Source organism: Cibotium barometz, chromosome 27 (assembly GCF_041138505.1).
Source record: "Cibotium barometz isolate CiBa-2024 chromosome 27, ASM4113850v1, whole genome shotgun sequence".
Classification (NCBI taxonomy): domain Eukaryota; kingdom Viridiplantae; phylum Streptophyta; class Polypodiopsida; order Cyatheales; family Cibotiaceae; genus Cibotium; species Cibotium barometz.
In genome coordinates, this window is record NC_141072.1 from 48,983,013 (window position 1) to 49,254,696 (window position 271,684).

The 271,684-nt window shown below is 43.9% G+C and overlaps 2 protein-coding genes across 3 annotated transcripts in view; one reads left to right on the forward strand and one right to left on the reverse strand.

Annotated features, from left to right (window-relative positions):
* LOC147623474 (putative potassium transporter 17) overlaps positions 1–1,525 on the reverse strand; it is a 4,287-nt gene extending 2,762 nt beyond the window's left edge. Inside the window, exons 1-4 of one of the 2 annotated variants that reach the window (XM_086821635.1) lie at positions 1,028–1,525; positions 527–794; positions 120–340; positions 1–12 (exon numbers count right to left, since the gene is read on the reverse strand). The exon at positions 1–12 is cut by the window's left edge and continues 216 nt beyond it. In XM_086821635.1, the coding sequence (XP_086677761.1) occupies positions 1–12; positions 120–340; positions 527–753 (460 nt within the window). In that variant the 5' untranslated portion in view covers positions 754–794; positions 1,028–1,525. Of the gene's footprint in view, positions 13–119; positions 341–526; positions 795–989 lie in introns of both variants that reach the window. The other variant, XM_086821634.1, reaches the window with a different exon arrangement.
* Positions 1,526–107,054: 105,529 nt separating this feature from the next.
* Positions 107,055–234,054, forward strand: LOC147623475 (phosphoinositide phosphatase SAC6-like). The gene is given in 23 exon segments (XM_086821636.1): positions 107,055–107,284; positions 137,122–137,215; positions 137,642–137,816; positions 197,535–197,618; positions 197,742–197,869; positions 197,967–198,058; positions 206,892–206,940; positions 213,971–214,027; positions 214,142–214,175; positions 214,426–214,506; positions 214,610–214,716; positions 214,825–214,911; positions 217,979–218,056; positions 218,145–218,215; positions 218,345–218,443; positions 218,639–218,738; positions 222,916–222,961; positions 222,964–223,023; positions 232,629–232,701; positions 232,806–232,899; positions 233,042–233,128; positions 233,309–233,375; positions 233,515–234,054. Coding segments are annotated over 21 exon segments (1,764 nt in total). The 5' UTR covers positions 107,055–107,284; positions 137,122–137,215; positions 137,642–137,674; the 3' UTR covers positions 233,643–234,054.
* The last annotated feature ends 37,630 nt before the right edge of the window (positions 234,055–271,684 follow it).

A 271,684-nucleotide genomic window follows, 5' to 3' on the forward strand; every position in this document is an offset into this window, starting at 1 on the left:
CAAAAGTTCCACCTAACCAGTAAAACAGAGGCAAGAAGTTTATAACCATAACAGGGTGCTCGACCATAGACATATCCCAGTCTAATGAATGAACACTGTCTGGTAGCCAATCCACTGACCTTCCCCATGGTCATCGACTCTCAAAATTATGAATCCATACTTGACTAGCGAGATGAGGGTGAACGTCCAGAAGACAATGCTGAAGATTCCGAGGTAGTCCTGCTCAGTCGGCCCATCTAAGTGGAACGATGAGAAGACGTACAGTGGACAGGTTCCAATACCAGCATACACTACCCCCATGGTCTGATAAGCAAGCACCATCGTCTTCCAATGCCCACCACTGGAGTACATCAATTACACACACACACACACACACACTGCTTCAATTCCCTTGGATGAATCAATCGATACTCCTAGATTTTATCAAAACCTCCGCGACACTCGACATACTTTGGTCCTCTCAACAAATTCTTTCAATAATTCTCTATGCTCACATTAATTTGCAATCTTTTGTGTACGACATTACCTTGTTAACGGGGGTTTTCGACGAAATGAGTTAAAGAGGGGGCAGCTTCTCTTGTCCACATGGTGATGATTTTGGACGTCGGGTATTTCGTCGCCTTGAAGATGCAAAGGTTCGATACAGTGAGCCTCTCCGTCAGGTTTAATCGCAGAGACGTCGATGAGGGAGGCTTCAGGCCGTGACCCTGGGGGCCCTGAAGATTGAGTACCATCCTGTAGCTCCGTCATCATAATGGGCGCAGGGTGCTCCGCCGCAAGCACTAGACAAATGGCTGCGAATTTAAGCAAATTTGTGGATTAAGTGAGGAACTAAACACAAACATCGATCGAGAAATTAACGAGGGCTCCATGTAGGGCTGGTCATGACCAAAACAAAAAAAAACCAAAAAAAAATAGCCCTATGCCAAGCTTAATGCTGCATAGCTGCATAAGATGTAAATAAAGATTTGACATTCAAAGCAACCTACCTTAATAATGAGCAGATCAACAAGGTTGGTTGGTTTACCAGAAATCTAAAAGGGAGGAGATATTGCAGCAGCTGGGAAAAAAAGACGATGTAGGGCACCAATAATGTGTGTGGCAGTATATTTATATGGGAGTAATCGCCAGCGAGACTACAGTACTGAATCTGAAGACTATAGTACTGATCATGAACATGCAGCTCGAATGGCATATAGGTATTTTGTTGTTTTCCTCATTTTTCAACGCTTTCCCCGCAAGTTGGAAAGGAGGTAGTGTTTATTATTGCCACGCTTGTGAGATAGAGACGCTGCTACGATCACCGGCTCTCTCTCTCTCTCTCCTCTTGTCACGGCGCCCCAGTTGATCGGAGGGAAGGAACAGTAGTTTCTTTTACCACATGCTTGCATGCTCTATAAAGCTGGTGGGCTGCTTATAGTGAGCTAGATCGAGGGGAAGGAGAGGTTACAAAACGAGCAGTCGTTCGCTTGTCGTATACATGTAGGTCATCTGGCGATGTCGCGGTGATAACCGGCGTCGCGGTGATAACCGGCGAAGAGTTTGATTCCATTTGAAATTGTTCCTCGCCCACACACACACTTTTTTTTTTGGTAATCTCGCCCACACACACACTTTTTTTTTTGGTAATCTCGCCCACACACACACGTAAACACACGCACAGAGACACACACACAGAGCCTACAGTAGCCTGTGCGCGGGGGTGGGCCGTGAAAAACGCATACTGAAATTTGAAATTAGGCCTTCCATGAATTTTAAAGTTTGGTTCCCCTGTCAGCATCTAACGTAGATTCCTGCATAGATTCGATCCGCTGCTTCGGCAAAAGCCCACCCATTCTCGGGTCAACAAAATAAAACACACACGCTCTCGGGTCAACAAAATAAAACACACACATACACTTTTTTTTTATGTTGGCCCTCCAATTGGAGGCCACGTACAGCCACGAGACTCTAATTATTGTTCATGAAATAGTAGGCCTTTATGTAAATCGCCTTCGAAGTTCGTGCCTAATTTTTTTATAAGACTCTAACTATTGTTCATGAAAAATAATGCCTTAAGTCAATAAAATAACAATGCCCTTAATTAACCCTAATAACTACGTTTTTACGCGGAACTCGGAAAATTGGACCGCCAAGACGAGTGAAGACGAACCGCCTGCATTATTGCGCCCCACCAGCCACCACGTACTCACACTCTACCAATCGCTTTCGGCTTCTCCGGCATTTTTAAACCACATATTTATATCACTCAATAAAATATTATTAAAAAATCTTAAGTTCAGGTATTTCAGCTTCTATAGCATCAATAATTGTAGTGTGAAAAAAAAAGCTATGTAAAGGAAGGATTATCATTGGTCCCCCCAAAAAAAAAAAGATTTTTTTAATAGTACGCAACTGAATTTCAAATCTTAAGTGTAACCCACCAACCGACTCACCGCCCCCTTTCTGCGGAATGGATAGAGGCAATCCACCTTCGAATTGCGTATAATATGTTATAATATAATCCCTCCTGTCTTTATATATATATATATATATAGTCAAAAATGTGCGTATAATATTATGCTCTTTCATTTGTATTATGAATAGAGGCAAAAGCCACATTGTGATTTAACCGTGTCCTTTCAGAGTTCTAGAGGTTGCATAATAACATGCAATTGTGCCTTTTCTTTGTTTGTAAACACAAAAAATAACGTCGTTAATTTCTCCCTCGCGTGTGGGCATAGCACTTTACGCATTTTGGGGGGGCCTCCTAACTAATTGTGTCCTTTCAGAGTACTTGATGTTTAGAGAGGCTGCAATTGTGATTTTTCTTTGTTTGTAAATACAAACAATAACGTCGTTAATCTCTCTCGCGCGCGTGGGCATAGCACTTTAGGCATTGGGCTCAATTACGTGCCTCGTCAATTCATTGGGTTGACTATATATATATATATATATTTATAGGGTCCCAAAAGGTTTTCTTTTTATTAATTAATTAGATCATGGCAGCTCTAACCTTAGGGGTGGGACTTTTTTTATCAAGATTTATATATATATATATATATATATATAGACTAAAATAATTTACATCAAAGTAATCCAGAGCTTCTAACATCAATATACCAAAGCCCTACATCTGTTTACACATCAGTTTATAGTCGAACTCTGTTCAGAAGATCATTAATCAATATCCATCTCTCATCTTCAAACACAAAGGAGGATTTCTCTCATGAAATCTGATACCCAAGCTGAATGCAAGCTTCCATTAAACTTTCTATTGTGCACCATTTAGGTGATTGCTACTCCAAAATCTCCCCTTTTTTTACCAACTCTGACCAAACACAGCAAGTCATGAAAAACGACAACAAAATCATGAAAACGACAACTCAACTCCATTTTTGGGAAAAAAAACCCAAAAATATACCTTTTTTTAATTTATGGAGACAAAAGACACACTTTCATGTCAAACATTTTTAAAAAAAGCACTACTTTGGTGAAAACAAATGCATAAAACATTACTTACATTTTACTTTAGACCCAAAAACGTCCAATTAAGAAAAGAATTACAAAAGAGAAGAAACTCTTCTAATCAACTACAAGAGTCATTGGACCTTTTGCTTAAAAACATCAATTATTTTTTGGTACAAGTATCAAGAAGTTTTTTAACTCAAATCCATACACAACAATTTCTATATCATGCAAATTAAGCATGTTCACACGTCGACAAATTTCACTTTTCTTTTCCGTGTTGTACGTAATGTGTTATCAATAGGTGATAAAAGTGACGGTACTTTTAGACCCAATATAATTTAATGAAACTCTTACATGGATGGGTTAGTGCATTGTTTAAGAAAATAAATTTTCTTTGTATACAAAGTTGATCCAATGGTTGAATTTAAGCATATTTTAAATTTTGGCAAATTTTGATATTAAGACATGCAGGTTTATGGAGTCCATGGCCATACAAGAGGTTTATTGAAAGAAAAGATGTCTCTAGATTTAGATAAAAATCAAATGATCCAAATGGTCAAATTTTAGATAGTAGTGAGTACTATAATTTATTAGTTTACTTTATTTTGATTTCATAATTTGATTTAGAGTTATAGTCTTTGTAAAACCAGTTTTCAGTTTATAACGGTTAGATTTTGAGCCATTAAAATGATAACAATTGTCGTTTTAAAAACTGATGGAAATTTAGATTTCACTTTGTTGACAAAGTGGATTCTGGAATCCAAATTTCCAGGGAGACTAACGTTTCTATCGTGACATCAAAATTTTTGTTTTTTTTTTAAAGAAACTTTGGTCCATAACGAACGAAAATTTCACTTTTATTAGGTGAAAATTTTAGTTCGTCAAAAAATTTCGTCGCCGACGAAAAGAAATTCCATCAAAAAACTCCATCGATGGAAAAATTATCGTCGAAAAAATTCCGTCAATAGACTTTTTCAATTCGTCGCCAAAAATTTGGATTCCAAAATCCAAGTGGATTCTAGTATCCAAATTTTTTTACGTCGGAATTTTTTCTATCGATAGAATTTTTGACGAAATTTTTTTTCATCAACGAAATTTTTTCAATCGACGAAATTATTTCCATCGATGGAATTTTTACCGGATTTTTTCATCGACGTGATTTTTTAACGAAAAATTTTTCAATCAACGGAATTTTTTTCATCCAAAAAAGTGAAATTTTTGTTCATTATGGACCAAAATATTTTTTTTAATGAAAATTTCACTCTCATAATAGAAATGTTAGTGTGTCCAAAATTTTGGATTCTAAAATCAATGTCATCAAAGTGGATTCTGGAATCCAAATTTTCATCAATTTTTTAAAACGATAGATGTTGTCATTTTCATGCTTCAAAATTTAACTGTTATAAACTAAAAACCGATAACTCTAAATCGAATTATTAGATCAAAATAAAGTAAATTGATAAATTGTAGCACTCACTACCATCTAAAATTTGTTTATTTGGATCGTTAGTTTTCTATCTGCATCTAGAGAAATCGTTTCTTTCAATAAGCCTCTTCTATGGCCATGGACTCCATATATCTACTTATCTTAACATCAAATATATACTCTAATTCAATGATTAGATGAGGTGCAATGATTGGGATGAAGTTTTAGAGAAAAAAAAGTATATTTTTGTAATTCTAAGTAAAGAATATATTATATATTACATAGACATGCATGAATTATTAGTAGTTTTAAAGAATATTAGATCTTGTATTGACCTTGTTTTTTCCATTTTGTTATTTGACATGAAAAGTGAAAATTTTTTCACCTTTAAATTAGCAATATGTACATTTTTAAAAAGAAGTTTAAAACTATGCTTATTTTGTAAAATTTCTAAATACATTTCTCTTCAATGTCTTTAAAAGAGTATAAAATTGATCAATATTTAGGACTAGTGAAAAATCAAGACAGCTTGTTGCAAACGATAACTCATGACTCGTTGTCGTAACTCATGACTCGCTGCTGTTACCCCACTGGTCTGGTACCCAAAGGGTTCTCAATAAATGCTACAAAATTGTAATTCATTTGTTTAACTTTCTTGTATCACCTTTTAGTTCTTGGTCCATATTTCACTGGCCTTGTCCTTGTCTTGGGCTCTGTACAAACCTAAATATACCAACACAACAAAAACAGTTAGGCTCAACCTAGTATGCCTGCACGTATCCCCTTTCATAGGTGAAATCAAAAGATAGCTGCCTGTAGATTCTGTATCATTTGCACCATCATAACGTTGTTCAACTTATTCACCAAATGAATAGACCAACACATGTATACACATGCTCAACACACCCAGCAGGACTTTATCTTCTTCAAAATAGACTTTGACAAAGCCTATAATAGGCTTAAATGGGACTTCATATTGCAATCTCTTAAAGATATGGGACTTCATATTGCAATCTCTTAAAGATATGGGACTAGGTCCCAATTTCAAGAAGATGGTCCAATTTCTCTTTGGAAATGCAATGGCAAGGGTAACTGTTAATGGGAATCTTACTGAATCCTTTAAATTAACCTGTTCCAAATACAGTAGCCCTTTAGCTCCACTCCTCTTTGCAATTGTTGCTAATGCTTTAGGATGGCTAGTTCAAAATGCCATGGAAAAAAGTCTAATGAGGGGAATCCAACTCCCAAACAACAAAGGACAGACATCCAACAGTTTGCAGACGATACCAACGGTCTTATTCACAATGACCCCGACTCAATTAGCACTTTTTAGGAATGCCTGAATGTATTCTATTTGGCCTCAGGGTCGTAATGACCATGAAGCTAGTAAGTGTGGCATCTTTGTTCATCATCGATGTGTAAACATGTATGTGTACTAAAACACTAAGGAAGAACTTAGAAAGAAGTTACACAGAAGAGACATACATTAAATTTAAATATAGACCTTTTTATTGAAGATCAATTTAATAGTGCTTATTTCTTTATAAACAAATAATGATGCAACTTTTAGATCAACTATTTTAGCTCAAGAAAATTGGTTTTTGTGATGCAAGAAACTTGTTCTACCTATTCCAAGGAATTTAGGACATAAATGATGCCACTTTAAGATCAAAAATTTTAACTCGATAAAATTGGTTTTTGTGATGCACGAAACTTGTTCCACCCATATTACAATGACTTTAGGAAAAATTGGATTCTTTATAAGTTGTACATTTATACTATGAACCTTAACTAATAGTAAAGAAAAATATCCAAAGCTATGCTAACTAGTTTGTGAATGTGAGCTAAGGAATGTTTTGAACACATGTTTTTAGAGCTTGAGTGGATTAGACAAACTATGAAGGTGACTCAAGATGTGCAGTTGATTTGCAAGGTTCTTGAAAGCAGCTAAGCAACAATCATGCTAATTTGGTACATATGCAAGGACGATATACCATAGGTACACATTCCTCTAGCTCCACAAACCTCACATTGAAAATAGAAAACAACATTAGACAACACTATTATGAGCTAAGTGAGTAACTTGCAAGCTTACCCAAAATAGATTCCCCTAAACAATCTTAAAGAGGAGGTTTTTTCTCAAAATGTTTTTTTTATAAGGTCATTTTGAAAACCAAATAATCTTTTGACAATCTCAATAATCATCATAAATGTGTAGTTTACGTGTCAAGAAATCTTGTAGAATTTTAACATTAAAGAATCTAACAAACATAACAAAAGAACAACATCACCACAAATTGAAAGTGTGTTTTTCTTCAAATGCCCCTTTTTTAGAATAGAACTTATTTTTTAGAATAGAACTTATTGACTAGAACCTTAGGACTTGACTAGAACCTTAGGATATGACTAATGTTTCTCACCCCCTTAGTACGGTCCCATACACTACTCTCTTTAATGATACATACCATTGACTATTAATTAAATTAAGTATTATATGTACTTTCCTTTATTTTATGAGAAAGTACTAGAGGCTTTTGGGTATAACGGCGGAGTTTGGTCTAGATCAACACCCCGTGTTTGGGCACTAGTTGTTGTCCATAGCTGTTCGCAGCAGCTGAAAATGACAAAACGGCACAATTTGTCTGACTAAGCATATACGCCTCATCAAAACACTCTGAACAACACATAGAACCTTGAACACCATCAAAACACTCTAAACAACACATAGACCCTTGGACACCATCATGACACATGCACTAACCAATTTTAAGCCTAAACTGAAGATCCTTGTGGCCGTGCGGCACCCAAATGCAAACTAGGGTTTCTATTGACAAAACTAGGATTTCACACACTTGACGAAGGCTTCAAATGCATACCTAGAGCATACAGATCTTGACTTGGAGCTATTCTACAGGTATGCATACAGATCTTGACTTGGAGCTATTCTGCAAGTATGCATATAGATCTTGACTTGGAGCTATTCTACAGGTATGCATACACCTAGCTTGTTTGAGCACATTCTTGCATGCTTTGGAACTCTTAGGCTTGAATGCACAATTGTTTGGTAAACACTCGAGCTTGCCTCAAAGTAAGCCTTGTGGGTCTCAAACATAAAAAATTGAGATAGGAATGCATTGATAGGTGGGGAATGCAGAATTTGTGCCTAAAATGGACCCAAAATTAACCTACTTGACTTCTATATCTGGTAGTCAATGGTGACGTGTACAAGCCCTTTAAAGAATGTTGCAAAAGTGAACAGGGGGTGTTTTTGAAAGTGAATATCTAAAAATTGGTATGGAATCGGATTTTGCACATAACTGGAGCATTGTAGACCTATAAATTTTCTACAACTTTGCTTCTTGTAGAATTTTAACATTAAAGAATATAACAATCATAACAAAAGAACAACATCACGACAAATTGAAAGTGTGTTTTTCTTCAAATGCCCATTTTTTAGAATAGAACTTATTTTTTAGAATAGAACTTATTTTTCTTTGTTCGTCTCAGAGATGAATGTGTTCGTCTCCGACCCTGGCTCTCGAAAAACAAAAAACAAAACTTATTTTAAAATTTTGGTTGAGTTTTTTAAATATTTATTTAAAATAGCATTTTCTCACTTTCTTTCTCTTCCTTTCTCTCTCTTATTATAGTGATTTTTGGTGCTTTGTGCCAAAGTTTTAAAGTTGAATTAAACCATCTTAAACCATATGTGTGTGAATAATAATCATTTAGAAACACAATTGGTGAGTGGCCATTTGAATCCCTTAAAGGGGTCCATGTGAATGCATCTTAGACAAGACCCTTTAGGGAAAATGTGTAAGGTGAGAATATATCCCCATAAGAACACCTCTAAAGATCACTTTTAGTAAACCGCACTTAACACTTCTAAAATCACCTCTTCACGTAATGAAAGAAGCGTTGTACTTTTTCATCTTGCTCTTTATGTTTTCCTTTCTCATATGAAAGTCAACCCCCCTAATTTCTAAGAAAGAGGGGGGAGGTATATCACTAGGACTTTTCAAAATAAACACGATGACATGTACTACATGTGTATATTAGGTAAACATATATGACAAGGATGATGTTGACCAGAGTTTCTTGGAGGCTATCCTTGCCTTAGTGTGAGATGCTAGAACCTTAGGACTTGACTAGAACCTTAGGATATGACTAATTTTTCTCACCCCCTTAGTAAGGTCCCATACACTACTCTCTTTAATGATACATACCATTGACTATTAATTAAATTAAGTATTATATGTACTTTCCTTTATTTTATGAGGAAGTACTAGAGGCTTTTGGGTATAACGGCGGAGTTTGGTCTAGATCAACACCCCTCCGCATATCTAGGTGTACACATCATGTCATGATGGCACATGTATATAGCCGATATGTTGCAACATATGGTCAGATGCCCCACCACCATGAGATCCCTTTGTACTTTACAAAACAGTTATACACAAATTTTGTGTTTGGGCACTAGTTGTTGTCCATAGCTGTTCGCAGCAGCTGAAAACGACAAAACGGCACAATTTGTCTGACTAAGCACATTCGCCTCATCAAAACACTCTGAACAACACATAGACCCTTGGACACCATCATGACACATGCACTAACCAATTTTAAGCCTAAACTAAAGATCCTTGTGGCCGTGCGGCACCCAAATGCAAACTAGGGTTTCTATTGACAAAACTAGGATTTCACACACTTGACGAAGCCTTCAAATGCATACCTAGAGCATACAGATCTTGACTTGGAGTTATTCTACAGGTATGCATACAGATCTTGACTTGGAGCTATTCTGCGGTATGCATACAGATCTTGACTTGGAGCTATGCTACAGGTATGCATACACATAGCTAGCTTGTTTGAGCACATTCTTGCATGCTCACACTTGACGAAGGCTTCACATGCATACCTAGAGCATACAGATCTTGACTTGGAGCTATTCTACAGGTATGCATACAGATCTTGACTTGGAGCTATTCTGCAGGTATGCATACAGATCTTGACTTGGAGCTATTCTACAGGTATGCATACACATAGCTAGCTTGTTTGAGCACATTCTTGCATGCTTTGGAACTCTTAGGCTTGAATGCACAATTGTTTGGTAAACACTCGAGCTTGCCTCAAAGTAAGCCTTGTGGGTCTTCTCAAACATAAAAATTTGAGATAGGAATGCATTGATAGGTGGGGAATGCAGAATTTGTGCCTAAAATGGACCCAAAATTAACCTACTTGACTTCTATATCTGGTAGTCAATGGTGACGTGTACAAGCCCTTTAAAGAATGTTGCAAAAGTGAACAGGGGGTGTTTTTGAAAGTGAATATCTAAAAATTGGTATGGAATCGGATTTTGCACATAACTGGAGCATTGTAGACCTATAAATTTTCTACAACTTTGCTTCTTGTAGAATTTTAACATTAAAGAATATAACAATCATAACAAAAGAACAACATCACGACAAATTGAAAGTGTGTTTTTCTTCAAATGCCCATTTTTTAGAATAGAACTTATTTTTTAGAATAGAACTTATTTTTCTTTGTTCGAGTCTGAGAGATGAATGTGTTCGTCTCTGACCCCGGCTCTCGAAAAACAAAAAACAAAACTTATTTTAAAATTTTGGTTGAGTTTTTTAAATATTTATTTAAAATAGCATTTTCTCACTTTCTTTCTCTTCCTTTCTCTCTCTTATTATAGTGATTTTTGGTGCTTTGTGCCAAAGTTTTAAAGTTGAATTAAACCATCTTAAACCATATGTGTGTGAATAATAATCATTTAGAAACACAATTGGTGAGTGGCCATTTGAATCCCTTAAAGGGGTCCATGTGAATGCATCTTAGACAAGACCCTTTAGGGAAAATGTGTAAGGTGAGAATATATCCCCATAAGAACACCTCTAAAGATCACTTTTAGTAAACTGCACTTAACACTTCTAAAATCACCTCTTCACGTAATGAAAGAAGCGTTGTACTTTTTCATCTTGCTCTTTATGTTTTCCTTTCTCATATGAAAGTCAACCCTCCTAATTTCTAAGAAAGAGGGGGGAGGTATATCACTAGGACTTTTCAAAATAAACACGATGACATGTACTACATGTGTATATTAGGTAAACATATATGACAAGGATGATGTTTACCAGAGTTTCTTGGAGGCTATCCTTGCCTTAGTGTGAGATGCTAGAACCTTAGGACTTGACTAGAACCTTAGGATATGACTAATTTTTCTCACCCCCTTAGTAAGGTCCCATACACTACTCTCTTTAATGATACATACCATTGACTATTAATTAAATTAAGTATTATTTGTACTTTCCTTTATTTTATGAGGAAGTACTAGAGGCTTTTGGGTATAACGGCGGAGTTTGGTCTAGATCAACACCCCTCCGCATATCTAGGTGTACACATCGTGTCATGATGGCACATGTATATAGCCGATATGTTGCAACATATGGTCAGATGCCCCACCACCATGAGATCCCTTTGTACTTTACAAAACAGATATACACAAATTTTTTGTTTGGGCACTAGTTGTTGTCCATAGCTGTTCGCAGCAGCTGAAAATGACAAAACGGCACAATTTGTCTAACTAAGCACATTCGCCTCATCAAAACACTCTGAACAACACATAGACCCTTGGACACCATCATGACACATGCACTAACCAATTTTAAGCCTAAACTGAAGATCCTTGTGGCCGTGCGGCACCCAAATGCAAACTAGGGTTTCTATTGACAAAACTAGGATTTCACACACTTGACGAAGGCTTCAAATGCATACCTAGAGCATACAGATCTTGACTTGGAGCTATTCTACAGGTATGCATACAGATCTTGACTTGGAGCTATTCTGCAGGTATGCATACAGATCTTGACTTGGAGCTATTCTACAGGTATGCATACACATAGCTAGCTTGTTTGAGCACATTCTTGCATGCTTTGGAACTCTTAGGCTTGAATGCACAATTGTTTGGTAAACACTCGAGCTTGCCTCAAAGTAAGCCTTGTGGGTCTTCTCAAACATAAAAATTTGAGATAGGAATGCATTGATAGGTGGGGAATGCAGAATTTGTGCCTAAAATGGACCCAAAATTAACCTACTTGACTTCTATATCTGGTAGTCAATGGTGACGTGTACAAGCCCTTTAAAGAATGTTGCAAAAGTGAACAGGGGGGTGCTTTTGAAAGTGAATATCTAAAAATTGGTATGGAATCGGATTTTGCACATAACTGGACTATTGTAGACCTATAAATTTTCTACAACTTTGCTTCTTGTAGAATTTTAACATTAAAGAATATAACAATCATAACAAAAGAACAACATCACGACAAATTGAAAGTGTGTTTTTCTTCAAATGCCCATTTTTTAGAATAGAACTTATTTTTCTTTGTTCGAGTCTCAGAGATGAATGTGTTCGTCTCTGACCCCGGCTCTCGAAAAACAAAAAACAAAAACTTATTTTAAAATTTTGGTTGAGTTTTTTAAATATTTATTTAAAATAGCATTTTCTCACTTTCTTTCTCTTCCTTTCTCTCTCTTATTATAGTGATTTTTGGTGCTTTGTGCCAAAGTTTTAAAGTTGAATTAAACCATCTTAAACCATATGTGTGTGAATAATAATCATTTAGAAACACAATTGGTGAGTGGCCATTTGAATCCCTTAAAGGGGTCCATGTGAATGCATCTTAGACAAGACCCTTTAGGGAAAATGTGTAAGGTGAGAATATATCCCCATAAGAACACCTCTAAAGGGGTCCATGTGAATGCATCTTAGACAAGACCCTTTAGGGAAAATGTGTAAGGTGAGAATATATCCCCATAAGAACACCTCTAAAGATCACTTTTAGTAAACCGCACTGAGTGGCCATTTGAATCCCTTAAAGGGGTCCATGTGAATGCATCTTAGACAAGACCCTTTAGGGAAAATGTGTAAGGTGAGAATATATCCCCATAAGAACACCTCTAAAGATCACTTTTAGTAAACCGCACTTAACACTTCTAAAATCACCTCTTCACGTAATGAAAGAAGCATTGTACTTTTTCATCTTGCTCTTTATGTTTTCCTTTCTCATATGAAAGTCAACCCCCCTAATTTCTAAGGAGAAAGAGGGGGGGTGGTATACCGCCATTGGCATGGTTGGTGTGAGATTATGGGTGATATGCTGCAAGTGGTTGGCTGTGAGGTAGCCCCTTAGTTCATTAGAGTTATGGCATAGTTATAGCGCCAATTCATGTAGTCGGGTTCACACTATGGACACCGACCTTGTATGTTTTATTTGTAGAGTACTTTCCCTTATAGTATGTAATCTTACCTTTATGTTCTAGTTATAGAGAAGAGAAGAGAATATAAGAAAATTTAGCCATCCATCTCTCTTGTGCACTTGTCATCTACTCTTGTGTGTGTTTGATTGCTTTTAAGGAGCTCAAGCTTACCCTCTCCCCCACATTCTACTCATGGTATCAAAGCACTAGTCTGTGAAGAGAGCTCAAAGGAAGCGGTCCAAGGGAAATTTTATCTCTTTCCCTTTGATTTGGAAGAAAATCTATGCAAGTAGCTTCTGCTAGTTAAGATCAGTAGGCTGGCATAATAGGGCGATTGCAAGATGAGTGAGAAATTTTTTGTAGTTTTTCAAAAGGTGAGACACCCCTTGGGCAACAATATCAAGTGGGCACCCTACCTCAATCAAGGTTCTCGAACCTCAAAAAAGAAACATGCGCCCATACCTCGATCAAGGTATGTGTCCATGTCACATCAATGCCAACACAATCATAACAAAAGAACAACATCACGACAAATTGAAAGTGTGTTTTTCTTCAAATGCCCCTTTTTAGAATAGAACTTATTTTTTAGAATAGAACTTATTTTCCTTTGTTCGAGTCTCTAAGATGAATGTGTTTGTGTTTGACCCCGGCTCTCAAAACAAAAAACAAAAACTTATTTTAAAATTTTGGTTGAGTTTTTAAATATTTATTTAAAATAGAATTTTTCACTTTCTTTCTCTTCCTTTCTCTCTCTTATTATAGTGATTTTTGGTGCTTTGTGCCAAAGTTTTAAAGTTGAATTAAACCATCTTAAACCATCTCTGTGTGAATAATAATCATTTAGAAACACAATTGGGTAAGTGGCCATTTGAATCCCTTAAAGAGGTCCATGTGAATGCATCTTAGACAAGACCTTTTAGGGAAAATGTGTAAGGTGAGAATATATCCCCATAAGAACACCTCTAAAGATCACTTTTAGAATAAACTGCACTTAACACTTCTAAAATCACCTCTTCACGTAATGAAAGAAGCGTTGTACTTTTTCATCTTGCTCTTTATGTTTTCCTTTCTCATATGAAAGTCAACCCCCTAATTTCTAAGAAGAAAGGGGGGGGGGCTATACCACTAGGACTTATCAAAATAAACACAATGACATGTACTACATGTGTATATTAGGTAAACATATTTGACAAGGATGATGTTGACCAGAGTTTCTTGGAGGCTATCCTTGCCTTAGTGGTGTGAGATGCCCCAACAATTATTGAGGCGCATTCTACATAACACCCTTGAGAAAAAGCAAGATATTGAGACCTTGTTAAATACTTGGTATCTACTTAAAGGATCAAAAAATATTATTAAGTATGATAAGCACCCCTTCAATACCCAAAGGACATTTAGATACTAACATTATACCTTTGAGGAAAGGCAAGGAATCCATACCTTGTTATAATTTGTATTCACTAAAATAATAAACATGCTTTTAATACAATTTTAAGTTTGAATACCCAAATAGCATTTAGAAACTGACTTGAAAGAATAAACATGTTTTTAAACCAACTTTAAAGAAAATAAAATTGACAAATATATTAATATTCCTTAGAATTATAAATATCCATACTTTAAAAACTCCCTTTCAAAGTGACAAATTCTTGTATGTTGTCACAGAGCGACAATGAATTTTCCTTGAAACATATGTCATTTTATTTGTAATTTTTAATTAATTAGGAACTTTTGTGTTTATGTAACCTCTTTGGTGCTCAAAGTTTTTGGTTCTAAGACTAAAAATGTGCTTGTTTTTTTTTTACTCAAAGTTGATATCAAATTTATATAAGTACATCTAGCAATGTGTTTCTTTGTGAGCACTCCAGGTAAATCTCAATTAGATAATTTGGTAGATAATTAGATAGTTTTAATTTTTTGGTTGTAAGAATGAAAATGTGCTTGTTTTTATTTACTCTTAGTTGTTATCAAATTTATATGACTATATCTAACAATATGTTTCTTTGTGAGCACTCTAAGTAAAGTTTCATCAGATAATTTGCTGAGAAAAACCTAAATATTTTGCTTTGTGTTCGCTTAGACTCAATTGCTATCATCATATAATTTATTTCTAAAATTCAAATGCATACCAAATCATTCAATCTTTAGCCATGAAAGTAGTAGAAAACCAAGCACATCTCTAAGTTGATATCAAATTTATATAACCACATCTACCAATGTGTTTCTTTGTGAACATTCTAGCCGTGAAAGTAGTAGAAAACCAAGCACATCTCTAAGTTGATATCAAATTTATATAACCACATCTACCAATGTGTTTCTTTGTGAACATTCTAGACATGAAAGTAGTAGAAAACCAAGCACATCTCTAAGTTGATATCAAATTTATATAACCACATCTACCAATGTGTTCCTTTGTGAACATTCTAAGTAAAACTCAATTAAAGACCATATTAGGGGGTTTGGAAAAAACCCAATTCCCATTTTGCAAGATAAAAAAAATGTGAGCACGGTGAACCCTTTTAAGCTTTTGTCAAAACCAGCTCATCTAACATATCATTAGAAAGCTCTTGAAGAGTAGATTCTAAATCCACATTCTTCCAACTTTGGATTTGGTATGCAGAAGATACACCAAAAAAGTATATTGAAATGAAAATTCCCAAAGTAATGGGACTTTCCCAAACTCCTTAATATGGTTTTATTAGATAATCTACTAAGAAAAACCCAAATATATCGCTTTGTGTTTACCTAGACTCAATTGCTATCATCACATATGTTATTTCTAAAATTCAAATGCATACTAAACCATTCAATCTCTAGCCACAAAGGTAATATAAACTCAAGCACATCTCTCTCACAAAATTTAACATAAGAAGCCATAATGAGGAGATATCAAGTGTAAAGTTCACTAAATGCATAAATGTATGCATCATATTTGTAAAAATCAGATGTGTACATGATTATTCAGTCTCTATCCATGATATCTAAAGTTTACTTAATCATTTATTCTTTAGCTTTGAAAGTATTTATCATCTAAGAGACTAATGAATCAAGCTACCTGATATCCATATTGTGCTCAATTAAGAGATACTTTAACTTGGCTAAACATTATCAAGGGCTCCCTGATCCTAGTATGCATCCACTCATTTCACAAACCTCACTAACCTATCGTGAGTTGGCACTACCTTAGCTAGCATTGGTCCCAGAAGAGGGAGAGATGCTCTCAAGTTCTTAGTCTTGACACGATTCTTTCGAGCATCCCACATGGTTTTTTCTTCCAATCTTGTGGCACCCAATGCATGTAGGTCTTGCACAGTGTAGGATGTGGTGGCCTTCAACCTCTCGATCTACTCCACCTTCAGCTTCTTGGTTAGCAAGCCACATGATTTCTTATCTCCAAAATTGAACCGACCGTGTATGTTTTATTTGTAGAGTACTTTCCCTTATAATATGTACTCTTACCTTTATGTTCTAGTTATAGAGAAGAGAAGAGAATATAAGAAAATTTAGCCATCCATCTCTCTTGTGCACTTGTCATCTACTCTTGTGTGTGTTTGATTGCTTTCAAGGAGCTCAAGCTCACCCTCTCCCCCACATTCTGCTCATGGTATCAAAGCACTAGTTTGTGAAGAGAGCTCAAGAGGCAAGCAAAGGAAGCGGTCCAAGGGAAATTTTATCTCTTTCCCTTTGATTTGGAAGAAAATCTATGCAGGTAGCTTCTGCTAGTTAAGATCAGTAGGCTGGCATAATAGGGCGATTGCAAGATGAGTGAGAAATTTTTTGTAGTTTTTCAAAAAGTGAGACACCCCTTGGGCAACAATTTCAAGTGGGCACCCTACCTCAATCAAGGTTCTCGAACCTCAAAAAAGAAACCTGTCCCAATGAACACATACCTCGATCAAGGTATGTGTCCATGTCACATCAATGCCAACCCAAATCTTGAACAAGGTCACTCGACTCATTGACACAACACATTATACATGTAAATACCTCGCTTGAGGTATCTTTCTACATCAGTAGTTGGTATTATATGCCATGTGGATGCCTCAATTGTGGTTATACACCAAGTCACATGCCATGTAAAGTTATCCACATTAATTACTAAGCAAAAGTAAATTTACAAAATCTAGATGGGGCCAGGATGTATCAAAGACCTTGATCAAGGTTGATAATACATTTGTTTATCTGACCTTAATCAAGGTCACACATGGAATCTAGACCGTTCATGAAAGACATTTGAGATGTTGGCCATCTTTCATGTGTCCCAATGGCCCATATCATCTCTAAGACCTCGATCAAGGTTTTTGTTGCATCCTAGCCATCTCCTTAAATGGCCAAGATTCAATCCTATCTGTCAATCGAGGTCATAAAAGTAGCGATAATCTTGGTCGTTCAAGCCACCATGTCAGTACACCTTGATTGAGGTAAAAAGACCCCTAAACTCTCTCATTTTCACTATCTTATCGACGAGTGTACTCTTGAATCGAGCTAAAGGAGGTAGGCATCTTAATCCTTAATCTTTTTATTAATTATAATTAGTTATTTAATTTAATTCTAGTAAAATTTATATTTTAAATTTTAACATTTGAAACTATTAATAATTTAGGTTTAACCAAACCTTGGTATAAGCTTAATATTTTAAACCTTTAATAGGATATGGTTTAAGTAGACCTTATTATAAACATTTTTCAATTCAAACCTTAGGATATCACTGTTGGCAATTTATAATGTATTTTTCAAGTCCTTGGCCTTAAGACATGACCTAAAATAAGGACCTTAGAACCTTAGGACTTGACTAGAACCTGAGGACCTTAGAACCTTAGGATATGACTAATGTTTCTCACCCCCTTAGTAAGGGCCCATACACTACTCTCTTTAATGATACATACCATTGACTATTAATTAAATTAATTATTATATGTACTTTCCTTTATTTTATGATGTAATAAAAATTGGTTGTCTTATATATTATTTTAATTAATTGACCTCTTTTGTGTATTACATGTGCAATATTTGTTTTCATTTTTTCTCTTTGCATGCTAGATTATCCACATGGATTCATACAAGCCAAGTGCTAGTGGAGGGGATAGGTAGGAGCCTAGTGGTAGTGGTGGAGATAGATCTAAGACTATTTGAGTCAATTGAAAGGGAGCTAATAGCTATTACAAGGTCAAGCAGGGACTCTACCACCATGATGCACATTGTTGCTGATCTAGAGTCCATGCTTGTAACACTTCATAGTAGCCTTGATAGATTTCAATATGTAGAGTGGCTATAGAGAGAACACAGAGAGAGTATCTCGCATTGCTGCATAACATACTGATAGGTGTCTAGGATTCCTAGGAAGAGGAAGTACTAGAGGCTTTTGGGTATAACGGTGGAGTTCGGTCTAGATCAGCACCCCTCCACATATCTAGGTGGAGTTCGGTCTAGATCAGCACCCCTCCACATATCTAGATCAGCACCCCTCCACATATCTAGGTGTACACATCGTGTCATGATGGCACATGTATATAGCCGATATGTTGCAACATATGGTCAAATGCCCCACCACCATGAGATCCCTCTGTACTTTACAAAACAGTTATACACAAAGTTTGCATTTGGGCACTAGTTGTTGTCCACAACTATTCGCAGCTGAAAACGATGAAATGGTGAAATTTGTCTTACTGAGCACATACGCCTCATCAAAACACTCTGAACAACACATGGACCCTTGGGCACCATCATGACACATGCACTAACCAGTTTTAAGCCTAAACTGACGATCCTTGTGGCCGTGCGGCACCCGAATGCAAATTGGGGTTTCTATTGACAAAACTAGGATTTCACACACTTGACGAAGGCTTCAAATGCATACCTAGAGCATACAGATCCTGACTTGGAGCTATTCTACAGTTATGCATACACATTGCTAGCTTGTTTGAGCACATTCTTGCATGCTTGGAACTCTTAGGCTTGGATGCACAATTGTTGGTAAACACTCAAGCTTGCCTCAAAGTAAGCCTTGTGGGTCTCAAACATAAAAATTTGAGATAGGAATGCATTGATAGGTGGAGAATGCAAAATTTGTGACTAAAATGCACCCAAAATTAACCTACTTGACTTCTGTATTTGGTAGTCAACGGTGACATGTACAAGCCCTTTCGAGAATGTTACAAAAGTGAACAGGGGGTGTTTTTGAAAGCGAATATCTAAAAATTGGTGTGGAATTGGATATTGCACATAACTGGAGCATTGTAGACCTAAATTTTCTACAACTTTGCTTCTTGTAGAATTTTAACATTAAAGAATCTAACAATCATAACAAAAGAACAACATCACGACAAATTGAAAGTGTGTTTATCTTCAAATGCCCCTTTTTTAGAATAGAACTTATTCTCTAGAATAGAACTTATTTTTCTTTGTTCTTTTTTTAAATATTTATTTAAAATAGCATTTTCTCACTTTCTTTCTCTTCCTTTCTCTCTCTTATTATAGTGATTTTTGGTGCTTTGTGCCAAAGTTTTAAAGTTTAATTAAACCATCTTAAGCCATATGTGTGTGTGAATAATAATCATTTAGAAACACAATTGGGTAAGTGGCCATTTGAATCCCTTAAAGGGGTCCATGTGAATGCATCTTAGACAAGACCCTTTAGGGAAAATGTGTAAGGTGAGAATATATCCCCATAAGAACACCTCTAAAGATCACTTTTAGAGTAAACTGCACTTAACACTTCTAAAATCACCTCTTCACGTAATGAAAGAAGCGTTGTACTTTTTCATCTTGCTCTTTATGTTTTCCTCTCATATGAAAGTCAACCCCCCTAATTTCTAAGAAGAAAGAGGGGGGGTGGTATACCACTAGGACTTATCAAAATAAACACAATGACATGTACTACATGTTTATATTAGGTAAACATATATGACAAGTATGATGTTGACCAGAGTTTCTTGGAGGCTATCCTTGCCTTAGTGTGAGATGCCCCAACAATTATTGACGTGCATTCTACATACTGAGTATAACATTCTTGAGAAAAAGCAAGATATTGGTACCTTGTTAAATACTTGGTATTAACTTAAAAGATTAAAAATATTATTAAGTATGATAAGCACCCCTTCAATACCCAAAGGACATTTAGATACTAATATTATACCTTTGAGGAAAGGCAAGGAATCCATACCTTGTTATAATTTGTATTCACTGAAATAATAAACATGCTTTTAATACAATTTTAAGTTTGAACACCCAAATAGCATTTAGAAACTGACTTGAAAGAATAAACATGTTTTTAAACCAACTTTAAAGAAAATAAAATTAAAAAATATATTAATATTCCTTAGAATTATAAATATCCATACTTTAAAAACTCCTCTTCAAAGTGACAAATTCTAGTATGTTAGCGACAATGAATTTTTCTTGAAATATATGTCATTTTATTTGTACTTTTTAATTAATTAGGAACTTTTGTGTTTATGTAACCTCTTTGGTGCTCAATGTTGTTTGGTTCTAAGATTGAAAATGTGTTGTTTTTATTTACTCAAAGTTGATATCAAATTTATATAAGTATCTCTAGCAATGTGTTTCTTTGTGAGCACTCCAGTAGGTAAATCTCAATTAGATAATTTGGTAGATAATTAGATAGTTTTAATTTTTTGGTTGTAAGAATGAAAATGTGCTTGTTTTTATTTACTCTTAGTTGTTATCAAATTTATATGACTATATCTAAAAATATGTTTCTTTGTGAGCACTCTAAGTAAAGTTCCATCAGATAATTTGCTGAGAAAAACCTGAATATAACACCCTTGAGAAAAAGCAAGATATTGGGACCTTGTTAAATACTTGGTATCTACTTAAAGGATTAAAAAATATTATTAAGTATGATAAGCACCCCTTCAATACCCAAAGGACATTTAGATACTAACATTATACCTTTGAGGAAAGGCAAGGAATCCATACCTTGTTATAATTTGTATTCACTAAAATAATAAACATGCTTTTATTACAATTTTAAGTTTGAACACCCAAATAGCATTTAGAAACTGACTTGAAAGAATAAACATGTTTTTAAACCAACTTTAAAGAAAATAAAATTAAAAAATATATTAATATTCCTTAGAATTATAAATATCCATACTTTAAAAACTCCCTTTCAAAGTGACAAATTCTTGTATGTTGTCACATAGCGCAATGAATTTTCCTTGAAACATATGTCATTTTATTTATAATTTTTAATTAATTAGGAACTTTTGTGTTTATGTAACCTCTTTGGTGCTCAAAGTTTTTTGGTTCTAAGACTGAAAATGTGCTTGTTTTTATTTACTCAAAGTTGATATCAAATTTATATAAGTACATCTAGCAATGTCTTTCTTTGTGAGCACTCTAGGTAAATCTCAATTAGATAATTTGGTAGATAATTAGATAGTTGTAAGAATGAAAATGTGCTTGTTTTTATTTACTCTTAGTTGTTATCAAATTTATATGACTTTATCTAACAATATGTTTCTTTGTGATGGGCACTCTAAGTAAAGTTTCATCAGATAATTTGCTGAGAAAAACCTAAATATTTTGCTTTGTGTTCGCTTAGACTCAATTGCTATCATCATATAATTTATTTCTAAAATTCAAATACATACCAAATCATTCAATCTTTAGCCATGAAAGTAGTAGAAAACCAAGCACATCTCTAAGTTGATATCAAATTTATATAACCACATCTACCACTAGAGGCTTTTGGGTATAACGGTGGAGTTCGGTCTAGATCAACACCCCTCCGCATATCTAGGATTCCTAGGATTAGAGAGGAAGTATTAGAGGCTTTTGGGTATAACGGTGGAGTTCGGTCTAGATCAGCACCCCTCCGCATATCTAGGTGTACACATCGTGTCATGATGGCACGTATATACCCGATATGTTGCAACATATGGTCAGATGCCCCACCACCATGAGATCCCTCTGTACTTTACAAAACAGTTACAAACAAAGTTTGTGTTTGGGCACTAGTTGTTGTCCACAGCTGTTCGCTCTGAAAATGACGAAACGGTGCAATTGTCTGACTAAGCACATACGCCTCATCAGAACTCTCTGAACAACACATAGAGCCTTGGGCACAAAGCTCTTCAAAAACTGTCTCCAAGTGTTCTCTATGCTCTTCCTCATTCTTTGAGAAGACAATGATGTCATCAAAGAATGTGCCTAACGAGTTTTAAGCCTAAACTGATGATCATTGTGGTTGTGCAGCACCCAAATGCAAACTGGGGTTTCTATTGACAAAACTAGGATTTCACACACTGGACGAAGGCTTCAAATGCATACCTAGAGCATACAGATCTTGACTTGGAGCTATTCTACAGGTATGCATACACATTTCTAGCTTGTTTGAGCACATTCTTGCGCATGCTTGGAACTCTTAGGCTTGGATGCACAATTGTTGGTAAACACTCAAGCTTGCCTCAAAGTAAGCCTTGTGGGTCTCAAACATAAAAATTTGAGATGGGAATGCATTGGTAGGTGGGGAATGCAAAATTTGTGCCTAAAATGCACCCAAAATTAACCTACTTGACTTCTATATTTGGTAGTCAATGGTGACATGTACAAGCCATTTCAAGAATGTTGCAGAAGTGAATAGGGGGTGTTTTTGAAATCGAATATCTAAAAATTGGTGTGGAATTGGAGTTTGCACATAGCTGGAGGATTGTAGATCTATACATTTTCTACAAGTTTGCTTTTTGTTTTGTCACCATCTAACCTACAGTTTACAAGATACACTCCATCCAAAACGGCAAAAGTTGTTGTCCGCAGCTACAAAATGATGCAATTTGTCTGGTTGAGCGTATATGCCTCATCAAAACACCCCGGACAACACATAGACCCCTTGGCACCATCATGAAACATGGGTTGACTAGTTTTGAGCCTAAATTGACAATCCATGTGGCCGTGTGGCACCCAAACACGGTTTCTACTAACAAAATATTTCACATACACTCATGTTGGAGGCTTCAGATGCATATCTAGAGCATACAAAACTTGACTTGGAGCTACTCTATAGCTAGGCATACACATTACTAGCTTGCCTACCAAGTTTGAGCACATTTGTTAACCCATGGCGGACATTGCGACGTACTATATTTTACATCATTAATTTAAATATTCTGAGTCATGGGCCGGGCTTGTCGGCACCATATGTTAAGGATGAAGGGATTGGGTGATCGCCGATGAGAGGCGCACCTTGAATATCAGTAGGATAAGGGTTAGGGTCGACCGGCCATGTATGGGCGCCCAAGTGTGAACGGCCAAGTCAGCTATAAGAGTCAAATGTAACCCTAAAATCCTCATTCTCATGTGTTGTGAATACAAGAGTGCTCTTGCCTTATCTCCTTGGTTTCCTTCTCCTGTGTGTGTGTGTGTGAGAGAGAGAGAGAGAGTGAGAGGGCGATCGAGCGCACTGTGTAGCGGCACGGCGGTAGAGCGGCGACGGCGGCTCCTCCTTCACAGCTGCGACACGGGAATCCTTCAAGGCGGCGGTTAAGCGGTGAGTGACACACCTTTTGCATTCTGTTTTGAGCTTGCCTTCCTGGTTGTATGCTTGCAGCCATTCGTGGCTCGCATACGGTGTTCGGCAAGTCCCCAGCTACGACCTGTGCGGTAAAAGCGCACATTTTTGGCGCCGCTGTCGGGGAGTTGCCCTGCACCAAGCTCCAGTTTGCAGCTCGGCTGCTGCGTGAAGTTTAATCTACACTGTAGGAAAGGCGTCTGTGTTGCTGTTGAGGTGTTTCTGTGGTTTTCAATCTCTGTTTCTGTAATTTGTCTTCTGTATTCCTGTTTCTTTTGTTATATTTTCGCTTCGCGTGTGGGCGTACGTTCTGTTATTTCTGAATCCCCAGATCTGTGCTGTGTGTGCGAACTGCACCGCGGCCAAGGCTGAACCCTAAGGAAACCCTAGGAAACTTATCTCACAAAAAAAAATAGAAAATAAAAAACAAAAAATTTATAAAAAAAATTTGAAAAGAAAGAACCCCAATTGACCCACGGCCCCGGCCTCGGTCTCGGTCTCGGTCTTTTGATATATATATATAGGAGAGTGAGCCTCCATAGCTTTCTCTCAAGTGAGAGCTTATGGGAAGTCGTGCCCTATATGTAGCCCACTCCCCAAGGAGTAAAGTGAGCATGTGGGATAAAGCCCTCACCCTTTCCTCCACAAGCAAATAGGCTTTTGCCCCTTCCCCCCAAAGGAAACGGACTATTTTGAGGACTACAGGAGCTCTAGATAGGCGAACACGGTGCTGTAAAGCACACTAGGACCCTTTAAACGATACGCTCGTTTCGAGCTATCACACGCCCTAGTCCAAGTTCGATCGTAAGTAAGGGGGTCAAAAACGAGTTAAAAACAATCTAAAAACAAGTAAAACGAGGTGCAAAATACCCAAGAAACCACTTGTGTGGGCTTCAAGGGTAGTTACCAACGCACGTAGGGTACCCAAATCACATGCATCTACGTTCTGGTCGGGTGCTAGAGCCTGAACCACTAGAAAGCGTTTCAGTCTACGCAGGCTCACACCATCCCTCCACGTTGGCATCTTGGCCTTCGGCTGGAACCCAAGGGAGTGCAACCCAAGATCCACGAATAGTGGATAGTGACTCATCCTCTGACTCGGAAGCCATGGAAGGGCACCCTACCAAGAACCCTGAGGAGACAAGCCAAAACATGCCAGTGTGGGCCCCACAACCCGGATCTAGCATGTTTAGTCGTCTAATAGAGACCTTTAGTAGAGCTACATGCTCTGAACATGCGACAAGCGAAGTAAATGAGGAAGGAGGGGTAGTAGATTCGCCATTCACATCTTATGTAGACCCTACCCTCCCAAAGAGTGTCCATGTGGATATTCTACCCACTTCGTTTAATGAGGGCCCTACTGAGCTACCACATTCCGATGCTCTTCCTAAAGTAGAGGTCCCTAGAAGCCAACCCATAAGAAGTGACATTGCGTCCACTTCAAGAGAACCGTTTGGCACACCAAGTCTGGATGGGGTATTTCTCAATGAAAATTGGGAATATGATCTACACACAGAGACTCTAACGGACCTATACACGGGTTACACATACCATGTAGGTTGGTTAGAAGTCCTACGATCTACATCTAGCGCCACTAATCTAGAAGAGCAGCAGCAAATGATATGTGAGGTTATTCATAGAATTATCCAAATTGAGAGGCAAAATAGGGGAGTGAACTTAGGTTCCACTGGCCCTATGAGATTCTTGGATACAGGCAAGGCCAAACAACCAACCCTATCACAATTGGAGACTCCCTCGGTGAGTCCCATAGACCCTTCATATGTTGTTTCGCATGGAGTCTCAATGCAGGTTGAGCCCACGAGCAGTAACTTTAGCTTTCCAACCTTGGCTCAACTTTCCATTAGGGAATCTGCAATGCCTACCCCAATGATGAGCATAGCTGAAAGTGCACCTGTTGCCGCTGTAGTTAGTACGACACCGCTACCTAGTGGAACAGTACCTACAACAGTGCGTGCCAGTGCCTATCGGCCTTATGTACCTATTGTTACTCATGCTCATGTAGCTCCTACGCCTCCTAGTATGCCAATGGCGTATGCTCCAAGACCGCCTTATCATAACCATTATCCAAGGGGAGCTAGGCCTAGTCACATATCATATCCTACGTCATTTGCCAACCTACTTAGACCAACGCCAACTCCTATCAGCCAGGCTATCCCAGAAGTGCCTCCACCAACTATGCCTGCTCACCTAGGTGATCTCGCAGCGTTTGCTCAGACGATCGGACGATCTATTGCGGAAAACATGCAGGGTATGCTTGAGAGAGAACCTAGAAGCAAGGCAGTACAAGTGGCTAAGCTCACTCAAAACTTCAGTGGTAACGAGGATGTTAGGAAGCACATTGAAGTCTTTGAGCACGTGTGTGAATCCTTGGAAGAACACAATGAGCTGCATAAGTGTAAAGCCTTAGGCTTAACCTTGAGTGGGAAGGCCGGAGATTGGTATCGAACCTTAAGGGTTGAAGAGCGCACTCACTACCCCACTCTCAAGAGATTGTTCTTGAAAGAATACATGCGTGAGGGTGTGCTTTGGGGAGTAGCATCTCAACTCCAAAAAGCTGAACGCGAGGAAGGGGAGTCAGTGAGAGACTTTATAAGTCGATTGAAGCATCTAAATTCTGCACTCCCGATGAACGCTTCAATAACAACCAACTCCTCGATAGATTCATCCGAGGATTGCGCCACGAGGACATTTACAATGGCCTAGTCATTAGAGGTCTTACAACGTGGGAAGCAGTCACTGCCAATGCAATCCAGTTAGAAGACAACTTGATGATTGCAGGTAAAAAGGTGTCTTCAGAAACAAAATCCGTTAGTTCGCAAGTATCTGGGCACGAGCCAATGACGGTAAAACCTATTGCCAAGGAGCCCAAGATATCTGAAATGTCTGTGACCGACCTTACTAAGGCTCTCCAAGAATACTTTAGGGGTAATCGAGCTCCTCAGAATAGCCATATGTACCCAAGGAGAGAGCAACAATGGTGTTCGGTGTGCTTAGGACCACATAGCACGAGTGAATGTCCCACATTTAGAGTCAAATTCAATGGAAATTGCAATGCATGTGGTAAGTATGGCCATCAATCTAAAGATTGCCTAACACTTAAGCGAATGTTGGCAAACCAGGCACCACTAGCTTGGTGAAACACACCTCAAGTACCCGCGCTAATGCCTGCACAACCTATCGAGCAACCGTCACAGCACATAGTTCCAAGGAATCCGAATGTAGTCCAGTCTGTGCCGTTACCACCGCCAGTGCTAGGACCACAACCTCCACATCCAAGGATTACCCCAATAAACCAGATGGGTTGTGAGTCACATAGTGCATGTGGGGATTATGAAGAGGAGATAGACCCTACTGCTCCATACGGGATTGATACGTTTGAAATGATTCCCCAGTACTACATGGAGGATCATTTCGGGCAAGTCAAGCCTGTATATCAAGCGGCTGCTCTTGCCACAAGAGGGCAAAACCTTAATACCTTGGCAAGGAGACCACCTCTTCAATGTTACGAGTGTGGTGGACCGCATCGTGTAGCGGAGTGCCCTAATAGGTTACAAAAGATCGCTACTCAGATGCAACCAAATCAAGGGAGCACATCGGGAATGCCGGTACTTACATGTAATCGTTGTGGCATAGATCATCTGATTGCTCAATGTCCACATAATCCTAATGCACCAAAGATTACGCCATTGAATTTGGTTGAGGTCACCAACCAAGCACGAAGAACCACACCCGTTGTACCCGCGAATGTAGTTACACGGTCAATGCTTCAAAATCAAAACTACATTCTTGAAGAGAGGGATACGGCATCAATCGCTCAGGCAAAGAAAAAGAAAACACGACGAAAGAGATCGCTTAATGCCACGAGCTCCAAGCCCAGTTCAAAGACTAACATAGGGACAGGGGACGACCCCGTGTATATGAATGATCCTGAAGATGATTCTGATTCGATAGAAACCATGGGAACCAAAGCCACTACCTTAAGGGAGGAACCCACTCGGGAGCTCAATGAAGGAGAATCAAGCGAGTACAAAAATAAGGGGAAACAGAAGGAAACTTCCTCGACCCCACAACCAAGTCAGTTAATGCCCTCTCGACCACCCAAACTGACTGAGACTCCCCAAGACAAGCCACGTGGGCCAAAAACCCTCAAGAAAAAGATTGGAACTTACCCAAACCCAGTTGAGGAGATTGAACAAGTGCAACACTTAAGGGGTTTGGTGGAAGAAACACGAAGAGAACTGGAGCCAAACCCGAGAAAAATCAAAATTCCAGACACAGTGTTTCCTACGCAAGTTCAGCCTCACAGGACCCATAAACCGTTAGCTATACCTAGTATCATTCGGGAAGAAAGCGAGGATAGGACATCCGGAAGTGGGCAAACACCCTTCTTGCTGGAAAGAATGTTTAGTGAGGGACTGCCTGACCCCATTGAAGAGGAAGTGATTCCATCTTCACCAGTCCCTAGTCAAGGGGCGATGTCTCGAAAAGTACCATTGAATGTGTCTAAGCTAATGGAATTCATGTCCTCTGAGATCAGAACCACGATCATATCCAAATTATACGGAGATCCTGAGCTATTCTTAGCTCTTCGGGCATTTCTCAATGGAGAACTAAAGGCGGGGTTACCACAATTTGCAAATATGGATAGACCCGACACGCTTCAAGATGAAGGGGAACATTGGGATCTACAACCCAACCTTGATGAAGATTCGGTCGTGGAAATACCTGTGAACAAGTTGGGACAGTACTTTGAAGGTGACGAATCTAATGCCACCCTCCCCATTACTACCAAGGGATTAACTCTAAAGGGAATCCTTGATGGTGGTGCTGGAGTGAGCATTGTGACTAAAAACTGTTGGGAATCTATGGGAAGGCCTCACCTCGAAGTCACAAACATAGTGGTTAAGATGGCAAACGGAACCATAGCTAAACCTATTGGAATGTTAAGGGATCTTAAGATCAAGGTCCTGGGATACAAGGTAAAACATACCTTCATTGTAATGGATTTCTCCAAGCATCCTATGTCATATCAAATGATCTTAGGACGTCCTTTCATGAGGGAAGCACAAATGGTGCATGACTGGTCGAAAAACCATGTCTACCTACAATTCCAGGACTCTGTCATTCGAGTTGATCTTGAGAATGGTCGTGCACATCCTTTAGGAAGCAAGGTTATCATTGATAATCGATCGGATACCACTATTCACTCCGCCCCATTAAGGTATTGCTATACATGCAAAAAAGAGACTGATGATGGGAAAGATTCTCCTTATATGGATGTCCTACCGGGTATGACTGAGTCGGATAACGTGGATTGGGTACACCTAGCGGCAACCATAGACACATGGGGAAATAGAGGCACAAGTTGGGTAACACCTGAGGGGCAAGATATGCCACCGTTAGTGCCAATAAACATGATAGGTGTTATGCACTTGACTCCTGATGGTGAGAACGTGGCAAACTCCACCGACACTGAAAGTAGCGAAGACTCTGACCAATGCAACTCTGAGTATGAATCTCAAGAAGAAACTGACCCTGAGCCTGATGGGGAAAATGAATCAAATATTTACCCAAATGTGGAAGCAAGGTGCTCAAGGCCTAGGACAATGACCTCCTGCAGTTCATCCGAAAGTGAAGATCGACCAAGTGAGTTCGAATCTGATAGAAACAAAAATCAAAAACTTGGTAAGAAGAAAACGAGACATAAGCGCCAACGCTATCGAGCTAATGTACGAACTGCAATAAACAAGGAGCGATCCACTGCAGAATGGCTTAGTTATGTAGGAGCCATTGATGCTCATCGGAAGATAGCGGATAATTGGGGACAATACCTCCAAAGTGTCATGTGGTGTATTCCGCAACCTCATGACGTCGCCCAATTAGAAATCGAAGAGAAGCCAAAACTAAGTCGTACTGCAAGAAGGCGGCAAAACCAAGAGTTGGCTCAACAACAAAAGGAGGCGGAATTAAAAGAAAAAAACCGGGCACAACAAGAACCAGTAGACTTACACCCCGCACCCGAGCATTTCAAATCATTCACCACCACAGGGGAACGTAAAGTAGTCTACACAAAAGCCCAACGAACGCCTACCAATGGGAGTAGCGGTGTCTACGATGGCCCTGCGGTAGTCAAGGAGATAGACTTAGCAGATCCGGGTGAGGAGTCTAAACCAGTTTTTATTGCTCAAGACCTCACCAAGGCGGAAGAAGCTGCACTTACGAAGCTTCTTAAGGAATTCAAGGACATATTTGCCTGGACATATCATGATATGAAGGGTGTCCCACCCTCGGTGGTGTAACACACGATTCCAATGATTAGCACTGCTAAACCAGTACAGCAACGTCCCTACCCAATGAATCCTAAGTACGCAAAGATTGTACAAGAGGAAATTGAAAAGCTGGTAAAATGTGGATTCATATACCCAATTGAGCACTCAGAATGGGTTTCTCCGATAGTCATCGTGCCAAAGAAGAATGGGAAACTCAGAGTGTGCGTTGATCTCAAAAAGGTTAATGCAGCCACCAGAAGGGATCATTACCCCTTGCCATATTCTGAACATGTGCTTGAAAGAGTGGCAGGCAAGGAGGCATATAGCTTTTTAGATGGGTACTCGGGTTACAATCAGATCACAATTGCAGTCGAGGACCAAGCTAAAACAGCATTTATCACGGAGTTTGGAGTGTTTGCCTTTCGCGTCATGGCTTTTGGCTTGACCAATGCACCTGCAACATTCCAACGATTGATAAACACGACCTTTAAGGAATATCTAAGGGACTTCTGTGAAGCTTTCTTAGATGATCTTTGTGTTCATTCCTCTTGGGATGAGCACTTGATGTGTTTACGAAAAATATTTGAAAGGTGTAGATTATATCGCATCTCATTGAATCCTTTCAAATGCCAATTCTGGGTTAAACACGGAGTTATCTTAGGGCATATAGTGTCCAAAAATGGGATTTCCACAGACGAGAGTAAAATCAAGGTCATTCTGGAACTGCCACCACCCACCAACTACAAGGGAGTCCAACGCTTTATGGGCCACGTTGGTTATTATCGAAGGTTTATTCTCTTCTTCGCTGAGATAGCTCGACCATTGTATAAGCTTCTCATCGAGTTTATTTGGACCGAAGAATGTGACCGTGCCTATGAGCTATTAAAGAAGGCCTTGGCAAGTGCTCCAATCTTGAGAATGCCTAACTGGGATTTACTCTTCCATGTGCATATTGATGCATCAAACTTTGCTATTGGGTGTGTGTTAACTCAACCTGGAGAACACAAGCTAGACTACCCCATTAGCTTTGCCAGTCGCCAGTTGAACGATGCTGAAATGAACTACACCACTACGGAGCGAGAAGGATTGGCAATGATATATGCAGTAAGGAAATTTCGTTATTACCTCCTTGCCACCAAGTTTGTTTTCTATGTAGATCATCAAGCATTGTTGTATCTGGTAAACAAACCATGCTCCACAGGAAGAATCACACGATGGCTATTGATTCTTCTTGAGTTTGATTTCACTGTTGTTGTGAGACCTGGCAAAAAACATGTTATGGCTGATCATTTGTCTCGCATACCTAATGGTGAGGCTCCTACGGGGGTTGATGATGACTTACCTGACACTTCCCTGTTCATGGTGGAGACAATGCCTGAATGGAGTGAGAAGATTGTTAACTTTTTGGTTAATGGCTTTCCACCCAAGGAGCTTCGTAAAGATCTAGCTCGAAAGCTGATCAAAGAATGCGAACCCTATTGCCTGATAGCAGGGACTCTTTATAAAAGAGGAAAGGATGACGTTCTTAGGCGTTGTGCCCGAGAGGATGAGTATCTATACATTTTGCAAGAGGCACATATGGGCGTAGCCGGTGGTCACTTCTCAGGAGACTTAACTGCGCGAAAGATCTTACAATCGGGGTATTGGTGGCCCGCTATGTTCCAAGATGCATCACTCTTTGTGAAGGGTTGCGATGAATGCCAACGATACAAGAAACCCCAGAGGAAAGATCAGATGCCCCTACATCCGATCAAAGTAAACCAACCATTTGAAAAGTGGGGTTTAGACTTTGTAGGTCCAATTAGTCCAGCGGCCCGAAACACACAATCTCGCTATATTATTGTGGCCACTGACTATATGACCAAATGGGCTGAAGCGAAAGCAACACGTAAGGCAGATGCGAGGACAACAGCCAAGTTCCTCTTTGAAAATATAATCACACGATTCGGTTGTCCTTTTGAACTTGTGAGCGACAATGGTACGCATTTTATAAATGAAGTGATTAAGAAGCTCACAACAAATTTCATGATATCCCATCATAAATCTACTCCTTATTATCCGCAAGCGAATGGCCAAGCCGAGAGTACCAACAAGACTTTAATCTCTATTTTGACAAAGACAGTTGAAGCTCATCGCACGGATTGGGATCTAAAGCTTACGACAGCTTTATGGGCCTATCGTACTGCGTACAAAGTGGCTATTAATTGCACACCATTCAAAATGGTATATGGCCAAGAAGCAGTCATGCCATGGGAATTTGTCATTCCTAGTCTTCGTGTTGCTACTCAAGAGGGATGGGATGGTAATCCTTTAGCAGAGCGTCTGTATATCCTTGAGCGGCTAAACGAAGAAAGACAATTGGCTGTATACAATGCCCTTGTGGAGAAGGATAGAAGGAAAAAATGGTTTGATCGCCATCTAAAGGACAAGGACATCAAGGTGGGGGATAAAGTCCTGATGTATGGAGTGCGAAATGAAAAGAAGAAGCTCAAATATGCTGGTAAGGGACCATATAGAGTATGTGAAATCACCCCGCAAGGTACCATCAGAGTGGAGACTCTCGACGGAGTTGAAACCATTGGATTCCTTAATGGGAGTAAATTCAAACGATACTATGACCCCCTGAGCCAGGAGGAGTTACATGCAATCCATCAAAAGAAGGCAACTAAAGAACAAGCTGAGCTTAAAAAGATACAAGCGAGAGTCGAAGCCAAAGAACGTCAACAGCGTGCTAGGAGACAACGAGAAGCCAACTTGGGAATTACGCAAGTATTTTTCGAGGAAGCAGAAGAGGATGCACTGGAATCTGACCCACCTCTAAGATACCCAATTGAGTTACAGAGTCCTTACGGGGAGGTACTGTATAATGCATTATTGGATACAGGAGCTCAACACAATTTGCTATCATATGGCGTGTGGTGTCAACTGGGAAAACCACCTTTAACCAAGAGTTCTATCCAAGTCCAAGGAATCAACAAGAAGAAAACCCCTGTCTCAGGAATTCTGCACACTCCGGTTGCTTATGACAAGGGAACCATAATTCAAAGCTTTTTGGTTATGCCTGCTGGCACCATGGAAGGGACTGTAATCTTAGGGCGCAAATGGATGATGGCCACCAAGTGCAATATCGATTGGGCAACCAGACAAGTCACAACGCAAGAACCAACACTAGGTCTGACCGCTCAAAATCCCGCACCTAAGTCATCCACTCAAATATTAGATAATGAAAAATCACAAAGTCCAGTGGCAAAACCATCTTCGATTGTAGGCCACCCCTCTAACGCTTCAACGCCAAGAGTGGAAACAGGCAAGGCGGTCCATAAAGCTTCGCTTACTATGCCAAAGAGTACATACAAATGGGTCCCCAAAGCTTCGTTAACAGCTACTTCCCCTGCTCAATCTCGTTCAGCCACCAAGAAGCCTCGTAAAAGGAAAGCAGCTACCTACCCGAGAAAGGGCAATGTAACCTCGCGATGGATCCCTAAAAAATTATTAGTAGCCCAAGGGTACTATGAGGGAAATGACCAGATTTGGGTCCCTAAACCTAAGCTGAATCCCTCTACATCACCTATAAAACCTTGCAAACCAATTGTTGCCACCAAAATGACAATTCAAGACCGTGGTAAGGAAAAGGTAACAGAGTGCTCCACACCACTTCTTCTAGAGTTAGTTTGGATTCCCAAACGATATCGATCATTACCACCTAGCTCAGGAAGGGGGAACCACATGAAGCTTCTAGCTCCTCATGCCAGGCACACGCTGATATAGAAGTTTCTACATGCTCTACACCTACTCTTGCCAACACCCAACAAAAAATCGATGAGTCTACGTCTCCCCTTGTAATAGTATCATCGGAAACCATTTCCTCCATTCGTCAATGGGAGCGTACACTACCATCTCTGCAATTGGATGTGGCCACAAGGGTCATAAAAAGCTATCTGCCCACATCACAACCTATGACCCGCTGGACAAATTGGTTCCAAGAGGCTGCAACATCATTGCAAATAATATGATCTACCCAAGGAAAGGGGGAGCATGTACTCACGCTCGACATTCTAATGCTTCCTCCTTATAACCTTCTCCCCTGACCATGTAATTGCCAAATTCAAGGGGATGTATATATATAGCTTCATACATTTAAAAAAAAAACAAAGAAAAGAAAAACAAAAAATAGTAAAAAGAGCAAGAGCACAAAAAGAGGATAAATATCTGTATACAATCAAGAACTAGATTGACCTGTCTCACAAACCTACTGATGCTATATCTGTGTTTGTAGATATGGCAGATGCACGATCATCATACACTTCATCCACTCCCGCCTTTGATGAGAGGTATCATCTGTACCTTTCTCAGATATTTCACATGTGCTATCCTGTTATTGAAACTGAATGGGATCATATAGATGTACTGGCCAGAGAGGAAAATGTTAAAGAATTAGAATGGCTAATTCGCCTATTGACCATGACTGACCCCTACTCCGTAGGAGGAAATATCCCCGATAGCCCAATGCTTTCCTTTTCCACAAGATGACTATCCTCGCATGGTTATATTCTTGATGAGTTTATGTGGATGGGAAAATGAAAAGGAAATATCTGACAATGATGAATGGACGGATGAAACTCATGGCACTACTGAGGTTGACTTTATTTGTTTGGATGATGCGGATAGAGGCTTAGCCTTAGGGCTAGAGCCAGGACTCTACAACATCCTCTTACCGTATCCTCAGTAGTAGTGTGGTGATTGGTAGGTAGGTTAGTGTTTTCAAGTTTTTTCTAGTTTAGATTCCTTAAACAAGTCTTGAAATTTTCACACTGATGTGCCTCTCGAGGTATAGTGCTTGTTAGTTGATTGTACAGGTTAAAAAGTTTGAGATGGGTTCGCTTTCAAGTATTGAGACTGTCGCAACGTTCATCAAAATATATGTACATCAAATTGCAAGCTGTCTCGTCAAATCAAGGAGATCTCCAATTACAGGTGTAATTCTTCCATACCCACTCTCTTTCGTTTTTACTGTTCAATCAATTGCATAAACTATAATGCATGACCACATGGAAATTGTCAATGTACTACTTAGTTTTTGAAGTTGCTTGCATGCTAGTGTAAAACATTAATGAGCTTAACTTTATTGGAAATATTCCTAGGCAGCATGATGTCTTTAGTTAACCTTGGAATACGATTGTCTTAGGTCTAGGGTCAAACCATCTTAATGTTTGACACCTGGCCATGTGTGTGTTGACCTCTAGGACATAGCTATTACCCCTTTGTCGAAAGGATGCAAGACAAATTATAGTTCAGGAGCAAAGATCAAAAGAAATAGATTTTTTTTAAAAAAAGCCTACAATAAATGGCAATACAAGTCTTAATGTGCTTTAATGTTGGCCTATCGCCTTATTGATACTTGGTAGGCGAGGAGTATTCTACTCCAGACCGATGCCTTGGTTGGTAGGGGGTAGCCTTGCCTAAAGTGAGCTAATAGATTCCTGGATAATGCCTTGTGTTAAACATGGTACCAGGATCGATGTTAGTTTTGCCTTAGGAAGGTCGCCATGGTGTGTAAAAATTGTCACGTGCAAAAAAAAAAAAAAGGCAAAAGGCTCCTGTAACTCTGATGTTTCTTGTGTCCCTAGACGCGTGGTATTAACTTGTTCTTAGAGTAGACACAGTGTGGTCATCTGTTTATTTATTAAGCTTGGTTATTTTCCTTGACTTAGGCTAGTTATAAACCTTGATTAACCTGTGACACCTTGCTAACTCTTGAATTCCTTTCAATAATTTTAAACTCCTATTAATTTGCTACACTAGCTCACTCATGTGACCTTTAAACTAAGTTCTCATAGCAACATCCATTGTGGTCTCACATGCTTGAATTTATACACTTTATATCTTTTGAATTCTAGCATACCTTCATTCGACTTCCCTGTTTTGCAGACGGTCTACCACAACAACCCTCTCGAGCTTACCATACCATAGCTTCCGAGGACGGAATCTACATCAGGAAGGGGGGCATGTTAACCCATGGCGGACATTGCAACGTACTATATTTTACATCATTAATTTAAATATTCTGAGTCATGGGCCGGGCTTGTCGGCACCATATGTTAAGGATGAAGGGATTGGGTGATCGCCGATGAGAGGCGCACCTTGAATATCAGTAGGATAAGGGTTAGGGTCGACCGGCCATGTATGGGCGCCCAAGTGTGAACGGCCAAGTCAGCTATAAGAGTCAAATGTAACCCTAAAATCCTCATTCTCATGTGTTGTGAATACAAGAGTGCTCTTGCCTTATCTCCTTGGTTTCCTTCTCCTGCGTGTGTGTGTGAGAGAGAGAGAGAGAGTGAGAGGGCGATCGAGCGCACTGTGTAGCGGCACGGCGACAGCGGCGAGGTGGTAGAGCGGCGACGGCGGCTCCTCCTTCACAGCTGCGACACGGGAATCCTTCAAGGCGGCGGTTAAGCGGTGAGTGACACACCTTTTGCATTCTGTTTTGAGCTTGCCTTCCTGGTTGTATGCTTGCAGCCATTCGTGGCTCGCATACGGTGTTCGGCAAGTCCCCAGCTACGACCTGTGCGGTAAAAGCGCACAACATTCTAGCATGCCTAGAACTCTAGAGCATACACTCATGTTGGAGGCTTCAGATGCATATCTAGAGCATACAAAACTTGACTTGGAGCTACTGTATAGCTAGGCATACACATTACTAGCTTGCCTACCAAGTTTGAGCACATTCTAGCATGCCTAGAACTCTCGGGCTTGGATGCACAATTCCTAGTAAACCCTAGTCACTAAGGCCTCCCTCAGAGTCTAGCATGCCTAGAACTCTCGGGCTTGGATGCACAATTCCTAGTAAACCCTAGTCACTAAGGCCTCCCTCAGAGTCAATCTTGTGGGTCGTCTCAAACACGAAAATTCGAGATAGGAATGCATTTACAGGTGGGGGAATGTAGCATTTGTGTCTAAAATGCACGTGGAATGCACCTACTTGACTTCTGTAGACATCTAGGAATCAATGGTGTGGCGACATGTACAAGCCATTTCGACAATGTCGCAAAAGTGACAGGGGGTGTTTTGGAAAGTGAATATCTATAAATCAGTGGGGGAACTGGATTTCATGTATAACTAGAGAGTTGTAGAGCTATAAATTTTCTACAACCTTGCTTTTTGTTTGGTCACCATATGATCCAAGATACATTCTGTCCAAAATGGCAAAAAGTTACTTTCTACAATTGTTCGCAGAGTAGACGACGGTGAAATGTCACAATTTGTCCAATTGAGCACATACGCCTCATCAAAACACCCCGAAAAACACATAGGCACCTAGGCACCAACATGACATATGCGCTGACTAGTTTTGAGCCTAAACTGACAATCCTTGTGGCCGTGCGACACCCAAACGTAAACTAAGGTTTCTACCGACAAAACTATGGTTTCATAGACACTCACGCAAAGGCTTCAAACGCATACCTAGGGCATTTAGATCCTGACTTGGAGCTACTCTACAACTAGGCATACACATTACTAGCTTGCCTACCAAGTTTGAGCACATTCTAGCATGCGTGGAACTCTCAGGCCCAGATGCACAATTGTTGGTAAACCCTAGTCCACTAAGGCCTACCTCAGAGTAAGCCTTGTGGGTCTCAAATAGGAAAATTTGAGATAGGAATGCATTGAAAGGTGGGGAATGTAGCATTTGTGCCTACAATGCACCTACTTGACTTCTGTAGACATCTGGCAGTTAATGGTGGCGACAAGTACAAGCCATTTCAATAATGTCACAAAAGTGACAAGGGGGTGTTTTGAAAAGTGAATATCTAAAAATCAGTGAGGAACTAGATTTCACACATAACTATAGAGTTGTAGACTTATAAATTTTCTATAACTTTGCTTTTTGTTTTCTCACACCATCTGAGCCACATTTTGCAAGATACACTCGATCCATCCACAACTATCATGCAAGAGAAAACTAGGATTTCGGAATCCGAGTACCCTGGAGGTCTAGGAAGCATCCTAGCGAGTCAACTTTAGAACGTAAACCTTCAGACCATTCCAAAGGTTAGGTGCAGCCCTTCAACTACCTCAAACAGTTAATCTACAAACTTAAGCACCAGTAGCCCAATGTCAAAGACTTATGGTCAAGGGTGGCCATATTAGTGTGATTTCCTTGCAACTTTTGCCATGCTATACGGAATAAAATAGGTCCATGCAAGTTTTAGCATTGTTTGTTACTTGTCCTTGATTGGTAACATTAAACAAGTCCATGCAAGTGACATTTTTTGCAATTAAAGGCTAATAAAAGGCTATGTGTATGGTTTGACTTGGCCTATAGCTCTCTATTTTGATTTTTTCAACCACTGATCAACTTTTGGTCAAATGGCCCTAACTTGCTCAAAACTTGTCCGAATTGTTACATCTTTATATGCTCATGTTTAGCATGCTAAGGGCTATCCATACATCACAATAAAATTGAATTCCAACATCTTTTGCTCAATTCTAGTCTGATTGATGACTTTTTGGCAAAATGACCCAACCGAAGTGGTCTAATGTCAAAATGGAAAGGTTAAGGACTTGATTGGAAAATCTTGAGATAATTAAACATTGTATGAGCCTATACCCGAAGTGGTCTAATGTCAAAATCGAAAGGTTAAGGACTTGATTGGAAAATCTTGAGATAATTAAACATTGTATGAGCCTATACCTTGACTTTGAATTAGGGTTTGGGACTGAATTAGGGCTTGGAAAAAGCCCTATTTTTAGTTATGGTGACCTCGAAATCCTAATTTTTGGGGAGGTGACTACATGGGCATGTTCTTCCATGTGTATACTATGTCTACTATGTTTGATTACATTTGAAGCATGAAAACCATGAAAACGCTGAGGGTAGTGATTTTGAAAGTACATCATGACCCATCGACATCATTTGGCTTGTTTCAACCACATCATATGACCATTTTCATGCATTGTATCATCAACCATAGTGTTTGGAAGCATTTAATAAACTCTTTGCGTGTGTGTCCCCATCAATCATACATCTTGCCAACCACCACAAAGTAGGAATCACCGATTCACTAGACTGCCTAGCACTTGATTAGCTTGACAGAGATGCAAAGCATAGAGCTCATCACGCACTTATCATGCCTTGGAAAGAGCACCACTCATGGCATACATATCAAAGAGAGAATTGCCAAGCACAATATCATTCCCAATAGCCCCTAGTTAGTGATTTGAGCATGTAAAGTAGGGAGCTCATCAAGCACTCATTGTGCCTTGGCAAGAGCACCACTCAAGGCATACATATCAACTAGAGAATTGCCAAGCACAACATCATTCTTGCCCACAATGAAAAATCAAACCCACAACATCATTCATTGCCAAACATACAAATATAATTTTTTATTTTGATTTTTCATTTTTCATTATGGGTTGGGTTTTTATTTTTCATAACCTCCTCTGAGTGAACCACTGACAAAACCCACAAGCCAGAGAGTAGAGAATGAACCCACAATAGAAACGAGAGAGAGGGTGAGGGCTCACTCCACCACCACAAGTGGAGCTTTCCTTGAGCTAGGAAGGGAGCAATTAGAGAAGGAGCTATAGAGAGATCAACTCCTATCTCAATGCCTTGGTGTGTGCAAGAGAGAGAGAGAGAGAGAGAGAGAGAGAGAGAGAGAGAGAGAGAGAGAGAGAGAGAGAGATCAAGAAGAAGGAGAAAAGGCAAGCAAGGGAACATCACCTACAAGCACACACATACAATTAAGCAAGCAAGCATCACACACAAGCTCACCACCACAGCCACAAGAGAGCAAGAGGGAGAGAGAAGAAGACTCAATTATGATAAGGAGATTGTATATCCTTTTCATATTTCATAAGTCACTTATATACATGAGCTCTCTTTTTATAATGGCTGACTGCCCATTTAACGATTGGGGGCCCAAAATTGGTTCTCTAGATCTATGTACACCTAGGCTTGTTGCTCATGGCCAGCATTACACATGTCGTAAGCTCGATCATCCCATATCTTTTACATGAAGCGCTTAGCATGGTTTTGCATAAAAATGAATTACATGAAGCATAACCACACTTAAAATAATGTTAACCATTGTAGTTAACATACCCCCTCCCTACTTTAGGTTCATCCTCGGAACTGGCAAGAAGACTTGACAATAGTAGAGGGAGTATGTGCGGACAAAATCGTACTCTGATTTGGGCTACTGGGGGGGGGATCAATGGAAAACTTTATAGCTAGTCAATAAGGCGGTCTCCATCATATCTTCAAAGGTTTGGAGACGCCAAGTGGGCATCTACTGGATGCATTTGTAGTAGCCATAGATGCTTACGGTGGGGCCTTTATTTGATGTCGAAGGCGAGGCCTTGGGATCCTTCATGGTAGTGAAGCCACATGGGGAATTCTATCAATAAGGTGGTCTCCATCATATCTTCAAAGGCTTGGAGATGCCAAGCAGGCATCTACTAGAGATGCATTCATAGTAGCCAAAGAGATTCTTGAGGGTGGGGCCTTTATTGATGTCGAAGCCGAGGCCTTGGGATCCTTCATGGTAGTGAAGCCACGTGGGGAATTCTGCCAAGAGAGTGGTGATGAGGTGAAATGGTGGAGATGATGGCAAGATCCGCCACCTTATCATATTTGGCCGTGAATACATGCATTTGGGCTAGCATGCTTTCTTCCATGCATGGGCTTTGAGACGTAAGAGGGCTAAACCATGGAAAGTAGAACTGTAGCTTAGGGTTCTGCTTTTGCTCAATGCAGAATAGGTCCCAAGCCCATCGACGATGGATGGGGAACCAAGCTATGTTGATACAGAGATGGCGAGGTGCTTTGCAATACTCAGCCCAAATCTACGCCTTGAGTAGAAAGGGACACCACCAAACTGGGTGCTCAGTAAGATCAAATGTGAGGGGCCAAGCATCGAAGTGGGGCCGAATGTAGCCGCCGCATTGTCGATGCGAGTGTTGTCACTTCTAGGCATCCTACTTAGCGTCAATGTAGAGCCAGAGGACATTAATGTCCATGCGGTCTATGATCTTTGCTAGTGGTGCTTGTTGTAGCTGGCGACCTAGCAGGATGCGGATGGCCTACTTATACTCATGTGGTCCAGAGGATTGCGCGAGCTAAGGGGATTGAGGGGAGGGAGATCCACCTCATCTTTCTCATATGGGGGTTGGGGTGGGATTTTTCCCTCTTCCAGAGGGTGGGTGAAGGTAGGTCGGTGGGATGGGGTTGTTGAGGTGGAGGCATTTTGGAGGTAGAGGGGGTTGCTGAGCGAGGCATCAAGGAGAGGATGTGGGCATGCTGATGTAGAAGGGAGATCCTTCGGGAGAAATGGCATGCCCAATCCTAGATGGAAGGAGGAAGAGGGTGACGGTGGCACTAGTGAAGAGGGCAGTGAGGGAACATGAGGAGGGGGGAAGGGTGGGAGGGGGGAAGCTAGTGCCTGATAGAATTTTGGCATGGAATGTGGGTGGTTTGAGGGAGAGTTGGTGGGCACCAGTGGGGGGTGGGTTGAGTGGCGATTGAGAGCTGGAGTCGGGTGGTGGGAGTGGCAGTGGGGGTGTTGGCCAAGAGGAGGTTGCTGGGGTTGAGGTTGGTGGGTAGGGGGGTCTCCTCTGGTGGGTAGGGGGGTCTCCTCTGGTGGGATGGTGATCACCCTCATCATTGTCATCGTTGTCTCACTGTCGTCATCTACTCTACGGGGTCTCCTTTAGGGGCTATTGTGCCAAGAATTTGGAGAGGAAGAAGGCCTTGGCCTCTTGTGCCTCTTTGAGAGTGAAGTCATGGTGGGGGAAAGGCAATGTAGAAATCCTTGAATTGGAGGATGGCAGTGGCGGCAATGACCTCCAGTTAGCAGTAGATGTAGGTGTAGAGGCTCTGTAGAGGACAAGGAGGCCGTAAAGGAAGTAAGGGGGGAGGGTGTAGTGAGATGGAGGGCCTTGTAAGCAAAGTAGACTATTGTCCAACAACCGTGCACCGATCCAAGCAGGCAAGGGCACTGACAGATTTAGAAGAGGCCTAGGGGTATAGATAGAGGCAAGTGGGCATTGTAGTTTGATGGAGGGGTTGGTGTCTGTGGCTTGTCTATACTCCAGGAAGGTGGGCCATTTGACGAGGTTGGCGATGAGAGGGTGAATGGGAAGGGTAAGGAGGATGGTGGGGTTGTCGAAGGAAATTTGGGTTTGGAAGAAGAGGGTGACCAAGAGGTTAATGGAGGGGGAGGGATTTTAGTGATGATGAGGTAGGAGAGGCTGGAGGTGGTGAGAGGGTCATCGAGGAAAAGATTGTGTTGGAGGAGTTTTATTTGGAGAGCATGGAAGTGGAGCTCTAGGATGTAGGTAGGGTTTGATGAAAAACAGGTAGAGGGAGAGGAGACACACACACACAGGAGAAAACCCTAATGTATATTGCAAACCCTAACCATAGAGGGACGCCATCTCCCTTCTCACACAATGCATAAAGCCATAATCCATAATACACAACACACACTATGTGTTGTGTCCACACACAGCTAACCCTACCTAATGTCCACACACTATGACCAATTGGACGCGGTCATTTATGTCACACATGCAGATACACTCCGCAGCAAAATGGAGTTGCTGAGCGAAAAAACAGGCACATTTCTGAGATTGCGCGGGCATTAATGGAAGAGAAAAATATGCCGCATTGCTATTGGGCTGAGGCTGTTTCTACAGCAGTATACATCATGAACAGGACTCCAATTGTAGCCATACATGATGTAACTCCAGAGGAGAGGTTTACTGGCAGAAAACCAGATTTGTCTCATCTGAAAGTCTTTGGATGCATTGCATATGTGCATGTGCCAGATGAGCTGAGAACTAAGCTGGATCCAAAAGCTGAAAAATGTGTGTTTATTGGATACTCCCTTGAGCAAAAGGGATACAAGTGTTATAATCCTGCTACACGTGAGTTGAGGGTAAGCAGGGATGTTGTCTTTGATGAGATGAGCAGCTGGTATGCTGCTGAAAAAGAAGTTGTCGGGGCTGATGTGAGTGGAAGTGTGGTTGCACATAATGCAGGTCAGCAATCACAGTCTTTGAGTGGACCAGGAGAGTCCTCATCTAGTTGGTCTGTTGATAGACCATGGAGTGGCAGGTTGCGTCATAATACCAGTCCTGCAAATGTGATTACTACATCATGTAAAGGAAAAGAGAAAGTGGTTGAGCCCCTTGGTATGCCTGACATTTTTGCAGGGCATTCTTATGTTGATGGAGAGTCTAATGGCTCAGATATGAGCCTTGATGAGGAGCTTGGGATCCCAACTATGAGAACACCTAGTGTAAAGGAGGCTATGGAAGCCATGAATGAAAAGCTGTGAAGATCAGGGAGAGTGAAGAACCCTGTGCGGAGATTTACATATGATGGTTATGTGGCACATCACTATGCATATATAGCAAAGGTTGTGCAGGTTGTAGAGCCCACATACATTGATGAGGCTATTGGAAATGTATGTTGGGAGAAAGCTATGGATGAGGAGATGGATGCACTATATGGAAATGAAACTTGGGATTTAGTGCAATTGCCTGAAGGCAAGAAAGCCATTGGATGCAAGTGGGTGTACAAAGTAAAACATAACAGTGATGGAAGCATAAACAGGTACAAGGCTAGATTGGTAGCCAAAGGATATGCGCAGACATATGGCATTGATTATGAGGAAACTTTCAGCCCAGTTGCCAAGATGGCAACGGTGAGAGTTGTGATAGCAGTGGTGGCTGCGTCAAAGCAATGGTCTTTACATCAGATGGATGTAAAGAATGCATTCTTGCATGGGGATTTGCAAGAAGAGGTGTATATGTTGCAGCCACCTGGTTATGAGGATGAGGGTCACCCCCCGAACATGTTTGCAGGTTGAAGAAAGCCTTGTATGGCTTAAAGCAAGCACCAAGAGCATGGTCTGACAAGATTTTTGAATATCTTGTCACTATTGGCTTTCATGTTAGCCAATGCAGATTTCTTATTGTATGTGAGACATGGTGATAGAGGAGTTGTGCTTGTTGTCATCTATGTAGATGACTTGATCATTACGGTGGACCATGATGTAGAGATCTTTGATGTAAAGATCTTGCTAAGACAGAAGTTTGAGATGAAGGATCTGGGGGAGCTAAGATATTTCTTGGGCATTGAGGTGATTAGGTCACCACATGGTATTGGATTACTGCAGAGACAGTATGGCTTGGACATGTTGTCCAAGTATGGTATGACAGGCTGTAAGCCTATTTCTGTGACATTGGATCAGAATGGCAAGTTGAGTGCAGATTCAGGAGAGATCTTGGAGGATCCTACTATGTACAGGAGCATAGTAGGAAGTTTGATCTACATGACGATCACCAGACCAAATTTGAGCTATGCTGTTGGGTTGGTGAGTCAGTTTATGCAGGTTCCACGGAAACCGCATTTGGATGCAGTGAGACGCATACTAAGGTATGTGAAGTCTACTTTGCATTGTGGACTATTCTATGAGACTGGGACAGAGATATGTGTACATGGGTACACAGATGCTGATTGGGCTGGTAGTATCTCAGATAGAAGATCTACCAGTGGATTCATGTTTTCTTTGGGGAGTGCTGCTGTGACTTGGAGCAGCAAGAAGCAGCCTACGGTTGCTCTATCGAGTACAGAGGCCGAGTACAGATATGGCAGCATGTGAGGTAGCTTGGTTGAGAAAGCTACTTGCAGATTTGGGTCTATCAGTGGATAGACAAGTTGTCATTTTTTGTGACAACATTAGCAGTATACAGTTGGCCAGGAACCCAGTCTTTCATGCTCGTATGAAGCACATAGAGGTCCACTACCACTTCGTCAGAGAGAAGGTCTTAGCAGGAGACCTTGGCCTTGTTTATGTCAGCATAGAGGATCAGGTAGCTGACATCTTCACCAAAGCATTGGGTACAGAGAAGCTCCGTAGATTCAGGGCTTCGCTTAGTGTACATGAGATGGAGTTGAGCTCGAGGGGGAGTGTTGAGATATCGAGCTCGTCTAGAGAGGCGGTGGCCACTGATGACCCGCCTGGGGGATAGGCCCCACACTTACACCACTGGCATGGTTGGTGAGATCATGGGAGATATGCGGCCAGTGGGATGACAGGCTATGTGACAACCATTCTAGAGACTGGCATAGTTATAGCGCCGACTCATTTAGTCGGGTTCACACTATAGAGAACCCGTGTATGTATTGGTTGAGTACCTTTCATATCGTGTGTACTCTTATCTTGTATATGGTGTGTTGAGTGTTGAGTAGAGAAGAAGAAGATTTTCAGCCTCTCACCTTGTGTGTTCTCTATTAGGGTTTTGTGAGTGTGTGTGTGTGCTTGCAAGAGCTCAAGCTCTCTTCCCCCTGCATCTTTTCAAAGGGTAGAGTGGTCCACATAGGTGAAATATGGGGGTTCCGCTGTAAGTTTCTAAGACTCTAAAAACTGATGGTAAGGGTGGTAAACTCTGGATTAGGGTACATCCCAACACCACTACTCTATCAGCAGGTAAGACCTGCATCACTTTGTCATACACCCAGCGATCCTGAGGTATGCGAACCCCATCTATAGTCATAGCGGTGTCGGCCCTGGGGGTACCGACGAACCAAAATAAGCGAATCATCTTCAGCTTCTCAATCCAACGAATCCACTTAAGGTCGGTGGTGAGGTTCCCAATTTGATCTGCTCGAATGAAGAAGTATCTCGGCCCACGACTCCATAAATCTCTACCCCATCCTCTTTGAATACGAGAGAAATGAGGGAGGGATATCTTCTCTAATATCTGCACCATGGTGTCGCGGAACTCGAAATTCGAGGAGTGACTAGCAGTCTCGAAGATGCATTGGAAAACTAGAAACTTGGAGTAGGCATCTTCCTCTTCCTACAATCATTCAAAGATCAATTCAACTTATTTGTTTTAGTAGGATGTTTTTACTAGTTAGCATTATGTTAGGTAAAACATTTATTACAAAACAGTCCTTAAATGCCAATTCCTAGGAGCTAAACTTGGCTCTGATACCAATTGTAAGGTTCCTCCCTTCTAAAATGGGAGAAACACTTAAGATAGTCCGCTAAGTCTTATATTGGGAAAAATTTCTTATTCACCGATACCTTGACCCTGCAGAGATTCAAGGATACGATTTATAGGTATGACCTAGCTCTATCCCGCAGGGGGAGCGTGATTTTCTAAACATCAAATCACCCATAGGGTAATTGATCATAAATTGGGCAACTACTAGACTTGATTTCTAGGGACAACACTTTTTTCCTCATCTTATGCAAGGCACAGCCGCTGGCCTAGTCTTCTAGAATAGAGTTGCCCAGGAACCTAACTATCTAGCGTAGGGCTTTCACTTAATCTGTTGGAAAGCTACCCGACTAATCGGGTCCACCCGTCCGTAGGATGGTGCCGTCAGGGCATTCCATCCTCCCACTTTCCACCCTACTCACGCATCAATTTGTTTTCTAATTAATCCTACCACACTGTTTGACATAAATAAACATATTCCTTAATTAAGGCCCTTTTTCACAAGGTTCGTTAAAATAGTCTTTTTACACAATGCAATCATGCCAAAGACAAGATATATTTATATAAAAAGTTTATACATGAGTCAATTCCATATAAGCCAAACTGGCTCTCTTATTCTTTTCCTTTATTTTGTCGATGATCTAGAATTCGGCCTTCCAGCCTCTACATGCTGGGCAAAACCCTACGGGACCATACACCTCAGGCCGCTGGCGAGGACTCAAGCCGGCCTGTCGCCCTCTCAGGCTCCATCGCTCGATCCTCCCGCCCCTTAAAGAGATGTCTGCACACTAGGGTGGGCTTATTTACCGCACTAGCCTGGGCCCTCAGAACTAGGCAGCCTCATAATCTCTTGCCTCCATCGCTCGATCCTCCCGCCCCTTAAAGAGATGTCTGCACACTAGGGTGGGCTTATTTACCGCACTAGCCTGGGCCCTCAGAACTAGGCAGCCTCATAATCTCTTGCCTCAATCGGCGATCCTTATTCTCCCAATGGTATGAGGGATACCTTGGGCCATTCCCGGGCTTTGCTAACGACTTCGCCCGGCTACACAAGCACGGAACGGAGTTAGCGTTGAAGCCAAAAAAAATCTTGAATTCTAAAGATAACAACTTCAATGCAATTTATTAACTACAGCATTCACAATTTGTGAAGATAACAATTTCAACGCAATTTATCGAATACAGCATCACATAATTCGTAACTTCATACAATTTTTATGTTATCATTTTAAAAGGAAAAGATACCATTCATTAACACTAATTTAAGGAAATTCTCTTCTTTTAAAAATTAACCAAGCTAACCTAGCCACCATTTCCTTGAGGAGCTTGAAAAGGGAGGGTTGGAGCCGCATTGGGAGCATCTTCCCTCATCTCGTTATTGCGCGCTCCTCTTGAGGCAATATTTTGACGTCTTCGAGAAGAGGCCATCTTAGGCGTCGCCTTGTAGAGCTCGTTTTGCTGCGATCGAAACGCTCCAGTCAGATCTAAATTCTGAGCTTGTTTGCTCACCGTATGAGCAAAAGAATATGGTGCACGAACCCTTTCTTGAGGCAAAAAACCCTTATTAAAGTCTACGCAAATTGGGGGGGGGGGGATTGTGAGATGTCCTTAAGGGCAAAAACGTGGAGAGGGCTGGGAGGGGCTGCTGGAAGTCTCTTCATACGGGGGGGAGAAGAGTTAAGGACACTGCCTCTAAGGAAGAGGGGGATGGAGGAATTTTAGCTTATCTAAAAAAAGCCAAATGAGGGGGTGTGAGAGGGGTGGTTGCAAGGGGCGGCTGTACTGCAGCAAGTACGCCACACAGGGACGGACAGCGGTAGAACGACGGTACAACAGGGCATACGCAGCACAGAGATGCGTGTTGCCTGTGGAGCACCCCAGGGATTTATATAGCTAAGGGGTATGGGTACGGGCACTGCACAAAGCAAGGACGAAAGGACGGTGTACCTTCAAAGGCTATGGATCAGTGGCCTACATGGGTCTAGGGGAAAGGTATAGTGTCGGTTGTCCGAGAAAGGACTGGTACGCATGTACCTTATCTGGTCTGGGGCAGCATGGGTGTCCACATAAGGGTACGTGTGGACCATACAGTGGGCGACCGTCCTTTGGTTCTTGGGCGGCCATCATACGGGCACCCTAGTTAGTGTGTACGGTCCAAATTTTGGAGCGGGGTACCCAAATTTGGGGCACCCACCTCGATTTGCGTGCCGGACCGCATCGGGGGGCGAAAATTTTTTTTGTCCGTCGGGAGGTTCTCCTGGTCGTAGGGGTTCAGACCGTTCGTCAATCGGATGCCCGGTCGTGCATTTATTAAGGTTTAAAGGTCATTGTTTTTTAACTAAAATGACTGAAATTTGCGTATAGGCTTGATCCGGTGTCCGTTTTGGATGCTGTAAAATCCTATATTAGGATAAAATCGCGCGCAGATTCTAAATTTGGGCTCAAAATTTGAAGATTCTAAGTAGAAATGACTCAAATAATAAAATCATTGATTTTTATACCATAAAAACTCATAATTACATGGACATTTCTTTATTAGTGAAGATGGGTATGTTACATCATGCTGCTACCTAACATGCCAGCACATAGCACAGCTGGCACACGCTGACATCGAGCTTGAATCTCAACAGGGTTTGGGGGCGGGATGGAGAGGCTAGTGAAAAGATGTAGGGGAGAAGAGAGCTTGAGCTCTTGCAAGCACACACACACTCACAAAGCCCTAAAAGAGAACACACAAGGTGAGAGACTGAAAATCTTCTTCTTCTTCACACAACACTCAACACACCATATACAAAGATAAGAGTACACACATATGAAAAGGTACTCAACCAGATACATACTAGGGTTCTCTATAGTGTGAACCCAACTAAATGAGCTAGCGCTATAACATGCGAGCCTCTAGAATGGCTGTCATACTTGTCATCCCACTGGCCGCATATCACCCATGATCTCACCAACCATGCCAGTGGTGTAAGTGAAGGGCCTATCCCCCAGGTGGGTCATCAGTGTCCACCGCCTCACTAGATGAGCTCGATATCTTAACACTCCCCCTTGAGCTCAACTCCATCTCATCATGTTTACCAAGTGAAGCCCTAAATCTGTGGAGCTTCTCTGTACCCAATGCTTTGGTGAAGATGTCAGCGACTTGATCCTGTGTGTTGACATAAAAAAAGGTCAACGTCTCCTGCCAACACCTTCTCTCTGACAAAATGGTAGTGGACCTCTATATGCTTCGTGCGAGCATGAAAAACTGGGTTCCTAGCCAACTGTATACTGCTAATGTTGTCACAGAAAATGACAACTTGCCTATCCACTGATAGACCCAAATGTGCAAGTAGCTTTTTCAACCAAGCTACCTCACATACTGCCATAGTAGCACCTTTGTACTCGGCCTTTGTAGATAGAGCAACTGTAGGCTGCTTCTTACTGCTCCAAGTCATAGCAGCACTCTCCAAAGAAAACATGAAGCTTCTAGTAGATCTTCTATCTGAGATACTACCAACCCAATCAGCATCTGTGTACCCATGTACACATATCTCTGTCCCAGTTTCATAAAATAGTCCACAATGCAAAGTAGACCTCACATACCTCAGTATGTATCTCAATGCATCCAAATGTGGCTTCCGAGGAACCTACATAAACTGACTCACCAACCCAACAGCATAGCTCAAATCTAACCTGGTGATCATCATGTAGATCAAGCTTCCTACTATGCGCCTATACCATGTGGTGACCTAATCATCTCAATTCCCAAGAAATATCTGAGCCCCCCCAGATCCTTCATCTCAAACTTCTGTCTAAGCAAGATCTTTACATCAAAGATCTCTGCATCATGGTCCCCCGTAATGATCAGGTAATCTACATAGATGACAATAAGCACAACCCCCTAATCATTGTGTCTCACATACAGCGAGAAATCTGCATTGGCTACATGAAAGCCAATAGTGACAAGATATTCAAAAATCTTGTCAGACCATGCTCTTGGTGCCTGTTTTAAGCCATACAAGGCTTTCTTCAACCAGCAAACATGCTCGGGGGGGTGACTCACATCCTCATAAACCAGGTGGCTGTAACATATACACCTCTTCCTACAAATCCCCATGCAAGAATGCATTCTTTACATCCATCTGATGTAAAGACCATTGCTTTGACGCAGCCCCACTGCTATCATAACTCTCACTGTTGCCATCTTGGCAACTGGGCTGAAAGTTTCCTCATAATCAATGCCATATGTTTGCGCACATCCTTTGACTACCAATCTAGCCTTGTACCTGCTTATGCTTCCATCACTGTTTTATGTTTTACTTTGTACACCTACTTGCATCCAATGGCTTTCTTGCCTTCAGGAAATTGCACTAAATCCCAAGTCTCATTTCCATATAGTGCATCCATCTCCTCATCCATAGCTTTCTCCCAACACACATTTCCAATAGCCTCATCAATGCATGTGGGCTCTACAACCTGTACAACTTTTGCCATGTATGTATAGTGATGTGCCACATAACCATCATAGGTAAACCTCTGCACAGGATTCTTCACTCTCCCAGATCTTCGTAGCTTTGCATTCATGGCTTCCATAGCCTTCTTTACACTAGGTGTTCTCATAGAGCTGGTATCCCAAGATCCTCATCAAGGCTCATCTCTGAGCCACTAGACTCTCCATCAACATGAGAATGCCCTGCAGAAATGTCAATCATACTAAGGGGCTCAACCACTTTCTCTTTACCTTTATGTGATGTACTAATCACATTTGCAGGGCTGGTATTATGACCTAGCCTGCCACTCCATGGTCTATCAATTGAACCACTAGATGAGGACTCTCCTGGTCCACTCAAAGACTGTGATTGCTGACTCGTATTATTCTGTGCAACCACATTTCCACTCACATCAGCCCCAACAGCTTCTTTTTCAGCAGCATACCAAGCTGCTCATCTCATCAAAAACAACATCCCTGCTTACCCTTAACTCACGTGTAGCAGGGTTATAACACCTGTATCTTTTTTGCTCAAGGGAATGCCCAATAAACACACATTTTTCAGCTTTTGGATCTAGCATAGTTCTCAGCTCATTTGGCACATGCACATATGCAATGCATACAAAGACTTTCAGATGAGACAAATCTGGTTTTTTGCCAGTAAACCTCTCCTCTGGAGTTACATCATGTATGGATGTAGTTGGAGTCCTCTTCATGATGTAAACTGCTGTAGAAACAGTCTCAGCCCAATAGCTATGCGGCATATTCTTCTCTCCCATCAATGCTCGTGCAATCTCAACAATGTGCCTGTTTTTTTGCTCAGCAACTCCATTTTGCTGCGGAGTGTATTTGCATGTAAACTGTCTCCGAATACCATTCTTCTTCAAAAATTCAGAGAACTCATTGGAGAGAAGTATTCTCTCCCTCCATCTGACCTTAGGCACTTTACATATTTCCCTGTTTGCTTTTCAACCATAACTCTGAAATTTTGAAAATGAGTGAACACCTCACCCTTCTCCTTCATGAAGTATACCCACACTTTCCTTGTGTGGTCATCAATAAATGTCACATAATACCTGCAGTCTCCCATAGACATGGTCTTCGTAGGACCCCATACATCTAAATGCACAACATCTAGTGCATTTCTGCTCACATTTATATCACGTGGAAATACATGCTTTGTTTGCTTTCCAAATTGGCATGCTTCACATATTTTCTGCATACCTTCAACTTTGAACTTTGGCAGCCCTATCACAATTCCTTTAGTCTGCATAGACTTCATTCTCTGCACATTCACATGTCCAATTCTTTTATGCCAAATGTTTGTGTCTGCAACAATTCCTAAACCATTTGCAAACATCTCAGCACTCACTCCAGGCATGTTTACATTCAATGTAAACATTCTACCCACTCTGTTACCTTTTGCAACCAACCTACACTTGTCTCTAAAGTGTTCAACATAACAACCATCAGGGTTAAACCGAACCTGAAAACCCTGCTCAATCATCTGGCCAACTGAAACCAGATTCTTTGTTATATTCGGAATATGAAGTACATCTGCAAGGTACTTCACTTTACCATCCTGCATAGACAATGGCACATCTCCAACATGGGCAATTAGATGAGCACTGTCATCCCTTGTTTCCACAAAACCTGGTCTTTCAAGGTTTTTCATCTCCTTGAACTACTCCCCATGACTTGTCATGTGGTTCGAAGCACCTGAATCAACGTACCATACATCATCTTTATGTGCTGCTTCAACATCTTCAGACATGGCATTAATGACATGCTGCATAACAAACAAACTTTCATTATCCTCACTGCTTCTACTCAAGGATGCATAATTGTTTTGCTGCAATTTTCCATTTTGCATGTCAGCCTGCTTCTTATAACAATCTACTTGCACATGTCTAGGCTTACCACAATATAATCATCCACGTGTATCATTATACTGCCTTTGCCAATTTCCATGACCTCTTTGACTTCCCCTGCCTCTGAATTGGCCTCTTCCACCTGCGTGTTGTTGTTGTGAATTCTCGAACTGTTGTTGTTGCTACTGCTGGCCATAATTTTGATTACCTGTTCGGCCACCTCCTTGGCCGCGTCCATGGCCTCCTCTACCTCGTCCTCTTCCTGAACTTGTGTAGAAGGCCTATTGCTCTAAACTGTTTTTGTTTTGTGAAGGCTGTTGGTCTTCACCCAAGCTCTTCTCTTCTCTTCTATAATCAACGTAGACACCAAATCTGTGAAATTGGGAATGTTTTTCCAAGTCTGAATAGACGTCTTGAATGCCTTGTATTGTGGCCTAAGACCACGTAGACAGACTTCCACCTTATCATCATCATCTATTGAAATGCCAATAGATGCAAGGGATTCCACAATACCCTTGATCTTCAATGCATAGTCATTCACAAACATAATCTTTTTCTCCACAGTATGAAGTTCATCTTTTCAACTGTATCTTTCATGCCTTGGTATTCATTTCATAGAGTTTTACCAAGGTGTCCCATGCTTCCTTGGGGGACTTGGCATCCTGTATGTGCCCAATCATGGTATCCTGTATACTGATAGAGAGCCAATACATAACTTTTCTGGCTCCTTGGTTCCAATCCTTGAACTCTTTCACATCTGCAGCAGTTAGATTGATCTCCGGTATCTCCGGTGCCTCTTCATGCTCACCTTCTATGTAGTTCGAGTAACCCTTTCCTCCATCAGGAAATTTGTCATCCTGAACCTCCAAGCATGGAAGTTGTTCTTATCAAGCTTCTCAGCAACAATCTGGTTTATGCCATCATTTGACATCTTGCCAGACACACAAATTTACCAGAAATAGCACTCTGGTTTGTCCTGCACAAACTGCTGTATTTTCTGCAGCGGTACTGTATTACACTCAAATGTCACAACCAGTAACCTCAATGTGCATACATACACCCAATGGCAATTATTGACCTCCTTGTAGCACACAATGTCTGCACAACCAATTTGTCTTCCTACATTTCTTAAAACAGAGTTCTGCAGAGAATCAATGACTTAGCCGCAGTGCTCAAAATCACCTGCTTTCTGAAAAACGGAGGTCCTAACGTGCCTGAAACGCATTTTTTGTCGTGAAAAACTATGTCTAATAGGACATAAATAGGATAGAATAGTTACCTTATAGCTTTACTCCCACGAAAAAAGTTCCTCAATCAGAGATCGTTTGCCGATGCCTCGCGTAGAGCTCCCGACGAGGGTGTAGTCACCAACACAAATAGGGAAGAGTAGATGAAGCTCTTACCCTCGTACTGCTTCCTGTGCTTCTCTTGCTTGCAGCTCAGCCGTTAGCATGAACCAATCTCTGATACCATGAAAAGATGCAGGGGAGAAGAGAGCTTGAGCTCTTGCAAGCACACACACATACTCACAAAACCCTAAAAGAGAATACACAAGGTGAGAGGCTGAAAATCTTCTTCTTCTTCACACAACACTCAACACACCATATACAAAGATAAGAGTACACACATATGAAAAGGTACTCAACCAAATACATACTAGGGTTTTCTATAGTGTGAACCCAACTAAATGAGCTGGCGCTATAACTATGCCAGTCTCTAGAATGGTTGTCACACAGCCTGTCATCCCACTGGCCGCATATCACCCATGATCTCACCAACCATGCCAGTGGTGTAAGTGAAGTGCCTATCCCCCAGGCGGGTCATCATTGTCCACCTCCTCACTAGATGAGCTCGATACCTCAATAGCTAGGTAGGTCAATGGTAGTGTCTCCCATCAAAGCATCTACTTTGCATTCAGTGGTGTTGGACATCTACCCCCCAGAGTTGCATGTTGTGCCTGAATTGTGCATTCTCAGTTGCTCACTATGCATCCTTTTGCCGCACGATTTTCTCAATGATAGCCTTGTAGCATTCGAAAGATTTGGGCATCCTCCTGGGCCACATGGAGCTACTCTTGGAGTTGAGTGACAGCTTGCAGGAGGGCTTCGACAAGGGGGCGCTCTCGATCCTCCAAGGAGGTCTACAGTTGGGTATTGGTAAGCAAGGGGGCTTGGAGATCCTGTTGGGTTTGGATTAAATCTGTACTAGCCATGAGCATGACAGATTGAGAGGCTGTGACCTACTCATGGTGCCTTTACATATAGTCTGTCATCATGGAAGTGAGAAGCTCTCGGCCAGCGGGCGAGGTTAGAGAACCCTTATGTAAAGGTGGGGAGGGCATCGTGGGATGTCTTGATTCCTTTAGAGAAGGCCTGTGGAGAGTAGAAACAATTGGCCTGCACCCAAACGGAGGGTATCTAATGTGTGGTGCTAAGACATGGATGGTGAGGCCGATGGCCCTTTGTCAAGGTGAGCTGGTGAGGGGGAGAGATTAGCCATCGAGGCTAGGTGTGGAGTGAAGGAGGGTCTCTTCGAGGAACTAGGATGTTTGGCGAAGCTCCTCTTCTTCTATCGCTTTACGGTGTGCCTCCTCCTCCTCTTGGAGATCATGATGGTGGCACTTGGAAGGGGGCATGGTAGGCAAAGGTTGTGGCTTAGGGTTAGTGGGAGGAATGGTAGCACTACCCACTAGGTAGACAGGTGGGGGAAACTCCTACATGGTAGAGGACCTTGGTGAGCAGGGATGAGGCTGCCACAACTTGCCCTACGGGTTGGAGTAGATGGCGTGGAGTTCTTTGTGGAGGTATTCGGCCTAGTTGACAGGTACACCCTGATGGACATGGGGAAGGGTGGAGAGGTTGCACCTATTAAAGTGTTCAGCCCCAACGTGTTGTGAGGAGGAAGGAGAGGGCACGGGCAGGCATGACCAGTTCTTGCCATGTGATGTTGTGCCACTCCATGCTATCTTTGATCGTAGGACCTTGGAATGTGTCCCGCACATGGCGCATGATGTTGTTGTGGTGCATGTAAGGCTACTCGAGTCGAGGGAGGTTGAGTGCATCCTGGACCAAGTCGGGGCTAAGGTGTACTATATAGGGAGCACCTTCTGAATCCAACACCTTCCCTATAGCCTGGCTGGCATTGTATGTCTCAATAAAATAAAGGCAATTGAAAAGGTCAGGTCCCTAGGGCTACATTGTAGGCAAACCACTGAGCCCAATCTGCTCCACAGGTGGGTGATGATAGTTGGGTTGGTGGGGTAGCACGGCTATGTAGTAGAGAAACTTGTGCTCTACTTTGTGGGTGTTCTTCAATTAGGTTGTGGATGGCATGGCCATCGACCTCCTTCATCAAGGCCTCTCCCACATGGGAGAGATGGTGGGTCGGGTGCTTGCCATACTCCTCGAATTGGTGGCCACAGCATGCCATCTCTTCTTTTGGGGAGTGTGAGCAACCACCTCAAGAGAGGAGTCAGAGTGCTTGGGAGTGGCCATGTGAGTGGCAGGCTGGCAACAGTGGGCAACAGGAAGCTATGAAAATTTGAGAGAAAAAACTACAATAGTTTGGTTAGAGAGCAAGAAGAAAAGTGAGAAAAATGAATGGTGGTGGGCCCTTATATAGATTTACAGGGAAGGTATGGTTGTCTCTTCACAGAGTAATGGGTGTGGCTCCTCAGGGGAATGGTTGTGGGTTGACATGCGAACAGCATGGATTCATGAGAGGGAACGGCCATGGCTACTTTCAGAGAATGGGCATGGTTTGACAGATGAATGGTCATGGATTCATGAGTGAACGGCCATGGATACACTAAGAGAATGGGAATGGATTTGCATGAGTGACGGATGTGGCTTTGCATAAGTGAACGGTTATTCACTTTCCCTTATGACTTTTTTGGGCACCCTGTTGACAAATTTTGTACCATGGGACTATATGGTTAGCACCCCATAGTCGCATGTTTTGTACTAACTCCTTGCCCCATTAGTGATGGTGAGAAGTCGGTTCCAAACAATTAGGTTTGGGCAAGGTTGTAGTGGTGGGGCAACAGTGGCTAGCTTTGGCCTCCATTGGAAGTCTGGCAGTGCAATGACTTTGGGGGCAGGGACATTGCGCGCTGGCAATCGTGGTAGCTAGATTTTCCAATTGCCTTCATAGAACTTTTGGGGGTCGAGGAGATTTTTGGAGACCAACATATAAGTAGTGGTTGTGTGAGGATGGGGTGGGCTTTGTCGACGGTGTCGCTATGGTGGTGGCTTTTGCCAGGTGTTCTCCCTAACCCTGCAGGATTGTGGTTACCTTGGTAGATGCTGACGTGAGGTTCTGGTAGTATGTCAATGTGTTAAAACCTTTGGGGTTGTTGAGGTTTAGGGGAAAGGTGGGTTCTTTGAGTGATCCATAGGGTGGTAGCACCCTCATAATAACCTTGTGCAACAAGGATCTTCTTGGGCACTCAATAGTGAGTATTGGTGGTTCGTGTGCCCAAGATCCTTGTGTGACAAGGATCTTCTTGGGCACCCAATAGTGAGTATTGGTGGTCCGTGTGGAAGAGGGGCGAGTTGGTACCTGGCAATTAGTGGTGTTAGCAATGTTAGCAATGTTAGCTATGTTAGCAAGCTTCACTAGAGCAGGGTTTGACGTGCTGCGGAGTTTGTCATTGATGAGGCTTTGTTGGATGGGGGATCTTGGTAAAAGAAAGGCCTCTTTTTGGGTCTATCCTTGTCAAAAGCAAGAGCATTGTGGTTGGTGAAGAAGGGTTTGCACCTTGAGGAGGTGAGATTAGCAGCTCCGGCTCTTTTTCAATCACATAAGTTCAATAACTTACCCTGAGGCTAGTTGTAGTGTTGTTGTCCTTGTATCCCAATCAATATAACACCGGTTGTGCCCATCCATCCTCTTCCTACTAGAAGGATTTCTTCTTGTAGTATCCCTACATGCATGACATAGAACTTTCCTTCCAAGGGGTTATTTCCAATGTGAAATAAAATTGTAACAACACCTAAGCACTTTTAACAGAATAATGCAAAGCAACGGTAGTGATAGTGGCCGGGGTGTGGAGTAAGGTTGGTCTCACAAGAGAGTCCCATGTGTCATAGGACATTAATTATGGTTAGCAGCCATATCAACAAGTGCTAGATTTTGGGTGAAACTTGTTGGAGTGGTCATTCCTAAAACCACAGATAGGCAGGTTTCACTTCCCAGTCCTTTTTCTCAAGGTCTACCACCTAAGCCATGTTTATGATGATTTGTTGGCCTCTAAGTTTTGCTTGTCATTCCTTGGCTTCTCGTTGCACTGTTTTTTTATCTCATCATTTTGTTTTTGTTTCTCCTCCTTTTTGAGGCAAATTACCTTCAAGGTGTGCTGTGTGAGCAGTCCATAGTAGTGTCCTCGGGGGGTGCACTACTAGAAAACCCTAGGTATCACGTGCATTCAAGAGGTATTAAAAAAACCCCTTAACTAAAATTCCCCCCCCAATAAAACAACCCCTCTTTACTTAATGAACTAACGGATTTTTTTCTAAAGTTGAATTAAAAAACCCCTCCTGTTAATGTAATCCTATTAATTTTTCTCAATGTATCTAATTAAAAAAACCCTCTTGTTGAACTCACGTGGTACACTAACATTTTTTGAGGTGAACCCCACAAGGTAGTGTCGCAATGTGCTACCATGGAAATAATCGGCCATCTCGACACCATCAAGAATTTCAATGTGCACTGCGCCTTGTGGGGTTATTTTGGTCACTAGGAAGGGTCCTAGCCCTATGCATTTGAGTTTTTTCTTATAATTTTTTGTGCTGTAGAGAAGGACCACATCCCCCTCGTTCATCTCCTTTTCCTTTCACTGGTCTTGTGCCTTAGTTTTTCAATAATCATTCTATACACAGCCCTTAGACACGTTTCCTTGAGTTTCTCAAGTTCAAAGAGTCGGTCACTCAGAACATTGCCAGTGAGTCTTTCCTGCATAGCTACCCTTAAGCTTGGCACTAAGAATCCCATGGGCATAGTCGCTTTAGTTCCATATGTTAGACTAAAGGGTGTTGTGTTGATGGCCAATTTATATGCTCTGTGGGATAAGCCCATAGTGCAACCGGCAACGTCTATTCCCAGTCATCATCGACTTCCTATTTCTTTGCCTCTGACACTTTCTTCGACCACTAGTGACCAGGATGTGTTGTTGATCCCTTTGCCTTCTATGGAGGAGCCTGCTTCTACACTATGTGATGCTATTAAGGAGGCTACTACTACTTCAGTTACCACTATAGTGAATGTTCCTCTTCCTCTTACTCTATGTGAGGATTTTGGATTGTGGTCAGTGTCGTGACCGTGCCTAAGGCATAGTGGTACTTCCAGGGCTTGAAGGATTGGGATTTGGATTTGGTTGGGCTTGTGGAGTCCTGACATCAGTTTTCAAAGGGGGCAGCTGAGTTCTTACATATGGCGATGCCGACCTTCTAGGAGGATGCTATTGTACAACATTTGGCCACTCTTGGTAAAGAGTTGGAGCAGATGGACTCTATTTCTTTTGGAGGGTATTATCTTCTTGGAGCAGATGGACTCTATTTCTTTTGAGGTTATTATCTTCTTGGAGCTATAGGCTTCTAGGGATTCCTGTGACACTGTGTTTTCATTTGGGTTTGGCACCAATATTTTGAGTAGCATGACGCAACCTACATGGTTGTTTTGTTCTAGAGAAGCAGTGTACCTGGCAGCTTGTTCTGTTACTTTTGTAGTAGCTGAGTTGTTGTGGAGATTGCTTGTGGAGCTTTTCTGGTACCTATTGTTGCTGCATTCTTTTGTCTTTGACAGGGGACAATCTCTTTGGCTTCTTAGAGTTTGTTTAACATCTGGTGCTGAGAGGGGATGTTAGCACATTCATCCCCAGTTTCTGCCCATTTCTGGTGTCCTTTTGGTCCCTTTTGTATGGCCCTTGATTGTGGGCTGGCACCTCTTTTTTTTATATTTTTCTCAGATTTTTCCCAGCCTGTTTGGTATTTTACCAGTCTGCCAGCTCCTCTGCTCTAGCTGCCAGCTCCTTTGCTCTAGTCGGCTAGCTTATTCAGCTCTAGCCGGCCAGCTCTCCTCACCTATAAATAGGTGGGGTTGGCCTCTCACTTTTCATTCAGTCTTGTACATGTTTTGCTCCCTCACATAAAACTTCTTGTGACTCTTGCTTGGGACTGTTTTGCTTCAGTATATTTAGCATAGTTGCTCCATATCTCTCTCTCTCTCTCTCTCTCTTGCACTCTCTATTCAGCACACTCTAGTTCCCCTTTGCTTCCACTCTGTGCACTCCTTCATTTACGTGGTGGTATAATTTTGTTTTTCTTCATTTAATTGGCGAACTGGCAAAGCCAACAAGGAAGTCCCTATAGTGTTCTCTAGGTTGAGCAAGCACATAACCAATTGCAAAAGTAGAGGTGTCTATGTGGATATGAAATATGATTTCCCAAATAGGCGATCTCAAGATGGAATCACTTTTTGCCAATGCTTTTTAGAGGTATCATACCCTTGCTGTACTCCTTTGTCCATTCAAAAATCACCAGGAGTCTGTAAAGGGGATGAGCTATGTCAACATACATAAAGATAAAATGCCGGTAATAACCTACATGCCCCATTAATCGCTATGCTCCCTTGAAGTTGGTAGGGGGTGGTAGCTCAATAATGAGTCATGCCTTACTGTCATCTGTGGAGATACCGTGCTCTGAGAGACGATGTGTCCCATGATTACTCCATATCAGACCCAAAAGTAGCATTTCAAATATCGGACCCAAAAGTAGCATTTCAAAGGGTTAAGAGAGATCTTGTAGATCTCTCTAGCACTTTCCTCAGACACCATAAATATGCTTTCCATGTAGAATTGACACAAAGATCATTCATAAATACTTCAAGCTTAGGGCATTGGTCAAACCAATGCCCTAAGCATTGGTTTGACCAATGCCCTAAGCATTTTCGTAGGTACTTCTTGTATGCTATGCAAATTAGGCGTTGGAAGGTGCTAAGGGCATTGGTAAAACCAAACGGCATGACACGGTATACATAGCTGTCCCATTCAATAGGCAAAAGCCATTTTATGTTGATCTTTTGGGTCGATCAACACTTGGTTGTAGCCAAAAAGCTGTAGGCTTTCTTTCCTATGACCCGCTTAAGCACATGTTCTGTGAAGGGGAATGGATAGTGATCATGTATCATGGTGGCATTGACATTTTTGAGGTGCACGCATGCTCTCACTTTTCCATTCTTTTTGGGTAATATCATGGTGGGTGAGACCCATTCGATGTCCTCTATATCTAGTAGATGAATCTGGCATCTATGAGCTAATCGATTTCTTCTCGGACCATCTTGCTCTCTGCTTAACTGGCCTTGCTCCTTCTACCATGGGGATGGTTTGTTTAACCACTTCAAGAGGTACACCATTCATATTCGGATATTTCTAGGCGAAGCAATCCCGAAATTCCATGAGGAGGTCAGTAAGGTATTTCTCTTCTTTCACAGAGAGGTCTTCCCCCATGTCGATGGGCCTCAAAACTTCCCGTGGGCTTGCCAGGTTGAACTCCTTGACCTTGGCCGGCGGACCATCATAAGATGCTCCTAGATTCCTATCATGGGTGCTTTGGGCCTTTTCGTATTGTACAAAATGGTCTCCTACCTTATAGGCTATGAGGTGTTTGGGGACTTGTTTGGTCTCCTCAACTTTAGCGCTTTCCTTATCCATTCTTTTTTTGGCCTCCTACTTGGCTACTTTTTGTTTCATGTTTTACGTGCAGAGCAGCAAAGCTTTGGGGGTTTGGTTTGGGAATCGGTTGACTCTTTTTTTTGGTCACAGTGTGTCAACAGGCTGGAATGGAGAACTTGTCAAGCTCCTTTTGCCAACCTTGGCAGCAGAAGTAAGAATGTGCATTAACAGCCTCCACATATCTCAGCCAATGTTCTTCAGATTCTAATGGAAAGATGTAATCTTCCCTTTCTGTGAATCTTTTTGTTTTATGGACCATGCTTATGGGTTTTTCCTGTAATGGTCTTTCCTCTTTGATGCTCACAAGCTCATGACTCAGCATTGGACATACACACGGCGCTCAGCATGTAGAGGGATGTGACCTCTTGCCCCTCTAGTTCTATGGATCCTTCCTCATCGATCTCATTGGAACTTCTTGGTTCCACCTATTCTTCCATTTCTACTCCAAGCCTTCCTTCCATCCGATCCTTCAAGTCCTTCCATAGACTAGGCTACCTTGAAGTAAGGTGCCAATAGAAATCTAGACTTGTGAAAACAGAAAAGGAGGAAAGACCTATAATATCTCTCGAATGGATGTGGATTCCTGAATCTAGTTATCCCTATCCTTGCTTAGGCTTTTCAGGGTGTAGGGTACAGAGATATAAACTTCAGTATTGTTGGAAATAGGGTTGTAGGAATGTGTACACACACACACAAAGTGGAGACACTCAAGGGAACACACAACGAGATGATAGATAGATAATGCATGTGTGCTATACAGAGATGATAAGTATACCCCAAGATGGGTGTATACTAACACAGGGAAAAAACCTCCTAAAGAGGAAAAATGTACCCTAGTTGGTCCTAGTGTGTTCTAACACATCACTACTAAATATGGCTACAAACCCCCTAGGAGTGATGATGTGAATAATGATGTGAATAAGGTGTGAGAGCTAGCACTAGAAGTGTAAAGATGTGCCAAGCTCTTTGGACTGTGATAGGTAGCCCAGACTAGTCCCCAAATGGGAATTAAGTTTAAAGCTTTGTAAAAAACTTCAAACTTCTCTCGTGGTGGGAGAGCCTTCGTGTGAACAAATCTACCAAGTTGGTCTGTGTTGGCACATAAGCCAAGCTGATTTCCTCTATAGAGAATCTCTCCCTGACATAATGATAGTGCACCTCAATGTGCTTTGTGCGAGCATGAAAAACTGGATTCCTCTCGCAAAAACAACAACTGCCATAGTGCTCTGATTGTCATCATTAAAGATGGTAGTGGCTGAGGGCTTGCCAATACCAATAAGGTGCCTGAGCCAAATACACTCAAGTGTAATTATAAACGTTGCCCTCTACTTAGCTTCATACTTAGAAGTAGCCACAGTGGGTTACTTCTTGCTGAGCCATAATATACATGAATCACCAAGGCAAAAGCAAAAACCACTCATCGACACTCGTGTGTCATAACATCCAGCCCAGTCTGAGTCTATAAATGCATTTAGTTGTGATTTACCCCCTTAGGATAAAATAACCCAAAGTTCTTAGTACCCTTTAGGTAACGGAACATCTGTTTGATAGACTGCCACAATGCTTTGTGCCTGGGCTATGCATAAATTTGCTCAATATTAATATTACATTCTAAATGTCAAGCCTAGTGTTACACAAAAAGATAAGGCATCCAAGAGCTTCTTGATAGAAGCCATCATCAAAAGAGTCACCTACATCTTCAAGACTTAGTCACATGAACCTGGCTTCATAGGTGTAGCCACAGATTTATAGTCTTCAAGATTGAACCTCTTCAACAATACATCTATGTATTTTCTCTGCAGCATAACAATGCCATCAATACGCTGCCAAAACTCAATGCCCAAATATAATAGTGCAATGGTACAAGATCTAACATCTCAAAAGATTTCTCTAAATGAGATACTATAAAAGCTAAAATATGATCATCATTAGGACATGTGAGCAGCATGTCATCAATGTATAACACGATGACCAATGAAACATCCTTAGTCCCCTTCATATAAAGGGTACCATCTGTTGGGCTGTTGCAAAAACCCTATGCAACCAAGTATACATGCTATTTTTTATACCATGCTCTCGAAGACTTCTTAATACCATATAAAGCTTTCTTCAATGTGCATACTTTTGATTCTTGACTTTTCTGAACAAAACCATGAGGCTGAGATACATAGATCTCCTCATGCAAATCTCCATTCAAGAAAGTAGTTTTGATATCCAACTAACGTACATTCATGATGTACTAAGAAGTCCCAAGTGATGTACTTCATGAATATATTATGAGAGTAGTCATTGTAATAGCATTAGGCTCTTATGAGCCTAAAGTGCCTGGCCAGCCATAGTTTAAGTGAGTGTGAACACTTATGGCCATGTATATAAGTGAATTTCTCTTATAATACAATAGACTCTCCCATTGTGCAATAGAGTCTTGCTCTTGCTAATCTCTCTCTCTCTAATACATGCTAGTGAGTGTGTGTGAGTTAAGTGAGGTGAGAGGAGGGACGAGTACACATAGTGCAACATGGCAGTGTGACAACGCTCATGGGAGGCACGGTGGAATTGCTTCTCGAGGAGTTGTAGAGCTTGGAGACCTCAAGGGTTACGAGCTCGGCCATTGGAAAGATCCTAATGACAGTTGAGGTAATCTCTTGTTGGATGTGTTTCAAGGGGGTTAGTGTGCCATAACATTTTTTACGCCGCTGCCGAGAAGCCATTCCTTGGCTTTTTCCATCATTTTTCTTTAATCTACACATTTCCCATTGCCCATTGTCTTGATTAATGATTTTCCATGAAAAAGATGTGGATTTAATGGAGATTTGTGTGTGCTTTTGTGAGAAATAGCTCGCTTTTTTGTTTTGTAATAATAAAGAATGCTTTCTAGCTTAATTTGTTGTTTTTGTTATTGTTAATGTGGTTTATAAAGTTCTTAGGCTTGAAAATAGAGTGTATTAGGCTTAGTTTGCATCCATTGCATCAAACAATGCAATAATAGAATGTAAGTTTTAGTGAACATTAGCTCTCTTTAGAGTTAAACATAGAACTAAAATCATTAATTTTAGCTTAAATTGTGTGTTTTTTGTTAGAATTGTATGTACTAGAGTGTTAGCAAGCATTAGGAGTAGCTTAATCGTTAAAAAACTTTTTCAAAAACATAAAAAAACTCTTGAAAATAACTAATCTTCTTTAATTGACTGGTTTTTGTCATTATCGATGATTAATCCACTTCAAGAGACAAAAAATTTAGAAAATGTGTTATTTGGGATCTAAACTGATCATGTAAATAGTCAAAATTAGTGTTTTTGTGTGAGATCCCACTGCCCCCTCTGCGCACTCCCGGATGGTAGCAGCGGAAGTAGCTTCCTCTTACGCGGGGCAGGGTTTCTCACTCGGGGCCTCGCCCTCGAATGTCTGGGCACGAGACTAAGTTGGTGGTCATTCCGAAAACCGAAACCGGGAAAATTTCCCATGCCCAAAAAGCGAGGACGATTCCACCATTTTTATTTTCTTAACGAATTCTTTTAACGAGGTCGAGATACTGAACTACCTTCATCTGATACAACCAAATAGAAGGGAAACTATTACACACTTAACTTTGAAGGAATCAACGCTTTTTTCCTAATTGAATCAGGCACAGCCGTTGATTTATTCTTTAAAGAAGTCTTCATCTTCCACGACATACACATGGGTGTCCTAAGCACCGCGAGCCCGTGCATCACCTGGTCAAAACCCTCCAGGATCCTCCTTAGGTGTCCTCGCACTTCACTCAGGGACCGCTTCGTCAGCCCTCGCCCATCATACTGGAAGCACACCATTTTACACCATACCCAGGCTGGTCAAGACCTAGGCAAGTTTCTGCCGCGTGAGCCATCCTTTGAACACTCCCCGCCAGCTACTGCAACTGAACTTCCCTTAGAAAAACACATATACCAAATGCTCCCTCCAGCATTCTTGCGTAAGAAAACAGGATTTCTATATGCAAGTTTTTAGTTTTGATTTTCTTTTGAATACAATGGATATATCTTAATTCCGTATCCCAAGACTTCTAGATCACAGGTCTGGATTCCCAAGTAGAATTCCTCGAATTCTGTAATCTTGATCCTCTGATCAAAAATCAAAGATCTCAACTTAGTTTCAGATTTGGTAGGTGATTTGAGTGTAGATTACTGAACTGGTCACATCGTCTATTCTTGAAACTGACGAAGGAGTTATGTCTTGGGGTCATAGTCTGATTCAGGGAATTGAGTCTGGAAAGGTTCTCCCTCAACTATCTTTATCGAAAGGTAATATTTCAATTACTGCTTTACTGAATTTTATTCATTGAGTATTTGCTTAACTGAATTCAAAACTAATCACATGAATTCCTATGAGGGATAAATTAATCATTTAACTAAAATTTCGACTTCAATAGGTTTTCTGAATTTTCTCATTACCATCCTAGAGAATATGAAACGGTAGAATTTTCTTTCACAGAGTATTTACTTATTCATTTACCAATATTCATGGGATTTAAACAAAGGATTAAAGAGAACTCCTGTTTTGATATAAAAATTCTGTTTATGCATAAAATCCAACTTCTAAAGAAATAACACTTTTATATAAAAGAAAAATCCTTTTATGCATCTATTAATGCATAAAAATCAATATTAGTGAAAGTAACACATTTAATACCGAGTATTGATGGCTGTCTTCAGGATATCTTGCTCATTAATCCTGATCTGATAATATCATGATTTGAGATCTATCTTTGTGAAGATGTGGGCTCCACTTAGCCTGTCTAGAAGCTCATCAATTCTGGGGATAGGATACTTATTCTTAACTGTCAGCTGTGATTGAGACCTCTGTAGTCCACACAAAGTCTTAGCGTTCCAAGTATTCTCTGAGAATGTCCTGCATTAAGCGATTGAATATAGCTGGGGCATTTGTCGATCCAAACGGCATGATAGTGAATTCATAATACCCATACAGTATTGATGTGGGTGTCTTCGGGATATCTTGCTCATTAATCCTGATCTGATAATATCCTGATTTGAGATCTATCTTTGTGAAGATGTGGGCTCCACTTAGCCTGTCCAGAAGCTCATCAATTCTGGGGATAGGATACTTATTCTTAACTGTCAGCTGATTGAGACCTCTGTAGTCCACATAGAGTCTTAGCGTTCCATCTTTCTTTTTCTGAAAGAGAACTAGTGCACCCTAAGGTGAAACACTGGGTCTTACAAACCCTTGTTCCAACAGCTATCTAAGCTATTCCTTGAGTTTGATGGCTTCAGGAACTGGCATTTTGTACGTGCGCAAGGCTACTAATGACTGAGCTCCGGGGGGGGTCAATTCTATCACATGATCTACTTCCCGAATTGGAGGCATCTCTATTAGCTCTGCTAGGAATAAATCATCATAATCACTTAACCATTCAAGTTCTTTAGCTTTTAACTTTGAGTCTACTGGATTCATTTTGACAAGATAAATGCGCTGCTTCTTTCTAAGTCCTTTTAGTAACTTAGAAGCTTTTACTAACTGCAAACTTGGGGATCCTGACACCAAGGTGAACAAGGATTATTGGGAGAGCATGCTCCACTGGGACTTCACCCACTACCTCACCAAGCATGGAAACAAGGTAGTAAACCCATACCTCCTCACTCAGATTCTAAGCCATGTTGTTGGATTCCCATTTACCGGATGCTCCTCCTGAAGAACCTAAAGTGGTTCCCACGAAGCAGGAAGTGTTACAAAGAGAGTTGGAAAAAGGAACAGGAGTCCTCAAAGCTACAAGAGTCCTCAAAGCTACAAGAAAGTTGGTGGCAGAGAGATTTGTGTAACCTCTCTAGAGCAGCCTTCAAAGAAAAGATTCAAGAGCACGCCTCACCAACCTCATTCTGCTTCCCCAACCACATCTACTCATGCGTTGAAGGCCAAGAAAGCATCATGGGAGAAGCCCCAAGCCCACCACTAGCACCTTCTTCAGTTCCCCAAGAAAGCATCATGGGAGAAGCCCCAAGCCCACCACTAGCACCTTCTTCAGTCCCCCAAGAACCAACTACTCTCAAACGGATGTCGCAATAGGGCCAAGCATGCCATTCCAAGAGCTTGTCATAGTAGATGAAGCCCAAAGCTAGCCACCTAGCCTATCTCTACCCCACAACTAAATCCCTTTTGTTCCACCTTGCAAGTTGACGGACCTATTTGAGCTGAAGGGTTGGATAGCAAGAGTCCCAACCCATGCCTCTGTTGCACCTTTCTCTTCCAAAAAACATGCAAGCGAGACCATTCCAATGAGGTCTAGAGAGAAAACAGACACTACAACCAAGCGACAGAAAAGGGAGGCCTCCCAATGTGAAGAAGGGCCCTATAAGCCACTTTGTTTACAACTACAAGACATGGATGTCACTGCCAGGTGGGTGGTCATCCATGAGTTAGAGAAGGGCATTTTACACTACATAAAGCTAAAGTACACAAAGATAGAAGAGTACATGAAGCAAGGGGAGTGGGAGGAATATGAAATGGAGTCCTATGTATCGAACCTCAATATCCTCTCTGCACAAATAATGGGGAGTTTAATTATCACATGCCAGCTTCTGTAAATCGTCTATCATTGAAACAACATGCAAGTGTCACTACTACAAAACTGAATGTGCAACTAATGTCGAGATGGATCAACTCACAAAGGAGGCTAAAGAAAAGCAAAAAGGAATAATAGAGGCCAACACCACTCTCTCTCAACAAGTACAAGAGCTTCTCCAACAACTAGAATCCCAAAAGCAAGAAGCCATGGAAGAAAAGGCCTACAACACACAATTACAAATACAAGCAGAGAGCCTTGAAGAAAAGCATAAAACCGAAGTGGTAGAACTGCGGGCTAAGGCATAAAAACCAAGCTCTCTAACCCCAATGATGATCCCACATTCCTTGAGGAAGAAGATTTGGATGCATTACATGATTTCTCTATTCACAAAGAAACCACCGCCTCCTTCCCAATGATGGGGATGGGGATAAAAGGGATGATAAAGAGGACAACACCTATCTAGTGTTTAGTGTTACCATATTATAGTAGTGATGTGTGTGAACACACTTAGGACCGCCGGGGCACTTTTTCCCTCACTAAGAGGTTTTTTCCCCCGTGCATTGTATATACGCCCATTATCTTCTAGGGCTTGTTATCTTTCATTTTTGGCACTCATAATACACTACTGTGTTGTGCTCAAGCTTCCTCATCTTCTTGAAGTTGTGTGTGCATTCCTGCAACCCTAATTCCAACAATTGGTATCAGAGCAGGCTTCCTCCTCCCGGGCAGCATCACCGGCACCTGCCGCTTCATCTCCTCCGATTGCGACGAGGTTTCACGAGCGTCTGCAGGTTAGTATATGCCGTGGGATAGCCCGTAGGGCCTGTTCGTTTCAGAATTTTGATCTGAAGTCATTTCGCCCTCCGTTTTTGCATTACAAGTACAGCGCAGGCAAAATCGTCCTACTGTGCAGATTTTCTGTCAAGATTAAAATCTGCAGGACAGGTGCCCATTCGTCTGTTTTGGGCTGTGCTACATAGCACAGGTCGATTTTATACAGGTTTACCTCTTACAGACAGCATTTACATCTAGTAGTACAGTCATTGGCCATGGCTGACAACAATGATGTATTCCGCATGTTGGCTGCTGAGGATAAGTTGGATGGCACCAACTATCCATTGTGGGCATATATGATGCGACATGTATTGGTAGCAAAGGGGTTATGGAACATTGTGCAGGGTATTGATGCACATCCTATTGTGGCTGGGAATGCTGCAAACACATCAGAAACAGGTACTGTTGATGATGGTGCAGGCACAAGTGCTGTAGCAGCTGTTCGAGAACCACCACTTTCAGCAGAGCAGATTCGTTGGGATGGTAGAGATGCGCAGGCTCATGCCTTGATTGCGCTGTCTGTCAAACGTACCATTATCCCACATATTCGCTCCTGCAGGACTTCTAAGGATGCTTGGGATGTACTTGCCACATTGTATCAGGCAAGAAATGAGGCTCGTGTTGCTTACCTCCGAAAACAGTTGGAGAGTGAGCATATGAACGAAGGTGATTCTATGGATAGCTTTTTGACAAAGATCAAGGATTTCAAAGAGCAGCTCATTTCTGCAGATGAAATCCTGTCAGACAGTTCACTTGTGCAGACTGTTTTGAATGGTCTACCAGATTCTTATCAGGGTTTTGCTTCCACTCTTCGCTTGATGATGAAAGGCAATCCCAATGCCTTATCATTTGAGGAGTTAGTTTCTGTTTTGCTGCAAGAAGACCAGTCAAGGCAAAACAGGAATATTATGCGTGTCGCAGATCAAGCTTTCGTTGCTAGTCAGAGAAGCGGGAAAGGTAAAGCTGGCTTTTCTTCTAGTAAGCAGAAATCTGCAAATGCTGCGCAACCAAAGAAGGAAGACAAAGATGAGAAGAAGGGTGACAAACAGAAGACATTTTGCAAGTACTGTAAGGGAAATGATCATGTCATCAAAGCGTGTCCTAAGCTGGCTGCGAAAGAGGCTAAGAAGAAAGAGGCTGGTATGGCTGTTGCAGATGCCTCTCCTTCTAACAATGAATCTGCTAATGTTGTTCAAGATACAGAATGGGCATTCAATGCGCAGTGCAGTTATGACCCATCTTTGCATGACACATGTATGTCTGCAGTAGATTCAGATGTATGGTACTTTGACAGTGGTGCCACTAAGCATATCACCTCGCAGCGCAGTTTATTCACTTTCCTTGAGTCTGCTCCCACAGGGAATACTGTCACTTGTGCCAATAACTCCTCTTATCCCGTTAAAGGAGTTGGACAGATTGTGCTGAATGTTGCAAATTGCAACACCTTTACACTTTTTGATGCATTGTATGTGCCAGGGATCAAAAAGAATCTGCTGTCAGTATCCGCATTTGCCAAAACAGGTTTGGTTGTAAAATTTGTGGATGACAGATGTACTGTTCATGATCTCTCTTGTGGTGACATCATTGTAGCATCTGGTTCACTATGTCGAGGGCTGTATAAGCTCAATATGGATGGCAAATGTGTAGAGGATTCAGCATGTGCTATTATGGATACGCAGGCTATTTCAAATGCAAAACTGTGGCATGCACGTTTTGGTCATCTGAATTTTGCAAGTTTGCTGCGCCTGCAGAAATCTGAAATGGTGTCTTCTTTGCCTAAGCTTGAGGCACCTGTCAAGCATGTTTGTGAGGGCTGCATATTGGGTAAAATGCAGCATGCTTCCTTTCCCAAAGATGGATCAGTGAGAGCTGAACGCAGATTGCAGCTTGTTCACAGTGATGTTTGTGGTCCCATGCAAACTCCATCATTTGGAAACTACCTTTACTTCGTGACTTTCATTGATGATTTTACCAGGCATGCATGGGTATATCCTTTGAAGGCAAAGTCCGAAGTGTTTTTGTGCTTCAAACAGTTTTTGGTTATGGCTGAAAATGTGTCAGAAAGTAAGATGGGCACCCTCCGTTCAGATCGAGGGGGGGAGTATATGTCTTCAGAATTTAATGCATTTCTGGCTGAGCGTGGGATAAAACACCAATGTACAGTGCCGTATACACCACAGCAAAATGGTGTGGCTGAGAGAAAAAACAGGTCTCTCATGGAAATGGCAAGATGTATGGTTAAGAGTCAAAGTCTACCACATGGTTTTTGGCTTGAGGCTGTCATGTGTGCCACTTATGTACTAAACAGGTGTCCCACCAAAGCATTACAGGTTGTCACTCCATATGAGGCTTGGCATAGCCGCAAGCCATCTGTTGGCCATTTACGTGTTTTTGGTTGCCTGGCATATGCATTAGTGCCTGTGCAACATCGCAGAAAATTGGATGACAAAGCTGTCAAATGTATTTTTGTTGGATATAGTGCTGAGAGCAAAGGCTATCGTTTGTATCATCCACAGACAAAGCGCATTTTGGTTAGCCGTGATGTTGTATTTGTGGAAGATGCAGTTCAGCCCTTGGTTTCATGTACTAAGGAGACAGATATCAGCTCACGTGATGTCTATGATACATTGTTGCCTCTTTTCAGTGGTGCACAGTCAAGTGCAATACCTCATGAGGCAGTTTTTCAGCCTATGCAGGTTTTAAATGATGGCACAGATCAGCCTATATCTGATGCAGATGTGCATGATGCACTTGAGGATGAGAGACAAGAGATTGAGGGCTCTAAGAACATGCCTAGATGGCTGGTGCAGACTTTGCGTGACAGCAAGTTGGATGCCCCTTTGTCTAGTCGCACTCGTTCTGGCTCTCATGGTGCCTCTTATGCGTCAGATTGTTATGCATTGGCTGTTTCTAGTATGTGCGATGAAAGTGAGCCTGTTTCATTTGATGAGGCACAAAGTTCAGAAAATTGGATGGCTGCTATGCAAGCAGAATACGATGCTATTATGAAGAATAGTACATGGTCTTTATGTGACTTGCCCCCTGGCAAGAAGGCCATTGGCACTAAGTGGGTATACAAATTGAAGCGTAAGCCTGATGGCACAGTGGATCGCCATAAGGCTAGGCTTGTTGCAAAAGGTTATGCTCAAGAGAAGGGCATTGATTTTGATGAGACTTTTGCTCCCACATGTCGTATGACCACTGTTCGTAGCATCTGTGCATTAGCAGCTCATAATGGTTGGAATGTACATCAGCTGGACATAAAGACTGCGTTCTTAAATGGAGATTTGCATGAGGAGGTGTATGTATCGCAGCCTCGTGGTTTTGTTCAAAGAGGGCAGGAAAACAAAGTGTGCAGGTTAAAAAAGGCTTTATATGGTTTAAAGCAAGCTCCACGAGCTTGGTATGAAAAAATACATGCATATTTGACTGCACATGGGTTTCAGAATAGTCCAACAGAAAGCACTTTGTATGTTAAACGTGTGGATGGTGTACATCTAATCATTGCTCTCTATGTCGATGACATGCTGCTCACAGGACCAAATGAGAGTCATATTGCTGATTTTAAGGCTGATTTGAATGCCTCTTTTGAGATGTCAGATTTGGGGCATTTGCATCATTATTTGGGGATACAATTTAAGCAGTGTGATGGAGGTATTGCTTTGTGTCAGACAAAGTATATTGAAACATTGTTGCGGAGATTTGGCCTTGAAGACTGCAAGCCTATTGCTACTCCAATGGAGACAGGTTTGAAGTTGAGTCTTCATGATGCTGGAGATCACTTTGATGTCACACTCTATCAGACAGCTGTTGGTTGCCTCATTTATGTATGCATTACGAGGCCAGACATTCAGTTTGCAGTCTCACAGGTGAGCAGATTTATGCATAGCCCAGGCATTAAGCATTGGCAGGCAGTGAAGCGTATCTTTCGCTATTTGAGTGGTACTCGGCATCTTGGGTTGTTTTATCCCAAGGGGGGATCATTGCCGCCAGATTTACATGTTTTTTCAGATTCTGACTGGGCTGGTTGTTATGACACACGCGTGTCCACGAGTGGTTTTTGCTTCATGCTTGGAAGCTCATGCATATCATGGTTGAGCAAGAAGCAGCCTACTGTGGCCACTTCTAGTTGTGAAGCTGAGTACAGGGCAGCTTTCACAGCTACGGTTGAGTGTGTGTGGCTCAGACGCCTTATGGCTGATTTGGGTGTGGGCAGCCATCTGCCACCACCATCTTCACTGACAGTCAGAGCGCATTGGCAGTTGCGCGGAACCCAGTGTTCCATGCTTGTACGAAGCACATTGAGGTGCACTACCATTATGTCAGGGAGAGACTCTCTGCAGGAGAGATCAGTTTGGCTTATGTGCCAACACAGGATAACCTTGCAGACCTTTTCACAAAGGCTCTGCCTCGTGAGAAGTTCGAAGCTTTTCGCAAAGCTTTGGGCTTACTCCCTTTTGTGGATTCGTCCACATAGCTAGACACTTCCCTATACATGAGTGCTAGCTCTTGTTCACCGCATCACTCCAGGGGGGATTTGTTACCATATTATAGTAGTGATGTGTGTGAACACACTTAGGACCGCCGGGGCACTTTTTCCCTCACTAGGAGGTTTTTTCCCCCGTGCATTGTATATACGCCCATTATCTTCTAGGGCTTGTTATCTTTCATTTTTGGCACTCATAATACACTACTGTGTTGTGCTCAAGCTTCCTCATCTTCTTGAAGTTGTGTGTGCATTCCTGCAACCCTAATTCCAACATTTAGTCCTATAACCTCCTACTCGTCTACTATCTATGATAACAAAAATAAAGATGAAACTAACCCTCCATTAACCGAGAGAGATATTTCCCTCTACTACCTATCATAACAAAAATAAAGATGAAACTAACCCTCCATTAATCTTGAGAGATATTTCCTTGACTCTTCTTTTGATTTTTCACTACCCCTCTTGCCCTCGAGGAACCACTGGATGACCAAACAGAAGCCAAGGCCAATCCTATGCACCATGAATAAGATGCAGTGGGTTCTTCTATGGACCAATTCTTGATCTCCCAGCTCCAAAGTATGAGTAGATCATAATGAGTAGGAGTCGCCTTTTGAAATGTCTTCTCATGAGACAAGCTCTTCTACAGATAACCCCATTCGGCCCCACCACTCCACTCCAAGCCGAAGCTTATGTAATCAGAGTCTAACACATCAAATGTACCATACCCTTTAGTGGGGGACATGCCAAATCCACAAGAGCTAGGGCACATGGAACAGCAAGAGACCTTATGGTCCAATGTAGCTAAAGGCTCAAGACTTGCCAACCTGTGGCTAGTGGACTTGCTTGAAATACGACTAATCACATTCATGATTTCCCATGCCTATAAGCAGGTAGTGGTAGTGCAAACACACAGTCGAGTCATTGGGGAGAGAAGATATAGATGGATGCTAGTGGCCAAGTTGCAATTGCAAACTTTGGTATCCAACGAGCCTAGAGATTGCCTTTCCTCGCCAATAATATGCAGATATATACATGGCATCTCTAAGGCATCTGCGTGTGAACCCCCTGTACATGCTAATCAAATAAAGATTCATAGCCAGTGAGTCCCACAAAGGCGTGCTTGAGACTCCCACTTTATTTACAATTGTCCTTACTTCAAGCACAACTCCTTTGGTTCACTAAATGAACAATAAGATAATCCATGCTAACAACTATCAATGCATGGCAAACAATTCTAGATCTTGCCATTGTATCAACTATCAAGTTTTTCAAACTAATCATCCTTCTCATTGACATTCAGGATGATTACGTCCATAGCTACAATAGAGAAGGTATGTGTTTTGATCTCAACAAAGGGCTCTCCAACAATGGCATTATGTATTATTATCATCACCTTCATTGCCTTCCCTCGTACATGCATACAACCTTTGAGGATATGACTGACACAAATTTCTAGTGTGGTTCCATTGAGGGCAAGGTATAAGTAGAGAACCAGGATCAGGAGAATGCAACCACATCACACTTGTACATTATCCCACATGAGCGCATTTATAAGAGGTGTATCCTCCTCATATAAAAACATTCATTTTCAAGCAATGAAGACAAGCAGCTCTCAAGGCTCTCTATGAGTACGACTTTCCATCTTGTAACCTAATTGTGCTTCAATCAAGCTTGATTAAGTCATTTGGATCATCATTATATTATTAATTAGGCTAACCCACCATAGGATTAATGTTCTTGAATCAGAATAACTGGGACTAAGCACACCATAGCCATGCATGCTTGAGGTGCCATGTTTAATTTTTGGCACTCATTGAACTCGTTTGGAGAAGTACTCTCCCCCTCCATCTCACCTTAGACACTTAACCTACAAACTTGTTTACTTTTTAGCCAACATTCTAAAATTTTGAAAGTGAGTAAACACTTTACTTTTTTCTTTCATGAAATAGACCCACACCTTCCTTGTGTGGTCACATCAATGAAAGATATATAGTAACAACATCCTCCCATTGTGGTCACATCAATGAAAGATACATAGTAACAACATCCTCCTATTGATGCTATCTTGTTGGGCCCCGTACATCTCAGTGCATCACATCAAAATCTCTCTTAGTTACATTCGTGTTATGTGGAATTAAATTCTTTGTTTTCTTTCCAAATTGATATGCTTTACATACGTTATGCATTCCATCCACCTTAAACTTTGACAAAATTATAATAATTTTTGAATTTTGCATAGGCTTCAATCGATTCACATGACCAATACATTTGTGCAAGACATCTAGGCTTCAATCGATTCACATGACCAATACATTTGTGCAAGACATCTAGGCATTGGCATCCACCTGACTAATTAAAGCCTTCATAGGTGGATGGCCAAGCATGATATTTGTGATGATAGGCAAATGCTAACAAAGAAAAATGGCCAAGGGAGGCCATTCTCCGGCAAGGCCTCCCTTGGCCATATTTGTTTTTGAGTGAATGGCATCCCTTGATTAAGGAGGCATTGGCATCTACCTGCACTAATTACTGCTTGAGCTTTGAATGTTTCGGTTGGCCCCATTAGAGCCACATGCGACACAAAGCCATGTGGAGGTCACCATGAGGGGGTCATCACCTCATAGAACCAATGCGAGGCCAGCATCCACAGGGGCACCTACATAGGCAAGGAGGAGGAATTCATTGGGGAGTGCTTGTAGACTAGCCAAATATTATGAGCCAAAGCGCATCACGTTAGCAGGCAGTGTGCCCAAGCGGCGCTGACCGACTGGTGAGCGCACTTCATGGTGGAGGGCTTATGCATCCAGCAGGAGACAGCCAAGCTAAGCCTTGTGGGATCGTGTGTGCGCTCGGGGCTTGTGAGCACCCACCATAGAGAAGGTTGCTCATGTGCTTAACATTGGTAGGCTACAACACAAGCTCAGCTACCCCGGTTGAGGAGGTTTCTTGGGAGGTTGGCCGACCAAGAGCACTGAGGTGTGTGGTGAGAGCTGTGATGTCCATAGGGGGGTCGATTGCTTATTACGAGAAGGGCCCAGGGCTTGAGTGTTGTGCGCTATGGAATGGGCTATCCAACCGGGCATAAGTGAGTTGCCCATGCTAGATGGGTCTCAACCTAAGGCATGTGCGCCAAAGGAGAGGTAGCCGCATGCCCCCTAGGAGGCTGCCATGGGCTTGACCACACAAAGCCAGACCGTCAGTCTCATGTAGTTTGCCAACACATGTTGAAGGGTATAGGCTATAAGTGTGGGGGGCCATGACACATAAGGAGAGGGCCTTTTGGGTGTTGGTTCTCAAGGGTGAGCTACCTAGAGTCTTCACAAGATGGATAGTGGGACTAGGGTCCAAGGGTGGTGAACTCAAATGGTGGGGTGCACATAGGAGGTCGATGGAGGGACCAACAACTATGGAGATATTGAGAGTGTCTTAATGCTACGGGGGTGACCAAGCAAGCACAACAGACTGTGCATGTCTTGGAGTATAGACACGACATGAGGCCAACAATTTTGGATAGTCGAGCCAATAAGACACCGAGCCGGTTGGTGTGAGTCAACCACGCTCCTTTATACACGGAGATAGCACGATGCCTTCTTCATAGAGTGGCCACTTAGGTAACATCATCAACGAGCTATTATGGGGAGTCAGACAGTGGAGCCAATACGGTGACTACTTGACATTGGGTGTAAAGCTATGTGTTGGGTGTAGCTCATAGACTATGAGGTTGACAATGAGGGGGACCAAGTAGTGTGCATCTAGGGGAGAGTCAAGATTAGGTGGATTGGTTCATGGATGAAGATGCACTTAGGGATCTTGGGGATTAGGTTTATGGACGAGCATGACAAAGTGTGCTTGGATGAGCATTGCCAACTTGAGGGCATGCAATGCGTTGGTCTATCATTGGAGTGTGCTCAAGAAAGGAGTGGCACACAAAATAGTGTACACATCAAATATCTGCTTGTGGGTTCTTCATTGATGGACAAAGAATGTAAAGAATGTATCTTCATTGATGGACAAAGAATGTAAAGAATGTATCTTTAATAAGGAAGAACTATAATCTACATTGGTGTACGAGTCTTGTCTCTATGATGAATTATCTCTAGTGTTATCTTGGTTGTCATATGCTATGTTAAATGCTATGGAGGATAACAACAATGTGTCATGATTATTTCTATTGCAAATAAAAGGAACCGTGCTCAAGTAGTAGTGTCTCACTCATGAATGATGGTTTGTTCATTATGTTATATGCTTAAAGAGATATAGTATGTGAATAACTAAGTGAGAGAGACGATAACCTAATGCATGAAGAAACATCCACATTCCAAGACACACTAATGGTATGATACATCTTGAGAGATTGAGAGATAGTTGAGTGACAGTGTTTGGTGTATTTAGCACAATGGACTAATCATCTCATGATCATGGAATGGGAGAGCAAGTGAAATTTCACTAAGAGGGGTGCAAGCCAACTATAGTCTCGCATCCGCAAACCTCCCCCAAGCCAAAGGCTAAGGCTCCAATCCCATAAACCATGACAGTTGCATCGGTATACCACACTAACATATGGATGTTGATGTGATGATGTTATGGCCTAGTGCACCTCCCAAGAGAACTCCACACATTTACAAATGGAAGAAGCAATAGAACAACAAACCATCGTAGGTTCCGAGCTCGTGTCCCTTGAGGCTCTCCAAGCTTGCTCGTAGAAGCTCCAATCCTCCAATCTCCACCTCCACTCTGTCCCCATGGAGTCGCTCACACCACAATGCAAGACAATCATCCTCTCACTCTCCCACACACAAGCATGGAAGAGGCACATGCACTAGAGTACACTCTCACTCTCTCTCATACAAAAGACAAGATAAGAGCTCTCATAGCACAAAGGGGGATTGTGTCCTTCCATTATAAGAAATCACCTTATATACAACTACTGGCCCTTATTCAGACTTGGGCACCCAAAACTTACTAACTAAAGCCTTGGCTGGCTAGTATCTCATAATGTACAAATTTATAGTGCCTTTACATAACACTTATTAATTTCCTCAATGGGAGGAGCATCTTTGTTAATCCAAAATGGGATTAACATCTCCCCTAATTGATGTAGGTTATGTCCTCAGAACATCTTACCTAAGTCGAAAGACCTGGTCATCGAACAAATGTCTATAGCAGTACGGCGTGGTTGAAGATTTTTGAGGGTTCTTCTGAATGCTGAGTGTGACGTCCAGAACTCGATGTCTATCATATCTTCGAATGTGATATGCATGTACCCTGGCAGACACTTGAGGCAATGATAATAGAGAATCATCCTTCATTCATTCGAGCCTTTGTTAATATCGAAGCACAACTGCTCTGCATTATATCAATCATATCTTTCCTTTGGTTGATCGATGAGAACTATGATCAACTTCATAAATCTGACGGCATCCACTATGTCTGGATCTGGGATTCTTCGCCATGCTCGTATCCATGTCAGCATCTAATTCCTTTGACTGTTTATATCTGAGAATGTTGATGGCAAGAATTGAGGGAAGTTGTAACATTCATTTAAATCCCTTTGCTTTGCTTCATGGAATTGTAATGGAGTGAGCCTTCACTTGTGATCGGCATGCACAGTGGGTCCACTCGTCGTTGTGTTAGTGTGGAGCATTGTTACTGAAAACTGTATTCTAACAATATGAGATGCTCCTTGCGCTAGTCAGGCTATATTCCAAAATCTTCCAGGTGGGGGTTGGTATCATCTATTCTATTGCAATATATCCATCCCTTGCATGCACTGTATGCTACTTTTGCCATCTAGCGGAAGCAAAAACTGATCATAAATATAATAATACAGATCTCTAGTAGATCGGTTAAGTGTGGATTTGCTAAATTTGTGTGTTGTGCCACATTTTCCCACAAGGTGCCCTCTCCTCCCCTTGGTAGCAACTCTTCTAAGTTTGGTATCGAAGCTCGGAGAGGGTATGGTACATATGGTTGCCACCTTGATTCTATATTAGAGTAGGCTTTTGGGGCAGAATTTGTCTTGTAGGCTCAAATGGTGTAATCTGCATCAGCACCTTGAACATCAGTTTGGGCTTTAAGAGGGGGTTCCCTACTCGTATGAGGCCCTTGTATTCTGCAGTCGATAAAGACTCCAAGAGATTTTCATCAATGAAAGCTTGTAAATCATCATGAGAGGGGGTAATTTATGTACCTTATCGAGCTACTTGGGTGGAGATAGATTTGTTGCCGGCAACTCCTCGAGGTCGAGAGTGTTAGTGGGAAAATGAACAAGGGGAAAAGAGTATCGAGAGAATATACAGTCTATCTTAGTTTTGATAGTAGGAGATATACTAAGATAAGGATTTAGTAGTTTACTTGAGATGAATGTAAACACAGGGTAAGTTACAGAGGTTGAGCTTGGAGTTTCCTCTTGACCTTCTCTTGAACTAGGTGGAGGTTGGGGGGGTTTCTTCATAGTTGTCATGAACTCGTGGAGGTCTATGATTTCTTCTGGGACTATATTTGGACATTCAATATGTTCATGCTCAAAATCATAGATGACATTAGTGAGCATTGCATCCAAATGGTTATGTATCTTTTTAAATAGTTTTATAATACTGTGACACGAAGTTGGGATTTTGACTTCGGTCACTTCTTAGAATCAAAACACACTTGTATGAAACCTCACAGCCTCCTCACCTCCCTTTCTCTCCCTAAGTTAAGATAAAGATATACACATCAAAGGTGAGATCATAATTCATGGAAGGAAAGATAAAAGGCTCCGGAGAAGCAAGAATTTCTGCCAGTCTTGCAGCTCCAAATAAGAGGGCAATTCTTTGTTGGAAGAAAATCTTCCGACTCAAAATTATGTGAACGGAAACATACGGGGAATATTGGTAAGGTTCATCCGTGCAAATTGGGCGATTTGGACGGAACATATTAAAGTAAAAGAATATAGCAATTACTTACAAGAGGATAAGACACATGGGATTGGCCTTTTGATAAGAGATTAAGAGGAATTAATCATTATTAAGAAGAAAGAATGGCCAAAAGTCTATAAAAACATAGATACACAGAGAATTGCAGTTTTAAATCCATATATGCTGTGCAAAAGAGGATTACATAGATGTGTAGAGCTTGAAGAGAGCTTCGCGTCCATATAAAAACTTTCAAAAACGGACCACCGAGCGAAAAGTTATGAGCATTTTACTATAAGACTATAAAACCAAAATTCGCCTAAAAGTTAGCAACTTTGGGAGAAATTTTGATCATCAATGAAGTAAAGGATTAAGAAATTAGTTACATGAGTGGAAAGAGCATATAAAGAGCTTCCTATCCATATGATCAATTTTAGAAATCAATACCCAAGTGATGAGTAATTACCGGTTGAAATTTGGGTATTGGACCACAAAACTGCACTTCCCTCTCTTTGCATGAAACCTCAATTTTCACATAGCCTCTTGCCTCTCATCTCCTTCATGATTCAAGCTAGAGGATAAGGGTTAACATTGCTCAACAGATAATCGTAAAGATTTACCTATGGTCCCCAAAGTCTTTCCACATGCTCATTACCGCTAAAACCATTGGTACCTCCAAAGGAGGGCGGCAATAAGGCAAGGGCTACCTTGAGAAGTCACAGGCCCGCCAAGATAATAACTCCTTATCCCACTTATCATGAATCATCAAAGAGGTCCAAAATTGGGTTAAGCATGAGGAGCTAATGCTAAATGAGACATTCACGTGTAAAGAGAGTGTTTGAATAGGGGTTCGAAAGATAAGAGAATGGCAATGACACAAAATGCTCAATTGAGGAGGCTCATTCCTTGATTTGAAGAAAGGGAGAGGAGGACTCCTTTTATAGGTGGAGAATCACCCTCTCTTTCATTGTTACAAATTACAACATAAAAATCTTGAACCCTTCAGTGACATAAGGGTAGATGTCACCATCAATTGTCCTCTTAGGCTAAGTCTTCTATTGATTATTAAATTGAAGACTTTTTAACTTTGAAAGTGTGATGAGATAATAGCCAAGTCTAAGTGGCATGTAGGTGGAGATCCCACTTACACATGGCGGAATTCTCCTCTTCCATGTAGGTATTCTAGAAGAATCTTTTCCAATTATGCACCTACACACACTCCTCCACATGCCTTCCACACTCCCCAACTTGTAGCCTTATGGTGAATACCATATTAATAATACAATAAAAATCCATGTGAGCATGAAGGCCCACTTTTATTTTCCACATCACTAGCCTATCTACCATACCAAAGTATTTATCAAGCATACTTGTGGCATTTACAATGTGTGCATCCTAAATCAAGTAAAACCTGTTATCGGGGTAGCCGCCAAGCCATCGCATCACCACGTCGTTATTCCATTGTGGGCGCCGCAATCTTCTTGGACAAGCTTCCACCTTATTACCATTGAGAAACCATCAAAATATGCACAAAATTGAAAATGAAAGATATCAATTTTTCATGTCACATCTTTCCCCCCCAGCAGATCCTCCATGCTTGCCTTGGGGATCTACTGGCCATGGTGCTTGAGGGTAAAATATCTTTAGCCGGTACTCATTGGCACGTCCGAGAACCTCCTGGCCACTTGCATCCTCTAGAAGATAGGTGTTATTTTTGAACTTTTGGTTTATCCTGAAGGGGCCTTTCCATAGTCGAAGAAGCTTCTTATCTAGCCGTTTCTCCACACGGCCATCATACCTCATGACTAAGCTTCCTTGCTTGAGTTCTGGCTTCTTCTTCTTCTTCGTGAGAGTGTCATGCCTTGCCTTGCGCCGTTGTGCAGCCTCCAAATTTTGAAGTGCCTGAAGTTGCCTCTCATCTAAGGTCTCCAATTGTACTAGGCGTTGGGCATGTGTTTCTTCTTCATTATTCAAGCGTGCAAAAGATGTGCGAAGGCTTGTGATTTCCAATTCTATTGGCAAAATAGCCTCCATTCCATAAACTAACTGAAAAGGTGTGAAACCAAGAGAGAGTTTGTGAGTTGTCCTATAGGCCCATAGGACCTCTGGCAAATGCACATCCCACTTTCTCTTCATAGTATCCACTAGCTTAGACAAAGATCCACAAAGCAGTCCATTAGTTTTTTCTACTAAACCATTACATTGGGGATAATAGGGAGTTGACATAGCATGCTTTATTTTTAGTTTCTGCACCAAAGCTTCAATCAAGTCATTCCTGAAAGACCTCCCCCCATCCGTAAGGATTTCTAATGGACACCCAAATCGGGCACATATGTATTCCCTAAGAAAAGATGCCATAGCCACCACTGCTTTATTATTGACCATTGCCTTTGCTTCTGCCCACCTTGTTGCATAATCTGTGGCCACCAATATGTAATACTTCCCATTTGAGGAACGAGGAAGTGGACCCACAAAATCTAATCCCCACCTTTCAAATGGACCATATGCTGGGATAGGGTTTAAGAGTCCGGGCACCAATTGCTTATGCCCATATGCCTGGCATACTTCACAGCTTCTGCACCACTCATAGACATCTTTTTTGAGTCGAGGCCAATAATACCCTGTGTTAAGGATCCTCCGAGTTATGCTGGCTGAGGCAAAGTGACCTGAACATTCATGGCAAAGTGACCTGAACATTCATGACATAATTCCATAATCCTTTTAGATTCTTCCAGGCTCACTATCCTCCTAAGAATCTTATCCTTATCTTGCTTGTAAAGAACATCCCCTAGAATTGTGTAAGGATGAGCTTTCCCGGTAAGCCTTTGCTTCTGTTAAGGATTCAATCCAGGAGGGAAGTATCTAAATAGTGTTGAACATCTTGGAGCTCAGGCCAACCTTTATCCATTAATGCAAGAGTAGCTACTTTGAAAGAAGCCAAGGTTTTAGTAGCCAATTCATCAGCCTTTTGATTATCCTTCCTGTTAACATACACAAATTTACAAAACTCAAAAGCTTCTTTTAACTCCATTGCCCTTTTATACAATTCTTGGAGATTAGGACTCCTTGCCTTATATTCTCCTTTCATTTGTCGGATGACCAATTGTGAATCCCCTTTAACCTCTACCTCTTTAATTTCATCTTTTATGCAATCTTCGAATCCCCAAATTGATGCATTGTACTACTCAGCCACATTATTTGATATAGTCTTTGGAAATTCCCTACCCTTGGCCCATACCTCTTTTCCTTCTGGATCGAATAAAACTATCCCCCCAGCCCCACATTGCCTGCTGAAAGGGCTAAAGGCTCCATCAAAATGCATAGTGAAAGCAGTTGGTGGCATTTCCAAATCTTCATATACTTCTTCCTTTGCTCCTATTCCTTCTTCCTCTTCCTTCCTTGTAAGCAAATCTGCAAGAGAGGCCCTAGTGGTATTTTCTATAAGTGATAAAAGTGAAAGAGAATTCTTGAAGCTCGCAAATCTACTTTGCAAACTTCCCTCATGCAGGATTGGGTTTGCGGACCAAGAATTGTAAAGAAGGTTGAGATGTGAGGAAGAAAAAAGAGCGAGGTAACAAGTATGACCTGAACTTCTTTACTGCAAAAACAAGAGACAAACCACCTTTCTCCATCTCACCATACCTCTCCTCGGCATCAGTGAGTTGTCGGCTTGCATAATACACTGGTTGCATACGCCCTTGCACTCCCTTTTGCAAGAGTATAGCACCCACTAAATGTGATGAGACACTTGGGTTCACATAAAAGTCCTCCCTCCACCTAGGAGGCTGCACAATTGGAGCTAGAATTTCTGCCAATCTTGCAGCTCCAAATAAGAGGGCAATTCTTTGTTGGAAGAAAATCTTTCGACTCAAAATTATGTGAACGAAAACACACGGGAAATATTGGTAAGGCTCATCCGTGTGAATTGGACGATTTGGACGGAACGTATTAAAGCAAAATAATATAGCAATTACTTACAAGAGGATAAGACACATGGGATTAGCCTTTTGATAAGAGATTAAGAGAAATTAATCATTATTAAGAAGAAAGAATGGCCAAAAGTCTATAAAAATAGAGATACATAGAGAATTGCAATTTTAAATCCATATAGGTTGTGCAGAAGAGGATTATATAGATACATAGAGCTTGAAGAGAGCTTCGTGCCCATATAAAAACTTTCAAAAACAGACAACCGAGCAAAAAGTTATGAGCATTTTACTACGAGACTATAAAACTGTCAAAATTCGCCTAAAAGTTAGCAACTTTGGGAGAAATTATGATCATCAATGAAGTAAAGGATTAAGAAATTAGTTACATGAGTGGAAAGAGCATATAAAGAGCTTCCTAGCCATATGATCAATTTTAGAAATCAATACCCAAGTGATGAGTAATTACCGGTTGAAATTTGGGTATTGGACCACAAAACTGCACTTCCCTCTCTTTGCATGAAACCTCAATTTTCACATAGCCTCTTGCCTCTCATCTCCTTCATGATTCAAGCTAGAGGGTAAGGGTTAACATTGCTCAGCAGACAATCGTAAAGATTTACCTATGGTCCCCAAAGTCTTTCCACATGCTCATTACCGCTAAAACCATTGGTACCTCCAAAGAAGGGCGACAATAAGGCAAGGGCTAACTTGAGAAGTCACAGGCCCGCCAAGATAATAACTCCTTATCCAACTTATCATGAATGAGACATTCACATGTAAAGAGAGTATTTGAATAGGGGTTTGAAAGATAAGAGAATGGCAGTGACACAAAATGCTCAATTGAGGAGGCTCATTCCTTGATTTGAAGAAAGGGAGAGGAGGGCTCCTTTTATAGGTGGAGAATCACCCTCTCTTTCATTGTTACAAATTACAACATAAAAATCTTCAACCCTTCAGTGACATAATTGTCCTCTTAGGCTAAGTCTTTTATATGTTGCTTTCGCCATCTAGCGGAAGCAAAAACTGATCATAAATGTAATAATACAGATCTCAAGTAGATCGGCTAAGTGTGGATTTGCCAATTTTGTGTGTTGTGCCACATCGTGCACATGTTATTTGGACAATTGATGTCACCATCAATTGTCCTCTTAGACTAAGTCTTCTATTGATTATTAAATTGAAGACTTTTTTACTTTGAAAGTGTGATGAGATAATAGCTAAGTCTAAGTGGCATGTAGGTGGAGATCCCACTTACACATGGCAGAATTCTCCTCTTCCGTGTAGGCATTCTAGAAGAATCTTTCCCAATTATGCACCTACACACACTCCTCCACATGCCTTCCACACTTCCCAACTTGTAGCCTTATGGTGAATACCACATTAATAATACAATAAAAATCCATGTGAGCATGAAGGTCCACTTTTATTTTCCACATCACTAGCCTATCTACCATACCAAAGTATTTATCAAGCATACTTGTGGCATTTACAATCACCCTAAATCAAGTAAACCATTATATTTGAAGATAGAATGCTGTTATCGGGGTAGCTGCCAAGCCGCCGTATCACCACGCCGTTATTCCATTGTGGGCGCCGCAATCTTCTTGGACAAGCTTCCACCTTATTACCATTGAGAAACCATCAAAATATGCACAAAATTGAAAATGAAAGATATCAATTTTTCATGTCACAATACCCATGGGATGATATAAGATAGATTTAGATAGATTTAGATATTGATAGATTTAGATAGATTTAGATATTGATGGGTATCATAAACCTCAACCTGCCCATGGCTAATTATCCACATTGGTAGCTACGAGCAACAACCTCATAGTTGGCCGATGTGGATGGCATGTCATCTTGCATGAATAGGTCAAGCTTGTCGACACTATCATCCAGAATGACAGAATGTTGCAACACCCAACACCAACTATACGAAGGTTGAGCACTATGGGGTGTAATTGGAAAAAGAAGATGTCAGCTGGGTTAGTAAGGACACATCACCTTTTAATATTCCCATTACTAATGTAGGGTCAATGTCCCTCTTCGTATTCTGATGTATGAGGGATAAATCTCCTAAACTGAGGTCTTTTGGTAGATTAATCATATTGAAGAAGAGAGAGTGTTAGTGTAAATAAAAATAAAAAAAGTAAGAGTTTGAGGAGGGGCCTGGGGAGTCACGAGCAAAGAGCCTATCTCTAAAGCACGCTCTCGATGAGTTGACGTAACTCGTCGATTTGGTCACTCCTTTAAGGACGTTCCTAGAGAGGGAGCCTTTGTTCCAGTTCCTAAATTCTAGTGTCTTTGTTGTTGAGGAGTGTGGAAATTGTTGCTTCGCATACTTCCCTAGCAGCTTCTAGCTCTGTGTATCTTCTGTCGGCTTCTTCTTTGGCAATCCTATGGCCGGTAGCTTGAGCTTGAGCCTCCTCAAATTACTTTAGGAATTCTTGTGCTAATGTTTGCATGCTGTTGAGTTGCTGGTTGACATGCTCAAGAACTTGGTGGCTTACCAGCATCTTCTCCATTTGTTTTGTCTTGGCACTAATAACCTCATTGAGGTCCCCTAGCTTTTCGCTGTGTGCTTTGTTGAGATGTAATCCCCCCTCGGAGTGATGGTGTGAACGAGAGCTGGCACTCATGTATAGGGGAGTGCCATGCCCGAAGTAGATCCGTCCACAAAGCTTTGCGGAAAGCTTCGAACTTCTCACGAGGAAACGCCTTTGTGAAAAGATCGGCGAGGTTATCCTGTGTTGGCACATAGGCCAAGCTGATCTCTCCTGCTGAGAGTCTCTCCCTGACATAGTGATAATGCACCTCAATGTGCTTTGTGCGAGCATAAAAAACTGGGTTTCTCGCAACTGCCAATACGCTCTGACTGTCAGTGAAGATAGAGGTGGCAGACTCCTGTCCAACACCCAAGTCAGCCATAAGCCGTCTGAGCCACACACACTCAATCGTAGCTGTGAAAGCTGCCCTGTACTCAGCTTCACAACTAGAAGTGGCCACAGTAAGTTGCTTCTTGCTCAACCAAGATATGCATGAGCTACCGACCATGAAACAAAAACGACTTGTGGACACTCTTGTGTCATAGCAACCAGCCCAATCTGAGTCCGAAAAAGCATGTAAATCTAGCGGTAATGATCGCCCCTTGGGATAAAACAAACGAGTACGACTAGATATAGGTGCATCAATTTTACTATCACGCAAGGTTTGCACCAACCATTTAGGCATGCCTCTAGCCTGCTCATTTTCAGCCCTATCCTCATGAATTATATCCTGTAAATCTGCATCAGAAATAGGCTGATCTATGATGTCGTTTGAAATCTGCATAGGCTAAATATTTACCTCAATAGGACTTACATTTGAATTCCCACCTGTAAATAGAGGCAACAATGTATTACATATATCCCGTGAGCTCACACCTATCTCTTTGGTACATGATAAGAAAGGCTGCACAGCATCTTCCACAAAAACAACATCTCGACTAATCAAGATACGCTTTGACTGTGGATGATACAATCTGTAATCCTTGCTCTCAGCACTGTAACCAACAAAAATGCATTTGACAGCCTTATCATCCAATTTTCTGCATTGTTGCACAGGCACTAAAGCATAGGCCAAGCAACCAAAGACACGTAAGTGACCAATAGAAGGCTTCCTGCTATGCCAAGCTTCGTATGGAGTAATAGACTGCAAGGCCTTAGTGGGACACCTATTGAGTACATATGTAGCACACATGACAGCCTCAAGCCAAAATGCATGTGGCAAAGCTTGGCACTTGACCATACATTGTGCCATCTCCATAAGTGACCTGTTTTTCCTCGCAGCAACACCATTTTGGTGAGGGGTATACGGCACTGTACATTGGTATTTTATCCCACGACTAGCCAGAAATGCATCAAACTCTTTAGACATGTACTCCCCCCCTCGATCAGAACGGAGGGTGCCCACATTACAATTGGATACATTTTCAACCATAAGCAAAAACTGTTTGAAGCACAAAAACACTTCGGACTTTGCCTTCAGTGGATATACCCATGCATGCCTTGAGTAATCATCAATGAAAGTCATGAAGTACAAGTGTTTACCAAATAACGGAGTTTGCATAGGCCCACATACATCACTATGTACAAGTTGCAATTTGTGAGTGGCCCGCACAGAACCATCCTTTGGAAATGCAGAACACTGCATTTTGCCCAAAATATAGCCTTCACAAACATGTTTCAATGGTGCCTCAAGAGGGGGCAATGAAGCAACCATATCAAATTTCTACAAACGCAGCAAACTAGCAAAGTTCAGATGACCAAAATGAGCATGCCATAGTTTTGCATCTGAAACTGTCTTTTCATCAAAAATTGCATTTGCTGAATCTTCCACACACTTGTCATAAGAATTGAGCCTATACAGCCCACGAAACAAGGTGCCAGATACAACAATCGTATCACCAGTCAAATCATGAACAGTACATCTGTCATCCATAAATTTGACTACAAGTCCAAGTCTAGCAAGCGCAGAGACAGACAATAGATTCTTCTTTATCCCTGGCACATAGAAAGCATCAGAAAGTGTGAAAATGCTGCCATTTGCAGCAGTAAGCATAATTTTACCAATGCCCTTCACTGGGTAAGAAGCATTATTGGCACATGTGACAGTATTCCCATTAGGGACAGCCTCAAGAGAAGTAAACATATCACGATGCGAGGTAATGTGCTTTGTAGCACCACTGTCAAAATACCATACATGAGAGTCAACAAAAACTGTCAAACATGCATCATGTATAGATGGGTAATACTGGCAATACACGCTAAACGCCCATTCTGTATCCTGCATAACATTTGCAGAATCTGCATTTGTAGAAGCATCCGCTATTGTGGCTGCATTTGACTCTTTCTTCTTTGCCTCTTTAGCCTTTAGCTTAGGGCAATTCTTAATGACATGATCATTTGCCTTACAATAGTTGCACCTGGTCTTTTTCTTGCCTTTATCAAGAGCCTTCTCAGACTTATTGTTGCTACCTGTGGAAGGAGAAGAAGTTGCAGACCTACTAATAGGAGAAGAAACAGTGGAAGGGGCTACCTTGCCACTTCTTCTCTGGGCAGCAATAAATGCTTGATCAACTGCACGCTGCCTGGTCCTGTTTTGCCTGGACTGCGCTTCTTGTAAGAGCTTGTTGACTAAAGTATCATACTTGACAGCATCAAGTCTGTCCTCAACAAGAAGTCTCCACGTGGAAGCAAAAGTCTGATATGTCTCAGGTAAAGCATCAAGAACAGTCTGCACAAGAGAATGATCAGGAATAATCTCACCTGCAGAAATCAACTATTCTTTGAGATCTTTAATCTCAGCAAGGAAAACATTCATGTCATCATCTTCCTGCATAATCTTCAATTCTAGCTCTTTACGCAGATAAGAGATTTTTGCCTCGTTTTACGACCTGCATACAAACCAGCTAGAATATCCCAAGCCTATTTTGCTGTTTTAGCTGAACGAATATGTGGAGTGATGTTACGTTTGACAAAAAGTGCAATCAAGGCATGAGCCTGCGCATCTTTACCATCCCAACGAGCTTGTTCAGCAGTGGGTAAAACAGCAGCAACAGTAGAGCTGCTAGAACCTGCAACATCCTCAAAACAGATCCTACATCCACAGAACCTGGACGTACATTCATACCCTACACAATGTTCCACACTCCTTTTGCAACCAAAACATGCTGCATCATGTATGCCCAAAGTGGGTAGTTGTTGTCTCCATCCAGTTTGTCTTCAGTAGACAACATGCGAAATACATCATTGTTGTTATCAGCCATGGCCATTGACTGAAACTGATGCAAAAGCTACCTGTAATGAAGCAAAGACTGAACAGAAAACAACTCGTGCTATGTAGCACGACCCACAATAGAATACGTATGCCTGTTTTGCAGAAAATTGCACTGTCGAAATTTCTGCAGAAAATGACGAAAACACCTGTGCAAAACTTGAAATGCAAAAACGGAGCCCAAAACGACCTCAGATGCAAATTCTGAGGGTAGTGGTCCTTTCTGGTAGCTGATAATGGGTAGTGGTCCTTTCTGGTAGCTGCATTAACCTTGTTGAGATCAACACAAACTCTTAGATTCCCATTCTTTTTCGGCATGATCACGATTGGTGATAGCCAATCTGTGTTCTCGATTTTGTAGATGAAATCCGTAGCTATGAGTTTATCAATTTCCTCCTTAACAATACTTTCCCGTTATGGTGGATTGGAATTGTGGCATTTGTGTCATCGCTCTCATAATACCTCCCCAATTGGTTGACCAATATTTGGATGAATCGGGTGCTCCCCTTTTCTCAGGTTCTTGGTTTTTCCCTGCTAGAGGTGTCTGGCTCTCCTCCATGGCGGACATTGGGTTCATTCTTTCCTTCTACCCAATCCTTGACATCTAGCCATAATGCCGATGTGTTGCATAGCAATGGTCCAATCAGCAGTTTGACAGTCGTAGATAGTATTGCTGAGAGACTGCCCATGTCTAGGTTCTCTAGCAAGTGAGGGATCCTTCCATTCCATGTGTTTGTCTCATACTCAATCCTAGGAATGAATTATCGACAATTCTTGATCTGCCTTTGCAAACATTCGTGCCATCAGATCACTATGAGTCCCTTCCTCGGACTCTTCTAGAATTGGAGTAGGTACATCCAATTTTCTTTCCCTTAACAACGCATTCCATGGATACGCCATATCCCTAGCTCTGTTAGCCCTCAATTTGGCTTCATGGTTGTGTTGACACTCCTCTACAAGGGCCTTAGCTTCCTCAAACTTTCCTATTTTCTCCTCAGCATTTGGATATGTAGTACTTGCTCCCATTTATTGATTGGGTTTGAGTGAGACCCTAAATGTCACTACGCACAACTTCAAGTGGTCTTCTACTCATTTGACTATCCCTGGGAAATGGCAACCTTGCTTGTTTCCTGAATTACATGCATTACAAACATATGTCCTGCCATCATATTTGGATCTTGGTAGACCAACAACAATGCCCTTTGTTTACATATATTTTAGCTTTTGTATATTCGTATGTCCAATCCTTTTGTGACAAATATCAATGTCTGGCATTATCCCATGACTATGAGAAAACATGGCTGCCTTCAATTCTGGTATGCTTGCATTTATCTTGAACAATCTCCCTTCTTTTTTACCTTTTGCAATTAGTTTGCAACCATGCTTAAAGTCCTCAACAAAGCATCCGTGCTCATTGAATCTCACTTGTAATTCTTGCTCTACCATTTGTCCAACAGATGCCAAACTCTTTATAATAAACAGATGGCACATACAAAACCTCAGACATGGTTTTTACTCTCCCATCATACATTCTCAATGGTACAACACCAGTGTGTGTAATAGGATGTTGTGTATCGTCACCTATTTCAACGTAACCCTAAGTTTGTGTAGGCATCATGTTATCAAACCACTCTCCATGGCATGTCATGTGGTTTGATGCACCTGAATCCATATACCATGTTTCATCACTCTCTTTATGTGACATCATAGTACCCCTCATATGCTTCGTAGCAAACAAATGATCTGTATGTCCTTCATTGCTAGATAATGCACAATTACCATGTTACACTCTGCCACCATAAATATCATTTTGCTTTTTATAGCAATCTCTAGCCATATGTTGTAGTTTACCACAATAATGATACTCAATACCATGTGTATTTTGCTATTGAGGTTGCCAATGACCTCTACCATAAGATCCAGATCTCCCTCTAGCATGAGGGTAAAAACCTACCACCACATCCAGCAAATGATGGCTGTGAATCCTATTGTTGTTGTGGCGGCCTATCATACCAACCATGTCCACCTATACGTCCTCTCAAACTAGATCTCCACTTGCCTCTAACACCTCTATGAGTTTAGAATGCTTGGTCCTTTTGCTATTTATGGTACATGTGGAGCATTGTGGAGATGTCAAGCAATTTGATGGACAGCTTGGTGATGTGTGAAGTCTATTTGATGTATGGTCACATGTGCTTGTGATTAATAAAGGAGGATTTTACATCTCAAATACAGGATTATGACATTATGCTCAGTTTATGCACTTGGCATCTGAAGCATTTGGCAAGATGAGTGATGGTCCAAATAGGATTGTTGGGGAAAATCTTGATAGAAACAACTTCCGGATTTGGAAGTATCACATGACAAAATTTCTAAAAGGCAAAGGGCTTTCGAATTCGGTGGACAGGTGAGGAGATGGAGCCAAGGGTTCCAGTAGCTTACAACACATAGGAACTGGACAAATAGGGCATTCAAAGTACTACACAGATGGTATGTTATGCCATATTTAGGATAAAGATAATCCCAAGGTTTTATGGGATACATTGATAAAGTTGTATGATATGACTACTCAACCAAAGAAGATGGAGTTAAAGTAAAATATACATAGTGTGACTCGAAACAATAGGAACATGTCGATATACAAGAGATTAAAGGATGTGTAGATGCACTTGCATCTATTGGTGTCCCTATGGAAGACGATGATTTGGTTTCCATTACATTGAATGGTGTGGGAAAAGACTAAAAGGCATTGATGAAGCATCAGAAGAGGAGACATCGAGTTCAAAAGGGACCATAGCACAAGGCCGTACTAGTGCTCAACGCCTCTCAGACAGTGGCAAAAATAGAAACGATATATAGCCCGACGAAATGCCCTATTACGAAGAAAACCCTAGTGGGCTGAGATACCTTGAGGCCACTAAGGTGCACGAGGAGTTCTCCAAGGATTGGGGTGAGGAGTTGAGTAAGATATCGTTGGAGGGAAGACACAAGGAGAAAGTCACCCTTCAAGAGTTAGAAACACCTAAGCTTACAAATGCTGGGCATCGAAGACGCAATAAAGCCTTGGCAGAAGAAGAACGTGAGGCTAGAAAGACCATGGCTAAAACCAAAAGTAAATCCAGACCGGAGTAGTTTGGCTAACTACTACTCTAACTCGCTCTCCAATGCCTTAGAAAGGCAGTAGGGGAACTTGCTTCGAGGTTCTGAACCAGGAACTAACTCTATGCAACATACAAGTGAATGGGTGTGTGCGGGAACAAGCCCTTAGTAGCAAGAGACTATAAAAGGGAGTTTGTAATTAAGTGGGTAACAGTGAAAAGGTGAGAGGAATCTACTGATGAGAGAATCAAGGGTAGCATGAGTTAATATAGGGGTGTGGAAAGATTCTAGGAAAAGGTGCCCCCCAGATGTAGGGGAGGTGGCACAAATCAAGGAGAAATCAGTGGGATTAGATGCTTGGCATCTTGTGGATGTAAAACCTATAAATTGAGGCATTGGCCTAATGAGAGATTTTTGGTTTTTGAGTATCGATGCCTACATTATCCTATTAGATTAATTGTTCACTAATCTCATCTTAATCATCTTCTAATCACCTTCTAATCATGTTGATTCTTGTGTTTGATCCACCATAGCTCATCACATTGCTGCAAATTTAACTTGGTATCAGAGCCAAGCTTAGGATTCAACTAGTATTCAAGCTTAATCACTCTACTAATTATAGATTAGGAGTTAATCCCCCTTTTTCGTCATTTCTCAACTATTCTCTGCACCCCCAGTTGGTGGAGGGGCTTGATCTCCCTGCAGCCATCACATTAGCCAAAAATCTTTCTACCATACCTAGGCACATGCCCCACGCACCGGCCTGCAACTTCAGTTCATCGAATCACTGCTCGAAACCGCCAATTTTCACTGATTTACAAACGTCGTTTTTTTGAAGGAAATTGCAGATCTTCTCTTTCACCAATGGAATTAATCTAATTCCTCTCAGCCCCCAAGGGTGCTCTACAAGCCTCTCATCTCAAATTTCAAGGGTGCTCTACAAGCCTCTCATCTCAAATTTCAGAAATTCTTCAAGGAGAAGTGGAATCAAGCTCTGCATCAAATCTGCGTGACTTTCGTAAAACAATGATTAAGCATTCCATGTTTGGTCAAATATTTTGTTTCTTGGCTTGATCCTTACTAGACTAACTGCTATTGATGCCCTTGAAAGGATTTGAGCTCATTTGAACTCTAAGGCACAAGATTTGGCCTCCCTGTACACTCTATTTTTTACACACAAAACAGGGAGATTATTTCACTAATCAATGACTAATTAGCACTAATCACTACATTTTGGTACAATTAATGGTTCAAATTTACCATTGGGTATCTTAAATAGATCTCTATCACTTTAAAATACAATTCAGAGATGGTTTAATATCCCAACCATTTAGTACAAATCAGTTACCCTTGGCTTTATGTAATTTTTGGTGTATTCATCTTTGTAAATATGTTGTAATCATTTAACACTAGATTGGAGTTGTAAATATGTTGTAATCATAATTTAACACTAGATTGGAGTTGTAAAAGGGTAGACACTGCTCTTGAATCTTAAATTGGATCAAGAGGTAATACCCCCTTCACATCATCATGAGTACTACACAAGAAATAGCTAAATTTAACGAGGAGTAGTTCCATACATGGCAAACAAAGACCATGTATTTACTCATTGCCCTTGAATCTTAAATTGGATCAAGAGGTAATACCCCCTTCACACCATCATGAGCACTACACAAGAAATAGCTAGATTTAACGGGGAGTAGTTCCATACATGGAAAACAAAGACCATGTATTTACTCATCATGAGGAAGAATCTGTGGGGACTAATTGAGGGAAGAGATAAATGTCCAGAGGAGAATAGGGAGAATGAGTGGAAGAAAAGAGAGGAGAAAGCATTTTACAGCCGAAGAGGCCTCACACGAGGACGAGGAAGAGGCAAGGGAGGAGAAAGGACCTTCACTTGCCACAATTGTGGAAAACCAGGACACATGGCTAGAGACTGCTACAGCAAACCAAATTAAGAGATGAATGTCCAGAGGAGAATAGGGAGAATGAGTGGAAGAAAAGAGAGGAGAAAGCATTTTACACCCGAGGAGGCCTCACACGAGGACGAGGACGAGGAAGAGGCAAGGGAGGAGAAAGGACCTTCACTTGCCACTTGTGGAAAACCAGGACACATGGCTAGAGACTGCTACAGCAAACCAAATTAAGAGGAATCGACATAGGCAAACTTCATGGAGACTCCTAAGGTAGAGGAGTCAAGACATCTTTTTTGAGAGAGAAACCCCACAACCCAATGTAACCTGCCCCAATAGAGTAAAACCACCTCTAAGCCACCGATGATGTAGGCCATGTGGTAGATGTATGTGTGAGCACTTTAGTCAAGGTCACGGGCACTTGTAGTAGCCTTGGACACATAGAGAGAGAGTGTGTCAAGGAATATAAGATAGGGACTTGAGGCACTAGTCGCGGGCTACCAAGTAAGAGGGAAACTTGGTATAGGGTCCAGGTGTGCTAGAGTTATTCACTTGAGGGGAGGTGTTGAAATATGCAAGTGAATGGGTGTGTGTGGGAACAGTAAGAGACTGTAAAAGGGAGTCTTTAATTAAGTGGGTAGCAGTGAAAAGGTGAGAGGAATCTACTGATGAGAGAATCAAGGGTAGCATGAGTGAATATAGGGGTGTGGAAAGATTCTAGGAAAAGGTGTCCCCAGCCACACATGTAGGGGAGGTGGCACAAATCAAGGAGAAATCAGTGGGATTAGATGCTTAGCATCTTGTGGATGTAAAACCTATAAATTGAGGCATTGGCCTAATGAGAGATTTTTGGTTTTTGAGTATCCATGTCTACATTATCCTATTAGATTAATTGTTTACTAATCTCATCTTAATCATCTTCTAATCACCTTCTAATCATGTTGATTCTTGTGTTTGATCCACCATAGCTCATCACATTGTTGCAAATTTAACTACGGCAACAAGGGTCAAGGAGGATGGGCTGTGCACATCATATGATGGCCTGATAGAAGTCAAGGAAGTGGATATTACAGAACCAAGGGAGGAAGTGGATATTACAGAACCAAGGGAGGAAGCCCGACCTGTATACATTGCTAAGGACTTGACTTCTACTGAAGAAGATGAGCTCGTCACTCTCCTTAAGGAATTTAAGGGCTTTTTCACCTAGAATTACAAAGAGATGAAGGGGGCACCACCTGAGGTAGTACAGCATACGATTCCAATCATGGAAGGGTCGAGACCAACCAGGCAAAAACCATACTAGATGAATCCTAAGTATGCGACCATTGTAAAGGAGGAAATAGACAAGCTCATTGCTGCGGATTTCATCTATGAAATCAAACATACGGATTGGTTATCACCAATCGTGATAGTGCCAAAAAAGAATGGAAAAACTTAAAAAGGTCAACGCAGCCACTAGGAAAGACCATTATCCACACAAAACATGTTTTGGAAAGAGTGGTTGGGGAAGAAGCTTATAGCTTCTTGGATGGATTCTCCAGTTACAATCAGGTGTCCATAGCACCAAAAGACTAGCACAAGACAGCTTTCAATATAATGTGGGGGACATTTGCATACAAAGTTATGGCCTTCGGCCTCACCAATGCCCTAGCAACATTTCAACGGTTGATGTACACAGTCTTTTACAAAAGTGGTTGGAGGTATTCATTGACGATTTGTGTGCACACTCTTGATGGGTAGACCATCTGGCCTGCTTGAGGAAAGTGTTTGAGCATGTCAATTATATCGTATATCCTTGAACCCTTTGAAGTGTTAGTTTTGGGTCAAGCATGGTGTGATATTAGGACACATTGTCTCGAAGAATGGTATATCCATGGATGATAGCAAGGTCAAGCTGATATTGGAGCTGCCATCGCCTACCAACTACAAGGGTGTGCAAAGATTTATGGGCCATGTGGGGTATTATTGCCGCTTCATAATTTTCTATGCTGAAATAGCCAGACCATTGTACAAGCTCTTCATCGTCTTTGAATGGACTGAGGTATGCCAGGAAGCATATGATCGATCGAAGCAAGCATTGGCTAGCGTGCCAATTCTATGACCCCCCAATTGGAATCTCATACGATGGTTGCTATTATTGTTGGAATTCGACTTTACAATCACGGCGGTAAGAAAAGGAACACGTGTGTTAGTCAATCACATGTCAAGAATTCCAAATAGGGAACCAGTTGGTGTTGATGATGATCTCCCTGATGCTTGTTTGTTCGAGTTGGACATGGTACCCGAATGGAGTGAGGAAATCTCACATTATTTAGCTTGTGGTTTACCATAAATAAGAAATACCTTTGAACAAAGATAAAATGCGGCGGCTTATCAAGCTTGCTGCACCTTATCAACTGATTTTACGCAAGAACTATAAGCTAGGAAAATATAACATGCTTAGAAGATGCATTAGAGAAGATGAGTTCATCTCACCATATTGGAAGAGGCTCATTCGGGGATAGCAGGCGGGCATTTGCTGGAGAAATCACAGCTCGAAAAGTGCTTCAAGCAGGACTATGGTGGCCTACGTTATTCGAAGACGCCATAGAATTTGTCAAAAGATGCGAAGAATGTCAATGTTTTGCTATCCCACAACAAAAGGACAAGATGCCGCTCACCCCTATAATTGTAATACAACCATGCCGCTCACCCCTATAATTGTAATACAACCATGCAAGAAATGGGGGATAGATTTTATGGGACATATTAGTCCAGCGGCACATCCATCCCAAGCCCGATACGTGATCGTGGGCCACGGACTATTTCATGAAATGTCAGAGCCTCAAAGAGAGCTGATGTACGAACAACATCAAATTTTTTATATGAGCAAATTATCTCGAGGTTTGGCTGCCCATTAGAATTAGTTAGTGATCGTGGCTCACATTTTATTAATGAGGTGATTGATCATTTACTTGTGGGATTCTTAGTGGTCCATTGAAAATCATCACCTTATTATCCACAGGCCAATGGTCAAGCAGAGAGTAAAAACAAAATTTTGTGTACTATCTTGACAAAAACCTTTTAAACAAGTCGAACAGACTAGAAACATAAGTTGACAGCAGCCCTATGGGCGTATCGAACATCATATAAGGTAGCGAACGAGATACACTCCCTTTCGTCTAGCTTATGGCGTTGATTGTTGAGTGATGTTGTTTGCTTGTTTTTGCTATCTTTGTTGTGCATATAAGTGAATTGGCGTGTGTTAATGTGAGTGATGTTTCTTGCATTCTTACTTTTTCCTTGACCCTCTATCTTCTAGTTAGCTTTCTCTTCTCTTTCCCACCTTGTCAAAAATACAAGGCATTCGAGTAATTGGAGGTCTTCCATAGTTTTCTCCTTTGTAGCTTTCTACCCATTTGGCGAGGCTTCTATGGAGTGACACCATAGGAGATGTAAGCGAAGCAATCTAACTTCCCCACACAAGAGGGGTTGCACTTTCTTAATGACTAGAGGCATAGTTCATGCATCAACCTTTAAATTTTTCCCTTCCTCCCCTAATACAAGGCAATAGAGTGTTCCTTGGTGAAATAAAACTATCAAGAGAAGGAAACTTTAAGAGAAGGAAACTTTAAGTTATTGTTGTATCTAGAAAAATCATAAAACAACATTGGTACCACATAAGGATTGTAACACCCATCGTAGGTGTGAGGTTACACAACTTTAAGTTAGTGTTGTATCCACTCCCTCTCAAATAATTATGTCATGTTAGGGTTATCTTTTTGGAATCCACTCGCCCGATTCCCAAAAAGTGCTCGCATGCTCCCCAAAAAAACCCCCCTTGTTGTATCCACAAAAATTACAAAAGACAACAATTATAAAACAATATTGGTACCACAAGAATTGCAACACCCATAGTAGTTTTTGTGAGATTACCCACCTACGGTATGACACTAGCACAACTGTAATAACAACTCTAACTCTATGACCCAATATTCCATAAATAATATTAAATCATACATAAGAATCAAAGAACAATCAATTATCATCATTAGGTGTTTGCTATTCGAATCGGTGAGCATTGAGGTTTTTTTGAAATGGAAGGGTTGACATGATCGGTGAGCTTGGCTGTGCAAAGAAGACAATCAAGGGCCTCCCTTCATCATTCAATCTACCTCCAATGCCACCTTCCTTGTCCCTATATCAAGAACCACTACCATTGCTTGTCACCGCCCGGCCCGTCGAGAGCTTGGCCCCCACCAATAACAAAGACAGAGTAGGCATGCATGCCATATTCTTGAGGTTAATGTGGTGGTCAAGCTTTTGTAAGTTCAGATAAATTCTGGCTTTCCCATCCTCTTCCCCAACATAAACCTTGGTCTCTCTGCCCACCACACTAGACAAACTATCACTTCTTTCCAACCACGTTGACAAAACACCAAGGCCACATCACCATGGGCATAAAGCTATCGGTGCACAAACGCTCTCATTCAGCCCCACTACCGATGTTCCAACAAGTAACAATCAATGCAATGTCGATGTCTGCATTCTTCCTAATAACCTGGTAAGTATAGGTAATGCCTTCCCCCTCCTTTTACTGCTCATATTGGCTCCCACCATGGAGGGTAGCTTGTTATTTGCAGGTACTCTCTCAGATATTCCAAAATACCTTTCAAACATGCACTCACTACATAATGATTGTGTACTCACCCAAAACCTAAGGGCTTAATCCATTGAGTACATGGAAATTTGGCGCACACATCATGGTGGATGACCCCACATCCTTTTTCCACAAGCACTCATGCACATAGGCCCAGATATTCCTCCCTACCTTGTGGCCTTTTTGGCACCAATCCTTGCACCCATGGCTTTCGTTGATCTCACCCAATGGTCTAAATTGCACCTTATCATGGCGGCTCTCATTCTTCCATGTAGCATCCTTGCCCCCTACCAACACTTTGCATGGATACCTTTGATCCTATTGTCTTAAATTTTTCAAGGGAAGCCTCCATTTTGGCCTCCTTTTGGGAAGCCCCTTCATTTGGTTCTTCTTTTGTCATGATGTTTGCTTGAGTGTTGTTTGGAGTCTTCTTCTTGCTCCAACAATCGTTCTCTATGTGATCAGGCTTTCCACAAAAAGCTGCACTTCACTCTCGCTCTTGGTCTTTTGGTGAAGAATGCTTTATCCTTGTGGTGTGACGATCTACCTACTTTGACTTTAAGTCTCTTTTCTTATTTAATCAAGGATCCCTTCAATTCTGTTGCCATATATATAGGCAGTGATGTGTGTGAACACACTTAGGACATCCGGGGCACTTTTTCCCTCTTTAGGAGGTTTTTTCCCTCGGCTTGTATATACGCCCATCATTCTAGGGCTAACTTATCTTTTGTACATTGACACAATCTAATACACTTTGTGTTGTGTGCATTCTTGCTTCTTCTTCTCCAAGCTTTGTGTGCTTTCCTGCAACCCTAATTCCAACAATTGGTATCAGAGCAGGCATCGGCTCTCCCAGGGCTATGCCGCCGGCACCCTCCGACTCACGTTCTCCGATTGAGGTGAGCTTTCACGAGCGCTTGTAGGTCCCTAAACTCTGCAAATTAAGCCCGTAGGACTTGGCGTTCTCAGAAATCGCATCTGAGGTCGTTTCGGGCTCCGTTTTTGCACTTCAAGTTCTGCACATATGTTTTTGTCATTTTCTATAGAAATTTCGATAGTGCAGTTTTCTGCAAAACAGACATATGTGTTCTATTGTGGACCGTGCTACATAGCACGAGTTGTTTTCTGTTTAATCTTTGCTTTATTACAGGTAGCTTTTGCATCAGTTTCAGTCAGTGGCCATGGCTGATAACAGCAATGATGTATTTCGCATGTTATCTGCTGATGATAAATTGGATGGAGACAGCAACTACCCACTTTGGGCATACATGATGCAGCATGTTTTGGTTGCAAAAGGAGTGCGGAACATTGTGCAAGGTATGGATGTACATCTAGGTTGTGTGGATGTAGGATATGTTGAGGATGTTGCAGGTTCTAGTAGCTCTACTGTTGCTGTTGTTTTACCCACTGCTGAACAAGCTTGTTTGGGATGGTAAAGATGCGCAGGCTCATGCCTTAATTGCACTTTCTGTCAATAGTAACATCACCCCACATATTCGTTCAGTTAAAATAGCAAAACAGGCTTGGGATATTCTAGTAGCTGGTTTGTATGCAGGTCGTAAAACGAGGCAAAAATCTCTTACCTACGTAAAGAGCTAGAATCGAAGATTCTTGCTGAGATTAAAGATCTCAAGGAACAGTTGATTTTTGCAGGTGAGATTATACTTGATCATTCTGTTGTGCAGACTGTTCTTAATGCTTTACCTGAGTCATATCAGACTTTTGCTTCCACGTGGAGACTTGTCACTGAGGACAGACCGGATGTTGTCAAGTATGATACTTTAGTCAACAAGCTCTTGCAAGAAGCACAGTCCAGGCAAAACAAGGCTAGGCAGCGTGCAGTTGATCAGGCATTTATTGCTGCCCACCAGCAGAAAAGAAGTGATAAGGCAGCCCCTTCCACTGTTTCTTCTCCTATTAATAGGTCTGCAACTTCTTCTCCTTCCACAGGAGCAACAATAAGTCTGAGAAGGCTCTTGATAAAGGCAAGAAAAAGACCAGGTGCAACTATTGCAAGGTAATTGATCATGTCATTAAGAATTGCCCTAAGCTAAAGGCCAAAGAGGCAAAGAAGAAAGAGTCAAATGCAGCCACAATAGCGGATGCTTCCATAAATGCAGATTCTGCAAATGTTGTGCAGGATACAAAATGGACGCTTAGCCTGTATTGCCAGTTTGACCCATCTGTACATGATGCATGTTTGGTAGTTTCTGTTGACTCTCATGTATGGTATTTTGACAGTGGTGCTACAAAGCACATTACCTTGCATCGTGATACGTTCTCTTCTCTTGAGGCTGTCCCTAATGGGAATACTGTCACATGTGCCAATAATGCTTCTTACCCAGTGAAGGGCTTTGGTAAAATTATGATTACTGCTGCAAATGGCAGCGCTTTCACACTTTCAGATGCTTTATATGTGGTGCCAGGGATAAAGAAGAATCTATTGTCTGTCTCTGCGCTTGCTAGACTTGGATTTGTAGTCAAATTTGTGGATGACAGATGGACTATTCATGATTTGACTTCTGGTGATACGATTATTGCATCTAGCACCTTGTTTCGTGGGCTGTATAGGCTCAATTCTTATGACAAGTGTGTGGAAGATTCAGCAAATGCAGTTTCTGATGAAAAGACAGTTTCAGATGCAAAACTATGGCATGCTCGTTTTGGTCATTTGAACTTTGCTAGTTTGCTGCGTTTGCAGAAATTTGATATGGTTGGTTCATTGCCCCCTGTTGAGGCACCATTGAAACATGTTTGTGAAGGCTGTATTTTGGGCAAAATGTAGCGTTCTGCATTTCCAAAGGATGGTTCTGTGCGGGCCACTCGCAAATTGCAACTTGTACATAGTGATGTATGTGGGCCTATGCAAACTCCGTCATTTGGTAAACACTTGTACTTCATGACTTTCATTGATGATTACTCAAGGCATGCATGGGTATATCCACTGAAGGCAAAGTCCGAAGTGTTTTTGTGCTTCAAACAGTTTTTGCTTATGGTTGAAAATGTATCCAAATGTAATGTGGGCACCCTCCGTTCTGATCGAGGGAGGGAGTACATGTCTAAAGAGTTTTACGCATTTTTGGCTAGTCGTGGGATAAAACACCAATGTACAGTGCCGTATACCCCTCAGCAAAATGGTGTTGCTGAGAAAAAACAGGTCACTTATGGAGATGGCACGATGTATGGTCAAGAGCCAAGCTTTGCCAGGTGTCCCACTAAGGCCTTGCAGTCTATTACTCCATATGAAGCTTGGCATGGCAGGAAGCCTTCTATTGGTCACTTGCGTGTCTTTGGTTGCTTGGCCTATGCTTTAGTGCCTGTGCAACAACGTAGAAAATTGGATGATAAGGCTGTCAAATGCATTTTTATTGGTTATAGTGCTGAGAGCAAGGGTTACAGATTGTATCATCTGCAGTCAAAGCGTATCTTGATTAGTCGAGATGTTGTTTTTGTGGAAGATGCTGTACAGCCTTTGTTATCATGTACCAAAGAGACAGGTGTGAGCTCACGGGATGTATTTGATACGCTGTTGCCTCTGTTTACAGGTGGGAATTCAAATGTAAGTCCTAATGAGGCAAATATTCAGCCTATGCAGATTTCAAACGACATCATAGATCAGCCTTTTTCTGATGCAGATTTACAGGATGTAATCTATGAGGATAGGACTGAAAATGAGCAGGCTAGAGGTATGCCTAAATGGCTAGTGCAAACCTTGCGTGATAGTAAAATTGATGCACCTACGTCTAGTCGTACTCGTTCAGGTTTTCAGCATGCCTCTTATGCATCAGATTGTTATGCTTTGGCTATGTCTAGTATGTGTGAAGAGGAAGAACCTCTTTCATTTGATGAGGCACAAAAATCAGAAAATTGGTTGGCTGTAATGCAAAGTGAATATGACGCTATAATGAAGAATGGTACATGGTCTTTGTGTGATTTGCCTATTGGTAAAAAGGCCATTGGATGTAAGTGGGTTTTTAAGTTGAAACGAAAGCCAGATGGCAATGTTGATCGCTATAAGGCTAGACTTGTTGCAAAGGGTTATGCTCAAGAAAAGGGTATTGATTTTGATGAGATCTTTGCTCCCACTTGTCGTATGACTACCATTCGTAGCATTTGTGCATTGGCAGCTCATAATGGTTGGAATGTACATCAGTTGGACATAAAGACTGCGTTCTTGAATGGAGATTTGCATGAGGAGGTGTATGTATCGCAGCCTCGTGGTTTTGTTCAAAGAGGACAGGAAAACAAAGTGTGCAGGTTGAAAAAGGCTTTATATGGTTTAAAGCAAGCTCCACGAGCTTGGTATGAAAAGATACATGCATATTTGACTGCACAAGGTTTTCAGAATAGTCCAACAGAAAGTATGCTAAACGTGTGGATGATGTACATCTAATCATTGCTCTATATGTTGATGACATGCTGCTCATAGGACCAAATGAGAGTCATATTGCTGATTTTAAGGCTGATTTGAATGCCTCTTTTGAGATGTCAAATTTGGGACATTTGCATCATTATTTGGGAATACAATTTAAGCAGTATGATGGAGGTATTGCTTTTTGTGTCAAACAAAGTATATTGAGACATTGTTGCAGAGATTTGGCCTTGAAGACTGCAAGCCTATTGCTACTCCAATGGAGACAGATTTAAAGTTGAGTCTTCATGATGCTGGAGATCACTTTGATGTCACACTCTATCAGACAGCTGTTGGTTGTCTCATTTATGTATGCATTACGAGGCCGGACATTCAGTTTGCAGTCTCACAAGTGAGCAGGTTTATGCATAGCCCAGGGTCTCAGCATTGGAAGGCAGTTAAACACATCTTTCGCTACTTGAGTGGCACCATACATCTTGGGTTGTTTTATCCCAAGGGGGAATCGTTGCCACCAGATTTGCATGCTTTTTCGGACACAGATTGGACTAGTTGCTATGACACAAGAGTGTCCACAAGTGGTTTTTGTTTCATGCTCGGTAGCTCATGCATATCTTGGTTGAGCAAGAAGCAACCTACTGTGGCCACTTCTAGTTGTGAAGCTGAGTACAGGGCAGCTTTCACAGCTACGGTTGAGTGTATGTGGCTTAGACGGCTTATGGCTGACTTGGGTGTTGGACAGGAGTCTGACACCTCTATCTTCACTGACAGTCAAAGCGCATTTGCAGTTGCGAGAAACCCAGTTTTTCATGCTCGCACAAAGCACATTGAGGTGCATTATCACTATGTCAGGGAGAGACTCTCAGCAGGAGAGATCAGCTTGGCCTATGTGCCAACACAAGACAACCTCGTCGATCTTTTCACAAAGGCGCTTCCTCGTGAGAAGTTCGAAGCTTTCCGCAAAGCTTTAGGCTTGCTCCCCTTTGTGGATTAATCTACTTCGGGCATGGCACTCCCCTATACATGAGTGCCAGCTCTCGTTCACACCATCACTCCCAGGGGGGATTTATTGCCATATATATAGGCAGTGATGTGTGTGAACACACTTAGGACCGCCGGGGCACTTTTTCCCTCTTTAGGAGGTTTTTTTCCCCGGCTTGTATATACGCCCATCATTCTAGGGCTAACTTATCTTTTGTACATTGACACAATCTAATACACTTTGTGTTGTGTGCATTCTTGCTTCTTCTTCTCCAAGCTTTGTGTGCTTTCCTGCAACCCTAATTCCAACAAATTCTAGTAGTGAAGGTTGGGTTAGGTAGGTTCTTTTTTCTTCCCCTTCTAATTTATGACATTTCTCCCTTCCACTTACTATCTCCAAAGCCCATCTTTCATGAGAACAAACTTAAGTTTTACTTACCATGTATGGCAACCTTTACTATTAAATTTATTTACTATATGAGTGGATTTAACATGGTTTCCTTATATAGGGATGGGAAGGTCTTTGCAATGAGGTTATCCAAAGCCAATGTCTAGTCCCTTACAAAAGTGGACATATGAATTTGATGTGATTAACACTTCCCAAATTCAAAAACTGCAAAACCAAAAAAAAAACCCTTAATTTGGGAGTGTAATTTGGAGTACTAAACCAAGGAAAAATTTTATTTTGATGATGCACAAGTGCTTAGCAACATCCCAATGGTAAAGTAGAATCCTCAATGGCTTTGAAAATTGAATATAGTTAGCACTAAATATCCTATTATTAGAGGTTAACTTTTGCTAACGGTCCATGTATACATCCTCTACAACATCTATAATGAACCCATGAGTCAATTGCTTAAGAGTATGATGAGAAAAATTAAATTTTATCCTTGGCTATAATTTTGCCGCCAATTGCTGTACTGGGCTCTTTTGAAGCTTTTGATTTGATGAATAATGCTCTCCTTTGATGCCTTGTAGCCCTTTGAGTTGTTGTTAGCAGCTCTAAAGTTATGCCTTCTTATGATGGATAAATCCAAAACACATGGTTCTTGGTGATTTTGAGGTTTGTGAAAAGAGAAAAATAACAACTTTCTAGCTAATTAAGAACACTAATTATTTGCTAATCCAAGCTATCATAGGGTGCATAGTTACTTAAGGGATAATGGGTGGCTTTGATACCAATGTGAGATTTACGTTTAGAGTAGATTAGGCTGTGTAGAAATGGATTTTAATCAACATCTTAGTAAGCTAGAAAAGAAAGAAAGAGATTAACACTAATGATGAAAATGAAGCATAGTGACAAGGCAAGAGGTTTAGCTCAAAAGCTCATATGTTTGATCCATTCGATAGAGTGCCTTTTTATAGGCTTAAGTAAATCTCTATTAGCCATTAATCATGGCTTATAAGCTTGATTAAGCTCTTTCTAATATTTCCTAGATTTGAGCACCATATCTCTTGAAGTGAGCACCCATTTGGCATCTTTTTTCATTTCTTCTAGATGCCTATATTTGGCCTCCACATGAATTATATTCGTCATCCTTTGGGCTCTCTTTAACCCTTTGAACCATAGTTATATTTGTCATCCTTTGGGCTCTCTTTAACCCTTTGAACCATAGTCTATGACTTATACAACTCATATAGATGAATGGTGGCCTCTAATTGTGCCATATGGTGCATTTTTGTGTGGGAAAAAGCTTATTCATTGCAAAAAAAAAACTCATTCATTGCATTGAAATGGAGAATACAAAAATCAACATAAATACTTGGGAAATGGTGTTGTAAAAAAATGTGGGTTACATAATTAACTAAGTGCTTTATCTATATTATTTACATCCAAACACAAATCTTATATACTCTGTCTTTACCATGTAGTGGAATACTCCACCACACTTTCATATGGGCGGAGAGTTGGTACCCTTCTTTTCCAAAAATTATTAGACTAAGGAATGTGCCGTTTATTAGAAGAATATATGTAATTTGTGTTTGGTGTTATGTAATATATGTAGTTTTTGTTTGGTGCTATGAAATATATAATTTTAGATATAAAAATATGATTTCAATACTTTAAGACCGAGTATATGAAAATATGATTTCAATACTTTAAGACCAAGTATATGAAAATATGATTTCAAAAATACTTTAAGACTAAGTACATACATATAAATAGAATATGTCTAAGAGCTCCGCTAACTACACATTCTTGTTATATAACTATAAATATAATTTTATTTGCTACTTATACTTTTCTTTCCATGTTCTTTAATCTAACTAGTGGGCTGACCTATGCTTTGAATGTCTCTTAAAAGCTCCAAATTCAAATTCTACCCCAGCCTCCTCGAACCTCCTCCTCCTCTTCCCCCTCGAACCTCCTCCTTCTCTTCTCGAACCTCCAAAATTTTGCCATATGAAAGCTTTGTGATTTATATAATAATAATAATAATAATATATATATATAGATAATAAATAGAGAAGAGAAGACTCATGTTTTTTTTTTTTGGGTAGCACTTAGCATGATTTATCAAACTCTCTAGTATCCAAGGTTTACTTCTCCCGTATATATACGTGTATGTATGTAAGCGATTAGAACGTCCGAAAATCTACATCTGGTGAGCAGGGAAAGAGAGGAGCAAACGCAGTCCTTTCCTCTTTTCTACTGTGCCGCCCTCACCTTCGGCCCGCATTTTGTCTGATACACATCAATCGCACTGTAAGTCAGAGAGAGAGAGAGAGAGAGAGAGAGAGAGAGCGATCGTCTGAATTTTTGAAGTTGGGCTATGCCGATCTGAGATTTCATGTGCTTTTAGCATCATATTGCGTGGTTGGATTTGCACCCTGAATGCATACAAGATGACAATAAAAAGAGCTAGCTATTGAAAAATTCCATTATCAGCATGTAAACAAGCAAAAGATCTATTGTAAGTTTTTATGGCACATCCATTTGCTTTAACTGCCGTCCTTATCAAAGTACATCAACCACATGAACTTCACGGGGCCTTATGGCTTGTGTTTATCAATCACATGGACTTAACTATCTTATGACTCATGCATGCCTTGCACCTCTCTTTAGAGGAGAGGGCTTTAGCAAACATGATAAATAATGGCATGCAGGGCGCTTCCTCCCTCATAGGGGAGGACCAATAATCACATGCGGTTGTGAGCGGGCTGATATTGGACCACATATGGACATGACAGCAAGATGGGTTGGTGTGAAGTAAGTTTAACAGCACGAAGTTGCATGCTGCTTCACGTTTTTCAAATGACCAATAAGGTGGGTGGTAGCTAACAAAAGATGACTGGAGACTTGCATATTTCCATCATTGATGAGGATTAAGTTCTCTAGACAAAGTTGGAGCAGATAAAGACATTTTGCAGTCTAAGTGAGCTTCAGGGCATGGGGAAAGGGGAAGAGGAAAGAGGGAAGGAGGGGAGGTGGGCTTTGAGCACCTAGAGTGCCTTGGCGTTGGCTTGAAGTTCATCCTTTCATGGCAAGACCAAACATATTGAGGGCCACTTTCACTTCGTTCGTGAGCTGATCGTCGAGATGGCATCATTACATTGGAGTATTGTCCTTCTCAGGACAACCTTGCGGATCTCTTCACCAAACCTCATCCTCAAGATACTATTGATTAGCTCCTTACCCGCATAGGAGTCAAATCCTCGTGTTGGAGCTGAGAGGAGATGTTGGACATGTCATCTCCAGCATTTAATCTCAATTTTATCCCATTTTATTTTTTCTTTTATCTAGATATTTATCTAATTTAATTAGGATTTTTTTTTGGGCATATTTTTAAAGCCATTTTAGGCATTTTTATCGCTCGTGGACATTTGTCCTCTAATTCTACAAGCCGACTGGCTCTACAAATATGTATATAAGCATAGACATTGTTCATTTATAATTCATTCAATACTTATTTACTTCCGCTTCATATTCACATATTCTCATAGATAAAGATGATCAAAGGTTGGATCCAGGGTGTAGGTAAGGAAAGTCATGGATTGGCTTTCAATTAGTGTGACAGGCACTATGATAGGGCATATACAAGATGTCAACACTCCAACAGTTGCATAGCAAAACCTAGTGAAGATGTTCTAGGCAAACACAAAGTTAAGGAAGTTACAGCTAAAACACAGGAGCTATATACAGTGGGGAAGAAGAACATGTCCATTAATGAGTATGCATTGAAGATCAAGGGTATTGTTGAATCCCTTGGATCTATTAATGTCTTAGTGGAAGACGATGACTTGATGAGTGTCTGAATGAATGGGCTTGGCAAAGAATACAAGCCATTCAAGACCTCTATTCTTGTAAGAGAGAATATTTCTAACTTTCGAGATTTGGTGTTTATCTTAATCATAGAAGAGAAGTCTTTGGGTGAAGACTCTTCCTTCCAAAGTAAGAAAACTTCAGAATAGATTTATCAAATTTAGGTAGTAGAGGTTACGGTTGAGGCTAAGGTGGTGGTCATTTTGGAAATCAGGATTATGGACAGTAGCAGTCCAAGAGCAATAAACACACTCAAGTGGAAGAGGCGAGTCTTAATGTAGAGGGAGCTAGAGAGATCGAGGTAATTAACAAAGACAACAATTGGGATCAGGTTCAAATGGCAAACCAGGCCACTTTATAGTAAAATGTCGGAAGAAGCAGAGGGACATCAAAAGTGGCAAATTGTAGCAAAATAATTGTGCATTTTTAAGCAAGCAGACCAAAGATAGATGTGAGTATTTGTTTGTTATGCAGCATATGTTGAACTCAGTGACTGCAGATGTATCCACAGACGATGATGATGTATGGTATGTGGATTCAGGAGCCTCTAACGACATGACCTGTCATTCATGGTGAATGATTTAGAGATGTTGAAAATATGAAAAAACCAGGTTATGTAGAGACGGGAGATGACACGGCTCATCCTATTGCTCTTATTGGGAATGTGGCTATACATGATGGCAAGATGAGATACTCAACTGATGTACTTTATGTGCGTAACATAGCAAAGAATTTGGTTTCTATTGGATAGATGATTGAGCAGGGTTTTGCCGGTACGTTTTAATCTTCAGGTCTGCTTTATTGAGAACTTCAACAATAAATGTCGTTTGGTTGTAAAGGGCAAAAGATATCTAATACAACTGTATTGGTCATGTGGATGAGCAGCGATTAAAGTCTATGCAGAATTCAAAAATTGTTACAGGTTTGTGAAAGTTTAAGGTGAATGGAATGCATAAAGTATGTGAAGCGTATCAGATTGGAAAGCAAATAAAGAATGTATTTCCACATGACAGGAATGTAAGTAATAGAGCACTTGATGTGGTGCACTTAGATGTATGGGGGCCGATAAAGACGACATCAATGGGAGGATGTTGTTACTATATATCTTTCATTGATGACCACACAAGGAAGGTGTGGGTCTATTTCATGAAAGAGAAAAGTGAAGTGTTTACTTACTTTAGAATTTCAGAATGTTGGTTGAAAAGAAGACAGGTTTGCAGGTTAAGTGCCTAAGGTCAGACGGAGGAGAAAAGTACTGTTGGGTATTTCAGAGTCTCTTGTGTTATGTATGTCCACCTCGTATACCTGTTAGTATGTGGATCCATCTACATGTGGTTGTATAGTTGTGAACACCTATTTAGGTGTGAACATCCCTTGTCTGTGTAACTGTGCCTATATGTGTGTGAACACCCCCTTATCTGGATAAGATAAGTGTGTGTCATGTGTCATGTCTCCATATGTGAGTGTGATTTGTTTAAGTCAAAAGATAAGGTTTGTAACTTATAAAAGCATGCACTTGGTGTACTTCAAATTATATCAAGCAATACAGTACTCCTCGAGTCTCGTAAATATTTGAGCATTGTAGCATTGTTTTTCTCTTCCTTTTCTCTCTGGACCCACACAGCCACCTTGAGGAGTCACCCTGGACAGAGCTGGAGAGCTATGTAGAGCACGACGTCCATGACCTGGTGGGCAGCGGTCCTAGTCGAGACATTATTAGAGGATACAGGGGATATTGGCATGATGTCGTGTGGCACGACCTCGGCGCTTCAGCTTGTCTATGCTGGATCGACCTATGCGAGACATTATGCGATGAGTCTATCTCAGTTGCTTTCCATAGTCTACCATTTTTTTAGTTCCACACTTTTATTAGATATGCCTTTTTCTGGTAGTTGTATCAAAGCACTAGTTCCTTGTCATGTGCATCATAGATGCCATGGACATTTTCAGGGCTAAATCGAGAAGAGGCAGCTAGATAAAGAGTATGAACTAGGTCGAACCAGGATGATAGAGCACAGAGCACTTTTGGCAGTGTAGACTGGAGACAGGCGTGGAGAGCAAGCTGAAGATCAGATGGCTGTCGCAGCTGCAGGACAGGTGTTGCTGGCTGCACACAAGGCTGTCGGCCACTCATGGAAGTGGTCGACTGAACCAGAAAATAGGGGCAGCCAGCAGGCGCATCATGCTCAAGGAGGAGATCCAGTCGGGGCTGCGTTAAAGCATTTAATGCACTTATGACTGGCCGACCAGCAGTCGGCCAGCATAAAGGGTGTCCAAGACCCATATAAAAAGGCAAGGGTGCTCATAGATTGAGTCATTCATTCCTTTATGGAGTGGATCTTTAGGGTCCTAGTTTAGGACAGGATTTTGGGTGTTCACCACCTTTTGTACAAGGCAGCCTATGGCTATAGTAGGGGTACCTTTTTGTACCATATGAATATACTGAATTCTCCAGCACACATCTCTCTTTCTCCTCTCTCTCTATATCTACGTTTTGCTGTAGTTTCCTTGACTTTTGGATGTATTGGTACTTTTGTCTCATAGGCCACTTTGGTCTCTTGTAGACGTTAATCTTTCTTTCTTTCTTTCTTTCTTTCTTCTCTCTCTCTCTCTCTCTCTCTCTCTCTCTCCAAACTCCAATATGGAGCTCTATCTCCGTTACTCTAGCCGTGGCGAGCCTTCACTGCTCTTACCCTTTAGTGGTATCAGAGCCCGTTCCCCAGCTTGGACCTCGCGCGCGCTCTCCCCCCGTGTGCCACCCGCTTCGCGGACCCCATGATAGGGTGCCAGCCGGGCTGAGCTGAGCTCTGCCGCTCAGCCGACTGGGTGGAACGGGGGGCAAAGACCCCGGCTGAGCCACCAATTTGTGTAAGTGGCACTTGGCCCTCACCCGCCTTGCCAACCCCTTGGCGGTCTTCTTTCTCGCTAGCTTCGACCTAGAGTTTTTGCCTTGCATTGCGTTGCCTTTGCTTCCCACCTAGCTGCTCCGACGCGCCCGTTCCGCGCTAGCTTGCTCTTGTCGCTTCCCAACTGGCGGTTTTCCTTCAGTGAGGACTGCTTTGCTCCTCGATTACCTTCGCCACTTCGCTTCTCGACTATGTGCTTCGCCTTGCCGGTTTCACGTTGACCTGCCTATCGCCGCTTCTCGACTGGGTGCTCTAGTCAGGTGGTTTTCCTTCTCTAACCTTTTCTCCAGACAGTTGGTCTCCCCATCCAATGCTACTCTCTGCTTGTGCTCTGTCTCTTTTTGTCATGTGAAGTATTCTCTTCACGCCATATTGCTAGATCCGCATCAACTGTCACGTGCATCCCGCACTTGGATGCCACGTAGACATATCTGTACAGAAGGAGCAGGACCTGGGATGGTAAACTGGTCCCATGTGAGCCTAGTCCGGGACGAGTCAGCCAAGGTTCCATCGTAGTCGTCCGAGGTCAGGTGTGCATTGTCTTGCACATGAGTCCAAGGTCAGGTGTGCACTGTCCTGCACATGAAATAGTGCCAGTATGAGTCTCCCTCTGGAATGATGTCAGTGTTTCTGTGTATCTCGTACGGTACTGGATGCTAGATCATTGTGTAGATAGTTAGGGTTTGCTTTTAGGAAAGGGGCCAGCCCATAGGGCTACCCCAAGTACTTGTGTGGGCCTGGGGATAGTGTAAAACTACCCCCATGAGGGCCAGGAAGGCCCTGATTGTACCCATCAGCCATGGGTAGGCCATGGAGGGCTGTAGGACAGCCCTAGGGGCAGACTAGGGGTAGCTTATAGGATATGCAGCCTTTTTATGGTTGTAGGGCAAGTATGGGGCAGCCTAGTCTGTAAACAGTGCCCAGCCTCCTATACAGTAGGTGCCTAGTGCCCAGCCATCAAGGGAGTGATGCGCAACATTTTTATGATTTTATTCAGCATCTCGTGGGCAAGATTAAAGACAGCCGACTAGATAATAAGCTGGCCGACTGCTTTTATTGAGTAGTATAAATAGATGTGCCTACAACCCATTGTGTTATCGCATAATTCACCAAGAGCTTAGGCAATCAAGGGCTAGGACAGCCAAGGAGTTGCTAACGCAAAGAGGTGAAGGACTGCAGGGCAAGGGCAGAGTTATCTCAGCTGAGAAAGGTCAAGTTTTTCTGTATTTTCTTTTCAGATTTGCATCATTCTAATAAAGCAAACACACCATTCGTGGTGGGGGCCCTACAGTGGGTATTTGAGACCCAACACCGTGTTCTCTCCTCTCTCCCTCTCTCTCTCTATTTTCTGCACATCTTCATTCAGTTTTGTGCGTTAATTCTATCGCGAAAGGTGTGCTGATTTCTGAGCATTGAAGTTACCGATCTTCCCCGAAGCTTCCGCATGTTACAGTGGTATCAGAGCCTACTTCAAGTGCAAAGATTCAGCAAAGAAACCAGAATTTTCTCTCGCTCGTATGGTTGGTTTTCAGACGCCGGTGGACTATCGCTTTCGGAGTGACCCTCGAAGGACGGCTGGTTTTCAGCATCCGGAACCCTGCGGACGTCTCCCACACACATAGTGGATGGTCAGATTGTGCTCCGGAAAGGAAGTGCGTTTCCCTGCTAGGGTGAGCTTCGACGACGAGAGAGACCAAGAACCATGGGACCAGAGTGCACCGGGCAACCCAGCTAGGGCACCATGCTTGAGTGTTACAGAGATGTTCCAGCAGATGATGCGAGCAATTGCAGACCAGACAACCAAGTTGGAAGAGAAGGCGCAGATCTTGGCTCTGGAGAAGAGCGTACCCGTTCTCCAGCGTCGTGTTTTCCATCTCCTCCTTCCTGTCCTTCCGTATCCCAGATTCCAGATCCTCGACACAGGGACCTTCTCGCAGGGTCACAACCACAGCCGAGCTCTTTGCTTGAGTTGCAGATGCGTGCATTGGAGATCCGACAACGTGAAGACGAAGCCATGCGACGCGTGGAACATGAGCGTTACCTCAAAAGCTTTGGACGCCAGATTGACACCAACGGTGCCCTCGAATCATTTTCTCGAGAAAATGAACTTCATTAAGTATAATGGTAAACTTGACCCCATAACTCTTTATTCATGGTTACATCAGTTTGAAGCTTACTTTGCCGCAGTTAGAAAGACAGATACTGATAGAGTGATCATAGCCAGTTGGTACTTGGAAGGTGAGGCCATTCCTTGGTGGACTTAGTGGGCTCAGCTTTCTTAGTACAAGAAGGAGGGTACATGTTTTTTTTGTCATACAAAAGGACATACTTCTCGGGAGTGTCCTAAGAACACTCCAAAGACTGCCGCCACTGCCTCCACAGCTTCTGTGGTGAGCCCAACTCCCACTCAGACCCCAGTGGTTGCTCCTAGTTCTTCAAAAAAATCCCAATGCTTCAGTTGGAGCAATTATTAGCCGGGAACTTGAAGATAAGCAGAAGGGCGCCCATGACCAAGAGTATGAGTGCAACAAATTGCTCAAGTCCTTTGGCTACATAGGTGGCCAGAGAGTTGTCTTGTTTGACAGCGGCAGCACGGAGGATGTGGTCACGGAACAGGCCGCTAGGCAGATCCGTTTCGTCTTGACTTCGGTGGACAAATAGGTTGAGGGTTTTAGCATAGGCATGACAACGAGCGTCAAGTATGAAGCTCTAGGTGCTAAGTTAGTTATTCAGGGCATAGAATGTGTGATTTTATGGTTGTCCCTCTTGTAGGAGCAGGCATAATTTTGGATATTCAGTGGTTTCACAAGTTTCTTCCTGATGTCAAGTGGGACAAGCACACGTTACAGATCAATCGGAATGTGTCAAACGCCCTAGTGACCATTAAGTGTGAGCAAGGAATTTTGAACTTTTCGCTCATAAGCCACTTGCAGGCTAAGCGAGCAGTCAGGAAAGGCGCACATTGTGCGATGATATATATCCAAACAGCCCAGACGGTGGCCAGTGCTTCCGAGAAGTACTCGGCTCTCCATGAAAAGTTCTAGAAGATTTCCTTCGGGACAGTCTCCCTCCCCTGCTCCCCTCGTCTAGACTGGAGGACCACAAGATTGACCTCCTCCTAGGCTCGGAACCCCCGAGCAAGTTTCCGTATCGCCTTTCCAAGGCAATGGAATCAGAGTTGGACCGCCAACTCCAAGAATTGTTGCAATCTGGCTTCATCCGCCCTAGCGTGTCGTCTTTTGCAGCCTCGATCTTATTTGTCAAGAAGAAAGATGGGTCTTCCCATTTGTTTACATATGTACAACCTTGTGATATTTGTTAAAAGGTGAAAGCTCCTCGTGGAAAGAAGGTAGGGTTGTTACAGCCCTTGGCAATTCCTGAGGGTTTTTTCCAAGATATTTCAATGGGCTTTGTCACGAATCTGCCTCCCAGTCCGAGTAAGCATAATACGCAGTGCTTGACTATTGTTGATAGATTTAGCAAATTTGTTACGCTTATTCCTTGCAGGGTCAATGTGACTGCCGAGGATGTTGCCCAGTTGTTCATTCGGCATTGGTACCTGATTGGCGGGATTCCTAGAACCATAGTGTCAGACCGAGATGCCAAGTTTACCAGTCATTTTTGGAGTGCATTGTTTGATAACTTTGGTACTTAATTGATTTTTTTTTTTCCAGTGCATTCCACTCACAGACGGACGGCCAAACAGAGATATACAACCAGTTGGCCTTTGATGTGCTGAAGTGTTATGTCCACGATCAGCAAGGTAAGTGGAAATCTTATTTGCCTTTAGTTCAAGCTGTTTTGAATGATTCTTTTTCTTCAGCTATTGGCAGGACTCCATATGAGGCAGCATTTGGAAGACCTTTCTAGTCGTTTTTGACCAAGACCTCGTCTTCAGTACCTGAAGCGAACAGAGTGACGAAGTCTTACCAGGAGATTTTAGAGTCAGTTAAAGACAGGTTGGCTAAAGCACAAGAGGCTTCTACTCGACAGGTCAATAAAGACCAACGGGATATGAAGTTTTCGGAAGGGGATTGGGTTTATCTTCTGAGTATGAAGCAAAGGTTGAAACAGGTGGGAAGCGATGCCCAAAGTTGTCTTTCAGGAGCTTCGGACCTTTTCCCATCCAGAAGAAGATTAATGAGGTGTCTATGAAGTTAAAGCTACCTCCGAGTTGGACTATGCACGATGTGTTTCACGTTAGTTGGTTAAAACCATATGCTGGTCTGATCCTTTCAGAAGTTAAAGACGATGCGGAACCAGATATTATTGATGAAGCAGAAGTTTATGGTTCTAGAACTGATCCTTCTGCACCGTTTCAAGCATGGCTCCGGCCAAAGGCAAAGATAGTTTCTCACGAAGTTTCAGGATTGAGGGACCCATGAAGTGGTATGGCTTGACAAAGAGTTTTTCGAGGACTATCCGGTGTTATTGACGGATTATTTGGAGGCCATGCAGCTTCCGTCAAGTTAAGTAGAAGGGGTGTCAAGTGCATCCCACACTTGGATGCCACGTAGACATATTTGTACAGAAGGTGCAGGAGCTGGGATGGTAAACTGGTCCCATGTGAGCCCAGTCCGGGACGAGTTAGCCCAGGGTTCCACCCAGTCCTCTGAGGTTAGGTGTGCATTGTCCTGCACATGAGTCCAAGGTCAGCAGGTGTGCACTGTCCTGCACATGAAACAGTGCCAGTCCGCTCTGTGAGTCTCCCTTTGGAATGATGTCAGTGATTCTGTGTATCTGGTATGGTACTGGATGCCATATCATTGTGTAGATAGTTAGGGTTTGCTTTTAAGAAAGGGGCCAGCCCAACCCCAAGTACTTGTGTGGGCATGGGGATAGTGTAAAACCACCCCCATGAGGGCCAGGAAGGCCTTGACTGTACCCACCAGCCATGGATAGGCCATCGAGGGCTATAGGACAGCCCTAGGGGCAGACCAGGGGTAGCTTACAGGATATGCAACCTTTTTATGGCTGCAAGGCAAGTATGGGGCAGCCCATACAGGCTGCCCAGTCTCCAAAGAGGCTGTAAACAGTGCCCAGCCTCCTATATAGTAGGCGCCTAGTGCCCAGCCATCAAGGTAGTGATGCACATCGTTTTTATGATTTTATTCAGCATTTAATGCTGTTTATTCCAGTCGTGGGCAAGATTAAAGACAATCGACTGGATAATAAGCTAGCCGACTGCTTTTATTGAGTAGTATAAATAGATGAGCCCACAACCCATTGTGTTATCTCATAATTCACCAAGAGCTAAGGCAATCAAGGGCCAAGACAGCCAAGGAGTTGATAACGCAAAGAGGACTGCAGGTCAAGGGTAGAGTTATCTCAGCCAAGAAAGGTCAAGTTTTTGTGTATTTTCTTCTTAGATTTGCATCATTCTAATAAAGCAAACACACCATTCATGGTGGGGGTCCTACAGAGGGTATTCGGGACCCAACACCGTGTCCTCTCCTATCTCCCTCTCTCTAATGGCATGAACCTGTTCACTTCGCATTGCCTTGCTCGCGCCGCTCACTGCCTGTCTCCCTCGCTATTCTGTTTGCCTCGCTACCCTGCTCGCGCTATGCTGGCCCGTCTCCTCGTCCGCCCGCCCGCTAGTCCCTTCGCCTCTCTAATGGCATGAACCTGTTCGCTTCGCACTGTCTTGCTCGCGCCGCTCACTGCCCGTCTCCCCCGCTATTCTGTTCGCCTCGCCTCGCCTCGCCTCGCCTCTCTCTCTCTCTCTCTCTCTCTCTCTCTCTCTCTCTCTCTCTCTCCCCCTCCCCCGCTATTTGTTCACTCACTGCCCGTCTCCCCGGCTATTCTGTTCGCCTCCCTAATGGCGTGAACCTGTTCGCTTCGCATTGCCTTGCTCGCGCCGCTCACTGCCCGTCTTTCTTTCTCTCTCCCCCTCCCCCGCTATTTGTTCACTCACTGCCCGTCTCCCCGGCTATTCTGTTCGCCTCCCTAATGGCGTGAACCTGTTCGCTTCGCATTGCCTTGCTCGCGCCGCTCACTGCCCGTCTCCCCGGCTATACTGTTCGCCTCCCTAATGGCGTGAACCTGTTCGCTTCGCACTGCCTTGCTCGCGCCGCTCATTGCCCGTCTCCTCCGCTATTCTGTTCACCTTGCTGCCCTGCTCGCGCTATGCTGGCCCGTCTCCCCGTCCGCCCGCCTGCTCGCTAGTCCCTTCGCCTCCGTGATGGCGTGAACCTGTTCGCTTCGCACTGCCTTGCTCGCGCCGCTCATTGCTCGTCTCCCCCGCTATTCTGTTCGCCTCCCCTCCCTTTTCCCACCCACCCTTCCTCAGGCCCCCAAGGTAGCAACATAACTCTCTCTCTCTCTCTCTCTCTCTCTCCCCTCCCTGCCTGTGGGAAGCGTTGCGGAGTAATCTTGGGGAATGGCTCCGAGTCTCCAAGAGAAGCTCGAGGCCCTCGAGACGGCAATGAAGGCACTAATCAAGGAGAACAAGAAGACATCCGATTCCAACCTCAATGAGGTGGAGAACAAATTACACTGGCACATCATGGCCCTCGAAGCACGGGTCACGGACCTTGAACAAGAGAACACGGCACTCAAGGAGGAGGTGAGTGCATTGAAAGTGGAACTGGTAGCTGTCAAGAATAGCGAGAAGGAAGAAGGGGAGATCAATGACAACACTCACGGCCATCAAAGAAGAGATCTCCAAGGAGATCACAAAGGACATGGAGGGAAAACTCGAAGCCAAGCAGTCGGGATGGGTTGAAGTGGTGAAGAAGAACATCCGTAAAGAAGTGAGGGAGGAGACTCAAAGGGAAGAACACCAAATCATTCACACCACCATTGAGGAGGAGAAGATGAGGCATGCCTGCCGCCTCAACATTCGAGTCACAGGTATAGCCGAGACACCCGACTCCACTTCCGAGAAAGATGGACATCTTCTATGCATGAAGCTCGGCTATAGGGAAGAGGACCCTCTCCCCTTTACCAAAGCATGGAGAGCCGGGAAAGACTCAACACGCAAGCAAGCCCTCATCCTACAGTTCGCAGGAGAGACGGAGAGGGTCAGCTTCATGAGGAAGAGGGTGATTCTACGAGGATTACAGGGAGATCCCATCTATTTGGATGACGACCTTACAAGGATGCAGATAGAACACAGGAAAACATGCATGCTGAGAGTCCTACAGGCCCAGAAAGAGGGCAAGAGAGCATTCTATCGCGATGGCCGTGTCATCATCGATGGCAAGGCCACCGATTAGCGCCAGGCGGCCTATCTGACATCGGCTATGGAGGATCCAGATTCAGAGATACACATAGCAGTTTGGAACTGCAATGGAGCACTTTGGACACATCCTGGGAGGATGGAGGAGGTCATGGAGGGATGGGACATCATACTACTCTTACAGAGACGCACCAGAGCCCAGAGAGGGAGCTACCCAAAGTAGAGGGCTATCAGTGGGAGTTTACATATAGGGGAACCACATGGCAGAGCACATCGAGAGGATCTGGAGGTATAGCGGTACTCTTCAAGCGAGAGCTACAGAGAGCACATCAAGAGGATCTGGAGATATAGCGGTACTCTTCAAGCGAGAGCTACAGGAGCGCCTACAGGTGGTAGCACTTGACTAGGAGGCTAGATACATGTGGATTAGACTGCAGCTCTCAGCAGACAGGGTGTTATACATTGCTCTATGCTACTTCTCTCCTAGAGGATCGAGATATGCCATGATAGTAGAGGAGAGTAGAGGGGAGGAGGAGGACACAGGGCCATTGGGAGAGTCACCATATGCAGCCCTTTCAGATGAGATCATACACTACTCTAACCTGGGGGAAGTCCTCCTTATGGGGGACTTCAATGCATGAACACAGAGCCGACAGTGCGACATTTATGATTTCAAGCACCCAGAGGTGATGCACACACTAGAGGTGGAGGCATAGTCACAAGGGACGGGGGACGGTGACGGGGGACGGGGATGGGACGGGGGACGGTCACATAAGTAGGGAACGGGGACGGGAGAGGGAACGACACTCAAAAAATACTTTTTTTTTAAATTTTTCTACTCTACACTTATTCTACTTTGGAAGTATATCAAAATGAGCACAAATTTATACTAAAATGGTAAGCTTTTGAGTCATATTAATAATTAAGTAGATACAAAATGAGTCATAACTCAAGAGTCAGGACTAAGCCTTAAGGAGGCAAAATACATGGACGGACTCAAATGAGTCAATGACAAAAAAGTGCTGAAGACTAGAGGCTAGAGGCTAGAGCTAAGTAGTAAGGCCCATGAATCATGATCCATGAATGATCATCCACGTGAAGTGCTTGCGCCAAAGAAGCATCAAGCGCATCCTCAGTCTCATCCTCAAACTGGCATGCTGCTCCTGCATCTCATCCTCTTGTTGCTCTTCTTGTTGACTCATCTCTCACTCGGTGAAGGAATCTGCCTTCTTGGTCACGCTCTTGCAAAGCATTCGCAAGTTTGCGCTGACGAAGACAAGGTCATTGGCACGCTCTACCCCGAGTCGGTTCCTCTTCCTAGAGGCAATGTGGCTGTAGGTACTCCAAAGTTGCTCCAAGCAAGAGGAGCTGACGGCCTGGTTAAGTATGCAGATGGCAAGCTGCTGCGGCTCCGGTCCATCTAAACCAAAGTCCTCCCACCATAGAGCAGCACCAACTTTGGAGCGGTCAACCTGTGCATCATGACAGCCATAGGAGCCATGAAATGACGTGTACATCGAAAGCTGGTCCCTGATCTTGCGCCTAACCGATGCATCAGGCACAAGACGATCCAAGATGATTCTCCATCCAGCGCTCACCTCTCGGTCGCTCTCCTGCTTGTTGCCTTGGAATTCTGGGTCCACCACATAAGCTGCTGCATGCAATGGAGAGTAGTAGGAATTCCACCTTCCTAGACACAAGGCATGGTTCTCCTCGTATCTGTCTTCGTCAGGCACGAAGTCTTTCAACTTCTCTATCATGCGATCCATGGCCTCGTAGACCTTGCCTATGCATGGTTGCATAGCGTCTATAATCCTCAATAGGTGGACTATGGGCCTCACCATAGCATCTGTGGTCTTCACACGCTCCCACCAAGAGGTGTCATCCGCCCGTAGCCTACATCAGCAAACCGCCAACGCATGCTGCAGATTTTCGCGTTTTTTTTAGGCGCCTTTTTTCTGAAGCAAATTTGAGATCTTGTCTGCACCAGAAGACATTGCTCTAATTCCTCTTGGCCCCAGGGGTTTTCAAGGGCTCTACAAGCTGGTGAAGATAATTTTTTGATTTCATCAAGTCTACAGCGAGATCCTCTTGCATGGCGACAAACTCGTCGCTAAGGAAAAGCCCCCTCAAAGCACCGCTACAATCCTTCAACCGGCCTAACATGAGAAAGTTGTAGGCAAACGGGGTGTCGGAATATTTGAGGAGAGAGAGACAGGGCCTCTTGTTGAACTCATGCCGAAGTCTTTGGTGGTTGAGGACAAAGGAGACCATGGTGTTGGCCTCCTCAATGAGCGGGCTGATCCATGGTAATGCCCCGATGTCCTTGAGGAGGTTGTTTAGGCAATGAGCCATACAAAAGGACACCGTGACATGTCCATACATACCTTGGAGAATAGCTCCCGCCGCCCTATTGGAAGGCTCCCCATCCGCAACAAAGCCCACTACATGCTCGGGGCGAACGATCTCCATGGTGGTAGCCCACTCCACCGCAAGCACATCCGCGCTCTTCCCAGTGCCGGATGCATCATGAGATGAGATGAAGTACATCTCTCCGCAGGAATATGCAACCATGCCATGAATACTCCTCTTGCGGGTGTCACTCCATCCATCCACAATGAGGGAGACTCCGTTCCTCTCCCATTGCCGCTTTGTGTTGTCGGCCGCTTGCTCTACAATGCGCTTCCCCTTGTCGAGCAATGTAGTGCGCAAGCTCTCGGATGAGGGGGGCGTATAGGTTGAGCCATACTCCCCAATCTTCTTAACCATGACCTTGAAGTATTCCGACCTATTCAAGAAAGTAATTTACTAATGAGAAGGGGACTAGGATGATGAAAACATGAATGATGAATTGGCAATGATCGATTGCACTTACCTAGCCGCTTGAAAGGCAATGTGGTCGTGGAAGAAGAAGCGGGCACCGCCATATGCACCTCCTCCTCCAACTTGGGGTTCCAATTCTCCCCACGTGTAGATTGTCGCCATGGGCCACGTAATGATTGAGAGGCCGTGGAGATGGAGGGTGCTGGTGTCGTGGATGGAGTAACATTCCGACTTGATGGTGAAGGTGATGGTGTGCATGATCCCGATCCACCACGACTCCATTGTAGAGGCTTGAGTTCCTCTCCCCATCGTCACGGGATCCACGGCCACTCGTGGTTTCCTTGTCGCTTCGACCGCTTCGTAGACGCTAAGCTTGTCAAGAAGTTCCCGTCTCTTCTCGGGCGTGACATTCGTGCAAAACCTCACCTCATGCCCACTCTCATGCAAGAGGTGGGCTCGCACTTTGTCGGCGCCACCCGTTCGCCGGTACGGGCAAAGCTTGCATACCCATGGCCGAGAACCGCCTCCATGAACGGATGTGGTGTAGTTAACCTCCTCCCACCATGTCCATCCTGTTGTCCTTCTACGAGAAGCCCCGGCACGTGAGGAGGATGCCATGGTTGAAGATGGCTTGACTGGAGCCTCGAGGAATGAGAGAGAGAGAGAGAGAGAGAGAGAGAGAGAGAGAGAGAGAAAACTATATTACGTCCTTTAGAGGCCACATCTGACCTATAGGACTAATCAGATACATCCATGTGATTACATTCCACTTCGGGGGCAACAAAATGAAAATAGAGATAAAACTAAAAATAGTTCAAATTCCCTACATGACCGTAGGGGAATCCTAGATAACATGAAGGATTTCTCTAGCAGCTACTCTTCATTACTACCATGTTTGGTTGTCTTGAAATTTGCAATAACAGCTCTACCTCTACATTCCTTTATTGAGTTCTTGTTTCCTGTTTTTTAGTTGTGGGGCTGTGAGTTCATCCGCCGAGAGAGAGCCTAGAGGCTTGGAAGTTGGAAGAGTCAAGACTCAAGAGGCTTGAGGGAGAGGTGAGAGCCTAGGCCCTAGAGCTTGGAGTTGGAAGAGAGAAGATTCAAGAAGCTTGAGCCTTGAAAGCTTGAGCCTTGAGAGTTGTGAACTTGTGTGTGCTTGTAGCCTTGTAGAGGCTTGTTCTTATATAGATAGGCAAGAGAGAGAGAGAGGAAAGCCTCAAGGGCAAGAGAGAGAGAGAGAGGGCTAAGCGCTCAAAGAGCGCCATAAACGGCTAGAAGAGCCAAGGCCCAACAGCCATAAACGGCTAGAAACGGGCAGGCAGGCGCAACGGCCAAAAACGGCAGGAGCAACGGCAGGTGCAACGGCTCTCTGCCGTCCCCGCATAGCGCCGTCCCCGACCGCCGTCCCCTGTGAGAAACGTCTGGTAGGGGACGTCCGTCCGTCCTTGTCCTTGCGTCTTCCTGATTCGCCGTCCCGGCGTTCCAAGCCTCCGTCCCCTCCGTCCCCTGTGACTATGGGTGGACACGGGAGCTTGCAGGGTGTCAGAGGACATGGGGCCGGATAACACCAGATATCGTCATCACTTACTTGAGCCGGGAGCGCAACACCATCTTGTTATTTATAACGGGATGAGACAGTGGCAGGATTCAGGAGCACTGACATGCTTTCCACGATCAGGGGGGGTAGCACAGTGGACTACATCATGGGTCCATGGAGACCACACAGGCAGTGACATCTTTCACCATCCCCCCCCCTGTCCTATTGGTGCGGATCACACGTACCTCTTACTGTCACTGGCGAGCTCCACACCAGCACCCACACAGTCCACACAGGCATCGCATACAACTTTCTACTTCACCCATGACTTGGCAGACATATATGAGCATCATGTATATGGTGGGCTATGCTAGATGGATCCCCTGTCACCTATAGACACACTCACCACCCAGCTGTCATCTCTACTACATACGACCGCCACCCGCAACTTCCCCCATCATACACATTGCACACACAGATAGATCTGGGAGCATGCCCCAGAATCGGTGGTATGACGATGAGTGCAGAGAGCTATGTAGACACCTCCATGCCTAGAGAGCACTGGGGACCATTACATAGAGACAGGCGAGCCGACAGATGAGGATCCTCACGTCGTAAGAGGCGTGCATATGAGGAGGCACAGTATTGTCAGAATGCGCAGCAGAGATGATGACCAAATCTGGGAACACAAGAGCAAACGCAATGCAGAAAATAACAGCACAAGAGAGAGAGAGATAGAGGCATGTAACTCTGCTCTATATACACAAAGAAGATCTCGAAGTGATACACAAGTGACAAGGGGCTGTGGGGCCATTTTATTTGGCCCCCAAACAGTAGTCGGCCTGCTGTAGGGCAGCCGACAGGACCAAATACTCCACGACCTGCTGAAATGTACAGTCGGCCAGCAGTAGGGGGTGTCGGCCAGCATCAAGAAAGTCCACGACCTGTGCAAAACAGTCGGCCGCCTCCAGTGTATACGCAGATGCAGTCGGCCAAGATCAAGGTCCTCCTGCCACTACAAGACTGCCTCCCATGCCACAGAAAAAATGGGAAAAATGGGGAAAAAATACGAGGAGTGAGGAAAAATGATAAAACACCTACAAAGGGCGGGCACACCCACAACAGAGGCCCTGGTGTATATGTATAGACAGGAGATGACTTCTAACACCCCCTCTCAGCTCCTGGCTGTGAAACCAACCACAGGGAGCTGGGGTGCCGCCTGAACAAATCCTGAGATAGCGACTTCGTGAAGAGGTCCACCGTACTGTCCTCCGTCGAACAGAACTCTAGCAAGATGTCATCAGCAATGATCTGTTCACGAACAAAGTGCCTCTGGATGACCATGGGTTCCTCGAGTGGAAGCCTAATCCTGCAATGCAACCTCTGCAAGCTCACCACCTCACAAGGAGCATCACAAGCAGCCCAGTACTCTGCCTCTGTCAACGACAAGGCAAAAGATGACTGCCTCTTACTGCTCCATAAAACTGCTCCTGGGCCTGAAGTAGATCTCCTCGTGTCCGGATCTCCTCCCCAAACTGAGTCACTCCAACCGTGGAGTCGGACTCCATCAATCAATCCCCCTCCTGTGTAAAAGAGTCGGACTCCATCAATCAATCGGCCTCCTGTGTAAAAGAGTCCATGATCCTTGGATGCCGCAGACACCACAAGGTACGCAATCTTGTCTCCCAAAGAGTCATCTGCAACCATGAGCTCAATTGCCTCATCAAGAAGCTCACGTCCAATCTGGTGTCCATCAACCAAATCAATGAACCATTTTGCTTCCAAGTCAAAGAGGCATCACACTGCTCACAAGGATCAACACCTGTTACGGTGCAAAGCCAAGTCCTGGAAACCAGCTGAAGACCACGCAAGGCCTTTTGGAACCTGTCAACCACCCTCTCTAAATCCGGAATCACAAAGCCTGCAGAATGCACCTCCTTCTGCAAGTAATCAACTGCCACCTGCTTGGCTTTCCGAGAGGTCTCCGTGGAAAGAACATCCTCATCTACAGGAGTTTCTTTGTCCCGAATACTACGAGACATCAGAGCATAAGTGACCTGTTCAGTTTCCTCTGACTGACGAACACAAGAACCACCAACATCAGTACTGGAAAGTTCTTGCCAACTGCTGCCATCAACTGGCAAGCTATCCACCATCTGGTCGCGGAAAGCTTGCACCTGCAGCGTATCCACACTTAAGTGGCCATTATCAGATTGCCACTCATCACAAACCTGAGGACATGGGAGACAGAGTGCTGAAAGCTTGTAAACTCCATTCTCCACTCCGCCTTCCCAAACCACCTGGTCTGTTGCTTTGTCCCGGAGAGCAACAAAACGCTCATCAAACTCCACCCGTACGCCAGTCTTGCAAACCTGATGCACTGACAACAGATGAAAACCAAGTGACGGAACATACAACACCTGGGAGGAATGCTTCTCCCCTCTGCAATCGGGAACTATCGCCAACCTGCCCTCATTGTGAACTGGGATAGTGGATGTATCCCCAGTAAGAATGTGACTAGAATACCTACAGAGATCCTGTAAATCTGAACGGGAAGGAGTCATGTGCCTGGAAGCACCACTGTCTAGGATCCACTCTCGAGTATCCGTTGTTGAGAATCCTCCAACCTCCTCCCTGCCTGAAGAAAATGAAACATCGGTGTCCATCACCTCCAGGTGCACAAAAGCCGGAGTCTTCATAATTGCAACAGCACAAGAGAGAGAGAGATAGAGGCGTGTAACTCTGCTCTATATACACAAAGAAGATCCCGAAGTGATACACAAGTGACAAGGGGCTGTGGGGCCATTTTATATGGCCCCAAAACAGCAACCGGCCTGCTCTGTAGGGCAGCCGACAGGACCAAATACTCCACGATTTGCTGAAATGTACAGTCGGCCAGCAGCAGGGGGTGTCGGCCAGCATCAAGAAGGTCCACGACCTGTGCAAAACAATTGGCCACCTCCAGTGTATACACAGATGTAGTCGGCCAAGATCAAGGTCCTCTTGCCACTACAAGACTGCCTCCCATGCCACAGAAAAAATAGGAAAAATGGGAAAAAAATACGGGGAGTGAGGAAAAATGATAAAACACCTACAAAGGGCGGGCACACCCACAACAGAGGCCCTGGTGTATATGTATAGACAGGAGATGACTTCTAACAAGTACTGGGATATATACCACCTACTCATGAGCAGAGATGCAGCCACTGCAAGGCGCAGGATGAGAGAGCCTCGCTCTTGTACCCCGATGAGGATCCACACACATGGCACACATATGCAAAGAGCCTCTACCATATCCCTCAGCAGCCGCCCATACCATAGCCACAGGAGTCCCGCCCTACCACCTCTACTTTCTTTATCGCCTCGATGGTAGAGAGAGCTATCCACTGGTTACAGCATGGGAGATCGGCTGACCACACAGGTATAAAGAATGAGCATCTTATTTATGCAGTTGACACACTGGGACCCTTTGTTGCTCACCTCTTGAATAGGGCACTAGTGGAGGGCCTACCAGCTGAGTGGACTATGCACACCATCATGCCTCTCCACAAAGCGGGAGACATGCTAGACCCCAGCAACTAGAGGACTATCATGATTGGTCATACATATGGCGTAGTGCTCGAGGCAGAGTTGAGCTCATATGCAGAGGAGGAGGGACTGCGAGCACTAGGGCAGGCTGGATTCCGGCGAGCTTTCTCCACTATTGACCATATATTCACTCTGAGATGTCTGATTGACCAGGGTAGGGCACGGGAGAAGAGATTATACTGCTGCTTTGTGGATTTCTGCAAAACATTTGACATGGTGCCACGAGAGAGACTCTTCCAGTGCCTACAGTCATTGGGGATTCTATCAGAGATGGTTTGGAGCATTTATGCTTTATATGAGCAGGTCCTCGGGCGCATACGATTCCCCGGGGGACTATTTGATGTTATTGCTAGCACCATAGGTGTGAAGCAAGGATGCCCACTCTCTCTTACACTATTTGGGCTATACATTGATGAGGTGGCTGACTTCATTGGTCACGGTGGTGGGGATGGGGTAGACATCTCAGGTACCACAGTCCACATTATGCTATATGTAGATGATATTATTCTAGTCTCTGAGTCGCGGATGGGACTACAACACCATCTCCACTTCTGCACATAGAGGGGGCTTACTGTGAACCTTGGGAAAAACAAGGCCATGATTTTCCACACCTCAGGGCCGGTTCGACGACAGGCCATCTTCACACTAGCAGGAGGACAGGTAGAGGTGGTAGACTCATATGTGTACTTGGGGATTACATTTACGACTCCGCCAGAAAGATTTACTATGGCACAGGTAGCCAGGGATAGACTCACACGAGGGTATGTAGCTCTGGCCATGCTAGAGAGAGAATGTCACCAGGCACACTTCCAGGAGCCCCGCACGAAGGGGTGGTTGTTTGACACAATAGTCACCCCTGCTTTGATGTATGTTGCAGCAGTATGGGCACCTAGGCTCGCCACCTCCACATGGTCTTAGATAGAGAGGCCTCAGATTCTCATGCTTTCACAGATGATCCGTAGCAAACCCTCCGTCCCACATGACATTGTCCGGACGGAGTTTGCTGCACCTCCTATGCTAGTAGAGGCCCTCTTCCAGACGATCTGCTTCATACAGAGGATCAGAGATATGCCATCAGATTGACACTCACATAGAGCTCTTGAGGCGTCCAGGCAGCTCGCAGAGAGTGGAGATAGGAGATCATGGTATTCACAAATGATACAGTGGCTCACTCAGCATGGTCTTGACATAGATCACCTGCCACCTTTCCAGTATGATATACATGCACCACACATCCAGCTCTCTCACAGTGAGAGGAACAGAGTCCTTCGGCAGGATTTATGGCAGCGATACACTCAAGAGGCTTGGATTACACCCAGTCAGCCTCTACCGCCGAAGATGCTATACTACAGAGATCAGTTTATGCGTATCTCAGTGGATGGATTCATACAGAGTCGTGGATACATGGCTGTGTACATGCCTCACAGTGCCCGAGTGGTGATTGGCCAGCTCAGAGTGTCATCACACTAGCTTGAGATTGAGGTAGGTAGGGTAGCACGGATCCCCAGAGTAGAGAGGATATGCAAACTATGCCAGGAGGAGGTTGAGAGTGAGGAACATTATGTATGCAGATGCAGAGCATATAGTGTCATTAGAGAGAGATACACCACCATCTTCAGTGGACATCCCTCACTCCGCCAGATCATGGAGTCCGCAAACCAGGGCAGATTTGGCCAGTTCTTGCTAGAGACACAGTGTCACAGAGAGACACTGCTACGGACTCATACCACAGGGAGAGGTGGGCGACAGCTCCAGCTCATTGATTTCTTCCAGAGATCTATCCCAGTGCCTACCCTGACACAGGAGGGGGTTACACTTCAGCGCGCTGCAGACCTCCGAGCCAGACGGAGACCGAGAGCACCAAGCTACCAGATTCCCAGACTACATCAGAGGGAGATCACAGAGATACGGGCTCGACATCAGCACCATATCCAAGAGCGGCTAGCTCACTTACACTCACACCCGGAGATCATGCTCCGAGGTATTTTTGCCTCACCATTGTCTATGTATCACATATTACACCCCCATTATGGTACTGGTTGGAGCTAGATAGATCTTCATTGCATTCTTGTATACCCTACGCATATAGATTGCATACTGAGCCTCTAGCAGTAGTGCTCCATCCATCACACCCCCCCACTAGCTTAGTACTTTCATAGTTTATTTCATCCTACGCATATAGATTGCATACTGAGCCTCTAGCAGTAGTGCTCCATCCATCACACCCCCCCACTAGCTCAGTACTTTCATAGTTTATTTCATGCTCATTTTGTCCTTTTTTTTCGGAACATCTAGAAGACATTGACAGTTGTACATTGATTTGTCTCATAGGTTGAGTTCGGCCTCTAGTAGACGTTAATACAGCTTTCTTTCTTTCTTCTTTCTTTCTCTCTATTTTTTGCACATCTTCATTCAGTTTTGCGCGTTAATTCCGTCGCGAAAGGTGTGCTGATTTCTGAGCATTGAAGTTATCGATCTTCCCTGAAGCTTCCGCATGTTACACCAATTGCTCTGTACCTTGCCAACTTACCCTCTGATTGATCCGGGTGTCTACCTCTTTCGTGCCCTTTTCACCTTTGCAGTAATAAGCCAAGTTCTCTCTGCTCTGCAGGCTGCAACTCTCTGACCTACCTACATTTGAAGATCTATCACTGGTTAACTTAGCATGGATTTGCCTAGGCCAGTCATCACCTTCTTGAAATTCTCTGAGGAAAATTTCCCAACATGGCAAACCAAAGTGAGACTTATTCTCATGAGAGATGGTGTGTGGTGAATGGGAGATTTAATTAGGGTTAGAGTTCATGTGGGAGACATACACAGAGAAGAAGGAGAGAGAGAGAGAGAGAGAGAGAGTTGTGGGGATAAGTCAACTCACCAAGTGTGAGTGTGTGACTCCCCTATCACACATGTATATTGCACTAGTACACATAGTGCACTTAGTACATTAAAAGTACTAAGTGTACTATGTACTATAACTTATGGGCTTGTACACACTATAAGGGTGGGCATAATGCCTTTACCCCACTTAAAGGCAAAGTGCCCTTAAATGAAGGAAAAGAAAAATCAGCATGTACATGATAATATACAAGGCCATATCAAGGTTGAAACTGGCCTCATCCAATGTCCATCAAGTGTCTGCAATGAGCAAACCGCTCCGGAGGCAAACTCTTTGTCAACAGATCAGCCGGGTTGTCATCCGTATGAATCTTAACAAGCTGAATTTGCTTGTTCTCTATCACCTCTCTGATGAAGTGATACTTCACATCCACATGCTTCGTCTTTGCATGAAAGACAGGGTTCTTTGCCAACTGGATGGCACTGTGGCTGTCACAATGCAACAATGGAATATCCCCTGTATAACCCAAATCAACCACTAACCGAGATAGCCATAATGCCTCCTTGCAAGCCTCTGTGGTGGCTGCAATATACTCGGCCTCTGTAGTAGATAAGGCTGTGCACTTCTGCATCCTGGATATCCATGACACAGCACCTCCTGTGAATGTAAACACATAACCGGTAGTAGACTTCCGGTTATCTTGATGACCGGCATAATCCGAATCCGTGTAACCATTCACTAATGCATCCTGTTTGCCAAAACAAATGCACATATCCTGTGTGCCCTTCAGGTATCTCATGACACCTTTCACTGCTTCCCAATGCTTCTTTCCAGAGTTGGCCATGTATCTAGAAACCACTCCCACTGCAAATGCAATGTCTGGCCTAGTAGCAACCATGGCATACATGAGATTGCCACAAGTTGAAGCATACGGAATCTTGGCCATATCAGCCCTGCCACTATCTGACTATGGGCTGTCCATAGCACTGAGTTTCACATATGGAGGCAAAGGAGTACTAGTCTTCTTCCCCCCGTCCATATTGAACCTCTGCAAAACTTTGCCAATGATTTCCTTCTGAGACAAATACAACACATGCTGATTTCTGTCCCGAAGTATCCGCATACCCAAAATGTGATTTACATCACCCAAATCCTTCATATCAAAGGTTTGATGCAGCCTCTTCTTCAACGCATCCATCTCTTTACGAGATTTTCCGGCAATCAACATATCATCAACATACAAGATGAGGATCAATAGACTACCATCCAAAGCTTTCTTGGTGTATAAGCAGTGATCTATGTCACTTCTCCTGAAATCCTGGGATTTCATGAATGTATCAAATTTATGATACCATTCCCTTGGTGCCTGTTTGAGCCCATAAAGACTCTTTTTCAGCTTGCATACAAGCTTCTCCTTTCCACTCACTGCATAACCCTCTGGCTGTTGCATATATATCTCCTCATGGAGATCACCGTGAAGAAAAGCAGTCTTCACATCCATCTGAATCAAGTCCAGGTCATCATGCGCAACCAAAGCTAACACAGCTCTAGGTGTAGTCATTTTGACCACTGGAGAGAAGATCTCATCAAAGTCCACACATATTCCTGCTTGAAGCCCTTAGCCACTAACCTGGCTTTGTATCTTGGCTTTGCATCAGGTGCAACTTTGAGCCTGTATACCCACTTGCATGGCAAAACCTTCTTGCCTGCAGGCAAATGCACCAACTTCCATGTTCCATTTTTGTGCAGAGAATCCATCTCTGACTTCATAGCACGCTCCCATAGAGCCTTGTCTGCCCTCTGTAAAGCCTCCTTGTAACATGAGGGCTCCCCACAGTCAGTGAGCATCAAGTAGTCAACCCTTGGAACAAACCTGTCAGGGGCTCTAGAGGGTCTTGTGGACCTCTGTACCCAATGACCATCATTTGCAGGTTGCTGTCCAGCCTGCATATAACCTATTGGTGGCTCCTGTTCCATGCCATAAGGCTGAAAAATCATGCCCGGTATCTCCTCTAACTGTGGTATATCCATAGGGATATCTTCTGCCATCTCTGGCTGTCCATTTGGACCATTTCCAGCACCATTTAAGGGCTGGTTTTGCTGCTGTAATGGCTGATTTACAGCCCTTGGTTGTTGTCCATGATGTCCATCATCATCAAAGATGACTCTGCCAGGCTCCTGTTGCCTTGCAGGCTCCTTATACATGCATGTTTCATAAAAAATGACATCATTGCTGCGTATAATCTTTCTATTCACGGGATCCCAAAGTCTATACCCCATTTCACCTCTGTCACCATATCCTAGGAATATGCATTTGTGAGACTTAGGATCAAGTTTGGTGCGCATTTCCCTGCGTATGTGCACGTACGCAACGCAACCAAACACTCTCAAGTGCTTGTATGGCGGAGGCTTCCCTGTCCATACTTCCTCTGGCACTTTTCCACCAAGCCTCGTGTTAGGTGACCTGTTTATAAGACGAACGGCTTGTCATAACAGCTTCAGCCCAAAAACCATGAGGTAACGTAGCATGTGACAACATAGAACGGACCTTCTCCTATATGGTCCTGTTCATCCTCTCTGCTGTCCCGTTTTGTGGAGGATCATAAGGAGTAGAGAGCTCCCTCTTGATGCCTTTAGCATCACAAAAGTCCTGAAACTGTTTGGACATATACTCTCCACCATTGTCGGAACGCAAAGCCTTCAGTGTTTTGCCAGTTTGATTCTCAACATGAGCAACAAACTTCTGAAACACTGAGAATGTATCACTCTTCAACGAAGAGGATAGACCCACACCTTGCGTGTGGCATCATCAATAAAAGACAAAATATTTTGCCCCTCCCAAAGAAAGCTGAGGCATCTCACATACATCTGTATGCACAAGCTCTAACTGAGCATCTTTCTGTCCAAGAGCTTTCTTGTGGGGGCACTGGAGTTGCCTGCCATATATACAATGCTCACAAAACTGAAAACTTGAAAACTTTAGAGAAGGCAAGTAACCCAAACGAGACAATTGCTCCATTCCTTTGACACTCATGTGTCCCAACCGGCTATGCCACATAGTGATTTCCAGCAGCTCGGTTGCATTTACATTAGCATGGTGACAAACACCTGCATGCATGAAGTAAAGAGTGTCCACCTTAGAGCCTCTGGCAACAACCAGTGAGCCCTTACTAATTTTCCACTTTCCACGACCAAATGTGGTAACATAATCAGCATCATCAAGCTGTCCAGTAGAAAGCAGGTTCTTCTTGATCTCAGGCACATGCCTGACATCATGGAGCATAAGCTGTGAGCCATCTGAAAACACAAGCCTCACATCACCTCTGCCAAGAATCTTGCATGCATGGTTGTCACTCAAATAAACTACTCCTTCATTGTCAGCAGTATACCTGACAAACAAGTCTCTGCAACCTGTGACATGAAAGGAGGCACCTGAATCAATGATCCATGAGTGCATACCATGACCATCTCCTGTAAGAAGTGAATGGGCATCAAGTGAAGACGTGAATAGGACTTCATCCTCACTGTCACCTGCATGTGACACATTGATTTCTTCAATCTTGACTCCACTTTTGCCCTTTGGCTTTACATCTTTGGCTTCATCTCTGTCTTTGTCTTTGCCTTTTCTCTTTTCTTTTCGATCATTTTTCCATTTGTAGCATTGCTTTTTGATGTGTCCCTTTTTGCCACAATAATGGCATTCCAAGTCCTTTTTGGAGCGAGACTTGCTCCTTCCCCGTTCTTGGCTTTTTCCCCTTTGCTGGGATCTCCCACGTGCATTCATTGCATTGGACTTTCCAACAGAATTGTTCTTCCTGTTCATCTCTTCTTGAAGAAGAGCACCCTCAACATCTGCATATGACAGCATAGCATTCGAATTGCTAGTGGCTGTCCTGAATGTGTCCCAACTCTCTGGCAAAGTGCATAAGAGAAAAGTGGCTTTGAACTCATCGTCCATTGCCAACTTTTGATTTATAACTTGGCTGACAATACCAATAAACTCATTTAGATGGGCTGCCATAGACGCACGCCCCTTCCTTCATTTGAAGACCTATGAGTTTCTTCAACCAATACACTTTGCTTGAGGCACTTTGCTGGGCATACAAGTCCTGCAATCTTTGCCACATTCCCCAAGCTGTCTTCTCTTCACGAATGCTGAAAAGTAAAGAGTCTGACACAGACAACATGATAGTAGATCTTGCCAGCTCATCCATATCTTCCCACTCTTCAGCAGTAAGGGAAGCGGGCATTACACCCCTTTCTTTGATAGGCTTGTGCTGCTTCTTCTGAAGCAACACATTATAGCACTGGGTTTGCCAAATATCATAGTTATGTGAGCCTTCAAGCTTCTTGATGTGAAGCAATGAAGAGCTTTCACCTGTGGTTGCCATAGCAATATGCAACCTGTCAATGCTCGACTCCCTGCAAAATGTGCAAACACTGCACCAAATGCACACAAAGTGCTCACAGTTTATCTCCCACTGCGGAAGCACGAATGCAACTTTTCTCCCATTGTATGTGATGAAATCACCAAAATCTGGTTGCTGCAGATTTAGGACAGCACCTTAAATGTGCTCTGTTCCCCTTCCAAAGTACTGTACAGCAGTACTAAGTGCTCACCAATGATGTACCAAACCTGTACCGGCCAGTACAGCAGCTGAAATTGAACCTTTTGCTCACTCAAATCAATGTGCAGCCATGCCAAAACTTGTACAAAGCTGTACCAAATCTGTACTAGCAGGTACAATAGCAATAAATGCTCTCCTGGCTGTCCAAATGAGTGAAAATCAGACTTTTACAGTCCCGACCACTGCATACAACAGTCCCGAACAGAAATTGGGCAAAAGCCCCTTGACTGCAAGCTGATTTCTGAGGATTCAAGGCATAAAAATCTTGCCTGCTGCTTTGCCAAGCTCAACAAGCATAAAATCTTGAAAAGCCCCTTGATTTAAGATCAATTGCTGATCATACATGGTACATTAGCGCACATGAAGGCATCCAGAGTCTTCACAATGCTTCCCCCTGGCCACATATAAATCCAATACATGAAAGCCCCTTGATTTACAGGCACATTGAGTGCTTGACAGGCATCAACACATTGCCCAAAGCATCAAATGCGATTGCCTGCATGCAAATCAATCCAATGGACACAAAAGCCCCTTGATTTGCACTGCAATTTGTTGCAATTTTGCCCGAATGTGCGATTTCTCACATCATACAGCATGTACGAATGCTTAATTGCACAATTACATCAAAAGCCCCAAATTTCGACATCCAATTTCCTGCAAATTGGTCCAGATTGTGACCAATGTCACCCAATTTTGCCAATTTTGCTCAGAAATTGAGCAATTCGGCACCTAACGTGCTCAATTGATGATTGTACGTGCTGAATTGCAAATTGGACATGCAAATTCCAAAAATTGAAGCAAATATCTTAGGTAATTTTGATTTTCTACAATTTGCAGGCTGAATGTATGATGTTGATGCTGTTGCAGAAAAGGGGGCGTTGATTTTTGCTGTTGATGCTGCTGTACACACTGACTGTGTGGACGTTGAAGGTACTGCTGATGCGAGGACGACGTGCTGCTGACTGCTGTTGAGCTGGGCGCTTGTCTGGCTGCGAGCTGTGCGCTGGCTGGACAGCGCTGTGCTGCTGCTGTCCGCTGAGCAGCGTGGCTGTTGGTTGGACAGCAGCTAAGCAGCCCACGCTTGTTGGCTGTTGGCTGCCTACGCTAGGCAGCCAGGGCCTGCTGGCAGGGCAGAACAGGGCGACCAAAAGCAAGGCTATGTGAGGAGTAGGGTGCAAAAGTACATCAGGTACTCACAGCAGGTACGGACAGACCAGATCAGGGTATGACCAGCATGGAAATCAGCAGGCGACTACCTTCAGAATTCAGCAGATTAATGTCTGTGTGAAGAGCAGGGTGCAGCCATCAAGGAGAAGAGGGAGGGGAGGGAATGACCATAGCTCTGATACCAGTTGAATGGGAGATTTAATTAGGGTTAGAGTTCATGTGGGAGACATACACAGAGAAGAAGGGAGAGAGAGAGAGAGAGAGAGAGTTGTGGGGATAAGTCAACTCACCAAGTGTGAGTGTGTGACTCCCCTATCACACATGTATATTGCACTAGTACACATAGTGCACTTAGTACATTAAAAGTACTAAGTGTACTATGTACTATAACTTATGGGCTTGTACACACTATAAGGGTGGGCATAATGCCTTTACCCCAACATGTGGAACATAGTTAAAGGAACAGATGAGAGGCTCGAGGGAGCTGCTTGTTCTCCAGATGTCAAAGCATGGGTGGACCGCAATGAGAAAGCACTTGTCCATATTGGCTTGGGCCTTGTAGATGATTTGATACATCACATCGACTTCGACAAAACTGCAAGGGAGGTATGGAACAAGTTGGAAAATCTCGTTGGCAATAAAATTAATAACTCCAAAGTGTTCTTGAAGCAAAAATACTATACATTAAAAATGAGGGAGCATCACTCACTTCCAGAACACTTGAGTACTATTGGTTCTTTATTACAACAACTTGGTGCCCCTGCTGCCAACATTGATGAAAGACAACAAGAAAGCTGTCCTCTTCTCTAGTCTTGAGGACATAGACAAGCTCAAAGAAGTGCTCTCTGAACTTAGAGTGTCTAGAGAGATGGATCTTTGCCAATGATTCTACAACTGGACTACATCTACCTAGTCCAACACTAAGAAGAAGACAGGCAATCCCCGAGGTAGGCAAAGTTCAAGTCCCTCTCGCTGCCCTTCTTCACACAGGTCTTCCCTAGTGGCCATCGTATCATTTTTCTCTTTTGCTTGTTAATGCCATTTTTGTGCTCTACCCATCAGGGTGACAAGATCACGGTTCTCTCCGCCCCTTGTCGCTCACTGCTTGTCTTCACACCCTACACACAGATAGCGACCCTTGGAGTAGCATCTCTATGAGGAGATGAAAAGGGTTTGCACATAGTACTCTAGTACTTATGTTGGTTTTCACTTATCTTTTGTAGACTTCTTTTGAGAGCAACAAGAAGAAGAAGATTTCAGCCTTCCATTTTTGTGTGTGTCTTATCCATTGTTGTGTGAGTGTGTGTGCGCTTGCAAGGGCTCAAGCTCTCTATCTTCCCTCAATCTTTTCAATCTCAATGTCTATGAGGTTCAGTACGGTTCAGGATTTACAGCCCTACAGCCAGCCCTTTACATTCATACAAGCAATACAAGGAAATACACCTACGGGTGGGGGTCCCTCTGAGGGTTATTGGGACCCAATCATGTGCACAGTTCTCCCTCTCTCTTCCTCTTTGTTCCACTTCTCTCTTGCGTAATTTCAGTTTGTGATTGTTCTATGCTAAAGGTCCCAGAAGCTTCCACATGTAACACCATTCCCGTTCTGTTTCAGGTTCCATGTAACTATGATCTGAGGACTGATGCAGTTGACAGAAAGACTTCCCTGCATTTTGTTGTTGCAGCCTCCTAAGGAGTGATGATCCATTGTAATTCTTTTGTGCCAAGGAATTTGTCAAAGGGTCCTGACTCCTAGTGATTTGGAAGAGATAACAAAGCATGGTCGCTGGAGTGGAATCTGATGCCAAGCACTGGTCCAGCTTTGCTTATGATTTTCCAAGCTGAGGGTCAACTCCTGGATATCGAGGATCAGGCCCGTTTCACGCTAGGCTCTGGGCGGCCTGCCCAGCCCCCTTCCTATCTTGCCTGATGGGGTGTTTGCCCTATCTAGCCATTGATCTGTGAATGGCTGGGCCAGTGAGTGCCTGCTGCTAATTAGCTGGCTATTCGCATCAGTCCACCACCTGTGCACATCCTTTGGAAACCTTACACATTTTTGAGTTGATCTTTGCTGCTCAAGTATTTCGTCGTATCCCTTTTTTTAAATAGAACTTTCTTGCCATGTTATTTGACAGGTAAGCTGGTGATTGGCTGCACCCGAAAACTAGATGGGTTTCTTTATATCTGAAAAAAGGCTCTGCAGTCGAATGCGATTATGGGAATATGAACATCAGTATGTTCTTGAGCCGTTGGAAGGTGAAACGGAGCTTTTGGCAATCAGTAGGAAGAGGGGAGAGCTACAGTCCATAAGTAAGCATCCTCAGACTATTTGGTTCATATTTCTCACACTGTTTCCTTGGCATTGCATATGATATCTGCCTTCTTTTATGCTCGATGGTGTTTTGTACAATATTTTGCAACATCGTGTTCTTTATTTATTAGTTTCTTTTCATCTATAGCGGTGCTTTACTAGCTATTTTAAAGAGCAAGTTGATATGATAATGAAACTAATCTTCCCTTTTATTCAACCTGATTGAAGAGTAAATACAGACATTTGATTGGCTATGTTAAGTGCACCCGCTGCACTAGGGTACAACGTGGCCATACTTGTAGAAAGTGCACAGTTTAGCCCCTTGGATGAGCATTGAGCATGTTGTGAGCCCTAGTCTAGGGACAAGTTGCCAGTTGCCATCAAGATTAGGTCATAACGGTTGTTGTCCTGCAAACAGTTTTAACTGAAACTCGCCTGGGTAGGGGTGAGCACTGTCTTGTAAATAGATCAACACTTAATGAAAATGAACAGCACAATACAATAGACAATGCTGAAAATAAATCGGCACAATGACACTGCCACTGGACACTACCATTGGGGCCAGAAAGAGCCGACGACGACCCCCCCACCTCCCCCCCCCCTTTTCTCTCCTTAATACTGATGTATATTATTGGAGTATTTTATTTTTTACAAGTTTCCCCACGGGCTTTTAAGCCAAAGTTTCCATGAACAGTTCTATTTTTTGAACATTGGTGCTCCCTGCGTTCCTGCGGCCTACCCCCCTCCCCCCTTCGCGTCAGCCCCCCCCCCCCTCTGCACGCGTTTTTGCCACCTATACTCCTCGCGCTGTTTTTGCCTCCCCTTCTCTGCAATGCCCCTTCCCCCCCTTTCCGCCTCCCCCCTCCCGGCTGTGGTTTTTCCTCCCCCCCCCCCCCCCCCACCTCCAGGCCACTCTGCCTCCCTTCCCCCCCTCCCCCCCTCCCCCCTTCCCCTCTTGCCGGGTCTCGGCCTCCTCCCCTCCACAGCTTCTCTCAGTTTTCCTTCCCCTTGTGCTCCTGCAGGTAGTTTTTCTAGGTTCTTTGGGGCGTTTTCCTTTTGGCAAGTCTTTCCATTTTCTGGTCTTCACCCTCAGGAGGACTCCATGGCAGTCGCTCCGTCAACCCCGACCGAGGCTGCCGTTGCTTGCTTATCTTTTTCTGAAGCGGACCTTCAGATCCTCGCTACGATTGTTGCAGCATTAGAGGCCTCCACCCTACTTTGAAAGATTGTTGGTAGCCGTCGTGCACGCGGGCAACTGAGAGATCTTTTGCAGGCGAGCCTCATTGGCGAGCCTGCAAAGATCATAGACATTCACCCTCTGGGGCGTGGCTATTACTAGGTGGAGTTTGACTCGCCAGTGACGTTTGACCGAGCCATGTAGCTGAGCCCCCTTGCATTGCGTACAACCCAAGCCTTCTATGCGGGTGACAATACAGCTTTGACCCCGTGTCTGACCCGTTGGCTGGCGTGTTGGGCTTCCCAAGCCTTAGGAAGGAATACCTTCCTCTTCTTCGGGTGATTGGTGGAGCCATCGAGAGAGTGATGGAATCCCCACCCACTGCCGCCTTGTCCCTTGCATGGGCAGTCAGGGTTCCATCCCTTCGCATCTGTGTTGCCTCGCCAGATTCAATGCCTCATGTTATATCTATACCATGCCTTTGGGGCGATCCCATCATTTAGCGAGTGGAGTACTTAGGTCTTCCAGGCCAATGCTTCATTTGCAGGCAGATGGGACATCTTGCTAGAGCTTGTCCTTGGCGCCAATCCAGGAAACCACCTCCTGTGGTTCCCCTCCCCGTTTCTCGTTCATATCCTCACGAGGGGGTAGAGAGAGAGGCAGGCTCCCAGGCAACGGAGCACTAGTTTCCGACCGCGGACGCTGTTGGAGAGTGGCGGACCGTCGGTGGTAGTTGAGCTTTCCCACCATCTTCACGACCTTCACATCACTGACGTACTCACCCATCTATGTAGTATGACCATGCTAGGATGTAGCTTGGAGGGTTAGGCCACATAGATCAGGATGGGGAGATGGTGGCCTCCAGCATGGAGGTGCTGCTTTTTGTGTTCCCGCAATACCTCCCTCCCTCCCTCCCTCCCTCCCTCCCTCCCTCCCCCCCCCCTTCTTACATATACCTTCGTTGTGATTGATGGAGTTCGGAGTATTCATACTCTCGTGCTCGGACAGAGTGGTGTCACATGGAGGATAGGATGCGCACCCACTTGGCGCGCCTTCATCCTAGGACGGATTGTGATTATTCCCCGTCTAAACCCTCATCCAAGACTCTTCGAGTGGAGGGTAGCTCCGATAGTTCCGCTTCCCACAGAGATTGATATGCAGATAGCCTCATGGAACATTTAGGGTTTAGGGGGCCTCAGAGCTTTTAGAGACGAGGCGTCCGCAGAGGAGAGATTCACAGAGCTACAGTTGGGGGATCCATCAACATTCTTTTCCTCCAAGAGAACCACCTTTCAGAGGGGCGCACCCGCCACTGCGGGAAGATTCTACTAGGCAAGAGTCACACTTTTTGGTCTCCCTCCTTTGGCCTCTCTTGGATGCAGGGAGGAGTTTGCATTTTTGTTAGTGAGTAGCTTTTACTGGCAGTGAGACAAGCTCAGAAGTCATAGTCTTTGAGCGTGCACAATGGCTTACCATTATAATTGGAGAGGAATGCATGGGCTTCCTCAATGTTCATGCCTCGAACACCGTAGTAGGCAGAGCCATCTTATGGAGCAGAGTTCGGCAGGCCCTTCCTCAGGCTGACTTTTGGTGCATGGGTGGAGACTTTAACATGATTGAGGCAGCAGAGGATAGACTCGGAGGAAGCACAATCACAGTCTCAGGTGCAGAGTACTCTGCATTGGAGCAGTTGGTACTGGCACTTAGGGGATAGGACCCTTGGCATCTTCTGGAGTTTGGTCGCAGCCTTGGGAGCCAGTGCTTCTCGTGGTCTGATAGGAGGAGCACCACTCTAGACTTGACAGGTTCTATGTGGATGAGTGGGCTTGCGGTCGTGGGGGCATGATTGGTATCTTGACGGGCACTACTTTTTCAGATTACGCTTCGGTTATTCTGTCCTTAGAGGACCCTTGGAGGTAGGAATGACACGCGAACTCCAGGATTCCGGACAGCCTCATACAGGACCCTGAGATCTGTAGAGCAGGATAGAGCAGATATGGGTGGGGCTAGATTTTATTTTAGGCTCTGCCGCGAGCACCTTGGATGCGGGCTTGGGTGAGATCAACAGCTTTCTGTAGGAGGCAGCCACTACAGACTGGAGGGGTTTCGCGAGCAGGAGAGGAGTCTAAGGAGGGGTCTGGTTTCTCTTTAGCGGCTCCAAGAGAGCTCTCGAGATAGCCTTTGGATAGAGAGTCTAGGAGTGTTTACTCGGCATGATATTCTTCTAGCAGTCCATGGGGTGGATGAGGCCAGTGGTCTACTCACTTTTTCTATTGGTCCTCATGGTAGATTAGAGAGATCCGAGTCCCACTTGGAGGATTTCATTGGATGCACCTTACAGAGGGTGAGGGTGATTGGATTTCAGGCACGTGAGTGGTACAAACCCCCCGTTGGCCAAGGTGGCTAGGCTTGCATAAGCACTACATGAAAGTGTATTTTTAAAGTGATTAGTACATTAATTAGTTATTGATTAGGTCCAATAGTTTTCTTATATACTTGCCTCTCCTTTCACACTTATTAACCTATGCCCATGCCTAAACTTATACAAGCACATATGGCCACTTATTATGCTCAGGGCTCACGATTGTTACAATGTTCCTATCCATTCTTTGTGTGAGAGAGAGTAGATAGTGAGAGGTGTGTGAGTCATAATAGGTGAAGCAGCTTCTTTTGTGATAGAGAGATAGAGAGGGTTGAAGGAGAGAAGTTACAACAAATGGTTAGGCTTGTGGATGGCTTTTGAGCTTGGAAGTGATAGCCAATCCTTTTCCTTGATGTCTATGTCATGTGCATCCCTCACTTGGATGCCACATGGACATATCTGAACAAGGTGGAGGACATGGAGTGGAAACTGGTCCCATGTGAGCCCAGTCTGGGACGAGTCAGGTTCCACTCTATGCGTCCGAGGTCAGGTGTGCAATGTCCTGCACATGAAGCAGTGCTAGTCCGCGCTGTGAGTCTCCCTTTGGAATGATGTCAGTGGTTCTGTGTATCCGGTATGATACTGGATGCCAGACCTCTGTGTAGGCATGTGGTCAGCCCATAGGGCTACCCCAAGATCATTTATGTGGGCATGGGGGAGGTGTAGAACCACCCCCAAGGGGCCAGGAGGGCCCCGTCTGTGCCCACCAGCCATGTGATGGGCTGGAAGTGCTGTCGGCCAGTCCTAGGGCCTCTGGACAGGCAGCCGACAGGGCTTCAGGCCCTTTATAGCATGTCGGCCAGGTATGGGGCAGCCCACACAGGCTGGCCAGCAGTCCATAGCCATGTGCAAGTGGCCAGGCCTCTTTACTGAAGTGTGAAAACCTTTTTCAGCATTTTATTGCTATTTGTGCAAGTCGTGAGCATTAATTGATGCTACCCGACTACATACTGCTGGCCGACTGGGTGCCTGCGGAGGTATAAAAGGCCAGCCTTGTTTTCATTCATTGCATCTCATATTTCACAAATTGCTGAAGCAACTCAAGGGTTGGGACAGCCAAGGGAGGAGCCAACGCAAGGGTGAAAGCTGAAGGTCAAGGGTAGAGATTTATCTCAGCCAAAACAGGTTAAAGTACAGTCTTTATTTTTTGATTTGCATCATTCTAATAAAGCAAATACACCATTCGTGGTGGGTCCCTACAGAGGGTATTTGGGATCCAATATTGTGTCCTTTCTCTCTCTTTTTTTTCGTGAAATGTTGTTTTATATTATATGTAAAAATGTACATCAGCCACATGGCTCACACAGAACCTATGGCCCCAAAAAAAACCCCCCACAAAAGATCCTCTAAAGGATTATGACCATGCAAACCTGTACACTAATAAGAAAGCCTCCCAGCCAAATAAGCTTCCCAGATAAAAGCATCAAAGATGAGCCAGTCGAGCCGCCGTGACCATAACGAAATAGCATCTGCATCCAATAGCTGAGCTAAGAGAAGTGAAGAAAACTGCCAAAGCAGCAAACCGCGGATACGTTTAATGTGCCCATGTATTCCAGACAAGGAATCAAAGATGAACCCATTCCGTGTAGTCCAAATATGCCAAAGTCCTGTCCATCTAAGGAAATGGAATATCAGAAGGTGACTGTCCGAAGTAATGACTTGAGGACAAATCCCAAATATCCAGTGATGAGCCGAAACAATAGACCTCTCTACTGCCTCCCAAACGCGAGAGACAAAAGACCAAATCTGACGGGCCACTGGACAACTCATGAACATATGCGTAACTGTTTCAGTGCATGTTGTGCAGAAGAAGCAAGAGGCCAATGTAATTTTACGACGGCTGAGCTGATCCCGTGTAGGTAACCCTCCCACCAACATCCTCCAAATGAAAACCTTACCTTGGTAAGGGAGTTTAGACTGCCAACCACGCATAAGAGTTTTCTGCCACCATGATTTAGACTTGTGCAATCCCCACACCTTATTGGCCTTGGCTAAAATCCAATCTTTCTCTGATACGAGCTTATGATAGACCTGGTTAGCTGAAAGTGATATCAAGTCACCAGATTTACATAGTGCCCAATCACGCCAAGGCTGATCTGTAGATGGCCGTGGCAATGGAGTAAAAGGCTCAACTGCATGCATGATGTCAACCCATAGTGGCTGAAATGTCCGAGGAACCCTAAAGTGCTGCCGAATACGACGAAACGAATATGGCCTGTCACGACTAGGTATCACAGCATCTCGGATTCTAACCAAGCCTAACTTGACCATGCGGTTGAGTCGTATGCGTGAAGCATCTCTGTCTGGCCAAACAATGACACGCGACTCCACAAATGTTTCGAACTGCAAAGAGTTCAAAAGTAGTCTTTCATGACTAGGATCCCACCGAGCCAATAGCAGAACTTCATGCCAAGAAAGGAGAATATGCAATAAAATGTGAGATGAGTGAATACGACCAGGATGAGCCGCATTCACAATGTCCCACCATGAAGCCTGCACACGTGTCCGTCCATGTGACAATCCCTCCAACTCAATCAAGTGACGAGCCATGAATACCCAAGGCTGCTCCTGCAAACACATATCCTGAAAAAGCGCCCACCTACGTGCCACCATATGCAAGCGGACATCCAGTAAAGTAGCCCCACCCATTCTTTTGGGCGTCGTAATGTGATTCCAAGCTATCCATGTTTGACCCATAATATTTCCTTGCCTCTTCCAGAGCATAAACCGAATGGGAGCAACCAAACGGAGAAGAGATTTGTGCGTCCAAGGTAGCAAAGGTAAAAAATAGGAAATCATGCTAAGCATAATAACTTGAGCTACCTTAACCCTCACGTGCATAGGCCACCCTTGAGCTTTCCAATACATAAATTTATCCGAGATCCGAGCAGAAATCCAAGCAAGAAGCGCTTGGGGGTCCACATCCACACCCACCGGATACCCAAGATGACGAAGAATGTCTCCTGTATGCACCACACGGCCTTGCCACCCTAATGCCTCAAGATCAAATTCCGTGCATACAATGAGGGCTGATTTTGTTGAATTTATTTTCAGCCCAGAAGCCAATGCAAAATTATTCCAAGCTTCCATTGTCCGATCTATATTGGCTTTTTCGGCCCTGAGAAACATAAAAGTGTCATCCGCAAGGGCTTGAGCAACCAATTGCTTGCCATGCGGGAGATGCAAACCAACCACTTCACCATGCGATGCCATAACATCTAGGCGAGATAACATAGGATGAGTGGCAATGGCAAAGAAAAGAGGGCTAAGAGGACAGCCTTGCCGGAGAGAACGGGTGAGAGAAATACCATCCGAAAGTCCTCCATTGAGCATAATCCGCGTGATAGAGCCAGAGCCAAGTAAATGCACCAAATTAGCCATTTTGGGACCAAAGCCCATGGCTGTCATTAACTGAGAAAGGAAAGACCAGCTGACATGATCAAAAGCTTTTTCAAGATCCAACTGCACCATCACAATCTCTTGCTTCTTTGCCTTGGCATAATCCACTCCAATTTGAACATTAAGAATATTATGCAAAATATTCCTGCCATGCACAAATCCATCTTGATATGGATGAATAAGAGTAGGAAGCACCTTTTGCAAGCGATTGGCAAAAATCTTTGTAAAGATTTTATACATAATACCCATAAGTGAGATTGGGCGCCATTGAGCCAAAGAAGTAGGCGAAGGAACTTTGGGCAACAAACGAAGTATGCCCAACTTCCAATCGGCAGGCATTTATCCCTCATTCCAAACCCTTTGACAAATAAGTGTCAAAGGCTCTGTAAGCTGATCAGCATATTTTCGGAAAAACTCATTTGTCAAACCATCCTAACCAGGGCTCTTTCCCATGGGAAGTTTGGAGAGAACAGCTTCCACTTTCCCTTGAGTAACAGGAGCATCAAGCTGAACCGTCACATTAGGGTCAACTTGATATCGTACTTCAGCAAACAATGACTCCCTTGCAGCCAGGCAGCCGGCGAGACATCCTCTCGAGGGGCAAGCAAATCTTCATAAAACCTGATGCAATGCTGAATAACCTCAGAAGGTTGAGTAACAAGGTTGCCTTGGGCATCCATCAGCCTAACAATATTCTCACGCATATGTTTTTGATGCAACTTATCATAGAAGCGATGAGATTGACAGTTAGCATCCCGCAAAGCATCAAGACGTGCAAGTAGTTTAAAGCGAACATATTGTGCTTCCTACACCCTAGATAGCTCCTTTTTCAGCCATTCTATGGCATCCACAACTTCAGCATTCATAGAGTCAGTAAACATGAACGCCTGCAAGCCCTTTAAAAGTGACTCAAGAAGAGCCACATGCTGTTTTTGTATAGAGGCATTAGCAAGACCATAATGCCGCGCCAATTTCCGAGTGTTGGTAAGGAACATTGGCCAAGCATGATAATCAGCCATGGACACTCTTGTGGAGAAATGTCGTATCAACTGACGCATATAAACATCAAAAACTTCATGCTCCAAAAAAGTGTGATTTAAGCGCAAAGGCAAGCGTCCCAACAAGCCTTTATATGCATCCACAGGATGATAGACCATTTCAAACACAAGCGGCCAATGATCCGAGGGCGACGAGCATATGTATGTAAGGGCCCCTGATGAGTACGCAAAGGCCCCCGCCAAACAGCATCTGAGAAATCTCCCCGCGGGGCAATAAATCGTGTCTTTTTACCACGTACTTCCACCCATGGCTGCTCAACCTCATTCTGAACATCCACATGTACATCCATGTGCTGGGCATCATGTAAAGGAGCATCATGCGCATCTTCCACGGGCAACTGCCCATCAACGATATCCTTGGTAGCAACAACTTGTTCTTTCTTAGGACATTCGGAGACAAAGTGGCCCATCTTACCACATTTGAAACAGTGGCCAGCAACTGTATCCCACCTCAATTCATACATTAAAGGTTGCAGCCCAGCCATATTGACACGCAAATGTGTCGGCCTAGGTCTCCCAGTATCCCATAACATGCATAGACGATTTCGGTTTCTAGATGTCATTCGAGGTACCACCAAGACATCACCGATACCTCGCATGAGATTTGGTAAAACACGCCAAAACATTGGTGGGAATTGTTTCACTTCAACCCAAACTGGGCAAGCCTGGCGCAACATATCTTGGTACTCTGCCATAGGCTTCCACGGAACCACATGAACCAACTGCCCATCCAAAAAGAGTGGCACCTGCTCCAAGACTGCCCTACGGGCTTTCGAAGTGCGAAAAAGTATTTCATAAAAGCCTCTCGGACCATCATAAATCTCCTCAAGTGCCTCAGGCGACACCAAGCGGCCCAAGCATGCTCTAAGACGAGGCAACGACGGACTACGCCCAGTAAAGAAGAAGATAGCAGTACGATCATGAAACTGTGCTAGCTGTTGTAGCAACAAAGGAGTCTCCATGCATACATCAGCCACACCATCATTATCTGCTGCAGCCATTTGCACGCTATTTGCCTTCACATATTCTTGCAGAAGCTCACCAGTGATCTGCAGCAAACGTGCAAACTCCGGAGAAGGTACCTCAGAACTTTCCTCTGCATTCTCTCCAACATTCACCGGAGTGTAACTTGCATCAACATCAAGCCTTTGACGTTTTTGTTGCTCCGAGGCATCTGAAGCATAACCCACATCCTTCTCGATCATCTCCTCAATAAGATCCATGTTAAGGCTATGGGCAGCCATGCCACCAACAGTAGCAACCGGGTCATCCAAATCCATGTACAAAAGCAAAGAAAACCCTCTCTCAATCCCTAATTCAGCACCTGAAAACCCTAATTCAGCACCTGCAAACCCTTAAACAGTTGCTTGAACCATTGCTGCACCCTTGAGAAAGCCTGCAAACCTGAATTTTTTTTTAAATTATTTATTTATTTATTTTTTTTCCTTCCACTGCTGCCTGGAACCCTAGAGCCGGAACCCTCCTGACCTTTGTCGCCTCCCTCTCCCGCTGACCTCTGTCGAACGTGGGTCACCTCCCTCCCGCCTGCTGACCTCTGTCGCCTCCCTCCCCTGCTTGCTGTTTCGAACGTGTCACCTCCCTCCCGCCTGCTGTTTCGAAGTCGCCTCCCTCCCACCTGCTGTTTCGAACGCGTGTCGCCGCCCTCCGTTCTCTCTCTCTCTCTCTCTCTCTCTCTCTCTCTCTCTCTCTCTCTCTCTCTCTCTCGCGCGCGCGCGCGCTCGTGCGCGCTACGCGCTGGTCCTGTCCTCTCTCCGGAAGCCTCCTACACATAGTGGATGGTTAGATTGCGCTCCAAAAAGGAAGTGCATTTTCTTGCTATGGCGAGCTACGACGAAGAGAGAGAACGACAGCCTTGGGACCAGAGTGCACCGGGCAGTCCATGTAGGGCTTCAGGCATGAGTGTATTAGAGATATTCCGAGAGATGATGCGAGCAATCGTAGAACTGGGTACCAAATTGGAAGAGCAGAAGGCGTAGATCTTGGCTCTGGAAGAGCGCACTCGTTCTCCAGCCCCTCTTTTTCCGTCTCTTCCTCCTCCTCCTTCTGTTTCCCAGATTCTAGATCCTCTACAAAATAACCCTTTTGATGGGTCATGACCGCCGTCGAGTTCTATGCTCGAGGCACAAATGCGTGCATTGGAGATTCGACAGATGGAAGACTGTGCGGTAGTGTCACATGTGGAAGCTTTTGTGGACAGATCATTACTGAACGGAAACACAGCACTCCCACTGGATGCTTGATGCACAAAGAACTTGAGAAAATGCAAGAGAGAAAGCAGTTTCCTAAACTACTCAAAATCTTATTTATAGGCTTGTCTGTTACAATGCCATGATGGAAGCTGAGCTTCCCTTGAAAAGGTAACTTGTCTTGTACTTCTACATGACTGACTACCTAATGACCCAAGTCCGAAGTGGGCACTTGAATGAATGACTAAGAGACCTGCCCCTCTTTATATAGGCCCTTATAATTTGGCCGACTGGAACCAAATCTGGCCGACTGCCCTTGTCCTCTATCGACCAGCATTTAATGCTGTCGACCAGCACTTCCTGGCGTTTTCCTTCTGTCGGGGTGGTGCTGGTTGCCTACCGACTGCCGCCTGCACTATTGAATGCTCCACGTTGCCCTTCATAGCCTTGTGAGGTTGCTGCTTGGTCCACGCCTTCTCATCTACTGCTGCTGGTCACTGGCTACAGTCCTCTTGGTCCCACTCAGCCCTAAAAAGGTGGCTGACCTTGTCCTACTGCCTATCCAGATCAGAAGAAGCATGTCCACGTGGCATGCACGTGACATCCCCTCCTGCTAAACTTGATGACGGGGATCCAACCTGCCTCTTTGGATGACTGTCATCATCCATCATTCCCTGCCGTGTCTCCTCACTGTCATCCTTGGACGTCTGGCAACTTGACTTGACCTGGAAACATTGCTATCCTCCGCAACTGCTCCACTTGAAGAACTTGCATCCCGATCCACTGAGTCCCCCTGCCTTCATGTCCTGTCCCTTGAACACGGGGTCTTGGTGTCCTTCCTTGAGGCTGATCCTCACCGGCATCTTCGCTCCACCCTTGGATGACTACCATCCCTTGGAACCAGTATTCCTATGGGCTCACCGGTCTGCCCTTTGGCATCCACCCACGGACTGCCTTTTCCCTATGGCTTTGCTGAACACCAACAATCCTCCTTTGGAGATCTACCCTTAGCTGTGTTCCTTGCCTCGGACTGTGCACCTTCTCTTGGGACTGCTCTTGGAGCATTGGAAATCCTGCCGAGTGCTGGCGCTCTGATACCAATGTCACATGGGGAAGCTTCTGTGGCTAGATCATTACTCAACGGAAGCACAATACTCCCACTGGATGCTTGATGCACAAAGAACTGGAAAAAACGCAAGGGAGAAAGCAGTTTCCTAAACTACTCAAAATCTTATTTATATGCTTGTCTGTTACAATGCCATGATGGAAGCTGAGCTTCCCTTGAAAAGGTAACTTGTCTTGTACTTCTACATGACCGACTACCTAATGACCCAAGTCCCAAGTGGGCACTTGAATGAACGACTGAGAGACCTGGCCCTCTTTATATAGGCCTTGATAAATCTGGCCGTTTGCCCTTGTCCTCTGCTGACCAGCACTTCTTGGCGTTTTCGTCCTTTCGGGCTGCTGCTGGCTAGCTACCAACTGCGGCCTGCACTACTGAATGCTCCACGGTGCCCTTCACAGCCTTGTGAGGCTGCCGCCTGGTCGATGCTTTCTCATCTACTGCTGCTGGTCACTGGCTACAGTCCTCTTGGTCCCACTCAGTCCTAAAAAGGTGTCTGACCCTGTCCTACTGCCTGTCCAGATCAAAAGAAGCATGTCCACGTGACAGGCAGTAGCCCGTGCTGCTGCACAAGACGACGCCAGGCGACGCGTGAAGCACGAAAGATATCTTGCGGCTTTGGACGCAAGAATGACACCAACGGCTTCCTCGAGTCATTTTCTCGAGAAAATGAACGTCAGTAAGTATAATGGCAAACACGACCCCACAATTTTGTATTCCTGGCTGCATGAGTTTGAAGCTTATTTTGCCGCAATTAGAAAAAGTAATACTGACAGGGTGATCTTGGCTAGTTGGTATTTGGAAGGTGAGGCTATTCCTTGGTGGACCTAGTGGGCTCATGCCCACACCAGATTAGGTATGGCAGCTTATGTTTGGGACGAGTTTGTCCTTGACCTTAAGCGGCGGTTTCTACCGCCCCATTACCTTGAGCGAATTGAAGACGAGTTTGGGGGAGCGTGTCAAAACGTGCAACCAGTCCTGCAATTTGTCAATAAGATTTCAAACTTATGTTTGCAATTGGGCTTACCTGACAAGGACAAGAAAGGGGAGTTTCTTTATGGCTTGGACACGCAAATCCAATGGGAGGTGCGTATGTTTAGGCCAGCCACCTTCGAAGACGCACTCTTGCTTGCGCAGAGTGCCGAAATGAAGCACAATGGCGGAAAGCCCAAGACTTCTTAGCCTGCTTCTCCCAAGGCTAACGCCTTGGGAGGAAAAGGCCATAACTAGACGGGGTCTTCCCTAGGACAAAGCACGGGAGTCTCTGGCTCCAAGAACTCGACCAATGCGCCCAAGCTTACTAAAGACCAGAAAGCTCACGCAGGCAAGACAAGTGGTAAATTGAGTGCTAAGGAGACAGCTTAGTACAAGAAGGAAGGTAGGTGCTTCTTTTGTCATACAAAAGGACACACTTCTAGGGAATGCTCTAAGAAGACTACCACTCCACAGACAACCACCCTAGCCTCCACGGCTTCAGTGGAGAGCCCAGCTCCCACACAGATCCCAACGGTTGTCCCTAGTTCTTTAGATCCTAGTGCTTCGGTTGGAGCAATCATTAGCCGGGAGCTCGAAGATAAGCAGCAGGACACCCATGTGGGTAGAGCAATTCCTCTTCGGAAATCCGTCGGGTATACTGAAACCGGCCTCTGATAGAAACCAGAGTGCGGTAGACTAGCAGTCACCCGTCCACTTGTAGTCTAGATATGAAAACAGAAAAGATTGGGGCTAGAGTGCCCAAATCTGAAAACAAAGCGACACCTGTTGGCCCCAAAGCTTGGCGCCCCTTGCGGTATTTCTTTATTCAATTCCAAAAATATGAATGGCTGAGTACAACCAAGAATCAGCCAAGAGATTACACTTGTATGTCCAATCTGACGGCCCACAATCCCTCTTAGCACAGAGGATCCATGCACACAGATCTGTGTCTCAAAATAACACACTGTGCCTCCCTCTGATCAGCCAAGACCACTCAGTAGGGCAGCCATGAGCATACATCTGGCATAACTCAAGTACATGATTCAACATCTCAGCTCATACATACATGTACTGACCAAACTCTGTCTCAACCCTTGTCAATCTGCCATACCCCTCCTCTCACAAGGGGCCAGATAGCTCAAATCTGCAACAGACATCAAGCAGTAGAAAGAGAGATAGATGAACAGATGCGGAGCTTACCAAAATCAGCCCGTGAATCTGCACTGGAGGAAGCAACGGTACCAATCTGTACTTGTAGGCACTTGTTTCCACAACCCTACTTCACACGCATGTGCGTACTTGTCTGTACCCTCCTCCTTGTGTCCAACTATATGCTGTACTTGACTGTACAGATCTGAAAAACAGCCCTGTACTGGTCTGTACTGCCTCGGGATACGTGCCAGAAGCTATCCTTGCCTGCAGCCAGCACTTGTACACACCTGTACCTGCGCAGCCAGTAGTAGCCGCCTGCTGTTTTGCTGCTGGTCGCCTGCGCCGCCTGCAACAGTGAAGCCCAGCACCTGTACTTGCACCTGATCTGGCCGTACAGTGTACCTGCAGAAGTACAGAACTGTACTTGCAGTCGTACAGCCCATACTGACTGTATTCTGCAGTATCCAGAAGTAGCCGCTTGCTGTTTTGATGCTGGTCGCCTGCGCCGCCTCTGTCCACAGCAGTACTTGCTGTCGTACAGCACTGTACGGCTGCTGTATGGCCTGCTCCAGCACACAGATTTCAGCAGTAGCACCCTTCAGCAGTCGACCAGAGCTTCTCTTGCTTTTCCACGCTTCCCAACAAGAGTGTCTATGCTCCACGATTCCTTTTTCCCAAAAAGAAGAGAGAGAGGGAGGAGAGAGAAGCACACACTCCAAAAGTGGAGTGGCCCCCTCCCCATAATAATCCTAGGGCCCCAAACTTTAAAAGTCCCTAGGGGCCACTAAGGCCTAGGGGCAACTTTAATAAACATTAAAAGTTTAATGTTCTAGTTTCCCCCTTCACACCTAGGGATGTCCACACATCTTTAACTCTGTCCGGGCACCCCCCATGTGAATCATTCAATATTCTGACGCAGCAACCACCATGCCCACACTTGTGCTGTTCCATTTTCACAGGGCCATGACATACCCCCCTCTTGAAAAATGGCAAGCGTCCTCGATTGCATTCTGGTGATGCAGCAAAATATCCAAAGTGAAATATACATGATGGCAAGATCAGCGTCCCAATCTCTCTAAGCCATACACATGTATCAACATTCACTTACAAACCAATGGCATAGTAATAGTCCAAGTTGTATACCACTGTGAACCATACATATCCACAAAATCCCATGTGACTAGTACACATATATCATAGAAGTCCCATAAACAAATGTACTGTCAGCCTGAGTACCTTCGGGTGAGATAAAATCTGCACCAAGCGACCTCTAGATGTCATCTGAGCCTGTCTGTATCAAGGGAGTGGAGGTGCTACCCCCCTCTTGAGCATCAGGTAATGCTCCAGACCCATGCTCTGCTGAACCTGAATGAGCCACAACAAGAGTCGGCTCTAACTCAAAGGCATCGAGATAAAGCTGCAAAACCTGAGGTGAATCTGTTAAGTCACCTTCCTCCATCCACTTCGCATCCATCGGTGAATAGTTCTTGAACTTCACAAGATAGCGACAGGAAACTTTACCTCGTACCTTCCTTTCTTTATGTGCCAGTATCTGCTCTGGAATCAGAACCTCATCAAGTTCCTCAACTTTCGACTGAGCCTCATCTGATACATCCTCAGGCACATCCCCACGGAAAGGTCTAAGAAGACTCACGTGAAAAGCATTGTGAATCCTCCAGTGATCTGGTAACTTCAAACGATAGGTTACCTCACCAATCTTTTCCAATACTTGAAAAGGCCCATAATATCGCATGCTCAATTTAGGGAATAAGCGCTCTTTACCCTTCATCGTCTTGAGTCTAGCCTTTTCAAAGCGCAAAAGAACCCAATCACCCAATGCAAACTGTAAATCACGTCTGTGACGGTCTGCGGCTTTCTTTTGCTTCTGCTGAGTTTTCTGGAGGGCTAACTTAACTCTCCGATAAGCTTCATCCAAGCTCTCCACATACTGATCAGCCTCAAAGATCTTATCCTTCGTATGCAAAATGGGTGGTACCTTCTTCCCTCCTTCTACAATCTCAAAAGGCGCCTTGCTTGTCGAGGTATGAACAGTGTTGTTATATGCAAACTCCACCAAAGGAAGATACTTTTTCCATTGTTGCTTGTGCTCTGACACATAGCACTTGAGAAGATCCAACACTGTAGAGTTAGCCTCTTCTGACTGACCATCTATCTGTTGATGAAATGACGATGAAAACTTGAGAGTTGTACCCATGTTGTCAAACAACCCTTTCCAAAACAAACTCGTCATCCGTGGATCACGGTCACTAATGATAGATGTAGGCAAGCCATGATACTTGAAGATGTTCGCCATGAACAACTTCACCATATGATCCATTTTGATCGTCTTACGCACGGGAATGAAATGAGCCTGCTTACTGAACCTGCATATGATAGTCCAGATGCCATCATTTCCCGTTTGTGTCCGTGGAAGATCAAATACAAAATTCATGGCAATGCTCTCCCAAGGTCTATCTGGAATAGGTAAAGGCTGTAATAACCCTGGTGTCTTCTGACGGTCAAACTTTACCTTCTGACATACGATGCATTGCCTCACAAAGGCATCAACATCTCTTCTCAAGGTTGGCCAATAAAAGAAAGTCTCCACTGCTTTGACGGTGGCGTCAATACCTCTATGACCTGCATACGGTGGAGCATGACTTTCAATCATAACCTTGAGTCGCAATGGCCTGGTACCACATAGTCTGTCATGCATCAATAAAAATCCATCTCTGAGAGTATAGTGCTCATGCCGCTGACCCTCAGACATCTGATGTAAACCGGCCTTCAGAAACCAAAGGGCGGTGGAACAAACATTTGCACATAAAACACTTCAACACCATTGAGGACCTAGAAAAGGAAAACAAACAGGGGGAGCTAGAGTGCTCCTGCAAAAAGTACACGGACACCGATTTGGCCCCAAATCGCAGTGGCGCCCCTTGCGGTATTTCTTTAATTGATTATAAGAGCTTTGATTACAATATAAGGCTGGAAACTCAGCCGTCCCAGTAGAACTCCTGAAGCCTGCAAAGAACCTGCATCTGGCTTCTAATCCACACGGCATCCACAAACAAGTCCAGCCATTGTTCACATCGAAAGACTCTCTCACATTGAGTCTGCATACAGAAGCTTTCTCCCATGATCAAGGCTGCCACAACCATCCATAGCCTCTCACACTATGAACAGCATCACACCCTGACCAACCAGTGCTCCTGTATCACAACACAGACTCCCAAACTGTCTCTCAAAAGAGTATCACAGCACAGCATACCATACAGTCGACACACATGTACAAACCCTCTCTACCTTCCAAGGGTACTATCCATCTCTGTCATGGACTTCCTGTCCCCTGTCCTATCAGTAGCAAGGCTGTACCATACATGTGTCCACTCTTGTACCTTCTGCCTGCATGTGACCTGTCTCCTGGAGAAACCCAAAAACATGTTTCCTCATTGAGAAACCTACGACCTGTTTCCACATGAAACCCTTAGGCCTGTTTCCCTTTGAAACTTATGTCCTGTTTCCATACATCTAGTTACCTGTTCCCACATGAAACATTTGGCAACATAGAGATTCCCATACTGTAGGTCCCACTGTTCCTTTCTAGCATGAAGAAAACAATCTGCTCCATGAGCACGCAGCCATGCGAGCTTGCATCACTCCCATGCCAAGAAACATAACCACAAGACCTGTACTTGCAGTCAAAATCCCAAGCACATAGCTGAATTTGCAACCAAACAAAAACAGCCCATAAATTGTTCTGTTTCCACCCTCTGAACTGTCAAACCCTTCCTCTCACAAAGGGCTAGAGAGAACCACTCTGGAACAGTCTTGAGCCAGTGGAAAGAGAGACTCCGAAAGACATCACCTGCAGTCCCACTTGCTCACAAAGAAAGAGAGACTTACAGTCTTTATGTCGCTTTCCACAAGAGAGGGAAAGACACGAGGAAAAGCCTCGTTGTGTCCTGCCTTCTTGTCCTGCAGTCCACGCCTTTGTGTCCAACTCTGCCTGTATGGACAGCAGCGCAGCCAGCCAACTTCATGCCAAAAGCAAAGGAGAAAGAGGGATTCAATAGGCGCCTGTGTGTACTGTTGCGCAGCAGCCAGACAACCTCCTTCCAAAAGCCACGAGAGAAAGAGAGGTTCAGTCTGCGCTTGTAGCTTCTGTGCCTTAATAGCCCAGCCCGCCAGCCTTCCTAAATCAAAAGAGAGAGAAACTGAGTGCTGCCCGACCAGTACACAAGCCTGTGGCAAAGAGGGAAAAGCTTCAGCGTGCAGCCCAACCAGTCGCCAGCTTTCCCATGAACTAAATCTCCTGCGTGAAGCTGCAGTCCAGCCGCCCACCCTTTCCAAGAGAAAAACACATGTGCATGCTGCAGTCGACTCTTACCAAGAGAGAGAGAAAAGCCAACGTGCTGTTCATCCCCATGCTTCCTTGCAGCCCACCTCTTCCAAAAAGCACACGTTTCCTCAAGAGTTAGGCGCCTACTTGCCTGCCAGCCCCTCCTCTTTCCCAAAAAGCACACGTGGCCCCAAAATAGCTTATGGGCCACGTTTTCTTCATAAATGGCATTAAAAATTACTTTAAAGGTTTTTAAAACCTTTTAAGTTAAAATTCCTTTGCCCCCTTTCACACATGGGGTTATCCACACATGGGCCTCCATCTTCACTCCCACCTGATGCCATTCACACTGTCCACCATGTCCCCGTGCACACCTGCATCTTGTCCAGAGAAAAACACAGGGTCGTGACATACCCCCCTCTTGAAAAATGGCAAGCGTCCTCGATTGCACTCAATGGCACAGTAAAGCATCTCATGAGCAAAGACACCCCATATGGCAAAAACAATGGCCTTTCAATGCATCTGGATGATAGAACAATCATCCTGCACAATAAGCCACACTGTCCTCTTGCTTGTTCCTTCAGAACCTACAGCAAAAGTCTAAAACCAAATGGAAACACGTTAACTGTGTTAGCCAAAAACAAATCCATGCATCATTCTACATATGGCACACATATGCATGACACACATATGCATTCGCAAACAATATGCTCCTCAAGATGCTCTACCTATTCCAAAGTAACAGTCTAAGGGTTGCTCGCAAGCCTTACGCCCATGGGCATCCCACAGGACCCACGACTGATGGTAAAACATGAGCATATGAAAGCATTCCATGCATCAAAACACTACATCCACTAAGTACTTTCCCACATATGTCTCATGGCCATCCCGCAGGAGTCACACCCAGTGGTGCATCCATGAACATAATAAAGCACTTGATGTATCATACCAACATACATGCAGCACTCAACACAATGCAGAGTATTTCCCAATGTATTCTCAATGGTACCAGGATCCAATGGCACCAGAATACAAAAATACCTCTACCTCAAAAAGTGTATGCATACATGCACAAACAGAGTTCAATCCATATATCCATGAACCAAACCAACTCTAGGACTGCTCGCAAGACTTATGCCCTTCATAGAGTTATCCATAGTTGCAGTTAGAGTTCGAGGTGCGCGCGACTGTGAACCATACTCAACCATCATCTCATGTGTCTAGAACACAATATCATAGAAGTCCCATAAGCAGATGTACTGTCAGCCTCAGTACCTTCAGGTGAATACAAAGATGTCACCAAGCGACTCCTAGATAACAAATGATCCTTTCTGTAACAACAAGGGAGCGGAGGTGCTACCCCCCTCTTGAGCATCAGGCAATGCTCCAGACCTATGCTCTGCTGAACCTGAATGAGCTGTAACAAGAGTCGACTCCAACTCAAAGGCATCAAGATAAAGCTGCAACTCCTGAGGTGAATCTGCTAAGTCACCCTCCTCCATCCACTTCGCATCCATCAGTGAACCTCCTCCATCCACTTCGTATCCATCAGTGAACAGCTCTTGAACTTCACAGGATAGCGACGGGAAACCTTACCTTGTACCTTTCTTTCCTTTATGTGCCATATAAGCTCAGGAATAAGAACCTCGTCAAGTTCCTCCACTTCCATGTGAGCCTCATCTGATACATCCTCAGGCACCCAAAACCTGCTTGCACTCCACCCAAGTGATAAGCACAAGTCCTCGATGAAGCATAGTAGATCACCACTGCTAAACATAGAAGGAAACTGTCTTCCGAACCCATGAAGCCTCTATGAAGATACCACTGGTGACAAACTGTCGAAAGCCATAGCCTTCAACGCATCTCCTGCACCATAATACTTCAACTGCTTCTTGTTCCTGGCCGACTACTTCTTGTCCTTGGTGTCTTTTCTCCTGAACTTCATCTTCAGCTCTTGCTCTTTACCTCATATAGGCAAAGACACACAATCCTGTACTATGTCCTGCACTTCCTTTTCACTTTCCTCATGTTGAAGCTTTTGATGTGACTCTCATGAGACAACCACGAGCTCGCCCCCTTAGGAAAGTTGGCGATTGTCCCGACCAAAGCAACCACGGACTCGCCTCCTTGAGAAAGTCGACGATGTGTCCCGGCAGCGGAACCTTGTAAACCGGCCTTCAGAAACCAAAGGGCGGTGGAACAAACATTTGCACATAAAACACTTCAACACCATTGAGGACCTAGAAAAGGAAAACAAACAGGGGGAGCTAGAGTGCTCCTGCAAAAAGTACACGGACACCGATTTGGCCCCAAATCGCAGTGGCGCCCCTTGCGGTATTTCTTTAATTGATTATAAGAGCTTTGATTACAATATAAGGCTGGAAACTCAGCCGTCCCAGTAGAACTCCTGAAGCCTGCAAAGAACCTGCATCTGGCTTCTAATCCACACGGCATCCACAAACAAGTCCAGCCATTGTTCACATCGAAAGACTCTCTCACATTGAGTCTGCATACAGAAGCTTTCTCCCATGATCAAGGCTGCCACAACCATCCATAGCCTCTCACACTATGAACAGCATCACACCCTGACCAACCAGTGCTCCTGTATCACAACACAGACTCCCAAACTGTCTCTCAAAAGAGTATCACAGCACAGCATACCATACAGTCGACACACATGTACAAACCCTCTCTACCTTCCAAGGGTACTATCCATCTCTGTCATGGACTTCCTGTCCCCTGTCCTATCAGTAGCAAGGCTGTACCATACATGTGTCCACTCCTGTACCTTCTGCCTGCATGTGACCTGTCTCCTGGAGAAACCCAAAAACATGTTTCCTCATCGAGAAACCTACGACCTATTTCCACATGAAACCCTTAGGCCTGTTTCCCTTTGAAACTTATGTCCTGTTTCCATACATCTAGTTACCTGTTCCCACATGAAACATCTGGCAACATAGAGATTCCCATACTGTAGGTCCCACTGTTCCTTTCTAGCAGGAAGAAAACAATCTGCTCCATGAGCACGCAGCCATGCGAGCTTGCATCACTCCCATGCCAAGAAACATAACCACAAGACCTGTACTTGCAGTCAAAATCCCAAGCACATAGCTGAATTTGCAACCAAACAAAAACAACCCATAAATTGTCCTGTTTCCACCCTCTGAACTGTCAAACCCTTCCTCTCACAAAGGGCTAGAGAGAACCACTCTGGAACAGTCTTGAGCCAGTGGAAAGAGAGACTTCGAATGTGTAACACCTACCATAGGTGGATAGAAAACAAAGCTTTCCACACTATGAGTATCACATATGTCCACGTCATGCGCATCACATCACCTGCAGTCCCACTTGCTCACAAAGAAAGAGAGACTTACAGTCTTTATGTCACTTTCCACAAGAGAGGGAAAGACACGAGGAAAAGCCTCGTTGTGTCCTGCCTTCTTGTCCTGTAGTCCACGCCTTTGTGTCCAACTCTGCCTGTATGGACAGCAGCGCAACCAGCCAACTTCATACCAAAAGCAAAGGAGAAAGAGGGATTCAATAGGCGCCTGTGTGTACTGTTGCGCAGCAGCCAGACAACCTCCTTCCAAAAGCCACGAGAGAGAGAGAGGTTCAGTCTGCGCCTGTAGCTTCTGTGCCTTAATAGCCCAGCCCGCCAGCCTTCCTAAATCAAAAGAGAGAGAAACTGAGTGCTGCCCAACCAGTACACAAGCCTGTGGCAAAGAGGGAAAAGCTTCAGCGTGCAGCCCAACCGCCAGCTTTCCCATGAACTAAATCTCCTACGTGAAGCTGCAGTCCAGCCGCCCACCCTTTCCAAGAGAAAAACACATGTGCATGCTGCAGTCGACTCTTACCAAGAGAGAGAGAAAAGCCAACGTGCTGTTCATCCCCATGCTTCCTTGCAGCCCACCTCTTCCAAAAAGCACACGTTTCCTCAAGAGTTAGGCGCCTACTTGCCTGCCAGCCCCTCCTCTTTCCCAAAAAGCACACGTGGCCCCAAAATAGCTTATGGGCCACGTTTTCTTCATAAATGGCATTAAAAATTACTTTAAAGGTTTTTAAAACCTTTTAAGTTAAAATTCCTTTGCCCCCTTTCACACATGGGGTTATCCACACATGGGCCTCCATCTTCACTCCCACCTGATGCCATTCACACTGTCCACCATGTCCCCGTGCACACCTGCATCTCGTCCAGAGAAAAAAACACAGGGTCGTGACATCTGATCATACAACTTTTCAAAGTCCTCATCATGGGCATACTGCTCTTTCATTTCATCAAGCTTATGATGATAAGCAAGTGAAACTGCAGAGACCTGTGGCTTGCGTGACAAAGCATCTGCCACTACATTCTTTTTGCCTTCCACATGCACAATCTGGAAGTGAAACATTGACAAAAAGTTTGCCCAACGCATTTGCGTCTTTGAAAGCTTAGCTTGCGTGAGGAAATAACGCAAGGTTTGATGATCTGTCTGTACAGTAAAATCAGCCCCAAGCAAGTAGTGTTTCCATGTAGAAAGAGCGTGAATTACAGCCAACATCTCTTTCTCATAAACCTGTAAATGCTTCTCGGCATCTTGCAATATTCTACTCTCATAGACTATCACATGTCCCTCTTGCATGAGAACTGCACCAATGCTACTTCCACATGCATCACACTGGACAACAAAAGCCTTTCGGAGGTCCGGTAACACCAATACTGGGTCCGAAGTAAGCTTTTCTTTGAGCTTTTTGAATGCTGTAATTTCCCGATCAGCCCATCTATACGGAGTTGCCTTCTTCGTCAAAGCATGAAGAGGCGAAGCAATTTCAGCAAAGTGTTGTATGTACCGCCTGTAATAGGAACACAATCCTAGAAAACTGCGTACATCATGTACGGTCCTCAAAGCTGGCCAATTAAGTATTGCTTCCACCTTTGCTGGATCCATACGGACTCCATGCGCAGACACAATATGTCCCAAGAAATGTATCTCCTGCAAAAAGAACTCACTCTTCTTGCCATTAACAACCAACCTATGGTTTCTGAGTTTTGTGAACACAATGGCCAAATGCTTTCTATGCTCTTCCTCAGTTTGTGAATGCACAATCATATCATCAAACTCTCTATGAGGCCTGAAAATCCTGTCCATCATCCTGTTAAATGTGGCAGGCGCATTTGTCAAACCAAAGGGCATAACCAAGAACTCATACAACCCAAACGTGGTTCGGAATGCTGTTTTATGCACATCCTCGGGTCTAATGCGTATCTGATGATACCACTTTTCAAGTCAATACGACTAAAAACTGTGGAGCCCTGTAAGCGGTCCAAAATGTCATCGATCCTCGGTATGGGGAATCGATTCTTGATGGTATTCTTGTTCAGCGCCCTGTAATCAATACACATGCGCCAAGAACCATCCTTCTTCTGCACTAAGAGCACAGGTGAGCAAAAGGGTGATGAGCTAGGCTGTATCAACCCTTTATTCAAAAGCTCCTACACTTGACTCATAATCTCTTCCTGTTGGGTTGCACTAACACAGTACGGCGGTCTATTTTTTTTTTTTTTGGAAAAACGATCCTTCTATTAGTTAATGAGAAAATGCCATAAGGCTACAAAGCTCACCTCACAGGGAGGGATAATAAACACAGTGAACACCGGAGCTCCATCCCCGTGGGCTGGCCGCGCTCTCTGGGGGGGGGGGGGGCTACCTAGTAGTACATGCGGGAGGTGAGAAGAGCCAAATTGGAGGCCTGTAGTGCCAAGTGACATCCTCGCCCCTCGCGATGAGGAAAGGGCCAGGCTGCCAAGTGCGGAGGAACGCCTTGCGGCGATCTCTCATGCGATCCGAGTCGCCCTGAAGTTTTCCCCAGTGTCCTCTCAAAGTGTGAATAATGTCCACCCAAAGGGCCTGTATGACCTCCGCCGGTGGAGTCGCCTAGCGGACCCAAAGGGCCTGTATGACCTCCGCCGGTGGAGTCGCCTGGCGGTCTATGGCCTCCCTGCATCGGGCTCTCAATATGTGCCAAGCCGTCATGCTGCTGATCATCTCCCATCTGTGCCCGTCCCCCTCCTGGGAGACTGCCGAAGAGAAGTTTGGCGTCGGAACCACCGCCATCGCCCTGTCAGAGACCTGGATGGTCACACTGCCAGGGACGTCCTCGTATCCAAGGGCCGGGCCGCTGTCCATGGCCCAAGCCACCGCACCCCACGTCACCATCATCTCACCGGGCGAGCCTGCAAAAACCATCCTGAGAGCGCGCTGCTAGACCTGCTATGCCTGTGTGGGCAATCCCATAAGCAGTGCCGCTGCGACTCCTCTGTGTGGCTGCACCACGGGCAGGACGCTGGGTGTTTGCCAAAAGCTAGCCAAGCCCCCACAGCCAGTCCTCTATGCGCTGTAAGCCAGAGAAAAAGCGTCACCTTCCGGGGCCGGAAGCTGGCCCAAAGGCGCTGCCAGAAGTCCCTAAGGAAGGTAGGGGAGAGCCCCTGTCGCCGCCAATGCTCGGCCGCCGCCGGGGTGCCCGCTATCCTGTGCCTCTGGATCCGCCGCCCCAGCCTCGCTGTGTACTGAAAAAAGGGGTGCCTGGGCTGGTAGGGGCCGAGTAGGGATCTCGCCAAAGCCACTCGCCTAGATCCCACTGAAGGCGAATAAGAGGCCTGCTGTCCCAAGCCCATAATCTCCAAGAATAGTCCTCCCCTATCGAGGCCGGTGAGGGGTCTACATGCCAGTCTCTGATGAAAGCCGACCACCCGCACCCTCTGAAAGATACAACCCTGGAACTCATCCAAATCTAGTCGGGTCCTCTGAAGCTGGCCTCCCTCTCCCACCTCGAAGGTGAGTGGGGCGACTCTCTCTGCTGAGCCGCAGACCGCTAGAAGGATCTCATGCCGAGTAAAGACGCCCATCCACTGTGGAGGTGGAGGGTCTTGTACTGGAGTCCGCCACTCCCGGGGGATGGCCGCCTCAGTGTCCTGCCTCATCAACTCTCTGCCCCTCATCCCGCTGAGTCTCCTCGCTTGAACCTCTAGAGGCAGCTGCTGAAAACATATCCAGTCGTCTAAGGACTGGGCTGGGCCGGAGCTCAACGGGCCCCACGACACATGAGATCGCGATCCAACTATATGACCACTGGGAAGTCGGATCAAGGGGTTCCAGATCAATGGCTGCCTCAGGCGCTCCTCATCGGTGCCCGGGGGAGTCTGGAAGAGTGACGGCCTCAGATGCTCCCAAGCCCTCAGAAGGCTAGCTGCAAAACGCTTCTCGAAACCAAGGCCCACTCCTCTGGATCGCTGCTCTGTAAAGATCCACCTGATGCTGGGGGTCCAGGGGCCGCTAAGAGGAGGAGTGCGGCTGAGAATCCTGGAAACAAGAAACTCCTTCCACGGCTCAGCGCCTGGTAGGAGGCCATGAACCACCAACTTGCCAAGCAAAGCCCGGCTCTGACAAATAGGATCAACTATGCCCAGGCCGCCTCTCTCCCTCGGCTGAGTGATCACAGCCCATGCCACCTTGGCCCTGGCGAGCCGCCCGTCGCCACCGGACCAAAGAAAGTTCCTGATGAGCCTCTGCACCTGGCCAATGCACGCCCGAGAGAAGGCCCAGCAAGAAGTGATGTACCACATGGTAGCAAGCAGAACCTGGTTGGCCACAACCACTCGGCCAGCCAGAGATAAACGAGCGGTACTCCAATACAGAAGCTTCTTCCGAATGCTCAGAAGAAGGGGGGCTATTTGCTGCTCCGGAGATATGTCGATGCACACATAGCATCCCAAATAGCGCACTGTAGTGCCGGGGGGCAGCCACTGAAACCCATCAACTGGCCTCCAAGTCGGGGGGGGGGGGGGGGGGGGGGGGGGGGGGCGCAGAACTGACCCACAACCCACACGACTTGTGCCAGTTGATCAAAGCGCCCGAGGCTCTGCAGAACCTGTCCATGGCTGAGGCGAAGCGGCGGAGGTTCTCCTCCCCTCCCTGAAGATAGACAGCAGTGTCATCCGCAAACTCCGAGTCTAGGAGCTCCTCCGAGGTGCGGATGGGGAGCTGGAGGCCCCGCAAACCTGTATCCTGTGCTGTCAAGAAAGTGCTCATGGCCTCCGCCACAAAAAGAAAAAGAAAGGGCGCCAAGGGGCACCCCTGCCGCACCGAGCGCGAGAGCTGGAACCTCTCTCCGCGCACGCCCTGTATCAGCACCTGGCTATGAGCCGATGTGTAGAGTGCAGAGACCCCACGGATCCACTGAGGGGGGAAGCCCATCCTCTCCATAGTGCCTTCCAAGAAGGCCCAGTCCACCCGATCATATGCCTTCTCGAAGTCGAGTAGGAGCACTGCCAAATCCTCCTGCCGAAATCTAGCCAAAGCCGTAGCCTCCCAGAAAGAGAAGATGTTATCCAAGATGCTCCTATCCTGGATGAAGCCAGTCTGCGTGGAGTGGATGATGTCCGGAAGGTGAGGCTGAAGCCGCCCGCTGATCGCCTTAGCTAGGACCTTGTAGGCCGTGCCTAGCAAGGTGATCGGTCTCCACTGTCTAATCTCCAGTCTGTCTCCTCCCTCTTTGGGGATCAAGTGGATCAACCCCTCTGCCATGCTGTCTGGCATGTCTCCCGACTCCATGATCTCCTGGAATGCCAATCTGAAACCCCTATGCAAGAGACCCCAGTACCTCTGGAAGAAAGCCACTGAGAGACCGTCCTCTCCTGGGCATTTGCCCCGAGGAAGTGCCTGAAGAGCCTCCTCCAGTTCCGTATCCGAGAAGGGGGAGAGAAGGGAGTGCTGCAAATGGGCCGGCACAACCGGTCTCGTGAAGCTCCAGTCTGCCTCCCGAGCCTCTCTCACCCTGTCATCTGCTGGCTCAGCAGAGAGCAGATCCCTGTAAAAATCTGTGGCGATCGCCCAAACCCTGGGGGGATCCACCACTACCTGGCCATCAGCCTGCCGAAGACGCCTGAGACCCTCTCGTCTGTAGCGAGGCCCTGTCGCCTCAAAGAAATCTCGAGTCACTCTGTCTCCAGCCTGTGTCCAAAAAGAAGCCTGAGCATGGAATCGGAACTCCACCCTCCTCTCCTCGATGGATCTGATCTCTGTGCGAGCTGACTCCATCTGCTCTGAAATCCAAGGGCTCGTAGGATCCCTCTCCTGAAGTCTCTGAAGGGAAGCTAGACTCCTCCGCAGGCTCCTCTCCTGCTCTCTGAAAGCCTCCAGACGGTCCAGGGCAGCCTGTCTGAGCATCCTACTGATCTCCTGCAAACCCCTGTCAAGATCGCTGGCTGCCGATCCTCTCCTGAACTGAAGCTCCTGCCAGACCTGCTCAACTCTGGTCGCAATCTCGGGCTCCTCTATGAGACAATCTGGAATCTGGACGCTCTGGCCTCGCTCTCCTCTCGTAGGGTCCTCGATCTGGAGAAGCACTGGAAAGTGGTTTGAAAACGAGGAGCCTGCAAGAATACCCACAGTGCCACCTCTATCGCAAGCCCACTCATCAATGTAAAACCTGTCGATGCGAGAAAGGTTAACTCCTGTGGCCCGTCTATCCGAGCGCGAGAAAGATAAACTCCCCTGCAACCTGCCAAACTCCGAGAGAGTCCACGGATGCTGGCCTCTCACCTGCAGCACTAGTTCCTCCCAGGCAGCGAGCTCCGGCCCATGAATGGTCTCCTGGCTGCCCCCCATCCTGTCCGCTGCATCCTCCAGCATGTTGCAATCCCCCCCTAGGCACCAATGGTCTGCCATGGGGAGGGACTGCCTAATGGTGCTCCAGAACTCAGCTCTCCCGGTCGCCCCATTAGGGGCGTAAAAGTTGAGGAAGCCAATGCGGTCTTCCCCAACCCGAAGGATGATCCACTGCGCTCGACCCTGGACCAAAGTGCCAGAATCCACAACCTCGGATAGAAGCTGCTCGCTGACTGAGATGCATACTCCACCCTGGTTGCCCTGGGAGCCATATGCCGGTGACCAAAAAGTGTGACTCCTGCCCGGCAAGATCTTCCCGCAGGTGCGGGTACGCCCGGCAGAAAGGTGGTGCTCTTGGATGAAAAGGATATCTATGGGTCCTCCAACGAGAGCCCTCTGGATCTCCTGGCGAAGTCTGCCCCGACCAATGTAGCAGCGAGGTCCACCAAGACCCTGGATGTTCCATGAGAGGATCCTCATGGATGAGCTATGGCAAGTGAAGCAGCTGCCACTGGCTCACCCCTCTCAGCCGGCCCGGATGAGCTGCCCTCCACTCAGTGAGTCTTGGGCGCCGGCTTGGAGGGAGAATAGTCATTGTCTGTCCGGGTGCGGAGTCTCTCCAAAAAGAGGGTGACCTGTCTCTGTGTCCAGCGCCACTCCACCTTCGCCCTGTCCAGGGCATAGGCGTGAGACCAATCCTCTGCATATATGTATCTAAAGGTAGGCTGCATCCTCGGGGCGGCGTGGAGGAGAATCAGTAGCACCGCCTCAACTGAGGTGTGGACCGGATCCGCCCGCCAATCTCCTATACCAAACAAGCTCATGCGGGCTGAGTGTAATCGGGTCTGCAATAGGTCCGTGAGCCCCAAGTCACTGAAGTGGTGAGAAAACTCCAGTATCTGATCACGCAAAACTTCCTCTACAGAGTTGCAATCCCATGCTGTGCCTGGGGCAACACTGAGAGGAAAGGAGAAGGCCACCATGCTGCTCACCACTGAAGGAGAACGAGAGGGATGGCACACCACGCAAACTCGCAAGGGCGCGACCAGTGTCTCGAACGGGCCAGCATCCAGCTGGAGACACCTGAAAAAACTGTAATCCACTGGGAGCCCCATCACTCGCGGGGGCCCCCCAGGGGAGGCTGGAGAGAACTCTGTGAGCCCCATCACTCGCGGGGCCCCCCCAGGGGCGGCGTGGAGGAGAATCAGTAGCACCGCCTCAACTGAGGTGTGGACCGGATCCGCCCGCCAATCTCCTATACCAAACAAGCTCATGCGGGCTGAGTGTAATCGGGTCTGCAATAGGTCCGTGAGCCCCAAGTCACTGAAGTGGTGAGAAAACTCCAGTATCTGATCACGCAAAACTTCCTCTACAGAGTTGCAATCCCATGCTGTGCCTGGGGCAACACTGAGAGGAAAGGAGAAGGCCACCATGCTGCTCACCACTGAAGGAGAACGAGAGGGATGGCACACCACGCAAACTCGCAAGGGCGCGACCAGTGTCTCGAACGGGCCAGCATCCAGCTGGAGACGCCTGAAAAAACTGTAATCCACTGGGAGCCCCATCACTCGCGGGGGCCCCCCAGGGGAGGCTGGAGAGAACTCTGTGGTGGGCGAAGCTAGGATCGCCATCTCCACCGGCCCGGAGTGGCGGTGGAACAGCTGCTGAACTGAACTCTGGCCTACCCAGCTGCGCTGCCCCGGGGCAGTGGGTGGTCTGGAGGAGTATCCTGGAGAGGCCAAGGGAGGGATGGTGGCTCGCGGAGAGGAGGGGGGAGAGCGAGGAGAGGATGGAGAGGCATCTGCCAGAGGAGAGGTGTCAGGGGGGGCCGCTGGGGGAGGCGGGAGGGGGGAGAGGGGGGGTGGAAGGAGTGCTCTCCGAGTGAGGGGAAGAGGGGCCGGGGGTCACAGAGTGCGGCCCGGGATCCTCAGGAATCTGCTCCATGGAGGGGGCGGGGCCCCCCGCGGGGGGGGGGGGGGGGTGGGCGGGAGCGGGGTCTCCGCGTGGGGGGCTCCAGCGGCGGCCTCAACGGGCACTGAGACTGAATCCTCGTCCATCGGGGTGGGACCTGCTGGCCGCCTATCCCTGACTGGAGAATAAGTGCAGGTAGGTGCGTGGACGCCAGCCGGAGCAGCCTGTCCGCCAGCCTGTGCTGCCTGCTGGCGTCTGTGACGGTCCCTGCGGGCCGGGCGTTTCCGCCGGCGAACCTCCTGCCATCCGCCAGTCTCCTGGGTCTGTGCGGCATCCTCCGTCGGGGCCTGCTCGTCAGATGATGGCGCCTGCTGAGACGAGCCAGGGATGTCCGGTCTCTGAGGTGGATGGCCACCCCTCGGGCCTCCTGAAGGGGGTCCAGAGGCAATAGAGCGTGAAGGATGAACCCCCTTGCGGGGACAGGCGCGTGCGAGGTGGCCCATCTCCTGACAGATGTAACACTGGTTGGGGAGGCCCGAATACTCCACGCGCTGTATCAGATGTCCTCCCGAAAGACAAGGGAGGAGGATCGTCTTCGGGAGAGACTCCGGTGACGGAACCACAACGCGAATGGCCGGGAGTCCTGCTGCCCGAGCTATCACTGAAGCCGCTGTCTGAGGCGTCTCCACCAGCTGCCCGAACGCCTTGCCAATGGATGACAAGAGGGGCAAGTACTCCCTGCGGAGTCCAGGAAAGCAGATAGTGATGGGGAAACTTGTCGCGCCTGCTAGCGGGCCAGAAGTGGGGTCGAAACCGTGAGTCCATCGCGCCAGGAACGCTCGGGATGAGCGGAGGGCAATGGGGCTCCGAGCCAGCACCGTCCGAGCTGCCTGGGGGGGACTCGAAATCCACCTGGTAGTAGCCACGTCCCAAAAAATCGACGCTGACGATCTTGGCAGGCATGCCAACGAGGCTGCCTTGCAGAAGGTCGCGAAGCTCTCTCCGCATCGGACGGCTACCCACTATCTTGCAGACCAAGGAGGAGGCCTCAAGAGCGGATACTGTGGAGACAAACAACTGATGATCTGCATCTGTGAACTCCAGACGGAGACCGGAATCGGCAGGGGTAGTCGGAGCGGCTTCCATGGAGTCCTCCAGAGGGAAAAGGCCAAAAACCGGGGTCACCAATGGGAGGGACACAACCCTACGAGGAAACGGAGAGGCGGAAGGAGAGAGGATAGCGGGGGCGGAGCGGGGGGGGGGGGGGGGGGGGGGAGGGGGGAGCTGAGGCGGGGGAGCTAGCGGTGGGAGGAGGGGCGAGACGGAGGGGGAGGTGAGGGAGAAGGCGGGGGGAAGAGCCGCGAAGCGGAGGAAAAGGCGGGGGGGGAGAGATGGCGGGGGAGGAAGCTAAGAAGGAGGCCGGGGGGGGGGGGGGGGGGGGGAGAGATGGCGGGGAAGGAAGCGAGGAAGGAGGCGGGGGAGGATAAGGCGGGGGGGAGAGAGGGCGGGGGAGGAAACGAGGAAGGAGGCGGGGGAGAGAGGCGGAGGGGATGGCGGGGGACAGGCGGGGGGGGGGGGGGGGGGGGAGGGGGGCGCGCGACGGCGAGAAGCAGCAGGAAGGTAGACGGGGGGATGAGGCGGAGCTCGCAGGAGCAGATCCGTGGTACGGCGGTCTATTCGGTGGAGTACTACCAGGAATCAAATCAATGGCATGATCCTCTGGCCTCTCAGGAGGAAGTTCTCCTGGCAATGACTCGAAAAAACAGTCTTGAAACCCACATAAGAAATCAGTCCTGTCCTTATCTAACATAGACAAATTAGACTTAGACTCATCATCCTGTGCATCCTTTACATAAATCAAGTACGCGGAAAGATGCTTTTTCATTACTGATGAAATCGCCGAAGCGGATACAATAGGAACAGATTCCCCTTTGAGTTTTACATCCAATACATGTTCTTTCCCTCTATGAGTCAGAGTGATTTTCCTATTGTAAGTATCCACCACCGCATGTACCCTGTGGCACCATGGCATCCCCAACAAAACATCACAGCCATCAAGTGGCATGATAAAAAACTCTTCGCTGTCCACATAACCCTGGAAATGAAGCCGAAGCTTCCCAATGATAGGAGTAATGGGTTCTGCATACCCTGGACAAGCCATATTAGCCTCATATAGCGGCCCCATCTCCTCTGCGCGAATCCCTGATACATCTCTCTCAGGAGAGGTGTCTTGCTCGTCTTCTTCATGATAGAAGTACTCATCCTCTGTATCAGACATGTTTGCTGAATTTTCAGCGATGGCTTTCTTCAAAGCAACCACGAGCTCACCCCCTTCAGAAAGTTGATGATTGGTCCCGGCAACGGCGGAACCTTGAAACCGGCCTCTGATAGAAACCAGAGTGCGGTAGACTAGCAGTCACCCGTCCACTTGTAGTCTAGATATGAAAACAGAAAAGATTGGGGCTAGAGTGCCCAAATCTGAAAACAAAGCGACACTTGTTGGCCCCAAAGCTTGGCGCCCCTTGCGGTATTTCTTTATTCAATTCCAAAAATATGAATGGCTGAGTACAACCAAGAATCAGCCAAGAGATTACACCTGTATGTCCAATCTGACGGCCCACAATCCCTCTTAGCACAGAGGATCCATGCACACAGATCTGTGTCTCAAAATAACACACTGTGCCTCCCTTTGATCAGCCAAGACCACTAAGTAGGGCAGCCATGAGCATACATCTGGCATAACTCAAGTACATGATTCAACATCTCAGCTCATACATACATGTAATGTCCAAACTCTGTCTCAACCCTTGTCAATCTGCCATACCCCTCCTCTCACAAGGGGCCAGATAGCTCAAATCTGCAACAGACATCAAGCAGTAGAAAGAGAGATAGATGAACAGATGCGGAGCTTACCAAAATCAGCCCGTGAATCTGCACTGGAGGAAGCAACGGTACCAATCTGTACTTGCAGGCACTTGTTTCCACAACCCTGCTTCACACGCATGTGCGTACTTTCTGTACCCTCCTCCTTGTGTCCAACTATATGCTGTACTTGACTGTACAGATCTGAAAAACAGCCCTGTACTGGTCTGTACTGCCTCGGGATACGTGCCAGAAGCTATCCTTGCCTGCAGCCAGCACTTGTACACACCTGTACCTGCGCAGCCAGTAGTAGCCGCCTGCTGTTTTGCTGCTGGTCGCCTGCGCCGCCTGCAACAGTGAAGCCCAGCACCTGTACTTGCACCTGATCTGGCCGTACAGTGTACCTGCAGAAGTACAGAACTGTACTTGCAGTCGTACAGCCTGTACTGACTGTATTCTGCAGTATCCAGAAGTAGCCGCTTGCTGTTTTGATGCTGGTCGCCTGCGCCGCCTCTGTCCACAGCAGTACTTGCTGTCGTGCAGCACTGTACGGCTGCTGTACGGCCTGCTCCAGCACACAGATTTCAGCAGTAGCACCCTTCAGCAGTCGACCAGAGCTTCTCTTGCTTTTCCACGCTTCCCAACAAGAGTGTCTATGCTTCACGATTCCTTTTTCCCAAAAAGAAGAGAGAGAGGGAGGAGAGAGAAGCACACACTCCAAAAGTGGAGTGGCCCCCTCCCCATAATAATCCTAGGGCCCCCAAACTTTAAAAGTCCCTAGGGGCCACTAAGGCCTAGGGGCAACTTTAATAAACATTAAAAGTTTAATGTTCTAGTTCCCCCCTTCACACCTAGGGATGTCCACACATCTTTAACTCTGTTTGGGCACCCCCCATGTGAATCATTCAATATTCTGACTCAGCAACCACCATGCCCACACTTGTGCTGTTCCATTTTCACAGGGCCATGACATATACAGACTTTTTAGTGGGTGAGTATGAGGGCAAGTCCCATAATACCTGGGCTCCTTCGGGACTTCTTGGTCGTTGTCATGCCCAGTTTCTGGGTCTTCCGGGGTCATGTCTTAAGGAAGTAGCGAAACCGTCTACACGACAGAGACGTCAAAGCTAATGAAAAAGCGTTTCTCTGTTCGAGTCTTAGAATGAGTGTGCTCGATTCTGATCCCGGCTCGAAAAACAAAATCAAAAAATCGAAGATAAGCAAAAGGGCACCCATGACCAGGAGTATGAGCGCAACGAATTGCTCAAGAGCTTTGGCTACATAGGTGGCCAGAGAAGAGTCGTTTTGTTTGACAGTGGTAGCACCGAGGATGTGGTCACGGAACAGGCCGCTTGGCGAGCCCGTTTTGTATTGACTTCGGTGGACAAGAAAGTTATGGGATTTAGCACAGACATGACAACGAGCATCAAGTGGAAGCTCAGAGTGCTAGATTGGTCATTTAGGGCGTAGAGTTTGTGCGTGATTTTATGGTTGCCCTTCTAGTAGGAGAAGACATAATTTTGGGTATTCAACGGTTTCACAAGTTCTAGCCACTATCAAGTGGGACAAGCACACTTGGGTGATTGATCGGAATGTGTCTAAGGCCCCAGTGACCATTAAGTGTGAGCTAGGAATCCCGAACTTTCCTCTCATAAGCCATTTATAGGCAAAAGGGAGAGAGGGCTTGAAGGAGAGAAGTTACAGCAAATGGTTAGGCTTGTGGATGGCTTTTGAGCTTGGAAGTGACAGGCAATCATTCCCAATCATTTTCCTTGATGTCTAGTTCCCTTTTATGCTTGTTAGCAGCCCGTTTATGCTTATCTTCTTGCGAACGTGCAATGGCTGTCCGCACTTGTGCAAATGCAATATCAAGGTCCTACCTCCTAACCCCTATTCCCTACTAGATGCATCTATGCTCCACATGCATCCATATGCACGAGTTTGTGTGCTTGAATGTTTGCCATTCAGGGAAGGTGTTAAGACCCTAAGATCTCTCTAGATAATTGTTATGCATAAACATGCATAAATCAGGCATAAACTCATCCATCCGAGCCCAAGGGATGCACACATGAAATATAATGAAATACATCATATCTTTACCTTGATGTTCCATACCATCAAAAGGTATAACTCCAATCCAATAGCATGTATCTATAGTGTGAAATGGTAGGTGAGTAGTTATGATCCTCTACACGAGAGAGCATAACATAACCTAGCCTCAAACTAACATAGCCTTGGTCCCCAAGCCCCCCTTGAGTGTGCCCCATGCCCCTATTATATAGGAGGGCCCTCAAGTGACTCTTGACTCTCCATTTCTCATGTGTGATCCTTGGATGCCTGACCCTAATCTTAACCCTTAAAGGTTAGTCCTAACCTATGCTTCACTAGAGCTTGTTCCCATGCTTCCATGCTCACAAGCCTAATGTGGGTTAGCCTCCTAGTATATGCACACATAATGTGCATATAACATACTTTTCCTCTCTTAAAACATTGCACTCTGGTAATGAAAAGAAGGAGAACTGCACTGAACAATATCAACTGACTCCCAAGTCGAATCCTCTCTGTTCCTATCTCTCCACCTAAATTTAACCTCAGGGATTAGTCAGCTACAAAGTTTTCTTTCCCTGAATTCAAGTACCTTATCAGGTTCATGTGGAACATAGGATAATTCTTCGACTTCAACGAGTTCTTGAGGAGTAACTGTGTTATCCTCACCTCCCAGTTTCTCTTTCAATCTATTGATATGAAAGACTGGATGAACTCTAACAATTGGAGATAGTTTTAGTTCATACGCAACCGTACCAATCCGATGTATAAATCGAAATGGACCACAATATCTAGGAGATAAATTCGAGCATTTTTCTTTTGACAAAGTCTGAGAATCTTTAGGAACTTTTAAATAAACCAACGCTCCTGGTTCAAAAGACCAAATTGAGCGTCCTCTATTAGCATAGAACTGTGCTGTATCCTGAGCACTCCTGATAGAATCCCGAGCTTCGGTTAGCATTTCTTGCATATCATGCAAGAAATCCCTCGATGCATCAAGCTTGATGTCCTTAAGACCGACATCAATAGGTGCCTTGGGTTGATACCCATACAAAAGCATGAACGGACTAAAACCAATAGCCGTATGTTTAAAACTATTATAGGCAAATTCCATCATTGGAAGATATTTTTTTCAATTTGATGCTTTTCCAAAGACATGCACGAAGCATATTCTCTACAATCTGATTCATACGCTCTGTTTGTCCATCAAACTATTGTTGATGATTTCAAGAACTTTATATTTCCTATCCAAAGAAAGCGCAACGCATACAACAAGCGCATCTCTCTGCTATCTCTGATGTCCTCCTGCACAGCTTGAGTGGCGTGCTTGGTGAGTTTCGTCATCAGCTCCGACAAGCGCACCTTGCTAAGGTTTAAACCTTGTGACATCAATTAAACGAGCCCCGTTAATTAATGAATGTCTCTAGCCTGAATATAACCCTATTGACTGACCATGCCTACTCCCAAGAGTGGGGATCAAATGGTGTAATGACTAACTATTGCTTGCTATGTATAGGCTCTTAGGAACATCCTTCCCTACTGCTGCCACCTATAATGGTTTAGTATTCATGATGAATGCATTGTCCTACCTTTTTTTGCCTCAGTATTCAACATGGTTGAACGTGGAAGGTGCATTGTTTAGCCCAAAGGACATGATCACAAAATCAAAATGGACCCATTCTGTCTAAAATGATATCGTAGGGATATCACTCTTAAAGGTTCAGACCTCGTAGTACCCACTCTTTAGATATATCTTAGAGAAAATTTTGGCACTGTTCAAGCGTTCAAGAAAGTACTCGACGCGGACATGAAAACCTATTTTTTATTGTAAGCTTGTTAAAAGCACAATAATCGACACATTGGCAAGCCGATCCATCCTTTTTTTAAAAAATCAAATAGGATGGGAGTTGCAAAATAGGACAACATTGGGTAACATGAACCCAGATCATAGCAACTCATCTGATTAGTGATCTAGATCTACCTCCATGGACTTATTGAGGTAAACAAGGAACTAACTAGATGGCTCCGAGCTTGGGAGGAGGAGATCAATGTGATGATTGAAGGCAATGAAGTGTTAGGGTTAGGGTTTACAGAAGCTTCAAGCAGGCGTGGAAACCAACAGAGAGAGTGAACACGACTTCAGTCTATTGCTTGATGAAAAAGTGAAGTACAATAGCCACATAATAGTGGCCCTAAAGATAAGTGTTCACATGTCCGGCCATAAAATGTGCCGGGTGGACCAAAACACTTATAAACTGCATATAAGTGAAACTGAGCTAAACTGGGGGAAAAAACCTCCACTAACTGAAGTAAAAAGTGCCCCAGTAATCTACTGATGATCACTAGCACTCCTCTGGGTGCATACACAGCATAAAACCCAACAAACCCCCCTGGAGTGATATGTGATCACTGTACATCATCCACCAAAAGGAAACAAATTCAAAGCACTGCGGAATGCTTCAAATTTCGGACGTGGTAATGCCTTGGTGAAGATGTCTGCCACATTCTGATCTGTAGGACAGTAGATCAGATTGATATCTCCTGCCTGGAGTCTCTCCCGAACAAAATGATAGTGAATCTCAATGTGTTTCGTGCGAGCATGAAACACAGGATTCCTGGCCACAGCAATGGCACTCTGACTATCAGTATAGATAGGTGTAGGCTCCTCCACTGAAATATCCATATTAGTCATGAGACGACGCAGCCAAACACACTCAACAGTAGTAGTGTAGGCTGCTCTTTACTCTGCCTCACAAGACGAAGTGGCCACTGTGGTCTGTTTCTTGCTTAGCCAAGAAATGCATGAAGAGCCAAGAAAGAAACAATTTCCACTAGTGGAATGTCTGGTATCAAAATCACCAGCCCAATCTGAATCACTGTAAGCGTATAACTGCATGTCACCCCCCTCGGGATAAAGCAATCCAAGAGACAAGGTACCCTGCAAATAACGGAATACACGCTTCACAGCTTGCCAATGTGACAACCGCGGGCTGTGCATAAATCTGCTCAACCGAGAGACTGCATACTGAATATCTGGCCTTGTATTACACAAGTAAATGAGGCACCCAACAGCCTGAGCATATGTAGTGGCATCAAAGGAAACACTGTCATCTTGTAGAGACAGTTTCATCCCAGGCTCCATAGGAGTACTAATAGGCTTGCAATCCTGAAATTTAAACTTCTCCAGAAGTTTAGCAACATAACGTGATTGCAACAACCCAATGCCTCTTTTATCCTGCACAAACTGTATGCCCAAATAGTAATGTACAAGCCCCAAGTCAGACATGTCAAATGTCTGTTGCAGTATCTCCTTAAAAGCTGCAATTTTGTCATCATTTGATCCCATGAGCAAGAGATCATCCACATAAAGACTGATGACCAGCAGATCTGCTTCTTCTTTCTTTACATACAGAGTGGCTTCTGATGGACTGTGCACAAATCCCTGAGTGAGTAGAAAAGCATCTATTTTTGCATACCAAGCTCGTGGAGCTTGTTTCAAACCATACAAGGCCTTTTTCAGCCTGCAAACTTTCCCCTCATGACCATGTTCTGCAAATCCCATGGGCTGAAATACATAAACTTCCTCCTCGAGGTCCCCATGTAGGAATGCAGTCTTTATGTCCAACTGGTGAACAACCCAACCACGATGTGCAGCCAATGCAATGACACACCTAAGTGTCGACATACGGGATGTAGGAGCAAATGTCTCCTCATAATCAATGCCCTTCTTCTGTGCATAGCCCTTTGCAACTAGACGGGCTTTGTACCTGTCAATGGATCCATCTGCATGTCTTTTCAACTTATAGACCCATTTAGTACCAATTGCTTTCTTGCCTTTGGGCAGATCAACCAAATCCCATGTTTGATTCCTTTTAATAGAATCAAGCTCATCCTGCATGGCTTTGTTCCAATGCACATTATCTCGTGCATCCACAAATGAATCAGGCTCATCATCATCCTGTAAACTGGCTGCCATAACCAGATTCAAATCCATGATGTGTGCATGCTCATTGGTCCTTGTTTCCCTACGAGTACGACCAGCAAGAGGACCCTCTAAATGGCTGTCCTGTAATGTCCTCAAATACCATCTAGGTATATGTCTGACCTGTGGTGCCTGCTGCCCCATATTTGGTTCAGCTTCTGGCTGATTTGGCTGCTGAATTTCTGCACCACCTACATCATTTGCTGGCTGTCCTGTACCCTCATGAGTTGGATTACCAATTGTGGAATGAAACTCCATGGGTAGTAGACCTTCAAAGACATCATTTTCAGCCTGATTTGCCTCATAACCAGCCATGGATATTTCTGATTTTTCATCAAAAATCACATCCCGACTAGTGAATATCTTCCTGGATAGTGGGTCATATAACCTGTAGTCCTTGCTCTCACGGCTATACCCAACAAAAATGCATTTTGTGGCTTTATCATCCAGCTTCCTCCTTAACTCTTTGGGTATGTGTGCATATGCAAGACACCCAAAGATACGAAAATGCGATACAGAAGGCTTGCGGCCATGCCAAGCCTCAAAAGGAGTAATAGAAACCAATGCCTTTGTGGGATATCGATTCAAAATATGACAAGCACACATGACTGCTTCCACCCAAAAGATATGTGGTAGCCTTTTTGCCTTTAACATACATCTGGCCATCTCCATGAGTGACCGATTCTTCCTTTCTGCAACCCCATTCTGCTGTGGAGTGTAAGGAGTAGTATACTGATGTTTTATACCTCTACTCCCAAGAAAGGAATTCAGCATATGTGACATATATTCCCCCCCTCGGTCAGAACGGAGAGTCTTCACCTTGCATCCTGACTCTGTCTCAGCAAGTGCTACAAAGGCCAAAAATGCATCATATACCTGTGATTTCTGTGTCAAAGGATAGACCCAGCATATACGAGAGAAGTCATCAATAAATGTTGCAAAATAAAAGCAACCACCTAATGACTTCGTCTGCATGGGACCACAAAGATCACTGTGTATAAGTTGCAACTTTGCAGTTGCTCTTAGAGCCTGATCACGTGGGAAGGAAAACCTGTGCATTTTTCCCAAAATACATCCTTCACAAATGTGATCTGGAGGCTTCTCCATGAGAGGTAGATCTGTAAACATGTTATGTCGCTGCATAAGCATAAGACTACCAAAATTTACATGTCCCATGCGAGCATGCCATAACTCCGCATCAACCATAGCTGGAGTAAGAGTGAATGCATTATAAGCAGACTGATCCACTGGCTGAAATGCATCCAACTGATAAAGTCCATGACATAATGTACCAGTAAGCATCAAGGTCAAGGCATTAGCTTTGTCTCTGACCATGCATTTATCATCATCAAAGTGGACTTGCATTCCACAATGTGCTAAAGAAGAAATGGACAACAAATTCTTCTTTATCCCTGGTACATATAAGGCATCTGTAAGGCGGAGAATGGAGCCATCAATGGCTGTGAGCTGAATCTCCCCAATGCCACGAACTGGATATGAAGCATTGTTGGCACACTGAACAGTTTTGCCAACAGGGGTAGGGCCAACATGACTAAACAAATCCTTGCGAGATGTGATATGCTTTGAGGCACCACTATCAAAATACCAAGTACATGCATGCTCTGTCAAACTGAGTGCCTGTGAAGACCAAGAGGCATCATAGCTGCATGTATAAAAACAGTAATCCCTGTCCTCAACAAAAGAAGCAGTCTCTGGAGGAGCTTTAGAAGCATCATTAACAGACATCCCAGCTTCCTTTGCCTTCTCTTTGGCAATCCTCTTCCTACATTCCGTGATGTAGTGACCTGGCTTCTTACAGTAATGACATTTGCCCTTCTTCTTGGGCTGTCCATCACTTTTCTTGGTATCCTGTGAAGAACCACCATCACCTGAATTTTGATTTGCACTCTTTGGCTGAGTTTTTCCTTTCCCCTTTTGACCTGTAGTAAATGCTTGTTCAGCATTTGTGTTCATATTCATATTCTTCCTCATTTGCTCCTCTTGTAGTAAGAGAGCAACAAGTTCCTGATACTTGAGGGGTTCAACAGCATTCCTCATGCTGAGGTTCAAAGAGGTATGAAAAGCCAAGTAAGATCTTGGCAAAGAGTGCAAGATGGTGGACACAAGCTGTGTCTCAGGAATAATCTCATCCACATTGATGAGTTGCTCTCTCAAATCTTGCAGCTTGTTTAAGTGGCTAGACATATCATCTCCTTCATTCATTTTCTGATTTTCCAGCTCTCTTTTCAAAAATGAGATCCTAGCCTCATTACGAGCAACATACATCTGCTCCAAAGTCACCCATGCATTCTGTGAAGAGCCAGCTGAACGAATATGAGGTATAATGGACCTCAGTACTGACAATGCAATGAGTGACAAAGCTTGTGCATCCCTGGCATCCCATGTCTTTTGAGCATTTGTTCTTTGAACAGGCAATGGCTGTCCTGGAGCCTGTACCTGTTGTCCTCGTCCACGAGCACCCCCTTGGGGAGGAGTCTCTGGAGCCAATGGACCTGGACGTGGTTCATCACCACTAACAAAATCCCAAAGACCTTTTGCCACAAGCACATTTTTCAGCATAAAACTCCACAAGGAGTAGTTCGTGCCATCCAATTTGTCTTCCTTAGACAAATATGTGAATACATCACTTTGCTGTTGATTTGCCATTATGCTTACGCACAATGTTGTACCTGTTGATCAAAAAACCCAATAGCAGAAACCCTGAAAATAACTGTACTCCACTGAATACAGTTCACCCAAATGTGCCTGCACTCTCAATCCTCTGAATGTGCAGGTCAATGCACCAATGACTGAGTAGAGCAGCAAATGGCGTACACAATGCCAAAATGCCCCAAAAAATGCCCAAATTTGCTGCACCCAAACTGTGCAAAAAACCTGTATAGTTCTTTGCTAGAAAATCTGCCTGTATTTGCCTGTAGATTTTCACAGAGAAAATAAAAAATGCCCAATATTCAGAACTTGTAATGCTTACCACAGTTGTACTAAGTAATGAACAAGTACTGTTGACTGTACTATGTAGGTACAGTTTACTGGTTCTGTACGGAAGCAGGTGGAAGTTGCAGTCGTATCACAGCAGGTACAGTCGCCAGGTACAGAAGCAGGTACGCAGCACTGAATGCTGCAGGGCTTTCTGCGCAGGTTTGTACGGAAGTTTGTAGCAAGGCGACCAGATGGTGAAGGCAGCGCTGACAGTTGTACGGGGCATGTACAGTAGCTGAAGGCGGTGCAGTCTGGGTATACGGGGCTGGTACACGTGCGCTGACAGGAATAGAAGCTACAAGACGATAGCGCTGTCAGGTACGGAATGCAGTACGGCGCACAGGTGTACGGGCAGCAGGTACTGAAGCTGCAGTACGGCGCACAGATGTACGGGCAGCAACAGTGCTGTACGGCGCTCAGGAGTACGGGCAGCAGCACTGGCAGTGTACGGGCAGGGCAGGGCAAGGCTTCAATGCTCTGATACCAATTGAAGGCAATGAAGTGTTAGGGTTAGGGTTTACAGAAGCTTCAAGCAGGCGTGGAAACCAACAGAGAGAGTGAACACGACTTCAGTCTATTGCTTGATGAAAAAGTGAAGTACAATAGCCACATAATAGTGACCCTAAAGATAAGTGTTCACATGTCCGGCCATAAAATGTGCCGGGTGGACCAAAACACTTATAAACTGCATATAAGTGAAACTGAGCTAAACTGGGGGAAAAAACCTCCACTAACTGAAGTAAAAAGTGCCCCAGTAATCTACTGATGATCACTAGCACTCCTCTGGGTGCATACACAGCATAAAACCCAATAATGATCCGTCAGGGAGGTGAGTTGTCTCAAAGAAATAAAAATTGGATTCTGGTAAAAAGTGGGTATTCCTCTACACTATCGACCCTATCTACATTGGGATCAACGTGATGATCTTTTAGTTGCTCTCATGGTAGCCAGGGAGGTAAGTCATCTCTAAGAAATAAAATTTGAAATCTGGTAAACATTGGATATTTCTCTCTATGTTATTAACCCTATTTGCATTAGACTAAATATAAATAACATCACACTTAGCACCTTGTCTAATCTCCTACTTTTTGCCTAAATGTGAGAGATAAGAGGAAGTTGTACAAGGAATATAATCCAAAATTAAGTGCAAAAAACGAAGGCAAATGCTACCTTCAAAGCACATGATATTATCCAAAAGATCAAAAGATCCTTATAAAACCATGGATAAAAGCATAGAAGCTCCACAAATCCATGAAAACCATAGTTGATCATAAAAATCAATGCATGTCATCTAATGGACATTAATCATGCCAAAAGAAGCATTAAAATTGGTAGCCAACTCATCAATCCGGAGTATATGAACGTAGTATCGCTTAAACAAAACTCCAAAGTAAGCAAGTGAAACACATGTGTGTAGCACTCGTTAAAAAATCCCTAGACACAAGTGATTCAGGTAGAACTTGATGAGTCCATATAAAACTTGGAAAACATCCAATAAAATCCACCAAAACAAACCGATCAACTAACCCATGATAGAGTTTGTCTTAGGCTTAAGAAATTAAGCATAGACCACACTTAAACAAGTGCAAAATAAATTATCATGGAAAAGTGTCAAAGGTGAGACACACTTTGAACTCAGATTATAGCCATCATTGAAAAACTTAAGGAACATGTCCAAAAAGAATGGCTAAACAATGGCAAAAAATCATGAAAACATCGTTTAGAATTAATCCAAACAGAAATATCTACTAATATGAGGTATAATCGTATTAATAATATGTGAATAATTCGCATCTATCTAATATCAGCACGAGGAGAAAAAGAATTATCATGATTTTTTCAAAATATGATAATTTTGAATTTCACTAAACCTATCTTATGGCATTCCAAACCTATATTTTTAAAGAAAATTTTTAGCAATTTAATTTGTCAAAATACCATTGATATTTTAAAAAATACCAATTTCTAGGATTTCTAAAAATAATATCTAGAATATTCCTAATTTTTTCTGAGAATCCCATCGTTCACGAAATTTTTAATTCCGTCTGGCAATTCTCAAATCCAATGAAAATTTATAATTTTAATGGATTTTTAAAATTTTTGGATTAAAAAATATATTTTTAAAGGAATTTGAATGGTCACGGGTGCTCGAATGGACACACCATATGCCAAACACCAACCCCACATTTTTTAAAAATTTAAAATAACTTTTGTCTATTTTTTCATTAATTTTTAATTTTTTTTGAAAATTTTAATTAACCCCGAACCCATTTAGAATACGAATGGTCAAAAAATTTTGGAATTTCAATGGTTTTTCCGGAATACGGAAAGCCAACAGTTTTGGGAAAATGAAAAGACAAAAAAAATCGAAATGTGAAAAGTCAAAAGTTTCCGGAATCCAAAAGGTCAAAAGATTTTCCGAAATTCGAAAAGCCAAAAGGTTTCGGGAAAGCGGAAAGCCTAAAGGTTTCCCGGAAGATGAAAAGCCAAAAGGTTTTAAGAGAAAAAATTTCAGAAATGCATGGAGGCTTGTCATTGTAAGAAAGATAACTTTACTTCTTGAATTCCTTCACCAAAAGCAACCCTGGACTTTAATGTTGGCACTTTGGCCGAGTCTACCCTGTCTCCGGAGCTCTGACAAAAACTCAGTACTCAGATCTTTGTATGAATGTATGCTGTGTGTGTGCGTGGGGTGTGTGTGTGGGAGCATATATTGATACTAAGTTCTACATCCACTATTGGGCACTGATGACGTTAGTGGGGATGTCATAGTATCTAGTCTATACTATGCATGATGGAGTTGATGGTTTACTGTGTTGTGGATGACTACCATGAGGTTATAAATTGCACTTTCTTATAAGGTGAATTTGCTCATGTTCCTAGATTCATCTAGGTATATCTTTATGCTGTATTAGCGAACATGCAAATTTCACATTGTGAAGTTCTCGTCCAAGTTGCAGCCAGTTGATATTGTGTTAATTCTTTCTATTTTTAGTGGTGCATATGCCCTGTCAGCTATCTTTTTGTTGTAATAATTCTTTCTGTTTGTTATGATCCTTGATGCTAGGCTTCATTATGGCTGAGTCTGCCTTGTATCTCCGGAGCTCTGACAGAAACTCAGTACACAGACCTTTGTATAAATGTATGCTGTATTTGTGCATGGGCGGTGTGTGTGTGGGATATTGATAACAAGTTCTACACCCACTATCGGGCACTAATGACGTTAGTGGGGATGTCATAGTATCTAGTCCATACTATGCATGATGGAGTTGATAGTTTATTGTCTTGTGGATGACTACCATGAGGTTATAAATTGCACTTTCTTATAAGGTGAACTTGGGCATGTTCCTAGATTCATCTAGGTATATAGTTTCTCAATGTCATATTTGGAAAATTTGAAGGTCGGATTGTGAGCTGCCCTTACTCCACTAAGCTTATACATGACTGGCAAATGCTTCTTTGTCTTCTTTCTTGGTTGGGTAGACCTCCAGATAGAGGCAATTCCTTGCAAAAAGAAAGTATTCATTGGAGTAGGTCTTTTTAGCATTCTTTGGTTGTATTACTACCCAGAAAACCATACCTGCTCTCCAACTTTGGTGTACGCTTAGTTGATGATCAAGGCAATGTATTCTCCTTTCCACAAGGTGTAAGAAGATATAATCTGGGTATGCATCACAAGCATGTATGGCATGAAATAAGCTCTATATTGCAAGATTTTTCAGCCGGTGCCTCCACTTGAGGATGAGGAAAGATTGGAAATTTGACAGGCAACTTCCAGGCTCTCCTTTTTCTTTCCATCGCCTCACGGCAACAAAACGTTTCTCCCTCCACCTTCGATACAATCACATGCCAGTTGTGCCATGTAAACAAACCTCTTCAAAGGTGGAAGACGTCTTTGACTGCAGTTTGGAAAAGCAAATTGCCTCTCAAACATGGACTTTCATTGTGGAGATGCATTGTGGGTGCATTCTCGGTTGGTAGCTTCTTAACCAAGAGAAACATTGCACCTGCCTCTTGTAAGAGGGGTTCTCATAATTGAGAGACAGTTATTCATTTGTTATGGGGATGTCCCTCTTCTCGTGCTCTCTTGGATAGACTGTCAGGGCACTTGAGATTGCGATTTCCCAACAACTTCAGGAAATTCTTTTGGATGTTCGGCTGCCTTTCTTCATCTCTGCCGGATTACACTCTTTCCTTTCTTGGACTAGATACTGGGCTTTGTGGACGTTCTACCATGCACGAAATCAGCTCATTTTCAGTCATGAGGAGATCATATACTTTATTTTTTTTAGGAGGTCTCTTTACCTTTCACTCGAGATTCTTTTGATCTCGACGATCTTTCCTCTCAACAGCTGGAAGTGTTTTTCCAGTGTTTTTGATATATGAGTAGTAACTGTCCCAACTTGGGACAGCTATGAATGTACCATACAATCCTTAATGTAGTGGTTTCACAAAAAAGTGTGTGCACGTTGTCGTGACGTGGACGGTATCGCTGGGCAAGTGCGAGACTTCTGGCTGTGAGAGTAGCTTCAAATCCCAGCAAGGAAATAGAATATTTATCTCTTCAAGGGGAACCACCAGCAGAGGCTGGAACCATAATATTTACATACCAAATCTCAGCAAGGCATATGAGTTATACCAAAAACCATCATAAGCATCATGGCTCAAACCAAAATCCAAGGTTATAACTTTCTCGTCTGTCTGCAGAACCCAGGGCTTCACTCTCTCTCGCCTCTGTAGATTCACGAACCTTCCTTTATCCAAACTAAAGTAACCACTCACCATGTACATAAAAAAAGGAGCACCTTCCCTTGTAAGGCAAGGGACCTAATACAACCCATAAGAGCATCAATGGAGCAACTGCCAAACTGTTGATACATATGTTTATTGGGTAGCATCATGCTTGATTAACAACTTTAATCCATCAATGCATCATAGATCCAACTCATTAAGTCCCAACAAGTGATATCTTCAAGGATTGTCAATCTACTCCTTTTATACATTGATGCTATAGGTTATGCACATCCGAAGATAGAACAAATTTACTTTGTATTTGTATTCATGGATAAGGACGGTCTCCCAGCTAGCATGCATCGGCCTCTACAATATCCATAGCACCTGCACTTCTAAAGTAAATCTCCAAACCATTCTAGAATTTTCTGATGTGCCTCTTATGGTCTATTTCTGCCGCCAAAATTGCTAAAGGAGTCTTTACCTCTTTGAAATCATCAACAGTGACAAAAGAAGGATGGCGAAAGACTGCAGCTTTCAGACAATCATCCTTTGCCAACTCCACGACCACTTTAGCTCCTCTGATTGTTGCAAGTGACTCCTCGGCTTCAGTCGACGTCAGCAGCAGCTTATTATCACAAACGGCAGCCTCAGCTTCTACACGATTACCCAGGCATCTCTCCAAGGCTTCAGCTCTTCGTCCTTTGCATGAAATTGGCAGCGCATCACTTCATTTTTCGAATTTTTCAGGAAGTATATCACTGGATGAAGCTTCAATTCCTCTCTAATGCAAACCCCTACAAGGCTTGAACAGAAGTTAACTTCGCAAAATGAGATATTTTGCAAAATTCAAACTCTGGTTTTTCCTTCACTCCCGTTTCTGCCTATCCCCCCTTTCGTATCTCTGATTTTCTGGTTTTCCCATTTTTTCCCGCAAGAGATTCGGGCTCCATTCGCTTTTGCAGCTAAAAATTCGAATTTCCCAGTTTGAAATACACTGTGCCTCCTTTTTTCTTGCTTAAAATTCGGATATTTCCTTTAAAAAAAAAAACCTTCGTATCTTTTCCACGCAAGCCACCACCTTGCGTATACGTCTCCAGCTGCTGAATTGTACCTTCCACTGCTGTCCCCTTCATTTTATCCTCAAGTTTCTCACAAAGAACACGATTCAGCTCCTGAACATCGTGTTGCATAAAAGAATCGTATGTGTCCCAGCCAAAAGACTTTGTGAGGTCTTTAGTTGCAACACTCGTATCACTGTACTGAATTTTGTAAAACAAACTCTGGAGAGCCAGTGGGATGCTGTGTGAAGGTAATAATATGACTCTTTGCGAGTTGATTTGTAATCAACATTGATACACTCAATACAATTCATGTGATGCCCTTCAAAGAGCTGCTGCCTCTACTAGGCGGACTTCCACACAAACAGACCTTGCACGAAGTTAACACTAGGAGGGCCCTTCATCAATAACCCTGCACACACACACACTGCTGCAATGGTAAGCATTGACAACACGAAGGGACGGAATGTAGATCCTGCATTTAAACCACGAACTCTGAGAGGAAGGTTTTGGGTTAGTAGCATTTCTCTGCCTTTCTTGGTGAAGATGGGAAGTTTGACTTGATGTCCATACCACCAATACTGATGCCAAATGTGGGGCCTTTGCATCACTTCCCTTTTTGCCCATAGCACCCCTGATATCAAGCTTTTGCAGCTTGCTTTGCACCAGTTTCACAGACGCATGATTGCCAGCAGCCAACGCATACATCAAAGGAGTTTGACCAACCGAATCCTTTGCACTCGTCCATGTCATCGCCCATAACTCTTCTGGAGCATTTGTCAATGCATCCACGACACCATCAGCAGCACGCATGCTAGCAGCAACATGAAAGAGGTGTAAGCCCATCATAACTGGGTGTATGAGGCCTATCTACTATGACAATGGGAAAAGTATTTCCCTTAAGCTGGTGTCCCTGCACCTCGATAAAACTATGCCCCATATTATTGAAATGTCCCACACAAAAGGTGATATCATCTGGCATCAAACCTTCCAGTAGCATCAGTTGAAAAAAAATCCAAAGCGTTCTCATTATATCCATTCTGAGCAAGCGCAGAAATCGTGGCATTCCATGACACGATATCTTGAAAAGTCATTCTTTCAAAACCAATCCTTACATCATACATGCTCTCACATTTCCCATACATGTTGAGAAGGGTGTTCCCTACTACTAGGTCTACCATAAGCATAAAAACTCCATGATTCACACCACACTCATGTACAGAGGCTTCGAGACCTGGCTCAGCCTCAGCTCGTCTTATTGAACCTCATTTACAATATGAACATATGTACTTAGGCATCATATAATGACTCAAGTCATGGCACTTAATCCCATGCATCTGGATTTGCATTTAATGGCCTCATATGCATGGTTTCACACCATAGACGTGCCATGGCACAACATCCACCCCCTCTAAACCTGCTTATCCTCTGGTATGTGCCAAATCATCTTCAAGATCCACATATATCTGGATGTCGTCTTCATCTTCTACATTACCAGGAAGATCGTCTTCTTCCTTTTTAACCATATCCATGCTATCACTATCAAGCCTCTCATCTTGAGTCCCCTGTGAATCAAAAGGATCACTGTCATGCCTTCTTTTAAACATCTTGATCCTTTTGCTTGCTACAAGATTCTTTATCTCTGTTCCATCAAGCTCACACAGGGTATACGTGGTATTTCCATGCACATGCTTGACAATGTAAGGACCAAACCACCTTTTTGCAAACTTCCTTTGCACAGTGAACTGGTTGTCAAGACTACTATCATACATTAGGACCCAATCACCTTCTTCAATAGGCTTTGGCCGGAGTCTGTGTCTTCTATCAAATCTTTCTTTATTTTTCAACCTTGCATCTTTCAAACGAGCTTTAGCAAGCTCTACATCTTCAGGCCTCCTCTCCAGCTGCCTTATTCGCAATGTAAGGAGGTCTTCCCTATTCAATTTTTCCATCCAGGGTAATACATTCCAAGTTGGAACTACTTTTTCAACTCGGATTACTGGCTTCTGACCATACATTAATTCTGCAGGCATGTATCCTGTCACCGAGCTATGAGTTGTACGGTCAGCCCACAAAGCATATGGTAGTAGCCTTGGCCACTCTCGCATTCTTCCTCTGCATGCCTTAGCCACTCTCGCATTCTTCCTCTGCATGCCTTAGCCAAAGCTTTAATGATTGGAGGATGTCCTCGCTCACTTTTACCATTGCCCTCAGGGTTGTAGGCACATGTTAAGGCCAATTTGATGCCAATTCTAGAGAAGAACTCCCTTGCTTCTTCAACATCTAGCTCACCCCTGTCAGCTGTTATTTTCCCAACACAACCATACCGGCAAATCACATCTTCCAAGAGAAATTTGCATACTGTTTCCGTACTCTTTGTTCTAAGAGCACGCCCTTCCACCTGATTTGTCAAATCTTCTCTTGCAAGTGCTATGTACCGCATCTGTCAAATTCCCAAAGGCATTGTAACTAGATCCACTACCCATTTGTAGTGTATGGCAGATGGGTAGGTTGGTTGCAGGCCATCACAATGTCGCACATTCGAGTACATTTGACATACCATGCATGTTTCCACATATTGGGAAACATCCTTGTACCTTCCTTTTCACCAATATCTTTCCTTTATTTTGGTAAAGGTGGCCCACACACTTCGATGTCCAGCCGAGAGACTCTCATGGAATTCTTTCATGAGCTTCCCTTGAGTCTCTTTATCACATATGACTCTCTGTGGCATAGCATTCCTCTGCTTAGGATGCTTCCACAGGTACCCATCCTTTAGAAAATACCCATATGCTTTTCTGCGGATCCTCTTAAATTCTGAATCAGACCAATTTTCCTGTCTTGTCAAAGTACTCAAGTATTGACCAATAAGCAACCAATCTCCTTCATACATTTCCTCAGTAAAAGACTCAAGTGCATTTGATAAGCAAGTATGGACCACTTTTGCATATGCAGTAGTATAGAACTTTGTACCTATATTATCAATGTCACTAATCATCCCTTCTTCATCTTCATACCTGGCTCTTGATAGCATATCTGCAACTGGGTTATCTTTTCCTGCAATATGCTCAAACTCAGGATTTAGTGACTTGATATAGGCAATCCACCTAAGCATAGCGATATCTGGAGTGGTGCAGCTTGCAATCATCCCAAGGAGTGGCAAGCAATCAGTTTCCACAAGTACAGATGCCCCAATAAGATATTCTTTTTCACATTTTAGAGCAGTGACTATTTCCCATAACTCTCTCTTGATCTGCGGATATTTTCGCTGACGAATGCTTAATACCTTTGCTCCAAATCTGATTACATACCTGTGATCATCCTCATCATCTTGCCCTACTGCCCATCCTATCCCAGTAGGACTAGTATCAACTGTAACAATCACAGGCCTGCCACACTCATAATCTGCCTTTCTTAGAGTAGGTGATGATTGGAGCAGATATTTCAGCTTCCGCATAGCTTTAATATGTCCTGCACTCCACAAAAATTTTTGATTTTTCCTCAAAAGTTGATAAAGAGGATCTGCTACATGTGCATAATGCGGGATCCATATAACATAAAAGACACATCCACCAAGAAATCTCCTCAGCTCTGTAACATTAATGCATCTCTTTCATTCTTTGTATTGCATCTATCTTGGCTGGACAAGGTCGGCGTCCATTAGTACTACAAAGATGCCCCACGATTAGCACTTCACCAACCCCAAATACTGATTTCAATCCAGACAAAGTAAGATTCACCTCTTCAAGTCTGGATAGAATCATATCACAATCTTTTATATGATTTGCCACAAACTTGCGGCACCCCCTCGAATCCAAATCCCCATCTTTATCTTTCTCATCACAGCCTTTTATTGGCACATCATCCAGAAAAGGCATAGTTATTTGTGGTATGAAGTCTCGCAAGACTTTATTCATTCCATTCATCATATGCGCCACTGAGTTGGTGGCTCCCTGTGGTAAGGTACACATCCTTACCAATCCCAAAGGAGTTTTCATTGTGGTCAAGTCCCTGCTTTGTATATCCAGCTGAAACTGATCATATCCCGAATACAGATCACCCATAGAGTATATAGCTTTCCCTACAAATGCTTCTGCAAACTCGTCCACAATCGAACCTGCTCCCACATTTCTGATTGTGACCTTTTTTACAGGTTGCATGTCTTGAATGAAGCGCAATGCTCCATTTTTCTTTGGCACGGTAAACCATCTGTTAGAGTATGGAGCGCATGATGGCTCCAAAATTCCCATCCTGATCTTTTCTTTTAGTAATTCCATCAGCTTTGGCAAGAGAGCCTTTGGTACTGGAATCGGCCGCAGGTTCCAGGGCACATGTGGAACAGTGAAGATCACCATTGGCGCTGTTACACTTGGATCAACACAGCCATAGTTGTTTCTCGTACGTGTACGAACCTATTCGTACGTACGAGTCGTACGGTACGATACCGTACGAATTCGTACGATATCGTACGGTACGAGTTAGGTTTTTTTTTTTTCCCCAAAATTTTTTTTCCTTGAAAAAAAAATTCCAAATGCTAAAAAAAAATAGAAACCTTGCTTTACGAAGATCCCAAATGCTCGCAATACTTCGCAACTTTCGTGTCCACTCAGTATTCCATATGGGGTTGTGGAGAGACCTAAAAAATCTGGCGAGGTAGACTGGTAGTGTACACTTGATTGGTAGGATGAGAGAATCTTGCTACATCACTTAGGGATCCCTGGTATAGGTAGGCTAGACAATTAGATTCTCAAGTTATGCACAAGGGAGAACATTTGGACATGGCCATTTTGATCTAGAGAGGAGTCCCTAAACTTATCACCCTAGATGCACTCCTCGTATTTGTGCAAGGACGGTCCCTTAGTCATAAACGCTACACTGGGAGACCTTTGGTATTGCATTACCCATCCAGGTTCTTTGGAGGCAATCGGGAGATCCAACCGGGAGAGACACATATCCATGTACTGGTTTCTCAAGCACTGTAGACTCCTCCCCTCCCAACCTTCCCCTACATTCAAGCTTGAAGCTCCATAGCTTGTAAGTGTAAAAAATAAAAACCGTATTTTATCGTACCGTATCCCCAAATTTCATATCGTACCGAATATTCCCGTACGGTATCGTACCGTACGGTATCGTATTTTCGTACCGTGACAACTATGAACACAGCCTATCTCATGCGGGTGAAAAGCAAAGGCTTTCCCATGTTTTACAAGCATTTCCTCAAAGCATTCCCTTTCAACTGGCAACAGAAAATCCTTTTCACCAATCTTCAGCTCTTTTAGGGTTTCCTGTGTAAACTTATGCCCAATTTTCTTCGGATCTCTGAGATTCGGTTGCATAGAGGCTTCATCTATTTTCTCCTTGCTTCCTGGTGGCAAGGGCAAGGCAACTGGTTTCACCTTCTTTGCAACCGTTTTATACTTTGTATCAACATGAGCATCCATCTCACAATTCATGTTTTTACATTCCATCCCCTCGAATTTCCGGATTATATCATACATCCCCACAGATGACAGCTCTATCATCTCATTTCCACCCTGTAAGCATGCTCTTTCCATAGCAAAAAGCACACCCATAGTATCCACAAATGACACCTCATCAAGCATCCTTGAAATAAACTCATTCTTCTCCAAAAGACCACACTGCTCAAGACTTTTTTGTTCATTTTGTACATGTCGACGCATGCCACGCTTCAAATCCTTGCTTTTTACAAAGACCAGTGACCCATAGCTAGAAAATCCCTAAAAATTTGCTGAAAAGTTATTTACATTGATTGAGTCCTGCGAGAACTCATTTTCCCTTGTACCATTGGAATCTCGCTTTACAATGGCACCTGGCCAAAATCCCTCCTCTCCCTGTAGTTCATGAATTCCCTGTTTATCTTTGGGAGTGACTGTGCTCGAAGAGACTCACGGTTCCTTTCATGGTTAATGCAAACTGTCAAGAACTGAACAGCTTTCTTGCCATCTTTAATTCTTAATCTTGCATATGCCGAGCCATCATCCAAAACCTTTGTTTCCATCCTCACAGCTGTAATGTAGGGTTGCCCAAGGATGAGGGGATACGATGACATCTCCTGGACAAAGAAGTTCTGATCATCTTTCACATCCCCTATAGTTACCCTTACATTTGGACAGGCTGCATAGAGCTCTCCAGATGAGTTATTAGCTGCTTTAATCATCCACCCATGATCTACATCCATTGGCCACTTACATTTGTTGTAGAGATTTTTAGCCATAAGATTTATTTCAGACCCATGGTCGATTAGAGCGACATACGGCTCTTCCAAGTCACCTATCTTGACAAGGGTTTCAGTGGTGGCCCTTGCCCAATGGCTCCTGGAGTAATGACTCTTTGTAAGAACTTCTTTTTCATCATCCTCATCCACAAAGCGCACTTGTCGTGCCCCTTCAGCAAAGTGATTACATTCCACCACATTCTCTCTCTCTTCCTTTTGCTGTACCTGTACTCCATGAGTCTTGGAAGTGCTTGCCTCCCCTTGTGATGGAATAGATTCAATTATGGACTGCCTTTTCCTTCGTATAATATCAATTATCTCATCATGGAATTCTTTCTTTGCAATCCCCAAGACTTCCCCTAGTGTAAATTCCACCCTACTGTTTAGAATCCTCTCTTCAAGCACCTTTTTGAGGTTTGTTGCGGCTTCAATATCAGATTGAAGCTTGTAGAGTGGACTTTTCCCTTTACCCTTCTCCTTCCCATGCTTCATTTTTGCTAGCACTTCTTCCATTGATACTTCCTGTGGAGGTCTACTATGCGGCGGAGGCATATGAGATGGCCCAGGATCCTTCTTTTCACTACCACGGGTGACCCTTTTTGATGGCCCTCCTTCCTTATTCTCCCTCTTATGCTTTTCCTCTACCTGTGCCTCATTATTCTGGCATTTTGCAATGTAGGCATGAACAGATAAAGAATCCACAGGCTCTTCCCAGCCAGTCTCAAGACGTATACAGTCACCTGCCTCATGCAAAGCCTGTTTAGACACCTTCTTTGACGCAATTAGTTCCATTGTTGATGGCCAAAAATCTTCATTCTCATAATCTTCATCATTCTCAAATTCCTGCTTTGATTGACCAACCTTTAACCCATAGGTTGCTGCCTCAACCATAGAGATGGCATGTCCAGCAACCATGTCTTCAACTAGCTTTTTCATCCCTCCTTTTCCAAAGTTTGTGCTTAATGGAAGACCAGTCTCTGTAAGGTGAATTTTTCCATCTTTGAAAAACACAAGTTGATTTCTGAGGGCTTCTTTATAGCTAGCACAGTCTTTCTTTGCATGTTCTGGGTCATCACACCATATACATCTGAATGTAAACCCTTCTTTGCTTTGAGGCCTTTGCATAGAAGCCTGCCCTAATGGTAGCCCTTTTTCTTCAATCCTGGACATCTTCAATTTTAGGTCTCGCATGCCCTTAATAAGCTCATCCATCGGCCCTTCTACCTTTGGGATTGCAGCAGCTGGTTTTGGTAGATTCTCAGGGGTAACAGCAGTTATAGGAGTTGCCGAGCTCATCACCATTTTATCCCTCCTTCGCTGCCGCTTTGCTAGCATGGTGACCGCATCCTCGACATCATTCCAATCATTCTTTAGCCCTTGCTCTGTATCTTTATCCTCAAGGAGAATTTCCAGTTTTTCTTGGAGATCTTTCCCAGCCGCTTGTAAGAAGAGCTCTGTTTTTTCCCTGTCCAAGGTTGTGCGCTCAATCCTTGACAGCTGGGCATAGCGCTTCTCAAACTCTCTTAGCAACTCTGTGGCAGAAATTCCCATTTTGGGTTTTGTGACCCATTCCAAGAAAGTTCGTTTGGTCACCCGCTCGGAATCCTCCATGAAATAATCATCCTTCAAAGCAAGCTTGAACTCCTCCCAATTTTTGCCACCATGTGCTGCCTGTAATCCTCTTATGCGCTCTCTTATTTCAGGAACACATACCAGCTCAAAGCTTCGAACCATATCCTCCTCAGTCACCCTGTTTAGCTCCATTTCCTTTGTGTAATTGCGCAGGTACTTTGTGATGTCCTTACCATCAAATTGATCCACCTTTTTCACAATTGACTGCAGTGCTTTAGTCGTGGAAATTTGCCCCCTCTCAGCAGCTTGCTGCTGTTGCATATACATAGTAAACATCTGAAACATTTGCATAACCCCGGGGTCAAAATGAACCCCATGTCCCTCAGGATTCTCAGCCATAGCTTCCCTGTGTATTTCACCACACTCTCACCCCAGCAGTTTCACGTCGGGTTCACCAAAAAGCTGTCGTGACGTGGACGGTATCGCTGGGCAAGTGCGAGACTTCTGGCTGTGAGAGTAGCTTCAAATCCCAGCAAGGAAACAGAATATTTATCTCTTCAAGGGGAACCACCAGCACAGGCTGGAACCATAATATTTACATACCAAATCTCAGCAAGACATATGAGCTATACCAAAAACCATCATAAGCATCATGGCTCAAACCAAAATCCAAGGTTATAACTTTCTCGTCTGTCTGCAAAACCCAGGGCTTCACTCTCTCTCGCCTCTGTAGATTCATGAACCTTCCTTTATCGAAACTAAAGTAACCACTCACCATGTACATAAGAAAAGGAGCACCTTCCCTTGTAAGGCAAGGGACCTAATACAACCCATAAGAGCATCAATGGAGCAACTGCCAAACTGTTGATACATATGTTTATTGGGTAGCATCATGCTTGATTAACAACTTTAATCCATCAATGCATCATAGATCCAACTCATTAAGTCCCAACAAGTGATATCTTCAAGGATTGTCAATCTACTCCTTTTATACATTGATGTTATAGGTTATGCACATCCGAAGATAGAACAAATTTACTTTGTATTTGTATTCATGGATAAGGACGGTCTCCCAGCTAGCATGCATCGGCCTCTACAATATCCATAGCACCTGCACTTCTAAAGTAAATCTCCAAACCATTCTAGAATTTTCTGATGTGCCTCTTATGGTCTATTTCTGCCGCCAAAATTGCTAAAGGAGTCTTTACCTCTTTGAAATCATCAACAGTGACAAAGAAGGATGGCGAAAGACTGCAGCTTTCAGACAATCATCCTTTGCCAACTCCACGACCACTTTAGCTCCTCTGATTGTTGCAAGTGACTCCTCGGCTTCAGTCGACGTCAGCAGCAGCTTATTATCACAAACGGCAGCCTCAGCTTCTACACGATTACCCAGGCATCTCTCCAAGGCTTCAGCTCTTCGTCCTTTGCATGAAATTGGCAGCGCATCACTTCATTTTTCGAATTTTTCAGGAAGTATATCACTGGATGAAGCTTCAATTCCTCTCTAATTCAAACCCCTACAAGGCTTGAACAGAAGTTAACTTCACAAAACGAGATATTTTGCAAAATTCAAACTCTGGTTTTTCCTTCACTCCTGTTTCTGCCTATCCCCCCTTTCGTATCTCTGATTTTCTGGTTTTCCCATTTTTTCCCGCAAGAGATTCGGGCTCCATTCGCTTTTGCAGCTAAAAATTCGAATTTCCCAGTTTGAAATACACTGTGCCTCCTTTTTTCTTGCTTAAAATTCGGATATTTCCTTTAAAAAAAAAACCTTCGTATCTTTGCCACGCAAGCCACCACCTTGCGTATACGTCTCCAGCTGCTGAATTGTACCTTCCACTGCTGTCCCCTTCATTTTATCCTCAAGTTTCTCACAAAGACACGATTCAGCTCCTGAACATCGTGTTGCATAAAAGAATCGTATGTGTCCCAGCCAAAAGACTTTGTGAGGTCTTTAGTTGCAACACTCGTATCATTGTACTGAATTTTGTAAAACAAACTCTGGAGAGCCAGTGGGATGCTGTGTGAAGGTAATAATATGACTCTTTGCGAGTTGATTTGTAATCAACATTGATACACTCAATACAATTCATGTGATGCCCTTCAAAGAGCTGCTGCCTCTGCTAGGCGGACTTCCACACAAACGGGCGTTGCACGAAGTTAAGACTAGGAGGGTCCTTTATCAATAACCCTACACACACACACTGCTGCAATGGTAAGCATTGACAACACGAAGGGACGGAATGTAGATCCTGCATTTAAACCACGAACTCTGAGAGGAAGGTTTTGGGTTAGTAGCATTTCTCTGCCTTTCTTGGTGAAGATGGGAAGTTTGACTTGATGTCCTCACCACCAATACTGATGCCAAATGTGGGGCCTTTGCATCACTTCCCTTTTTCCCCATAGCAGCTCTGATATCAAGCTTTTGCAGCTTGCTTTGCACCAGTTTCACAAACGCATGATTGCCAGCAGCCAACGCATACATCAAAGGAGTTTGACCAACCGAATCCTTTGCACTCGTCCATGTCATCGCCCATAACTCTTCTGGAGCATTTGTCAATGCATCCACGACACCATCAGCAGCACGCATGCTAGCAGCAACATGAAGAGGTGTAAGCCCATCATAACTGGGTGTATGAGGCCTATCTACTATGACAATGGGAAAAGTATTTCCCTTAAGCCGGTGTCCCTGCACCTCGATAAAACTATGCCCCATATTATTGAAATGTCCCACACAAAAGGTGATATCATCTGGCATCAAACCTTCCAGTAGCATCAGTTGAAAAAAAATCCAAAGCGTTCTCATTATATCCATTCTGAGCAAGCGCAGAAATCGTGGCATTGCATGACACGATATCTTGAAAAGTCATTTTTCAAAACCAATCCTTACATCATACATGCTCTCACATTTCCCATACATGTTGAGAAGGGTGTTCCCTACTACTAGGTCTACCATAAGCATAAAAACTCCATGATTCACACCACACTCATGTACAGAGGCTTCGAGACCTGGCTCAGCCTCAGCTCGTCTTATTGAACCTCATTTACAATATGAACATATGTACTTAGGCATCATATAATGACTCAAGTCATGGCACTTAATCCCATGCATCTGGATTTGCATTTAATGGCCTCATATGCATGGTTTCACACCATAGACGTGCCATGGCACGACAACGTATATAGATGTATATACATATATACATTTATATTCATATGCACATTTGTACAGGTGTAGAATAACAACCTTTGGGGTTCAAAACTTTTCAAACTCGTTTGAAACCTGTAGTGTTAGCGCGTTTCTAAAGATTTCGACAACCCTATTTGGAGGATTGTAGTTTGCATCATGCAGTTGCTTTTTTTTGACTATTAGAAGGAACTTTCCTTGGATAAAAAAAATTCAAGCACCATATGTTTTCCAGGTTTCTGATGTTCCTAGACAACTCTTTAGTCTACCTGATCTGACAAGACACCAAGTCTGTTGGAAATTAAAGTCAGTGGGATCATTGCCTCCAGTTGAGCCATTTGGGACCAATTAGCGTGCCTCATTAAGGCAGCAGCCACTTAGACTATTCATTGTATAGTGCCCAGGCAGCAGGCAGCTTTTAGGCCAAGAGCTGGGTGATGGAGACAGATGTTAAGTTGTCGTTGGATGTGTAGGACACGGATCATGCTGAAAACCGTAGTTTCAGGCTAGGGTACATCCTGGGAAGGTGTGTTTTTGCATCATGACAGCGTGGGTAACATACCGGGCAAGAGGAGGTGATCTGAGCACAGTGGGCTGCGTGGGTAGCCCTCAGGTTGATTGGGCAGTCTATAGAACAGGGAAAAATTGGGTACAGAAGCCAGGCAAAGAGAGTATAGCCCACAGGTATTTTGGGCAGCCAATATGCATGTTGGGCAGCGTGATTTGGTCCAGACAGCTCTTGGATGCCCACACTTGTGAAGAAGAAAGAACTAACTTTTTCAAGCCCATGACTTTATAAATGAAGTTGACCAGCCGATGTTAGCTGTTTTTGCTGCACAATACCTCCATTACCTGCACAAGCATGCTCGAGTAGGGAGAGTTGTGCCTATAAAAAGGACCCTTTCCCCTCCCACATGTGTCAGATTCCAAGCATCTCAAAGCTGTTGAGGGAAAGTAGTAATCAGCCCTCGACAAGCAGACATCAGAACCAAGGGTGCAAAACCTATAGGATACAAGCAACCTGCCCTAGCATAGTTTTAGCTTGGGTGAGCACATCTATGCCTTCAGCCAGCCTGGAACTCGGCAATGCTCAGTTGACAGCACTCTTTGGTAACATCTTGTACTCTTTATAATCTAGTACTACAAGCAAATACACCACAAGGTGGGGGCCCGTACGTGGGTAAGTTCGGACCCAATTGGCTGTATCGTCTCACTCCACTCTCTAGTCTCTTCATTCAGGTTTATTGCAGCATTGCTTACACTTAATCATCAGTTCTTCGGCTATTCAAGTAACACTTCATCCTTTAGTGCTGACCTTCATCATGGTTTGGTCCACCCTTCATGTGTGCAAAAAGAATGAGAGTGTATGTATGCAGAGTGTCAATACTAAGGTGATGTTGTCTTTGTACATAAGAATGCACATTCTTTTGGGCTTCCATGGAAAGCATATCAACCATGTTTAATGACATCCCTACTCAAGATTGCAGTCTCCTCCACTTCTTAATGCTCGATAATTTTATCGACAGGTAATAAATGTGAAAGTAACCAGGTTAACTTGTTCAGTTAAGTTGTTAGTGATATCTTCATTACATTTGAATTATCCCTACTTCACCCTTTTTTTTTTGCAGGTGAACTGCCTGTTGATGATTCTCGGAAGTCAGCTCGAAGGAAAATTGTGTTTGGTTTTTTGGGAATTCTCAGACTTTTAAGTGGTTTGTTATTAGGAAATTTTTCAAGTTCTAGTTCTCTTCCTTGGATCTAACTGATTGCATGTTCTTGATATTTCTTTTATTGTTTTCATTATTATTGTATGATAATATGCATATGGTGAACAGAGGCCTACGTCCTAGTTGTGACGTCTCGAGAACATGTTGCAAACTACCATGGAAGTTCTGTGTACAAAATTCTTTCAATGAAATTTCTTCATTGCAATTCCGAATCAGGGCCTTTATCTCAAATAGAGGTAAGGGGCTTGTCATGCATATCATGCCATAATTATCCACTTTATAGAGAACGAGAGTGGACCTTTATGATATTAACATAGATTATTGGCATGGCAGAAAGATGATGAAGCTCATCTCCGGAGTCTTCTTTACTCTTTGGAGGCAACACCTGGCTTGTATATGTCATATGATGCTGACCTTACCCACAGGTTATTTTCAATCTGCAATGAAAAGAGCACAGCTTGTTGAAATATAGTTGCCCTTCTCAATCACATGAGATTATATCCAGTGCCTACCCGAACACAGGAGGGGGTTACACTTCAGCCAGCAAGGACCTCCGAGCCAAACGGAGACCGAGAGCACCAGGCTACCAGACTCCCAGACTACATCAGACATACATATATATAGATAAATACATATATATATAGAGCCTTTTGATATGAGTGTTCATAGCCGAGTAGTGGACTGCCTCATATACTTATGTAGCACATGCTCGGATATTCAGTTTGTTTCTTTTTGGGGCATTCATGCATATCATGGTTGAGCAAAAAGCAACCCATTGTTGCCACATCTACTTGTGAGGGTGAGTACAGGGTAGTCTTTATAGCCACAATAGATTGTGTACGGCTAAGGAGATTGATGGCCGATCTTCGTGGGTGTCAGCAGACACCCACCACCATACTCATTGACAGTGAAAATGCTATAGCCGTGGCACGAAAGCTAGTGTTTCATGCACGTGCTAAGCACATAGAGATTCATTATCATTATGTTAGGGAGAGGATACTTGCAGGGGAGATCTCATTATCTTACTGCTCTACATAGGACAATGTTGCAGATTTGTTCATGAAGGCGTTGCCTCGAGAGAAGTTTGAAGTTCGCAAAGCTTTAAGCTTACTTTCCTATAGAGATTGATCTCCTACTGACCTCAAAGAGGTTCACATTGCTACTACAAGGAGGATTTATTGGCATATATGTTATGAGCAGTGCCACATGTGAACATGGGCTAACCAAGGGCACTTTTCTCCCTTTTGGTTTTTCCCTCCGGATATCTGGTGTGAAAGGATACCACCACTTTTATCGTATTTTGATATTACGGAGTTGACTCTCCAATCCTTTGCTAATGCAGTGCACGGTATGTTATCATAACTAATCTTTGGAGGTATTTGTAAAGGAAGGTCAAAGATTCTCAAAGAGATTAGATACTGCCCTATAGCAGCTGTATATTCCCCTCGAGTTATAGATAGAGCGCCATTACTCTACTTTTTTTTTAAAATTCGGGAAAAAGATCCTTCAATTAGTTAAAGAGAAAACAGCCACAAAGGACTAAGTACAACCATGAAGGCCTAAATACAAACTTGCCTCAAATAAGGGCGGGAAACAAGTGATCATAAGGGGGAGAGATGCTTCTCCTCCGGCTGGCTGCTCTATGAGGAGAAGGCTATCTCATAAAGGGAGGGAGGGGGGGGGGGAGAAACAACCACACAGGTGGTCTGTAGTGCCAAATGGGGTCACTGCCTCTATCTATGAGGAAAGGGCCAGGCCTCCAAAGTCTCAAGAAGGCTTCCCGCCGCTTCTGCATGCGGTCAGAACCTCCGTGTAGCTTCCCCCACCCACTGACCGCGGAGAGCGTGAATGATGTCGAGCCACATGCTTCTGATGGTCTCATCTGGCAAAGTGTGGGTACCCTTGATGGCCTCGCTACATCTAGCACGCCAGATGTGCCACGTCTAGCACACCAGATGTGCTAGGCTGCTATGCTACTGCAAATCTCCCAGCGCTGGCATGAGCCTAGACGCCAAACTCTTGCAGGTGGGGCTGTGACTGGTACTACTACAATACGATGGTGGGAGACTTGAAGGGCATGGCCTCCCCCATCCTCGTTGTAAGTCCTGACCACTCTAGCCTCGGTGGCCCAAGGGACAGTACCCCAAGTGATAATTTGGGTCGATGCCCTGTCCATAGCAAAGATGCGGAGAATCCGCTGCCAAATTTGTTGAGCCTTCGGGCAATCCCTAAGGCAATGTCGTTGAGACTCTAGGAGATGGCTGCACCTCGGGCAAGCTGCTGGCCGCCCTCCGACTGCCAGCCAAGTACCCACTCCCAGACTCCTGTGTGCCGTCAACCAAAGGAAGAGAGTGAGCTTGCTCGATCGAAAGCTGTCCCAAAGCCTCTTCCAGAAATCTGAAAGGAAGCGCTGTGATAGGCCCTGAGACTGCCAGTGTGTTGTTGTTGCTGGTGTGCCATCTATCTCCGACATTTGGATCTTGCGGTCGAGCCTTGCTCTATATGCAAAGAAAGGGGCATCCAGAGTCTCCACTTGATCCGTGGGATCATGCCACGTCCACTCTTCAGGGTCCCACTGCAACCGCGTGAGAGGTCAGCACTCCCAAATCCATAACCGCCAAAATCTCTCCCTGGCCACCTTGGCCGATGCTGGATCTACGTGCATGCACGTGCCCGAAAACCAATCACCCTCACCCTCTGCAAGGTGCAGCCTCCAAGGGGTGCTCTGATCCCTCTAATCTGCTATGTAATCCAATAGAAAAAGTGAGCAGACCACTGTCCTCATCTGCTCCATAGACCGCCACGAGGATATCGTGTTTGGTGAACACGCCTAGCCACACTTGGGGGGGGGGGGGGGGGGGGGGGGTCAGGTCTTGAACAAGAGTCAACCACTCCGGAGCAATAGCTGAGTCAATGTCGATGGTGAGCCTGTCTCTACCCGGGATCCGTGTCAGGCCTCTCTCCTCCTCCTCCTCCTCCTTCCAATCTCCAAGGGACTTGGTTCGTCCCATGGTGAAGGCGCTGTAGGATATGTGCGGTCGAGCCCCTAGCATGTGGCCACTCGGTAAACGGATTAGGGGGTTCCAGATCAAAGGTTGCCGAAGCTGCTCCTCTTAGGCCGGTGGAACAATCTGTTTGAGGGTTGGCCTGAGATGATCCCAAGCATGAAGTAGATTGGCTGCGAATCTGTCCTCAAAGGCAGGACTAAAACCACGGGCTCGCATCTCTGTGAAGATCCATCTAGTGCTCTGCAGCCACGGGCCTCCAAGGCTCGGACTGCGGGCTGAAATCTGGGCCAAAGAGGAAATCCTTCCAACGCTGATTGGATTCCTCTGACAATCAACTTGCCCAGTAGGGCATGACTCTGTATAGTTGGATCAATGAGACCTAGCCCCCTTTGCTCCGCGGCTGAATGATCACTCTCCGGTTGAAAAGTTCTTGATCAAACGCTGTACCTGGCCAATACAAGCCCGAGAAAAGGCCTTGCACGAGGTGATGTACCACATGGTGGCAAGTAGTAGCTGGCTCGCCACCACCACTTTGCCTTCAAGGGATAGCCTCGCCGAGCTCCAATATAGGAGCTTTCTCCGAATACTAAGAAGAAGCGGAGCGAGCTGCTGCTCGGGAGAGAGAATCAATGCCAACCTGGCAGCCGAGGTATCGAACAAGAGTGCCCCTCGAGATGCACTGGAAAGCCTCCACTGGTCGCCAAGACGGGGTGGGTGCTGAGCCTACCCAAAAACCACACGACTTGTGCCAGTTGATTTGTGCTCCTGATGCACGACAGAAAATCTCTATCGCCTACGCGAATCTCTGGGGATGTGCAACATCTCCAGCAACGTAGGCTGCTGTGTCGTCTGCAAACTCCGATTCCAGCAGCCTTCTAGGCGGAGAGAAAAATACTCATGGCCTATGCGACAAATAGAAAAAGGTACGGTGCCAGAGGACAGCCTTGTCGAACCAAGCGGGAAAGGGGGAATCTGTCGCCTCGGGCTCCCTGAATGAGAACCTGGCTGTGAGATGCTTAATAAAGTCCTGAGACTCCACGAATCCACTCCATGGGGAATCCCATCCGGCTGATAGTGCCCTCAAGAAAGCTCCAACGCACCCTTTTATAAGCTTTCTCAAAGTCAAGGAGTAGCACAATGAGGTCCTGCTGTCGCATCCTAGTGGAGGCTGTCGCCTCCCAAAAGGTAAAGATGTTGTCTAGAATACTCCGACCCTGAACAAAACTAGTATGAGTGTCATGGATCAAGTCTGGGAGGCCTTGGCCAAAATCTTGTAGGCCGTCCCTAGAAGGGTGATGGGTCTCCACTGTCGGGTCTCCTATCTATCACCACCCTCCTTGGGATATCAAGCCCTCTGTGAGCCTCTCTGGCATGGCACCTGTAAGCATAATCTCATTTAAGGCAGCGCGAAGGCAACCTTCCATGAGGTCCCACTGGCGAAGAAAGAAAGAAGCAGGAAGCCCATCCGCCCCTGGCATTTGCCCCTGGGTAATGCCTTCACTGCCTCTGCCAGCTCCTTTGCATTGAAAGGGGTCAATAAGAAAGACCGAAGGGAGGGGGAATCTTCTCTCTGGTGTGTCTCCAGACTCTCTCGTGTGCATCCATCACCTGGGGGGATAATGGGTCACCAGTGAGAGGAGACTGGAAGAAATTCCTGGCGATGGCGCTCACCGGCGGGGGGTCGGAAACAATAACTCCATCCTGGCCACGTAGCCTGTGAAACCGTCTGTCCTCCTGTGTGGGCCGGCTATCTCAAAGAAGTCTCCAGTAAATGTGTCACTGGCTTGAGTCGAGAATGAGGCCTTGGCATGGTATCTATACTCTGCCCTCCTCTCCTCAATGGACCGAATCTTCGTGAGGGCAACTGCGATTTGATTCTGAATCCAGAGGGAACTCTCCTGAAGACGCTGTAAAGAGGCTAGGCCCCTCCTTAGACTCCTCTCCTGCTCCTGAAATCCCTCCTATCTCCTTTGGGCTGCCTCTTGTAAGAAAATACTGACCTCCCCAAGGCCCTCATTCAAAGTGCACGCGGCAGATCCGGAGGAAAATTTCATACTCGCCCATATCTGCTCAATCCGGCTACAAATCTCGAGGTCGTGAATGAGGCTGTCTGGAATCGTTGAGCTCGCATCTCTGTCATGCCTCCATGGATCTTCTAGGGATAGAATAACTGGGGCATGATCTGAAAATGTAGTGCCTGCCAGAATACCAACCATGCCTCCACGGTTGCAAGCCCCACTCGTCAACGTATAACCTGTCCAGCCGAGAGAGGTTGGGGCCAGTGCTCCGCCTATCCAATTGAGAAAAGCTAAGATTCCCACGGCTGCACCCAAACCCTGGAAGATGCCAAGGGTCCTGTCCCCTAAGAATCGGTATCATCTCCTCCCATGTAGAGTAGTCCACCCTTGAGACATTGGCCGTGCAACCTCCAAGTCTGTCCTCTGTTGCCTCTATCATGTTGAAGTCATCGCGGATGCACCAAAAATCAGCCTGGGGAAGGGCCTGTCGGACAGTGCTCCAAAAGATAGCTCTACTTGCAGCCGCATTCGGGGTATAAATGTTGAGGAAGCCAACGCTATCCTCTCCAATCAGAATGGTAACCCACTGAGCACGTCTTGGAACTATGACTCCTGATCCTGTCAACGACGGCAGAAGCTGCTCACTGACACAGAGACACACTCCTCCCTTTGTCCCTGAAGGGCCGAAGGATGGAGACCAAAAAGTAAATACTCCTGCTTGGTAGAATCTTCCCGCAGCGGCGGGTACGCCCCTCAGTAAGATGGTGCTCCTAAAGGAAAAGAATGTCGATAGATCCCCCCACACTCTAAGGACGCCTCGTCTCTGAAAGCACTGAGGTCCCCCTAAGCCCTGAATGTTCCATGAGATGATCCTCATATCAATCTTTGTGTGAGGCGGAACTACCGGAATTGCCCTCCACTCGAAGAGTCTTGGGCGCGGGCTTAGATGGCGAACAGTCACAATCTGTCCTGGTGCGGAGTCGCGCCTAGTGGGCGTGGATGCTGCGTTCCATGTATTGCTACTCTGCCCAAGCGCAAGAGTGTGCATACTCCATGCTCCATCGATCACAATGGAAGTATCTGTAAGGAGGGGGGAGAGGTACTGCGAGAGAGGTATGCATGAACACAAAAAGTAGCACCTCTAGGTTAGAGGTCACCATCTCCGCTCCCTGGTCTCGGTGCGCTGATCCACAAAGCTCCATCCTGGCCAAAGGCCATAGATGAGTAAGAACGTCGGTGATCCGGAGATCCTGCAGATGATGTGATTGCTCAACTGCATGATCCTGTATGGTAGCGGCCACTGACTCTGGATCCCACTTTGTCTGGGGGGCTGCACAGCATAGTCACATGAAAATGCGTTTCTGGAGTGAGAAACCCCGAAATGCAAGAAACGTTTCGAAACGTTTCAGAAACTCCTATTTTTTTTTTTGGTCTCTCAAAAAAAAAAAAGTTTCTCAAAATGTTAAAAGTTCCTATTGTTTGGAACTTTAGCAATGCAAAATTATATAGAATAAAAACCGAAACCTTGGTGTTTCTCAGCCGAAGGCCGAAACGTTTTGCCCCAATAACCCCGAAATGTCAAAAACCCCGAAACGTTTTTGGTGACTATGGCTGCGCTCAAGGGGAAGGAGAAGATCATTGCTGCATTCTCTGGCGTAGAGGGTCTAGAGTGGTGGAAGACCACATATACCCGAATAGGGGCTACAGTCTCCTGGAACCTGTCTGTCCCTTCCTGCGGAAGACCTCGGAAGAAACTATAATCCACGGGCTACCCCAAGATCCGCGCGGGGGGGGGGGGTGTGGGTGTGCGCGCCTAGAGACTTAGGTGGGAGAGCCCTTACTGGTGAGGCCTCAATGGTCATCTCCAGTGGCTTTGAGAAATGATGAATCAGGCGGCGAATGGTACTCGCTGGCTGTCTTCTCTTCGGGTCAGGGGTTGTAGGGGGCCGACAGGAATGCTTTGAAGAGGCGGAGGGGAGGGGGATCGTAGGCACGGAGAAAGAGGAAGGGGCAGATTGAGCGACTGTGGGAAGGGTTGGAGGTGAGGGTGGGGGAGGCGGCGGGGGAGGAAGCGAGGGGGAGTGGGAAGGCGTAGAGGCTAGAGAGGGATCCTACTGAAAGGTATCCATCGGAGAGGAAGGGTGCTAGGGAAGGCTCGACGAAGTGAGGGTGGGGTCAACTTGCCCCATTGGGCACTAAAGGCCAGAGGAGAAGTTGCAATGAGGAATCGGCCGCCACCTCGGGGGGGGGGGGGGGGGGGGGGGGGGGGGGGACCCTCTCTGTTACTGGAGGGGGCCTGCTGTCTGCGGGTGGTGGGTGCTATGATAAGTGCTCGAAACGGTTCTCTGGCAGAACGGTGTCCTCCTGCATGTTGCCAGCCTAGCGCACATGGCGGTGACGCTCAGCTCTGGTGCTCGGCTGGCAACTCGGGCGGGGGCCAACCGTCTGCCACTCTCCGTCTGATGGGTCATCCATGGTCAGAACCTGGTGCTCCGTGGCCTGGGAACCTGCTCCTCTCTCGGCCACCTGATGAGGATCTGAGTGGGAAGTAGGAGGGGGAACCACCGGGGGCAGTCGCCTAGTCCGACGCCGAGGGCAAACTTTGGGTAGATGACCCATCTGTCTGCAAACAAGGCATTGGCCTAGAAGGTCGGAATACTCCAGTCGCTGCATAATGGGATCGCCCTGAAGACTGGGAATAGATATCATGTGAGGCACAGAATCCAGTGAGGCAATACAATGCGGAGAGACGGAATCCCCGCTGGTCGTGCGAGGGCTGAGATAGCGGTTTGGGGGGAGGGGGGATTTCATTACTCTCCCGATGGCACAACCAATCAGTGGGAGAAGAGGAAGGTATTCCTTCTTGAGGCCTGGAAAGCAGACTGTCACAGGAAAGCCTGAAACTCCAGCTAATGGGTCAGATGCCGGATCGAAGCCGTGCTGCCATTGTGCAAAGAAGGCTTGGACCATACGTAGTGCAATGGGGCTCAGCCGCATGACAAGATCAGACGCCGTTGGTGAATCGAACTCAACCTGGTAGTAGCCGCGCCCCAAAGGGTGAATATCTGCAATCTTTGCTGGCGCACCTAGGAGGCTAGCCTGAAGAAGATCTTTGAGTTGGCCACGCGCGGGGCGGCTACTGACAATCTTGCATACGAGAGTGGAGGCCTCTAGGGATGCGACAGTCATAGTGAGAAGCTGCCGGTCTGCTTCGGAAAACGAAAGGCAGGTAACGGTGGCCTCGGTTGGGGGAGACGAAGAGGCTGCCATGGAGTCCTCTGGTGGGCGAAGACAAGAAGAGGCCGAAACTTGCCGAGACAATGAAGAAATACCCACAACCTAAGGGCGCTGCTGGAGGAACAAGGACGGGTGAGATATGGTGGAGAAGAGAGGAAAGGGAGGGGCGGAGGGCACAGACAGGAAAAGAAAAGAGAAAAGAAAAAAGAAAAAAGAAAAAGAAAAGAAAGAAAAAAGAAAAGAAAAGAAGACAGAAGAGAAGGAAAAAGGAGAAGAAAGAAAGAAAAGAGAACAGAAGGAAAAGGAAAAATAAGAAGAAGAAGAAGAAGAAGAAGAAGAAGAAGAAGAAGAAGAAGAAGAAGAAGAAGCGCAAGCTAAGGGAGAGGGGGCGGGTGAGGGGGGGTGGTGCGTGCACATGGAGAGGGGGAGGGAAGGGCAAGCGAACCTAAATGGAGAGGGTGGCAGAAAAGAAAAGAAGAGAGGGGGGGTGTGTGTGTGGGGGGGGGGGGGGGGGGGGGGGGGGGGGGGCAGGTCGCGCTACGATTTTCGTTCCTTGCTGTTGCTCCAACTTATTGCTCCATTTCCAATTAAAAAGGTGAATCTCGTCTCATTGTTTGGCATGAGTAGTTCCCATTGTTGTAAATGTTCTAAACACTAATTATATGTGGAGATCTGATGGGTGTTCTGTTGTAGACGTCCCAAAAGAAAAAACACTTTCTCACGAAGAAATGCTGTTGTAATTTCTGCATTCTTTGGTCAAAAGTTAGACTTTTGACTGCCATGGTGTGTGTGCTCGTTTAGGGTATGTTAAAAAATGCTGAATCAGCAGTTTTCACTAGTTTTAAGCTCTGAATACTTCAGTTTAGCTTGCTGAAATAGTTGATTGTTATTCAATTGAAATTGCTGTCAGCAGGTCTCCTGTTTTTGCTGATGTTTCATTGTTGACATGATAAGGGAAAATTTTGATTTGCTGGATGTTTTTTCTTGTTTTGTAGTGTTAAAAAATCCCTTTCGATTCAGAAGAATCAACCTCTTTGGAAACAGGTAAGCCTTTGGTAGTGACAGACTGTTTGATGAGTAATGACTTGAAGATCAGTTTTTTGCTACAAAAATTTTCCAATTTATAATAGGGGTTTAGAAAGGTGAATATCTCAATACACAAATCATGGTGGATGGAAAATTGCGATACTTCTCCCTTTTGTATATTTTATCATACTTAATAGAAGTCTCTTCTCCGGAAAAAAAATTGCGATACTTACATGCATCTGAATCCATGTCTAGTGCTATCATGCTGACGCCTTAGTCTGTCTTTGTCTGTTTTTTGCCCGTTTGGAAAAATCCTTTCATTATTAAAGAAAACTGCATCAGAGAAAATAGATACGATTCCTCTAGCAAGGTAAAAGTCTGAAGAGGGGGACTCCCTCCATGGTTGGCCGTTTGCAAAGTGGGGTTCCCAGGGTTTGATGTGTAGTCTCTGTTCCTGCATAGTCTGGGAACTTCCGTGGCAGTGCTCCCACTGGCACAGAGGGTGTGGATGAGGTCTATCTGGATGGCATCAGCTGACTTTGCAAGAGCTGTAATGGTTTCACAGCACCTTTCCAATCAATTGACCAATCGACTGCAAGAGGGGGATGTACACTTTTCCGAGGCCTGGGAAGCAAACTGTGACAGGAAAGCCAGATAGTCCTGCAAGGGGTCGGATGCGGCGTTGAAGCGGTGGTGCCATCGAGCGATGAACGCTTGAGCTGTGCATATCGCGACATGCCCAGGAAAATGAATATTAGTGATTTTTTCGTCTTGCCAATCAGGGCTGCTTGAAGCAAATCCGGAATCTGACCACATGCTGGGCGTCTCTCTACGAGCTTGCAAACCAATGAAGAGGCCATGAGGGAGGAGACTGTTGATGCCAAGAGCTGGACGTCCGCTTCGGAGAATAAGCAAGGGGCAGGAGCCTCGGTTGGGGATGATGGAGTTGCTGCGATGGAATCCTCGTGAGGGGGTGAAGACCAGTGTAAGCCGACACTCGCTGAAAGAACAGCAATCCAAATGCTGGAACCTGAGGATAGGGCGTGGGAGCAAGGTTGCGAGGGACGAGGGAAGGGTGGAAAGCCATATAGGCAAAGGCCAGAAAACAGAATGGGAAGGAGTCGGGAGGGTGACGGGGATGGAAGAGGTAGAGATGGGCGAAGGAGGGCGGGTGTGAGAGAGGAGTAGTCGGATGGGAAGGAGGCAGATGGGCGGGAAGGCGGGCAGATGGGCAGGAGGGCAGAAATGCAGCTAAGAAGAAACGCTTAGAAGGGCAGATGGGCGGTAGGGCAGGCTGAGGAGAAGGCAGACGGGAGGCTGAAGGGCAGACGAAAGAGGGCAGAGGGCCCACAGTATGCCCAGGAGGGCAAAGGGGGGAGCTTCAAGCTCGATCTTGGTACCTTCCGTGTTGTCCAGTCTTGCAAACCTTGTTCCAAGTTTCTGTGAGACTTTGTATGATAGTCTGTCCTTATTTTTCGATAAACAATCAAAACTTGGTCGCTTTTTGTTCAAATTGTGGCAAAAATTATATATATATATATATATATATATATATATATATATATATATATATATATTATTTTTGCCACAAAGGAGTAAGTACAAAAAAGATCCTTCAATTAGATAAAGAGAAAACAGCAACAAAGGAGTAAGTACAACCACGAAGGGCTAAATACAAACTCGCCTCATATAGGGGTGGGAAACAAGTGATCATAAGGGGGAGAGATGCTTCTCCTCCGGCTGGCCGCTCTATGAGGTGGTCTGTAGTGCCAAATGTGGTCACCGCCTCTATCTGTGAGGAAAGGGCCAGGCCTCCAAAGTCTCAAGAAGGCTTCCTGCCGCTTCCGCATGCAGTCAGAACCTCCCTGCAGCTGCCCCCACTGACCACGGAGGGTGTGAATGATGTCAAGCCATATTCTCTTGATGGTCTCAACCGGCGGAGTGTGGGTACCCTCGATGGCCTTGCTACATCTAGCACGCTAGATGTGCCACTTTGCTATGCTACTGCAAATCTCCCAGCGCTGGCATGAGCTTGGTCGCCAGACACTTGCAGGTGGGGCTGTGACTGGTACTACTGCAATACGATGGTGGGAGACCTGAAGGGCATCGCCTCTCCCATCTTGCTCGTAAGTCCGTGACCACTCTAGCCTTGGTGGCCCAAGTGATAGTACCCCAAGTGATAATCCGGGTCGATGCCCTGTCCATAGCAAAGTTGCGGAGAATCCGCTACCAAATCTGTTGAGCCTTCAGGCAATCCCAAAGGCAATGTCACTGAGACTCCTGGGGGTGGCTGCACCTCGGGCAAGCTGTTGACCGACCTCCGACTGCCAGCCAAGTACTCACTGCCAAACTCCTGTGTGTCGTCAACCGAGTGATCCTCCTCGGCTGAAAGCTGTCCCAAAGCCACTTCCAGAAATTTGAAAGGAAGCGCTGTGATAGGCCCTGAGACTACCTGTGTGTTGCTGTTGCCGGTGTGCCATCTATCTTTGATATCTGGATCTTGCGGCGGAGCCGCGGTGTATATGCAAAGAAAGGGGCATCCAGAGTCTCCACTTGATCTGTGGGATCATGCCACGTCCACTCTCTAGGGTCCCACTGCAACTGTGTGAGAGGTCGGCACTCCCAAATCCATAACCACCAAAATCTCTCCGTTCACCTTGGCCGGTGCTAGATCTATGTGCCATGCACATGCCCGAAAACCAATCTCCCTCACCCTCTGCCAGGTGCAGCCTTTGAAATCCTCCAAGGGGTGCTCTGATCTCTGTAATCTGCCATGTAATCCAATAGAAAAAGTGAGCAGACCACTGTCCTCATCTGCTTCAGAGACCGCCATGAGGATATCGTGTCTGGTGAACAGACCTAGCCACACCGGGGGGGGGGGGGGGGGGGGGGGGGGGGGGGGGGGGGGGTCTGGTCTGGAACAAGAGTCTACCACTCCGGAGCAATAGCTAAGTCAATGTTGATGCTGAGCCTATCTCTACCCCGGATCCCTGTCAAGCCTCTCCTCCTCCTCCTCCTAAGGTAACTGCATGTGTGCAACCCAATCTCAAAGAGACCTGGCTGGTCCCATGCTCAAGGCGCCGTAGGATATGTGCGGTCGAGCCCCTAGCATGTGGAGTGCTCCTCGAGATCCATTGGAAAGCCTCAACTGGTCGCCAAGTCGGGGTGGGTGTTGAGCCTAGTTGATCGGTGCTCCTGATGCACAACAAAAAATGATAAATCTCTATCGCCTCTGTGAATCTTTGGATATTCCCAACATCTCCAGCAAGGTAGGCTGCTTGTCGTGCTGCAAACTCTGAGTCCTGCAGCTCTCTCCTGCGTGCGGAGGGGAAGACGCATTCCCTGAAGTCCGGTCTCTTAGGCAGAGAGAAAACTACTCTTGGCCTCAGCTACAAATAGAAAGAGGTATGGTGCTAGAGGACAGCCCTGCGAACCAAGCGAGAAAGTGGGAATATGTCACCTCGGGCTCCCTGAATGGGAACCTGGCTGTGAGGTGCTGAATAAAGTCTTGAGACTCCGCGAATTCACTCCATGGGGAATCCCATCCGGCTCATAGTGCTTAAGAAAGCTCCAATCCACCCTACCATAAGCTTTCCCAAAGTCAAGGAGTAGCACAATGAGGTCTTGCTATCGCATCCTGGCCGAAGCTGTCGCCTCCCAAAAGGTAAAGATGTCCAAATTTCAAAATACTCTGATCCTGAACAAAACCAGTCTGAGTGTCATGGATCAAGTTTGGGAGGGAAGGCTGAAGTTGCCTGTTGATGGCCTTGGCCAAAATCTTGTAGGCCGTCCCTAGAAGGGTGATGGGTCTCCACTGTCGGATCTCCAACCTATGACCACTCTCCTTGGGAATCAAATGTATCAAGCCCTTTGTGAGCCTCTGTGGCATGGCACTTGTGAGCATAATCTCATTGAAGGCAGTGCCAAGGCCACCTTCCATGAGGTCCCAATGGCGTAGAAAGAAAGAAGCAGGAAGCCCATCCGCCAGCGAGCATTTGCCCCTAGGACCTCGGTAATGCCTTCACCACCTCCACCAGCTCCTGTGCAGTGCAAGGGGTCAATAAGAAAGACCGAAGGGAGGAGGGAACCACCTCTCTCGTGTGTCTCTAGACTCTTTCGCGCACATCCATCACCGGGGGGGATAATGGGGCACTAGTGAGAGAAGACCGGAAGAAATCCGTGGTGATGGCTCTCACGTGTAGAGAATTGGAAACAATAACTCCATCTTCGCCACGTAGCCTGCGAATTCCGTCTCTCCTCCTGTGTGGACTGGCTATCTCAAAGAAGTCTCCAGTAACTCTGTCTTCGGCTTGCGTCCAGAATGAGGCCCTGGCATGGTTTCTATACTCCACCCTCCTCTCCTCAATGGACCGAATCTTCATGTGGGCGGCAGGGATCTGATTCTCAATCCACGGGCTGTCTGGGGAACTCTCCTGAAGACGTTGTAAAGAGGCTAGGCCCCTCCTCAGACTCCTCTCCTACTCCCGAAATCCCCCCAATCTACTCTGGGCTGCCTCCTACAAGAAAATATTGACCTCCCCAAGGCCCTCATCCAAAGTGCACGTTGCAAATCCTGAGGAAAAGTCGAGACCCATCCATATTTGCTCAATCTAGCTACAAATCCTGAGGTACTGAATGAGGCTGTCTAGAACCCTGGAGCTCACATGTCTGTCATGCCTCCATGGGTTCTCTAGGGACAGAATAACTGGGGCATGATGTGAAAACGCAGTGCCTGGCAGAATACCAACCATGCCTCCACAGTTGCAAGCCCACTCGTCAACATAAAACCTCTCCTACCGAGAGAGGTTCGGGCAGTGCTCCGCCTATCCGAGCGAGAGAAGCTAAGACTCCCAGGGCTGTGCCCAAACTCTGGAAGATGCGAAGGGTCCTGTCGCCTAAGAATCAGTATCATCTCCTCCCATGGAGAGTACTCCACCCTTGAGACTGTGGCCGTGCTACCTCCAAGTGTGTCCTCTGTTGCCTCTATCATGTTGAAGTCACCGCCCATGCACCAAAAATCAGACTGGGGCAGGGCTTGTCGGACGGTGCTCCAAAAGATAGTTCTACCGGCACCCGCATTCGGGGCATAAATGTTCAGGAAGCCAATGCTATCTCCAATCAGAATGGTACCCACTGAGCATGTCTTGGCACTATGACTCCTGATCCTGTCACAGACGGCAGAATGTGCTCACTAACAGAGAGACACACTCCTCCCTGCATCCCTGAAGGGCCGAGGGATGGAGACCAAAAAGTATGACTCCTGCCTGGTAGAATCTTCCCGCAGCTGCGGGTATGCCCCTCAGTAAGATGGTGCTCTTGGAGGAAAAGAAGGTCGATAGATCTCCCCACCATTGCTAGATGCAGCTCTCCTCTAAGGACGCCTTGTCTCTGAAAGCAGTGAGGCGCCCCTAAGCCCTGAATGTTCCATGAGACAATCCTTATATCAATCTCTGTGTTAGGTGGATCTACTGGAACTGCCCTCCACTCGAAGAGTCTGGGCGCGGGCTTAGACGGGGAATAGTCACAATCTCTTCTGTTGCGGAGTTGCGCCAAGTGGGCGTGAAACTTGCCCTCCATGTACTGCCACTCTGCCCGAGCGCGAGAGTATGCATACTCCATGCTCTAGCGATCACAATGGAGGTATCTGTAAGAAGGGGAGAGAGGTACTGCAAGAGAGGTATGCATTGTTGGTCATGACCACTCCCGGCTCGTTCACGTGTGAACACAGCTTACTCACGGGCACTTTTTCCCTGTGACTGGACACAGGTTTTTTCCCCGTGTGAACATACTTATGTGTGTTGGGCTCCGCTAGGTCCCTTGGAGAGATTGGCTTGCACACAGGCAGCTGCTCCCGGAGGCTCAGGAGAGAGACCTGGCAAGGATCAGGGGTAGAGACAGACTTAGTCTTGACATCGACTTTGCCATTCTCCAGGAGTGGCCGGCACGGACCCCCCCACAGTGGCTAGGCGTATTTACTAGGCATGATACTCTCTTGGTAGTCCATGGCACGGATGAGGGCTGTGATTTGCGGCAGGATTCAAATGCCCAAGGTTGATGCCACCGTGGCAAAAGTAGTACATTGGTAGTCATAAGGCCTCTCATTGTGTTCTCTTAGATTTTTGGAAGAGGCTCTGTGATAGTTTTTGGCTTTGAAAGATCACCCTCTTTCTTTGGCTGATGGCACAGAGGAGCTTGGTGGTTGGTACGTGGTTGGCCATTGATGGTCGACCAGCCGCTTGTTCGAGGTGTGGCCACCCTCAGGAGTCTCAGCAACATCGTCTTTGGGATTGCCTGAGGGCTCTGCAGGTTTGGCAGCAGATTCTCTGCATCTGCACGATGGACAGCTCCTCGACCCGTATCATTACATGGGGCATTGTCGCTTGGGCCACAGAGGCTGAGGTTGTGAGGGCTTATGAGGAGGAATGTCCCTTCAGTTCTCTCACCTTCGCATTTTGGCAGTTCCAATCCCAGCCTCATCTACTGACCACTAGAGACCCGACTCATGTCAGAGATGGGAGATTTGCAGTAGCATTGCAGCCTGGCACATACGGAGAGCTAGATGTGGTAAAGCCATCGAGGGTACCCATACTCTTCTTGTGGGGTCCGGTAGGCGCATTTGGCTGGACATCATCCATACCCTTTGTGGTCAGTGCGGGAAGTTACGGGGTGGCTTTGACCACATGCGGAAGCGGTGGGAAGCTTTCTTGAGGCTCTGGTGGCATGGCCTTTTTCTCACGGATAGAGTTGGGGATCCCACTTGGCATTACAGACCACCTCTGCTCCCCCGACCCCTCCATGAGATAGGTTTCTCCTCATAGAGCGGCCAGGCGGAGGAGAAGTGCATCTCTCTCCATCTTTTGATTATTCGATCCCTTCCCCGCACAGCCCTTCGTGGTTGTATTTAGCCCTTCATGGCTGTTTTTTATTAACCAATAGAAGGATCTTTTTCACAGGGAACAAAAAAATTGTCGAGAACTTTACATGAGTTACCGATGGTTTTCTTCTATAAAGATTTATGTATGCATGTTAATGTTTATTGGTTTGGCAGGTGGACTCAAGGTTTGTTTGGAACAAGCAACTAATGGAAGATCTCGTTGAAATGCAGGTCTGAGGTTTTTGCTGCTACTGGTTATGCATCATTGTTTGGAGTAAAAATGTGGTTTTTCAAATGATCATTGATTGTAGTTACTTATCAATGGAATGTATTATGTACTCACAGCTTGACTCCTTTGCACTCCCCGTGATTCAAGGAAATATCCTTAAGATTGATTGCAATATTGCTTGTCGTGCGTAAGCATCCGGTCTCCTAAGGTGTTGTTTACCTACCTTTTGAAATTGGAAGCTATTATTCATTCAATTTGTGTTCATTGTGTTCATTGAGTAAAAGTTTGTTATCACAAAAAGTATCAGGGAGGATGCCACAGCTCCAACAGATCTCTCTCTCTCTCTCTCTCTCTCTCTCTCTCTCTCTCTCTCTCGTGTGATTTCTTGACTTACTAGCACGCTTTCAGACATTTGAGTTGGAATTGGAGAGAACACTTGTAAAAGTGTCTCTAATTGCCCGTCGTTGTGTTCGCCGGATAGGTAAATCATTTGCATTTTGGCACTGCTATATTTTGCTGTTTGTTTTGTTCACTCTGGAAACACAGTATAAAACTTACAGTCATCAGCTATCATATTGAATTAGGTACACGGATGTGGAGAAGAGGAGCTAATTTTGATGGAGATGTAGCAAACTTTGTAGAAACTGAGCAAATTTTAGAAGTCGATGGACATGTAGCATCGTATGTCCAGGTATGTCCAGACATTTTGATTTGCTTAAAGTTCGAGAGAAAATTGTATTCTCTCTCTCTCTCTCTCTCTCTCTCTCTCTCTCTCTCTCTCAGTATTCCAATTGTGCAGGTTAGGGGCTCCATACCTGTCCTCTGGCAGCAAGTTGTAGACCTAACATATAAACCTAAATTTCAACTTGCCAACCTGGATGAGACGGTAAGCACTTCATGTTGCCGGCAGTCTTCTGCTGCTGACGCTTAATTGCTGGAATCAACTTCGCATTTATCTTCAGATTAGGTTAATTTTGTGGCTTCTGGCTTGTCACACGGACACATTTGCATGTGCACACACACACACACGCACTCTTTTTTTTTTTTTTTTTTTGGGTGAAACCACAGTTTATATTGAATAGCAAACTGTGTAGTCATAGTCACGCAGGTGGAACTATGAGAACGAACTAAAAAAACTGGGAAAATTCTTCAAAGTGCTGGAGAGAGAGCTTGCCAAGATCATAGCAATCTCGAAGAGACCGGAGTAAGGCAGCACGAAAATAGGGGAAGGGATGAACAAAATCACCAGAGAATTGCAGATGTTTTTTTGGTGGAATAGATGGTCCAGAGAGCCCAGAAGCGCACCCATGCAAAGAAATCATCATACCCCAGTAAGGTCGGGGACAATCTGCCAAAAATCCAAAAAAGTCACCCAAAGTGCTGTCGAGCGAATCTCTACTGTAGTAGTGCTGTCAAGTGTTGAAGAAAATCGCGGGAATGCAAGCAACTCCACAATAAGTGAGGTACGGTCTCGGGCACAAGGCGGCAACATCGACATAAAGCTAAAGCAATACGCCTTTGAGCCAATAGAGTGCCAACTGGTAGTGCGCCCGTAATGCAGGCATAAAGCAGCGCACTAAGTGGGCAGCCGTGACGTACCGATTTACCCAAGGTCCAAGCGGCCGAAGGTTCCCGACCAAAAATACATTGAGTAGTACCCTCCCTGGTATGGCCAATAATTCACATTTCGCATTTTGGGTTCAAATCCCTTCCGATCCATCACCCCAGCTATGAAGTCCCAGTGGACAATGTCAAATGCCTTAGCAATATCTACTTGCATGATCAAGACATCCTGGTCAATATACTTGGCATACTTCATACCCATGTAGGCATTTGCTATGCTGTCCATAATTTGCGGCCTGGGAACAAAGCCGTATTGTGCCGGGTGCAATCCTGAGTGAAGGTAGCCCTTAATGCGATTAACTATCATTTTGGTGACCAATCGCCTAAATTCTCACAGAGTTGCTTTTTTGGGAGCAATTTCAGCAAGCCTTCCTTCCAAGGATGAGACAACATGTCGTTACGCCAACATTGATTAATCATACATAGCAATGGAAGCTTCAATTCCAGCCAAAATGTGTGAAAGAATTCAACCGTCAAACCATCCCACTTGGGAGACTTCCATTTGCCAGTCTCAATCTCTAGCTGGTGTGAGGATGTGCGCATCTGACCAATAGCACACCGTACCCCATGAGAAAGATGAGTATCCATGTAGCTGGGTCTAATCACAAACCCATCCTCCGTGAGCTGGAGAAGATGATCTCTATAGAGAGCCATCTTCGTACCAAGCTCGTGTGTCGGCTGTATCCATGTCCTCCTAGTGTCCAGCTGAGTCAAGTCTTGCCTGATAAGTCTGGTAATCTCTGCCCGTGTGAGAGAGAGGGAGGGTGCATCCAGGGAGTACTGAAACGGAGGTAGCCTGTCCATACTAAAGCCATGCAGTTGGAACCAAGCTGTCAACTATGCATACCAACATGATCCGTCTCCCTGGGATGCCAACTGTCGTGAAGCCTCCAGGGCTAAGCGAGCATATCTGTCTCTAGGGAGAGCCCAAGTGCTATGTATAAAGGAGACTGATCGAGTGAGTGCCTCTACTACCAATGGGGGGGCAGCCATCTCTGCACGGATAATATCATGTGGTACGGAGGCCTTGGCCCTAATCATCCGGGAAATCATAGAAACCAAGGACCTCTCCATACGTCTCCATCCATCAGTGCTACCAGCTCGGCTGTGGTGATCCGCTGAGGGTCCCCATATCTCCACTCCATACAGCATGGCTGAAGTGACCAAAGTGTCAAAGAGCCAGAGCTTTGTTTGGGGTTCCTGAAACTGAACCTGCGAACACATCCTCTCTAGTCTCCCCAATGCTGCATAAGCTCTGGTCAATCTGGTCTCCGCTGCTCTCCTCAAGGAAAATAGTGGGCCACTAAAAACCACACCAAGGTAAGTATATGCATCTGTATACTCCACTGTCTCTTGACCATATGTAAAGTTGGACATTGACCTCCTAATCCACTGTGCTGTGGTGTTAAACACCATCACCTTGGTTTTACCAAGGTTAACAGACAATCCACTGTCCTCTGCAAACATGTGCAATGCATCCAAATGACGCTGCATCCCCTCTGGAGAATCTGAGATCAGCACAATATCATCAACATACAATAACAGCGGAATCCATGTCCCTGCTAGCTGTGCTCCTCTGTCAACCCTTGTACATGATATTATTCTCCTTGGGCGATTATTGGGGCGGGGGAGAGGGGGGGTTGCTCCATTTTGGCCTCTATGTGGTGTGAGTGCACATTTCTTTTACAATTTTGTGGAAGTAAGTGGCATATGTTAAGGTTGTGGCCAATTTAAGTCTTTAATTGCATTAAATGGTCAAGTGCTTTGTGAAACCCCTTCTGCCCAACTCTTAGTTATAGTGACTGTCTAGAAGAGTGCCGCCACTACCATAGGAGGTGCATCAAACTCTGCCTGCATAATCTGATATAGGACTGATAGCTTGCTGCGGGTCATGTGGGAGAGCATCATGGCCACTCTATTCGTTGCTAGGCATCTCCAGAAAGATCTCGCGCCCAAAAGGGTGCTCCATACATTAATGCCGGGCTGACTAGGGTGTCAAAAAGCCAACTCTTTGTCCTCATTTCCTGGAAATGAGCGTGGAATCATTTTCTCTTATTGAGGGGCAGGGCTGTGTGTCCTCGGATCAATCTAGCTTCTGTTGCATGCTGCATGGCAAATTGTGGGCTGGAAAAGGTGACTGTGAGGTATACGAAGGATCGGACAATCTCCACAGGACTGCCCATGTAGGTTCTCCTCGTGCTTTACTGATAGAGAGTTTGTGTTTTCCAAACAAGGTAGAAAAAAATATTTACGAATGGATGCTTTTGATGAATAGCAAAGCATTACCCTCCTTTTGGGTTGACAATAATTTCGATATGAATTGGCTGCAGCCGAAAGTGGTGGAACGGCATTTTCAGGACCTTGCCCAGAGATATGGATCTGTTGTTGCTGTTGATCTGGTGAATCAGGTGAGAACCTGTTTACCGTTCTATTGGATGACTGCTTGGTTGAATCCTTCTGTGCTAAATCGAAGATTTGTCTGGATCATCTTTGCAGCATGGGAGTGAAGCTGTTTTAAGCGTGGCATATGGAAACGCTATTCAGAACATAGTCAATGAAGACATACAGTAATACTCGTTGCTGATCCTGTGTGTGCATGTGCGCTGTGTAGTGTGAAGTTCCCCATAAATATTTTACAGATAGATATTTATCTTTCTGAAAGATGTCTGAATGATCAAAGGCGCAAATGTTTGCAGCTATGTTCCATTTGACTTTCATCGTATCTGTGGGCAAGTAAAGTTTGAACGTTTGTCTTTTCTTTATGAAAAGATCGAAGACCAACTAAACAGGCAAAGGTGTGTTTGATGTTATGTACACGAATATGTTGAAGTGGGGCATTTAAATATCTGAAGTGGGGTTGTGTGTGGAAGTCTATGTGCTTTTCTTTCTGCATTTCATGTATTTTGGAATTAATCATCACAAAATAATAAACAGGCAAGATAAAGTGTGGATTGAGATGATGGATGAAATGCACTGCTCTGGTGGTACAGATATTTTTTAATGACAGACATGGGGAAGATATTGGAAGAGCAAAAAGGAGTTGTTAGAACCAATTGTATAGACTGTTTGGATCGCACTAATGTCACTCAGGTACTTGTCCTTTTACTATTTATGTGTTTATTGGAGTGTGAAACTTTGAACATTGAGTGTAGTGTTGGCCAAACTATTCAAAGTTGCTAGTTTCAGTTGATGACAAGACACCTGTGTTGCAGGATACCAATTGACACCTCGAGGATCTTTAACATTTTTCCTTTTCAAATGTAGTAGAGGTTCCTTTTATGCCACTAGGATGCAGTAGAATTTTACACTGATTGTTACTTTGGTGTCATCTCCCATGTTATTGCAACCTACCTTGTGGCTGCTCACGTGCTTTATTGCCCTATATTTGTAGGAAAGAGGAATAGACGAAGGTGGGAAGAGAGAACAAGAAGAAAGAAAGATGTGAAGAGAGGAGAGAAGAAAGAGGTTTTATTTATGTCTAGGAAAGACCGGAAGGGAAAATAAGACCAAAACTAGTGCATGTGATCTGTGAATAACTGTATGCCAACCAAACAAGAAAGGAGAAAAGAGAGAGGAGCAGAGAAGTGAGAAGATCTTATTCAGGATTTTTAAAGTTTTGGGAAACTTTGTCTCGGTAGACTGTAGTCACCCTTCGCAACGTTGTTTGGGTTGACTCTTTGGACAACTCCTTGACCTTTTAAGGACCATTTCTTGCAACTTTTTCCTGCACTTTCTTTTGCATGGTGCTCCATTTTGTTTTCAATGAAACAATTAACCTTTTTTTTAAACGTTATAAGAGTTTTCTCTACTGTCTTGATTAACTCTAGATCTTGCAACAGATAAAACCATGTAGCCAATTACTTCCTAAGGCTAAAACGTGCTTTTGGGCCAATACATATATTGATGCCCCAGGCTTCTCCCTAACTCTTCACTGTCCTAGCCTGTAGATTTAAATACAAGACATGACTCTTCAAAGGTGAGAACTTAGAAGGTGGTTCTCGTGATGTAAAAAATGGGTGATCAATCATCTGTGACAATTGGAAATTAAGAGCACTTCACAAAGCACCCATGTTCATTTCAACTAATAAGAACCCTCATCTCCTCACATTTCATGCCTATTTTAGTGCTTATTTGATCTTTGTTGGATTATTCCCATAAGTCATTTATTGAAGCCTGGGCCTTAAGGGCCATGTGCCAACCCATGAATGGCCTAATAATCAGAGTGTTGGAGAGCGTGGAATCCATGGTGGCATAGGACCACACGTCACCGAGGTTTTTGCCTAGGGACTTAGTGATGTGTAGCATGGGGGACTAGCTGGCCATAGTGCGCTGCGTGAGTATGGTGTGGCCAGTTAGGTGCATTGTGGATGCTAGGTCACTGGTATATATATCGATGGGTCGTTAAGACTAATTATGCCATGCTAGGGTTTGATCTTTTTGGAGCACTGTTAATCCTATTTTTCTTCACGTTTTGTGAGCTTAGCTGGATGATCCCATTGTCATGCAATCGTTTTTAAATTTCGACAGTTGGAGTGTAATTTTAAATCCAAGTAATGGCGAAGACTGTGAAGGAGACTTGTAAACGACAAGGTCAAGGCAAGTGGAACTTTTGATTGTGTCTTATCAACCTTTACCAAAGGGGTATCGAATGCAATCATTTGCAATCAATTGGTAGTGCAATTTTGCAGCTATTTGTGCATTTGATTTTGGAATTTAGATTATGCCAAGGATCACAAGATCTAGGCGGTTTTGGTTCAAGGGTCGAGTGGCTCAAGAACCCGAGTTGAATTTAATGGACACATGATTCAAGGAACTGGTAGCTCACATGTGGAACTAAATCTAGGCGGTTTTGGTTCAAGGGTCGAGTGGCTCAAGAACCCGAGTTGAATTTAATGGACACATGATTCAAGGAACTGGTAGCTCACATGTGGAACTAAGGATACTAATTTGTGGCTCAGGACTCGCATAGCATGTTAATTGCGTGAGGAGTGAATTCTACTTTGATTAATCATATCATTAAAGGAAACGTATACTCAAGCTCAAGAGAGCCGTGTTTGTGATGATACTTGGATTGAAGTGCACATTCTGTTGAGTCAAGAAGAATTTTGGGGTTAAGTAGACCTATGAGTTTATACTAGGTGATTTGTGAAGATAGATTTGATTGTGCAATAGATAGGGCCTGATATGGTCAAGATGACCCAGTCTTTGTAATAGCAAGCTAGCTGGTTAAGATAATGCATGAGAAGAGGTGCAAGTTGAACGTTTTGTACATTCGACACCTTGGTTCATGTCGAGGATAAGTACGTTCAAATTATTTTAGTATCGGAATATTTGACAACTTTATTCCTTTTGAGGAGAAGGTTGTGACTTGTCTGAATTGATTTGGTATTGTAATTCATCTAAATTTCAAAAACTTCAAGTGGTAGTGATGTAGAATCTGAAAACTTGAAAGTCTAAATGGGCACCTCTGTAAGATATGCTTGAAATCCAAGTAAGCTACTTAGGGAAAGATCATGAGGATGGTGTAGACATCCGTAGTAAGGGTGCATGTGTTGCTTGTTCTAAGTGGGACACAGGTGATTTCGAGGGTCAAAAGAAACCCTAGTGATCAGAATTAAAATGCAGTTTTTGGACCATGGATTCCACACTTTCCAGCGCTTCAATTATTGGGGTCCATTTTTTGAGTGTAGGCCATGGCAGTCCTATGGTACGTATCTTTTTAGTGTCTTTGTTAAGGATATGAAATGGAACGTGTTGGGATGAGGTTATAGGAGAGGCACCTAAAAATACAAACATGATGTGCTCGCTTGCAATCTTTAGGTGATTTTCTCTAATGAATCTTCGACAAAGTTATGAAGTATATTCGAGCTTTAGTAGAAGCCATGAAGATACGGCGGCAATGAGATCATTATTTTGGAAGTCAAAAGGTTGGATGTTGTACATAATGTAGGTTTAAAAGAAACATTACCTTGTAAAGGCTTTATGAAGAATGATAGGGCAAACTCATGAGGATGTTGTAGACATGCATATCATGAGGTTCTAAGAGAGCCACCTAACATTACGAACATCATCTGCTGGCTTGCAATCTTAGGTGATTTGCTCTAAAGATTCTTTGACGAACTTGTGAAGTATATTCAAGCTTCCGTAGAAGCCTTCAAGATATGGTGACGATGAGATTGTTATTTGGAAGTCATGTTGTACAGGGGTAGATTCTAAAAAACCATCATTTTATAAAAGCTTTATGCAGAGGGATAGTGCAAAATCATGAGGATGATGTAGACATGCGTATGTTGCTCAAAGTGACCCAAATGATTTCATGGCTCAATGAAAACCCTGGTGATCGGAAGTAATCTGCAATTTTTGGAACATGGATTCCACGCAACAAGATCTATCTTTTGAGTGTAGGCCATGTTCTTGCTCCGACTTCATCTATGCTTCATTGCCGGTTTGCTACTCAGAGTTGGTTCATCAGTACCTCACATTAGAGGCCCTCTTTTACTAGATTACATTCACCATTATACATTATATTCATTCATCCAATTTCCTGCTGTGTTGATTTGCTCTGATCTCTCACACATCAGGTGACAGGTCATGCGGTATGTATGCTTTTAGTAATTTTGTTAAGGATACGAGTCATGACATGGAACATGTTGGGATGAGGTTTCTGAGAGAGGCACTTGTAATCTTGAGGTGATTGCTGTTAAGAACCTTTGACAAAGTTGTGAAGTATATTCAGGCTTCAGTAGAAGTCTTCAAGATATGGTGATGATGAGATCGGTATTTGGAACTCAAAAGGTTGAATGTTGTACATGATGTAGATTTAAAAGAAACCATTAACTTGTAATATCCTTATGGAGGAGGATACTAAACATACGTAGCACAATTTGGAAAATTTGCATAAACATTTTTCTTAGACATATGGATGCACAATCAAAACTAAGAGCTTTTTCTTCTAAACAATGTATGAGTGAATTCACTGAAAATTTGAATATGAAAAGAATGATGAAAATATGCTGAGTCTTATGCACGTTACCCTAGTTTATGACTTTTAACCTAAGCCACTATGGTAAATGAATGGAGCTTGCTTAATTGGAAAAGTGGTGTAAAGGTAGTGAAAGTTTGATGAACTGCTAAATTATTGATAATATTTCTGAAAAGTCGATTTGAGCTTGAGTTTTTGCAAGCTTGGTATGGTTGAAACCTTTCATGCAGCTTTCTTTCTTTATTTTTCTTCACTCTTTCCAAGAGAACATTTTACATGATACAGAGCTTGCTGGGGCGGAAATCTTTGGAAATTCAGTTACGAAGGTTGGGAATTTTGGGCAGTCGGATAAAATGGACCAGTATCCAAATCTTGATGTCAAGTTCAAAGCTTGTAAGTTCCATAGCCCTCTTTTATTGAATATGGTGATGCATGTTCATATAGGTGTGTGGTCTTCCCGTCTCGTAGCTTTTTTGTGTCTGCATCCATGACACACTAGTTGAGCTCGTTTTTTTCTCAAATGTATGGTCTTTCTTAGCTGCATACACCATGCAGGCGACGACAGCAATATTGGAGTTTTCCTCAAATGTATTAATTTTACAATATCAGAAAGCACATTGGGAAGGGAATCTATTTCCTTTCCCCACTCCCCCCTCCTCCTCAAGAATAGATCCTTCTATTAGTTAAAAGAAAGCCCGGCAAGAGGTGTGGTACAACACTGTCTATGACAGTAAGAAAAACAGAAAAAAATGTGGGGGGGCTCCCTCTGGCTAGCCGCTCTCAGTGGGAGGCTACATCAGAGGGGGAGGGAAACCAAACCAGTGGCTTATATGCCAAATGACCGTGCCCTCCTTTCTGGTGAAGAAGGATCTGGTGCTCTGAGTGCAGAAGAAAGCGGCCCATTTTCTGTATGTATGCACATTGAGTCCCCCTCTAGGCTACCTCACAGGGCGTGAATGAGATCAACCGAGATAGCTGAAATGATCTCTGTGGGGGGAGTGGATCACCTGCAATAGTCTCCCTGCAGTGCGCTTGCAGATGTGCCAAATGACCAGGCTATAGATGTGCTCCTAGCGCTGGTATGTGCTAGTTTCCAGGGTCCAGTGTCAGCAGGCGGGGGCTGTGGATAATAAAATATAAGAATCTAACAGCTCGAGGTACCATCGGCGGCTCGCTGAAGCTCCGCGCTCCCCCCCTGCTCGCGCTTCTGTCTGCACTCCCCTCTCCCTGCCCGCCATCGCGCCTTCCCCCCTCTGCCTGCCCTCAGGTTTGCGCCGCCCCCCCCTTTCGCCTGGCTTGCCTGCGCTGAAGCGCCCCCCCCTCCACTGCTCTTCGCCTTCGCCCCCCCCCCCCCCCCCCTCCCGTAGCTCTTCGCCATCGCGCCCACCCCCCTCCTCTTCAGCGCCTCGCCTCCCCCTCCCCCTTCGCCAGCACTCACTTCCCCCTCTCTCGCCTTTTCGTGCTGCTTCCGCCCCCCCCCCCCTTGGGATCCGTCTTCGCCGCCTCTGCTCCCCCCCTCCTCTTCTTTCTGTTTTTCTCCGTCCCCAGGGATATTTTATTTTAATTTTTCTTTATAATTTTTTAAAAAAAAACCTTTTTACTTTTCGCCTTCCCCCTCCTTCGTGTGCAGCCCGGTTCATGCAGGTTCTCTGTCTCCGCTCCGCCTTCGACACAGCTTAAGACTTTGATGGAGGTTCCTCCCGCCCCACCTCAGAGGGACTCATCCGCAGCCCCCTCGCCCGCCCCCGAGGACTCCCCCATCAGGCTCTCCCTCTCGCTGGAAGAGGAAGCGAGCCTCGCCGCAGAGGTGGAACGCCTTCAGGCACATTCCACCATCTGCCTTATAGTCGGCACTCGCCCCAGCAGAGGGGAGATCCGGGATCTTCTCCAGGCCCGCCTTCTTGCAGATGTGGGCAAGATCCTGGACGTACAGCTACTGGGCCGTGGACATTACCAGATCGAGTTCGAGACCGCCCAGAGCATGGCCAAGGTCCTTGCCATGAGTCCCCTTGACATCAGGGGGTGCTCGGGCTTTCTTCAGACCTTGGCAGCATGGCTTTGACCCAGCAGCGGCCGAGCAGGGAGAGCGCCTCTTCCATGTTACAGTTTGCTTCCCTGGACTCCGCCGGGAGTATCTTCCGCTCCTCTCTAGGCTAGGAGCATTGGTGGGCTCGGTACTAGAGACTGGCCCCACAGCAGCTTCAGTGGTGGCCAGAGCAGCTGGGCTACCTTCGGTCAGAGTTTTGGTGTCTCACATCTCCTCCCTTCCTAAGGTCATTCAGCTACCTAGGATAGGGGGGGATGGATTGATCAGAGAGTGGAGTTCTCGGGGCTCCCGAACCAGTGCTTCATTTACAGGCAGGTCGGTCATCTGGCCAAGGCCTGCCCCCCTCGCAGGAGATCCCGACTCTCACCACAGCAGCAGGCCCCTGATGGCCCGCCCACAGATGCGGCTCGGCAGGCTGCCTCCGGCCAGGCCATAGCAATCTAAGCTTCTTTTCTAAGATATTAGATAAGAATAAAGGGATATATATATCTCAAACTCTAGGATTACCTTGAGGCTACTTGCTGCCTACTCACAGTTTTCTCTGTGTAGAGACCCTGACAGAAACAGAAAATTGTTTCGGCCATAACTCTCTGATAAAAACTCAGAATATGGTCATATAACCATTCAAAAGAATAGGAAGGCATCTGGTCTACAAGCCAACGCGGGCAGTATAGACAAAAACGTCTGTATATAGCCACAAACGCGCCATCTTTAGAAACGCATTATTTTTTGCAGTAGCAGCCATAGTCTCAGCCTCACTGGGTTCCCGTGAGGAACAGTTTTTCTCCCCTGCAGGAGGAGACCCCTGCGGGGCGACTGAGGACCAGGAGATGCCAGCACCCCCTCCTTCACCCCCCCCACCCCCGTCCCCTCCCACCGCCTCGCTTCCACCTTCGCCTCCTCCCATCCCCACTCTGGTTTCGGCAGCGGCTCCCTCTCCACCCCCCTCGCCCCCCCCTCCCCCCCCCCCGCCCGCCTCACCTTCCCGGGAGGCCCTGGCAGTCCCCTGGCGTTGACCTGCAGTCCGGAGGGCGCTGAGCACCGACCTCGCTCGAGCACCACCACAGAGGAGACCTACCATGCCGATTCGGGCTTCACGGATATCATCTATCCGCAGTTGGCTGAGTCGCCTCGGCATTAGACAGCGCTCGGAGGCTTTTGATTATGCCTTCACACGGCTTTTTGGAGCAGAGGACCCCATGAGCCAGCACCCATCCGAGTTCATGTAGTGATACCTCCGGCCCGCGGGGAGGAGGCACTTGATTCAGCGATGGCCTTCTCGTTCCCTCTATGTGGCCCTTCCGACCGGGAGTGGACTCTGGAGCTCGCTCTTGGCACTTTGAAGACTCAGGCAGTTGAGTTTTCTCATCATGTGAGCGATCTGGAGGTGACAGATGTGATGGGCCGACTATGGGAGTTGGCTCGTTTTTTCTTGGATCCCGGGAGTGTGGATGCCTCAGGGATTCGTCATTTGGTCGTTCGCATAGTGGCAGACTTAGCGCGCGACCATGGATATGTATATATACACGAGGTTGCTCTGTCTGAGCGGGAGGCAGTCGCCATGGGACACAGTCACTGGCGCCTAATCCGTGATTCGTGTATGACCGCATCCGGGGCGACGAGGCGATCTTGCGGCGCCAGGCTTTTCACACCACCTGGCGCAAAGGCCCCTTCTACACCTTACATACGGGATCCCCCCGTTGGCATTACAGGCCACCTGTTTGGCTTCCCCCCCCCCCCCCCCCCCTATTGTATGATTTAGCCCCTCAGTCCTTTGTACTGATGCTTGTATTTTGCAGCACCTAGGGAGAGTCTCCCGGTCTGCCTTGCTATATTCACTGCTCTGTTTCTCTAGAGATCTTTTGTAGCCCTACGGGCGTTTTTATATAACTAATGAAAGGATCTTTTCTCAAAAAAAAAAAAAAGCAAGCGGGGACTGTGGCCACTGTTGCCGTTGAAATGCCACAATGTAAGAGTGCCAGAGCCAAGCCACTTTCATTATCCTTGTGGAAGAGTGTTGCGCTGGCGTCGTGTGCCAGGCAACAGTCCCCCAAGTAACGGTATGAGAAACGGGGAAGGGGAAATGTAAACGGAAACGGAAATTTTGAGGGGGAAAGTCGGAACGCGTTGTCATCTTAGGTTATCCTAACAGGGGGTATTGGGAAAGTCACTAAGTTGAGGGCCCACATGTATAATGTAACTTCGGAGTCTATAGTGTACACACTACATTTATGATTTGAAACTTCGGAGTTTAAAACTTTAAAGTTGCATGAGAAATCAAACCATTTAGAACTTGCCATAATCACAATATAAGCTAAAACCATCACTCAATCATCAATGAGTCAAGCCTCAAGACCATGTCATTACCAAAAAGTGTGAAATCAAATGCCAAAAGGAAGCTGCTCTCTAGAGTCTAGACTCTAGATTCGTGAGTCGTGAGTCCTAACTTCTCAAGACTCTTTTGTGCTATCATCCACTTGAAGCTTATCCTCATGCTTCTCCTCTGGTGGAGCTTCTTCCATGCCATCTTCATGTGTTTGACCATCACCCTCTGCCTCCTCAACTACATCACCAATGATATAGCCCGTGTTTGCCTATGAAGCCAATGTACTCATCATGAGTGTACTCATGCTTCATCTTTGTTAGCAAACGCAAGTTTGCATTAACAAAGACGAGGTCATCTGCTTTCTTTCTCCCAATGCAATCCTATTCTTTGAGTGTATGTGACCAAAGATTCTCCATAAACGCTCCAAAGCTGATGAAGAGCACACTTGTCCCAGAATACGAATGGCTAGGTGCTGAAGCTCTAGCGTTTCTATGCCATAGTCTTTCCACCAAGTGACAGCACCAACATGAAACCTCCAACATGAAAATTTGAAAAACCACATTTAGACTTCAAATAAAGGTCGGGAAAGAGCAGGGGCGGGGGGGCGCGAGAAGACCAGGCGGGGGGAGTAGACGGAGAGGACGGGGTAGGCTGGGGGAAGCAGACGCGAGGGCGGGGAGGGGGGTGTGCGTGCAGGCGGCAGCGCGAGCAGGGGGGGAGCGGAAGCTCTAGCGAGCTGTTTGGAAAGTTCATGTGTGTGTACCCATGTTTGCATGTCCAATAGTCTTAGGGGTTAATGGGAAAAAAGCCATTAGCAAAGGTCAAAGTGTACAAGCCTAGGCGTTACTGAGAATCTCCACAAAAAGAAGTGGGAGAAGAAGATGCCAAGTATTCAATGTAGCCCATAATGTTAATCTTGGTCACATGGGATGATTGAGAGAATCTAGGGATATTGTGACACCATCGATTATGTCACAAGCAATGTACTTCAAGCCTATATATTCAGGCTCTCATATCAATGAAACTATCTATCATTTTCCCATCATTTCTCTTGTCATTATGCTTATGATGTAGCTCATGTGACTAAGTGTTAATCTCGTTCATTATCTTAATCCTCATGCTAATTCAATAATCCTAATTACCTTTGATCCACCATCAGTACACCCACTATCAACCACCCAATCCGTAACACGTGAGATGGAAGGAATAGGAGAGTCAAAGGAAAGCTCCTCAATACCGATGAAGACAGTCTCATTGGTGGAAGAGGATTTTTGAGTTTGGTTGGTGTGGATGAAGAGGTTTGATTGGGGGGTTTCTTAGCAGAACTACCTTCTCTCTTCTTCTTGCGACAATCAAGCTGAATGTGACCTTTGAGACAACATTAATGACAAGTAAGCTCCTTATGAGCGGGATTGTTGGCAAGTTTGTGGTCACCTTTGTTGCTCGTGGAAACCTTGGACTGCCATTTTGTTGGTGTTGGACTCACACACCCACACACACACAAACCTGCACATTAGGGTTAGGTGCAGGATGGAGAAGCTCACACAGAAAATGAGAGAGAGAGAGAGAGAGAGAGAGAGAGAGAGAGAGAGAGAGAAATGAAATGATATATTAACGTCTTCAAAAGGCCAAATTGACCTATGAGACCAAAAAGGTTACAACAATTGGTGGATCTGATACAATGTCTGTGTAAGAAAAGCTAAAAACAAGTAACTGAAACTGAAATAACTATGAGGAAAAGTACGGTACTAGGAGCTCCTAATGGATAACATCTGGGAGGAAAACTCCAGCAACAAAGGTAAGCATCATACATATCACTATCCAAAGAAGTCTCTCATCGGTCGATGGCGGATATCCTCAATGTCCTCCATGGTGAGTACTCTGATTGGACGTCTCCCATGCCGTGCTAGTATGGTCCTGATCCTCTGTTGTAGTCTCCGCCGGTGTCGAGATGGGCCTCTCACCTTGGGGCGCCTGGACCGCCCCAGCTCTATAGCCCGATCAATCAGTGTACCTCTAGTGCGGCTATACTCTGGGGCTAGCTGCAATGCGTGCTGGCCTGACTGCTCAGTCTCTGGTCGAAAGAAGTCTGTAATTTGCCTCTGTAGGTGTCTCTCCCTCTCTGATCCCCTCCGGAGAGAGAGAGAGAGAGAGAGAGAGATATTAACGTCTACGAGAGGCCAAAGTTGGCCTATGAGACAAAAAATAATACAACTGTGTTCTTCCGGTCATCGGAAGAAAAGAAACAAAAGAAAAAGTGTGCATGTGTTTGGATACAACTGTGAATCATCATGGATCGGTGGAGCCCATATAGGGGGGTGGGGATGTGGATGGAGTGCTAAGGCAAGATGCATCTCTATATGCTGAAGGGGTAGTACAAGCATGCTATGCAGATCTATGTCTAACTCCGTCCAGTGCCATAAGAGGGATATAAGATATCATACATCGCCGATGCTGAGGCTCTGAATGGCATGAACATGTACCCTGAGTCTGAATGAAAGTGAGAAAAGTGTGGTAGCCACAAAATGCAAGTCAACCCTTGCATGTGTGTCACATCCATATAATATAGAAGTATAAAATATTATATGTAGAGTGTCCTTTCACACCTGATATCCAAGGGGAAAGCAAGCAAACCAAGCACCAATGTGCACTGCCAGGCAACCAAATCTCCTGTGCAAATGTTTGCCTGCAAACTGAAGCAAGTGTAAGCCTGCACCAAATTGTCCAATTACACACAATGTGTATACATATGCGACAAATCACAGCTGTAATGCCCAATTACATGCTCCAATCTGAAAAGCCCCAATTTTTATGCACTCCAATCCCTTCAATGTGCAGTTAATTGGCCAATTTTCACAAAAGCCCCAATCTTTATGCAGTCCAATCGCTTCAATGTGGAGTTAATTGGCCAATTTTCACAAAAGCCCCAAATTTTTGCAACTGAAAGCGGCTCAATTTGCTGATTTTGACCTCAATTTGGAAAACCCCCAAATTCCAACCCAAACAGCATGAATGGCACCACCTGCAATTTTTTTGGCAAAGGGGAATCTTGGCAAATCCCAAAAGATTGTTGAACCTGCACCAGAATACTTGCAAAGTTTTTTTTTTCTTGTTTATTTTGTTATTTACTAAAACAATAGCGGGGGACCACGGATGTGCAAGTGGAGGAGTTGCAGGCGCAAGCGTGAAGCTGGCGGAAGCAAGGCCGGACGGGGAACTGCACGTGGCGGAATTGAGGCCAGGCGGGGAGCTGAACGCTTGGATGTGGGAGACGGAGGCGTGGAGTCGTAGCCTGTTGCAGCCGACGATCGAAGGTGACTGCATGCATAGCCGGCTGCAGAGTGCAGCCACTGGGCGAGGAGGTGGCGGAGGTCGGCGCAGCCACTGGGTGAGGAGGCGGCGGAGGTCTGCCGGTTGGAGGTGTCGGAAAAGGGAGGCGCCTGTGGGCTGAGCGGTGGCGGTGCCCTCGCCACTAGCGACAGAAAAGCCACAACGACGATTGCCTCCGTCGCGACGGAAATTCGCAGGCCATGAACGGACGGACTACGCCGACGGAATTTCGCAGGCAGTTGCAGGGCCAAGACTGAACTTCCAGAGCTCTGATACCAATTGTTGGTGTTGGACTCACACACTCACACACACAAACCTGCACATTAGGGTTAGGCGCAGGATGGAGAAGCTCACACAGAAATGAGAGAGAGAGAGAGAGAGAGAGAGAGAGAGAGAGAGCCAAAAGTGTGGTAGCCACAAAATGCAAGTCAACCCTTGCATGTGTGTCACATCCATATAATATAGAAGTACAAAATATTATATGTAGAGTGCCCTTGTTTAAGCACACATAGCACTACCATAAGTGAGCATAGGCCTACATGGCTGTCCATCACGGATGGAAAGTGCATTAGTTGGACATCAAAACAGCTTTTCTCAATGGGTATCTGCATGAATATGTAAATCAGCCTAAAAATTTTGTCATACCTGGTCAAAAAGGCTAAGTATGTAAGCTCCCCAAAGCTCTTTATGGTCTCAAACAAGCTCCCAAAGCCTGGTATGATAAGAAACACTCTTCCATGACTAGCTGGGTTTGCACAAACAATCCAACTGAGAGCATCTTCTATGCAAAAGAGGATCATGAGATTTTGTTGATGCTCATACTTTATGTGGATGATATGTTGTTAACTGGGAACAATGAAGCCAAATTTCAGAATTCAAGGCTGATTTTCAAGCTTCGTTTGAAATGTTAGATCTTGGTCTCTTGCACTATTACTTGGGGATAGAGTTTGTACAGACAGATCTGGGAATTATGACACTTCAATCCAAGTACATACAGAAGCTTTGGTATAAGTTTGGTTTTCAGGATTGTAAGCCTATTTCTACCCCAGTGGAACCAAGGCTTAAATTGAGCATGTATGATGCAGGAGAGCCTTATGACATGAGTGTGTACAACCAAGCAGTTGGCTGTCTCATATATTTGTGCAACATCAGGCCAAGTCTTCAATTTAGTGTTTCCCAAGCTAGCAAGTTTATGCACAGTCAAGGAACGAAGCATTGGCAAGCTGTAAAGCGTATATTTCGCTATCTTTAGAATACCTAGGGATCTTGGATTGTTTTATCGAGGGGGGGGGGGGGGGTGGGGGCGGCGGGGGGGAGGGGGAGAGCAGCCTACAATTACATGCTTTCAGTGATTCAGTCTATGCTGGCAATTATGTCACTCGGCAATCCACCTTAGGCTCAAGATCCTCCCATAGTTACTGATTTTTCACCTCCCATAGGCACCCACCCGTGGGTGCTTAATTATCTGCCCATAGGCGATGCTCCCAAGGAAGCACCAGGGGGGGTTTTGAACCAGGACCACTTGGTCCTAGGAAAACACCTTCACCACTTGAGCTATCACCTCCTTGGCATGGGAACTGTTTTTTAACGGGAAAATCATGCATACACGCACAAATAACCTGTTTTGACCTTGTTTTCCATGCAACTGACCTTCCCATCATACCAATGACTTGTCAGGCACATGCACTTCATAATCCAATGTGTGTGCCCTGTTCTTGGGTGCCCACCAAAATGTGCAGGGTGCTTGGATAACCTCCCATTCCCAAAGCTTGCCCAAAAGTCCATAAATCCTATAAATATGATGAAATATAAATAAATACTTGTAAATGCTGTCAATCCCGGAAACGGAGACAACAGAAGCCTCCTGACATGGTATGTTCTATTACATATGCCATAAACCTAGAGATGATATGACATAGGTAATAAGAAGCGATACCGGTATAGTTGATTTGGATACTAAGAAGAGTATGCTTTTTCTCTTAACAAAAGGAGCTGAAATGACGATCAAGAAGAGGCTCTTATAGCTACACGCAACTATGGTTTAGAGAGGAGAGCTAAAAAGCTACTTCATTGTTTTCAGAATGAGGACTCTGAGGGGCACCTTTGTTGAAATTCCATAGACAGATGGTTTGTCGTTAACCTACAGTGTTTTCATTTGATATAAAATTATCATGGATTACCTGGGGTTACTGCTGAAATTCATGGAGACTCCAAAGTTTTAATTCAAATTCATTTCTAGGGCAACTCTGTTAGTCTTGCAAATTTAGCCATCACATTTCTGTCTTTGCTTTGCAGTGTGGGCTGATCATGGAGACAATATAAGCATTCAGTATTCTGGAACATGTGCTTTGAAAGGAGATTTTGTAAGGTGAAGTTTTCAAACCATCTGGTTTAGAATAAAGAGTATGGTAGAAGCTCCCTCTTATGAAGGCTAGCAATTCTATTTGCTGACAAGCAATTTTGCATGTCCAGGCATGGGAAGAGAACCGTCTACGGTATAATTAAGGATGGATACAGTGCTCTTGCTCGCTATTATTACAATAACCTTCAGGATGGTAAAAGGCAGGTTTGTGACATCTAGGAAAGCATGTAGGAGCCCTAGAAGCTTGCTGGATCTTTTGCAAGCTTGATAAAGATGATTGTTTGTTGAGCATGTATCTACAGGATGTTTCTTTGTAAATCCGCTTACTCAGTAAAAGGGTTTGCAGGATGCTCTTGACCTTGCAACTGGACACTATGTTGTGAGTCGAGGATTTTCATTTCGAGAGGAGAAAAAACTCACTAAGTTTTTAACGGTGAGTTGTTGTAATCCAAAGTGTGGAGTGGGTGTTACTGGTGTAATGAAAGTTTTCTCCATTTGCTTCAGATCCTGCAAGTTGCTGTGCGAAGTCAAATGATAATGTTTATGAAAAAGTTGAAACAGGCATAGATAGCTTCCATAATGATTTGCTCCTGATTTATTTTTTGGACTGCAGTACCTCCCACTTGTTTCGACTATTATGTTTACTGGGATGCTTTTCACTGCAATGTCACTGAGACATGGTAAGCCATGCACTTGTCTATGGGGCTGTTAAAGTTTTTAACCTGTCTGCGTGACCTTGATCTTTGCTTTTAAGTGCATTCTTTTATAGAGAACCTTAAAGTTCCTATGGATTACAAATGATTTGAGTTTGCTCTGCAGCAAGACAGGATGTATATCAGTTGCTGTACGCGTTTGTTTGGGGCAGCTTCACTGTTTGCATCATGACATTAGTGCGTAGTAATGGACGCCTCTTCACTAGTCGGCCACAGCTCTGCAAAATGTTTTGATGTGCATAGTGATAAGTATTGAACAATATTTGATTCTCATTTTTCACCATCATGTCATTTTAAACATGCAAGTGCAAGAAGTAAACCTGACTTCCTGGAGACGTACTTTGACACAACTGTGAGTGCTGACCATGGAGCGAATTGTACTATCATAAAATGAAATGCTATCTACTGTCAATTTCGTCTTATATTGCACTGCAAAAGTGCAATCCAAAGTTTGTACTGAAAGGACATCAGGATGCAGTCCATGATGTATTTAAAGGGTGAAATGAATTAAGGTGATGTTTATGCAAGTATACTTGTTAATGAGGGCCCAACAAAAGCCATGTGACCCTCGTTTACACTAGGCTTTGATATGGAATATACTTCCTACATCTTCATGCTTCATAATGTCAGGTTCGAAGTCCAAAAATGTGAAGTTCTTTTTTTGTGGGTGATGCTGGTATTAAGGTTGCGAATTTAGACAAGCCAATGGTTTATGTCCTTGTCTCCATCAGACCTGAAAGCAGAGAGTTGGATAGCGAGCCAACGATGCAAATAGTTTTAGGAAGTGCAGATGACCATATCTTGAGAGGTATATTGGTGGACTTTGAGAAGGTGGGAGAGTGGGAATGACGTTTCATCCTAGTTGAAAGTGGGTACGCTAGGGCTCTGTTTGAAATGGAAACAAGACTAAGAGGGCTAATCAAAGCAAGCACCTATCTGCTTGTCTAGTGCCCAACATAAAGACCAAGCATGTGATGGTACCATCGGGTGTATCTTTTTTCCAACAAGAAGCCATAGTAAGTAGTTTAGTATGAGGTTGAGCAAACTGAAATTGTATGTGGCCTAAAGCTGCAAGGACAGCTAGGTGTCTTTATGGGGAGGTTTAGGGGCCCTTTAAAGGGGCTAATTAGCAAAGTTAATTAGGGACTAGTCTTTTACATTGGCATATTTTATTGATAAATAGAGACTAGATCTATTAAAAAGTGAGTGTGATGATTTCTTTTGGGCTTTCTCCCAATTCAAATTTGAAATTTCTTGCTTCCCTCCTCAACCCTCACCCTTCCCTCCTCTGCACCCAATATGCTTTTGTTGCGTATCAACCATTCTTATATTGCAGCCCTTTTTCATTGGCCCTTTCTTCTCCCCTCTTCTCTCCAACTCCATAGCTCTGCAACATTTCTCATCACTCCTCTAAACTCTTGCTACACCCCTTTGAGGTCTGTAGCACTTAGAGCTTTGCAACATGTGTTTGATTTTGGTAGTCTATCATTGGTTTGTAGAACTCATTTGAGGTGTGTAGTAGTCCTCTAAGAACTACATTATCCCTTAACAAACCACTAGAATTATTGCCAAAACCCCTTGAGCCTTTTGTAGCACCACTTATAGTTTTTAGCATTTGTCTGATTTTGGTATTGCCTCTTTTTGGTTTGTAGCACTCGTATGAGGTGTGTGTCAATTGTCTAAGCTCTACGATATCCCCTCTAAGCTTTGCATCATCACTTGCAGCAACTCTGTAAGGTCTACGATATCCTCTCTCTAAGCCTTTGCGATCACCACTTGTAACATGTAGCATCTTTAAGACTTAACATCACTCTGAGCTCTACCACCTTCCCTCCAAACTATTTTTAAAATTTTTATTTTTGGAAATTCTCCATCCTACTTCTTTGCCTTGTGTTTTGCTATTTCATTTCTCTCTTATCCCGTCTCTCTTCTCTTCTCTCCAACACTTGCTCGATCCCACTTCTTGGTTATATATTGTTTGCCATCACCCATTTCTACATTAACACCATTGACATCCCTCAGTCACTCGTTGTTACCATAAGTGCAAAATGCTTCCACGAGATAATATAGATTGTACATAGATCTTGATCATGAGTATATAAGCCTTCAAAGTATTTTGGGAGATTTGATGATGAAATATGTTACTTTGCAAAGCTTGAATCTGAAAAATTTGAAAAGCATTGATCTTCGCACAGATGGTATGACTTCTGGAATAGACTCTTGTTCAGGTCAAGAGCTTACCTTAGACTTACCGAAGTATGTGTCGTTGGGTCTTCCCTTCGCGACACAAATTGCACTTCACTTTCTATGCCTAGATGAAGGCGACAAGAGATGGTCCTTCGTGATGGTTCTCTATCTCACAAAAAGATGGGAAATAAAGGGAAGCTAATTCAAAAGACACCTACAACCAAGCCTATCTAGCATGCATCCATCAAACAAGCAAGATCTGACGGGATACAAACAAGAAAGAAGAGGGAAGAGGAGAGCTCATAAGTAAACTATTAAAAGGGAATGATTCTCCAGGAAAAAATGACTTATATACAAGTGACTAGTTTTTACACACTGTCGGTCAAACTAAAAATGATATGACCTCTATTACTAGTTGTAGATACACGAAGTCCTTAGTTCTCTTATTTGACATTAAGTATAAGGTAAGGTCACTTTATATGTTCCAGCACATTCTTACAAAAGATACATGCTCGTTTGAGCAGGTAAGATGGGAAAGTGTCTTACAGTAGGTTGGGCAGGTGAAATCATGTGACCCTATGGGGTGGCTAATATACCCCCTTTTCTAATGGTGGTTGTGTCTTCGCGTCACCCAAGTTGGTGAAGTTGTCACAATGGAAAGGTATAGGTGGTGCAAGACATGGGCATGCGAGGTTAATCTGCAATAATCGGACGATGCAGGGCGAATTGGTGAGAAGCTTCATGTAGCCTTGGTGGTAGGTAGCGTGTCGAGGTGGCACAAAAGATACAGGTAAAGTTCTTCATGCGAGGCCTCTTGTTGTAGAAATGGTTGGGACCCTTCAAAATTTGGTAGTTGGTAGAACTAGTCCTCGCCCTGTGATTGGCAAAATGAGCACTAGGAGCACCATGCAACGGTTTGCATGTGTCGATGGCGGTTCAGATGTTCATTGTGCAACATCATATTATATCTTGAGATCATAGTGTGATGCCTAGGGATTGGACTTCTTTAAGACAAATATATTGACTACATTGAGATTTTGTTGGTGCTGAATTACCTGCAAGGTCGAGGGTTCTCCATGTGATGGGTTGTACCATGGACAAGGCTTACACCCGCTACCATGTCTCCCCATCCAGGAATGTACTTGCAGGGTTGATGTTTATGAGGTTAGTAGGTGCATGTATTTGTGTATGCCATGAGATGCAAGATATGAAGAAAACATGTGATGTTGCTCATATTGAAATATGCAGGTGACCATGGACGGAAGGTGTGTCCATGCACGTGTACTCTACTCCAACTTGACGATTTCTCTAATTCAATTGCTTTCTTTAACTCTCTTTGTTGCTTTTTTTGACATTTTTTTTAGGGAGTCAAGATCGTTAGATTGTTGATGCATGGTAGCTGGCTTTGTTTATAACTATAATAGAACTAGGTAGCCTCTATGACTCGAGGGATTTGGTGTCAGTGTGCACGAGGACAAAGACACCGCGAATCGATGGGTGATGGGACCGAAGAAGAGAAAGATCTAGGCGATGGGTCGTACCATGGGCGGCCAAGCTTGCGCTCGTCGTGGTCTCCCATCTAGAAACGTACTTGGACAACTGTTGCCGACTGTGAGACTTATTGCAAGTACTTGAGATATCAGATGTGTCTACTAGATGCAGAGGTCGTGTGTATATTGCAGGTGTCGTAACATTGGGCAAAAGGTGGGCCCGTATAAAAGCTTCTTCCGGTGACAACTCCAACACACTCCTTTCTTAGACACTTGTCTACTTTCTTCAACTCTTACACATGGTTGGAGATAGGAAATTGCGTGTTGATGTGTAGCAAGGATGGTTGGTAAGGTGGGTGTGAATGAGGTTGGATTGTCCATGAGAATGGAAGAATTTAAGACACCCAATATGGAAGAACTTAGGACACCCAGTATAGCATGTACGTTGGTAAACTACGAGCGATGGGTGACTTGTTGGAAATGTCAAGACCATTGGAAAGTGGCTTTATAGTGACTTGAATCCCCACTTCATTTGATTAGCATGGTTGTGGCATGTTTTACTCCTTGTAGTAGGGAGATGTAGAGTCCAGTTGATTCTTGGGCCTTTGTCAACTTCGGTTACATAATCGTCTCTTCACCTCGGTTCGATTCTCTTCTTGGTTCTCTTAGGGGAGATTTGCATGCGTCCTCTCTCTCTCTCTCTCTCTCTCTCTCTCTCTCTCTCTCTTTCTCTCTCTCTCAGATAGTTGTTTATCATCCTAGGGTTTTCATTAATCTTTTGCTTGTGCCTAAGTGCACTCCGAAGTGCATTGTAATGACTAAGGTACCCGTTTTTGGTCCCATATGCCTTCAAGGCATTCCGTGGACATTGATATGACTTTCTTTCTTTCTTCTTTCCTCTTGCTGTCTTTCTCTTTCTTTCTTTTTTCTTCTTCTCTCTTGAAGAAAAATTGAAAGGGCTTATGAGGGTAGTTTATAGGGGGGCTGAGTGTGTATGCATGTATGTGGCTACACTTGCGGGTGAGTATGGGTGTGTGTATGTGTAATATACTTATAGGTGCATGTGCGTGTTTTTAAATTTTGATCATTTTTAATTTTATTTTAGGTTTTAAGCTTATCATTCTCGATATACAATTAATAGAAAGTATTATGTTGCATATGTACTACAAGGTTTTAAGGTTTCGGCTTATCGTGTGGTCTCACTAAGCGAAGGTGGGGAGTCACTTGTCCATCTAAGATGAAAGCCTTGCATCATTGTCGTTGGCTTTGTTCACACACTTGATTGGGCTATCTTTTCAGATTTAACTGGTGAGTTAGTGTTGTGGCGTGGTGCACACGGGTGTTGTAGGATCATGGTGATCTTTTAGACTCCTTATGATTTCTCTACGATGCCACGAATGTGTGTGCACAACACTCTTTGTTGGGGTTTGGCACCATGGGTGGCTCTTCATTGATGGGAACGAACGTGGGTATTATCTGTTGTGCTGCTTGACATCCACGAGCTTCTCAAACTTATCTGAAGGTGGTGTCGGCACATGGGTAAGGTATTTTCTCTCGCTACTTGGCATCCATAAACTCCTCTGACTTCTCTAAAGATGGTGCCAATACAGAAGTCGACATGGAACCCACTACTTTGCTTTTTTAATTAACATTTGGGGTTCGCGTTGGAGGCATGGCTTTCGGTCTCTGCTCTATCTTTGGTCTGGCTTTTTATGGCGGCGTGGTTATAAAGACGTGTGGATTTTTGTGACTTTGGCATCCAATGTAGGGGTTCCATTCATAGAAGCCTGGCGCTTCCAGTAGTTTGGTTGGGACCCAATGGAATGTTGTTGGGCTCGAATTGGCTTTCAAGGTCGCCACCTGACTCTCTTTGGCTTTGAAGATTGGGGTGTAGTCCGTGAGCTTCCAACATCTTAATGGGGATCTAATGGGGTGATATAAGGAGACATGCATCATAGTTGCTAGGATAAGAGCATTCATTGTTATGGATGCAACTAAGAGATGGTCTTTACATCAGATGCATGTAAAGAATGCATTTTTACATAGTGACTTACAGGAGGAAGTTTACATGGTGTAACATATCTCTTTGGCCGGATTGCTCGGCAAGGGATATGCACAAACATATGACATTAACTAGAGAATACATTCATCATGGTTGCTAGGATGGAAAAACCGCTCAAATGACCCCTAACAAGACTCATTTTGCCTTGTTGTGTCAACCACCCCCTCAAACCATCCTGGAGATCCAAAACCTCACTGGCGGCGGTGGCGAAGGTGAAGACCACCTCCCAAACCTCAACTTGAACAATCCTTCAGGGAGGTCACCGAAAAGAAGTGGATACCCTAGAGTATCTTGGATAGCTAAGGAAAGTATAATGCCCAAGTAAAGGCTTGGCAGCCATCATTTAGCCAGAATCCCATCCACATGAGCAGAGATCTGCCAAGCGGGAGCCCCATGCAACAAAGTTTTGCCCAACCCCTCGAGTAGTGTTGCGATTCTTTTCTACCAAAACTGACAATCCATTCCCTCCCAAGGATGATGCTCTTTTTCATTGTACCTACGAGGGTCACATAAAACTTACAAAACACAAGCGTAGCTCCAATATTAAATTAAGCTTCAAAACAACCAACAATCATAGATTGGTAATTGTTTACCGTGGTAATGGTCGTTGTGGATGGTGCAAGGGGTGGGTGGCCTAATGAGATCCACCTCTCCCAAGCTAAGTTGCATTAATATGATCGAATTATTGAAAAAATTGAATTATAAGTCTTTAATTCGGGTTTTATTTGAATTCTAAATAAAAAAGAAAATTTTACCAATTGTTTCGATTGAAAGAATATTTCAATTGAAACATTTTTTTCGATCGAAACATTGTTTCGTTCAAAAGAATATTTTGATTGAATTATTTTTTTCGACCAAAAGATTGTTTATACCGAAACATTTAGTTCTTTATATATAGAATCATATTTTGATCGAAAGAACTTATAATGCCTTCAATGTTCTGCTTTTCCTTTCACATTTATCAAGTTTTTAGTATCTTGTTTTCTATTTCACATGTTGAGCTTTAGATATAAAAAAATCACCCTTTTTTTTAACTTACTGTTTCAGTTTGTGAAATTATTCTGATTCATTAGTATAAATATTTTTATAAAATAATAATTATTTATTTTATCAAGTGTTTTAGTTTGTAAAAACATGCTATTTCACTTGTAAATTAAATTTATTAGAAAGTAGTTTTTTTAATAATTATTAAATTTAAAAATTAATTAATTAAAAACATATTTTTTACATCGTGTGGGTTATTTTGTGTGCATATTTCATATCTTTATGATGTGATTTATGTTTATGTTTACTTAAATAAAAAATTTAAATCAAAAAATACATTTTGATCTAATGTGAATCATTTTGTGTATATATTTTGCATTCATGTGATGCATTTTATGTATTATAGAAAAAAAAATTACATCACATTTTTTGGGTATCAACTTGTGCTTATCCCAAATTCCAAGATTGAAAACATTAATAATATCTTCTTGGGATATATTTTGTATATTTATTTTTGTATATTCAGGACCTTCAAATACAAGTTCTTTTGACTTAGACATCATTGTTAAAAAAATGATAGGAATATGAAACACAGATATTTACCGACATGCTTCAAAAATGTGCCAATAGAGCCATGGACCAAGAACCATATAAGCGTTCTAGTACTTTAGATTTTTTGAACATTTTTAAGCATGCTTCAAAGTATGATATTGAAATATTTGTTGACTTAAGCTTGCATCCTAATGATGAATGAATCATGTGTACAAATCATTTTGATCTTCTTTCTAAGTATCTCTTATGTCTTGATGTTTAAAATATTGTTTACTTAAATTTTGAATTTGTTCAAAATCATCTCTTATGTCATGATTTTAATATTTTATTTAATTATATTTTGATCTTATTTTAAACGTCTCTTATGTCTTGATATTATTATTTTTAGTAATATTTTAATATGTAAATGATTATAGATTTAATCGATATTTTATTTTAGAAGTTAACAATGTAAATATATTTTTTTAATGAAAGTAACAAATACTAAATATTTTTTTTTTACATAACTGTAGCTGAATAAGAAGCTAATCCTAATGTGAATCAAGTCAAAGCTAAACAAACAATGGAAGAAGCTTTGTATGAACTGGGCCATCAAACAAACTTTGAGTTGTTAGATGGTCCAGGTTCCCTTTCACAAGGAGTAGATACTTGGCGGTCTTTTCTTGCTTTGCTAGATCCACATTGCGGATCATTTGAGTGGTGTGGTCCACAATATAGGCTTCTTTTCCTACTGCTGAGTGAGTTGCCTACTCTGCTTCTTGTTGTGCAGCTTGCTTTGGATGTCCTATTTGGTTGTCTCAAGCTCAACGACCAACTCTAACTTGTCTCCTCTCCTCTGCAAAGTTGGTGCTTCCTCCTGAAGTCTTGCAATGGTATCTTACTGTTGTTGCCAAATCAAGTTCTAAGTGGTTGCTTGTTGATTCTGTTGCTGGACTTGAGTGGATAGCAGTTGCACCTGTGCTTCCACCTGATTGATTTTGGCAAGTCTTTCTTCATTCTCCAGCTTGTCCATGACACAGTTTGTAATATCTTCAAGTGTTGTGAGAATTCTTTGAGTGGTTGAGTCAAGTGTTAGCCTCATTCTGCTTGGCCTATCACAATGTGGCTAGTGTTTTGTGGATTTTCCCCTATGCTGCTTCTTCTGGTACATGTTCACTGCTCAGGGACAGTTCACTCTCTTCACTAGTTTCTTGCCTGTGACCTCAAGTTGCTGCTTTTTTTTATCCTTGGTTATTTGGGTCTTCTTTTGCTTCTTTAGTTTGAGAGTGGTGATGTGTTGAGACCATTCAAACTTCCTTTTGAGAGAGTCTTCTTTGGAGGCTTCGTCTTGTGTTGTCTTTGCAGCTTTTGTTCTACTAGCGGTATCTGTTCCTGTAGATTCAGCTGCAAGGGGTTTTTGTTCTGCCTCTATAGCTAGCTTTTTCCTGTCAGCTTCCTCTACTTGTTTCTTTTTGGCTGCTGCTTCTTCCCGGTTTTGCCTTTTTGAGACTCCTCCTCTAGTATCTTTACGGTTGCTGCTTCTTCTAACTTCTGCTTATGAGACTCCTCCTCTAGTCTCTTCCTCTGCTTCTTCTTCCTTCTACTTTTGCACACTTTCCTGGTTTGTCGAAGCTATCCTTCTCTAACTCACTGAGCTGTGCCAAGGCTTTTAACTTTCCTACCATCTTTGTGTGACCTCCTAGATAGCTCGGGGCCTACCATCTTTGTGTGACCATTGCTACCCAGTTCACCTTTTGGCTATGTTCTATTGCGCTACCAACTATCTATAGTTGGTTCTGGTTATGTTGGTGTCTAGGTAATATCCACCTCAAAAGTCAGTATTCCTTACTGACTTTTGAGAGTTCCTCCTCCTTAATATCCACCTCATGGGAGTCAGCGTTGGTGATGCCTTCCACGGGGGAAGATTGAATGCCTTGGTGATGTTTTCTGGCGTGACTGGAACCGCCTTATTTGAAGAGGTTTATCAAGATAAAGTTTTTCTAAATCCCAAACAACTTTATGTTTATCTTGTTCCAAATTTATGTGCATGACATTCTAGACACAGAGTTGATTGGAATGATAAGCCAAGTATTATAAGCATAAGAAGAGGTTGATCAATTGTTCGCACACACACACAAGCATGAAGATACAACAACCAAGAAAATCAAAATGTACCTATTGTGATGATAATAGAAGCTCAACAATGGTACGATTGGGCAACTCAAGGTGCAGCTTGCCACTATCGCTAGAAGCACCAAATTCGACAACTTCAAGAAAGAGATATAGAGCTTGAAGCCAAGAATGAGAGATTGAAAAGATAATGTTTTAATGATGATTTTGATAAATAAGTATTTTAGTTTGACGAACACTATGTTACAAAAGATTTTGATGTTAACCTCATATTTTTTATGTAATTAATGGTTAATAAGTCTCACTTTTTTTATATTTATCATTTTATAAGTTTATATATAACATTTGATTTTTGTTAGTGGTTTGAAAATATAAATCTATGTGAATTTGTTAAGACTGAGAGATTGCAAAGAGGGAACCACTCACCTCTACTCTCCTCAACATGGGAGAATCCTTCCCATGGTTGAGCTCGTAACCCTTGAAATCTCCAAGCTCAACACCAACACCATGGGAGCTTACCATTCACCTTCTCCTGCGAGCGTTGTCACACTGTCACATTGCATTATGTGCACTTCTATTGAGGCAGCCATGACTGCATGACTCCCTTCTTTATGACAAGGGTGCTAAGAGCTCTAGGTTCTCCTCCCAAAACCATCGCCAAAATAAAATATAATCCTCTAAGATTGGACCCAACTCTTTTATTAGCTAGTTGCTCTTCATATGTGCCCGGCCACTCTTATTAGTGCCCGGTCACCCTAGAATCTGCTGTATCCGGTCATTTTTAGCTCCCCTAAACCCTGCCTGTGCCTTTCCCGGACGATCAAGCTCTCTAGGCTCCCGATAATTCCATTGTCCTGACATTACTCCCTCCTTAAGAGAAGTTTTTGTCCTCGAAAATAAAATTTGAAAACCTCTTTCTGAGTGTGCTTAACCTTTTCTGAGGTAGAACCTTCTTCTAGTCTATCCTTCCACCTGACTAAACACTCCTATTATTGTACAAAGTGTCGAGTTCTTTTCTCTTGTAAATCCAAGACTTTTTCTAGTTCGTGTGGTAAGGATAGGTGGTCAATAAGTTCTACTAACATCTCTTGATAAGACTGACGACATTATCGTTCATCACCCAACTTCTTTTTCAGTCTACTGACGTGAAAAACTAGATGAACTTTAGAGCTTTCTGGGAAAGCTAACTTATAAGCAACACTACCTACTTTTTTAAGTACTATGAATGGACCACAATACCTTGGAGATAGCTTCAGACTTCTCCCCATTTTCAAATATTTAGAGTGTGTGGGAACCTTTAAAAACACTTGATCACCTTCCTCAAAGATGATTTGTCTACAATCTTTGTCTGCATAATGTTTAGCACGGTCCTGTGCTCTCTTAACATTATCTTTCGTGATTTTTGTCATCTCTTGGAGATCTTGAAGAAAATCTTTAATCTTTTGTATCTTTTCTTTCTCGAGTTCAATGGCCACTGGAGCTCGTGGTTGAAAACCATACATCAACATAAATGGACTAAATCCCGTTGATGAATGTTTGGCTCTATTATAAGAAAATTCCAATGTGGGTAAATATTCTTTCCCCAATTGGTTTGTTTTTTGCTTCTTACATATGCTCGTAGCATATCTTCCAAGACTTGGTTGACTCTCTCGGTTTGACCATCACTTTGAGGATGGTCAGTCGCACACATACTTAGCATGGTGTCCAATCTCTTGAACACAGCATGTCAAAAATGACTGTTAAACTTTGTATCTCTATTACTAACTATATCAGCAGGTAAGCCATATAATCGATAGATATTTTCAATGAATAGACTTGCTAATTGAGGCATAGTCACTGTCGTTTTTGTTGGAATAAACCGACACAATTTTGTCAACCTATCTCTACGACCACCCAAACCGAATCATGGCCTCTGTTTGTTTTAGGTTATCCAACTATAAAGTCCATTGAGATACTCTCCCATTTTCTATTTGGGATCTCTATAGTAATGGACTTAATAAATGTTAATCCTATTTTGGATTAACAAACATGATCCTCCAATTGAGGACATTAATAAGTGTCATGAAACAGCACTATAAAAGTTGTACATTATGAGATATTGGCCACCCGAGGCCTAGTTAAGTAAGTTTTGGGTGTCCAAGTATGATTAAGGGCCAAATGTATATAAGGCATTTCTCATAATGAAAAGACACAATCCCCTGTGTGCTATAGAGAGCTCTTCCTTGTGTCTTAAGAGAGATTGAGAGAGAGAGAGAGAGAGAGAGAGATAGAGAGAGCATTCTAGCATTGTTCCTCTTCTATGCTTGTATGATTCTTGCTTGTGTGGGACAGTAAGAGCGAGTGATTGCCTTATGTGACGGTGCGAGCGACTCTATGGTGACAGCGTGGAGGTGGATCTTGGAGGTTGGAGCTTAACAAATGAGCTTCGAGGCCTCAAGGGTCTTAAGTTCGAAGCATTGGTAGTGCCATATGATAGTTGTGATCTATTGCTCATCCTTCAGGTGAATGCATTGAGTTCCCTCTTGGAGGTGTAGTAGCCCATAACATTTTTGGCGCCGCCGTGCCAGGGAAACACTTGCGTATTTCTTCTGTCCTCTTGGAGTTTCAGCTCCCATTGTATAAGATTCATGATTGCCCTTGTATTTTGATAGTGCATTGTGTAGAAAATGAATGGATAAGATTTGTGTGGAAGTAAGAAATCGTGTGAAATTGGTTGTGTTGTTGTGTGTGTGTAGTGGAGTGGTCTTAGAATAGAGCTTCAATGTTTTTTCTTGTTAATTTTGATATTTGCATCATTGGAAGCATTAACGTGAATGAAGAGGTTGGTATTCTGTTTTCTTCTTTTTCAAAAATTCACAAAAATAAAAAACATAAGGAGCCATTGACTATGCCGTGAACTTGTATTCCACTCCTTAGGTGTGGCACAATCAATTTAGGATCTATTAGATATGTATTTTACACCCAAAAACATAACATTCGACGCGAAAAGTTTCCACGTGAAACTGTAGAAAAATACTCACGTCGTGTACTTTTTCTGCAACTTCACGCTGCAAATCGCTCCCAACATCAGCACCGGAATTAACGCCGCAAATCACGGGATTGCCTTGCTAAAAATAGGTAACCTTATCCTAACACCTCTAACGCCACGAAGTCTGACAAGATTTTGAACACGTGAAAGTTTAGAAAAACGTTCACGTCGTGAATATTTGCAGAACTCTTCAAGGCGTGAGCCAATTAGAAAACCTTCATGGCGTAAACCCTTTTTTGTTCAAGACGTGAACTTTTCCTGCAAACTCACAGTTTATCAATCCAACGAACAGTCAAGCTAAGGCCACGAAGGTTAGTAAGGGAGGGACGCCTACAACAAGGAAGAGGGGTTCTGATCCTAAAAGCAAAAAAATTTAAACACGTCAAAGTGCATAAAAACGTTCATGACGTGAACCGTTTTCTGACACTTCATTCCGTGAACTATTCTTTGCAATCTCACGGCTTCAGAAACAAAGCGATAGAATCGGATCAAAATTAAATTGGATCAACAAAGTAGCTTATCAAATCATACATACATGCACTTAAGATCTAGAAAGCTCATTGGAGACGATCTTACACCTGACGGATGGACCCCTTTCACATCGTGAACTAGCAGGGTGTAGTTCACGGCATGAAGTGGACTTCACACATTTTATCAAATTTGATTTGAATTTTTTTGGCGTGAGGTCTTAAGGCGTGAGTCCCTTAATCCGTGAAATGCTTGGTTGTGAAACTTTTGGCTGTGAAACATGTATCTCACGTGTTTTTTTTGGCGCAGACTCTTAGGGCGTGAAACCTTAGGCCGTGAAAGTGCAGAAAATGTGAACCATTTTTTTGGGTGCGGATTCCTAGGGCATGAAACCTTACGCCGTGAAAGTGTATAATTTTTTTTCCGATTTTTATTTTTGGGTGCGGACTCCTAAGGCATGAAGCCTTAAGCCATGAAAGTGTAGAAATGGTTCACTGCGTGAACCATTTTTTTCCGTTTTTTTAGGTCTAGTGAGAAATACGAATTTCTTTTTTGGGAAAAATAGTTTTTAAATTTAAAATTAAGGAGATATTGGCATTTTCCCTAAAAGGTAAGTGGGAATAAAAAAAGTGAACCTTTTTATGACACCCCTTACACCCTTTATAAATGACTCCCAAAATGGACAATTCGACAACTCATTAGCAAATGCTCATTCAGCCTTAATGAGTGATGTAAAAAAAGTGATTAAAAATTAATCAAAGATTAATCCTTTCACTAATCTTTTTCTCTTTTACACTAATCAAGGACTCTAATTAACCACTAATCTCTAATTAATTCACACAATAAGCTACTCCTAATGCTTTTTAACACTCTAATGCAAACAATTCAAATAAAAAACACACAACTAAGCTAAAATTAATGATTTTAGTTCTATGTTTAACACTAAAGAGGTATGGTTTACTAAAAATTACATTCTATTACATTATTTGATGCAATGGATATAAACTAAGCCTAATACAAACCATGTGCAAGTCCTAAGAATATAAAGAACCACAACAACAACAAAAATAATAAATTAAGCTAAAATTAAACAAAAATATGTTTAACACTAAAGAGGTATCGTTTACTAAAAATTACATTCTATTACATTAAGCTAAAATTAATGATTTTAGTTCTATGTTTAACACTAAAGAGATATCGTTTACTAAAAATTACATTCTATTACATTATTTGATGCAATGGATACAAACTAAGCCTAATACAAACTATGTGCAAGTCCTAAGAATATAAAGAACCACAACAACAACAAAAATAATAAATTAAGCTAAAATAATAAATTAAGCTAAAACTATGTGCAAGTCCTAAGAATATAAAGAACCACAACAATAACAAAAATAATAAATTAAGCTAAAATTAAACAAAAAATATTATTTACAAAAACAAAAAAGAGAGCTATTCTACACCAAATCACCATCAAATCCATATCTTTTTCATGGAAAATCATTAATAAAGACAATGGGCAATGTGTAATGCGTAGATTAGAGAAAAAACGATGGAAAAAGCTAAGGGATGGCTCCCCGACAGCAGCGGCGCCAAAAATGTTATGGCTCACCCTAACCCCTCTTAGAACACATCCATAGTGCATCAAATCACCCAGGATCTTCCTATCAAAAATTGTGGGTTTAGGTCATTCAGCAAATACACACCTGAGTGTCTTAAGGAACCTGACCACCATTGAAACTAGTAGTGAAGAATCCATGGAAGAAGGGCTGAGGTCCTCTGGGTTTGGGGAAGAGGAGAAACCACCCTCCCCAACCAGATCTAGTGGTATCATTGATATCACCCGGGGATTTTTTGGTCTCCAAACCAGTCATGATGACGAAGAAGCGCAATCTGCAAACAAGTTAACCAGCGTAATTTGCAAACTAGTCATGACGAAGAAGCAAAATCTGCAAACCAGTCAACCAAACCAGTCTCTCCAAACCAGTCAACCAGTGCGCTGGACTCGGTCCACGATAAGAAGTGCCCATCCAAACTCAAATTCTAGGCTATCGAACACCGGCACCCCCTTAATGAGATAGGACATGGAAAGTGTGGCCACACCAGGACAGAAGTATGAAAATGTGCTTATGGCTAAGATGATGATAAAGTCTTCATATATCTAATGGTTATAGCTAGCTTGAGGACATTGGTTGGTGTATGGATGTCCCAAAATACCTAGGCCAAGGATGGAGCCCCTAGAAAATTGGAAGGTAATTCAAAAAAAAGTAGAGTTTTCTATAACTTGGAACATATTGTAAGTGTGTTTTCTTGGTGTTGCAAGTAATATTTCCTCATTGTAAGTGTGTTTTCTTGGTGTTGTAAGTAATATTTCCTCATTGATCACACTTTCTATCAAGAAAAAAAAATACATTATTGTAAGTTAAACTAGAGTTTTGTATATCTTGAAATGTATTGTAAGTGTATTTTCTTGGTGTTGTAAGTAATACTTCCTCACTGACCACACTTTCTTTTTGGAAAAAAATATACATTACTCTTGACTTAAATGGATTCCTTTTACATAAGACTAGAAAGATATTGAAAACAACATCAAAGCTACATGGTATGAGGAATTGTAGGATAGTTATTAGGCATGGTTGTGTTGAATTTTTATTGAAGATGAGTCAATATTTTGTGTTGGAAATTTGTTTTATGGCTAGAATTTAAAGGAGATACTCGTGATGTTACAAAACTCAATGCCATGTTCATTGTTGAGATCACTTTTCTACTCTTATATCACCCATGCAAACAGAATGTGTGGAAGTAATGTTTAAGCCTTTATACAATGTTTGGATACACATATGTAATAAAAATAATACTCTCCTTGTGGATGATTCTCCTTATATGGCGTGCATGAATCCTATGCATCTTTCCACTTGCATATAAAGTAAATGAGGAGGATAAAGATTTTACGGGAGTAGTACTCCCATATATATTGGCATTTAGAGATAGCATTGATGTTCGTACATTGGTCTTCTCAACACGTTATGGGAAAGATCTAATAACAAAAAATAATTCATTGTATGAGTACTTCAAGAGTGTGATCAATGATGATTGGAATTCTTATAGTGTGGAATATTTGGATGATATTGACAATGATACCAAGGCTTCTTATAAAAGTCAGGTGACAGATATATCTAGGGCCATTGAAACTCTTCCAGACCTTGGGAGAATCTTCCATTGGATTCAGATTTCAATCAAATATAAATCTTGAAAATTATGGATCCTACAAAATCAATGAAGGATATGAGAAATATTATGATGGCATAAAAATTGTGATACAATAATACTTATATCACATCAACAATTGAGGCTTCAAAGTTTCTTATTCATCTTCAAAGTTGGAAAAATAAAAAAATAGTCTTCGAACTACTGTATGAGAGAAAATAAGATATCTTCATATTTTCTTAGTGTTTAGTTTTGAATAGACTATAGATGTATATTTTCTACTTTTATGTAGTCATGTACTATTTTAATAGAGAGGAAAACCCTATACATAAAATTAACTAAAATAATATAAGTTTTTGTTGGAAAAGAATTTGCTCAATGCTTCACCCTCTTGTTATTTTTATGGGTGATGGATGTGCTCTATTATGTAAGGCCCCCTTTATGAGTAGCAGTCTCATTATGGTGAGCACCCCCGGCACTCATTGGCAATTCCTAGATGGTTAGGAGATGACTTATGTAGACTTGGCACTTTGCCAAGTAGGATGCATGCTTGTGTGGGCTAAAGGACTGTATTAGTGAGTAATGAACAACAAACCAAGGGGGACACACTATTCTTGGGTTGCAAGGCCCGTTTGAGGGTCCAAATGGTCTCAAATGGCCGTGGGAGTTGTAAAAAGTCCCTACGAGAACTTGTTTTGGTATAATATGGTCCCAATCGGATGATATGGTTGATTGGTGATTTTGGACCAAGTTTGACTCCTCAATTTCCTTCTTTCCTCATCAACTGCATCATCCACATTTGCCTCATCAATAGGCCGCTCTATGGGCTAAAAACACATGGCACTGATTTGTAACATGTGTGGGCTGATTTTTAACATTCCTTTAATTACCCAAATTTTCTATATTTGTGTCTTGTATTGAACAATGGAAGGAGATTGTTGAATATATCCTACAAACATAAATTTTGCTATTTTTACATAAAAGCAAAGGCTAAATTGCATCTTCCACAAATACAACATGTCTACTCACAAGAATTGCTGGTAGCAGGATGATAGAGACGGTAACCTTTACTTTTCAAGCCGTACCCCATAAAAATACATTTAATAGCCTTATCGTCAAGCTTGCTGCAAAGTTTCTCACGCATAAGTGCATAAGTAAGACAACCAAGAATGTGTAAGTGAGCCACAGAGGGCTTTCTACCATTCCAAGCTTCAAAAGGTGTAATTGTAGGACACCTATTTAAAATATATATTGCTGTTAACCTATGACGAACATTGAGACGTACTATGTTTTACGTCATGTAATTAATTTAAGTATTCTGAGTCATGGGCTGACTTGTCGGCACCATATGTAAAGGATAAAGGGATTGGGTGATCGCCGATGAGAGGCGTACCTTGAATATCAGTAGGATAAGGGTTAGGATCGGCTGGCCATGTATGGGCGTCCATGTGTGAACGGCTAAGTCACCTATAAGAGTCAAATGTAACCCTAAAACTCTCATTCTCAATGTGTTGAATACAAAGTGTGCTCTTGCTTTATCTTCTCGTTTTCCTTCTCTTGCGTATGTGAGAGAGAGAGAGAGAGAGAGAGAGAGAGAGAGAGAGAGAGAGAGAGAGAGAGAGAGAGAGAGAGAGAGAGAGAGAGAGAGTGATCGAGCACTGTGTGGCGGCACGGTGGCGACGAGGCGGTAGAGCGGCAACGGCAGCTCCTTCTTCACTGCGACGCGAGAATCCTTCACGGCGGTGCTTTGAGCAGTGAGTGACACACCTTTGCTTTCTGTTTGAGCTTGCTAGGTTTCTGGTTGTATGCTTGCAGCCATTCCTGGCTCGCATACGGTGTTCGGCAAGTCCCCAGCTTCGACTTGTGCGGTAAAAGCGCACATTTTTGGCACCGCTGTGTCGGGGAGATGCCCTGCACCAAGCTCCAGTTTGTAGCTCGGGCTGCTGCGTGAAGTGAAATTTACACTGTAGGAAAGGCGACTGTGTGTATGTTGTTGATGTTTTTTCATGTTCTGTAATCTGTTTGTGCAATTCTGGATCCCCTGGTTTTCTATTGTCTGGTTTTCTGAGTTGCGCGCGTGTGCGAGCAGACGAGGGGATTTCTGAATCCCTAGTCCTGTGCTGTGTGCGAGCAGCGCCATGGCCAAGTCCAAACCGCAGAAAATTTTTTATTTTTCCAAAAATTTTTTTAAAAAAAAGACACCCAAAAAAATTTATTTTAAAAAAAACCCGTGTGAAGAGGAAAGAAATTTTGTATTTGAGAAAAAAAATTTGAAAAGAAAAAACCCCCAATTGACCCCAACCTCCGACCCCGCCCCCGGCCTCGGTCTTTTGATATATAGATATAGGAGAGTGAGCCTCCATAGCTTTCTTTCAAGTGAAAGCTAAAGGGAAGTGGAGCTCTATATGTAGCCCAACCCACAAGGAGTGGAGTGAGCATGTGGGATAAAACCTTCACCCTTCCCTCCACAAGCAAATAGACTGTTCTGAGGACCACAGGAGCTCCGGATAGGTAAACACTATGTTGTAAAGCACACTAGGATCCTTGAAATGATACGCTCGTCTCGAGCTATCACACGTCCTAGTCTAAGTTCGACCATAAGTAAGGGGGTTAAAAACGGGTTGAAAACAATACAAAAACAAGTAAAAATGGAGTGCGAAACACCCGAGAAACCACTTGGGTAGGCTTCAAGGGTAGTTACTAACTTCCGTAGGGTACCCACGTCACATGCATCTACGCTCTGGTCGGGTGCTAGAGCCTGAGCAACTAGAAAGTGTTTCAGTTTATGCAGGCTCACACCATCCCTCCACGTTAGCATCTTGGCCTTCAACTGGAACCCAAGGAATTGTGACCCAAGATCCACGAATAGCGGATAGTGACTCGTCCTCTGACTCAGAAGCCATGGAAGGGCAGAACCCTGAGGAGGCAAGCCAAAACATGCCAGTTTGGGTCCCACAACCCAAATCTAGCATGTTTAGTCGTCTAATAGAGACCTTTAGTAGAGCTACACGCTCTGAACATGCGACAAGCGAAGTAAATGAAGAAGGAGGGGTAGTGGATTCGCCATTCACATCTTATGTAGACCCTACCCTCCCAAAGAGTGTCCATGTGGATATTCTACCCACTTTGTTTAATGAAGGCCCTATGGAGCTACCACCTTCTAACGCGCTTCCTAAAGTAGAGGTCCCTAGAAGTCAATCCATAAGAAGTGACATTGCGTCCACTTCAAGAGAACCGTTTGGCAATCCAAATCTAGATGGGATATTTCTCAATGAAAATTGGGAATATGATCTACACACGGAGACTCTGACTGACCTTCACGGGTTACACATACCATGTAGGCTGGTTAGAAGTCATACGATCTACATCTAGTGCCACTAATCTAGAGGAGCAACAACAAATGATATGTGAGGTTATTCATAAAATTATCCAATTCGAGAGGCAAAATAGGGGAGTGAACCTAGTTTCTACTGGCTGTATGAAATTTTTGGATACGGGCAAGGCCAAACAACCAACTCTATCACAATTGGAGACTCTCTCGGTGAGTCCCATAGACCCTTCGTATGTTGTTTTGCCTGGAGTCTCAATGCAGGTTGAGCCCACGAGCAATAACTTTAGCTTTCCAACCTTGGCTCAACTTTCCATTAGGGAATCCACAATGCCTACTCCGATGATGAGCATGAGAGAAGGTGCACCTGTTACCACTATAGTTAGTACGACACCGCTACCTAGTGGAACAGTACCTACAACAATGCGTGCCAGTGCCTATCGACCATATGTACCTATCGCTACTCATGCTCATGTAGCTCCTACGCCTTTGAGTATGCCAATGGCATATGCTCCACGACCGCCTTATCACAACCCTTATCTAAGAGGAGCTAGGCCTAGTCACATATCATATCCTACGTCAGCTGCATACATACCAAGACCAACGCCAACTCCTATCAACCAGGCTATCCCAGAAGTACCTCCAGCAGCTATGCCTGCTCACCTAGGTGATCTCGCAGTGTTTGCTCAGATGATCGGACGATCTATTACGGAAAACATGCGGGGCATGCCTGAGAGAGAACCTAGAAGCAAGGCGGTACAAGTGGCTAAGCTCACTCAAAACTTCAGTGGTAACGAAGATGTTAGGAAGCACATTAAAGTTTTTGAACATGTGTGATTCCTTGGAAGAGCACATTGAAGTTTTTGAACACGTGTGATTCCTTGGAAGAGCACAATGAGCTACATAAATGTAAAGCCTTAGGCTTAACCTTGAGTGAAAAAGCCGGAGATTGGTATCGAACTTTAAGGGTTGAAGAGCATACTCACTATCCCACTCTCAAGAGATTGTTCTTGAAAGAATACATACGTGAGGGTGTGGTTTGGGGAGTAGCATCTCAACTCCAAAAAGCTGAACGCGAGGAAGGGGAGTCAGTGAGAGACTTTATTAGTCGATTAAAGCATCTAAATTCTCGCTGCACTCTCGAGATGAGCGCTTCAATAACAACCAACTGCTTGATGGATTCTTCCAAGGATTGCGCCACAAGGACATATACAATGGCCTAGTCATTAGAGGTCTTACAACGTGGGAAGCAGTCTCACTGCCAATGCAATCTAGTTAGAAGACAACTTGATGATTGCAGGTAAAAAGGGGTTTTCGGAGACAAAATCTGCTAGTTCGCAAGTATCTGGGCACGAGCCATTGACAGTAAAACCTATCGCCAAGGAGCCCAAGATATCCGAAATGTCTATGACTGACCTTACTAAGGCTCTCCAAGAATACTTTAGGGGTAATCAAGCTCCTCAAAATAGTCATATGTACCCAAGAAGAGAGCAACAATGGTGTTCAGTTTGCTTAGGACCACATAGCACGAGTGAATGTCCCACATTCAGAGTTAAATTCAATGGGAATTGCAATGCATGTGGTAAGTATGGCCATCAATCCAAGAATTGCCTAGTACTTAAGCGTATGTTGGCAAATCAAGCACCACTAGCCTGGTCAAACACACCTCAAGTACCCGCGCTGATGCCTGCACCACCTGTCGAGCGTAGCACATAGTTCCAAGGAACCCGAATGTAGTCCAGTCTATTCCGTTACCACTACCAGTGCTAGGACCACAACCTCCACATCCAAGGATTACCCCTATAAACCAGATGGGTTGTGAGTCACATAGTGCATGTGGGGATTATGAAGAGGAGATAGACCCCATTGCTCCATATGGAATTGATACGTTTGAAATGGCTCCCCAGTACTACATGGAAGATCATTTTGGGCAAGTCAAGCCTCTATATCAAGCAGCTGCTCTCGCCACAAGAGGGCAAAACCTTAATACCTTGCCAAGGAGACCACCTCTTCAATGCTACGATTGTGGTGGACCGCATCGTGTAGCGGAATGCCCTAATAGGCTACAGAAGATCGCTACTCAAATGCAACCAAATCAAGGGAGCACATCGAGAATGCCGGTACTTACATGTAATCATTGTGGCATAGATCATTTGATTGCTCAATGTCCACATAATCCTAGTGCACCCAAGATTACGCCATTGAATTTGGTTGAGGTCACCAACCAGGCACGAGGAACCACACCTGTTGTACCCGCGAATGTAGTTACACGGTCAATGCTTCAAAATCAAAACTACATTCTCGAAGAGAGAGATACCGCATCAATTGCTCGAGCAAAGAAAAAGAAAACATGAGACGGAAGAGATCGCTCAATGCCACGAGCTCCAAGTCTAGTTCAAAGACTAACATAGGGACAGGAGATGACCCCGTGTATATGAATGATCCTGAAGAAGATGATTCTGATTCAATAGAAACCATGGGGACCAAAGCCACTACCTTAAGGGAGGAACCCACTCGGGAGCTCAACGAAGGAGAATCAAGCAAATACATAAATCAAGGGAAACAGAAGGAAACTTCCTCAGCCCCACAACCAAGTCAGCTAATGCCCTCTCGGCCACCCAAACTGACTGAGACTCCCCAAGACAAGCCACGTGGGCCAAAAACCCTCAAGAAAAAGATTGGAACTTACCCAAACCCACTTGAGGAGATTGAACAAGTGCAACACTTAAGGGGTTTGGTGGAAGAAACACAAAGAGAACTGGAGCCAGTAGACCCTAGAAGAATCAAAATTCCAGACACAGTGTTTCCTAAACAAGTTCAGCCTCACAGGAGCCATAAACCGTTAGCTATACCTAGTATCATTCGAGAAGAAAGTGAGGATAGGACATCAGGAAGTGGGCAAACACCCTTCTTGCTCTGGAAAGAATGTTTAGTGAGGGAATGCCTAACCCCATCGAAGAGGAAGTGATTCCATCTTCACCAGTCCGTAGTCAAGGGGCGATGTCTCGAAAAGTACCGTTGAATGTATCCAAGCTAATGGATTTCATGTCCTCTAAAATCAGAACCACGATCATATCCAAGTTATACGAAGATCCTGAGCTATTCTTAGCTCTTCAGGCATTTCTTAATGGAGAACTAAAGGTGGGGTTACCACAATTTGCAAATATGGATAGACCCGACACGCTTCAAGATGAAGGGGAACATTGGAATCTACAACCCAACCTAGATGAAGACTCGATCGTTGAAATACCGGTTAACAAGTTGGGACAGTACTTTGAAGGTGAAAAATCTAATGCAACCCTCCCCATTACCCTATTGAGCACTCAGAATGGGTTTCTCCGATAGTCATCGTACCAAAGAAGAATGGGAAACTTAGAGTGTGCGTTGATCAAAAAGGTTAATGCAGCCACCAGAAGGGATCATTACCCCTTGCCGTATTCTGAACATGTGCTTGAAAGAGTTGCAGGCAAGGAGGCATATAGCTTTTTAGATGGGTACTCTGGTTACAATCAGATCACAATTGCAATAGAGGACCAAGCTAAAACAGCATTTATTATGGAGTTTGGAGTGTTTGCCTTTTGCGTCATGGCCTTTGGCTTGACCAATGCACCTGCAACATTCCAACGATTGTTGATAAACACAGCCTTTATAAGGAACTTTTGTGAAGCTTTCTTAGATGATCTTTGTGTTCATTCCTCTTGGGAGGACGAGCACTTGATGTGTTTACGAAAAATATTTGAAAGGTGTAGATTATATCGCATCTCATTGAATCCTTTCAAATGCCAATTCTATGTTAAAAACATAGAGTCATATATAGTGTCCGAAAATGGGATTTCCACTAAAATGAGAGTAAAATCAAGGTCATTCTGGAATTGCCCCCACCCACCAACTATAAGGGAGTCCAACACTTTATGGGCCATGTTGGTTGTTATCGAAGGTTTATTCTATTCTTCGCCGAGATAGCTCGACCATTGTATAAGCTTCTCATCGAGTTTATTTGGACCGAAGATTGTGACCGTGCATATGAGCTATTAAAGAAGGCCTTGGCGAGTGCTCCAATCTTGCGAATGCATAACTGGGATTTAATCTTCCATGTGCATATTGATGCATCAAACTTTGCTATTGGGTGTGTGTTAACTCAACTTGGAGAACACAAACTAGACTACCCCATTAGCTTTGCCAGTCGCCAATTTGAACGATGCTGAGATGAACTACACCACTACTACGGAGCGAGAAGGGTTGGCAATGATATATGCAGTAAGGAAATTTCGTTATTACCTTCTTGCCACCAAGTTTTTTTTCTATGTGAATCATCAAGCATTGTTATATCTGGTAAACAAACCATGCTCCACAGGAAGAATCACACAATGGTTATTGATTCTTCTTGAGTTTGATTTCACTGTTGTTGTGAGACCTGGCAAAAAACATGTCATGGTGGCTGATCATTTGTCTCGCATACCTAATGGTGAGGCTCCTACTACGGGAGTTGATGATGACTTACCTGATACTTCCTTGTTCATGGTGGAGACAATGCCTGAATGGAGTGAGAAGATTGTTAACTTTTTGGTTAATGGCTTCCCACCCAAGGAGCTTCGTAAAGATCTAGCTCGAAAGCTGATCAAGGAATGCGAACCCTATTGCCTGATAGCCGGGACTCTTTATAAACGAGGAAAGGATGACGTTCTTAGGCGTTGTGCCCAAGAGGATGAGTATCTATACATTTTGCAAGAGGCACATATGGGCGTAGCCGGTGGTCACTTCTCAGGAGACTTAACTGCGCGAAAGATCTTACAATCAGGGTATTGGTGGCCCACTATGTTCCAAGATGCATCACTTTTTGTGAAGGGTTGCGATGAATGCCAACGATACAAGAAACCCCAGCGGAAAGATCAGATGCCCCTACATCCAATCAAAGTAAACCAACCATTTGAAAAGTGGGGTTTAGACTTTGTAGATCCAATTAGCCCAGCGGCTCGCAACACACAATCTCGCGATATTATTGTGGCCACTGACTATATGACCAAATGGACTGAAGTGAAAGCGACACGTAAGGCAGATGCAAGGACAACAGCCAAGTTCCTCTTTGAAAATATAATCACACGCTTCGGTTGTCCTTTTGAACTTGTGAGCGACAATGGTACACATTTTATAAATGAAGTGATTAAGGAGCTCACAACAAATTTCATGATATCCCATCATAAATCTACTCCTTATTATCCGCAAGCGAATGGCCAAGCCAAGAGTACAAACAAGACATTAATCTCTGTCTGCTGACAAAGACTGTTGTGAAGCTCATCGCACGGATTGGGATCTAAAGCTTACGACAATTTTAGGGGCCTATCGTACTGCGTATAAAGTGGCTATTAACTGCACACCATTCAAAATGGTATATGGCCAAGAAGCAGTCATGCCGTGGGAATTTGTCATTCCTAGTCTTCGTGTTGCTACTCATCAAGAGGGTTGGGATGGTAATCCCTTAGTAGAGCGTCTATATATCCTTGAGTGGCTAAACGAAGAAAGACAATTGGCTGTGTACAATGCCCTTGTGGAGAAGGATAGAAGGAAAAAATGGTTTGATCGCCACCTGAAAGACAAGGACATCAAGGTTGGGGATAAAGTCCTAATGTATGGAGTGCATAACGAAAAGAAGAAGCTCAAATATGCTGGTAAGGGATCGTATAGAGTATGTGAAATTACCCCGCAAGGTACCATCCGAGTAGAGACTCTCGACAGAGTTGAAACCATTGGATTCCTTAATGGGAGTAAATTCAAAAGATACTATGACCCCCTGAGCCAAGAAGAGTTACATGCAATCCATCAGAAGAAGGCAGCTAAAGAACAAGCTGAGCTTAAGAAGATACAAGCAAGAATTGAAGCCAAAGAACGTCAACAGCGTGCTAGGCGCCAACGAGAAGCCAACTTGGGGACTGCGCAAGTATTTTTCGAGGAGGCAGAGGAGGATTCACTGGAATCTGACCCACCTCTAAGATACCCAATTGAGTTACAGAGTCCTTATGGGGAGGTGCTATATAATGCATTATTGGATATAGGAGCTCAACACAATTTGCTGTCATATGGCGTGTGGTGTCAGCTTGGAAAACCATCTTTATCCAAGAGTGCTATCTAAGTTAAAGGAATCAACAAGAAGAAAACCCCTGTCTCAGGAATTCTGCACACTCCGGTTGCCTATGACAAGGGGACCGTAATTCAAAGCTTTTTGGTTATGCCTGTTGGTACCATGGAAGGGACTGTAAACTTAGGGTGCAAATGGATGTTGGCCACCAAGTGCAATATCGATTGGGCAACCAGACGAGTCACAATGCAAGAACCAACACTCAATCTGACCGCTCAAAATCCCGCTCCTAAGCCATCAAATCTGGACAAAATGCTGGATAACAAAAAATCACAAAGTCCAGTGGCAAAACCATCTTTGATTGTTTGCCACCCCTCTAACGCTTCAACGCCAAGAGTGGAAACAGGCAGTGTGGTCTCTAGGGCTCCGCTTACTATGCCAAAGAGTACATACAAATGCGTTCCAAAAGCTTCGTTAACAGCTACTTCCCCTGCTCAATCTCGTTCAGACAAGAAGCCTCGTAGAAGGAAAGTAGCTACCTACCCGAGAAAGGGCAATGTAACATCACGATGGATCCCTAAAAAATTATTAGTAGCCCAAGGGTATTACGAAGGGAATGACCAGATTTGGGTCCCTAAGCATAAGCTGAATCCCTCTACATCACCTGTAAAACCTTGCAAACCAAATGTTGCCACCCCAACAACAATTCAAGACCGTGGTGGTAAGAGAAAGGTAACAGAGTGCTCCGCACCACTTCTTCCAGAGTTAGTTTGGATTCCCAAACGATATCGATCAATACCACCTAACTCAGGAAGGGGGGAGCCACATGAAGCTTCTAGCTCCTCATGCCAGGCACACGTTGATATAGAACTTTCTTCATGCTCTACACCTACTTTTGTCAACACCCAACAAGAGACCAATGAGTCTATGTCTCCCTTTGTAAAAGTATCATCGGAAACCATTTCCTCCATTCGTCACACTACCATCTTTGCAATTTGATGTGGCCACAAGGGTCATAAAAAGCTATCTGCCCACATCACCACCTATGACCCACTGGACAAATTGGTTCCAAGAGGCTACCCGCTAGACAAATTGGTTCCAAGAGGCTGCAGCATCATTGCAAAAAATATGATCTACCCAAGGAAAGAGGGAGCATGTACTCACGCTCGACATTCTAATGCTTCCTCCCTAACCTTCTCCCCTGACCATGTAATTGCCAAATTCAAGACATAAAAAAGAAAAGAAAAGAAAAATAAAAAATAGTAAAAAGAGCAAGAGCACATTAAGAGCAGAAATATCCGTATACAATCAGGAACTAGATTGACCTGTCTCATAAACCTACTGATGCTATATCTGTGTTTGCAGATATGGCAGATGCATGATCATCACACACTTCATCCACTCCCACCTTTGGTGAGAGGTATCATCTGTACCTTTCTTAGATATTTCACATGTGCTATCCTGTAGTAATTAAAACTGAATTGGATCATATAGATGTACTAGCCAGAGAGGAAAATATTGAGGAATTAGAATGGCTAATATGCCTATTGACCATGACTGACCCCTACTCCGTAGAGGACATATCCCCGATAGCCCAAGACTTTCCTTTTCCACAAGATGACTATCCTCACATGGTTACATTTTTGATGAGTTTATGTGGATGGGAAAACGAAAACGATATATCTGACGACGATGAATGGACGGATGAAACTCATGGCACTACTGAGGCTGACTTTATTTATTTGGATGATGCGGATAGAGGCTTAGCCTTAGGGCTAGAGCCAGGACTCTACAACATCCTCTTACCATATCCTCAGTAGTAGTGTGGTGACTGGTTAGGTAGGTTAGTGTTTTCAAGTTTTTTCTAGTTTGGAGTCCTTAAACGAGTCTTTAATTTTTCACACTGATGTGCCTCTCGAGGTATAGTGCTTGTTAGTTGGTTATACAGGTTGAAAAGTTTGAGGTGGGTTCGCTTTCAAGTCCTGAGATAGCCGCAAAGCATACATAAATATCTCATCAAATTGCGGGCATTTCTCTCATTAAATTGAGGAGATCTCAAAAATACAGGTGTAATTCTTCCATGTCACTCTCTTTCGTTTTTACTGTTCAATTAATTGCATGAACTGAAGGCATGACCACATGGAACTTGTCAAAGTACTACTTAGTTTTTGAAGTTGCCTGACGTGCTAGTGTAAATCATTAATGAGCTTAACCTTATTGGATATATTCTTGAGAATGCATGAAGTCTTTAGTTAACCTGGGAATATGATTGTCTTAAGTCTAGAATTATAACCATCTTAATGTTGAACAACCTGGCTGTGTGTGTGTTGACCTCTAGGACATAGCTTTTACCCCTTTGTTGAAAGGATGTAAGAACACATTATAGTTCAAAAGCGAAGGTCAAAATAAAAAAATATTTTTAAAAAAAGCCTACAATGAATGGCAATGCAAGTCTATTATGTGCTCTAATGTTGGCCTATCGCCTTATTGACACTTGGTAGGCGAGGAGTATTCTACTCCAGACCGATGCCCTGGGTTGGTAGGGGGTAGCCTTGCCTAAGGTGAACTAATAGATTCCTGGAGAATGCCTTGTGTTAAACATGGTACTAGGATCGATGCTAGTTTTGCCTTAGGGAGGTCGCCACTGTGTGTAAAAATGTCACTTGCATAAAGAAATAAAGGCAAAAGTCTCCGATAACTCTGATGTTTCTTATGTCCCTAGGCTCGTGGTATTAACTTGTTCTTAGAGCAGACACATTGTGGTCATCTATTTATTTATTAAGCGAGGTAATTTTTCTTGACTTACGCTAGTTATAGACCTTGATTAACCTTTGACACCTTGCTAACTCTTGATTTACTTTCAATATTTTTAAACTCCTGTTAATTTGCTACACCAGCTCATTTATGTGACCCCTTAAACTAAGTTCTCATGGCAACATCCATTGTGGTCTAACATGCTTGAATATACTACACTTTATATCTTTTGAATTCTAGCATACTTTCACTCTACTTCCCTGTTTTGTAGACGGTCTACCACAACAAACCCTATCAAGCTTACCATACCATAGATTCCGAGGACGGAATCTACATCAGGAAAGGAGGCATGTTAACCTACGACGACGGACATTGAGACGTACTATGTTTTACGTCATGTAATTAATTTAAGTATTCTGAGTCATGGGCTGGCTTCTCGGTACCATATGTTAAGGATAAAGGGATTGGGTGATCGCCGATGAGAGGCGCACCTTGAATATCAGCAGGATAAGGGTTAGGATCGGCCGGCCATGTATGGGCGCCCATGTGTGAACGGCTAAGTCACCTATAAGAGTCAAATGTAACTCTAAAACTCTCATTCTCAATGTGTTGAATACAAAGTATGCTCTTGCCTTATCTTCTCGTTTCCCTTCTCCTGCATATGTGAGAGAGAGAGAGAGAGAGTGATCGAGCATTGTGTGGCAGCAAGGTGGCGGCGAGGTGGTAGAGCGGCGACGGCGGCTCCTTCTTCACTACAACATGAGAATCCTTCCACGGCGGCACTTTGAGCGGTGAGTGACACACCTTTGCTTTCTGTTTGAGCTTGCTAGGTTTCTGGTTGTATGCTTGCAGCCATTTGTGGCTCGCATACGGTGTTTGGCAAGTCCCCAGCTCCGACTCGTGCGGTAAAAGTGCACAGTTGCACAAATCACTATTTCTAGATAGAAACCATGAGGTAACTCTTGACTTTTGGCCATACAACGTTCTACCTCCATGAGAGACCTGCTTTACATTCAAATACATCATTTTGCTTAGGTGTATAGGGCATAATACATAGGTTTTATTCCATGATTAGCCATGTATGCATGTAACTCCTTTAATATACACTCCCCCCCTCGATCGATACTACACAGGGTACCAATCTTACATATAGAAGCATTTTGAACCATAGCAGCAAAGAGACTAAAGCACATAAAAACCTATGATTTCTCTTTCATTGGATATACCCAAGTATGTCTGGAATAATCATCCAATGAATGTGACAAAATAGAGGTAGTCTCCAGTAGATGGTGTTCATAGGACCACATACATCACTGTGTATAAGTTATAATTTTTAGATAGCTCTAACTGAAGCATCTTTGGGAAATGATGCTTGCTACATTTTTCCAAGAATACACTCCTCACACAAACATATTTGATAGGGGCTTCAAGGTGTGGCAGCTCAAACACCATGTTATGTTTATGAAAATGTAGCAAACTGCCAAAGTTCAAGTGACCAAGTGTGCATGCCATAGCTTAACATCACCCATTGTAGAAACTATACACACAACATGTCTTTGTCTTTCATATGTATCTATCCTATAAAGGCCATGAGACAAAGTACAAGAAGCAACAATTGTATTGTTGCCACTACGATAATGAATAATACATCTATCATCCACAAATACAACCACTAAGCCAGCCTTAGTAATGGTAGAGTGAGATAACATGTTCTTCTTGATCTCCTTGATACATATAATACATCTAAAAGTGTGATTGTTCCACCATTTGTTGCTATGGTGAGAACAATTTTACCAACTCCTTTTACATGATATGAGGAGTTGTTTGCACAAATAACAATGTTTTCATATAGAGCAAATTCGAGTGATGAGAACAAACTATGATGAGAAGTAATGTGCTTACTAGCACCACTATCAAAAGACTAGATATGTACATCTATAAAACAGCTATACATACATCCTTATGTGAAGGGTCAAAATTGCACTGCACACTGAAAGCCCAATCATCATGTGCATAGTTTGCAGATTCTTTGTTTTTTGCATTAGATGTTGATGCATTAGCTACAACCATACCTGAGTCTTCCTTTTTCTCCTTCTCCAACCGTTTTTTGTACTCAATAATGTAGTGACCAGTCTCTAACCAGTTTTCCTACAATAGCTTCATTTGCCCTTTTTCTTTGGCTTGTCCGATGACTCTGATTTTGGCTTGTAACTACCTAAAGGATTTACCTTTACCTCTTTGTTGACTGGTAGTAGCAAAAGCCCGATGTCATGATAGATCTATTTTTCTTGGATTACTCTTCTTGCAAGAGCATAGAAATCAAATCCTCAAACTTCAAGGCATTTGGGTTACCCTTTCATCATGAGTCTGATGGTAGAAGCAAAACCTTGATATATGAGCCTAGCAATGCATTCAAGACAGTAGAGGCAGCAATGAACTATCAAGATATACATAATTAACATTAGCTAACTGCTCCTTAAAATCCTTGATTTTTGTAAGGAAAATGTCTATGGAGTCTCCCTCACCCATATGCTCTGACTCTAATTGCTTGCCTATATAGCAACACGTGCTTCATTACGTACTTGGTACAATGATGCAAGTGCATCTCAAGCATGCTTAGCAATCCTACATGACTTTATGTGAGAAATGATACTCCTTTTGACAGACAAATCAAGCAATTCATGTGCATGTGCATCTCTTCCATCCCACTTTGTTTGTTCCTACATAGAAGATGTGCTATATTGTGGTAATGCACCAGGTGAAACTAAGTTCGTGTCTGCAGATGTGCCTTCTACATCATCTTCATCAGAGGAACCAAGATGCTTCTCAGTACCGACCATAACATTCCATAGCCCTTTGGCTACTAATACATGCTGTATCATGTAGGACCATAATGGATAGTTGGTCTCGTCAAGCTTATCCTTAGCAGGATAACATCCAAAACACACACTATCTTCCATTTCTGATAATACCCAAGCAAGTAATCACAGAACTTGTAAAGTGTCAATTTTCCCACTGAATGCTTAAATCCCATCCTTCCACACACAAACTTGGATAGATAGGAGTATCACTAAGGAGCCAATCATAATTTTAATTATAGTTACCCTAGTTGACTTATTAAGAAAGGCAACTAAAATAGGTAGCAGGGTGGCTAGGGATTTGGGAACTGCTCACACTCATACCCCAAGGCACAATCCCATGGGCACATCGATGAGCTCAAAAAGATCCATTCTTTTTTCCTAATGTTATATCTAGGAAGGCACACCAATGGTATAGAAGCTTAAGCCCAAAGACAAAGTCAATTTCACTCATATCTTTGTGCCAAGATTTGCTAAAACCAGTCTTATCTAAACTAACCATATTGGGGATGCATGCTATAAGTTGGCCATAGAATTTGAAGACAACATGTTAGAATTATTGCTGCTTGAGGAAAACAAGACTCCATCTTCAAAATTACGTCATCTTGGGTGTCAAGCTCTTTTAACTCAGACACTAGGGACACGTAGGTAAAAAAATCGATTGTCGATGAACTAACATTGGAAATTCTAGAAAAGGTCAAGCTAAAAGAGGTAAGGGAACATCCTAGCAATACTCACCTTCATCCAAGAAGGGAGTTGTTCTGGTATTCAATATGTAGAGAAAATCATTCAAGTAGAATGTTTGCATCTATGTCACCTAGACCGTTGTTGTTTTGTGTATATTATAGATGCCTTGGAAATCATGAGACATCAATGTGCAGATATGGTGCTCAATCACTAGCATAAGTGCTAGTAGCTAGACCAACTCTATCTCTACCAGCATAGCCAAACCCCCAACATTGTAATACAAGACCTACACCTGTGCCAAGACATGAATACACATGAGGAATTTACAAGGTACTTAATGTACCCTTACCACCACTTGTCTTGCCACCCGAACCACCTTCACCAAAGATTACCTTGATCAATTAAGTTTTGATCAAATAACCACTCAAAGAAAGTGAATATCCACATGAATATGAACTTAATCATGACTATTATGAGGAGTCGTAAGGTATCATGCATGATTTCTATGTTATGCAAGAAGTAATGCCAATGCCCATGTTTTAAACCTCTATCCAATGGAAGGGAAAATATATGAACACAATAACTTGAAGTCTCCCAATATAATGCTTCCAATGTTAGGGACCTCATAGGGTAGCAAAGTGCCCACACAAACAGGGTACCCGTATTTAATATCACAAGCTATCACATCTCTAACATTAGTTACTTTTTACAATGCTAGTTAGGTCTTACTCAAGGAGGTTTACAATTCATGTTATGAATGCTACATCTAGTTATGATCATATTTCACTTAGGATAGAGAAGTGACCACAAGTGTGGTGGTTCTAGCTGGTCTAGAAAGCCCATTTGTCCTCAATGTAGTTGGCCCTTGATAAGGCTTCTTCTTCCTTGCTTGAAGATGTTTCCTTCTTGACCTTGATCTTGTTGATGTAGCTCTTGATATTCTTCATGTCAATGTAGCTCTTGTTGATGTAGCTCTTGTTCTTCTTTATCCTTGGTTTCATTGTGCTTTGAAATCCATGTAGGCAAAGGATAAATCATTTTCTCAATGTGTTCGTAAAGCCTTACATGATGATGATGCACATCTCTTTCCAGATGATAATAAGGAAATAAATATGCATAAGGGGATCTTAGCCTTATCAATGGCTAGTGTCTTGAGCATGATTAATGAGTTTACAAGCTCAAAAATTCCATTGTCCCAAGAAATGCTAATGTAGATTTATACCATATTTTGGATTAACAAAATGACCACTCAAATCAAGGGAGAAATCTGATTTGATGCTTTAAAAAGGTTTAACAACACTTGAATGTCATATATAAACCTCTAATGGCTGTGAAAGCAATTTTTTTATTAACCATGCAAAACATACCCTAATTTGTAAAGCACTATTGGAGGGGCAAATCAAATGAGGGGATTTTTCAATGTGAAGATTTGGCAGGTCCCTAATGTCTGGATGGAACCCTTAATGATGGTCTAAAAATAATAATGTCTGGATGGAACCCTTAATAATGTCTGGATGGAACCCTTAATGATGGTCTAAAAATACTAGGATTTGTACTTATTAATTCACTAATTAGTGAAGTTAATTTTTTGTTTGCACTATAGAGAATGGGTCAACTTAGAGAGTGAAATCAAAAGCACCAAATGATGGGGCTTTTGCAAAGTAAGCATAAACAAAGGAATAGCAACTCTGATGGATGAGATTTAAGCTCATACACATAAGATTAACCACTTTTAATTAAGGTTAATCTCAACTTTACCACACAGATGCTCTTTATGAATGTCACAAGCCTGTACCGATTACTATAGGCCACCAAACAAAAAAAAAGGCCCACCACCGTGTTTATCATCATCAAAAACCCTTGGGTATTGATTGAATTAGGCTGACATGCTAAGAATCACTCACCATTGCATTTTTCCCAAAAAAACACAGCCTTCTATTAATTCAACAGGCGACTGCTTCACATCTTCTTTTGAACCATTGAATGGCTGCGTGTGTGCACTTTTGAGCTAGGCAAAGGCTCCAACAAGAATTATGGACAATGGTGATCTGTGGGAGGAGTAATCAAGCCTCCATTGATAGGAGGTAGAAGGGAAACAAACCCACAAAGCTTATTTCTAGGATTTTTCAGATCAATCACTAATCAAGGCTAGGCAAAAAGATTAGTGAGCTTGTTGAGAGTATAAGGACTTGGGAGCATAAGGACTTGGGAGCAAAGCTTTGATACCATATTGGTTTTCATGGTAGATAAAACATGATGATTGAACTCATGGAGAAGGAAAAATTAGGCTAAGGTTGAAGAGTGTGCCCTTTTTTACCACAAAGTGTAATAGGAATCCCTATCTAACAATGAAATTGGCATTGAATTTGCTTGAAAGTTTGCATATGAAAGATGTAAGAAGAACTGAAGTCCCCTAAAGAAGATGAAGCATAAGGTGTGATGGGCACTATTTTCTTTAAATGATCAATTAAGGTTATCAAAGGGTAGCTAGGAGCATTGCAAAGAAAGAGGGATCACTAGAGAAGTAAGAATAGCTCATGCAATATGTAGACCTCTAACTCAACCCCATATTAGCTGAAAAACGGAGGCTCAAGAAGGTGGGCACTCGTCGTCTCAACAAGAGGCTCATGGATTCTTTTTGTTCAAAGAATTGCACCAAGTAAATATGCAACCACCCTTTATAGAGTATGTTGGGGTTACTAGAAGCCATGGCTTATCGATCCAAGGCAAAAGTGAATGTGAAGAAGGGTTTACTAGCAAAAACAAAAGCAAATTTATGGAAAGAAAGAGAATATGCTACTTTCCTTTGGTGTTACATTTCATTTATGATAGCAATTAGAAAGTACTAGGCAACAATTAGAAGATTTGAAGCACTACCTTGTGGAGAAAGTAATGAAACTTGAAGCCAAAATTTTTGCATGTATTGATCTAGCAAAATGACTGCTTTATGGTGCTTTTCACTACTTGCAAGCATCACTTTCACTGCTTCAAGACTAGAAAAACGTTGGCTTTTGGGTGCTTTGTTAATGCTTTGTATTACTTCATGAGTGATTAGTCTAGGTGCTTTTCATTGCTGCTTGAGTAAGTCACTACTTTTATAGGTTCTTTTGAATGCTTTAGGGTACTTGAATAAGTTACTTCTTTTAGGTTCTTTTGATTGATGTAAGTCACTGATTTTATAGGTTCTTTTGAATGCTTTAGGGTACTTGAATAAGTTACTTCTTTTAGGTTCTTTTGATTGATGTAAGTCACTGCTTTACAGGTTCTTTTGAATGCTTTAGGGTACTTGAATAAGTTACCTCTTGAATGCTTTAGGGTACTTGAATAAGTTATGGTTCTTTTGAATGCTTTAGGGTACTTGAACAAGTCACTGATTTTAGGTGCTTTTGACTTGTTGGAAATGCGTTAAACCACTTGTGTGGACTTAGGTGCTTATTGCTTGAGAAAGTCGCTACTTTTATGTGTTTTTTTCTACTTTAGAGTGCTCTCGAGAGTGCTTGAGCAAGTCACTTCCTTTATGTGTTTTTGATTGCTTTAGAGTACTTAAATAAGTCACTACTTTTATGTACTTTTGATTGCTTTAAATTAATTGTGCAAGTCACTCCTTTTAATGCTATAACAAGGAGAGCCCCACTACAATGCTGGCTTTAGAGTACTTGAACAAGTCACTACTTTTATGTGATTTTGATTGCTTTAAATTAATTGAGCAAGCCACTCCTTTTATGTTATTTTGTTTTCTTTAGAGTGCTTGAGAAAGTCACAGCTTTTATGTGCTTTTGACTATCTTAGAGTACTTGAACAAGTCACTACTCTTATGTGCTTTTGACTACTTTAGAGTACTTGAAAACGTCACTACTTTATGTGCTTTTGTCCACTTTAGAGTGCTTGAGTAAGTCACTATATTTATGTGCTTTTGACTACTTTAGGTGTTTCTGAATGCTTCAAGGTATGTGAATAAGTCACTTCTTTAAGATACTTGAACAAGTCACTGCTTTTAAGTGCTTCTTCTAAATGCTATAGGGTACTTTTAGGTGCTTCTGACTAGTTGGAAGTTCTTTGAAGCACTTGAGAAGTACCTAGGTTAGGATGGCTTTGATAGATTTTCAGATTGGAAGCCGTAGTAAGTGACTTAGTTTTGATGCTTTCAAGCACTATATACTGCAAAAGTGGATACTTATTTTAAAGCAATACAAAACTTAATGGTTGATTTAATGTCTTCATGTAATGTTTACCTATGTTTTACATGAAAAAATTTACAAATTAGAGAGGGAATCGGAGGAAGCACAATCTCAGTGCTTATTTGGTGGTGGTTTGCGTTTACAAATTCAGAACGGACATAAGTACTACTTGGTTCATTAAACTTTGGAAGCACCATCAACTGAAATAGGCAAAGTTTTATTTTTAGGAGATTTTGTAGCATGTGGCTTCTATTTGCATGTAACACATGTTCTCAGGGTGTACATCCTACCATGTACCACCCTCTTTGCTTTACAAGTATGTGTGGCACAAGATTTTTATGTGCACAACTTGATTTGATGCCAAGTAATCCATCCTATAGAAAAGAGCATGGTGTGTGGACATGGTGCTATGTAGGAAGGACTTTTTGAATCACTTACAAGGAATATCAAAGTGAAACCAAACTACAACAAGGGTTTGAAGGAACCCACTATTTCAATGATGAGACATATGGTAATATCTATTTGTTAAACCCATGTTGAGTGCATGCTGTTGCTTGTAGAATGTTTCATGGGTTTGAAATTCCTTTGTGTAGGTAATCGAGAGATCGCAAGCTCTCCACAAGCCAAAGGTGCATAATGATGGTAAACAAGTAAGGGACTTGCCTGGTGGTGGATGGGATTTGAATGAAGACTTCCACAATACATGTGGGCTCCTAAATTCAATTGGCATGTAGCATAAAAGTTGGATATGAAATTGAAGCATGCGAGCTATTCATGTGAAAATTCCTCTCCCATGAAGAAAACCCTTGTAGACCAATAGCTAGTAGAGGAAACTTTTTAGTGGGGGGTGATGTGGATAACATTGACATCAATGATAAGGAATAGAATGCTCAAGAAGAGGTACCAAAGAAGGTAGACAAATGACAATGATAATATCTCAACATGGATGCACTAGACAAGGCTGAAAATATAGGTGTACCGAGAAACAACGTAGCCTACATCACTATAGAACACTAAGAAGGATGGCATAACAACACTACAGCAAAAGGTGGTGACAATATAACCCTAGACCAATTGGCAAAGATAGCGTCGAAAAGAAATGACTAAAACATAAGCAACATTCTTGATATCTATGCATGCATATGAGCCATCCAAATTATTGTTCCCTAAGAAAGGAAGGTGGAGTAATATTTCCATTACTTTCACAAAAAAAGAAAGGGAGATGGAACATCAGAGTAACACGTGATGTTAGCACTGAAGAGAGAAGGAAAATCCCCAGCCAAAAGTACACCAACTATTGTCCACATTATTTCGGCCTAACAAAGGAATGTCAGATGCAATTTCCATTGCTTTGTAGGTTCGTAATAAAAGAAAGGGTGTCATGCCCTTTCTTAAAGCTCATTGTGGTCTTGCTAGATCAAAATCAGGAGAGGGTAGAAAATTTTAATAAAGAAGTACTATGCTTGACATATGAACATGGGACCTCAAGAACAGGGAATTTTGTATTACTATCATCGTCTTTGTTTCCCTACCGAGTTACATGCATATCAATTTTGAAGACATGATAGATACATCCTTTTTAAGGTAAGAAATAAACACCAGTAAAATAGTATAAGATAGAGGGGTTGGTGAATGTTTTTATATATGAACCTAAAACTTTAAAAAACTTGGGCGAATCTTTGAAATTTTCTATCTTATATGGTAGTATGTAGTCTATTTTTGGAGAATTTGTCTCCAAAAACCACTAAAAACTAAAAACAAATTGGGTGATTTTTCCTTAAAAAAAGTTTTTGGTAAAATAGCCCAACAATATTGTTGGAATTAGGGTTGCAGGAAAGCACACAAAGCTTGGAGAAGAAGAAGCAAGAATGCACACAACACACAGTAGTGTATTAGATTATGTCAATGTACAAAAGATTAGTTAGCCCTAGAATGATGGGTATATATACAAGCCGGGGGAAAAAAACCTCCTAAAGAGAGAAAAAGTACCCCGACGGTCCTAAGTGTGTTCACACACATCACTGCCTATATATATGGCAACAAATCCCCCTTGGGAGTGATGGTGTGAACGAGAGCTGGCACTCATGTATAGGGAAGTGCCATGCCCTAAGTAGATTAAGCCCAAAGCTTTGCGGAAAGCTTCAAACTTCTCACGAGGAAGCGCCTTTGTGAAAAGATAGGCGAGGTTGTCCTGTGTTGGCACATAGGCCAAGCTGATCTCTCCTGCTGAGATTCTCTCCCTGACATAGTGATAATGCACCTCAATGTGCTTTGTGCGAGCATGAAAAACTGGGTTTCTCGCAACTACCAA